Below are 288,358 nucleotides of genomic sequence, written 5' to 3' on the forward strand. Positions count from 1 at the left end.
TGCCAAGTAGACAAGGAACCTTACATTTGGAGGAGATGCATATTCTTTTATACCCATCAGTCCAGGCTAAACATCCAAATAAAATTATGTCCCCACAAAGATAAAATTATTTTCTAAAGTTACGGCATAATAACATGGAATGTATGAAACCCTGAATGCAGTTGTGGCCTGACTGGAACACAGCAGAAAATGTAATGGTTAGTTACCATAACAACATCATGCAGGCAAGAACTAAATGTCTATAACACTACTCAAGGATATGAAATGAGTAGTTATCTGACATTCTGTTTCTCAGTATTTGGTTGTATGGAATATACCTTTTCCACAAAAAAGGCATTTTAAACCATCCTTGCTCTGCCCCAACTCTGCTTCAAGGAGAGGAATGGCTGCCATCCTGTCAATAAGAGCAGTATGTTTTGGTACTGTCTGGGTATGTCTACACAAGACACTAAATGTGCAGTAGACTAATTCTACTGTGCATTAGTGCATCATAGCAAAACTGATACTGTACTAATGTGCAGTAAAATTAGTCTACTGCACATTAGTATCACTAAAAAGCCATGTGCTGCTGCTACTGTGCTGATCATTACAGTACTAAACTGAATGCACAGTACCTATGGCACAATGCATATGTAGCCGTGCCCTCTGATATGAAATCAGTCCTATGATTAGTTGGTTGGGAAGTAAGGATCCACTGATATCCAACCACAGGTCACTACATCAAATTTAGTTCTTCAAGCCACCATCTTGTGTTCATGGTGGGTAATGTTGTAGCAACCCCCCCCACACACACACAGTTTTTCTTTTCTTTTTTTATTTTAAAATGCATTCCCCTTTCACAACCATTTCTGACTTTTTCTCTCCCTCTCTATTTACTATAGATAAGTATAAATGATCTAAGACATAGGATAAGCTTCAGCATTTTATTTTGGTAGCAAGTTATATTTGTTTTGTTTTTTCTCCTTCTTTATATTCTATAATTATTATGTTTATTTTGATTTTTGTTGTTCTATATTACTGTTTTACTGATACTATGTGATTTAGGCCTACGTATGTAAGTTAGAATGAGTCTTGTCAAGTTTCTATTGTGTTTGTCAAGTCTCCATCTTGTCCCCTTGCCCTGTTGTGTAAACTATGACTCATACCTACCCCTCCTATGTAACTTGGTTCCTGAATGAATGGGGATGAATGAGGGTGCTTGAGAGACAATGGCAGTAGGTCTAAAATCAGCTCCCTCTCAATGACCAAAAAATCAAAACCAGTACGTGGACCAATGACCCACCCATTGGAACCACCCTCTCAGCATTCAAGAAACAAAAGATGAGGCAACCCACCATTGTGACAAGGCTGCACATGCTCAGTATGAACACCTGGAAACCTCTGGAACAGGACTGACATTGTCTGGAAATGCCCTCTCCATAGGAGATCATAGGTAGTCTGCCCCATAAAAAGGGGTAGTGAAGACTGTCTTTTGGGGACACTCTCTCCATCTGGACCAGCACCATGCCACACCACCTGTCCCCCAGAGGCCCTGCCAGCAAGCCCCCTCTGGACAACACCTACTGGAAAAGGACTCCTTTCCAACCTAGATAGGTAGCTATGACCCCCACCCTCCCTTTAACCAAGGACTTGGACTCTGTTTCTTTTCCCTACCTGGACTCCAACACTTCCACTGAGTCTCTTTCTCCTGCTGCCATTGTGAATGTTTGTGCGGGGTGTATGTGTGTGTGTGGGGGAGAACCAATAACTTCATGGGGCTGTGTGGTATGTTGTCTGTTTAATAAACCTGGGTTTTTGTCTGTTTTCTGACTCTTTTCTTCTTGCCACCACTTATCTGCCCCCCCACCCAAACTCCCAGCTGTCTGCCTCAGTTTCCAGCCCCAAGCTCCCAGGTCTGTGCCTCAGTTTCTTTCCTGGCTGTCTCCTCCTTGCCACCAGGCTTCTTCCCTTGCCCCAGTGACCTTAAATAACCCCAAGCCTCAGTTCCTCTAGCTCAGCTTCTCTCTAGTCTACTGGTTTTAATCCCAGTTCCAGCAACTTTCACTCTTTACACTTTCTCTCTGACCTCGACCTTCCCTCAGGTATCCCAAGTACCCCAAACACATACATACATACTGTGCCATCCAAGTTAGGAACTCACCTGTGTGTATGTGTAGGTAGGTTGTGTGTGTGTGAACTGGTGAATACACACACACACGTCATCATGTGCTTGATGTAGTAATTAGTGATCCATGTATGTGTACTGAGTTTGTGGGTATTGACAACAGATTGTTGTCTACTTTTTGGTGTAACGTGTATGTGCTTGAATTGGTGATAGGTATGCATGTGCCTAGGCTGGTTTGGATGTGTATGTGCCTGAGTTGGTGGTGTGTGTGTGAGTATATGCACCTAATTGATTTTTGTATTTCTATATGTGCAGTTGTGTTACGCTCGCCTGCATAACAGCACAATACTGAGATCCTGAGAGTTGGCCTGACCCCACAGGGCTACAATGTGAAGGGAGTTGAAATATGTTTTAAATTTGTATGAAGAATAATTTTGAATGGAATTGTATAAAGCTGGTCATTAGTATGAAAATAACTGGAGTTAACACTGAAAAGAAAATTTCAACATTGCAAATTCTCTTCTGTGTGCGTATATATATCTATATATCTATAGTGTGTGTGTGTGTTTGTGCTTGTGTGTACACATGTAGATTACAACACAAAAAATCCCAAGTATAGTATGGTATTAGTTGAGAAATATAGGAAAACACATTAAAAAAAAATGGATGTTCTAAAATCCCTAAGTGAGGGAGGAACTGGGGAAAGATCCATAGCATTTTGTTTTGTCCATTTACTATTTTAATTTTGCTTAAAGTATTTATGATTTCCTCAACTTGAAAGAGAAAGCATATGAGGACAGAAAGTAAAACTTGATCTTTTGAAATCTCAGGCAGTTTTCTGATGACGTATTTTTTCATATTACTGTAAGAAAATGACTGCAATTGCTGGCCGTAGAAGTTCTTATAACAATTTCAATCACACTGAAATTGAGCATCGTATTTCAATTACATCCCCTTACCTGTTGGTCACTTTCTGTATTTGCACCACCCATATTTGTGAAGTCTTTTTAACTTTCTAGCCTGTCAGTGATATCTGCAAGAAAGGTGCCAATTGGCAATTCATTTTTTGATCCAGGAGCAACAGAATTTCTTGTTCATAAACCCAACTGAAATCATCTATCAAAGATGATTGCTTTTCTTTTTTGCTCCTCTGTATACTACCCTAGAGATTGAATGGAATTCTTTTGAAATTGGGATGCTGTTGTTGCTTTCCCTGAAACTACCATCTAGTGGTTTTCTTTATATCCAGAGGACAGGAATCAGTCAGTAGTGATGAACATGCTTCTGTGTCCTCAAAGAGAAATTTTAAAAGCGTTATAGCATGTTTTGAATGTTTCCACTCTATTAAAATGTCTCATACAAAGAGTAAGGAACTTGATACTGCAGATAGCTGCAGGAGTTATCCTGCAGCTGATGTGTTTGAAATCTGTGTATTTCAGTTGAAGGACAAGGGTTCATTCTAGTGCTAGATCAGTGATAGATGTTGTAGTGCTTAACATGTAGTAGTTGGTATCTGGGATAGAATCCTAAGTAAAGCTCCTATGCTACCTACTCAAGAGACAGTGAGAGTTACGTGCACCAGAGTAGGATACCAAACCACCAGCAAACTGAGCCGAAAGCCAGTTAAGTTGCATACAGATGTGAAAGCTACCTGCACTGGCTGAGCCCTGCATGTAGGGGATATTCCTACACATGGATTTCCTAGGCTGCTGGACTCTGAGTGCAGCCAAGCATTCCTGCCACCCCTGATTTGGCTGCCAAGCATAAACAAGTGCATACCCAACCCCCTGATATGTCACCATGGACCCTCCCCTATGCCCAGCCCTAGGATTCCAGAAAAGCCCTGAGCAAGTACTTTCCTTTGTAAATTGCATGTTCCTCCATGTCCCAGTCTTCCCATACCATGCTATGGTATCCTGCTTCCTGTGCCTAAGCAGGGAGACCCAGGAGCTGCAGCATCCTGCTTGTTGCCCTATACAACACTCTGGAGGCTGTGGGATATCACATGTGCCCACCTGGACATGATGGGACAGATGGTCACCATGGGACATGGCTTCATGGCCCTGAACCAGAGGTGGACATCCCGTGTGGGGCTACCTACTGCATCCTGTGCTAACCAAGCATTCTGGACTGGGCTACTGATGTTCATATATCTGACAAGGATGAGGCCACCCAGGACTTGATGGATGTCGGTGCTCTCCAAACCATTAATTGCCAGTTCTGGGCCTACACTACCAGCAGCAACTAGTGGGAACGGATCATTCTGGACACCTAGTATGATGAACCTTGGGTACAGACCTTCTGCATGCCCTTAATTACCTTCAGGGACTTTGTCACGCAGCTGACCTGCTGTCATCCCTCCCCCCAACATAGTGCACCAAGATGTCAGCATACTGCCACCCCTCACTTCAGAGAACTGAGTGGTGATTACATCATGAAGCTGGCCAACCCTAGCAGTCTCCACTACATCACCAACTATTTCATCATAGGCAAGACAATGGCCTGAGAAGCTTTCTGGAAGGTGTTCCTGGTCATTCAGGACATCCTGACCAACTGCTTCATCCACCTTATCAACCTGCAGGAGGTAGTCACTTGCTTCTACTGCATAGGCTTTCCCAATTATGTGGGGGCCAGGCTACTTATCCGTCATCCTTCAGGGTGTCCTCAACCACCAGGGTGACTTCATCCACATCTTTGCCATCTGGGCAGACAGAACCCATAATGCCTGTATCTTCTGCAACTTCCTGCTCCATTTCAGCATCTTCGATGTACTTAAAGACAGTGCTATTCTGGTGTCCTTTGTGGAGCTGCTGCTGGATCTCATCCTCAGACCAGATTATGATGAGGTCCCACATCTCCCTGTAGTCCCATTGTGTGATCAGGGTTGGGTAGTGGAGGCGGACAGGTTGGGATCTTCCATGGTCCATGATGGTGCCCATAGTGTGAGTAGGTGAGGGTCTGGCTGAAAGGGGGAAGATGACAGAAAGGCCTGATAGTGAATGGATGGAAAGAGCAGTGGATGTGTGTAGTTGTGGGTCCCTGTGCATGACTTCTCCCTTTCTCTCCAGTTGGATGTGGCCCCTGCTCCAGCATGACTGGAGTTCCACTAGCCAGGCGACCTCCACAACCTTGAATTTTCCAGGGGCTGCTAGAAGACACCATGTTATTCTGGCGCTGCCCTATGCCCAGATTTGAAAATATCCAGTGTCCTCTGCCTGCAGCATAGAGGCAGTTGGCCATGTCCAACCTGCTTCTGAAGTTTCCAGAGGCACTCACTTGGGTGCCTTAATTTTGATATTCAGAGCCCCTCATAGTTTCATAGTTAGTAGGGGCAGAATGGACCCGAGCAGATTTCATAGATTTCATAGACATTAGGGCTGGAAGGGACCTTGGGAGATCATCGAGTCCAGCCCCCTGCCCAAAGGGCAGGAAGTCAGCTGGGGTCATAGGATCCCAGCAAGATAAGCATCCAATTTACTCTTGAAGGTGTTCAATGTAGGTGCTTGAACCACCTCCGCTGGCAGACTGTTCCAGACCTTGGGGGCTCAGACAGTAAAGAAATTCTTCCTTATGTCCAGCCTGAAACGGTCTTGCAGGAGTTTGTGACCGTTCGACCTCGTCATCCCTTGGGGCGCTCTGGTGAACAGACGTTCCCCCAGATCCTGGTGTTCACCCCGATAAACTTATAGTTGGCCATCAGATCACCCCTGAGCCTGTGCTTTTCCAGGCTAAAGAGTCCTGTGGCTCTCAGCCTGTCATCGTAAGATCTGTTTTCCTGACCTCTGATCATGCGCGTGGCTCTCCTCTGGACTCTCTCAAGCTTCTCCACATCCTTTTTGAATTGTGGAGCCCAAAACTGGATGCAGTACTCCAGCTGCGGCCTCACCAAGGCCGAGTACATCAAGTCCGATGCCCTGCTACGGCAAGAAAGAGTACTGGAGTCAAATGACCCCAGCAAGGTGATTGTCAAGCCTTGTCTTAAAGAACCCCAGGGTAGGAGCCAGCACCACTTTGCTTGGAAGTTGGTTCCAGATCCTAGCCGCCCTGAAAGTGAAGTAGCACCTCCTGATGTCTAACCTGAATCTACCCTCTGGCAGCCTGTGGCCATTATTTCTAGTCATGCCTGGTAGTGCTCGCGGAAACAGGGACTCCCCCAGTGCCTGCTGGTTGCCTCTGACAAGTTTGTAACAGGCCACTAGATTCCCCCCCTCAGCATCCTCTTACGGAGACTGAACAGATTCAGGTCCTATAGCCTCTCCTCATAGGGCCTGCTCTATTGCAGCCTGATTATGTGAGTGGCCCGCCTCTGGACCCTCTCCATGTTGTCCACATCTCTCTTGAAGTGCAGCGCCCAGAACTGGATGCAGTACTCCAGCTGTGGCCTGACCACTGCTGCATAGAGGGGAACTATAACCTCCCTGGATCTGTTTGAGATGCATCTGTGGATGCATGACAAGGTGTGGTTGGCCTTCCTGACTGCATCCCCACACTGTCTTCCCATGTTCATCTTAGCATCAATGATGACTCCAAGATCCTTTTCTGCCTCTGCACTGAGAAAAAGGGAGTTCCCCAGCCTGTAGGTATAGTGCTGGTTCTTCCTCCCCAGGTGCATCCCCTTGCACTTGTCAGCATTGAATCCCATCTTATTCTCATCCACCCACCCCTGTAACCTGTCTAAGTCCGACTGTAGCCTATTCCTCCCTTCTAGCGTGCCCACATCCCCCCACAGCTTAGTGTCATCAGCAAATTTGAACAGGGTGCTTTTTAACCCCTCAACCAAGTCACTGATGAAGATGTTGAACAGTGTGGGCCCGAGGACCGAGCCCTGTGGAACTCCACTGCCCACATCCCTCCAAGTTGAAAATGACCCATCCACCACCACTCTCTGGGTATGGCCCTCCAGTCAGTTGGTGACCCATTTGAAGGTGTAGGTGTCGACACCTCAGTCCCCCAGGTTCTTAATGAGAACAGGGTGAGCGTGTCGAAGGCCTTCCAAAAGTCCAGAAAGACTATGTCCACTGCTACGCCTGCATCTAAGGATTTGGTGACCTGGTCGTAGAAGGCCACCAGGTTGGTCCTACAGGACCTGCCACTAATGAACCCGTGTTGATTGCTCCTAAGCATAATCACCCCTGCTGGCCCCTTGTGGACATGTGCCAGAACAATTCTCTCAAAAAGCTTACCCAGGATTGAGGTAAGACTAACTGGCCTATAGTTCCCCGGGTCCTCCTTCCTCCCTTTTTTTTTGTAGTTGGGAAGCACATTGGCCCTCTTCTAATCCTCTGGCACCACACTAGAGCACCATGATTGCTTGTAAAGCTGTGCCAGGGGTCCTGCAATGACCTCAGCTAATTCCCTCAGCACTCTGTGGTGGAGATCGTCCAAACCAGATGATTTAAATACATCCAGTCCCTCCAGAAGTTCCCTGATTACATCCTCCCTGACCCTTGGCCTAGGTGCACCTTCCCTGGGGCCTGAGGAGGGCCCAGTGCTGGGGCTGATCCAGTCCCTGCTCAGGAAAATGGAGGCAAAGTAGTCGTTAAATAGGTTAGCTTTGTCATCTGGTGTGACAACCAAATTTCCTAACATGTCTCGCAGAGGCCCCATGTTACCCAGAACTTTCTTTTTCCCCTCTATGTATTTAAAAAAGGACTTCTTGTTGTCCTTGATCCGGTTCCATCTCCACCTTGGCCTTCCTGACTGCCCCCCTTCATCCCTGAGCAACCGCAGTATAATCCTCCCTGGTGATGACCCCTCCCTTCCATTGGGTGTACGTCTCCCTTTTAGATAGAAGACATTCCCTCATGAACCCCAATACTCTGGGACCCAGTAGCTGTGGCCATAAAAGCCTTGCAGCACCCCAATGGCCAAGCTGCATAGTTCACATGGTTGCCACCACACAGGCCAAGTCCTGATGTTCTCCTCCACCCCATCACCCTAACCTACCAGATGCAAGCCACCCATATTGGCTCCTGCTCAGGGGCAGCATCCATGCTGGGGTCTCATTTCTTGGCTTTAGCCTCTGAGATGTGGTGTATGCATGGTACAGTTGAGGTCTGTTGGGCTGCACCTGAATATGGGGGCATGAGAGTCCCTGGCTGGGTGTGTGGGTGTTAGGTTTGGGCTCTGTGGGGATGGGCCTGAGCATGGGGCCATGGTGGTACATGGATGGGAGTGTGGATGCCAGGGTTGGGAACCGTGGGGCTCTGCCTGAGCATGGGGGTTTTCATGGGCTCAGTTTCAGGTTTGTGTTTGCATCATGGAATGTTTCATGATGGGATGCAGGGCCATGGCCCAGGGACATGGGTGGCCCAGTCCTGGGGCTTATCCAGGGGACATAGATGCCTCCCTTCCCCCCACTGCCTGCCTGTTTCTCATAGATAGCTGGAGGCAGTGCTGGAGAGATGGGCTGTTCTCTCTCAGCTCTGTAAGTGTTTGGGGGTGGGGCCCACTAGGCATTTGGCCAGTGTAACTGAGTATTTGTCCAGTGCAAGCACTTCTCCCTGCATAAGTATCTAGTAACTCCCTGCATAAGGAATCAAACTCACTACATAAGTAACTAGTAACTATCTGTTGCAGCATGCTAATTCATTGCAACTTCTCTCAACAAGCTATCTTGGTTTGTTCTTGCATTTTCCAATGTTTATACAAAGTCTCTTGGCAAGAACATTTCTAAACTCAAGGTATAGTACAATTAGTATTCTGATGATGCAGGAATGTGTTGTATGTACTGTGTATCATTTTGTCCGATGCACCCTAAAGGTTTGGTTTCTACTCTGTAGGAATGCTTGAATAAGAGCATCAACTGCATATGCCAGCTCTACCTCATATAGCAGTGCAAGCTATAGAGAGAAAATTAATAACTCTGTATTCGGAGCACAGGCTGAAGGGTGTGCAGTAAATAATATATAGGCCACACATTAAGTAATGAGAATGAAACAAAATAGTGAAAAGCTACCCGTTCAGTGAACGTGAGCAAGGCTGTGCTTGGGACTGGGATCCTTTGGGGGGAAAATAGCAGATACAGAATTTTAATGCACGTGCACAGAGAGACTGAATTAAGGTTATACAAGCACCCTTACTTGTGGCATTTCCTAATCTTTTCAGTGCTTGACTTTTCAACCTGTGCATTTTTTTACTGTAGGTTATTTCCAGTGTAATTGAAGTCTTTGGCTACATGACACTGTAATATAGAATGTGATCTGATCCTACACTTGCTGCTGCCAATATAGCATGTGTGCAATTGTTAAACAGGAAAAAAAGTGTATGCTCCTATGGGACAAAGATAACTTTGCTACTAAAGTTAATCAGATGTTGGGGAAAATGGCATTTGGGCATTCATTGCAATTTTGAATAGGGCTTAATTTTGTCTATGTTTGTATCCAAAACACAACCGTGCTTTTATTTTCATAACGTTGGTAGAGACAGGATTTTATTCAAATATTTGTGAAATGGTTATTGCCCATTCAAACACCTATAATCTGAAACACATGAAGGTTTATGTGAAACATGACAAAGACAGACACATTGATTGAATTAATTATTTGCAAAATAATCATTTTGATTAGCTCCCTTGTTCACCAGGTCTATGGAGTTTATAAAGAATTGAAAGATTTTTTTTAAAATTCTGGCTTTACTTAGAAGAATCATAATCACTGGGATTATGAGGCTGAAAAACATCATATTTCTGAACACCAAATGGAATACCTAAACAGTGATTAAGAGAAAAGAAAAATGGAATTGTTTTAAATTTAAATGTAGTTAAATGTAGAGTTTAGAAGAAGGATGTTGTAGTTGTTAGGGACTGGTGAAATCTGGCTTCAGGTATCTGCTTAACTAACACAAGGTTCTGTGTATTATCTTGGCAATATCTTAACACTTCTATGCTTCACTATCCATCTGTTAAATGGGGAATTCAGATACAGTTGTAATTATGTCTGTACACTTACCATGCTCATATTGACAAACTGTAGGTGTTGACATTGGCAGACTGCTAACAACTGTTAAGTGTTCTTTATATAATGGTTACTACAGAATGGTCAGTATTCATGTTTACTGACTTGCAAGTCAGTGTGTGTGTGTGTGTGTGTGTGTGTGTGTCTGTGTCTGTGTCTGTGTCTGTGTACACAGGCTATGGTCTATGCTGAATCAACAGGTAGCTGGTGATGTCCCTCTGTTGTTTTTTTTTAATTGGGTAATAAGCACCAAGTTAGGAGTGATACATACTGTTATCAGTTCCCTAGTGAGCTAATTAGAGCATACTGCTAGGGCCTGACCGTGCTCCTCTCAGCTCAGTGCTGTGGAAGGAAGGGAGGACTGCTCTAGTACCCCCCCCCCCCCCAGCTTCTAGCCTGAGCCATTTCAGGTACGTACCGGCATTTCTGGGATGTCTGTCTGGTTACAAAACTGATTTAGCTTAGCCAGGTTAGACTAACCTGCAAATATTGAATCAACTCAGGCTTAGGCTTTTTGAATGTCTGTTCCTAGCCTTTGAGATAAACTTGGTTGAATGTAGTATCAGACTTAACGGATTTGGCTCAAACTGGTTTATCAATGTCTGTCCCAGACTTGTTGCTGGTTTAAGATAAACCACACTCCCCCAGCATCCCAGCATGCTCTCTGAGCTGGGTAGGGCTCTCTGCTTCACACAGAGCTGGCCCTTCCCCTCTATTCCCTGGCTACAGCTCCAGCAGAGACTTGCAGGCTGCTCCTTCCCCCATTTCCCCTCCCCACTCCCTGCTCAGCAAGAATTCCCCCCTCCTCTCTGCCTTACTGAGAGGTATCTGTGTATCAACTAGCAGACCACATGCTGACTCCTGTCCCTGATGTGACAAAGGCAGAATCATCTGGTAGCTGGTAATGTTTTTCTGTTTTTTTCTTAATGGGGTGATAAATACTGTTATCAATCCCCTCCTTGGCTGGTCACAGCATCCTGCTGGGGTCTGGCTGTGGCCCCGACCCCCCCAGTTCAGTTCTGTAGAAAGGATGGGAAGGCTGCTCTAGCACCCCCTGCTCCCCCAGTGTCTAGCCTGACCCATTTCTGGAACTAAAAGGGAATGTCAATTCACCTCTAAATTGTTTCAAACTTTGCAGGTTAGATGAATCAATTCAGGATCAGGCATTTTGAATGTCTGTCCCTAGCCTGTATGGTCTTTGCAGCAGCAGCATCTGACTCCAAAGTCCAACATATATTTGTTAAAATGAATATTTGTTTTAATATGTAATGTATAAGGAAAACACAGATGCTTGAATATTCATCTGGCTTTTGATCAGACAGTACTTCCCTCCCTCCCCACCCCCTACTTCTGGTGCAATTTGCAAAAAAACAATTGAACAATCCCCCCAATAAACAATGCCCTCCCCCCCACCAGATTCTGCCAATTTTCCTATGCATATGAAATGTTATCCACTATACTGTTTTCTTGAGAACATATTTTGTATGACTGCTGTTTGGCAAAATAAATTATTAGCTTGGTTGATTGACAGTATAGCTGAAAACTTAATGGCTCGAGATGTAACTTAAGAGTACTTAAGAATCACAGGGTCCATGAAATCATCTATGGAATATAATAGAATTGCATGCTAAGAGTCCCTTCCTATGTCTTGAAGGTCTTTTGAAACTCTTACTTAAAATAATATGAAATCTATGTATACTAACTTACTTCTCTGTAAAGGCATATTATTCCTTAACCTGGACCTAAAAGTAATGTTAATGTTATACTAGTTTCTGGATTTTTTCCCCTTAGCTATAAAAGCAAACTGATCATTATCCATTTAAAAAACTGATCCCAACTAAAACTAAAAACATAATACCAATTATAGGTTAACCAAGTTATATTACTCCCTGTCATGTTCAATGTTGATCAGTTTCAGTACAAAACTCCAATTAACATTTCTACTGGTTGGCCAGTTTTTGATACCTCCAGAAAATATTACTTGTTTTGCAATATTTATGCATGTTCATTCCATTTCTGATGTTTTACTTTGGCTATATTGTTGCTGCCTCAACTCTTTTATCCATGGCTTCAGAAGTGGAACAAATTTTCTTTTATTCTTTTTACTGTGATTTCTTAGTCTAATCAGTAATAATGCTAATGGTAATGGCACAAAATTTTGTATCATGATTGATATCAATAAGTAAATACAGAATGTGCACTTTAAGAGTTAAAAAAGAAGTAATTTATGTTTTTAAAATATCTGAGTATTCCCATGATATTTTACCAAAGATCCTGCATTTCCTATATGCTTCTTCCCTATTAAGTGCATAAATGAACCTACTTCAGCATGATATGGTTTGTTTTTGACACATTGACTTAAAACTTTGCAAGCCCCTTGTAAATATTAAATTGTATTGTACATTAAATTGTAGATCCTTCCTCTAATTATACAGTGAAATTCAAATAAGATATTTTAGCTACTAATTTTCGCTCACAAATTGGCAACCTTCATTCAGGCCCATAGTTCCAGGATGCGTGCAGAAATTTGACATGACCATGAAAGCACTGTCTTCAGATATTTAATGGATATTTTGTCAGAATGTCCCATTACCTCTGGGATGTGAAGTCTAGTGCCTCCCCCCACCCCACCTCCCACCCATATAATCATCAGTTCCTCTCCAATTTGAATCATTAATTTTTTCTAGGTGTTCACTGTCTCTTGCCCTTCCAGAACTCATGGAGGGAGAATCCTCCTTCATTCTTCCGCCTCCCACTTCTCTCTTCCCCACATTTTAGGATTTCCCTAATCTAAAGCATTGTTTTCTCTACCAACACCTTTCCAAAGGGTGCCTCCAATGCCAGTCTTTTTTCTCTCCCTTTTGACCTGCCTTGAAACTCCTAAAACCTAAAAGAACTTAAAATTACATCCTCTTCTCTTGGTTTCCCTCTTTTTTATATCACATGGTCCTGGCTTTCACTTTTACTGCCTATGAAGTCACCATTCTTCACAATGTTTAGCTTCTGTAATTCTCCAGGTCTGTAACATCAGCCATTGTTCATTACATACTTAAAAGCTTTTTCTTAACATTGAATCTTTTCCTTCCTCATTGAAAAGGAAGTAGCTATTTTTAGTTGGTCCGGTTGCCTCTCACAACAGTGCCCTTGACCCAGATCAGTTTGGGAATTGCTGTGGCTACCATGGGAACCACTTTCATCAACATACTTAGTGACCTCTTACATTTTGCTAATGAAGAATCCTCAACCTCATTTCAATGCTTGACAAAGTCAGTGACTCCATCCTCCTAAACTATAACAATTCTAGAGATCAAATGGTTATTTTTTTCAGAAATCTAACCTATTATTCTCTCTTTCTCCTTCTCTTTTCCTCTGTACCCTTCTCCTTCTCCACTTTGGCTCCTCCTGTGTGCTGAGATCCTTCTTCTTTGCAGTATAAATGAACAATATTCCATCTTTTGTCTGTCTGCCTCCAGCTGCCTTCACTATGGCTTGAAATATTAAACTCTCATATTTACAGTGCTGCTAGTGAACTTCAGTAATCTTTCAGTACCTTTTAATGACCACCTGGACATGGCCTACACATTGTACTGTAATAAATCAGAGAGTTGCAGTTGCACCCTTTTTAAAATAAGGGTAAGTAGCTGTAAATATAATCACTGGTAACAAAGTGTTCTTAGGATCAGCTTTCTAAAAGGGCTTAGTATCTTGGTACATCTATAGTAAGTAGTTGGCAATGTTTATATCTTAACGGATTGTAATAACTAAATTTATATATTTTACTCATAGCTATGTTTAACCAATAACTAACCTATATATCCTCTACAATACCAATGGATACATCAATGTTTTATCCTAGAATATCATTGGAAATGTTGCCTTTGGAAACAGTTGTATTTGGGAGTGCTATTACAATAGCACAGGATCAATATTTTTAATGAACAGCTTTCAACAATGGCTGACTACCAGGATGAAGACATTATGTATGCCATAAAGGCTAATCCAATTTTTGGTGTACCCTGAAGCATACCAGCCTTTTGCTAATGTGCAAAGACCTAACCTTTGCACTTCTTACACAGAACTGAAAATAAAGACTGATCTGTATTAAATATGTTTTCTTTTTTTTATAGAATGTGTGTACATAAGGAAATTGTTCATAGCAGGTATATTAATATTAATCTCAAATGACAACAGAAAAATTTCACTGAATAAATTAAATGTATCTAATAAATCTTTATTTCAATGAAAAGTGAAAACTTTGTATTAATTCATCATTTTTCACAAATGAACTTACAAAAAACTATACAGCACAATTAGTTCTAGCTGAATTATGGCATAATTTTAAGTAAAGCACACCAGCAGTTCAGATCATTCCAACATTTGACATACATGTATATTTGCATTTAAATATCTTTTAGCATTTTTTCTAAATTACTCACTTTTCAGTGAGCAAAACTGATAATGAATATGCTGAAATTTTAATGAAAAAGGTTAATCATATACTACTGACTATGAGAAATGAGCATAGTTTAATAATGAAACTTGAACAGTACTCATTTTAATCGGATTTGGAAAGTTATATTAAGAATTTTTTGAACTAATAAAAAACATGTTTCACATGACTATATTTGTGCAATTGGTGAACTCAATTCAATACAATAAACAGGCTTGCTGGGTTTTTTTTCAAACTGAACTTATTTAATCTTCTGACCATATTGAAGATACTGTAATAAATATCAGGATTAACCAAGAGCTGGAGATATAATGCACAGTGTAATTTTTGTCCCTCTCAAATATACCAGTCTTAAAAATAAAAGGGTCAGTAGTGTTTGACTTCAGATATGACATTACTGTATGCGATAGATGGCTGTGACATTGGAATTTCTTTGCAGAGAGAGATATCTGACTGGGACTCCATCAGAGGAACTTTTCTACCTGGGTGAGTTGGACCCTCTCCCTACATAAATTGCTGTTGCCCCAGGCAGCAGCTGAAGGGCACTGGCTAATCTGTCATTCTGAAATGTTTGTACTTTGGTTGGCTCCGTTTTAAGTGTTTATTAGGTGGGTATTCTACCTCCAGGAAATAGGTTTAATAGTAGAGAGCTCGTGCCCTTGCAAATATGATCTTTAGTCCACCCAGTATGAGAGCACCTCTTGTCTCTATATCCTTGTTATCAATAAAAAGAGATCTATCTCTACACCACTAAAAATTAAAAACATTATTGTTAAAAAAGGCCTAAAAAGAATGCCTTCCCTTCAATCTAGTAATAACCACCAAAAATCCAGTGTCACAACCTTGACCTTTTTCTTTCAACTGTTCAATTTGTCTATGATGAGGAAAACTTAATTTCACATCAGCTATAGGTGCCTGTGGGTAAAGTAAATTTTAATATAGATTTTTCAAACCCACAGCTATCTCTATACCCTTGCCTCCTATTTGATTGAGTGTTTTAACTCAGTGCCTGGCCCTGTCCTCCCATGAGATTAGACCTGGATACGTAATACAACCCTAGAATGGAAAAGTGAAGGGAATAAGGATTCCCTAGACTATCAAACCCACCAAGTATGCCTCATGTCTTCTATAGTTACAATGATTAAAGGAAACAAAGAAGAAAACATTTTTTCAATATGAATTAACAGAAATTAAGAAGTTATTCTGTGATCTAAAATCACATCTAGAAGTGCATGGTATTTTACTTGAGGCAATTGATGGAAAACTGATCAGCAATGACTTTCAAGGAATAGGCTTTATGATACCAAACCCCTCAACAGTAAGGATTTTATTACACTTCTGTGGTGATGCGTAGGAGGTGCATATGGGTGCACCTGCAGCCCCTGAAATTGGCTGTACACGCCCTGAAAGCACCAGCTGTGATACTGAAAGTGCGCAGCAAATCATCCCATGCTCAGCAATTGCTTTGCGATCAGCTGCAGGACACCCTTCCCCCCCAGTCTGTGATTGGCTGTGGCGGGACCCCCCACATTGGTGATCTGGTACCCCCCCCAGACTCAGGAGGGACAAGTCATCCATGCTGGCCCTGACTCTCAGCTCCCTATCCAAAGCAACAACAGGCAGGGGTGGGGGCCTGGCCAGATGCTGGCCCTGGAAGGGAACAAGGAGGAGATGCTCTCTCCTCTGTCCCACCAGCATGACCTGCATTTTTTCACTGGCTGTGCCAGTGGTGGGGATGTGGACAGCCCCAAGCAGAGGCCTGGAGTGAACTGGTTGGGGGGGGGGAGTTAATCCCTCCTCCCTGTCCCAGCAGCATGGACCTGCTTACCCCAAATGCCAACACTCACTCCCTGCATGGGGCTGAACACCAAAATAAGTCCCCTCCTACCCCCTTCCACTAGACATTGGAGGGAGGGGGATACTGTAATAACTAAGGAGGCCCTGCCAGCTGACTTCTGGCTCCACCGCTGCCTCTACCGTGGGACTGGGGCAGCAACCCTGATGGAGGCTGCAGCCTCTTTCATGGGGTTGTGGAGTATGAGTCTCTTCCTAGTGGGGGGGAAACCACTGCAGATAAGTAGGAGCAGTGGCACTAGAAGGGCTCGTGGGGGTCTATGGCCCCCTCGAAGTCCTCATGCCACTGCCCACCCTGCACAGTCTGGCAGCAGCTCTGACCCCTTCTTGTGGTCCCCCTGCTAGGAAGAGGCTTGTGCTCCCTGGACACCAGGACAGGGGATGTTGCCCCATCAGGGCCCTGCTGCCTTGATACTCCAGCAGTAGGGAGGAGGTCTGGCCAGAGGCTAGCCAGAAGAGCCCTTTAGGCTCTTCCTCCCTCCCTTTGGCATCTGGCAGAGGGGACAGGAGGGGACTTATCCCTCCCACCAGTTCAATACAGGCCTCTTCTTAGGGCTGGCCACCCACTTCCCCCCATACAGCTTCCCTGCAGTCAAAAGCTGGTCTAGTGCCTTATGACTCCTGGCCTAAGCCACTGCAGACATTTGCCTGCATTTCGTGAATGTCTGTTCACTTGCAAATTGGTTCGATCTAGGCAGGTTAGACTAACCTGCAAAGATGGAATCAGTTCAGGCTCCATCTCTTTGAATGTCTGTCCCTCAGCTGACAGGTTAGAAATTGAAATAGACTCTAACCATCTCCTAACAGTCCTCATTAAATTCCATGCTAGACCTCCCTTGATTCTTATTAATGTTTACTTCCTACCACTTACAAAAAGATTTGATGTAATCTTGAAACAGGAATTGTTAGATAATGCTCTTGAGAGGATCCAAAATAAATTTCCAGAATTAGAAATAATAATAGCAGGAGATTTTAATGCTAGAATTGGTGGTAGAAACATCCACGATAATGAAGATGTCATGAATGAAATATGATGAATCCCCCCCAACCCACTTATATCATAAGCACGGCTCTCGGTTTTCTGTTTGCCATGGAAAAGCATGGTAAAACCTGGATTTTCTCATTTTAAAAAGAAAAACTTGGGAAACGGTAGGTCTGCAGCCCCCTGCAAACCCCATAGCACCTGTTCCTTGGTCTGCAGTCATGTACACATGCACATGGATACCAGGCAAACTCAAGAGCAGCTCCCAGTTGGTAAGCCTGGTGGAGGGGAGGGAAGATTGAGGCCTGCATAGTGAGGGAAGGAGGGAATTGGGTGGGCTGGAAATGAAATGAGCAGCTGCTGGCTGAGGCAGGGAGTGGGACAGAGCCATAGGTGGTTCATTCAAGGTGTAGGGAGCGGAGGCACCTGGCTCACCACCACTGTGCACTCCCAGGAGGGGCATGGGGTGCATGTGTCCCCACAGATTTGTGCATGGGATGGATGTGGAATCCCCACTATGGGCTCAAGGCTCCCCACCCTGCTGCCCTTCTATCAGGGCCTTCACAGCCCAGCAGGTGAAACCCAGAGTGCCAGGGCAGAACAAAGCTGGGCAGGGAATCTTGGTGATGCTGCTGCAAGCCCTATGCCACCATGGTGAAGCACCCCCTACCTGCCTGGCAACAGCAAGGTGCACAACTCTGTGCCACCACTCCTGGTGTTGCTGGGCAGGCAGGGGTCACTTTGCCATGATAGCGTGGGGCTCACAGTGGTGGCATTGACCTACACTGGCCTGTTCTTCCCTGTCACACTGGGTCTCACCTGCTAGGCTGCAGAGGCCCATGTGGGGAGGGCAGCAGGGTAGGAAGCCCTGCACCTGTAGTGGGCAGCCTACATCACTCCCTGCCCCCAACAGGCTCCACTCTGGCCATACTGCCAGTGGCGGAAGGAAAGCCAAGCTCTGTGCTCCTCTCCATCACAGTAGCTGCTGCCTTCCATGAGCAGCACCCAGGGCACAGTTGATATGGGTTTGGCAGGCAGCTGCTGCCCCTAGAGCCTTGGCAGCTGGGGGCTCCCTCCAGCAGGGGTGTGGGTGGGGAGTGAAGGGCACCAGCAGGGTCAGTGGGGGCTGTGGGTTAGGAGTGAGGGACAATGGCATGGGCAAGGGAATGGCATATTAGGGCTGGTCAATGCCACAAAGCAGTAGGGGGTGGGGGTGGGGCAGCTGCAGACAGACCTGTGCCTGGTGAGCCAAGAGGGCTGTTGGTGCTCTGATTTTCCATGATAAAAAACCCAAAATCTAAATCCAGAATATATAGGTATTTAGAATTGATTATAGTGATTGGGGCACTGATAGGCTTCTGAATTACTTTAAAATTGTAAATGAACAAATTGTAAATTATGTTCAACTGATACGTATCTATATAGTGATGTTTCATTTTTATCATGGAAAAACATGGATTTCAGGGTTTTTAATCAGAGACGGTGTGGGTTTTAAATTTGTAAGTTTTAAGCAGAGAAAACCAGGATCCCTGGTCATAAGAAACCAAATGAAGAAGGGCAATGCCTCTTGACATTTATTGCAGATGAAAATATTAGAATGCTTGATGGATTAACTGGCAAAGAGGTACCTGGAGCATTCACATTTGTTCTGACTAAAGGAAAAAGTATAATAGATTCTATATTAATAGAAACACATGTATGGCACAAGTATATATCATTTGAAATATTATCACATGAAAAGTAACCACTTTTGTCTGTCTAAAAATTGTATTAGAATCTTATAAAGAACTTTCCCAAAAACCATACATGTAGCCCCCAAAACAGAAATAGCCAACAAAAAGAGAATTCAGTGGAATAATGGGTTATGATAGATATGCTGCTGTATTTAAAGACACTTTCTCAGGTGACTCACGTCATAGTCTTTCAGTACAAAAAGCCTGAAAAACAATTATCCAGTATGAATCTGTTATCCAACAGTTGGAAAATACCCTCCCAAAGAAAGCATCTTTGCTGGGGATAGGTGGTATTGGCACTATGAACCCTAGTTTGATGAGGACTGCTTTTAAGTTAAAGATCATTTAATAGATACCTTGGAATAATTCAACCTTAAACATAACTGTGCTGGCTTCCAACAGATGAAGAATATTAAAATAGATTACAAAAAAGTAATAGACAAGGAAAAGAAATAATACCAAATGAGGCTATGGGAAGCACTGGTAGCTACAGGAAAAATAATGAAAACTGAAGGTTTTGGCAAATTATTGCCAAAAGGAAAAGAAACAAGAGGTGATATATTAAAAACCTTGGGGTCTACTTTAGCAAAAATCTACACTGGAATAAGCACACTTAAAATGTAAATACTAGAGCAACACTAGGCTTGGGTGCGGTTTGCAGAACTTTTGCATGCTGACCCTATGGACCAGTCCAAAATCAAAAAGATTTCCATTGACTTTTTAAGGAGGCTCTTATCTTTATGTGGAGAGGTTGCAGGGTAAGGGGGGAAGAGCTCATGCTCTGAAAATGGACTGATAATGTGAGGGCACTAGCTCAATTACGAATTCTAAGCTACTGGATGAAAATTAGATCTTCCACAACTTCCAGATACCCTAATATATGCAATCTGGAAGTGTCTCTTCTGCCAAATAACCCCTGGCTTCAATAGTTACATAATATTTGCATTTTCCTCCAGACAAATGGCCTATGAATTGTTCTGAGGGTCATTGATTTACTATTTCACCTTTACTGAAGTCATCAACTTAGAATCAAAGATGCCACCATGCAGACAGATATGCTGGGAGCGAGACTGTATTGAACTTCCCCTTTTTTTAAAACTAAAACTGTACCTGCCTGTGGTGGAGAACTACAAACAATGAGAGACCATTTCTAGATTCAGATTCACTTTTATGGAATCTGAAGTTATCATTGGCAGGCAATGTTGGACGACATGAGATGGATCATTTAAATCATTATTTGTGGTCTTGCTTTTGTTTGTTTGTTTGTTTGTTTGGAAAGATACGAGGAAAATGGATGCATCTATTAAGGGGAATTTTTAAACACTGGGTTAATGAACAATAAAAAATCTGGTTTCTTTGTAACACTTCAGAGCCTGCCCTATATCCCTTGGGTATATTTGCAATACTTTTTACAAAGAACAAGGGCCAGAATCTCATGTTTGATTTTTTTCCCCTACTTCTTCATTTTATTTTTTCTTATATATCTTCATATACTATGTTGTTTTAATTTTGTGTGCACTTGTGGAATGGATGATCTTATTGTGTACTTTTAGCAATAATTGTATAGGTGCTGTTTTATTGCACATGATTTTTATTGCTCATTTTATTATACTATTTTGGCAAGAGCCATAAATAAACTGTTTCTACTAGCATATGCAAAACATTCTGAAGCGACACACAAACATAATCCATTTTTACTTACTTTCCAGCAGATATAAGTAATCTTATCCAAGATTTCAAAGATTCATTCATTGCACTCATATCTTGTATTTATAGTCTTACCACCATATATTTATTAGAGTCAAACTGGCATTATCTCATCCAAAAAAGCCACATATTGATTGTAGAACTAGATCACAAAGAATTTGCCTGCCCCGTTTGCTCACACAACTATAATCTATTCCTTTTCAGATTAACGTAAAAGTATTGTATAAGCGTTCTGAAACTAATGATGTCACATTTCTATTAATGCAATTCCATCAGTTCCAATGCAGTAATTCTTGATTTGCAACAGTTCAAGAGAGAAGGACCAGGCCCATTCTATTCATCATTTGGGGAGAGAGAACTCTCTACCAATTATCCTTCCCCACGGAAGCTTTTTTTCCTATTCCAGATAGGAACTATACAGCAGGAAATATCATGTCTTTTCCAAAATCCAATAAGCCAAATATGCCTTTTTTAACTCAGTACTGTGATTTTGGATAAGATTATTTGTATTAGCACACTGAGAAAAAGTCACCGCATCTGCTGTCATGGGGTGTTCCAAGTCTTCAAGTTGTAGGGCACTCTTACACATGTTCCAAAACATTCTGACCAGAATGTGTTGAAACAGACTCAATTAATCGATTAATCGAGTCTGCTAGAGTGTTCAAATCAGAATGCTTCAGCATGCTGCAGTGTCTCGTGTATTCAGTGTCCTGAGTTTCAAAATGGCAGCAGGGTGCTTTAACTTATGCTTATTCAATGCTGCTATTTTGAAACTTGGGATACTGGATACATAAGATACCAGGGGCATTTTAATTAGAGTGGCTCTTAATGGGGTAGTTATTGAGGAAGATAGCTGCTCTAATTAAAAAACCTCCCCCTGACCCCAGAGCACATGTATAGGCATCCATAGTTAGCACACATGGTTACTATAATTCTTGAAACTCCATACACCATATTTCTTTCCCATAATTTTTGATTGATAGATTTTTACTCTTTTGGATCGTATGCAATTTTATTTTTTCCAAAGAATCTTTGAGAAATGGCAGTTCTCTTTGGTTCTACTAGTGCTGTAATTGATCTTTACAGTTATATTTTTGTAATCATTATTTCATTTATTAAATTAACTTTTTTGCATTGACACAGTCATTAATATTATCAGGGTAGTAAAAAGGCTAACAATTTTCTTTTTTAGTAATTACATTGTCTAATTTCATTTCCTTTTTCTATTTTCTAAACCATTATCTATTAACAACTAGTCAGTCTTTCCTTATTGGGCATCTATTTTCCTCTCTCATATATGCTAATCATAAAGTCCCTCAGGGAAAAAAAAAACTTGAAGATGTTTTTAAAATATGTTTTCACTGGTCAAAATGTCCATTTCTGACTAGCTTTAGCACTGATTTAAATACTTTCCCTGCTACCTTCTACCCTACCTTTTGTTATCCTCACGATTTCAACCTACCATTTTTTACATTATTTAAATATGTTCTATTATATATGGTTAGTTTCATATCATGTGTTCATCCTTTCATCCATTTCTTTACATAATATTATCTAAGGGTACATCTTTACTCAACATTTCCTGTGAATCTGGGTTTACATTTCATCCAGTCATGCTAAAAAACCCTTTTCTCTCTGCTGAAGTGAGTTCAGCCTGGCCAAAATCCACACTGGGCAAAATGTGCATTGAACTTCTGAAGCAGCATTACTAAAAGGGAAAGAATGCTTGTGAGAGGTCCATTAATGTTCCAGCTTTGTGACCTGGCTGTCAGAACTTGGTAAGTCATTTGTCAATGTTTTGACCACTGAATTCACCATATCCCATGTCCCTATTTTTATCTTTATCTTATAGGGAGTAATGGAGGGTAGGGAAAAGAGGCTTTTGAGGGATGTCCCCAGAATACAGTCACAACCATGGCAGGTTGATGTATAGCATACCTGGTGCTGTGTGCTCAGAAAACTCTTCAAGTAGATGTTCTTAGAGAGTTCTGCCAGATGTTCTAAAGGCCTGTTCTGTAGCAAACAAACAGATGTTTCTGAACTAGAGAATTCTGAGCAGAGCATCAGCTTACCTACCATTTACATTATTGTTCTGAGGTGAGCTTTGGTGTAAAGCAGGAGCGATTTCTAGGTAGGTGACTAAATGTAAAGTTAAGGATTTTGTTGTACCTGGAACATGATTGACTATAGTTAAAGACAGAAGGGCTTTACATCTTGCCCTTCTAATGCCCATCCGGTCATGTGCTTTACAGCCTGGCTGGCAAGCAGGGAAGAATAATTTATAAAGCACAAGACAAACACTAAGTCTCCTTCTATTGTCTTAGTGAATCTAATTACCATTATGTGGTCACATAACTCTTGGGAGTTGTTCCATAAAATTAAATATGTGTAAAACAATGTATTAGAAAAATCTGCATAAATACAATGTTTATGATTTGTAGTCTGGGCCAAAATATTTTTTAAAAAAAAGGAATTGTGACTTAACCTGAGAATTATATTTCCCCATTAATGGACAATACTTGTTAATGTTAAAAGTTGCCAAAAGTCTGTGCTGTTCTTGTTAGTCTGTTTCTGTGGAAGCTGTTCCAAAAATGGCATAAGTGGTGCAATATGTTTTAGCAAGGGTTTTTCTGCTAAGCATTTGCAGGGTCTGCAGGTATGAATCACTGAAGCTCTCAAGTTCAATTCATTTATGTGTGTAGGCTTCCACTTCCCTCTTTGTATACTTTGAGGGGCCATCCTATTGGACTTTCATTTGCATTCAGTACCCTGCATAAATGTGCATTTATTTAACAGGTCATCCTACATGGAGCCATTGATGGTAACATTTCACCAGCTGTGATGCTTCTGCCACAGCAATGGAGGGCAAATTGCCCATTAAGATTTGTAGACAGCTTTTTAAGAACAACAAGAAATACCATATTTACCTAAGTCCAAGATTATTTCAAATCTCAGATGACCCGACAATAATTAAATTCCAAATAAATTTGTAATCAGTCAATGTATAAATTGTAATTACTGGAGGAAAATGAAACAAATTATCTGACAAAAATTTATTTTCTCATGTTAAGACCACCCTTTACAATTTTGATTATACTTGTAGGTATATCATATCTCATTTTTATGGTAGGTGTCTTAGAATTAGTACGGGTAAATTTAACAAAGCAACAATAGACTACATAATAGACTTTTTAAACTATATTTACTCAAAATGAGAGATGTGATTCATTTCCCTCATTCAACATGGGGGAGAAAAAGAGCTTTGCCTTGGATATGTGTACCAGCCTGAGGCAAGTGAGTGCTGTGAACCTGGATCCAAGATCTTGCAGGGATCTTGTCCCAAGCCAGAGTGGTTCAAGATGGCTTATACAGCAGGGGAGAGTGAATCAAGGGGCTGGGGTCTTGCTGCCTGTCCTCCTGCCACTGCTTTTCCTGCAACAGAGGTACTGTAGTGGAGGGGGATGATTTTAAGGTATTGGGAGAGATGTTGAACAAAATTGCTTTTTTAGCAAAAAAATCCTTCCTCATGCCATGTTTTGTAATAAAGAAGCAATATGGTGGAAAAAACATTTTTACTTTCAATATAAGATGAATAGATTCCCTCTATTCCCCATTTGAGACCTTTGAGAACAGAAAGGATAGCCTGAGCTTGTTATGGTAGGTGGTCGAGGAACATGCGCCTTATGAATTTCATGGTCCCTTATATACAGAAGTGAGCCATGGAACTATGGGAACTACTGTTGATATAGGGAAGGAAGAAGCAAAAATCTTGGATAAATGTGTGGAAAGAGAAGACATACAATAGGGCTGTGCAAAATTTCGGCTGCCGTTCCATTTTGGAGGTATCTCAGGCCATTTCAGTGCCTGAAACACAGAATCTGAATCAAAACTGTTAAGACTGTGAACTTTCCCACTCTGTGTCGTTTGCATTTTCCTGCCTTTTTATTTCTTGCATCTAGTGCATTGCTTACTAATGCTTGCCTTTTCCCGCCTTTTGCAAATTGCTCTTTCTCCCGCCCTTTTCCCTTGTTGAGCTGAGCTGAATCTAAACACTGAAGGGTCTTGGTTTCAAGTTACAGATTTAACTAGGCACTGTTTGCTTAGGGCTTTAAATGGTTAATTGTCTGTTTAATTGTTTAACTGTTTGTTTAATTGTAAAGAAGAGAAACTTAAACCAAACAGGGAAGGGAAGCCAATAGGTATATGAGAATATAGAAGAAGGCTTTTGAGAACTGTGACTAAAGACAGTAGGGGTGAAGTAGGGGTGACAACCTCATGTAGGTGCAGAATGGAAAGTTTCCTAATGCATAGGCAATTCCATGTAAATGTAGGGGTGGAACCATAAGCATATCAGAAGGAAACTGGGCATGGTTAATGTTAATGAGGGTGAACTGAAAAATATAACTGTATGAAAGCAATAGTATTGCGTGTGGCGTTCACAGTATTCTGCGGTGTGTGTGCGCAATGGCTGCACCCATCCGAAGTTGCCTCCACTAAAGCAGTTGAATGCAGTGTGTGCTGGTGTTTGCCCCCTGCTCTGCTCTGGCTAATGAGTATCAGGATCCCATGGGCAATTGGTTCGTCGGATTCCCTAGCCGTTGAGCCTCACAGGGGGTTGAGGTTTAAAAGAAACGTTAGGCTCAAAAACATCTCTGAAATGAAATGAGGGATCTGAAACATTTAAAAACTGTTTCAGAAAAGTTCAGAGTTTTGGAGCCAGGCTTGCAGGGAAACAGCTGTACGCTGCTGCCCTGCTGTGCGACTTGGCTTTGCAGGGAGCAGAGATTCACCCTGGGAGTATCCTTGCTGCCACAGGCAGCGGCAGTGAGGAGACCCTGGTGTGAATCTCTGCTCCCTGCAGAGCCAGGTGACGCAACAGGGCAGTGCTGGTCCTTGCCACATGACCTGATGCTGCAGAGAGCAGAGATCTGTGCCAGGGCCTCTTTGCCACCACTGCCTGCCCCCACACAGCCCCACATCACTGGGGCAGTGCAGGGTGGGCAGCAGTGGAAAGGAGACTCCCAGTGTGGATCTCTGCTTCCTGAGAAGCTGAGTCACATGGCAGGAACCAGCAGGCTTGCTCACTGCTCTGTGCTGCTTCCCTGCCCAGCTGGCTAGGGCTGTGCGAAACCTGCAGCCTGTTTGAAACAGATATGGAGGAGATTCAGCAGAGGTGAATTTAACATATTTGGCCAAAATGAAACAAGACAGTGGTCTGAAACACCAACATGAATCACTGCCCTAACATGGAGTAGAGTAGAGGGAGTTGAACTTGGACTGCCTGTTTATAATGGCTATTAAAAAGTAAGAGTCCTTAGGGTAGATATACCATGTGACTAAATATAATCTAAGGGCATCTATAAGCATTCTTGGGGGGGGCATGCTTTAATTAGAGTGGCTAGGAGAGCTGCTCTAATTAAAGCAGCTGGAGCGTTACATATATCTGCGGCCCTACACTTCAAAATGGCAGTGTGGGCACTTTAAATAAAGCTTGTTTGCCACCATTTTTCAGCACAGGGACACTGATACATGTGACGTTGGAGTCTGCTGCAGCATGGTAATTACCATGCTCCAGCAGACTCAATTAATGGAGTTTCCTCCAAAGTGCTGTAATTTCACTGTCAGAGCTGCCCCTCTGCACATGTATTGGCACCCTAATTCAGAGCTGAGGTTTAAGAAATAACTCTGCTTAGGCTCTGTGTAAAGTGGTCCACCTGTTAATCTGTTTGATAATGACACTTGGCATGTATATACCTCATTTTTCTCTAGGGCACATCATAAGTGTCTGTTGAAAGCTCTCTAGTTATCCATGACGTCTTGTGATAAGTAATTGCTTGAGGGTATAAACAGATGTCCCCAAATGAAGTGGATCAGTTGTGGTAGGTTGTGTCCACTTCATTGGGGAAAGAAAATGTGCATTGCCTATTGTCCCACATTAGATAGGACCTGATCATGTGGAACAATAAGAGATGTTTTCGCTGCGTAAAAGGGGAAACTTGGAGTTTTCCCATTGCAGAATAATTGCTGAGGTGTCTCTCTAAGTTGGGAACCCTGGCTTTTCCCACTTACAGAAACATACCTCAGAAATTTCCCCAGGGTGTGTCTCTAAGCAGGGAACCCCAGAAGAAAGCTGGGTAAGTGCCCATGGAGCTTGAAGGGCTTGACTCTGTGCAGAAATTCCTGGGGCATGCAGAGGAGTGCCTGCTTTGGGAAGCTCAAAAGCATGGGCAGCTACCCATACTACCCACACTTTAGTGCTATAAAGCAGATATCTGCTACAATAAAGCAGCAGAAATTATTATCACCTTCGTCACAACCACAAATTTGGGGCATATCTGGCACATCACAAGTGTAGGCATCTGTTTGCTTTGTCTTTCTGCTGCCATAAAATTTTGTCTTTCTACCCTTTCTCTTAACAATGTCTACATAGCACTAAATGTTCTACAGTGAAAAAGCATGGATTAGGAAGAAGAAATATATCTTTTACAGTAAAATGATAGCAATGCATCAAATATACATCAGAACTGCATTATACAAAGAAATTCCAAAACTAAAATGGAAAGGTCCACCAGGGAACGATAATATTTGTGAGTGTTTGTGTAATACAGAATGTGTATGAGCTGTTGAGATTTAAATTTCCATAACTTATACATTAGTAATTTGTTTTTCTTTGATTATATCCTCAGAAACAGCACATGAAATGTACACTGTTAGCAGCTGATACATCGAATGCCACGTTTAATAATTTTCAAAGATAATCAAAATGGTTTATATTTTCTTCTGCATAATGCTGAAATAAGGTCCTATGAAACATTTTTATGGGGTTTTTTTTTGTTCTGTTTTGTTTTGGGGAAATGCAGGAAAATATAAATACCACATACTGGGGTGATTCAAGCATTTCTCTATATTAGCATAAACATTGCTTTTTGAAAACAAATGCATAGAAGGCACAGCAGGATTATAAATTTGGCATTACTATGGCACAAATGGTTTATACTTATGTAGCAGTATTAGTAAACTGGGGAGCCTGATTCTGAAAGGGCTGTTTCACTGGGGCTTTATTTAGGATGATCTCAATGGAGCTCATGCCAGATTGCAGCTGTGTCCTATGGTAGTAGTTCTGCTAATAGCTACAGGTGAAACATTAAAGCAGTGAGTTTTTAAAAACACCGCTTCAATTTAGGGGCCTTAAAACTCCCATGTCATGCACATACGCAAATTTACCTACCTCTCGGGCGAGCTGCCGGTGAGCAGAGCAGTTCTTGGGCTGCAGGGGGAGGGGGTCTGGTGCTTCCCTCTGTGGCAGAGGTGGCCCCCACACACAGGCACCTGGCTTAGGCTGTCCTGGGGGGTGCTGCAGCTGTGGAAGGAACCATTGGGCCCCAGCACGGCTCAGGCAGGCAGGCTCCGGGGGGGGAAAAAAAGATCTTAGATGGAGCCTGTCTTCCAGAGTTGCACGGAGCCTGGTGCTTTTCTCTGAAGCTGTAGGGCAGCAAACTGTATCCCAAGTCATTACACTGTTGAATTTGCTACAGCAGCTGGAATTATTGCCCCCAATGTGTGCTAAAGATACACCCCTGATGTGTGCAAAAATCAACACGATTAAGCAGTCCAAAAGCATTTACCCTTTTTTAATGTGTCACACACACATGCTCCTCATTTAGTCTACACATCGCCTACTCTGATACCAACTGGGTTCTTACTAATCTCTTTTCTTCCAACACCCTTCTACCTTGTCTGAGTGGTTCTGTTTTTTTTTCTTTGTTTTCATTTTAATTGCATCAGAAAATAGGGCTTCCAACCCAGCAAACTGTTGTAAAATTGAACAGACCTTATAATACTTAGAATCACGGTCTTCCTTTGTGTAATTCTCCTCCTTTTTTTTTTTTTTTTTGGATGATGTAATCTTTTATTTGAAGTTCCTTCCATTTGGTTTCTTGCAATGTTCTTAGTGCACCTTATTTTATTGTTTAAAAATGACTATAAATGACACTTCTTTTTACACTTAGTGCTGCAAAGCTCACACAGGGAGCATGAGCTGGATTATTTTCTAGTTCACACATCATCCCAAGAAGTTTTAACTTTTAAATTTTTAATACTTAAAAGTCCTTATTTCTAATTGCAGAACTGTTGGTGATGTATGAGCAAAGAAGAACACAGCTTGACTTTCTGATTCCATGCTGAGCTGGAGGCACTGGTAAGAGTGAAAACAATCTCTCTACTAGTATGCTGAGCAAATGTGATCTTGGAGTCATTGCCAGATAATTAATATAAAACTTAGGTTTTCCAGGATTACTTATTTATGTATTTCCAATTATGATTACAATGCAAATAAGTTTATCACATTAGATGGATGAATTGTGCCAAAAACCAGTCTGGTTACATTCACTGTAACAATTAAAAAAACTGGGGTGGGCAGTTAGTTCAAAGAGGGTTCTGAGCTGAGAGTTGCCTTAGAATAGAACTTTGAATTGAAATGAAAACATATTGCAAAGTTAACTACTTTCATAAGATGGTAAGACAATCATGTACCTCTTAAAACCAAATCCATAATTTTCTCCTCTTTCACTTTTAGATCCTACCTGGAACCAAAGCCAGCAGATTATGTCCAGAAATGTAGATCCGCATGTGATAGCTCTTCATTTTTGACTATTGGCCAGGCAACTATCTTCTTTTCTGTCTAGTCACAAATGTGATTATTCATTCTTACCTTCATGCATTTATCATTTTTCTTGCTTTCCCTGGGCCATTCCCCACCCAACCCATCACCATACTTACTTGAATCTAAAATTACCTTGAATTTAAGACCACTTCCTAATAATTAATTTGTATATATGGAAAATATATAAATGTGTTATAATTTTCCAGATATAGAATCTAATTATTGAAGGTCTAGGACTAGGGCAGGACTTGGGGCACCACACCCAGAAAAGATGGCATCAAGTCAAGAACAGCCTGCTGAAGAAGGAGGAGCCAGGCTGCCTTGTGTTGATGCTGCTATTCAACTGGTAGAGGGAACTCTGCCACATGCCCAGCACCTGGAAGAAGGTGATGAAGGTGCTAATCCATAACAAAGGTGAGCCAGATGACCTGGGCAACTGGAGGCCCATTGCTTTGTGCTCCACACTCTACAAACTCTACACTAGCTGCTCGGTAGCTTGGATCTTCATCTAGGCACTGAGTGGGCAGCCACCAGCCTGAGCCAGAAGGGCTTCCTCTCCAATGACGGCTGCTACAAGTAAAACTTCACACTCCAGATGATGTTGGATGATGTTCTGAGGGCCAGAAGGCAGTGGACAGTGATGTGACTGGACAACTCCAATGCCTTTGACTCTACCATCACTTCTTCAACACTCTCTGAGAAATCAGGATACTGGTCAGAACCATCAAACTTGTTGTAAAGGAATAAAAGAAAGTAAAGAGATCCCCAGAGCTGTTCAACATTTCAAGGAAACGAGTTTGGTCAAGTAAGACCTACCCATAACAAACCCGTGCTGACTATCCCTCAGGATGTTGGCGTCAACCAGTCCATTAAGGATGGCCTCTTTAATAAACTTTTCTAAGATCTTCCCCGGGATAGAAGTCAGGCTGATGGGCCTATAGGTTGCCAGATTCACTTTCCTCCCTTTCTTGAAAATAGGCACCACATTGGCCTTCTTCCAGTCTTTGGGCACTACACCAGAGCACCAGGAGTTTTCAAAGATACATGCCAAAGGTTGGGCTATGATGCTTACCAGGTCCTTGAGCACTCTGGGGTGTAGATTGTCAGGGCTGGCTGACTTGAAGGTATCCAGCCTCTCAAGGTGTTCCTTCATGAGGTCAGCATTGATGGAGGGCAAGGGATCTCCCTTACCCGGACTTCCCTGTTCTGTAGTGGTCATGGGCATCCCATGGGAGTGGTGAAAGACCAATGCAAAGTACCCATTTAATAGGTTTGCTTTTTCCTGGGCATCAGTTGTCAGTTGTCCCATCTGGTTCAGCAGAGGTCCAATGTTGCCCTTGCTTTTCCTCCGGCTCCCCACATATCTGAAAAATGACTTTTTATTGTTTTTGATGCTCGAAGCTAGTTGGAGTTCAGTTGCACATACATCATTGTGATTGATGAGGACTGCAAGCACATCATGATGTCATCATCCCCTAGTGGTTTATTGAGAACTGGCAGCAAGCCTTCATCAGGGCCTGTAAAAGGAGTTGGGGATATCATGTGACAGTCAAACTGATCGTCAGGGTGCTTGTAGCATGTGACCTAACCCTCTACTATGTAGCCCCTTGCTCAGGTCCTCTGTATTTCCTTGTGCATCAAACTTTGTTAACTTGAACTTTAACATTTTTGGCACCAAGGGGAGGGTGTCAGGGCTGGCTCTGGCCCTCCTGGTACTGGCCTGGTATTGCACTACCTCTAGGCTTGGTGCCAGGTCCCTGTAGAGGGAACACACACTATGCAAATGTAAGAAGAGGAGCTTTGTTACCCATGCTGATTGGGGGGGAGGGGGGGGACTTCATCTTATGTTCATCTAAATGTAGTATATTTCATCCTTCTCAACATCTTTCCTTTGTGATACATCTCAAAGGTTCCCAGTGTGTAACCTGTGGCCCAGTGATGGTCCATGAAGTAATTCCTAGTGGTTTATAGAAAGCCTTCACATAACATGGTACTTCCCCGCTCCCATTTCCCAAAGCGTCTACAAGTACCTATTTATTACATAAAAAAAAACAGTGAAAATTCAATCAATTTCTTAATACTGTTTTTTTCATAAAAGCAATTAGTTGCCACAAAGATGTTTTAAAGTCACTAATGAGGATACATATCAGGAATATGAAATTGCATGCATTGGGTAATCAGTGAACAAAAATGATGCCGTGTGTTATGGGAAGTTGCTAGCAAAGTGCAAATTTCAAAGCTTAAATATTCTATATCGCAATTAACTGTTAAAAAAATATATATTATATAACTTAGAATAATGAATAAATAAGAATTTTGTAGTCATCTTGCAATTTAGAAGAAATGTAAAAGAACATTCATCAATTGGCTTATCAATCAGTTCTGCATTCTGAGCTTTGTCAAAGATTGTTTTGACATAGCTACTCTGGCTTCGTTTGGGTTTTTTTATTGTTTTGTTTTGTTTTGCTTTGTTTTGTTTTAAGGGATACTCTCAGTTTTTCAGCTAAAATTGCCAAAACTTGGCTACTATATCTGGCAAGGCACTAATGCTTCATTTACAATCGCTCATATAACCAGCAGTAGTCAGCTCTTCACATATACTGGTTCTGAAGAAAACTTACATAGATCCTCCCCTGGCAATTGATTCAGTTAGCTTATCAACCAGTCATTTATTATTGAACTGCCAACTGTTCACAGATTGAGATAATCTGTATTTCCTACTGAAAACAGTTTGGAATGAATCACTGAGGAATTTACCTTTGCTGCCCACTACTAATTAGATTTTACCACTTTGAGTACATAATACAAGGGAGTGTAGAGATACACTAGCTCACATGATGCAGTACTATTTTGGCTTGACAGCTTCTGGTTCCTGAGCTACTTAAAGCATCTCTACATTGCACCTCTACTTGCAGTGTATGTCCAGGTGCAAAACCTATAGTGAATGGTGCAGTACCCTAAAGGAGTAATACAATATTACTCTACAAGAGAAGAATGGCTTATTGAATTCCCCAGTTTATAGACTTGTGCAAGAGGTAGAGATACTGAAAAGACATACTAGTGCTCAAACCAAAAAATGTTCTAATTGGCTACATCCATTTTGGAAATCAATACACAGAGAAGCAAAGTAGCTTATCTTCATAAGCTTTTTGCCTTAAAAAATTGTGATACTAGATGGCTGATAAAGATAATTTAGGCAAGGAAGAGGACAAGCTGAGGGTCAAGGTAACATAAAAGATTGCCAGACAGCTTTTGATCAATTTGGGTTAATACAAATTAGCAGGGCCTGATGAACTTCATTCCAGGGTAGTGAAGAAACTAGCAGAAAGGATCTTAGAACACTTTGCAATAATATTTACCAAATCATGGGGGGCTGGTGAGGTACCAGAGGATTAGGAAAAGATTATTATAGATGCCCTCAATAATAAAGGAGGACAAGGGGAAATATGGACCTGTTAGCTTTTAGGGCTGTGCGAAATTTCGGCAGTTGTTTTGTTTCGGAAGTGTTTCAGTCTCTTTCGGCACCTGAAACATTGAATCCAAAATGAAACAGAAGGCTCCAAAGCATCTACAAAACTAAACAAAACTATACAAAACATTTTGGAATTTTTCAGAAGCTTTGGAATGTTTTGGAGGTGGAAGCAAATTCAGAAGAGGGAGTGGGGAGAAAGAGATAGAAGGACTGCTCTCATACTGACATCTGAAGCTAGCCAGTTTCTGTGATCTGTCCCTGAGGTCCCTTCCAATCCCAGTGCTCAGGGGGAGGGACAGAGAATAAGATATAAAGCTCTGTGTGAAGCCTTTCTTTGCCTGTTGTGAGCTGTCTGTCTGGAAGCAACAGTATGTGAAAGGTACTAGGTAGCTGCAGTGGCTGGCTTCCTAGTAGTCAGTCTCTTGATAGTCTCTCTTCTTAGAAAGGATTGGATACATCTTTCCAATATTTTACAGATAGAAGATATATTGCTCATAGAAGATATATTACACACACACACACACACACACACACACACACATTTTCCAGAACAGCAAACATTATGAAGTGTGCTGGAAAGGCAGGTGCCAGGTCTTCTGGAAGGGGAGTGAGAGAGGCTAGAGGGGGTAGGGGGAGAGCTGCAAGTCCCCCCACCAAAAAAAAAACCAAACCAACAACGTAGATGCACCCTCTTCCCTAGCAGCCACAAGGATTCTGCTGCTACTGGCAGCAAGGAGGTGGGAACAATGTCTGCACCTGCCCCACCTCCACTAACACCAGCAATAATAATGACCCCCAGTACCACCAGCACGACAAGCACAAGCATGACAGTCTCCTCCACCCCAATTTAAGTTCCCAGCATGAGCTTTCCAGTGCCAGAGGAGCTGGATCTGGAACCAGGGGAGTTCAGTGCCATAGCCAGAGAAGTTATGGGGAAGGAGGGGGAATCTGAGTTTCTGCTCCACACCCCTCAAAGTTCCCTTAGAGCCAGGTCTCCTTCTCCAAAAAGCACCTCGGAGAAGGTTGAGGTTGTGGAGGCAAGTGGCTCAGCTGAGTCAGCTCCTCCTGTTGTTGTGCCTCTGCCTGCTGAGGAGGGGGATAAGGCAGGATCCATGCTCACACCTGAGAAGTAAGTGGGTAGTGAGGGGGCAGATGACACCACATATGCTATCTACTTGCACTGACAATACAAGACTAGCTGAGGCAAGGCTGAGAAACACTTCAGAACCACAGGGATACTGATGCATATCATAAGGCACCACCCCCCTGCCCTTGTTTCCTATTCAGCCTGTCACCAGTGGGAGGTTCCCCTCTCATTCCAAAGCCCCCATTCCCCAGAAGCAGAGGCAAGCCACCCTGTAGGGGAAAGGTGGAGGGAAAAGGGGGGTGCACTCCCAACGTCAGCAAGGTCACCTAGAGTATCGGGGAGATGCTTGCTGTGGATGGCCAGCCCTTCTCCTTAGTTGAGTGGCCAGGATTTAGGTGTCTCATGGTGTTCAGTATCCTGTCATACTGTGTGCCTGCACATACCACCTTCCACAGGACAATGGTGCCTTCCCTGTATAAGGCATGCAGGAGGTACTTGAGAGAGGAGCTGGACAAAGTAGGTCCACAGGTGGCCTTATACTTCACCTTGGACATCTGGAGCAGCCAGGGTGGAGTTCATGCCTACCTCTCTCTCACAGGGTGCTGATGCAATCAGTCAAGCCATTGGTGGGCTCTCCTTCAAGTGAAGGTGATGGATGAGTCCCTCACAGCAACAGAGATCATGGGGGCCATGAACTGGTAACAGAAATAACAAGATGCAAGTTTTCTTGCAGTGGAAAGGGGCCATTGTGTTTTCCTCCTCTTTCTCCCCCTCCAGGTACCAAGTCCCTATATTTCCTTGTCATTTGACATTTTGCAGTTTGTGCCTTTTTATATTTCACCAACCCGCATTGTTTGTTCTGCTGTTTGTGTTTTATATTTTGTTAACCCTGTTTTTTGTCAATGATTGTAAGTGTCTAACCTTTGTTGAATCCTGCCCCCTTGGGGCATTTAGACCCTCTGATTTATGCCTGTTATGTTCTCAGTATTAAAAGGTATATGGTTAAGTCCCCATTGGTGGTCTGGCTCTGCTCTATAGGGGGAGGAGAGTCCCTACACCTCCTACAGCGCTTGTGGACCTGCTTTGATCCCTTCAGTTGGAGAGGGGATACCTCTTGGAGTACCACCCGGGTTACGGAGGAGGAGGATCACCTCCCTGGACCTGCTTATGAGGAGCATCTGTGGATACATGACAAAGTGCAGTTAGCCTTGCTGACTGTGTCCTCACATTAGTGGCCCATGTCCATTTGGAATGAATGATGACTCCAAGATCTTTTTCTGCGACTGTGCTTTTAAGAAGGGAGTTCTCCAGCCTATAGGTATGTTTCTGGTTCTTCCTGCCCAAGTGCAAGACCCTGCACTTGTCAGTACTGAATCCCATCCTATTCACATTTGCCCACCCCTGTAACCTGACCAGGTCCAGTTGTATTCTGTCCCTCTCTCCTAGGGTGCCCACCTTGCCCCAAATCTTGACGTTGTCAGCGAATTTGAACAGGGTGCTTTTCACCCCATCGTCCAAGTTGCTGATAAAGAAATTGAACAGTACAGGCCTGGGGCACTCCACTGCCCACTTCCCTCCAAGTCAGAAATGACCCATCCACCACCACTCTCTGGGTGCAACCCCCTAGCCAATTTGCAACCCATCTGACTGTATAGGCATCAATGCCATAGACACCTAGCTTTTCAATAAGAATGGGGTCGGAGACAGTGTTGAAGGCCTTCCTGAAGTCCAGAAAGACTATATCCACCTCAACACCTGCATCCAATGATTTTGTGACTTGATTGTAGAAGACCATCAGGTTGGTCTGACAGGACCTGCCCATAATTAACCATGCTGGTTGACCTTGAGCATCTTCCCCCCTGCTGGTCCCTCCCATATGTGCTTCTGGATAATTTTCTCAAAGAGCTTCTGAGGACCAAAGTAAGACTAATGGGGCTATAGTTGCCTTGGTCCCCCCCCCCTCCTTTTTTTGAAAATGGGGATCATATTGGCCTTCTTCCAGTCTTCTGACACCTGGCCAAAGCAACATGAGTGCTTGTAAAGCCTTGCCAGGGGCCTCACAATGATTCCTGCCAATTCCCTCAGCACCCCGGAGGGAGAATATCTGGACCTGCTGATTTGAACACATCCAGCCCCTCCAGAAATTCCCTAACTCGGCCCTCCCTGACCCTAGGCCTGGAAGAGTCACTCCTGAGTCTGTCCTGTATCCTAGTGGGAGAGAAGTCCTGGTCCCCACTCAGAAAAATGGAGGCAAAGATATTGATAAAAAGGTCTGCTTTTTCATCTGGTCCAACCACCAGATTGACAAGCATATCTTGCAGGGGACCCACATTGCCTGGTGTCTTCTTTTTACTCCACATGCATTTAAAAAATGACTTTTTATTGTACTTGATCCTTGTTGCTAGCCCTAGTTCAGTCTCTACCTTAGCCTTCCTAACAGCCACCCTACATACTCTTGCTATGGAGGTATAAATTTTTTTGATGATAGCCCCCCCTCTCCATTGCTTGTACACCTCATTTTTGTCTTTCAGATGCTCCTGAATGCCTTTGGTGAGCCAAGAGGGCTTTTGAGCCCTCTTGCCCCCTTTGACTCACCTTGGGACTGTCACTCCATGGGCTTGGAGGATCATCTCCTTAAGGAATGACCACTTGTCTTGGACATCTAGTTCCCCTACTCTCCAGAACTGAAGCGCCTCTCCTACCAATCTCCTCAACTCATTGAAGCCAGTCTTCCTGAAATCAAGGGCTACTGCTTTGCTGCAGGCCCTTGACACTCTGCGCTGGATGGTGAATTCTAGTTGGCAATGATTGCTATCACCCAGGTGGTAGAGCACCTGGAGTCCCCTTATCAGGTCATTGCCTGTGGGCATTGCAGGGCATTCCCCCGGTGGGACTGTGCACCTCTTGGTTTAGGTAGAGGTCTTGCATCCCAGCAAGGAACCTACATGAATGTTCAAACCTGGCTGACTGCTCCTTCCATCTGAGGGTGAAGGGGAGTATAAGCGTATGTGGCAGCAAAACTATGAGTTTCTGTAACCAGAAGGTTGATAAAATGAAGTTTATAGGCTTATTCATGAAAAGTAGTTGTAAATTCCCTTTGAGGATCAGGCCTGAGAGATTGGAGACAGGTGGTTGGATGTTCTTGTCTTTGATAGATTTTTGGTGTACATTCATTCTGGGGCTGGCAGGGAGACTTCTATGGCAGCTGCTGGAGAAGAAGCAATGGCAGGAAAGGAAAGAAAGGTTCTGTGGCAGTTTGGTTGCCTGAGATACTAATGCTACTGTGCTGCAGTGCACTGCTTACCTGTTGTTATTTACAATGGTGGACTGAGTTGAGGTTGAAGGGGAGGAGGAGGCCTCATTGGGGAACACTACCGTGTTATGTAGAGGCCCCAGCACCAGTGTGGGTGCACCTTAACACACACACAAAGTCACACATGTCATAAGTTTTGCTTGGCAGCAGCCTGAGGTGCAGTTTCCCAGAAACCCCTGCTGTACCTATTTTCTTGAAACCTGGCAGTCTTCATGGCCTCAGTGGGGCTCCCATCCCTGCAGTTTTCATCCCAATAGGACAACAAATGACAAAGTTATAAGCCTTTTAATGATTCCCCAGTATAGCCTATGGCCAAATCATCGAAACCACATTAAAACTCCAAAACAGATTTGGCCAAATTTAAATGCAACTTATATGGAACAGTGATCCAAAACACCAAAATGAATCACTGTCCCTCTGAAATGGCCAGATCCAAAACCAAAATGAAACATAGCCATTTTGCACAGCCCTATTAGCTTTACATCAATACCCAGGAAGTTACTGGAGCATATTTACAATGATGTCTTTTGGCAGGCACCTGGATGAGGAAGAGCTCATCATGAGCAGCCAGCCTGGATTTGCTAAGAACAAATAATACCAAACAAACTTAATCTCCTCCTCTAACTAAGTAAATAGCTGAGTGGATGAAGGGAATGCAGTGCGTATAGTGTTTCATTAAGGCTTTTGTCAGAGTCCTACACAACCTTCTCATAAATAAATTGGAGAAGTCCAGGCTAGGCAAAACTACTATGGGGTTCATACACAACTGTTTCAGTAGCTGCAAATGTATCTGTGTCTGAACAGCAGGAATTTTCTTGTGTAGTCCCATAGGGATCTGTCCCAGGTTTGCTGCTGTTCAACATGGTTATAAATTATTTAAATGATTAAATAAAGAGCTCCCTGAGCAAATTTACAGATGACGTGCTACTGGTAAGGACTGCAAACATACAGGAGGACAGAAGTACATTTCAGAAGAATTTTAGTAGATTGGAAAGCTGATCTAGAGCCAACAGGATGAAGTTCAATGCAAAAATGCAAGGTGCTATTCTAAGGAGGTATAATCAAAAACAAATACAAAATGGATGACAACTAGTTGGATGGGAGGACTGCAGAGGATGATCTAGGAGTCTTAGTGGATCACAGATTCATAATGAGTCTGAAACATAATGCAGCTGCAGAAGAAGATGCATGCACTTTTTTGCTTCATCAATAGGAGCATTGGGTGTCTACACATGAGCATCGAGGCTGCTTTGATACTTAATTACAGTGCATTAGAGAAGACTCAGTTAATCAAGTCTGCTGCAGTGTGGTAATTGCTGTTCTCCAGCAGACTCCAGTGCCATGTATATCAGCATTCCTGTGCTGAAAAATGACAGTAGAGGCACTTTAACTAAAACTTGTCAAACAAACTTCAGTTAAACCACCCCTGACACTGTTTTTCAGCACAGGGACACTGGTACATGTGACACTCCAAGTGCTTTAATTAGAATAGCTCTCTTAAAGTGCCCCCCAACCCTCCCAGAACATGTGTATAAGACAGAAGGTGAGAGTATCACTTTGCTCAGTGTTGGATGAGCCTCATCATTGTGTGCTGTTTTGGGATCCTCATTTTAAAAGGACATGGAGAAGCTAGAGAGCGTCCAGAAGTGGGAAGAAATAATTGATAAAGGCTTAGGGAGGCAATCTATATGAGGAAAGGCTGAAATAAATAATAGAGATGTTTATCTTGCAGAAAAGCAGATTAAGGAGCAACACAATGGCAGTCCTCAAATATCTAAAGGGCTGCCTTGAAGAGAAATTACACCTTTTCTCTGTCACTGCAGAAAGTAGGATGCATAACAATGGCTCAAAACTGAAGAAAAGTGCATTTAGATTGGATATTGGGGGGGGAAAGACTTCTTCGCTGTTAGAACAGTGAGGAAGTGGATGTAAATTATAGAATCTCCTTGATTAGAGGTTTTCAAGAAGAGCTTAAATAAGTTTTGGTCAGTGATGGTCCAGGTGTAGCCATACCTGAAGTGTGTTGTGAAGTGCAACAATTGGAAGCCCAGGGGATCCCTCCATATGTATTGCTTAAAGATCATGAGAAGTTCTCTATCTCTGCAGACCAGAGCAAGTAAATATTAGAAAAGGCTATACTCAGCAGCAGAAGAATGAAGCAGAGATCCACAACTTGGTTATGAAAGAAGATTAAGGAAGCTAGGATACATTTATGGAGGGGGAAAGATGACAGAACACAGAATTCTGGTCCTTCAGTTCAGTTCAGTTTGCAGAGTAGAATGGAGGGTGTTTGGTTTTCCTTTGCTTCTTGACTTTGCTCATTGCCACTTGGGGATAGGGATTATGTTTTACCTCTCCTGTTGCTGGAGGTGTACGCTTTTTGTTTTGTTTTGTTTTTTTCCTTAAACCTTCTGCAGAAGCATTGAGGTTTGACTGCAGATATTGGCTGTGGTGTGCTGTTGCTCCTGCTGGAACTAAAAAAAAAAAAGAGTTTGCTGGTCAGACCAGTCCTGGTCAGAATAATTGTCACATTTGGTATCAGGAAGGAATTTTACCCTACAGATCAGCATGGTCTTGTGGGTGTTTTTGCAAAGTGGCATGTTCCTTTTCTTTGGATTTCTCAAGTGTATTTTAACAAACTACCTCCTGTTCTTACAGCAAGAGGACATTGACAGTGTCCTCATCCCTCTGTTTTATCTGTGGCAATTTAGGGTTTTATCAGTGTTTGGAGCATTGTGCCTGGTATTTATGCCAGAGGGTTGTTTGTGTAGTTTTAAGAATAACTTATTCTAATATTTGAAAAGGATAGTCCAACTACCTTGAGCAGGGGGGTTGGTCTATATGGCCTCCTAATGTCCCCTCCAGCCCTATTTTTCCTGATTTTCCTGATGGGTGAACCAGAATCTGAATTTTGAATTGGATCTGAATTAGAGCTGGTCTTGGGACAATGTATCCAAAATCAAATAACCAACCAGAAATAAAACAACTTACCCAATTTCAAATTCTGTAGCCCAGGCACATTTGTCATTGTGATGTTTGTATCTTGATTTTGTCTCTGTGGGAGGTATGGTATTTCATATTCTTACCTCTTTCTTGCGTGCTGGTTGCTATGGGAAAAATCTCGCCCTCTTTGTTTCTCTTCGGCCATCTGGGGAAACAGGCCTGTGAATTTGGGACTTCTCTCTATGGTCTTGATTATCTTGCACTGGCAAGAAATCCCATCTAATAAGATACCTGGTTGCTATGATCAAACCCATTGACTTAACAAGATCTACATGTGGCACATCAAAGAAATGCACATAGTGTTAGAGTTACAGGCTAAAAATGATTACATCTGATAGTAAAATTTATGTAGAACCAATATGTAGTATAACCATATAAGGCATGTATTATTTTTCCTTCAGTGTAAAATACAATTTTGCTTTATTCCAAATCTGTATCTTCTATATGAGATTTAACTAATTTTGTCTCTTTAGAAACCTATATGGACTTCAGCACCAACAATGTGAATAGCTTGTTGCCTATGAGGTTTTAGGACAGGGAAAACCTTGATTTAAAACTAGCTCATTTAAATATTAATTTAAATGGTTCTTCTGGTAAATGAGAATGAAGAATAATAAAGTACTAAATTAGAGCGGTTTTGAAATTAACATAAAAAGCAAAACAGCACACTTATGTTGTAAATATTTCTTGTAAAAATACTGAATACTTAGTTTATTAGAAATTGATATTTAGTAATAATAATTTTAAGCTAGTCTGATATGTGGACATATATGCATATAACATTTTTCATGGAAAATTCTAGACAACTTCTTAGAAATGCATCACCTCCTGGGTATTTTTTACTATTTTATATAACTTAGTATAGAATCAGCCTTCCAGATGATAGATCAGGGGAAGGACAGGGGGGAGGAGAGAGGAGGAGAGGGGAGGGGGATGGGAAATGGAAGATAAATTATTGAAAAATAATTGTCCTTCAAGCTAAATCCGAGCGGTCGCAAAGCTTTCTCTCGTGAGTGGATGACCTCTACCTGAGTCAAGAAGTCTATGGGCCAACGAGAGGCAAAGCGCTGCTTGACCTGGTACTGGCTACGGGGGACGTCCTAATTGGCGACCTAGTGATTGATGGGAAGCTGGGGGACAGCGACCACGAGCTGATCATCTTCACCATCCGCCATAAAGCTGGCAAGTCAGTCAGCAACACAGAAGTCTTTGACTTCAGAAAAGCCGACTTTGACAAGCTCAAGAGGCTTGTCGGTCAGGCCCTTAGGGACCATGACCCCAGGGAGATGGGAGTTCAAGAATAGTGGTTGCTTCTCAAGGAAGTGATCCTCAATGCACAAGCTAAATCTATTCCAACATGGAGGAAAGGCAGCAAGAAGGCACAGCAGCCCTCCTGGCACTCCAGGGACCTAGCGGACCTCCTGGGGCTAAAAAGGAAAGCCTACAAAGGATGGAGGACGGGATTCACTTCCAAGGAGGATTATTCTGTGCTGGTCCGGTCCTGCAGGGAGCAAACCAGGAAAGCCAAGGCTGCAACTGAACTCCAACTAGCTTCAAGCATCAAGGACAACAAAAAGTCCTTTTTCAGACATGTGGGGAGCCGGAGGAAAAGCAAGGTCAACATTGGACCCCTGCTAAACCAGATGGGACAACTGACAACTATTGCCCAGGAAAAAGCCAACCTATTAAATAGGTACTTTGTGTCAGTCTTTCATCAGTCCCATGGGACACCCATGCCTGCTATGGGACAGGGAGATCTGGGTGTTGGGGATCCCCTACCTTCCGTAAATGCTGACCTCATGGATGCTTATCTTGCTGGGATCCTATGACCCGAGCTGACTTCCTGCCCTTTGGGCAGGGGGCTGGACTCGATGATCTCCCGAGGTCCCTTCCAGCCCTAATGTCTATGAAATCTATGAAACATCTTGAGAAGCTGGATACCGTCAAGTCAGCTGGCCCTGACAATCTGCACCCCAGGGTACTCAAGGAGCTGGCGAGCATCATAGCCCAGCCCCTGGCACGGATCTTTGAAAACTCCTGGCGCTCTGGTGTAGTGCCTGAAGACTGGAAGAAGGCCAATGTGGTGTTGATCTTTAAGAAAGGGAGGAGAGTGGATCCAGCTAATTACAGGCCCATTAGCCTGACTTCTATCCTGGGGAAGATCTTAGAAAAGTTTATTAAGGAGGCCATCCTTGATGGACTGGCCCAGGCTAACATTCTAAGGGATAGCCAGCACGGGTTTGTTGCAGGTAGGTCTTGTTTGACCAATCTCATTTCCTTCTATGACCAGGTGACCTATCACCTGGACGAGGGAGATGAGATTGATGTCATATATCTTGACTTCAAAAAAGCTTTTGATCTGGTATCCCATGATCACCTCTTGGCCAAACTGACCAGTTGTGGCCTTGGCTCCACCATGATCCGCTGGCTGGGAAATTGGCTCCATGGTCAGACCCAGAGGGTTGTAATCGATGGCAGTCACTCATCGTGGTGCCCTGTGACCAGTGGGGTCCCTCAAGGCTCTGTCCTGGGACCCATACTGTTCAACATCTTCCTAAATGATGTGGACATTGGAGTCAGGAGTGGACTGGCCAAGTTTGCTGATGACACCAAACTTTGGGGCAAAGCATCCATGCCAGAAAATAGGTGGGTGATCCAGGCTGATCTGGACAAGCTCAGCAAATGGGCAGATGAGAACCTGATGGTGTTTAACACCGAAAAATGCAAGGTTCCCCACCTTGGGAGGAAAAACCTGCAGCATCTTTATAGGCTCGGCAGTGCTACGTTGGATAGCACTACAGAAGAAAGAGATTTGGGGGTCATCATTGACCACAAGATGAACATGAGCCTGCAATGCGATGCTGCGGCTAGTAAAGTGACCAAAACGCTGGCTTGCATCCATAGATGATTCTCGAGCAAATCCCAGGACGTCATTCTCCCCTTGTACTCGGCCTTCGTGAGGCCGCAGCTGGAGTACTGCGTCCAGTTTTGGGCTCCACAATTCAAAAAGGATGTGGAGAAGCTTGAGAGAGTCCAGAGGAGAACCACGTGCATGATCAGAGGTCAGGAAAACAGATCGTACGATGATAGGCTGAGAGACATGGGACTCTTTAGCCTGGAAAAGTGCAGGCTCAGGGGTGATCTGATGGCCACCTATAAGTTTATCAGGGGTGACCACCAGGATCTGGGGGAACGTTTGTTCACCAGAGCGTCCCAAGGGATGACTAGGTCGAACGGTCACAAACTCCTGCAAGACCATTTCAGGCTGGACATAAGGAAGAATTTCTTTACTGTCCGAGCCCCCAAGGTCTGGAACAGTCTGCCAGCGGAGGTGGTTCAAGCACCTACATTGAACACCTTCAAGAGTAAATTGGATGCTTATCTTGCTGGGATCCTATGACCCCAGCTGACTTCCTGCCCTTTGGGCAGGGGGCTGGACTCGATGATCTCTCGAGGTCCCTTCCAGCCCTGATGTCTTTGAAATCTATGAAATCTATGAAGTTGCATAATTTCTGCACAATACTATCACATTTCTGTAAGATCTTTTAAATTGTATGGAAATCATTATGTGATTTTTAAACTCAGTTTCTAATTATTAAATGTCTGTATAACTTAAATCATATTTGATTTAATGTCCTGAAATATATGTAACATTAATTAAAATCCCTTTGCAGAAAGGTCACAGCTCTGTGCTCATCTTTACAGAAAATCTTAAAGCCCTTAAGAATAAAGGGTTTATACAACTGAGAAAAAGGGCTGTTAGTAGGTGGTAGTCGTTTCCCATTGCAAATTACATTGCAAAGCATTATGGCAAAATCATACAATCTCTTTTTTGGTATGATGGGCCATTTCAGCAAGGTATTGAGTTTGCAAGTAAAACGTTGTAGATGAAATCTGGCCATTACTTGCAGCACTATGTATGGATTGGATGTAACTCAGTACATTGCTGGCCACACATCAGTGATGACAAGTAATTTGGCACTACAGGACAGGATATGAAGAGGGCAGTCAGCCACATCTTGAAGGAAAGCATGCTGCTGTTCCTCTAGAAAAGATCTAAGTTCACACATAGTATGTTGCAGATGGCCGCATATGTGCTAGCAATTGGGGAAGCTGTTTATTCCCCTTAGCTGACAAGCCAGATCCCCTAGGGCTTTGGTATGCTGACTGCTGCCCATGCTTTATTCTCTTTTGGGTCCTTGGTAGAAATACAGCCCATCATTAGCATGGAAGAAAAGGAGGAAAAATATACCCTTGTACCCCATTTTCTTTCTGCACATCAACACAGTGCTGTTCACAATTCTAAATGATTGTTGCTAATTTACCTTCTGGCATTGTGGGAGACACCAAATTCGGTTAGCAGTGAGAAAATAATATCTCATCTGGTAATCAAATGGAGACAAAGGGTAGAATTCCCCGGTAACAAAAATAAATTCTTTCTGAAGGAGAGAGAGATACAAGAAGTATTGGGTTTATCCTGTAACCTGATATTCCTGCACTCTCTCCTCCTTCTGTCCCAGTATCTTTTTTTAAAATTATTACCTTGCAGGTAAAGCTGCTGATGTCGGGTGCAGTGCCTCTTCATTGCTGCTGATTGTAGTCTGTGGAATCTCTGAGACTCCATCTCTCTCTGGAACAGGCCCTGGCAGTGAGGGCCAGCATTTTTTGGCAGGTATGCACAAAATAGCCCCACACCCTCACCAAGCACTGGTCTGATCCCCTTTGTTTTCTGCTCCCTGTTGTGCTCCCTGCCAAATTTCCTGATCTGGTTTCTGCCCTACCTGCCACTGTGCTGTCTGTCCCCTCTCTGAACTTTTGCATGCCACACACACAAGCTACCTATGCCACTTGTGGCATCGGTGCTGCAGGTTGGCCAACTGCCCTAAAGTATATATCACTTGAGCTTCAAGCCATCAAGCTATGGCCAGACTCAAAAGCATGCATGAACTGACCTCCTTTGTATGACTGATAAGAAACACTCTGAGAACCAGGTGTTATTATCTGTTCTTTGTTCCTTCCTTTTGGTAGTTGTGAAAGTGATTCACAAGGAGCAAAAATCCTGAGCCTGACTCAGTGCACTGGACAATCTGATTCAAACTGTACTAGTGGTTAATGCCTCCAGGGGAATCATGACAGTCATCTATCCATTTGTTATAATATCTATGAGGATCCTTTTACCTCTGGTTCTTCTTTTAACCGTATATATTTGGATGTGGTACTGCCAGCATTTTAACAGACAAAAAAAAAGAATGGATTCTGCTGGTCAATACCAATTCTTGTTCTGCTCTAAAAGATAATAAACTGCTTCTAATGTTGTCTAAGTGGCTGCCAGTAACTCTAAAGGTAAACTGAAGGACAAGAGAATAAGAAGTGAGCAGTGCTATTATCATTTTACACCCACCAGCAAATCAAAATCTGTCTGCTTTATACATCTTGTCATTCTGCTCTGATAGTAGATGGAAAAAAAGCTCGGAAGCAGGTGCATTTAAAATGCTAAGTGTATTTCAAGCTTGATTAAAGTATACTAATATATGTTATGACAAGAACTGTGTGAAATCTCATGGTAGAATGAACCAAACCATGGATGTTCCAGAAAAAAGTATTTTGTGCTTAAGTACTTCACATCTGGGGAAAAAAATAAAGGTGAAATAGACATTTTGTGGGGGTATTTTTTATGAAATTTGAAAGGAACATGGATCTGGGATTCTGCTTTGGATCATATCCAGTATGAGTTAAAATTAATGAAAGGAAACTGGAAACTGTTAAATATTTTATATTCTAATAGATCATTATTCCGTAGTCAAAGATTTTTACTCACATGAAGTTGCTAGTATGTGTAATCATTAAGCATGTTGTACTCTGGCTATTCTTACTAGAAGCCATCTTCATTTGGATAGAAGTGGAATCTTACATTTTCTTTAGTTTAAGCTTATATGTGCTAGATAGGCATATATATTATTAAATGTATGTTAACAACATTAATTAGATTGCACAATTGCATTATTAGATAGTATGCTCTAATAGATGCATACAAAATTTTCAGCCAAGCTGGCTTTAACCCACAACTTCTGGCATAATTTAGAATGCCTGCACTGAAGGAATTGATCTGGATAGTGCTGAAGTTGCATCTGATCATAAAGAAGCAGATTAATCAACCTCCACTAACTTACAAATGAAATCTTGCTTTCCTATAATTTGCAATAGTAACCACTACTCTTCCTGCTTTTAAGAATAGGGAAAGGGGCAAGAGTCTTTTAAGAGGACAGTTTCAGCAGGGAGGCCCCACTTGCACAGGGATATAAGGGTGGAAGACAGCATAGAAAGGGACAGGAGGGCTCCAGAAGTTTAAAGAGAGATGCTCCTGCCAGAGAAGGCTTCACTTAGAGCACAGAGACAAGGGGCAGGAGACTGTGTAGGCTTGGGGAAGAGGCGGGTGTTGGAAGGAGCCCAGCTATGACAGGGTGAACCTAGGGGGAAGCCAAACAACAAACCAGAGATGTTTCAAGGTACAAGGCAGCTGTAAAGGGGGGCAGCATCTAAGAGGAGCCCCCTTGAGTCCAGGCCAGTGAATGTAGGTCATCCCAGAAAACTAAGGCTCCTTCCTAGAGACATGACTGTTGAGCTGGGGACATTGGAGAGAGGCCTAGGCTGAAGGAGGAGACTGAGGACTTTGCCCATATACAAGGAAGCAGAAGTCCCCAACTGACAGGCTCTTAGACCTCAGTTGAGCTTCTGTTCAAGTCTCCGTTAAAATGCTGATTTCAGGGGGCAGAATTCTGCTCTTATAGGCTACTCCTGAAGCCAGTCCCTAAAATATGGGGAAAGGAGGGGAGGGCATGTTCAGTCTCACCCCCGTGCTACGAACAAAGGGTTGAGCTCATCTTTTCTTTGGTTGGTGTGGTGAAGGCTGATCAGGCAGGGAATTTGAAGAGAGAGCAAGAGGACAGCTGGTGCCTGGATTAGGAGATTCTGATGTCAGGCAGCCCCTGATGTTGAAGACATGTCTCAGCAGAGTTTCCTTGACTCTAAGCGGTGATCTCTCTCCTGCACTAACTCCTTCTCTAGGCATCTCCCCTTGGGGACTTCTATTAGCAACTTCGCCCCCCCCCAAAAAAACAAACAAAATTTTAAAAATCAAAGTGAGGAGAAATATGTAGCAGCTAGGAGCAGAACCTAACTTTTATTTATTTATTTAAGCCTAGCACAGACTTTGCCTTTTGCTCAAGTCTAATTGATGGCACTTAGAAGAATTAGGAAGGGATGCACCAGACTTATTCCTTTGCTTAGCTCCAACAACAGTCTGGCTTGGCTGACTATAGGTCTGCTTGTGGACTTCTTTCTGCTGCTTTGCTACATCATTATGTGATATGGAGATCCAGGTGACATTGACATAATTGTTGAGTTCTCCTTCATGTTCTGAGCTACTTCAATCACTGACTGGAGTCATGTGTTGGGTCAAGACAAAATCAATGGAGGTCAGGTCCATTAATACCTATAGAAAACACCCCAGTAGATTACTCAGTTATGTTCTGAAAAAGCAGCCAAAAATAGGTATATCATTAGTTCTGTCCTTAGTTTTTAGAGGGAAATGTGGTAAACAGAAACATGATAATCACAACATGTATTTGGAAGAAAGGATCTGAAAGGTAGTGTGGTCGATTGGATAAATGTTGGTTTGGACTTTGCAAGTGTTCATGAAATTACATTTTTGTTTACTCTTTATTAACTTTTTGAGATTGTGTAATTTCTATTCTTAGCCATAAACAGGTATACATGATTGGAAATCTGTTCAAACTTGTAACACAACAGAAGTTCAGTGCATATATACTGCTTTCAAAATGTCTGAAACCAGATTAAGATAAACCTGGATGGATGTAGTATCAGACTTAACTGTTTTAAGTTAAATTGGTTTATAGAACTTCTGTTCCACATTAAGAATTGTAGACTGGTATAGTAGTGTCACCTGCTGTATTGGCTTCTAGGTTAGGGTTCATAGTTTTAGTCAGCTTCGAGTCATTAAGTGCCTGAAAAATATCTAAAAGCAACAGAGAAACTTGATCTGCTACTTTTGCTGATGCTAGTTCAAGGGAACTTTACTTTAGTCACAGGACTATTTCTTGTGGTTCTCTTTCTTGTCTGAGTTTCAGATTTCATTCTGTGCAGTGATAGGGGTTCTGTTACTGTGGCATAATACTCTGTGTGTTTATATTTTTCAAATACTTTCCGAAGTTCCAAGTTAATACAGGTAGAATTTTCACAAGTGGAAAAATTCCCGGACAATTTCAAAGTTTTTGCGAAGGGACCCAAGTTAAGTAAATAATTCACTGAAAGTTTTTAAATGTATTTTGGAGCTCTTGATATCTTCTCAACATGTGCTCATTTTTCATCAATTCATCGATTAAAATTGTCTCCATATATGTACCATATGCTTTGTATCTGCAAAAGACAGGCTGTAACATCTTGTTAAACTGAGAGCTGCACTGTAACTTTCCCAAAGGTGATGCAATCAGTTTATATCATATCTTCCTATTTGATATCATATGACATTAACAGAGATCTTCATTGTTTTAAAATTAATTTTGTAGTATGAGTGAAGGTATATGTTTGACTGTTAGACCTATTAAACAATAGGAATAAACATAACTTTCCATGTTGTTCGTAGGGCATTTTATTTGAATGAAAACCATACTGAAATCCTTTTAGTGTTAAATGTGGGTTTTGGGGGGATTGCTTATTTTGTTATTTTTATTCATTTAGACAGTGGCCTCTTGTTAACTGCCATTCAGATTTCTGTTAAAGCATTAGTAATAAAAGCTTCTCACTGATCAACTGTTGCTAAAATAAAGAGATATAAGGCTGCAGAATTTCTTCAATAGCTGATATTTGCTTTCTTTTAAAAAGTGCACTATATACATCTTTGCCTGAGTAATAAACCTACTGGAGTAAACCTGCATGGGTTCTTCAATCCTCTGGAATCCATGCATTTAATCCTCTTATTCGTTAACTGTTAGCAAATAAGAAGAAAAAAATCAACACTGAAACTATCCTGATGTCCTAAAATAGCCAAATATTCAAGTTAAATTATATTTATTAATAATTCTGTGTTTGGATTTACCCAGAAATATGTTTTATTTTTTCTACATTTTATATCTATGAGAGATCGACTCGTCTATGTTATTCTTGCATTTTCAAATTCAGCCATTTTCTCTATCAAGGTTAATTTGGCAGGGTGCAGTGTTGGGGAAACACCATACAATGCATGTCTTGTCAATAACTTGTAATTGGCAAAGTAAATCAATAATTAATATTTTATAAATACTAATTTATTTAATAAAAATATAAAAATATAAATATACATATATAAAAATATCAGGATGATTCGATGCACAGACATTCTTCAACTCAATAAATATGGCAGTTATATTGATTCATTTATAGGAATATTTTTTTCAGATTATGTTACAAGGTGGGTATGAAGTGTCCCAGCTAATAATAAAAGTGATGCAAAGGAATTAAAAAATGAAAAGAGAAATTTGAGTTTTCCATCTCAGTAATAAAGGCACAAAAAGCCTTTTATGTTTCTTCTTGTTGCCAGTGAGAACCTTCCATCGGAGGATATTAGGCAGAGAGGGCATAGCTTTTTGTTTTAAACTTATATGCATCTAAACCATTCGTATTCATTCACGTTGACTTATTGATTAACAACCCTTACTAAGACAACACCTATTTTTTGTATTTTTTCCAAGTAAGAGAGAGTAGGCCACTTTTTATCTAGTAACATAGACATTACTTCCACTAACACTGACCAAGTCACAGATTACTTCTTCAGTCTCGGTCACTGTCATCTCCACCATACATATCTGCTAGTTTTTTAAATCGAGGTCCCCAGTCACTCAAGTAATCATAATCTTGGTTCCCATCTGTAGTAAGTGATTCAAGTGAACTAAGTGAATTTGCAATAGAATCATTTCCTTCATAGGCATATGTTGCCAGTGAATCATAAGGAGGTGCAGCTGGGTCTATATCATTTTCCTTTAGCCTTCTATGAATAAAATCTTGGACATCAATATTCTCCCACAGGGGTGCAGTCCTCCTTATCTGAAATATAGTTTCTGGAATAACATCTCTTCTCATCTTACTTTCCTCCCTAGCTTCTGGATTCCTCAGAGTGCCAATGTCAAAAGCTTGAGTATCCTCTTCCCCACCTCCTTCATCGTTGTAGGTCACAATATTATCCCGGACATCATCTTTTGAGATGATCAAGGGCTCTTTTTTTCTCTGCCTCTTCAGTGCTGCAAACAGCACAACTAAAACTGGAAAAGAAACATAGATAATGAACTGCATAGATCATAATGAGTATTCTATATATATATAAAAGGCTCAGTCCATGTGTCTGTGTGTCTATCTGTCCATAATGGTCTTGTGGGGCATGGCCCCAGCCAGTCTCGCACAGGCGGAAATTGCCTATCAAGAATGATGGTGGGGACAGAGAGCTGCCATGATGGCAGGGCCGGAGGGAGGGAGGAGGTGACATGGGACTGGATGTAGAGTCAGGGGGAGAATGATGGTGGGAATGGAGCGCCACCATGACGGTGGAGGCAGAGGGAATGGATTGGGGGGTGAGGCCAGCAGCACTGGTCTCGCTCCTCCTTCCCCCCCCAGCCCTGCTGCTTGGAGGTGGCACAGGACAGTGGCTGTGTGGTGCTGGCCTTGCACCCACCCTTCATCCTCTCTGCCCCCACCATCATGGCACCACTCCATCCTCACTGTCATTCTTGATGTGCAATTTGCTAGTTATAAATACTGAGATGAACAGGACAGTTATCACTGAAATGCAATGACTACACATTTACTATGACTAGGTTTCAAGGAGAAGTTTTGTTAAGAAATATTTGGTATGTAAACAAGAAAAAATATATTCTTGTAGAATAAGTAATATCCTAATGGAATTTAAGAATAAAAGTCTTATTTTTTAAAGTTTGGTTAAAACAATATTGATTATAACTGAATTTCACTTGATGTTTAAATGCAGGTTCTATAGTTGGCCCTTATTACTGAAGAAGCAGTGGGGGTTCTTTCTGCATTGTGTCCTAATAATTTTATTTCTGTGCTATGATGTATTGCCTGCCATGTAACACATAATAGTAAGGGTATGATTTTGAAAATGTTACCATCTCATTTTCAGGTGATTTAGGCACTTGGTAGCCAGCCATTGACTTTGATTCCCCACTACCTAATTCTCTTTTAAAAATGGAACTAAGATTTCTAGGTCACTTAAGTCACTTCATATAAGATAGTGCCATAATGAGGCACCCTGAACTAGCTAGTTCCCAACTAGAAGCAATAGAGCTATACTAGTGTAGTGCTATGCATTGGTAAGTGAGCTTTGCTTGTCAGAACTAGCTCTCAGTAGAATGAGGTATTTTAGCATAGAACTTCATTGTACTCTATAGGCACTTCCTTATGTGCTTTTGAATGTTTTATCCTAAAGGTCTATGGTCATTGACATGACTGATATTATCGACATAGCTCTTATTGAGTTCAATAGCAGCTGGAATTGGATTCTGTGTCTTTATTCACAGTTACTTCTTTAAATACTTGATCTTGCTAGTTTAGGAAGTGCTAGTAAAATAACCTTCACCTTTGGATCATGGGATTGGAGCTAAAGTGAGCTTTTATGGCTTGAGCAGAAGAACTGAAGTTCAATCTTTAAAGGTTTTTAGGTGAATAGCTCCCACTGATTTTAATGGGAATCAGAAGCCGTAATATCTTAACAATACTGGACATATACTAGTAACTCTGATTTTTTGTAGACTGAAACAGTAATACGCCACTTGGAATTAGATTATGCCAGTACTCTGTGCATAGCAACATGAACAAAATTATGCACTAAAAATAACTTGATCATTTAAGAATGAAGGGAAGAGTGGGCATGCTGAGGACATATAGGGACTGTGGCTAGGATCTTTGAACTTAAATATGGTCTAGTAAGTGTAGGTGACTTTTTGTTTCTATTGATTTGTGTGTGCTGTAGCTTAATTTAGATTTTCAATTGCTCCCATTGCCAACCAGGCATAGTAGCTCATTCATGCATGCTTAAGCATTTAAGAAACAGGGCAGTTATGAGGGCTGACTGATCATGGGCATGCTTCAAATAAGGTCCTATAAAACAGTATCTTTCATATTCACAGTTAGGTGCTCAATGCCTAATGTGAGCACAATGTTCTTAACCAGTTCACCAGCCTCCATTTCTGGTCTTCCTTAGCCTACTCCATTGTATTGAATTATGACTTAGCAAAGCATCAAGCTACAGGGGACTAAAAGTGTTGGCCATCTGCCCCTTTGCCCCCAAATCCTAATGTGTCCCTGTGCTACTTCTGTGTGTCTCTCTCACCAGCCTCAAATGTTCACCATTGAAGACCTAAAACCTGGAAAAAGTTCCTCAGACCTCAGTGGATATAAAAGTTGGAATTTAAGTTATTTTTGCCTTGTCTTTTACCCTGCTGTGTGCATATGCTAGATACAATGGGTTTTGAAGCAAAACTTGATTGGGAAACAGATTGTAGCCCCACTAGGGAGGCAAGGTTTCTGGCTGGCAACTATGACAGCCAGATATTTCTACTTCCTAGCATTAGTTTACCAGCTTGGGGTTTTATTCCATCTCATCTCTCTACAGCTTCTTCACATGCTTTCTCTTCCAAGCACATAATATCTCTGGCTCATTCCATTCCACATGGAAGCATTTGAATGTTTTGATGTCTATAGTTCCTGTTTGGTTTCCTATATATGATCTAACTTTTCCTAATGCATACAAAATACAAATATTTTGTAGCTTAATGACAGATATAATCGTTTAATTTTTTAACCACTGGGGCCAGATTCTGCTGTTCAAGCCACCTAGTGTGTTAGTTAACTACATGCATCTAAATACATGACTATTTGTGACTTGAGATACTGCTCACATGAGTAAAGATGGCAGTGACCTAGACTTTTAATCACCTGGTATTATATTTAACTAAAGCAGTGGTCTCATCACAGTGTTCTGCTTTCTGCTCAGTGACATTTATAACTCAACTTCTCAGTTAAAATGAAGCCAGTGAGAAAAAAATGGCCTCTTTCACAGCTTTAACCAGTTGCATGATAAACAGAACTTCATAGCATGACAGCAATGAACAATGTAGTGACTAGCACTTTCCATATTGTATGAAATACTTCTTGCAAAGAGCACTTACCTAGCAGTATAATGATGCAGAGGAGAATGGCAATTAGAGCACCTGTGCTGAGGCCTGCTGAAAGGAGCAAGGCTTCAGCATTACAGGACTGCATATTTCCCCGGCTATCACAGGCACACACTCGAATTGTCAGCGTGCCCGTGCTGCTCTGGATTGGGTAATCATTGTCAAATATTATGATTGGCAGGAGATAGGTACTCATTTTACTACGGCTGTATCCATTTCTTCTAGTCATTATCCCTGCTGTGTTATCTGAAATGGAAAAACCAGAATGAATACACATTACAGTATGATGTTTTGTGCAGTGTGCTGGGAGAAAAAAAGTTGAGATGAAATTGATGAGCAGAGATGTTTACCTTTGTTGTCTACAATAGAGAAGTTTGGATGAACTGCAAATTCTGGCACCAACTCAAAAAAAAATTTGTGTCCTTGAGGAGGCTCATCTTTGTCCATTGCACTAACAGTCTGTATCAGCTAGAAAGGAAATAATAATTCACATGTTTTTAAGTCTTGTAAAACCAGAACTCTTCCTTTTCTCATACAACTGTATAAAAACTGCCTTGCAACTATATTTGAAGAAGCAGACCACTATTCCAAAAACTAGTTCTAGTTGGGTTGTTTTCTACATTGACCCAAGAAGACCCCTATATATTTTTTTTATCTTTACAACCTGCTAATAGCAGACAACAAGGGACTGCTCTTAGCTTCAGCCAACAGTTTTCTGACTAGTTTTGGTGCCCTGAAATGATATGCGAAGGGTTATCTTGTGAGTAATCCAGTCACTTCCCATGACCTTCAAAACAATAGCAGCTGGTTCACATGCTGTGCTGCTAAGAGTGAGACATGGTTTCTTTTTCCAGCCTACATCACTCTGTTCCTTCTCATATATTCTAGTGTTGCAGAAGCAGAATGCTTAGCCATTTTTGGAGCAGAGAAGGAGTTAAAAGGCTTTGCATCACTCTAAACTGTAATCTCTAGCTGTGCAGTGGACCTGCTGAACTCTTAAGCAGGCAGTCAAGTCCAGTTGGGAGGGAAAGATAATAGCACTGGCACAAGGCCAAGGAAGCTGGCATGAATAAAGAGGAGAACAATCCTAAGGGTTCCTTCTGGGATTCAGAAGAATCCCTTATCTCATAAGGGGGGGAAGAAAACAAACAACCCCCCCAAATAACGAGGTATTTTTCAGCCTAAATTAACATGATAATTGTGTTTATGTGCCTTAAAAAGATAACATTTCTGAATATGAGAAGAAAAAGGCAGTTAGGAAAAGTTGTGAGCTCAGCAGCAACTTTACAGTAAACCTTGTGCTATTATAACTGGTGTCATCACATTTACTGTTCTATAAACTGTAATAATTCCACTGCACAGTAAAATAGTAGGACTGAATCGTTCATGTTCAGTAGCTGCTGTAGAGATGCAGAGCTGGGTTTACTGAAGTATCGGCATTGCCTAATTTTGTGAGAAGCTGGTAAGCTTCTGCAATGAATCATTTCAAACTGGAACTCCCTGGAGCACCCAGGGTGCCTATGTATATGTCCTAACACATCTAATTAGAATGCTCTAGCATCACTGCTCATCACGTGAATAAGCCCCCATAGGTTTAAAAATGGCTGCTTGGGCATTTTAACTAAAGCTCCTTGAATGAGCTGTAGTTAAAGCTCCCTGCAGGCATTTTTAAACACATGGGGGCTTAATACACATAACGCTGCTGTGTTTTAATTACAGCAGCTCTCCAGGGACTGCTCTAAATAAAACAACCCACACCCAACCAGGTGTATAGCATGTGTGTAGCACCCACAGAGCCTACAGGAGCTCCATGAGAAGTGAACTTGCATCTTGTGATGCATTAGATGTTGAGTACCTGCTTTGAGGTGCTATGCCAAGCGCTGTGATCTCCATTACTGCAGGTTCTTATAGAAAAGCTTATGTGCTATAGGAAGACTTGTTTCCCAGAGATTTCCAAAGTACATGCACAATATTACCTCTTCCATTCAAATTATATCAATATGAACATCATCTTAAACTTTTGCAAGAAAGACGTTTAAGGGACAATTGTCTGGGGTTTATTTGCAGTGGCTTGTTTTTGTTTCTGTTTCTTTTTTAATACCTGTCTAAATATTGATTTCAATGGGAATGGATGATACTTACTCAACGTTTTACATGTATTCTGTGAATCTCAGGGTAGGGCCCTATATTACACATCCATGACTATACAGCTACTAAAAATAGTAAGATTCTATGGACCATATAACTGTTTTGAATATCTGATTCTTTTGATTTATATACTGCTTAATTTTTTATTTTTTTTAGGTAACTGTCAATCCTCTGGTATATGTGTAAGAGAGATAGTCAAGTGCCTGATAAGTCACCTTGTGGTTGACAAGGCCAACTGGAGAGCAACACAGATTGTTACAAGATTCACAGATCCATTTGTGGACAGAGTTGGAGTCCAGGTTGATAGCATATTGCTTCCTTCTTTCTCACTTTGCTTCCATCCTCTGGATCAAAACCGCTTCACATTGAGCTCCACCCAGTGCCAGATGTTCCCTCCAGGTTGTACGTATTCTGTGTACTCCTCCCAGCTTTTTACTTTAATGTTGAATGACTTTATATAATTTTTGCACACATTATGGTATCACCACAGGGGGTGACCATGTCTTGAACTGTCTTGAAATATGCCATACAAAATACTACTGGGGATACAGTCTCTTCTCACTTGTTTGATAGTTCTTAAAACAACCTCTTAATAGTTGTTTCTTAGTGTGTCAGTCCTATATATTCCTGTACCTCTGTGTTTGGCATTTTGTCTTCCCACTTTATTTTTAGGATCTTATGCAGGCATTTCATGCGGAAGCTGTTTGGTTTCCTGATGTGCCTGGAACATATAGTCCATATTTCTGTACCATAAAGCAGGGATGATAGCACATAAGTCTCATAAATTTGCATCTTTACCTTAGTTGATCATTTGTTGTTATTCTATGCACGTTTTTGTAATTGCCCAAAATTAGCTGCTTTTTCAATTCTGTTAGTCAGTTCAGTCTGGAGGTCAAGATTCCTGCTGATTGTAGAACCCAGGTAACAAAAGCTGTCAATGACAGCAAGATACTTATCCTCCAGAGTGATGTCACCCACTTGTTCTTCCATCCCTTGGTACATGACCGCGGTCTTGTTGGCCAGGTACAGACATTAAAATTTGTATCAGTATAAGTAATTGGAAACAGGTCTATACCCATAACAACAGAAATCTGGCACACAAAACCAGTCTATACCTGTAACAGAAGTGAAGCTCAGCACTAGTATAGACTAGTTTAAAAATAGTGCAACCCAGTCTAAGATTTGCCCCCTCCCATCCACTTCACCAAAAGGTGAACGTGTGTTCTGTTCACTACCAATCTAAACTAAGTCACTTATAGAAAACCATATAACTTAGTTCAATTTCACCTCAGACTTTTTAATTGTCTGTACCTAGCCCGTGAGAATAATTTTCAACCTGAAGTTTTGCATGACAGAAAATCTGCCCAAGAGATTTGGCAAGGAAGATTTACTGTGGGCGACCAAGCCGACATTGTCCACAATGAGCAAATCTCTCACAACCAGTTTTTTCACCTTGACTTTTGCTCTAAGGCTTGTGATGTTGAACAAGCCTCCATCTAGTCTGGATCAAAGATAAAGGTCATCATTGTTGTCCTAGATTGCATGAAGAAGCAGGAATAAAAGGAGATGTTAAAGCACACAGGGGCTAAGATACACCCCTGTTTCACCCCATTATTGATGTCAAAGGCATTTGATTCTTTATTTTTATACTCTACAGTTGCCTTCATACCTTGGTATAATGAGTTAATGATGTTCAACAGTTTGGAGGAGACAATCCAATTTATTCAGAACAGTAAAAAGACCTTGTCAACCATATTAAAGGCCTTTGTCAGATGGATGAATGCTGTGTATAGTGGTATTTTTTTTCTCTACACTTCCCTTGCAGTTGCTTGACTGAAAATATCATATCAGTGGTGGAGCAACCTGAATAAAAACTGCATTAACTTTCAGGACAGATTCTTTCACCTAGAGATTGCAGCTTAGGGAGCATAATGGAATAACAACTTTTCTGATCATGTTCAACATGGAGATGCCTCTATAGTTGTCACATGCATCAGCTGCTTTCTGAATATCATCAGAGCACTTCAGTTAAAAATTTTGAGCACAATGCTTAGTCTTCTTTTGCATTTCTCTTTGAGCCTTTCTCAAATTTTCCTGGGTTGTGGTGTTGGGAGATGTCTTGTAGATAGTTAGTGCTATTCTTTTGTTTTCAACCAGTGGTTAAAGTATTTCAGAGTGCTTTTCAGGCCAGACTGCATTTTTCTTGCATCTTTTGTCAACCTCTGTTACAGCAGCATTCTACATGAGAGGTATACAATGTTAGGTGTACAATTTAGCCTCAGTGGCTGAGTTGTTTGGTAAACTTGCTTCCACAACTTTTTTGTTGAATAGTTTGCATCTTTCTATGTCTTTAGTTTGGCTGACGTAAATCTAAGGACAATTGGTAATTTTCCTGGTGGATCTTTATGGCATTGATTCTGATTTTGCAGCAGACCAAGGCATGGTCAGTGTCATAGTCAGCACTGTGATAAGACCTCATATGCAGGATGTCTTTCAGGTGGTTACACCTTGTCAGTACTAGATCCAGTGCCAGTGCCTTGAACTTGTATGTTTCCATGTCTTTTTTTGTGATTTTACAAGGAAAGGAGGTATTGATAACACATACATTTTGACTTGCACAGAGCTCTTACACTAGCTGGACATTTTCATTCATATTATAAATTTCCTGTTTGTCCAGAATACCAAGCCAGTTCTCAAAACTACATTGAACTCTTGCATGGAAGTCACTGAGTATTACAATGGTCTTATTCCAATGAGTTTTCTCAATCTCTTCTTCAAGTTGTTGGTATTAAATGTTCTTGTCTTCATCATTAGCCTGAAGGATAGGTGCATAAACAGTAAACAATGTGATGAATCCATTGTGTGTATGTACTCTGAACACCATGAGCCACATGCATATAGCAGTGGGGCTTTCACAGAAAGATAGTCACTGTTTCTAATAGCAAAGCCTACTCCCCTGTCTCTCCTTTCTTCTGCTAGCTTCCCATGCCAGAATATGGTGTAATCAATCATTCTCTTAGATAGAATCTGTGTCTGAGAATCTTTCTGATAATGGAGAATGTTGATTCCATATCTAACTAATTCATAGTTTAGTAGTGCTGTTTTCCATAAAGCGAGGTTGAACTGAATCCTGGAATGTTTGAACCTTCCGAAGTACAAGTTGTTTTGTTTCATTTTGGCTAGGATAGATTGTGTTGGGGCATGGCTTTTTTGGCCCACCTTTTCCTCTGACTATCAAACCAAGATCTTTGATTCATGCTCGTACGAAAGAGTATGGAGGAGTGGGGGCTGCCCTACACCGACCACCCCCACTTCAGACCATTGAGACAGAGTCCAAAGGCCAGACCAAGTCCTGACATTCAGTGCCTCAATGGTTGAAGCTTCTGCCAAAGAGCAACAGGTTAGAGCTGCTGTTGTCTGCCTAGCACATTAACAAGGGCATATTTCTGTCAGGGTGATGTCCCTTAGCCAGGGTAATGTCCCTTAGCCTTATTCCAACAAAAGAATACCCACAAAGAAGTGGGACCTAGAGTCTTGAGGTTCCCTATGAGGTTGCAGTGTTATGGTATTTTATACGCACTGCCCTGCCACAAGTAGCTCCATCATGTTGCCACCGGACATTCCAGCCAGATGCAATTTAAAGTCATACCTATGACCACTGCTGTTAAAACTTAAATAAAAACCAAAATATTATTTTTACATTCAGTACATATTCATTGCTAGGAATCAACAGTAAATGAGGCTAAAATTTTGCCTTATAGATTATTTAAAGTTAGTCTTTAAAGAACAGTTTTCTACATGATGAGCAGAATATAATTAAGGCAGGATTGTGCAATATTTCTTAACCTGATGAGGATCTCAAGGATACTTTAGGAATGATTGATTTCTTAATTTTGAAAGAAATGACAATGCTGACATTTGGACAACTTTTTAATTTCTTCAGCCAAAACCACATTTTTGGCAAAGCAGCTCTGTCATCCTGTCACTGAGGATTTAATTATACTAGTACTTTTTCTCTGATTTCACCCCCCCCCCTTTCCCTTGATTATTACCATTGCATCAGTTCCACTGGCAATAACAATGGTGGATGTAGTCAGTTAGACCAGTAAGTCCCAGGCTGTTCAGGCCTAAACTCTAATATTTTGGCAGTAAGAAGTCATTATAGTGGAAGGCTAGCAGAAGATCAAATTATCTAAAGATAACGTTCCTCCCGCATTTTTAGAGGTCTGTGAAAAGAGTGAAAGGGCAAAAGCATTAAATAGAAAGGAGGTAATTAGAATAACCAATTATATTTTGTGCCAGTGCTGTCTGGAAAATTCAGAGAGAAAATATCCTGCTAGATTAGCAACAAAAAATCTCTAGCTGGGTATCCTGGTGCTTTTCAAGATATAATCAGTGGGTTGAACATAATATCTGAATATCATTCCCTTCATGTGTAAATAAAATGAAGGATATACAATTAGGGTGGAAATAGGAACTTAATTACACCGGAAACTTATTGTTTAGGATTAGGCTGCAGAAGGGGGAGAAAAATTACATTACTTTTTACAACTTAAAATAACTAGATTAATTTTTTTTTTCAGAGGCTGAATAAATGAAAAAAAAAGGAGAAACATTTCTTCAGTTAACTTTTCCAGCCCTAAAATTGTGAATAAACAGATTGAGGCCATTTATAGTCTATGTCAAAATTAAAGTGATCAGGCATGGTAATCTTACTGTTAAATCTAGGGTGTAATGTTTCGGGTATATTTGGCAGTTTAAAACTTGTAGCACTGCCTCCATGCTTTTAAAGTAGTTCTATACTTTAAGTTATGATCACCAGAGGAAGACGGCATATGATTTATGAGGGGAAAGTTATTTCAAGTGACTTTTACTAAATCAAGAGTAATTTCAAGCAGATGAGAGTTATTGAGAAAACATTATTTTCTGTTTAGGTGACCTATGAATAAACTCATATTTGAAAAATTCATAACTACGTTTACTCTCTCTCTTTCCCTAGATACCCACTTCACATTTTCTATGGGGTGTTATTAGGTAAATTCCCATTTTTGGTAGGGGTCAAGCAGCTTTTTCAAGCAAATGCCAGAACTGAAAATATTTAAACAAAATTTTCTTTCCTTAATCTGTGGTCCAATGCAGAGAAACTATACTGAGGGGAAGAATGTAATTGGACCTTGCTGGACTGCCATGGAGAGAGACCACAAAGAGACTCTTTCACTATGCTTTTCCTGAAGTGACTCCTTATTTATTTTTTGCCAGGTGTTAAAGTCACTGTGTAGTTCTGGGTATCTTAATGGTATAGATCAAAGATAGACAGGTGTGGTAAAGACCTCTCTAAAAGAATTTGGAGGCACCTCCTTACCTAGGACTATTTTTTCTAAAATATTTACCCTATATGAAGGTTAATTATTAAAGGAAAACTGTTAATTCTTTAGAATAATAATTTAACACAATCCACAAGGGGGTTAAACTCCATCAGAAGTGTGAGAAATCCTTCCCCAACTCCTAATTCTCATCTTAAATTGATATCAGTTTTCAACACTGGGCTCCTGAGAGCATTTTTCTGCAGGCTGCTGCAGTAAGCCTGTAGACACTTTCACATAAGTTAGTTATAGCTTTTTATGAGCAATAATTATCAATGATAAATATGCCTTGTATCTGTCCTTTCCCAGTAAGGAGGAAATGCTGAATAATGTCAGGAAAAAGATGCCATCTTCTCAAATTACAAGATGAACTCTTTCTATGTTCTAATGTTAGGGAGCCCCTGAATGGCAAGAAAGGATATAGCATCATTTTGTCACTATTCTTCTTGTGGTCTTATGTACACACTCTGTCTCTGTCTGTACCCCCTACATATTTATATCTCTATGTAGAAGGAGAGTTGTATGAATCTTTTTACAGATATTATCTTATCTTAGCTCCATCTATAGATATATATAGATCTATGCATATATCTGTTAGGGCTTCAGTTGCTCATTTGATTCGGCGGAACCCTTTAATCTCTGTGAATCAAACTGGAATGCTCCAAATCAATTTGGGGAGATTCAATGTTTTGGACATAGACAGAGCTTTAAATGTTTTTTTCTACATACCTTAAGGTACCAGGTGGCTTGTGAATGTTGTGATCTTAGGGTGGATGGAGCATCCTACAGGAGCATGGGTGGAGTGCCAGCACGCTTGGTGCTGGACCTAGAAGTGGACCAGAAGTGCCTCCAGTTCACTTCTGGGTCCACTGCCAAGCACATACCCCGCCCTCACCCTGTGCTCTTATGGGATGCTCCATCCATCCCACCATCGCAGCATTCACGAGTTGTGCCTGGTACCCTGAGGTATGTAGAAAAAACATTTAAAGCTGTGTCTATGGCCAAATAGCAGCCTTCCCAGGGGTGTCAGTGGGTCCCCAATCTGCATTCTGGCTGACAGGAAAGGGGTGATGCCACCTGGGCCAGCAGGGCCAAGGCAGATCACCTTGGGTGGGGGAGGGTCCCCACACCAGTTGATCTGCCCCAGGCTCTGCACCCTCCTGGAACCAGCTCTGGTACAGAGCCAGGGCAGATCAGCTCATGTGGGGACCTGCCAACCCAGGGTGGGGGAGGGTCCCCACACCAGCTGATGATCTGGCCCAGGCCTTGCACCCACCTGGATCTGGCTCCAGTATGGGGCCGGGGCAGATCAGCTCATGTGGGGACCCACCGCCCCCATCCCAGGGGAGGGAGTGTCCCCGCATGAGCTGATCTGCCCCAGGCCCTACCAGAGCCAGCTCCAGGTGGGAGGCCTGGGGTAGATCAGCTGGTGCAGGGACCCCAGGATCAGGGCAGCAGGTCCCCACACAAGCTGGTCTGCCCTGGGCTCCGCTGGCCCCAGGTGGCAGTATCCAGCTCCTGCCAGCCAGCAGACAGATCAGGGACCACCTGTACCCCTGGGAGGGCTGTGAGAGCTGTTCCAGAGTCCTCCCAGGAGTCCACACTCCCAATCTGCCTGCTGGGTGCTGCTGCCTGGGGCCAGTGCTGGGGTGCAGGCTGTACCCAGCACCAGTCTGTCATCTTGCATGTAGGTCGAGGGCCCACAGCCCTCCCATGGGTATGGGGAACTCCCGATCTGCCTGCCAGATGACAGGAGGTGGGTGCTGCCATTTGGGACCAGCACCGAAGCCAGTAAGCCTGGCTTTGAAATTCAGAATGTTTCAAAACTTTTGAAATGTTTTGAGTGCTCTTGTTTTGTTTCAAAGCTGTTTCAAAGGCCTTTGTTTTGTTTCAATTTATCTGTTTCGAGCTCAAAATGCATTGAAACAACTTTGAAACAAAGCAGTAGATGAAGTTTTGTACAGCCCTACTCAACAGTAAAGCATCACAGTCTGCAAGTGTGCTGGTATTAGAGTGCAGTAAATTATCTGTAAGATAGTCAGGGACCATACTATCCTACCAAGGAGTAATTTACTCTGCCAAAACTCATGAATAGATGGTGACAGGGGCTGGCTGGGGCATGTGTTCTATGTGTGGAGGCTGCCTGCCATCTAGCCCTGCACTGCAGCACCCTCATGACCCAGCCAGCCTCCCTGTCAACTGCTGCCGACCCACAGCCTGAGGCTGACTCCCCACCCCCCCGCCCCGGTCTTCTGCTAGCCTGGGACTTCTCACCTGGCTCAAACTGCTGCAGTTTTGGGCACGCATGCAGACACTGTGCCCAAGAGTAGATAGCTCCATCATGGACTGTGTTGGAATTTATCACATCACCTCAATAAGACATGTAGATGCATCCACTGTTTTCTAATGGTTAATGTAGGTTATTTTTAGGTGAAAAATTAAACTGTTAGGCTTGTGTCTTCATGTGTTCATTTACTGATTTACTGTAATTTGCTGCATTTTTTCATTTAATTTAGCAATGTTGTTACTGTATGTCAGTTTAATTGACTTCATTATAAATGACTAATAGAAATGATAGATGATTCCAGAGACCGGCAATTTTTTATAGGTGTGGGCTGCAGCTTGTGACCTGTTCAACACTATGGGCTACTGGTCCTTTCTGGCCACTTCAGTGAAGTTGACTATAGACTGCAGTAAGGAAGAACAGCCTTCCACACAGGTGGAAGAAGATGGATGGAGCATCCAGAGGTGATTGGTATTCCATTAGCACTATGTAGACTGGAGTAGATCGCTAGGAATTAGTGCGCCTTTAGTAAAATGTTCACAGGCCAGATCTGTCCCATGGGCTGTAGGTTGCCAACCCCTTATGTATCTGACTGCTGTGTGTAGATCTAGAACTTCTCCCTTTTCTTCAAAATATCAAGTTGCTGTTTTTGTAAATCTTACATTAAAATATGTGGGGGTTCCATTGCATCATAAGGATATTCAAGAGAGGTGAAATTTGGCTCCTGACCTTTGCCTAAACTCAGCCTAAAGCCAAACTAAAGCTCAACTGAGTGTTGAAAAATGGAAATAGTTCTTTTTTTATTTTCTTTTTTTATAAAACTCTGTTTCTTTATTCTAGCCAGGACAAAAATGTGCAGGCTTTCAACATTATTTTACATATTTCAAATCATCATTATGTCACAGAGATTTATATAAATACCCAAAAGGAAAAGAAATTATCTAACCATGGTAATGTAGTGCTTTATATGTGATTTACTGAATAAAATGGTCTGCGATATTTGGCTAATTGAGTCCCTTCCAATAAATAAGACACTTTGGATTTTATACTACTAGGGCCAAATCCTGGCTTCCTTGTCCATGCAAAGGTTTGCTGAATTCAGTAGGAGTTAAGATTTAAGATTTTTCATCCTTGCATATGCTGAAATATTTGTGACAAACTTCTGAGTAACCTAAGAAATGAACAAACAAAGCGAAATGTAAAATCAAATATACATTTTTCTAGTAGAGTAAACATACATTTACCTGTCCTGCCTTTGCATTTTCACAAACAAATGTTTCATAGTATTTGGCAAATTCTGGTGCATGGTCATTTATGTCTAAAATCTTGATGAAAACAGATATTTGGCTGCTTTGCTTAGGATTATCTGGAACGAGACAACAATTCTCAGTTCATCTAAAGACAAAAATGTGGGTATCATATCTGTAATTTTAAAGGCATAATGATATTCAACTTTCTATGGATGTATATTGAATATATTTTAAGGCTGTGTTTATTTGAAACAGGTTGCATTATTTTAAATGAAAAAAAAATGATAAAACCATCTGAGACTAAACTGATTCTCAAAGTTACCTATGAATTCATCTCAAGTGTTAATGCCTACTTTCTGTGTTGCTCACAGCAGTGCTTAATAGCCTATGTTAAGGTGCAGGGGACAGAGAAATTGCCTGGGTTAATTCAAAGCTCTTTCTAATTACAAACGCAAGAAGTTTGCCTTTGACACTTTTGTCATTGATATGTATCAGAAGTAACCTCATAGTCTGAGCTATAGCAAATGAAAAAAGGTTTGCAGAGCAAATGTCAAGAACTGGGACAGTGTTTAGAGAAAATTCCCTGCTTATCGGGGGAAAAAATATATGCGTATCTCTGAATGCAGGGCTTGTGCTGTATCTATCTAGCACAATGGCAAGCTTTATGGCTTCCCAAAGCTGCTAGGGAGGAGGAGGAAAAATGGGCTTATAGAGCCCATCACTAATATCTCAGTGCTCTCTATGGTGCACTGGAAAAAAATGAAAATGGCTGTATCTATGTAAACCTAATAAGGCTCAATGAAGCAATAAAGGTATCAGTTGAAAGACACAGAATCACATTCTTTAGCCTGCCTGGAGGAGAAAGATGTGCCATACCTTCATTCTGTGCAAAGCAGGGGGTTCTGAATTTGTCTCCTGAAGGCAATTTTTGCCCCGGTCTCAAAAACTTATTAAGACTTTTGGGGGGTATTTGAATGCTGCTCCACTTTTTTCCAGCAATTCTCCCTGTACAGGGGCTGAGGGAGTGGTGTAGTGTGAAATGCTGTCTCTGGATCAATCTATGGAAGAAGATTCCATGGGAACCAATCATATGGGCTTTATAGCTGCTCTGCATAGCTGTAATGGACTTAAGGCTATAATTCTTTCATTTTGTCTGTAGGCAAGAGAAAGTAAACCATAGTAATCTTTTTTTCTTAAAAAATATCTCTGAGTGTTCTAGTTCAATAGTATACTGATTTGTTTGATTGTAAAACTGAGAAAGCAATAGAGGCAAATCTTGTAAAACAGTTAAAACATGTACTATATTATAGAATTGCAACATTTTGGGTTGCAACCTTTTTTAAGGTATTTCCAACTTACTAATTTCAGTTGCTATAACGGTGATGTTGTGCCATGGAGTTTCCTCCCGGTCTAGTGACTTTGAGATGAATATGGATCCATTTCCTGAGTGGATATTGAATATTCTGTCAAGGTCAGTGTGTCGATCCACAGAATATCTGTAGGGATATAGTTTGTTTGTATATCATCATCCTTATTATATTTTCAGCTTTGATTCCTTGTCACTCTTCAATGTTTTTCCATTCTGCTTTAAGTTATTACCTTAATGTCTGTAGTACTTTATCACCAAAGCTTCCCTGTAATTATTGTAGGGAATAATTAGTGCAGAATACTGCAAGTATTCAGGTGAAGTTATTTAAGACCAGTGACAGGACAGAAGTGTAGTAAGTCCTTACTGATAGCTAATTAATATGAATAATTACTCAAAATATATTTTACCTTAGAGATATATAAAACAACACTGGAATAACAGCCAGTTAATTCAGAAGGAACTACCTAAGCAAACATGGGTGCCTCTTGTGTCATGGGCACTGAACTTGAGATACTATAAAGGGACCTGAGTTTCAGAAACAGCTGAACATTCACCCTCTAAATATCTTTGATGTGTCCCTGGTTAAAATCACTAGAAAATATTTGTAGTGTCTTAATTTTTAATTTAGAGAACTGAAACAGCATCAAAAATTAGTATTAAAGCACATTTGCATTTCTTTATTTATCTTTGATTTCAAAAAGAAGTGTAACTTATATGGACCTTCTGATTTATTGGAATGTTGTATATGCAATTTCTTTAAAAATGTCCAGTTATAGAGAAAATAGCACTTGGAGTAAATAGGTCTGTTTGAGTTACTTTCATCTTCATTCAGACATATAGCTGAAGGATTTGAGTTTTATAATGACTTGCATGGAGAATACACTAATGTACTAATGTTCAGTGCTTTCATGTCAGCCTAGATAATAATAGCAGATGGCTAACCATTACAGCAAATGCACATCACTGAACATTTACCTCTAATTGTTATGACTTTCTCACAGTAGTTTCTTATTTAATATACTGTACAAATGTTGATAATTAAATATTTAAGCTGTAGAACATAGTATATCTCTAGGGAGTAATTTTCTCATTGGGCCTGTTGCAAGGTATACTGCAGAAAGCTGAGTGTCATCAACCTATAGGAAGGGACATTCATCCAATGGAAATATACTGTCTTCAGAATTTTGCATGAATTCATTTTTTGGAAATGTGGTATGAAAGCATTATCCTAAATATGGTTGGACTAAGAGTGTTGTAAGGTAATGATTACTTATTTTTATCATCCATATGTATTTCCTTTTATCTGATACCTGTAATCTTTCATTCAGAACTTATATAGGAATTTTTAGTTGTATTAGGCATCACTGGTTCTCTGTAGATATTTGTCTGCTTAATTATTTCCACTTAGCCACTATGACCCGAATGCTGCAAAAGTTGCTCCTAAACTTCTGTGGGACTCTTTGGGAGCTAAAGCTGTTAATCACTGCTTAGAATCAGACCCTCTGCTGTATACTTATCACATTTTCACACCAAGATGAAACTAGTATTTACCTTCTTTAGAGACCGATACTTACTTTATTGCATTCTTTGTGGTGTCTGGATCTTGAGCTATCACTTGCCCAATAATGCTTCCCTCCTTGGCATCTTCGTCTACTTCAATTAAATAGGAGGCTCTGCTGAACACTGGTGGTTCATCTATGTCTTCCACAGAAATTTTGACCAGGGCTGTATCCTTGAATGGTCCCAACTGCAAAAAGCGTGGGTCAGGATGACTATTGGCTGCCTCCACTCTTAAGGTGTAAAGCATCTTGTTTTCAAAATCCAACTGCTAGGGAGCAAGTTAATAAAATAAAATATAAAATAGGCATCACATAAAGAGAAATGCATTTACACTTCACAAACTAAAAATTAATAGGGATAGGAGTTTTTAGAGACCAGAATTTATGTCTGTGAGACCAACTGTGTCTATAGACAAGCATTCAGTTCATTAACTACAGGAGTATAAAGCTGATTATATTCTGTGGCAGGGCTTTTTCTGGTACCACAGGTCTGAGATCTCTAGTCAATGTGAACTTAAAGTGGCCTTCTGAAAACAGCACTGAAACTAGAAAGGATGTCTGTTTCAGTCAGCAGCTGTCAGGGGAGCCAAAAAACACATGAATTAAAATAAAAGCAAATCTTGAAATACTGAAATTTCCTGTTAATTGGAGATGCTGAGCTTTGGCTTACTCTGGAATGAGGCAACAATTCTCAATTCATCTGATGACAAAAATATGTGCATCATATTTGTAATTGCCCTGAAAAAGAGGGTAAATTTAAAGTATTTCTTTTGGGATGAAAAAATGAAAGATATAGAAGAAATGTAGAAAGTGAAGTCTAGGTAACCTTCATATTAAATGCTTTTGAAACATGAATGGGGTGGGGGAGGAAGGGGAGGGAAGAGTCACTATGTTTTCAGAAACATTTCCCTGGATTTAGGCGCAGCTGATGAATTGGTATATATATTTTTACATTTTATGTTGTATTTTTTAATAAATGATTTTAATGAAACTGTAATCTTTGTCTTTTTAAAAAAGAAAATTCTTTTCAAAATTGGTCTAGCAAGGCTTCCCCCCTTCCCTGCCTTAAATCGGAAACAGTTTACATAGTTTCATGTGCCATCAAGATCAAAGTATTAGGATTTATGTCTGCATGCAATTATGTATCCATGTGCAAGGTTTGGATTTGACACAAGGGTTCATGTGTTCATTAGAGAGTTAAGAGGAATGAATGTATTTGGAGTTATTGCTTGAGTCCCATTTGATGTACCCCAGAAAGGCAGCATCAAACTCAAAAAAAGCTGTTAGTCTTAAAAACTGGTGCTCAGATAATATAAAAATAGTCTTCAGTCAGTTTGATGGACAAGTCAAGATTCTTTAGAATCGGTGATGGTTTGTAAATTCAATTTATTTCTCTCTTTCACCTTAGGACACCTGTTAACAACCAAGATAGCCTAAGGTTTGATTGAAACCAAGGCAGATTTTGAGAGTTAGAGGTTTGACTTGGATCTTTCGCACATCTGTAGCTAAGATTCCTCTGTGGAGGCACAAGCACACTTCAGAAGAATGAGCTATCTGCATGGGGTTCCTTTTAGTCGCATAAGTCCATCAAACTTAAACCTTCAGGCAAACTTGCAATGTTGTGTTCACTACCGACTCTTGTGAGTCACCTTGCAGAGTTCAGCTGAAGAAGCTTGCTACAAGTTGAACCCCCTCCAGGATTTTGTGGCCCTAATTCAAACTGTTGTGTGAGAGTGTGTTTGCATTTGACAGACTGCAGTCATGACAAATATTGCTTTATGTGAAGAGGCATGTTAGAAATTTTTCACTGAGGGCTAGGAATAACAGACACCTGCTGAAGAAAGAGAACAAAACTTGTACAGTAACTTCTTGGCAGCTGACCCCCTTGTGAGACCTTCCCCTCCCCTTCCCCTAGAAAAGGAAAAAATAACTGTAACACCTGGAGTGCTAAGTATAATAAGAGAGAGGGAGGAAAAATAAACCTTTTTGACAGTTATAATCCCTTCCTGTGTGTCCTTGTCAGTGATGATATCAAACACATCTGATCCATCCCCATTAGAGATGCTGTACTCAATCTCAGCATTTTCACCCACATCGGGGTCATTGGCTTTTATTCTTCCAAGAGGAGTCCCAAGCGGTGCAGACTCAGGAGAGCTGAATTGGTACGTGCCTGGAAAAATCAAATCAAACTTTTTTTTTCCTTGGTGTTTCATCTCTCTAAATAATAACAGTCCTTTCTTTTCTCTGGATTTTTTTCAAGTTGCCTTCAAAGTCAAAACACTTTAAGAGAACGCTCTTAGTAACCATGAGTAAGCTTTGAAACAGAGTTCAGAGTTGACTGTCAAGCTGTCAAAAGTTGTTTTTTTACAAGGTAATACTTTAAAGGCATTTAGTGAAGTATTTGTTATGCACTTTTTAATACTCCTATTTTCCTCACATTTCAAGTATCATAATATGGCACTAACTGCTAATCTAATTATTTAATGACAGTATTTTCCCACTTAGTTTTGTGTTTCCACTACCTATAATTAAATAATCTTTTTTTCTTTTTTTCCCTTTTTATTTTTTCTCTTTTCTTTTCTTTTCTTTTCTTTTCTTTTGTTCTCTGTTTAGTTTTTACTATACACAAGAGTTCTGAAAAATGACTGCATCTTGAGAAGAAACCATAGACAAAACCTTCTGTTTTGAAATTATCTTTGAGAATTACAATTGCATTTTGTATAGAGGTACTTTTATTAAGACTTTATTAGTAACATATACTACAAATCAATTCCAAGCAGCCTTTGAAAACTGTTATAAGTGGATTCATGATGGCGTTCAGTGAAATTAAAAGAAATATGTTCAGGTCTTTGTATTAATTTACTTTGGTTATACTTGTTGTGTCCTTTTATGTTTGACTTTGGTTAATACTGTTGTAATCAGGTTTTTCCAGCCTGTATGTGGATGACAAAGGAATCATAACCTTATATATTTGCATATAAAAATTAATCAGAATTTAATTTTCTGTCAGCATTTGTTTAAAAAAAAATACCCCCCTGCCCCACTTAATTTTAAAGTTATGGTCCTATAGAGTAACTTGACCATATGCCTCTCTTGACCAATCACAACAGGCAATGTAGTCTGGATTTCAATTAATGACCTACAGAGTTAAAATACTTCTAAAATAATATTGGCAAGTATTAGATACAAGAAAGTGTGAGGAATAGTGTTTTCAGAAGCTGCTGCAAAAAATGTTATTTATTGTGTTTGAACAGTTCACTTAATAGTAACTCTTGGCCAAGCTGGAACATTTGAAAAATAGCCCTTACCAAGGGAATCTTATAAAGGTATGCCCTCCCAAGATGCACTTGATTTTGGACTATGTCTAAAGAAAGTGCAATCCTAACTCAACTAGTTTTGTTAGCTGAGGAATTGCATATCAGCCTAGCAGGGTCTAACCTACTTTCCCCAATGATGTATTTCCATGGCCTTTCTGTTTTCTTTAGGAGCCAGTTCCTAAATTTCTGCAAGCACAATGATCATAGCAAGACTATGCATAGTAAATGAGTTTCTATCCCATGTTTTGTCACAAATTAGCCTACTGAAAGTATCTTTTCTTTACCTATATAGATTTGTGAAAAATGAAGGAAAAAAGTTTGTCAAATAGTATGTTCCATTATGAACTCAAACCTATAGCTGAAGACTTTGTGGTAGGCTGGTTAGCTGTGATCAAGTCAACTGTAAATGACACACATTTCCCTTACAACAGGCTGAAAACAGTTTGGAAGTTAGGCCTAATGATATCTAACTATCAGTTCTGAAGACTTATTCAAACTTCTGGCTTTGGCAACTGAGCCAGAAATCCTCTAAAAAGAAATTTAATCATGATAGATTTTTTCTTTACAGTAAACGTATAAAGATTAAAGAGAAACACCTCCCTTGGGTCATGTTAGCTTCTGAAAGTTTATTCTATAATTAAGGTGAGATCAGTGTTGGCATGTGACACAGCTACTTTGTTTTAGTGCACAATTCAGTTGCAAAAGTTTCTGTTTTTAGTTATGGTTTGGTATAATTAAATATCTTTCCTGTCACTCAAACAGAATTCAGCCTTGGTGTTTTAGCTGTGTGGGGCCACTATACCTCTATGTGTGTGGCTCTGTGTGGGTGTGTGTCTGTCATACACACACACACACCTGCCCTTCCTCTTGTAGTCTAATTCACACAGGTTTCTTACTGAGTTTGCTCTCCATTTGTTGCTTTTTCACACCTCCCCTTTCACGTTGGATCAAACTATTAGCTGTAACTGCTGCCTTGCATAAAGAGATAAAGATTAACTGTCTTTTAGAGAAGACCTTAGAAGAGGTATGACTTTATGAGAGATTTTAAAATTTCCCAGGAGATAAAAAAATAACTATCATGGGGAAAAAGACAAAAAGAGGAAGTGATCATCAGGAAAGGAAAAATAACACTACTGCATATAGCCCACAGAAAGCCTTCCATTTCCCATGTGAAGTGTTTTGGTGAGGTTTAGGTAGTATAGGGAGGGCATAGTGCCTCTCTACCCTGTTATGAATTTCACTCTAGTGACCCAACCCAAAGCTCACTGAAGTCATCCTAAGGATTTACGTTCATTTCAGTGGACAAATCTTGAAAGAATCTTGAAAGAGCACCAGAAGGAATATGGGTGTAAAGACTTCAGATCTCAGAGTTACGTTAGAAGTCTGTATATCCTCTATCATGAGACAGCGACTCAGTGGTCTGTTTTATAATACAAAACAATGATCTCTACTCTGCCTTTGGGTTCAACAACTCCAGTCTGTTTAAATATTATACCATGCTATGCTACTGATATGTAAGCAGTACTTTCTAAAGAACATGAATGGAAGTGTTCTGCTTTTAGTAATCATTGCCCTGAGGCTACCCCATGAAATGGCTCTTAATAAGCAAGATTATTTTATTATTTTAAATGTATTATTTTCTTTATATTTCACATTCTTTCTTGTTTTGGAAACCAATGTTCTCAACATTTTATTTATTTTCAAATAAACTGGTTTGTTCTTGTAAATAGAGAGAAACCATTTGAAACTTCAAAAGATTTGTTTTCTAAAATACAACAGACAGACTGATTGTGTCGTTCTGGTTGCACTCATTGGCATGACATTCACATGCCTTACAAGTTTCATAAATCCAGACAGGTGCTCCCTACATTAGCCTTGATGTTTGTTCAGTCTTCAGTGTGTCTGATAAGAGTGCCAGCAAGCACTTCAGTTTGTGCCAATGGCAATACTAATTTAATAATGTGAACATTTTTCCAGTGGGTACCAAACTGAGACTGTGATTTTTTTTAAATATATCGAGAGAGTGAATACCAAGCAGCTATCAGACTTCCAACAACTTCAGATCACTAATCAGCTTAAGATCAGATTTAAACTAGTGGCCTAAGATAAAAGAGACTGCCTTGCATCGCATATCCCTTGTACCATCCATCTGTTCCTTGTTTACCAATTTTAAGTCAAAGAATTTTTTTGAAAACTTAATCATATAAAATATGGGTCAGATTACTAAATTCCAGTATTAAGCAACAGGACTTGGGGCTAGATTGCAGGCATCTGGAACAAGTGGTCAGGTTTCCAAAATAATCAGTAAGTCCCCATTGTGAAGGTCAGCTCTTTAGAAAATCTGAATTCTCATCCATATTCTTAAATGAATTGGATAATGGACTCTTCTGAAAATCTCACCCGTTATCTGCTGTTTTTTAATTAATTTACTGTGCAAACATAGCACTGCAGTTAACATGAATTATTGATACTGCTGAAATTATTTCTGAGCATGGGAGGTTCATTCTTCTTGAACACCTTTTTAAAATAAGTGGATTCTCATGTACTGTCATAGAGCTGTAACATAAACAGCCCCAGGAGTGCATCACTACCTATGACAAATATCCCAGATGATAATGGTCAAGCAACTGACTAAAGAAGCTTTTGGGGGATGGGGGGTGGGGGAGGGAGGACACGTTAGCACTATAAGACACTTCATACTCTGGGGGAATCGAGGTGGATTGTCATTGACATCAGTCAATGTGATGTTCACTGTGGTGGTCCCTGATAATCCTCCCATTTGGCCTCCCATGTCCTTGGCCTGGATTACCACTTGGTACTGCTCCCTGTTTTCTCTGCTCATGTCTGGCAAAGCAGTTTTGATTATGCCTGGAAGAGAAGAATAAAAAAGAGAGGGTGGAGGGAGAGAGGAAAATGCACATACATTAACTTTAATTCCTGTATGTTTAAAATGGATTTATATAAAATATACAACACCATTGTTACTCCTAAGCAACCAAATACTTTTCAAAGTACATTGACATATATTCACAGAGTGAAAAATGGCAATGGTATAATTCAGTATTTGAAATATGCTAAATCACTTTATCCTTTTGATGACAAAAGTTACATATGCTGCATTAACAAAAGCTTTTCAGCTAGCCTCACTATTATTTTGATAAGGCCAGAGCTCTGCAACCTCCAGCTTTGGGATGATCTCTGTATTGTGGCACATTTTCATTAACAGGGCAGACGTTGGTGATGTCCTGGATTTACTTTTTCAAATTTTAACAGAGCTATAGATTTTTACGACCAGAAGAGACCACTTTGACCTCCTAGATATCAGAGGTTGTATGAATTCCATGAATTAATTCCTGCTTCATGTGTAATAGCTCCAGGGGTTAAACTGGAGTAGTTCCTTTTAGAAAATTATCTAAGCCTGAGTTAAAACCCACCACGAAAAAACCACCATAACCCTTTGCATGTTGTTGTAATGATTAATTAACCTTGCAGGTCTTTTGTTTTTGCTTTGCTTTGTTTTATTTGCCTTATTTCTTATGTGACTTTGTCTGGCTTCCAATTTGCAGCCATCAGAAATTGTTATAGGTTTGTCTGAGAGATTGGAGAGCTCCCCATTTTATATGTTTTGCTTTTGGGTACTTGTAGACAGAGACCAAGCCACCTCTTAACCTTTTCTTTAACAAGTTAAACAAATGGCAGTCATAGTCTTTCCTATAAAGTATGTTTTCTCAATGTGTATTTATTCTTGAGACACTTCTCTGAATCCTCTCCAGCTTATCAACATCTTCCTTGAACTGTAAACATTGAGTTGGACCTAGCATTCTGGAAATGGTTGCAGTTGTGCCAACTGCTCAGCTATCTTCTTGGTGAAAATGTATATTTTTTAGCAATTCTTTGAGAAAAGATTGTTGCAGTTATCTGTCATATCATATTATTGGTTTTTAAAGATGGTGAGTTCTGATTAAAGCTTAATGGATGCCTGTGTGTATTCTTGGTTTTGGTCAGATTTTAACAATAGATGAGTAATTTAATTAAGTTAAAAAAAAAAACTGGAAACAAATAGTGGACTGTCCTATTTCTCCAGCTATTAAACTAGGGCAAGAAGTGTTGCTGACCTGTCTCTGGATCCACAGAGAAATATGGTTGTCCCTGGAGGATACTGTACACAACTTTGGCACTGTTTCCATAGTTTGCATCATCAGCATCTGTTGCTGTCACCTGGATAACAGAAGTACCTACAAAGGTACAAAACAAACAATCCATCATATAAAATGAGTTAATTAATGATTATGTCCCGTATATATATGTATACACATATATACATATATAAGTACTTTATTCTTCTCTTGAGAATAAAGAACAAGATATTAGATTATCCCATGCACAATAAAAATAATACCATAAACTATGAACATCAGACTATTCCATTGTTACATGTTACCAACAAAAATAAAAAACTTCCTTCCTTCATGCAAAACTGGAATAATATGAAAACCAAATCACACATCATTAAAATACAAACATATTCCTTAACCTACTATTCAAGGAAAAAAGAAATACTAAGTAAGATGTAGACTAAGGCTTCATATGTTGGCTGTTCTCTGCCTCAGCTATCAAATGGAGCACCTCACTCGATTTCAAGTATTTTAGTAACTTGGAAAAAACTTAACATTTCAGGCTGAAGAATGTTTAATTCACCTGTAATAAATGTTTTATTTCATTTTCAGGAGCTTTTCCCTCTTTAATAATTACTTTTAAATCAAAATTAAATGTCTTGATTTTTTGTAGACCAAAACTGCCCAGTCTAGAATGTGATAGACATTTTATCAATCAAAAACTCCATTTTTCAGCATGAAGAATTTTCCCAGGTAGTCAAAATGACAGGATCATCTATGAGACGTACAATTGTATCATAGAGTGTTATATAATCAAAGGCAATTCACTGGATCTAGATTTAGAATTAGAAGCTTGTGAAGCCCACGTATGAAATACTCCCTGTAAGAAGCACTGCTAAGGGGCGCTGATGTTTTGCATTAATTGAAGTTTCTAAATAGTCTCCGGGACTACAAAGTTCATTTGGTAATGGAATATGGAGTGAATCAATGTAGTGAAGACAAAATTAAGAAGTAAAAAGGTAAAAGAAAAGGAAAAAAAAAAAAAAACCAACCTGTCCAAGTGCAGATGTGGTCATGAAGGAAAAGCTCTTTGGCTATTTTTTCTACTTGGGATACCCAAAAAGTGTTGGCATACAACATTCACTGAAAGCTTAACAACACCCAAACAATTTACTTTTGTTGTTTTCTTCATGTTCTAGATCAACTACTTTAAAGTAACTTTCAGTCAGGCACCAGGCTTGACAAGTTACTGTGAAAATGATTGTCCACATTATCAGAGATTGATGTAATAGAGCTGTTATATCCTCAAGGGTTTTCCAAATATATCAAGCAAGGCTGATGACCCAGAAGAATTATTTTTCCCTCAAGGTTGCAAAGATATCACCACGTAAGCCACTATTGTATCCTTTCAAATGTAAACCTGCCTGCCCTATGACCTGGCAATAACACATAGTGGTTAGGTTTCAGTGGTGGTAGAGCAGATGATGAGAAATATTTCTCTCTACCACAAAACCATGGTATAAAATTACAACTTGCTGGGTTTTTTAATGTCAAAATCAGTTAAAACTGAGGAGGATTTTTGACCACTGATGCTGCAGGTTTCTATTTCCCTGCTAATATGTCAAAGTTTTTCTGCTCACCAAGGGGAACTGAGAAAATACTGCAAAGGAAAGAAACATTTAAGGACAGACATTACAATAGTCAAGAAAGAAGGTAGGTATTATACCTAACAAGGATGCTGCTTAGGTTGTCTACAAAGTCAACAGTTATTCTTCCATAGATTCTGCCACAAAGAAGCACTAATACAATAAAGCATCGGTCTCCACAGGAGATAAAGTTTAAAAAATAGTATTTTAACTGCACTTTCTCCACCTCCTATGTAAAATATAAATTCCAGGTCTTTGTTCAGTACACATTCCTGTGCTGCTAGTCATAGTAGCATCTAGGAGCTCAGGAGGAATGGCAGGAAACCTTTTTACTAGGAACAAGTTGTCAAATCTAGATGGGGTTAACTTGCTGTCATAAACTGTGACCATATGTTTACCTTGTTTAACTGTTCTGCCTGTTTGGAGACAGTTTTGGTAAACAGCTTAAAAATTATTATTTTCACAGAACATATTCCAGAGTTGAGGGCTGTTTAGGAGGCTTTATCCATTATCTTTCTTGAGGGGTTAATATCATTAATCATAGCATACCAAACCATGTCATCTGGAGGTTGTAGAAGTAACTGTAACCAAATTCCAGTAGGATCTATAGATCAACAGTGCTTAACCCCTAGCTTGAGGACCTAATCTGGCCTGTAGAGCTATGTTATCTGGCCTGCCAGTCCCCTTTGGTCTGAAATTTTGTCAGCAGGGGAGCAGTGGCAGATGCACAGGGCCCAGTTACAGGCATTGACCATGCTAGAGAACCAGCTCATGGACCAGCCCTTACCCACTCATCCAGCCCACAGAGCCAAAAGGTTAAGCACCACTGGTGTAGGTCAATATCAGAGCCTTGAAGTGGGTGTGACAAAGAATAGGGTTCCCATGTGGTTTATGACAGAGTAATGAAACATGTTTTCTTTGAGTTGAATTTTAGGCAGGAGGGATTTTATTTTTGGTAGAAAGACTTGAGCAACTGTTTCACAAAATGAATGCAAGTCATCAGTTCCTGCATTCTAGTGAACTAGTCATGTAATTAGAAAAAGTAAATTATAACAGTACCGGCTTAAGAAGGCAAGTGGGTGGACTACAGCACCTCTGTTAGCAGAAGTTGTTATTTATTGTAAGAGTCAATCAAACTAAATGGAAAAAAGGCAGTGGTTTACACAGCTTCTACTATGTTTCTGTCACTGAAAGACTTGTATCCTTGGTTATACCAGTGGAAGCCAGTAATACATGGAGTGATTCAAACTATGGCTGTGCAAAGCTTCAGGTCTGATTCAATTTGGAGGAGATTTGACCTGATTTGGCAGCCGAATCTCTGAATCTGAATTGAATAAGGAGACCAATAAAAAGGTCTGAATCAATTTGAAGCCCCCAGATCAATTCAGGGGAGATTTGAAGAAAGATTCAGAGATTGGGTGATTTAAGCAGTCCCTGCTCACTGCCATAGGGAGCTGGACCCAGGCTCCGTACCAGTAAGTAAGGAATGGGGAGTGGTAGGGGGAGGGGGGGAGGGGACCATAGGGAGACCTCCGCCAGGCCCCATCCCCTGCCTGATCCCCCAGCCCCCCAGAACACCCTCCGAGCCCCACCTGCTCTCCCAACCCCATCAATGGCTGCCCCGTCCAGCCCAAGCATCGTGACTCTTTAAAAAACAAAACCAAAATCCCACACTCTCTGGCTGCTGTCAGGCAAGGGGGTGATCACTGATGCTGCCCACTGCTCCACGCTGCATGGGGGACTCTTCTACAAACCCCCACCCTCCTCCCACTCTCCGAGTCCTGTCAATGGAAGCCCCATCTGGCCTTAGGGTCCTGGCTCTTTAAAAAAAAAGAAAAAAAGCCCTGCAGTTCTGCCGGGCAGAGCTGAATCAAATCACTGTCCCCTGAATTGGCCGAATCTGAATCTGAAGTGAATACTAGCTGCTTCGTACAGGCCTAGTTCAAACCCTTGTCCAGTGCTGTGTTGAGATAGAGACAATATGGGGCACTTCCATGGCTGTTACTTTGGACATAAATAAGGTCACATCAGCCAGGAACTTTTAAGTACTGAGGAGAGACCTGTAGAAGATTACTGTTCCCTTTTTAACCCTTTCTTTAGGGGGTAAAATTACTGACTAAAGCAAAAGACAGTAAATCTAGGGACTGGGAGTTTACTGTAAAGATGGATATTGGAATACAGGACTAGTAGAAAAGTGATTAATTAGGGGAATATGTGTGAAACACAATAATGAATTTGGAAGGAAATAAATCTTGTGAGCTACAATTGTGTGGTCTATATATGTGTGTACTGAGGTGAGATGAAGGTGATAAAGAAAGGCTATGGGAAAGACTAGAAAATGATGGGCATGGCCCAGGGGAAGTGGGGAAAGGGAAGGGAAGTAGGGGGCCACTTAATTGAGTGGGAAGGAAATGAGAGTGATAGGTGTCATCCTGCTGGAGTCCTACCAAAACTGGCTTCACTATAAATGGTTTCAGAATGCCATAGGACTAGACCTGGAAAAACATTTCAAATTTGAGCACTTTTCTGAATTAGTTTTAAAATCTGTTGTGCTCAAGATAAGTCTGATTTCAGTATCAGATACTCTAGTGCACTGTAGTTGGGGGTGAAAGGGACAGAATTGAAATATATATTGTGCGCACACTGCTATGTTACTATATCCCAGCTACTAGTTTAGAAACACAGAGGACATGAATATAAGTACCAATCCTTCTTTCCTAATTTGGCTCCTTTAGTTAGCATGCATCATCAAAATTTGCTTTTATATGTCCACTTCCATTTGGGAATGCCATCTTCTAGTAACCTTCATTGTTACTTTTGACAAAGTCAATAACTCCAAAACACATAGTAAATGCTGAAAGTGAATCCGTTCTAAACAGCTTATGCTCAGTTCAGGGTGCTTCTAACAATGAGAATACCATCTTAGGTTATAACGCTGACAAATCTCCCATTTTTCTCTGAGAAATTATTTATAGTCGTGGTACCAAAATGTTTTATTTCCTTTCTTCCCAAATAAATGTCAACATTGACACTTTCCCTTAGAAAGTCTTGATTTTGATAAAATACTATTTTCCTATTAAAAATGTACAGGAATATGTACTAATTTTTATGATGAGCTCTACTGAAGAGGTTGCTACTTTTCAGCCTCGGGGCTAGTTCATCAGAAAACTATCTGCAGTGAATTTTAGGCAGAAGGGACTTTGTCTTTGGTTGAAAGACTTGAGCACGAGTTGAAACAGACCAACAAAATGAAACAGACCAAATAAGGTTTATTTTGGAGTGAATTTGTTGTTGACCTGTAATTTTCAAAAACATACTTCCTATGAAGAGTTTAAACTGGAAAATCAGAGCTCCTATAAAAATGCAAATTTGAGAAGGTTGGGAAGAGCAACACTAGGGACTTTAGCCATTAATTGGATGTTCTTGGCAGCCAATATGTACATGAATGGTAGCAGACACAAGGTCTGTACCTGAAAGACTAAAGCAGAAACACTGCTTCTTAACAACCAAGGCCCAGAGGGTTCAGCAGCAAATAGAATTCTTCAGTGGTATCCCATCACAACAGGTATGTCACCATCATCCCAGTGGTTTCCATTCAGAGAATAGGAGGGTGGGATCAAGTTTTGACATGGCCCTCAGAAATTTTAATTTTGGGCCAACTCTACTCTGCAAAATTTCGTTAAAAGAATTCCAGTTTTGTCAGCAAATCTCTGAATTCACACTCAAATCTACTGTGCAGTTGCAGAATTTCCCTTTATTCTAGTAGTAACTAAGTAGTAGAGTAAGGCAGCTGCAGCCCAATATTGCTAGTAGAGTAAAGTATCTGCAGCCAAGCTGCAGTATATACACTCCCATATTTCAGGGATATATGTTGTAACTATGTTGCTCCAAAAATTATAGACAGTATCTTTTATTAGGCCTACTAAATATTAACAAAAAAAAAAATATTTCTCTGCAAGCTTTCGAGTTCCAACACCCTTCTTTGGGCTGAGGAGAATTCCAAACTTGTAAAAGATCTCCCAGGTATTAAAGAATTTTAATTTTGCACTGGGGATGGAGAGGCTAGAAGTTCCCCCGCCCCAGGTAACTCAGAGCCTTTTTGTGAGACAGCTGCTCTCTGATAGGTTGATTAGACAGGCTTCATCCTTGGATGTGACCCGGTGTCATGGGACACTTCCAGGGATGAAGCCTGTCTAATCATCTTATTAAAAAGCAGCTCTCTCACAAAAAGACTCTGAGTTACCCATGGGGAAAATAAAACTTCCAACCTCTCCATCCCCTGTCCAAAGTGAAGTTTCTTTTCTACCTGGGAGACTTGTTACAAGCTTTGAATTCTCTTCAGCCTGAAGAAGGGTGTTCTTCTGACAAATTCTGCTAGAAGAGACAGATAAGTTGTAGATACTGCCTGTGTTTGAACATTAGAGCCATGGGATCTGTGAAAGGCAAAGAGAGCATCTACTGCTTGAAAAATGCCTAGCTTCAAACTCTTTTTTCATAGTTTCATAGTTTCATAGTTGGTTGGGTTGGAAAGGACCTGAGCAGATCATCTAGTCCGACCCCCTGCCATGGCAGATAAGAGTACTGGCGTCAAATGACTGAACCCAATTTAACTGGAATGTTTTATATGGGTGAATCCATGTAAAACCATGACAAGGAAGTTTGGTGCCTGTGGCTAAGCCTGAAGCAGCAGCCTGCCCTTGCCCCATGCACAGATCTGGGGGGCGCATGCCCCCTTCATGCTTGCCCAGGAGTGCACGCAGTAGCAGGAGCTTCTGCCCACCCAAGTGAGCTGCTCATGGCTTTGTCCCATGCCCCACCTTAGTTGGGCAGGACCTGTTGGTGCCCCCTTGGTTCAGCACCCATGGCAGTCACCCCACTCACTCTCTCCCCCCGCCCAACTATGACACTAAATCCATGTGGTATGGCACAGGATTTGTGACTGCTGAGGGAAGAAATGCTGAAAGAAGGAAAATATCAACATGTAAGCAAATAAGTGAGCAAGCTCCCTAAAAATAATACTAAAAAAGGGGAAAACATGGATAGGAACAAAAAAGAAACCTAAAAAGACAATCAAAGAGCAAGAGCCTGAAATAATGGAACAAGTAAAGTAGACTAGAAAGGGAAATGGGAGAGAGATTTTCAAAAAGTTTTGTTTAGCAAGTGCTGAAGATGTATATAAAAGAAAAGGAAAAGAATGCAAAAATATGACAGAATGATACTTTTTATGATAAATGACATCTAAAGTTATGTGTGTGCATTTATTATTATACACTTATATAATATTAAATGTTTCATATTTCTTATGTTCTGTCATCTTTTCATTCCATCTATTAGTTTCATAATTAATAATTTTCATGCAGTTAATTAGTTTTAGGCATCTTGGCATAGTTTTTGAGGCCAACTTTATTTTACTTGCATTACAAAAGGAGTTTTCCATATGATTGGGTAAGCTCTTGATTTTATATAAATTTACCCTAGGATTAAATGAGTTTTGCATTTTCTCTGCTCTGGCTACCCATTGACTTTTTCCTGTTCTGGTCAGAGTGGATGGTTGCAGTAATTTCTGCTAATGAGGCCAGAGGTGATGCACCAGGAACCACATGTACATGTAAGTAACCACTGCACAGGGTAAATCTACTTGTTACAAAAGCAGCTGTCTTTTCCTCCCAAAAAAAAAAAAAAAAAAATCTTCTGTCTGCTTAATAGCATATACTGGCACTTTCCTCTGATTTCCACTTGTTCCTGTAAGAAAATGTATTTTGTAGAAGTAAAAAGGACATAATTCTCTCTCCCTCACTCTTTTTTTTTTTTTCTTTTTCCCTTGGCACATGTTTTTCCTTTGTTTAGTTTATTGAAAGCTTTCTTCTCTATGATGAAATCGCCCTTGATTGTACTTGTTGAAATCCTGGGGTCCTGGAAGGACTTTGTATATGTCCGTGACCATCGTCCCACACAGATGTAATGTGCTTCAACTACCTCAGCTTTAATCTCTCTGAAATTGTATGTGAAGTAAAGTATTTTGCTGCTGAACATAATGCATATGGAGTTGTAAAATATTCAAGTTGTAAAATATTGCTCTGATATTGAACTGGGAAAGAAAGGCTAAGGCTGAATAAAGCCTCTAGCACTCCTGCTGTTCAGTACTGTGCTACAGTAACTTAAGTTTTTCTTTGGTAATAATTGTTATGGAGCAGTGCATCTGATGCCCTGCATGAGAATTTTTAAGTGCATTATGCAGGGGATAAAAAGCTGGAAAACAGTGAAAAGAGAGAGAGAGATGTATTTGTACTTGATTGGTATGTGTACACACCTCTGAGTGTTTACTCTCAGAAGACTGCTATCTTCCTCCCCATTAGGAACCACTTCAACAATAATGGCAAACAAGTAATGGCAGTGCTGAGACAATTAAAAAAACCCAGATTTTCTTTGCATTGCTAGGCCTATTTTACATTCATCATGATAAAACGGGTGCAGTATAAAGTGATCTATCATTGCAACAATTTAACCATGAGTTATAAATCGTTCTCTGTCATTTTTGTTCAGTATTCTGTACATATTGAGAAACAAAAAGCACACACTGTATCCTGGCCATGAACAGACATTCAGTTCCACTGGGATAATTGCTGTTCTCCCAGTAGAAAACAAGTGCATGAGGAGATTCAAGCTCTTTTTTTTTTTTCTGGAGCAAAAATGGCCACTCCAGGAGAAAAATGACCTAGGGAAAACCAGGGTTAAATTGCTCCCAGGAAAGGTTCTCTTGGGAGACTGAGCATCTGTATACTTTCCATTGGTTTAACTTCACCTGGAGGACCAGGAGGAGTGGAGAAGGGGAAAAGGTTTCTATGCCTTCCAGAGACCGGGGTCACCCTAGTCTGGAGTGAGGCAGGCAGCTGCTCCCCCATCCCATAAATACGGTCAAGGAAGAGTCTCAGGTGTATCCCATCTACTTCTCATGCTGGAGTTTCCTCTCCCGCTCTCTCTGCTTAGCTTCCATGCACTGGGAGCACTGTCCCCTGCCTGCTCCCCTTGGTCATCTAGTTTTTACTGTATTTCAAATAAATAATTCTGCAATGGGCTCAACTTTAGCCAGGAGAGTATACCAGAAATTGTGATCAGAAATCAGCTCAGTCCCTAACTCACCAATGCAAGTGTACGGTGATATTAGGAGTCCAGATTGGCCTTACATTCATTTGATTTCAAGGCATTTTAGTTGACTGAAGAGACTCCTTTGTGCGTGTGATGATAAAGTTTGTTTCTTTACACATTAAGGTAGAAAATAGTATTTCTCTATGAGACTGAGGTAAATTAAGATATTACTGGTAAACTAACATTTACATTAATGTAATATATAATTCATGAAAGCTACTGGCTGGTGTTGTGGTTAGATAATATAGACTTTGCTTGCAGGAAAGATAACAAAGAACTCTAATTTGAAAGTAGAATCCAGAGCTCAAAGCACATAAAATAGAACAGATCCAGGCTTATTGTAGTCATATGCTTTGTGATATTATACCACTCACAGTGAGGTATTCTCTCTCTTTCTCTCTCTCTCTCACACACTCACAAAACAAAATAGTTAGTTTTGGAAACCAGATGGCAGTAGCATCATTTAATGTTGAAAACATTCCAGTAACTTGTTCTATCTTTATTTTTAGGTATTTCATGTGCTGCTTCATCTTCAACAGCCTTTGGGTCTAACATTTCTAATGCTCCATATGTCATTCCAGTGACTGTAACTGCTGATAGCATTAAAAAAATCAAACCACTTATTGAGTAGGTACAGGACCCTACACAGGGAGCCCATCAAAACTCTTCTGAGTGACCCTGAGATCTCTTTGCTGACATTTCTTTTCCCACCCTTCATTTAATCTGTAAAGATTTGGGGAAGAGATGCTTTCTCTTAGTTTGTTTCTACAGTGTCCAAGAAAAGGGACCTCAGATCTGGAGAGTGGCCTCTGGATGCTGACACAATACACTGAATAATAGTAAGTCTTATGTTGGTGCTTATTTTTATGTTCTCAGATTTGAAAATGATCTTCAACTGACCTTGAAAAAGAACCAGTCTAATATTTTTCAAAAGTGCCTGCATCCCATTCTCAGAAGTGGGTTAGGCACTTGGGAGTCTGTTTCTCATTTAAAGTCAATAACACTTAGACTTTTATGTGCCAGAGTCAATTTTGAAAGTAGAACTTTTGTACTTCTGAAAATATCATCTGTTAACTTCGTAACTCCTGGTTTCCTATCCCTGTGCTTGGTCTGTATGATATTTTTTCATAGGCCTCTCAACTCCGAACCCAAAATGGAAAAGAGCTAAATTATTATTAAGGCATTTGTCAGAGCCCTCACATATTTTGTCTTTATGAGGGAATAAACATTTTGGGTTTTAGGGATTTGGGGGGGGGTTGTTTTGTTTTTGCTTACTCCTTCATATGTTGTAGATGTAGCTTCATTTATCACACAGGCTATTTCTCATTTACCATGGGCAGAATTAAGTAACTGTTGTGGAGTTGCCTATGTGATGGGAAGCCTTGATGAAAATTTGTAAATTATTCGCAACTGTGTTATTTTATGGAGTATATTTGTATGCTTCTGTGCATGATGCGGTAGACAGCAAGTCAATGGGCATTTTGGCAAAACTACTTATTAGATGTGAATAGTACATATTTTCAGCGTTCACATGTAGACAGGTATTTTATAGAAAGTTAATATTCTTATTTTCTGAGAACTTGATCACACTTGTACTTAATCTCAAAGCATGTCATGTAAGAAGTATGGGATAACAGTTTATTAACTGTGAGCTTTGTAGATTCACAGCAACACAAAAAAGCTGCTAATTTCTATAATTCAAATATAGGGAGATCTCATGATAAGACAGCTACATCATAATTTGAGAATCAAGGAAACTGAAATTCTAATTTCCATGCAAGTTTTCCATTTTGATTACTTTTTCTACCTTGAATATGAACCAAAAAATCCCCTAAACATTTTAAAAATAAATTATTTGAGGTCAGTTGAAATTATTTTTAATAAAATCAAAATGTTTTCAATTTTGATTTTAAAATTGTCTTATAATATTTTAAATGAAAAGCTATTTTAAATTTTTTTTTTTTTTTGGATCTGAGTGAAATACAATATTTTGAATTTAACAAATGTCTGTTATTTTTTTCCCTTCACATGGTGAATCATCACTTTCCTATGGGGGAAAAAAAACTTTCAATCTTAGAGTTTTTGACCAGGTCTAGTCATAATGACATTCTGCTACGTCTTTGGGTAACCTGAATTGGAATTTAATTCCAAGACTCACTGTGACATGGCATGCCATTCTGGCATTTACAGTATCAGAAAGATTTAGGGATAGAAGGGTGGATAAAGCAAATGGTAACTCAGACAAAACTAATACAAGGATGAGACTGAAGGAGCTATTAGAATCAAATTTGTTCTTGGTAGAATACCAATATTAATGCAGTTGGGATGAAATTGCCACAGGCTCAGAAATAGAAGATTCAATTAGGAACATGATTACAAAATGTAAAAGAAATACAAAATCAAGGAATATGGTCTTCTCATATCTATTAAAGATAAGAATACAAGTTTGTCACAATATTAGTAAGCTTTTGAGCCCACTCCTTAAAGAGGCTGGGCAACTGAAGCTCCCATAGTAGTTATAAGAAGTTTCAGGAGTTCAACATCCAAGTCTCATCTATTAACCATGACACTCCTGACCAAAAAGGATGAATTGTCACGAGGAATGGCAGATTCGCCTTTAATTCAGATATTTAATAACAAATTAGATGACACAGATTCCTTTCTGTATTAAATATAGTGAGTAATCCTCCAATGAAGATGAGAAAGTAAAACCAACTGATACAGGTAAGCCTTTTCTTGCTCTTCTGTTCTTAATTCTGTGAAAACAGAATTAATACTATTGATTAAAGACCAAACTAATGTATTGTGCGAAAATGATGCTAAAACTGTCTCTAAAAAATGGATATGCATGTACAAAGTATTTTTTTTCCATTTTTTTTTATTTTTTATGCCTGTAGGTAAACTTTATATTATCCTTTTTTTGTATTTGCTTTCATTACCTAGTTTAGGAAATGTTAATATATTTTTATAAGAGAATTATAAGCAGCATTGTAAACTAAAACTATTTTAAGATAGACATGGTTTCATCTAGCTTTAACTAAAAAAGCAATGCAAATATTTTGAGATTCTTCCCTTTAGTTTACCAAAGGCTTTTTAAGGTATGTTTTAGGAGGAAAGCAGAATGGACTTTTGGAGACAGATTCCTCACCAAAGTTCATTACTGCGAAGTTGCTACTATTATTGCAAAAACATTTTTTTCCAGATTCTTACCCACTACCTCTAATGAAATTGATGGGACTACTTGTGAAATAAGGTGCTTCTTATGATGGGTAAGCATATCAGAATCCAGCCTTTGTTTCTAAACTATGATTAGTTTATTTGAAGTGTCCTTTATCTTTCTAGAACACTGGAAATTATGTTCAAAGCACTTTTGTCTATGTTATGCTGTTTGTGATGCTTAATTATGCTAATTTATATTGTATTAGAATAATTTGCTGCACAACACAATAAAATATGTGATATCTTATTTGCACATTTTGCAAATATATGGTAATTGTAGAAGAAATCTGGTGAAAGGAGATTGCCTTTGTATTCTGCTTACAAGACGGACATCTTTGATATGCTGCATGCCTGGCATGTTCAAATTTGGGTACCAAAAGTTAGTCACTGAAGCACATACTCAAGTACTGCAATAAATGGCTCTAATTTTCAAAAGTGTTGGCATTTACTTTGCTGGGAGTTCTAAGAGGAGGTAGAATTTGCTGTAGTATTTGAAGTGTATAGGTTGAGCTATAAAGTAATGCTTATATACATTTGTTTTATCTTCTTTTTGGAATTCATCTTTATATTCAAATACATTCAAAACTACTACAGTCTATTCCAAATTATGGCTGAGACCAACCTGCTCAGAGTGATAAATGTCAGCCTTTCAACAATCTTATCTCATGATGTTACAAGGACCGTAGGGAGTCTCATACAGAAAGCACTGTCTTCTTTGGAAGCTGAACTTTTATGGTGTGGCACTCCAAATAATTCCAGAGGGAGACATTTTTTTTTTTGCAGCTAAATTATCTTCAAGGGTCACTAATCAGCATGGTGTCTTCTTCAGGCACTGACAGATGGGTGGGGGTGGGAGTGGGGAAGCACTTTACTGGAAGAAACAGTACGTTAGTTTGACCTAACCTGACAGCCTCTGTATAGATTCAGTACGTCTTTTTGGTGCTTTTATCTAACAGCTGATTGAATCAGCTATTAGAGTCAATCGGCTATTAGATGACAGCGCCAACCCCCCGAAACACCCAGTCTATAGAGATGGTGGGTGAGCTGGATCTTTTGGGCATGAGCTGGTCTTGGCATGGGGGCACACAGAGTTTAAAGCGCCTTTTTGTTTTGTTTTTTTCCCTTATGCCTGCAAGCAGACTAAATGATTAACTTCAAAGTCACATATTCTTTTAAGGACCAGGAGGACAAAATGGACTATAAGCTGAATGTTAGCCATTTAGCCGATAGTTTTTTTAAAAAACCAGCAGCATACTGGGTTGTATTAACAGAAAAGTTATTTGCAAATTAAGAGAAGTGATTCTTCCACTCCATTCAGCACTGATGACACCTCACCTGGAGTACATTGTTGGGTCCTACAGTTCAAGAAAGATTTGCAGTTTGGAAAAAGTTCAATGGAGAGCAACAAAAAATATTAGAGGCCTGAGAAGCATGACTTATGATGGAAGTCTGAAAGAAATAAAGTTATTTAGCCTGAGGAAGAGAAAACGGAGGGAGAATTTGATAACAGTCTTCAATACCTAAAGAGTAATTAAAAAAAGGATGGAGGTAACCTTTGTTTTGTGGCTATAGGGGACAGGACTAGGAACAGGATAGCTAGAGAAGTTGTAGAATTTCCCTTCTTAGAAACTTGGGTGGAATGGTTTGGTCAGGGATGAAGTTGCTTTAGTATGGGGCTAGAGTATAGGATTTAATGAGGTGTCTTCCAGCCTTACTATCCTATGATTCAATGGATCCTCCTGAGTTGTGTGAGATGAGATATGACACACATATGTGTACCTCAGATAATTCCATTTGAAAGTGACTGATCCTGCAGGTAGTGTTAAATGACCCCAACTATTGCAAAATCATCACCAGCCACTCAATTATATTTTTTCCCTGAGTCATTCCTACAGTGGGATTTTTAACGCCTACATGTTCAACCATTAACAATGGAAAGAAGAAACCATGGTTTATGTTCTGTGAAGGATGGAATCTCCAACAGTGAAGAATGACTTCCCTGTGCTGCACTGCAGCATTAGGTGTGAGCAAAAAATGTTCAAGTGAGGACTTGATACCCATCACGTTCTTCTCCTCAGATTAGAGTGCTATAGTCTAAAATTTACTCAAATGGAAGGGCGGAAAATTGATACATCAAATAATTTCCAAATATAAGTAGGATAAAAACACTTTTAATGTTAATTTAAAGGTCTAAGCCACTCAGCTACAGTTTCACTTTCTATTTTATATGCACAAATAATGAGGAATAAAATAGACCTTACAAAAGAGTCATTGCAGTGGTATTGCAATAAATAATATAAGAAAGATAAAGAGGGGAACCATATTTACTATGGGTCAGGACTTAAGTATTCCTGTTAGTGAGATTTTATCAATCTAAGGTAGTTATGATGTTCCTTAATGTAATATCTGAACACGTCACAGTACCCTTTTAGAGCAAAGAAGTACAATTATCCCTAATTACAGAAGGGAAAATGACTTGCATAGCTTTTAAATGGCTTGCTTGAAGGTCACCTTGAATCTACATTTTTCAAATCTTAGGCTAGCCACTGAACAGTCTTTTCTCTATTGTCACAAGGGCCTTCACCTGCTACACTAGGTTGAAGGTCCATGTGCCTATACTATGACCTTTCTTTGGATCATAATCTGGGTCATGTTCTTTGTCTACTTCTTTCTTCCCTTACTTATTATCTACCTTCTTTCCTTTATTCATCACTTGCCTCCTTACCCAGAGCTCCAGCCTGGGTGACTGATGCCTCCTGAGCGTGGGGGCGGGGGGGGGGAGGGGCACAATTTGTGGGTGGGCCGGGAGCAGGCCAAAAGACCCATATCCACTCCTATATTTCTCTGTCATGGCTTAGTGCCTCCCCTCTCCCCCCACCAAGCCGTTGGCCCACCCAGCAAAAAAACTGCCCCATCCTGAGTGGTGCTGAGTCAGAGGCCAAACTTAGGGGTGGCACGTGCCCCCACTATCAGTTGCCTGTGGCTCCAGTCCTACTAAAGCTACCACATTTATATATTTCTCTCTGAGATAACTTACTTTGCTAGCCATCGGGCATCTGCTCCTTTCAAGCTCTAGTAGATGTATTATGCAGATGGTCAAAAAATGCAGTATTATAGATGGCATTTAAACATATTAAAAATGAAAGCCATTAAAGTGGGTAAAATGCATTTTTGTTTGCTTGTTTGTTTGTTTGTTTGTTCTATTCTTCTTGTGCCATGACATGACAAAATTGGGGAAAGATATGGTGAAAGTGGCTTAAGTACCTCTATTACATTCCAGTGACATATACCCAGCTTTAAATTCTAAATGTGGAGGAATGACATCTCTCCATGGGCAGACCCGGGATTTTGGAAGGGCAAGTGCAGGAACAGAGACCTGTGCTACAATGGTGGCTGCACCCTGGCTCCCAGCCTCCCTATCTACCATGCATACACAGTGTGGGTAGACTGTAGGAGCAGTAGTAGGGAACACATTTTAAGTCCCTCAAGCAGGTAAACATGTTCCCTCCCCTCTACCTTTGTCTCTAAGTATAGTGGCCCATTCCTTCCCCTTCCCTCCCCATCTATCTATGCTAGAGTCCCCAGATGACCCAGGGCCCAAATGACCACAGATCACCTGGGCTGTACAGCAGTAGCATCAGGCAAGTTCCTTCCCCCTCTACCTGCTCCTTGGCTGTCAGAGAACAGGAAGGGAAAGGATGTGCCTACTGCCACTGCTGTTCCTGGTTGAGCCCAGCTCTGCTTGTAGCCTGGCTGGAGTGGGCAAGAATGGCTATGGAGCTTCCCCCACCCCTGTCCTTGGGACAACCCAAGATAATGGCAACAGTGGGATGAGAAGGGGAAGGAAAGAGAGGTGTCACAGCACAAAGCAGGTGAGGAGAGAGTAATTCTTATGTTTCAGGGCTTAGAGTACCAGCTGCTGCTTCTGCAATGGGGGGTTGACGTACATCTATGCCACTAGCTCCCCCCCCCCCGGATTTGTCCCTGCTCTCCACTTCCAATTACCAGACTTGAACTGTTGTTTTCCTTCTTCTGTTAAACTGCTAGCATCACTTCCTTATGCAGCTTGGCTTCAAGATTCTGAATCTTAGGTTTGGATCTCTAAAAAAACAAAACAAAACAACCCCTCCCCGCCCAATACCCAAACAAACAAAACACTGATTTAAATCTTGTCAACCCTGATTCAGCCCTTCTTGCAACTGAGGTCTGAATTCACTATGTGTGTCTGTTCTTTAGATGCATTAAACATACACTGATCATTGGACTGTATTAATATTAAAGTTCTTGTAATATGTGGGAGCAATGAGTAGCTTCCTCATTTGTTTTATGAACTGAATTTTTGGGGGGGTGGGGGAGGGAGTTACATAATGTATGTATCCATAAAATGTAGAAACTTTTCAAGAGGAAAGTTACCATAGAAATTCAGATATGAGTTTTTATTATGGATCAGGTTGTTGCAAATAGAATTCTGCCATAGCAATCATGCCCAAAATGAAACAGGTAAAAATAGTAAGATTTTTTTTATACCAGATGGAAACATTGACTTTTCAGGTAGGTTAGTTGTGTCCATGCCACCATCAAGGAAAATAATTTGCAGCTAAAAAATATGAAACTGCTACTTTAGATTTTTTAAGACTTTACCTAGCTCTCTAATCTATTTGGGTGGATATGAAGGGGAGATTTCAACATGATGTAACTTTTTCATCTTCTAGATGGCAGGCATAGTCTTATACAAAAATCATTGCTACAAAGAATGATTTGGGTGGGCTACTTTATATAGCACAAAAGGTGGAAATGGTAATGACATAGACATAAAATAAAATTGGTACAGAATATTCAGTCTGACTTAATAGTTCCCTCTCTATGGGAACATACAGAATGGAAATACTTAACACATTTTTTGTTAATACAGGAGAAGACTAAAGAGTCCCTATATTGTTCTGGTCTCTTTATCCTGACCCTGCAGATGCCCCTGTTTGTGAAAATGGCTGTGTCAGTGCACCACCAGTTTGAAGAATTCTGGTTTCCCAGCTTAACTGTCTACTCTATATGATTTGACCCATGAATGTGTATATTGTACCTACTTTGTAAGCTGTGATTTTCGAAGCACTTCCATTGGTGCATGTTTATTATTATTTAGAATGCAACAATTATTTGGTCAATTGGTATATCTACCTTTCCATGATTACTCATACCTGTGGTTTTATTCTGTTCATTAAGATCCCGAATTCTGCATTTGGTTCAGTTAATGTATCAATTTCATTATTGTAACATTAAAAAAAACCCCTTTTGTTATTTCCCTGTTGGAAACAAAAGTAGGCATGAATGGACATAAAAAATAAAGAGTTTAGACTTCAATTGTTGCAATCAAATCAAGACATAAGGATCCAAGCTGCTACACAGAGCTACATGCATGCAGAGCAGTGTTGAATTTCCTAGAAAAACAAGGCTGGATAAGACTAGAAGAGCTCATCTAGTCAAACCAGGGATTGAACCTGTGACCTTAGTGTTATTTAAACCAGGCTGTACCTGAACTAAATGCAGATCAGCTTATTAAACTATGAAAAGACCACAGCCCTGGTTTGTAAACTCTTTGTGGCACACCTCATTTTGTTAGAGAAGGATTCTCACTGTTTATAGCAGTATGCAAATAATAAAAATAACTATTCATGGAGAACCAAGTATAATCTGGGAACAGTATTTGGAACAGTGAAAAAAATAACAAGTACCAAGGTGTCATTGCATTTCCTTTTTTTCAGTAAAAAGAAAAACCTAGTTAGAAAAATGACAATTGTCTACTAGGAGTTTTCTTCACCAGATTTATTTTAATAGATTTCATAGCTGTTAAGGCTGGAAGATCATCAGGTCCAGCCCATGCCCCAGGGCCAGGAAGTCAACTAGGGTCAAAGGATCCCAGCAAGATAAACATCCAAATGTTTCTTGAGTGAGTCCAGATTAGGTGCCTACACCACTACTGGAGGGAGTCTACTCCAGGCTTTGGGGGCTTGGACAGTAAAGAATTTTTTTCTTATGTCCAGGCTAAAACGAACCTACATTCATTTAGTATGTAGCAATGTGTTCCATGGGAACTGCTAATGAAAATGAAGTCTGAGGTTACCGTAAAGAAAGTTTCTTCAAGCAATATGAAACACCCAACACACCTCAAAGCCCATTGTGAAACTAAGAATTCCATTTTCATAAATGAACACCAAAAAAAAGAATTATGTCTCATTTTTACCTTGATATTTTCTTCAAAATAAGAGTTTTCCTAGGTACAAAAACTATTATTTTGCATCAAAAAATGTTTATTTTTCTTCCTGTGAATAGTAACATTGCTCCCTGAGTTGTTTGTGAGAAATAGTGAAGAATCTTGAATTTTAAAAAAATGTAAAAATATGTAAAAAGAAAATTCCACAGTTTTGGACAAAAATATAGTGACATTTATTTTTGTTTTAAATGTGAAATTTATACTAAAACCTACTAATTAAAAGAGGGGGCAACATACAGTATAACACATTCTAGATATACGATCCAAATCACCAAAGTGAGTGTGTTTTGAGTATAAAAACATACTTCTGATGGTAGAATATGGTGTATGGACATTTGTGGAGATAATTGTTTGCAATAGAGGTTTGTTTTTTTTCATGCCACCTCAAAACTAAGGTTTGTTTTTTTTCCTCTTTGACCACAGCATATTTTGGTGAATAAGATCCTTGACACATGTACAATATAAGACGCAATTAACCATTTAATCCTTTCTTAAATAGTAACCTGACCACATGTGCAAATCAATTTAATGCGTAAATGACCCACAAAGTTATTCCACATATAATTTATAATAACTTTGTGCTTCACTTGCATCATACCTTAAATTGTATGTATGGCCACTTGTGTCTCAGGACCTGTCAAAACCTTGTGTGCCACCCAGCTGAACACATGCTGTTTTATAAGACCCAGCACAGGAGGACCTGGGGATCATGCTGTGGCAGCATAATATGAGGGTTGCCTGTGCCTCTAACCTGGGGTTTTGGCAATCAGCTGATTACCACCTGGATCCAACTGACACCCCAATTTCATCTTGTTAGCCTGGGCTCATGACCCCGAGGACCCCCTGCACGAGCAAGCAAGGCACAATTGAGATCTAATCCTGGATCTCCAAATTGCACATTTTGCCATGCACATTGCATGACAGGAAGTGTGATTGCTGGAATTCCTGAATAGTACTCATCACATCTTAAAATGCATGTCTTTTGAGGGCTTATATCCAAAAGCTTATATTTTGGTTCTTTTAATCACTTGTATCTGAGACTGGTGAAATGTGCTCCTTCTAGCACAGAAAATATGAATACTCCCTGACATTTTATCAAAGATGAAAAATGCATACCTGTGCTAATTTTTACATACACCTTTGAATGATTTTTTTATTGACTTTGAAACATACCCATAAATATAAAATGTGATGGTAATTTCATGCATAGTCCATGTTCAATTTAGCTTTTTTGCTAAGAGGCTTTTGTCCTTGTAAGAGCTTCAGATGTGCAATAACCAGAATTCTTATGGGCTTTGGACATGGTTTTGCTTTTCAGCTATGCCCATCTTCTTTTTTTACTTACACTTTGTCTTCTGAAAAAAGGAATACTGTTTTATTTGGCCACTCCTGTGGTACTATGGAGTATGGAGCAAATTAACCTGCTGTAAGATTAAACCTGAATGTTGTAACTTCAAAATTTTTTAGGTTCATTTTCAAATGAAACAGAGTGAGAGAGGACAGATGAGAGAGTAACAGTAGGTAAATTATAAAACTTTATAATTTTAAAATGTTTTTAATGTTCGCCTTAGCATACCCTAAGGAATATTTATCCATGACTATGTAGCGCAGAAGACAGCTAATGAGAATACTGTGAAACAAACATTTTAATGTAAATCTTATTGAAAACCAGTAGTGTATATAATAATTAACACTGTAGAGGAGACAATACAACTAGTGAATAATAATTATATTTTATATTACTATAACTTTATAGTAAAACATATGTACATTATTATACTATACACAGCTTAGAGTATTAGTTAAACTGAAGGGGTATGAGGAAATGCAACTTCCCTATATGCTGCTGTGGGATTAAAACTGCTGCAAATCAAAGATTTCTTGTAAGCAGACAAACAAAAAACCTTGATGCTACTCATATTTGTAGCAACATGCATTTGATGGACAATATTTTATGTATCCAAAACAAGGCTCTTTACATCTTAGCTCTGTAAATACAAATTGTGTAGCTCTCAGAATGTAAAACCTTAATGACGCTGGATCAAATACAACTTCTAGTTATATTTGTTCAATCCAGCTAACTAGTGGAATTTACTGGAAAGTAATGAAGGCACGTTTTGACCCCAAATTACCATTTTTCCTTTCAGGGAAATGAGGAAAACTGAAAGACTGAAAAAGAATGGTGAAGGATGTTTATCAACTACATACTGGTAAGTCTTAGAGAGGAAAAAATATAAAGAGGTTATCCTTTTTAGCCTAGAAACAGAAGTTACACATAAGCTGGTATAATTGATTGGAAATGAATTCAAATCTGTAACACAGTAGAAGTTCAGTGTACATAAACCTCTTTCAAAATGGCCAAAACTGGTTTAAGATAAACATGGATGGATATAGAATCAGACTTAACTGATTTAAGCTAAATTGGCTTGTTGAACTTCTGTCCCAGATCTCCTTCAGATTCAAGTTAACTCACAGTCCCCCAGAATCCCAGGGTGCTTTGCATCTTCACTACACACCTGCCCCTGCATGGTGGGCAGGCTAGCCTTGTCTGCTTAGGCAAGTGGGAGGCATGCTCTAGTATCCCTCCCACCTCCTCCCACCCACCTCCCCCACATCTTCTGGCCTGAGCTACACCAGACATGTGTCTGCATTTCTGGAATCAAAACTGAATGTATGTTCACTTGCTTATTAGTTCAATCTACACAGCTTAATCTAACTTGTGAATATTGAATTGATTCAGCCTTGGGCTTTTTGACTGGCTGTACTTAGCTCTTAAGAGGAACACCTTCCCTATTAGCATTAGTAGGGCAGGTAGAGGAGGATGTAATAACATTGACCCATTATACAAAAAGGGTATATCTCAATGTTTCCATTTGCAATTTTCCTTCTGAAAACTTTCTTTAAATTAACCAATTTCATTTATAACCTCAATGAAGGTGGTTTCTTTACCAAGCATCTTTGAACTGGGAGTTAAGAAGGTAGTAGACTATGGAGGACAAACATACATTTTACCATTCCATTTCCAGATGTCCTTGAAGAAAGCCTAAACGTTGAAAAGTTGTTGTTAAACTTTTCAATTTTCAGTGTTTGCTTAATAGGACTCTTTGATTATACAGGTTGGAAGGCAGTGAACTGTTTTTTGGCAATCCATCTGAATCTTTGGCAGTTCCAAAAGCCTTTTCTTATAATATTGTTACTTTTCAATGTCATATGAAAAAAGACAGTAATTTTGTATATTACACAAGCTGGATGCTACACTCTAAACATTGGCCCGTTGTGTCTAGTCTACTGTAAAGATTGCTATGTAAGTTCATCCTTTCTCTGCCAGCAACCAATGTGAGATGCTCCAAACCAAGGTGTGGCAGTCCCCATACCTGATATAAGTATGTGGCAATTTCTTCATTCTTCCTTTCAGACAGTGATGCTCAGTGAATCCCATAATTTCATTCTATATCATTCAAATATAAATTTATACCTCTTATCAGTTTTAAGTTTCTTGACTTTAAATTCCATTTTTTCTATATGTCCTTGCTTTTTGAGAAGGTATAAGTATCATAAACCCCCCATATTCTCTAATTTTATTTCATATACCTTAGCCATCTACTCTACAAACTCTAGAATTCTGGTACCATTTTAGTTGATGGAAAAGCTTCCACTGACTATAATGGAGTCAGGACTTCTCTTCTAATCACTTCAGTTTCTCTATATGAAAAATTATTTCAAAGTCTCTAATAATTTCCATTCCCTTTTCTTGATTTTTTAATTTTGTCTAGAGTACTTGCTTTCTGAGACATAATGCTCAGAATAGAACATGTTATTTCTGAAATCCATATGGATTTCAAAATAATGGACAATTTTTCTTAATTGTTTTCCCAATTTTTATTTGGCTTAATTAAGTTTTCATTGGTTTATTTTCCATTGCTTATGTATCCAAACATTTTGTTTAGATTTGTATTTACAAAAACTGGTTACTTTTCTGTATCTCATAATTTTATCTAACTTTGTTTGTTTTTAAATAACTCTGTTTCTTTTTTATTTGAAAAAACCTACATCACTGTGATTTAAGACCCAATTCTTTCAGTTTCTTTATAAGCAACACTAACCATTATGTTTTTCAACATAATTAAAACGTTTTTAACCCTCCAGTTCTGCAGTCCAGTAGCTGATTTTAATTAAAAATGCCTATTACCAAGTTTTAGGATCTGCTAGATTAACTTTCTCTCATTCATGTTAGTAATCAGTATGAACATGTGTTGACTAGGATCATTTCTATTTAAAAAAGGAAATTATATTGTGGTCAATATTATTTAATTCACGGTTGTCAAACATATGGTCCATGGGTAGAAGCCAGTCCATGGACCCACCCCCTCCCCTCCCCTCCCCTCCTTTCCCTTCCCCCCAGCATACCTGATCTGGTGGCTGCTCCTATCCATCTGGAACCCATGCTGCATGCAGTGATCACAAGTGCTGTGTGTACCACAGATCCTGGCCCAGCTGCTGCAGGTGCCACATGCACCTCAGTCCTGGAGTTTTGGGACAGACACTCTGTGTTGTACATTCTGGGCAGAATGGCCACTGCATGCAGTATGGCTGCTGCTCCAGCCAGACTGCACTGCACACAGAGCTAATTCCAGGCATTCCATGATCTGTGCCAGGCTGACTGTGGGAGGGGGATAGAGAAGGGGAGGACTCATCCACAGGCCTGGAAAAGTTTTACACCCTGACTCAGTGACTGTAGTTACTTCTTAAAATAACTTCCTTGTGCTACCTAAAACTTTCCACACTTGTACAGCACCATCAGAAGTAGGATTATAGCATATATAGGAATGCCTGCGATAGTTGTAATTCAAGGTACCAGTACCACTGAAGATACACATAGAGTTCAGAATGGACTAGCTTCCAGAGTAATGAAATAAGTTTCTTGAAGCTCTTGTCCATTCAGTACTGATGCTCATGCAACCACATATTCATTACAACTGTTACCCAAGCTAGTTCAATCAAGGCCTCAAACAGGCATTACTTTCTAGGGATGCATATGTTTCAGGTATTTCCACTGATAGAAATGATTCAGCTTGCAGCTGCCCTGTCTTCCCTGCTCTCTGTGCCTTCTCCACATTGGGGATTGATTTGGGGAAGGCATGGACAGCAGTAGCCAATCCACTCCTCTTGGGCTGGGGAATGGAGTGGCAAAGCCCCCCTCTGCTTCCTAGATCAAAGACTCCAGTCTAGGGAAGCAACAAAGAACAGCTGTTCCTGCAGATCAGGCCAAATCAGTAAGGCTACCAGTGCAGAAACTTAAAGTGCTACACAGGAAACACTTCAAATTTAGCAGTCCCCTGGGAGAACAAGGAAGGACAGGACAAAGCCCCTAGTAGGCATCTGAGAAGCAGCTAGTATTCACTTCAGATTCATATTCGGCCAATTCTGGGGACAGTGATTCAATTCGGTGATTCAAAACACTGTCCCAAATCCATTTGGCCAAATTTGATTCAGAGTTTTGACCACTGCTGAATCAGCTGAATCTCCAAATCAAACAGTTCCCACCCTCCGCCTGCTTTCCCAGCCCTGTCAATAGCTGCCCTGCCTGGCCCCAGTGTCTCAACTCTTAAAAAAAAGAAGCCCTGCACTCACCAGCTGCTACCAAGTTGGGGGAGCATTCCTGCTGCACCCCAGTTCCCTGTGCTGTGTGGGGAGCTCTGCCATAAGCCTCCATCCCCTGCCCACTCTCCCAGCCCCATCGATAGCTGCCCTGCCTGTCCCCAGCATCTTGGCTCTTTTTTTTTTTAAGCCCTGCACTCACCATCTGCTGCTGGGGGGGGGCAATCCCTGCTGCCCCCCATTGCCCCATGCTGCATGACAGGCCCTGCCATGAGCCCCCAGAAGCCTCAATGGCTGCTGCAGCATCTAGTGAGTGTGGGGCTCTTTTTTTTTTAAGAGCCAGGATGCAGGGGCCGGGTGGGGCAGCTATCGACAGGGCTGAGAGAGTGGGTGGGGGAAAGGGGCTCATGGCAGAGCCCCCCATGCAGCATGGGGCAGTGTGGAGAAGTGTAGATCACCCCCCACACACACACACCTGGCAGCATCCAGTGAGTGCGGGGCTTTTTATTATTATTATTAAAGAGCTGAAACGCCAGGCACAGCAGCCATTGACGTGGCTGGGAGAGTCAGCAGGAGACAAGTGGAACTCAGAGGGGCTGGGGGAGCAGGCAGGAGATGGAGATTGGTGGGGGTCCCTCCATGGTCCCCTCCTGCCTTCCTCTGGCCCCCCACCCCCTACTTACTGGCATGGAGTCTGGGTCCAGCTCCCTGCAGCAGCGAGTGGGGACTGCCCAAATCTCTGAATCTCAATGAAGCTCTCCATATACTTTCTGCATCGATTCAGAGAGTTTAAATCAATTCAGACCTTTTTATTGGTCTCCCAATTCAATTCCGATTTGGAGATTCAGTCACTGGATTAGGCTGAGTTTCCTCCAGATCAAATCAACACCCAAAGCTTTGCACAGCCCTAGCTCCTAAACTTTTGCCTAGTCCCTGGTCTGGTGAAGAGGTGAGGAACATTGTCCTGCTGCTCCCCTCTCTACCTATACAAGTCTGGGCAGGGAGGGAGAAGTGCAAAACCCACAGCTCTGTGTAGTCACTGCTTCTACCTTCCTCTTCTGGACTACAGTGGAAAGAGAGTATATAAGTGTGCACTCTTGCAAAAGAAACTCTTGCAAGGGAGATCTTCCAAGTTGACACCTGGAAAGATCTTCTCCCAGAAGGGGCATATTTCCCTGGGAGAAAATGAATGAACACTTTTACATTTGTCATTTCTACTGGGAGAATACAAGTTCCCTGAGTAGAAACGTAATGTTTGGCCTAAATCTAGGTTGGATACATCTATCCATATAGGAAAAAAACAAAACAAAACACTCCCTGATTGTAATGTTGGTATAGCCTAAGTAAAACATATTTTTCTGTGTGCTCTAGAGATAGATATTCCAAGAAATAAAGATGTATTTCATCAAGCAATGGTGAACCATTATTAAATGGTTCAATTAGTTAATGTGCAAGTAGTTGAGGTCATTTGCCTTGTAAATCTCATAAATAGTATGACATTTACATAAATCTGTTTTACTAGAGATTGTTGCCATCCTTTGATCTTCCTTTTTATGCTTGAGTTTTGCATTCACATATGTACTTTTTAGTCCTTTACACTAAGAAATATTATCTGTATAGATGATATCAAATATTTTATATGTAGTGATACTGAACCATATCTATAAGCCTATCTATTTATACTTAAATGCTGATTTTTGTCATTCCTGTCTTTGTCAGTTATGCTACATACCTGTCAGACATTCTAGACCCCCCAGTTTCTATCTTTACACTCCTCAGTGGTACTGAGACATTTTTAGTTTTCAGTTTTGAAAGTGTATGTGCTTTAAAACAAACAAACAAAAACCCAAACTTGATGCTTTTTTGTGCGGTCTTTAGAATATACCTCTGTGGTCTCAGTATATGTCTTTTGCATTTCATGTGTGTTTTATGTCCTCTTGTTTATTTCCAGATATCGTCTTCTTCACTCCTTTACCTTAAGAGGACATATCTCATCAATACCTGCCCTATCTTAAATGCTTCTCAATACTTGAGAGTTCTTGGTTGTAGCTGTGTTAGTCTAAGGACATAGGCAGTCAAGGTTCTTTGGGGAGATGGGATACTTTTACCAGACCAACTAAATAGTTGGAAAAATTGTTTTTTGCAAGCTCTCAGGCACAAATACCCTTTTTCAGGCATAAGGACAGTCTGTTAGAGTTTGTGTGCTCTGTTAGTAACAATTGAAGCCAATATGCAAATTTAAAATTTAGCATATTGGCTTCTGTTCTACCCAGGACAGCATACAAACATCAACAGACTGTCTTTATACTCTCAGTACTTAGTGGATCTCCCCCCCTCCCACCATGTATACAACTCTGTTCTTTCAAATGTCTCATTACAACTTCATAGATGAAAGTTTGAGCCTTCCCCTGTACCTGTGGCAAAGGCTACCCCACCTATAAATGGATATTTGATCAGTACAGCTGAGAAGTGAAAGGTGGCAGATGCACACATAGTTCTTTCATTCCCTGTGCCATTTGCTGTAGAAACTGATGTTCTTTAGCTCAATGGGCCACTAAGCTGTTAGGTTGCCTCAAAGTTTGAAAAGGCCTTGTTACCTAAGAAATTTAGATATCATCTTCTCATCTATGTGTTGAGATCAAGTGCCCTTGTAATCCCTTTGTACCATAGAAGGAAACTTTTCAACATGGATCCATCTTGGGAGGTTAGTAAGACCATTGGGATATGGCTGGTGGTCATGTTGTTCGTAAAACTGAGGTTAAGCAGAGAAAAACACTATCCTAGTAACTAGGTTGCAGCATGTGTGGTAGCTGGTGCCCAGAGGTGAGTGTTTTGACAGAACTCTGTGAATAGGGGCAGGTCTGGTTGACTAAAATAGATGGTTGTTTTAAAAAATACCGATTGAGCAGGGCCGGGTTACCTCTGGCTCCTGCTGGAAGAGGGGTAATAAATGGGTCTAGGGCCCCAAAAACTGAAAGAAATTGAGGGGAATTTTGGTGACTTTTCTCTCAAGCAGAGAAACGTAAGTCTGATGAGGCAAGCTTACTCACAATCAATATTGTATCTATATGTAGATATAAAGATCATGTTTGATATTTGGCTATTGTGGTAAAAATAACGTTTTGAATTTTTTTTTAGTTTAGTCATTATTAGTGACTGAAGAAAATTGGATTCCACGCTAAGTGTTTTGTGTGTGTGTGTGTGTGTACTGTGAACCCAGAGGGGTTGTGCACTAAGAACTGCATAACCCTTTCAGAAAATAGCACCCAAACAGGGACCAGGACTAGCATGTGGGAATTATTAGAACTAGTTTTTATTCTTAAAGTTGACTCAGTGGCTTAATAGTGAACTAGATGCTATTGCCTTCCTTAATTCATAGATTCATAGATTGCAAGGCCAGAAGGGACCTTGGAAAATCATCATATGCAGCCCCCTGCATCAAGCAGGAAAGATAGGTGACCCCAGCAAGATGACTGCCTAGTCTCCTCTTGAAGATTTCCAGGGTAGGTGATTGTACCACCCCTGGAGGGAGCTTATTCCACAGTCTGGACATCCTGACTGTAAAGAGATTTTACCTAATGTTGAGCATGAATCAATCTTCCAGGAGTTTGTGACAATTAGTCCTAGTTTTTCCCTCAGGTGCCCTGGTGAACAGTCGCTCACCGAGCCCCTGATGTACTCCCCTAGTGTAGTGGTATGCTGCTACCAGGTCTTCTCTTTGCTTGCTTTTCCTCAGGCTGAAGAGTCCCAAATCCCTCAGCCTTTCCTTGTATGGCTTGCCTTTTAAAATTCTGATCATATGGGTGGCTTTTCTTTGGACTTTCTCAAGCTTTTCCACATCCTTGTTAAAGCATGGTGCCCAGTGCTGAGTACAGTGGAAAAATCACCTCCTTGGCTTTGCTGGAAATGCATCAATTGATGCATGCCAGAGTGTTATTTGCTCTACTGGCTACAGCATTGCACTGCTGGCTCATATTCATACTGTGCTCTATTATTATTCCCAGGTCCCTTTCATTTGTGGTGCTAGTCAGTTTGGTGCCACCAAGCCTATAGGTGTGTTGGGGATTGCTCATCCTGAGGTGAAGCACTTTACATTTCTCAATGTTGAACTTCATTGGGTTCTGCTCTGCCCAACTTGCTAGCCTGTCTAGGTCTGCCTGTAAGTAGCCTATCTTCAAGAGTGACCATGCTTCCCCATAACTTGGTATCATCCACAATTTGGCCAGTGAGCTCTTCACCCCACACATCCAAATCATTAATAAAGATGTTGAAAAGTACTGGACTGAGCACTGACCCCTGCAGGACACCACTGCCCACTTCTCATGAGGATGATACAGATCTGTTCAATAGAACTCTCTGGGTCCTATCCTGCAGCCAGTTTCTAACCCACCTGACTATATCAGTTAAGCCCACAATCTTCCAATTTTCTTGTGAGGACATCATGGGATACTAGATCAAAGGCCTTTTGGAAGTCTAGGTATACAATGTCAACCTGTTTTCTCAAGTCCAGGTGGTGAGTTACCCGGTCATAGAAGGAGATGAGGCTGGTAAGGCAAGACCTGCCCGCAATGAAGCAATACTGGCTGGCATTCAGAATCTTACCTTCTGCAAACTTATTGTAGATGGACTCCTTGATGAACTTTTTTAGGATTTTCCCTAGGATGGAAGTTAGGCTGATTGGCCTACAGTTACCTGGGTCCTCCCTCCTTCCCTTCTTGTGGATGGCCCTCTTCCACTCCTCAGGGACTTCTCCAGAACACCATGAGTTGTGGAAGAGTTTTCCAGGGGTTCCGGAATCACGGCAATAGCAGGAAGACAATTATTCCTACTGTGCTCATCCTCTACTCTACCTAATGTGGTTTTCCCCTTGGTCTGGTGAAAGACTGAGGCAAAGTAGTCATGCAGGAGTTCAACTTTCACCTGGGTGCCTATCACCAGCTCTCCTGAGTTGTTGAGCAATGGCCCCACACTCCTATTTGTTTTTCTTCTGTCCCCCCATGTACCTAAAGAAGAACTTCTTGTTGTCCTTGATTCCCGTTGCTAATCTAAATTCAGTCACTGCTTTATCCTGTCTTATCTGTTCCCTGCAAATGTGGACTGTCGTGGAATAGTCCTCTTTGGGGCCCACCCCAAACTTCCATTGTTTATAAGCTTTTTTCTTTCTTAAGAGGTTAGCATAAGTCATGTCAAGTTTCCATCTTGTAATGTCAAGCCTCCATCTTATACACATGCCCGGTTGTATAACCTCTATGACTCATACTACCCTTCCTATGTAACTTGGTTCCTGAATGAATGGGGATGAATGAGGGTGCTTGAGAGACAATGGCAGTAGGTCTAAAAATAGCTCCCTCTGAACGACCGAACCATCAACACCAAACCTGGAGCAACGACCCAGCCCTTGGAACCACCCTCAGCATTCAAGAAACAAAAGATAAGGCAACCCACCATTGTGCCAAGCTGCACATACTCAGTAAGAACATCTGGAACCCTCTGGAACAGGACTGACATTGTCTGGACAGGCCCTCCCCATAAGAGATTAGAGGTAGTCTGCCCCATAAAAAGGGGTAGTGAAGACTGACTGTTTCAGACACCCTCTCCATTTGGACCAGCACCATGCCACACCACCTATCCACTGAGAGGCCCTGCTGGTGACCCCCCTCTGGACAACACCTACTGGATAAGGACCTCTTTCCAGCCTGGAGAGGTAGCTATCACCCCCACCCCCTCTTCAACCAAGGACTTGGACTCTGCTTCTCTTCCCCACCTGGACTCCAACCCTTCCACTAAGTCTCTTTCTCCTGCTGCCATTGTGAGTGCTTGCAAGTGCATGTGTGAACCAATAACTTCATGGGGCTGTGTAGTGTGTTGTCTGTTTAATAAAACTGTTATTTGGACCCCTGAGTGGGGTTTTGCTTTACTACAGTTCTGGCCCTGCTCCAATCTGTGCTCCTCTAGCTTCTGTCTCATTCCCACTGCCTTTTCCCCTGATCTCTGCCACTGTTTTTGGCTCATCCCCACTGTCTTTTGCCTCTATCGCCTGACTGTTTCCTCCTTGCCACCAGGCTCCTTTCTCCCTTGCTTCCACCCTGCCACCAGTGACCTCAAGTAACCCCGGGGGCCACTTGATCTTAAGTAAACCCAAGCGTCTGTTCCTCCGTCAGCTTCTCTCTAATCTACTGGTTGTAATCCTGATTCTGGCAACTTTTACTCCCTACCCTTTAACTCTCTCTCTCACCTTAACCTTCCCCCAAGTGTCCCAGGTACCCCAAGCACACACATACATACCGTACCATCCAAGTTAGGAACTTACCTGTGTGTATGCGTATGTGGCTTGTATGTGTGTGATCTGGTGAGTGTATAGATATATACACATATACACGTCATTGTGAACATGATATATGAACTAGTAATCTGTGTATGTGTACTGAGTGTGCAGGTATGGACAATTGATTTTTGTCTAACTTTTGGGGTTTATAGTGTATAGGTGCTTGACTTGGTGATAGGTATGCATGTGCCTAGGCTGGTTTGGATGCGTATGTACCTGAGTTTGTAGTGTGCGTGTGTGTGTGCATCCACCTAACTTTTTGTGTGTTTGTATTGTTCAATTGTGTCACACCTTCCTGTGTAACAGTGAGATCCTGAGAGTTGGTCTGACCCCTCAGGGCAACAGTATAATCAAAATTGCCCATGATGACTATATCACGTGCACGTGAAGCCTCAGTCAATTCTCGTGTGAACTACAGATCAAGTTTCTCCCCCTGGTTTGGTGGTCTGTAGTATACACCTACTGTTAGGTTTTTCTACCATGTCCCCCCATAACTTGACCCAGACGGTTTCAAGATTTAATTTTTGTAGCCGATGTTGGCCCCCCAGAGGTGTATTGCTCTTTCATATACAGCAATGCCTCTACCTCTCATCCCCATGTGGTCCCTTCTATGCAGGGTGTAGCTCTCTATAACTACACTCCAGTCATGTAAGGAGTCCCACCAGGTCTCCACAATCCCTAATATATCATATTACACACTGGAGAGTTGGAGGGTTAGTTCCTCCTACTTGTTTCCCATGACCCTGGTGTTAGTGTATAGGCACCTGAGTCCTCATACTGAGGCCCTCATCTTCCTGTCCTGTTAGTGGAGAACTATTCCCTCAGCTCCTGCAAGAGTGGCTCTCCCAGTGTCCCTTTCTACTGGGCTTACTTATATGTTGCTCCCTGCACATGTTTGAATTTGTGTATCCCCATCCCCCAGCAATCTTAATTTAACACCCTGTCCAGAAGAACAATATGTCCATATATATATATGGACATATATATGGGTATATATATATATCAGCCAGTGCTGCTGCCCTCTACCCTCAGCATAGACCCAGCCCAGCTCCAGCCTACCCCACCCCATGCAAATCCAGGGGCACCCGCCCATGCCCTCCTAGACAACTAGCAGAAGCTGTGGCAGGAGGCACTGGAAGAGCACCAGATGAGCTGCTGGATGAGTGCCAGACAAGTGGGTCCTGGACAAGTGGCATTCAGTGGCGGGAGCTGCCGCCCCCTCTCCACACCTCCCAGGTTAGTCATGGCTCCTTCCTGCCCTTGCCCCAGCTCCAGCACCAGCCCCACTCCTCCCTCATCACAAGGGCCTTGATCTGCTCCTGCCCAGTTTCTACCCTCCCCCCTCCCTTTCCACCACAACAGACTTACCAGCTGCATGCAGCTGTATTGTACATCAGGTCAGTATTGGCCAATATGCCTCCTCAAAAATCAGCTATTGGTATTGGCCCCACAAATCTCTATCGGTGCACACCTACTTGAAAGCCTGTGTAAACTTTGCTTCTCACATTAATGTAACCATGGCAGAGCACCAAGCAGCAATTACCCTAGAAGCAAGCAAATATTACTATTTCTGTCCCAAAAAGTTTGTTATGCTTAATGATACAAATGTGGATGTACTGGAGCTGGAGGTTTTGAAATCACTGTATTATATGGTGAAGTTGCCAAGTAAAACACCTTAATGATAAAATACTTTCTGAAAATTTATGTGAATTTTCAGTGTCCAGATAATTTCTCAGATTAAGTACTGATATTCCATAGGGTAAACTAAATGGGTATCTGTACTAGCCAATATTTTTTAACTCTTCATAGTGTGGATCCTGAAAAGAACATAAAAATATGGTGATAATTGTAAGATTACAGCAAAAACAGACAATAGAGATGGTTATGTTGCATTTGTTCCTTCCAGAATTTTGAGTCATGGTAAAAATCAGGAACCAATAACAAACTTAAGCAAATTTCCTTGTAACAGGCCCTGAGATCAATCCATTCCCACCTGTTCTCTCTACACCCACCAGTTGGAACTAGAACCATTTCAAAGATAACTACCGTAGAGGACTTACAAACATGCATACACTCCAATCAAAATATGTCTTCAGGATGACTTTCCCTGATCTACTGATACCAATCAATGTCCCACCCAAATAAGCTACTCAGTGTGAGACATATGCGTAAGGACCATAAATTGATTGAAACATCCACTTTTCAATGGAAATGCTAGTTCAAGAAAATTGTTCTGCATATCTATTTTGAATGCAAAGAAGTAATTCTCCCTTAAATACAGTAAAGTACTGGTGACTCTAACTTAGTTTTCCCCTGGAAGAACCTAGCCATATTGATGGGCCTTGCTCCATTGACTAATTGTATAGTCAGTTTTCATGCATGGATGTAATTGAATATCTGGTATATCTCGTATATTTCTCTTACTGTTCCTCCCCACCATCCCGTTCCCTTCTGGGTTTGTGAGCCATCTGGTATTTATTGGCTTAAACCAAAGCAACTTACTTTGTCTTAATGTTTCAATAGATAGATCAGCTTCACACTAAAGATAGCAGGCATAGAATGAGTTTCATGATCATCACATACCCACCTGTAAGTTGCACCCCATTTTAAGGAAGCTCATTCCTTCTCCTCCCATCAGTCCTTTTCATTCATGACATCTGCTTTTCTGTCTATAGGAATAGATTCCAAAGGCTATAAATTGTCAGACCACTAATATACTTCTGCCATTTGGCCACAAGAAAAGTAATGAAGTATTTTGCCTTCTGTGCAAGAAACTGGGTTTCCCCAGTATTGACAAATGAGATGTTAATTTCATTACATGTGTTAGTTATACTAGGATTGTTGCTCTTTAATGAGGTGGACTTATACTTGTGGCCAATTAGTCTCTCTCATACTTTGGCCCCATCTATACATTAAAACAATTATACAATTACCTAGTTAACTGTGCAATTGGCTACATTTAGTTTAGGCTAACTTGCAAATTACCTATGCTGCCATAAGCAGGTGCATCCAAATATAAAGATATTGCTGAAAAATGTGTGATAACTTTATAGCTAATTTTTATCCAGCTTCAAATTGCATGGATAGCCTTTGCCTTATGACTGGCAGTCTGGGATCAGGCACCAGCAATAAGGCATAGTTGGATATGATGGTATCCTGTAATCATGCTTCTTACTATGCACATGTGGCATGGCAGGAAGTATGACTGTGTAGATTATGCCTTAGGTTCTATTGTGCCTTTACCTACACATGTAGAGGGTCTCTTTGTGTAATCTTTTGAATTTGTACAAGTGAATATGTTAACACCCATTCATGCAAATGTCTACAAAAAAGAATACATTAGCAAAGAATCAACATACTTAGTTTTAAATGAGAAGTTAAGGCATTTTGTTTGACTTTACCTTAATATAGAAACTACTACTTGAGTATTTTTCTGGCAAAATCCCCAGTGCTCGCTCTGTCAAGGCCATCCTCACAGCTCTATTAACCACTCTATGTTAATTTCATCTTAGTGTCTAGACATCATGTGGGCCAGGGGATGGTTCCATGGGCCAGACTGGGGCCTGGGATCATCTTCTTCTCCTGCCCCTGCCTCTTATGTAATGGAATTGGGCCTCAGAAGCCCAGAATTCCCCCAGCCTATCTGGCCCTGTATTCTGGATTCAAGCACCTGATGCAGTATGCAAGCCCTGGGGCTCCCCACGGATCTGGCAGCAGGGCAGCAGTACCATTGTTCACCCACCCTAACTTTCTATGATCCCCACAGGCTACACTGTGCAATGAAAGTACTTCATTCTGTTTTCTTATATTTGTGTAACCCCTCTAATAAGCCTGAACTGATTTTAATGACGTTTGTTATCAATCCCCTTCCCATTACAGTCTTATCAAAATAGATTCCATAATTGGAAAAAAAAAGCATTCTTCATTTTCCATAGAAAAATATTCTCCTCTCCCCCCACACCCCTTTATCTCCTACTGCAGGAATTTCCTCGTCATGTTTACAGTTAGATCTAGTGCTTTTTAAGCATCTACTGTTGTTGCCAAGGGCTGCACTGAGTTTGCTGAAATTTGCATTAATGCCAATTGGTTGCAAATTCTGATTAGTAAATTACTGTTAATCTCAGCAATGCTGATACTGAAAATAATTATAATTAATCTTGGTAAGTGACCCTTGAAAATTGGTTGGTTATACCTCTTAGAATTTTAGTCCTCCCCCCAGCTCTGTTAGAGGCTTTATCTCTACTCAAGAACATGACATAAGGCAGAACAAGGAAGCACATTCAAGACCTGATAGCTTTCTGATTAGGGGTGCACCAATAGAGATTTTGGGGGCTAATACCAATAGCCAATATTTAAGGAGGCATATCGGGCGATTTCAGTCCAATATCCAATACAGCTGCCATCAGCTGGTTCATTGTGGGAGAGGGGATGACGGGTTTGGGCGGTAGATCAACAGCCTCTGCAGTGAGGGAGGGGACAGGGGCAGGTGCTGCCCAGCTAAGGTCGGGGGAGGGCATGGCAAGGAGCCGCAGCTCATGGGTTGGGGGTGGATCCTGCCACTGCTTGCATCCTGGGAGGGTGGACAGGCATGTGCCCACAGATCTGCACTGTGTGGGGCAGGCTGCAGCTGCAGGATGGAGCTGGAGCCAGCACTGTGTGGAGCTCTTCTCATGGGGTCTGGGCTTGGAGCATCTCTGGTGATGCTGGGAGGGGCTGCAACCACCCCAAATTTCATTGCAATTCCACTCTCAGACCTGTTCCACCACCTGGCACAGCCATGACTTTTCCCTGCACTAGGGTGGAGGCGAGGTGTAGCTGCAGTCTCTTCCAAACATCACCTGAGCCCATTCTGAGCCCAGCCCCCACCAAAAGGAGCCCCATTCAGTGAAGGCGCTAGCTCCACCTCACAGCTGCAGCTTGCACTGTGCCATGAAGCTTGGGGTCACACGTCCGCCACCATTCCCTCCTCCTGCAGTGCAGGCAGTAGCAGGAGCTCCAAGACGCGGCTCCATCTTACACTCCTTCATTCCAGCTGGGCAGCACCTGCCCTTGCCCCCTGCTCACTGAGGGAAGCATTGATCTGCACCCCTACATTCCTTCCCTCCCCACCCCCATGACTTCGGCCAATAAATGCCGAGCATTGGCATTTATTGGCTGAATTATTGACCCCATCGGGCCAGTATCCAATCTAGACAATTTCCTTTATACTGGTACCAATATGATATTGTACCAATGGTTTCGATGCACCTCTAATTCTGATCCATAGCTTCTGAAGAAATAGGCTATTGCCTACAAATACTTATGCCCTTCTTAATGAGTTAGTCTTTAAGGTGCCACTCTGCCCTGCCCTCTGCTGGACTTTAGATTAACACAGATAATAACCTCTCTCTTTAAGTAACTGCAAGGCTTCTAGGTCATTATGGAAATTTCTGATGAATGCTTATAGTTGCAAACTGGTGGGTAATAACTAAAACTTCACATTTCACATTTTTTTTTCCTTGAGACTATATTTATCACCCTACTGCTAGAGCAGTCTACATTTTTACTTTTCATTTCAGTCATTGTAAATACTGTAATGTATTTATTACAGTTAGAATAATATTTTCCTGTACTGTGTAGTCTTTTTATTTTAGGGTTGTCATTTGGCATTTAGGAAAAAAGAGAAACAAATACCAATTTAATTTGCAGGGGAATATGAATTTGAACAAAAGTTATTTACAAGAACCTAGTCTTATATTAATACATAATTGATTGGTTTACTTAACTATTTGGAGTTGTGTTTATATAGCTGCAAAAAAAATGTCCAATGAATTGGACTCTTGGCATGCCCATACAAATGGGCACATAAAAGTGATAGTCTCAGATGTTGCAAAACTGGCTGGTGCTAACAGATAAGACCACTGTGTATGCTACATTCCTGTTTGGCTGTGATGGGATTACAACAGCTATATAGTAATGCATGGTGTGGAAAAAGGATTATAGTATGGGTTACAGTGAAATAAATAAGTAAAAATAGTAATTGGTCAGTAGTAATGCATTCCTTGCAACAGGAGTTATTAAACAGATATTCACAGAAATTGGTATTGTTATTTAAATATGTCAAACAGTAACCATTGTTTATAATCAAGAGTGATTTTTACCATTGGACCTCCCTCTGCCCCCCACCGGCCCTTTTACATAAGCATAAGTTATACCTACCAACTCCAGACATTTCAGGAACACTGGCAGTGTAAATGTCCTTTGTAAATTTGGGTTCATTGTCATTGATATCGTGGATTTTAATGATAAATTCAGATTCCGGCTCCACTTGTCTTCCAGTCTTTCTGTCAATAGCCTTGGCACGTAGCACATACAGGGACTTTTCTTCCCGGTCCAGTTTCTTTGCAGCATGAATATCTCCTGTATTTTCATCTATAACGAATAGACTGCCAGCCCCATCTCCTGTTAATATGTATTTTAAATTTCCATCTCCTTTATCTTGGTCAGTGTGTAGCTTCAGGGAGGTAGAAAAGAAGAATTCTATAAATATATGTATTGTTATTACAGACCAAATCACTGAGCACATATGAATAAGTCTGTACAAATCTTGACTGTAATTGGGGTCAGCAGTGGTTATCTTCTGTCTCACTGTTGAAAAAATTGCAGATTTTGAGACTCAGTCACACACACAAAATATCTGTAAACAAATGTATAAGGACACCAGGCGAAATAAAAGATAATGCAATACTATGTAGAGTAACCAAATGATAATAACAAATTATATTTCTTTCAAAAGCCTGTCCAGAAACCTAAAGAAGTTTCCTTATTGAGATGAGAGGTGTAAAACTCTTAAGTTCCTTTTTGTGAGATAAAATTAGTCTTTGTATGTAGAATTGAACCAGTTGCTTTATAAAGGCAATGAGATGAGTGTTAAGGACTAGAGCTTTCTAAGTTTCCCAAAAGCATATGTAAAGATCTAGCTTAAGAACTTTGTTTTCTAGTTCTTTTCCAATTTTTCTTGAGGTTCATCTACTTCAAGTAATGATTTACTCCCCCCAATCTCCTCCAGTAAAGCAGAAACAATTTTCAAGAACACTAGGGGGTAAGCTTTGAAAGAATTGCATGAATTTCATCAGCTTTCTTTTGTTAAATTTAAGGGACATGGCTATATCTCTTCACAACTTTACAAAAATATATCCCTGTGAGTTAATGATTACTGTATTGTTTGTTATACTATATAATTATGAAAAAGTGGACAAGAGAAACAGCAGCAGCAAGCTATTAACTTTGTTTTACTTACAGTTATTTGTCATTTTTTCTTTCCTTTGGGCTCTTGCTCTTATTATCACAGTTTATGTAGGCATACTTTTTCCCTTTTAAGGATATCTGTGCATAATCATCACAAATACTATCATAGCATCCCAAATTATGTAACAGCCTACAGGTACCTAACCGGGATTTGATAACTTGGAGGCACTTTTTACTGGGCAGAAGCAATCTCTTGTCTTCTGAAAAAAAATTATTTGGACTTATTTCATGGCATAACAGCAACAGGAAAAATAATTATAACAACCAGCAAAGCTATTTGTCATGATCTTGTGTCAGCAATTCATCTTTTTTTCCCCTCAGTGTTAGGTTCATGCTTCCACTTCTGCTCTCATAGTTTCTGTCTCTACATCTTGTCTCCCCCTTCTTAACACTTTGAACAGCTGAGACTTTGCATGCCAAAATGAGGTATATCAGCATCTTACCCTAAAGATGGACTTATTGATACAAAGATCACTATGTTGAATTTGGTAAAAAAAAAAAACCCAAACAAAAACTTTCTTAAAAGCATACTTTTCTCATCTTCCCAATTTCATAACTAGGTCCAAAGATGTTTCATCTTACCCATGTGTGCTTAGATCTCATCATTAGGCCCAGCTTTTCACCCATTGTGCCAGGTGTTAATAACCATATAATTGACATGTTTGCAACAGGACTGGGCATCTTATATAAATAAAACAAACAGGATAGATGATTACATAAGCATACCCATTGACTCAAGGCAAATTATACTTAATATACGTTTGGTGTTCCTTCTTTATAATATATCACATGAGTCATACATATTTTATATGGAGCAAGTACAAATAATGTATTGGTATGTTAAGATGCTACAGAGGTGTAACTTGTAATTTTTATGTCCTGAGCAGGGATGGGAGGAGGGGAATGGTATTGTTCTGAACAGAGATGGTGGAGGGGAACAAGTGCTGGGGTTTCTAACCTGACTATGGTGCTGCTGATGTGAGGTATAGCTTGGATGCCCACTGCTGCTGGGGTCAGCTTTCTATCTGCTTCTGCCATAGGGTGGCTCTCTGCACTTTATGTGCTGAGACTGGGGCCAGCTTCTTGAGGGCTACCATTCTGGCACCCCTGCTGAATCAGCGCCCACCCCGGTGTCCACATTACTTACTCTTTATTAATCTACCACAATGCTTTAAGTGTTGCTTACAGAATTTATTAGCTCCTTGAAATCTTTAGTGTGGCTGGACAGAATCAATCAGCTTAGGGCCACATATACAAGTTTCAACTGAAATCCAAAGATATGAAGGTTTTATATGCATATACCCTTCATTTGAAGAGACTAGGTCCAGTTTAAGCATTTTTATCATCTTTTTAACATGTGCCTAAGAAGCACACTGTTTTTAATCACTCTGATATTGTATTTTTTCAAATGTAAGGTAACCCTGAATATAACACCCCCCCGCAAAGAATTAGATTCTATATATGGAAAATTTATAAACTTGATATACTTTTCCAAGTATAGAATCAAATTATTTGGCTAGAATTTGTCCCCATTCCACTGTTACAGCTGTGACTATTTAACTAAGGGTCAGGTCCCTGCTCTTCCCTAACTTCTTCCCAGTGCAGCTTCTTCCTCCCATCCTTACTGCCAGACCCTGCTCTCCCTGAGCACATGAAAGTGAGGAGCAAATTTGAAAACACTGACCTTGAAATAAACATATCTATAGTAATTTGCATAAAAGTACAGGTACCCAGGTACAGGTACCCAGAAACTTAGTTCTTCCAGAACTGATACATTTTATCCTTTTTGAAACTACTGCAAGTTTTAGTGCAGGTAACTCTATAATCACATTTTAAACAGTAGTTTTGTACCTACTTAAATATAGCATGCACTATACATGATATTAGTCCAAAGCAAAAAGACACATGATTAGGCTGGACCCCAGCAGAGTCAACAGTGTTTCTAGGCAAGGTGTCCCCACAGCTCAGCACTGCTTGGATGAGTGTATTTCACATACCCACCAAAAAGGAGCCATGTGCTTATAACCCCCAGTCATGGAACCAGGTGTTCTTGTCATGAGTCTTGGATCCTCCAAATGTTTTTATGCAAATGAGGTCCAGGGCAACCTGGTAAGGCTTTACCTCTTGGAGGGCAGAGTCATACCAATTCTATGTGACAGGCTGAGAGAAGGATTCTGAGTGAACTGTTTGGGGTCAGGTATGGTGATGTTTTCCAGACATTTAAGGCTGATGAAGGAACAGGATTCATTGGAAAAGGGAAAGAAAGGTGAAGCTCAACTGTGGCAGGGAAGAGGAAGTCAAAATGTATTCAGTGTAGAGGTTCACCATGACCTGCAAAAGAGTCAGTGCTGAGCGGGACTAACCACAATGGGCACATTGCCTGCTCTCTCCCCCACTTCTCCCTTCTTTCCTTCCTTCCAAATCAGCTGCTCGCTGTAGGGATTGGTGGAGGTGGAGGTGGATGCTCCAACAGGCAGTCTGCCTGGCCTCCTTCCCAGGGCATCATGCTGCTTCCTTTCCTTGCTATACTACACCCAGCATGCAGAACACTTATTTTAATCTGCAGCCTGTGTCTGAGATCCACCTCCAAAATCTGGGACTGTCCAAGGGAAAATGGGATAATCATTCATCCTAATTTACTGAGGTTTCCTTGTATGCAAATATAACATGAGGAGATGTTTCCCCTGTGCTGTTTCAGTGTGGGAGGTGGGGGAGAGAGGGGAAGGAATTCCTCTTGTATTTGAGTAAATACAGTACTCAGGTTAAAACAATGCTTATCTTGTCTTGTAGCTTTTCAGTGTTTTAAATGAAACTAATAACAGTAGCTGTTCAGATATGCATAGCACTTTTAATTACAAAGTACAACTTGTAGTTGATACCCTCCTTTTTCTTTACCTACATCTTCAGTGAAAGGCTGTAATTTTAAATTAGTATGTATAAAACTACAGAGTAGAGTATGAATTAAAGAATCCCTTCTCTCATTTTCATATCCTTTCATATGCCACTACTTACCCTAGAAAGCTCTCCATTTTCTTAGGCCCTATCCAACTCCCTGTAAAATCAATATAAAAGTGCCTATTGACTTCACTGGGCTTTGGATTTGACTTCATGCTTTCCATAAGACTCTTTCTCATTCACTTTTCTTCTTGAAATACATTTATTTCATTTCAAAGATAGATTACCACTTGTAAAATAATTTTCAAATAAAAAATTAGTGAACTGACAAGTGACGCCCAGGAAAAAGCCAACCTATTAAATAGGTACTTTGCATCAGTCTTTCATCAGTCCCATGGGACGCCCATGCCTGCTATGTGACAGGGAGATCCAGGTGATAGGGATCCCCTACCCTCCATAAATGCTGACCTCGTGAAGGAACATCTTGAGAAGCTGGATACCTTCAAGTCAGCCGGCCCTGACAATCTGCACCCCAGGGTACTCAAGGAGCTGGTGAGAGTCATAACCCAGCCCCTGGCACAGATCTTTGAAAACTCCTGGCACTCTGGTGTAATACCCGAAGACTGGAAAAAGGCCAATGTGGTGCTGATCTTTAAGAAAGGGAGGAGAGTGGATCCGGCTAACTACAGGCCCATTAGCCTGACTTCTATCCTGGGGAAGATTTTAGAAAAGTTTATTAAGGAGGCCATCCTTGATGGACTGGCCCAGGCTAACATTCTAAGGGAAAGCCAGCACAGGTTTGTTGCGGGTAGGTCTTGTTTGACCAATCTCGTTTCCTTCTATGACCAGGTGACCTATCACTTGGACAAGGGGGAAAAGATTGATGTCATATATCTTGACTTCAAAAAAGCCTTTGATCTGGTATCCCATGATCACCTCTTGGCCAAACTGGCCAGTTGTGGCCTTGGCTCCACCACGATCTGCTGTCAGGGAAACTGGCTCCATGGTCGGACCCAGAGGGTTGTAATTGATGGCAGTCACTCATCGTGGTGCCCTGTGACCAGTGGGGTCCCTCAAGGCTCTGTCCTGGGACCCATACTGTTCAACATCTGCATTAATGATGTGGACATTAGAGTCAGGAGTGGACTGGCCAAGTTCGCCGATGACACCAAACTTTGGAGCAAAGCATCCACACCAGAAGATAGGCGGGTGATCCAAGCTGACCTGGACAAGCTCAGCAAATGGGCGGACGGGAACCTGATGGTGTTTAACACCGAAAAATGCAAGGTTCTCCACCTTGGGAGAAAAAACCTGCAGCATCCTTGTAGGCTCAGAAGTGCTACTTTGGATAGCACTATAGAAGAAAGAGACTTGGGGGTCATCATTGACCACAAGATGAACATGAGGCTCCAATGCGATGCTGCGGCTAGTAAAGCGACCAAAACACTGGCTTGCATCCATAGATGCTTCTCAAGCAAATCCTGGGACGTCATTCTCCCCTTGTACTCGGCCTTGGTGAGGCCGCAGCTGGAGTACTGCATCCAGTTTTGGGCTCCACAATTCAAAAAGGATGTGGAGAAGCTTGAGAGAGTCCAGAGGAGAGCCACACACATGATCAGAGGTCAGGAAAACAGATCTTACGATGACAGGCTGAGAGCCATGGGAGTCTTTATCCTGGAAACACGTAGGCTCAGGGGTGATCTGATGGCCACCTATAAGTTTATCAGGGGTGACCACCAGGATCTGGGGGAACGTTTGTTCACCAGAGCACCCCAAGGGATGACGAGGTCGAACAGTCACAAACTCCTGCAAGACCATTTCAGGCTGGACATAAAGAAGAATTTCTTTAGTGTCCGAGCCCTCAAGGTCTGGAACAGTCTGCCAGCGGAGGTGGTTCAAGCACCTACATTGAACACCTTCAAGAGTAAATTGGATGCTTATCTTGCTGGGATCCTATGACCCCAGCTGACTTCCTGCCCTTTGGGCAGGGGGCTGGACTCGATGATCTCCCGAGGTCCCTTCCAGCCCTAATGTCTATGAAATCTATGATATCTATGAAGCTGGAGAGATGAGACAGCTAACCCAATCAATGTTTTATCCATCAATCTTTGTAATATGTAAACTGGATCCTTTATCTAATAGATATTCTAAAGTCCTTGAAGAAATAGTAGTGACCAAAAAGGTGACTCTTTTCTTGCCTGCCAGGGGCAGGGGGTCAAACTAGATGGCCCATTGAGGTTCCTTCCAACCCTAGAATCTATAAATCTATGGGGGGAAAAAAGAAAATGTAATAGCAACATTTCATTTTTTCAAGAATTTTTTTGAAGCTTTTGGCTCAGAATGAAACTAGGGTTATTTTGCATGAAAACCATCTAAAAGCAAACAAACAAACAAAAACCCTGGAACTCAACCTGATATTTTTTCCCCCCTCTTTGAAGCTGATTTAATGTTAATGAAATATTTTACCGGCTTGGAAACTAAAGTTCCAACAGCCCAGCAAGAACTGTTTTGAGACCATCTGTCCATTTGAAATATATTATTGAGCACTATTTGATGGATAGTATTAACAAACATTCCTGATTTGGAGCTAAAATTTGAATTGGTAGCTAGGCAATGAGAGCTCTGCATCCCAATGGTATTTCCATGTCAAGACTGCTACTTGAAATATATCTGTAACACCGCCATGTAAAGTTTATCCTTCCTTCCTAGGATATGTTGTTATTTTTTCTGTATTTGCAGTAAAAATTGCAAGGATCTTCAGAAATTCATTATATAATATCTAGTAAACTTGAAGGATACTAGTTTGGGTAAAAGATCTTATGCCATTTTTTGTTTAGCAGTTATCCAGTTTTCTTTTTTGAATAAAATATTATCTTCATGAAATATAGCAGTGATACCATTATCATTCTTATGATTTTTATCATTCTCAATGGTACCATATACCTTCCACCTGTGGCTCCCTCCCCTCTCTTACTGTCAGACCCTGCTCTCCCTGAACTAATGGAAATGAGGGGCAAACCTGAAAATACTGACTTTGAAATAATTATGCCTGTAGTTATTTAGTACACCCAGAATTGATGGGGTTTTTTAACTGCTGCAAGTTTTAGGACAGATACTCCATAAACACACTTTTAAAAAGCACTTCTGTAGCTACTTATATATAGTACAAACTATGCATGATATTAGTCCATAGCCAAAAAACTCAAGATTGGACTGGGCTGCAGAAGAGTCAACAGCATTCCAAGCCTTGGCAACTCCACAGCTATGCACTGCTCACTATGTGTACTCCAGATCCCCCACACAAAGGATCCATGTGCTAATTCCCCCCTCCCCCTCAATTATAACTGGAATTGGGTGTCATGATTCCTGAATCCTCTAAAAAATCTATGCAGAGGTGGCACTGGGCAACTTCATCTAGCTCCATGTCATAGACAGTGGGGTCACACTAATCCTATGTGACAGAGTGAGAGATGAGGTGGCAGAAGGATTTTGGGTGAACTGTTTGGGGTCCCACTTGGTGATCTTTGCCAGACATTTAAGGCTAGTAAAGGAATAGGATTTATTGGAAATAGGAAAGAAAGGTGCTGCTCAAAGTAAAAAGGAAGTCAAAATGGTATTTAGTGTAGAAGCTTAATAGTACTTGAAAAAGATTCAGTGTTGAGAGGAACTGTGCACAATGTGCCTTACCATGCATCTTGTTCAGATGGGCTGCACTAACCTACCCTTTTGGAAAGTTCCCATGTATTATATAGTCACACTCAGTGATGGCTGCATTTAATCAACTTCCTAGTTGGTTTCCATTACTGAGCACATTCTGATTTTGGCAGCAGTTTAATGACAAGCAATGCATTTGATTAAGTTTCCATGTATGCAAATGTAAGACAATGAGAGCTTGTTCTCCCATGCTAATGTTGTAGGGAGGGAAGGGGGGGGCAACCCAGTCTTATAGTCAAGTAAATGCAATATTTAATTTGCTCAGATCTTCTGTTTGTGAAGTCAATAGGAGATGGATCTGCCTGTGTGTGGTGTGTACGTGCATGTTCATATATATGTGTGTGTGCGCGTATGTGTATATCTCTATCTATCTATATATCGATATATATATACACATACGTGCACACACACTGAAACTGAATTTGTAAAAAGATGCTATACACACATACATATATACATATGCATATGTGTATCTATAGCATCTTTTTACAAATTCTGTTTTCTGTGTATGTGTGTGGGTATGTGTACAGAGGGGGAAAATAAAAGGGCTTGTAATGTGTTCAGATAGGGAGAGTGATCATTTTTTCAGTTTTAAGTAATGCTTGATTAAATATTCATCTATAATATTTACCATCAACTGAAGTTCATCCCTATAGGAATATTTAGATTTGCTTTTTTCTACATGCTGCTTTTTTCATTTTTCCATGTTTTCAGTAATCAAAAGCACCATGAGGACTAACAACGTGCTTGCCAGCTGTCTAACTTTGAATGTCATAAACTGTCATTTCTAGAATCTTTGTGACTATCTTCCAATCCTGAGGGGAGCTTTGAAATATTTTGAATACTTCAACAACAGAAAAATTAAGTAATATATCAAATTGCAAAGTAGATAGTGATCACCCCTGATACCAAATGCCATTACCAATTCATTCAATGTTCAGCACACAAGTTTTTTGAAACATGCCTGAATAAAAATATAGCTCAGACAATGCATTGTAAGCATACTATCCATTTCTTATTAATATTATTATTCTTATAAATGCATATCATTTTCTGTAGCTCGCCTCTGTGGCTATATAAATTTATTCTCAACATGACTTTTTCTTGAGGAATGTCAGACACAAAGACATCTGTGATGATGCTGATGGTGAGGACTAAGCTGATTTTGTATAATTGTATACACTCTGCAGATAAAAGACTAATAATTATTTTTCATTGTTTCTTTTCCATTTAAATGAGAGGACTATATACTTCAAATCAGATTTTTTTTTTTTTTGCTATTTGATCTAACACCATGGAAAACTCATATGCCATGGTAATGAAAGATTATTGCTTCCAAAAGAATTCCAGATGAAGACTGACATCAGTCAGTACCAGCTTGTAGCAGGGATACTGTCATTTTCAATAATAATTTGAGCAGCAAAAGTATAACAGCTGGGTTCATATTATTCATTACTTATATTGATCAGACTTGACCGCTTTCTAACACCTATTTCAGATAAGCCTTGATTACTATATGGCCCATAACAGTCAACCCAGAATTCATTGTAGTTGTTGCCTTTGTTTCCAGAATATTAATATGTAAGAACTTTTTTTTAATATACTACCTTTATTATAATGAGGAAAAAATGAAGTTGACATTTCTGAGGGGGGAACAGGGAACTCTGATAGCAGTCTAATGCTCTGTTGACATATTATGGTGGATTAATATGGTGGATTAAGTAGTTCTGCTAAGAAAGTAGGACTTCAGTGTAATTGTAAAAAAGTAGGTGTAGAAAAATGAGTCCCTATTAAGATATTTTGCACTTTCCTTTCTCCCCATTCAAATGTCAGCTTATCAAATGTCAGATAAACTGCCCAATAAGAACATGCTTCTTAGCTCAGTGTCATTATGGAGCAACTCTTTTGAGGTAAGTCTTTGAGTTAGGTTGGCACAAAATCAATACATGTGAGAGAAAAATTGAGATCTATGCTTCAATGGACATAGATAATATAAATTATATAGCTAAATTCTCTTAATTTACAAATATCTGATTGCCAGACTTCATCTGAATCCTAACTGTCTTGCAATTTGTGTCATAGCTTTGGAGGGGGAAGAACAAAACAGAACAAATAAAAGAAAGAAACAAAAACCCAATCATCCAAAGAAAAGAGCCAAACAAGCTCTAAAGAGGTCATTAAGGACAAATGGAAAGACAGAGAATTTTGTATAGCCACAGAAGTTTAGAAGAGTCTCGTGAAATGCCCTGAAAAGCAAATCCTGCTGGAAGAGGAGGAGGAGGATACAGGTGTATATAATGTGAAGTACAAATATGGTGGGCTTAGAAATTTTGTGGTCTATCTACATTGTAGTCTGATTTTAAAATACATTGTTATCGAATATTTCCCCCTCTCGGGACCTAAAGCTATCTCTATCCTCCACTGCTTCCATGCAAGCAGCTGTCCCTGGGAGTTCCACTTCATTCCCTTTTCATATTTGCCAAAAAGTTATGACTTAAGTTACAATGAAGCTGCAGTGTTAGCTTCATCCTATTTGTCATCAGGCACATCTACACGCACCTCTTTTAAGCAGGCTTAGCCTAAAATGGCCATTTTTAGGACACATTAAGGGCATGTGTCTACATGTGCATACCCTTAATATGCCTTTAAAAAGTCAATTTATGGCTATGTGAGCCTAAATGTGATGCCTATATAAAGCAGGTGTCAAATTTAGGTGTGAATAGCTAATATGCATTAGCACACGTGTAAATGAACTAATGTTCATTAATGCAGTGTGCATCAATGGATGTGCTTTTGCACATGCACTAATGTGACTTAGGTATTCGTGTTTAAATTTAACGCACCTTAATGCACATTAGCGCATCCATGGGTAGACACATACTTAAATAGCCTTAATGCACCATAAGTAAAGGTGCATTGAGCTTAGGTGTGCATAAATACACATGTAAAAACACCCATTTCCCCCCTCCTGAAAAGTGTCACAGGGGTTTTCACCCTCCTGCTGCTCTCAAGATCTTTAGGATTTACTGAGTTGTTACTATCTTCAGATGAAATGTTGGTTCCCTCAGCCAGTTTCACTGTACCATCAAGGTGAGGGTGACAAGAGCATAGGATGGAGAGGGGCACCTTGGGCTATTAAGAGAGGGAAAAAAGGAACCTTCCTAACTTTCTGCTTGTGAAAGAAAGAAACAGCCAAAGTACTTTGGAAAAGTAAGGCAAAGTTGAGAGCCTTGGTTCCCTAATAGCTGAAGTGCCATCATTATATCAATCACTTACTTTAAATCAAGGAAGTGTGTCTGTACTTTACTTCAGTCATTTCTTTGGTAGAAAACATGTAATAAACTGGCATCATAAGCATATTTTATTTTTGTTAATGTGGATCATTTACCACGTTTGCCTCTATGTATATTATCAGTAATATAGTTTGATTTTACATGTGATCTTCTACTCCCATGTCTGTTTACCACATGCTATTCAATGTACATCAGTAATGGTAAGAACTTCCTTAAATAAATAAATAAAAGGGTCCTACAAATTGTAACAGAAAAAAAGGAGTTGCATTCCTTCTCTTGTAGAGTTAAACTATCCCACTGAAAGCCAGTGATCCCTATTGAATGCTGCAGCTTTGCAAACTAATTTCCAACTAGTTCTACTATAATAACTACATCATTCTTATTGGACTTTTCCATAAAAGAGTATTTGCTGCATGATCCTAGCTGTAATTGTAAATTATTAGGGTTACAATTTTGCAAACTGTGTGCATTTTGGCAATATTGAAAATTGGCTTGTTGCATGTTCTTTGTGAATTTTGGAAGTGCAGGGTAATCCTATAAATGAGTGTTCTTGTGTTCCTATAAGATCATTTGTGCAAATGAGTTTAGGTTTTGTATTAAGTCTGTGCTTTCTTCCAAGTCCTGGAAGCAAAACAATAAATATTTAACGTTTAAAAGAGATGACTGTTTTGGCTTGAATCTCTCATAAGTCAGAAGGGTCTGAGAAACTGTTAAAAATAATTTTATTAAATGCTATGAGGCTAAAATCCAAACCAAGATTGATTTGGCATTGTCTTTTCATACAAAATATAACAATATTCCCCTTCCCTTAAAACAATCCACACATTTCTGCTTTTGTATAAATGACTGAAATAGATATCCACACATGTTGCTAACCGCAATATTTTTTTGTAATTTTTCTTCCAGGTTTTGTCTACCTTGATAATGAGTTCTAAAAGTGATGTTATTGCATCTCACTTTTATTGATTCTCAGTTATTTCTATATCAAATCTGTTTCAAATGACACTGTTTGTTAACTTTCTGCTCTATGAACGGATGAATGTTTAATATAATTTAATCTGCAGAGCCAAAACATCCACAAGAGTGTGCTGGATTCTGTTCTTTTATGTGTATCCTGTGCAGACTTGTTTACTAGGTTTCCATTAGTTACACCTGTGCAGATCTATTGGTGGCACTGAGGGAGTAACAAAGCTGAATTCTTTCTTGCTCATGCATTGTCACTACAACTAAAGTTTTTGCTGAGAAAATTAGGTCCTTGGTGACACACAGGAAACCCTATTGGAAACAATAACTGTACCTTATTGGAACTTTTAAACACTTCTGTCAATGATAAATAGGCAAAGTTCAATGCCCTCCTATGTGTTTTGGCTCATGAAGGCTAACAAGATGAAAGTATGTTAAAAGTTTTTAACAAGGAGCAAATTTGTTGCCTAAGCTTGCAAAGAAGGATTTTTCCAGCTATTTGACTTGGTCTAATAAAAGATTTCAAATTTACCCAAAGAATCTTGTCCGCCTATGTCCTCATACCAACACAGCTACAACCTACCTCTGTTACCTAAGGATGTGACATTTTTATTTAGTCTTAGTTAGAAGGAAGGCATCTATCTTCCAAAAGCTTTTCAATGAAAAATAAAAATAAAATAATATGAGAAAAAGGAAGAAAAAATCCCTCCCTTTAATCTCTGAGGAAGACCCTAGTTACTGATGAACACAAGGACATTTTTGATTCCCCTTTAATAATTGTGACTTTTCAGATTTAAATATATTATGAGCACAATTTGGCCTGCAAAAAACAGACTTTTTAATAATGAATATTTTATTTGCTAATATTAAGCAATGAATTCTGAGTACCAACACCTCCAAATCATGCTAAATACTTCTGTAAAAATATCCTTCCACTTTGCTACTGCTCTGCCCATACCAAGTATCATAATATAGCTACCATTAGAGAAGTTGCTGAAGGCACACCAATAGGCATACCTCAGACTCGCTCTCTGTGTGCTCCAAACTAGTTATCATAATGTTGGTAATGTGGAACAGGAAAAAAAAAATGGGTGGGATGTGCTTTCTTGGTGGCATAAATGTGCCATAACCATCTTAAAAATGTAACTATTGACCTTCCAAATCAGCAAAAGCAGAAATCATAGTGAGTTGCAATTACAGTGGTTAAGCCATTCCTGTTCTTGCCAATAGGTTAGAAGGCAGGACAAAATATACACAGACTAAGTCTCCTTTGAAAATGTCAGTTATAATATTTGTCTGAGAGTTTGTATATAGTTAAAGGGTCACCTTTCTGTAAATGCTTCCAGTTTTAAACAGATCAGTATCCAAAGGCTTTTGCAGTGATTTCAGCAGTACCTGCTTGTTGCTATTGCTAACAATTACTTGCTTGACTCCTGGTACAATCTGAGGAACAGCACTAAGAAATGGTCATGTCAAGCATAAGTGCATTCCTGGAGGTACTCTGGACTTAAGATCGGAAGTCAGATCTAGGCACAATCAACATTACAGTTCTGTGCTGAGGTTTATTGTTGTTCCTTCTCTTGTAAAATTGTAGCTTCAGGGAAAGACTAGGTAATACAAAGTAGTTCAAGAGCGTGGCTATGTAATCTCTTGCTACGATTTATTTGACTCTGATTCACGTTTGATTTTTGCCTTCCCTAAATCTGTTTTTTTTGTTTATTTGTTTGTTTTTTAAAGAGATGATACCTAAAAGTGTGATTTAGGGCTTTGTTACATGGTAATATTGGGTGACTCCTGGAGCACTTAATACCTGCATTGTCCACACATTAACACATGAAACTAGTTTTAAGCATTTGTTAGGCTCAAAGTTATGCCACTCCAGGGTAGGATTATCTCTAATCTGTGCTACCCAAATTGTGTTACACTAAGGGCCAGGCAGGTATGTTAGCCCTTCCTAGTAAGGCTCCGTCTCACTCTTTAGGCAGTGTAACATGTTCTTATCTGTGCCTAATCCATGGAGAATGAATGTTGACAATAGTTGATAGCAGCAATGGGATTCAGTCCTGCAGCTCAAGATATATAGGTCTATGGTCAGTTTCAGTACTCAGTGACAACCAAGATGAAAAGTAATGGAAAATGATTTTGTTGAAATCACTTGAATTAACCTCTGGAATTTATTTTTTGGTTTAATTTTGGTGAGATAGTTCTTCCTTCTGTGGTTCATTTTTTAGATTGGTAGTAAAGAGTTGTTCTTCATTACATTGAGTTTAGGGTTCAAGCGATGCTGTTGATAGTTATCCCTGAGGAGAGAGGAAGAGTAAAGGGTGGCTTATTGTAATAAAAAATATATTTTTAATGCTTTCTTAAGAAAATAATCAAGAAAATAGTGTTTCAAAGGAGGCCATACTAGGGCAACAGAGACATTCTTAGATCTAGCATTTCCTAATTTTTGAGTGTTTGGTTTTACAGCCTAAACCTTCTTAATAACCTTCTTTTGATTTTTATGTATATAAGTTTTTGTATGTTCATGATACTCCTATGATATTTTTCAAAGTACACATGCTAACTGTCACAGGGCACAAAAGCAATGACAGTGCTCTTTGATTTTTTCCTGTTTTTCATTTTCATGGGTAAATTTATAGCTATCCCCACAAAACGCCTACAAAAGGCAGAAATTATACTGCTCTGTAAAACATCTATAACACTTTCTGATGTTTCCTATCAGAAAACTCCTTTCCCCCATTATTTCCTATAAAAAGAAACTTTCCTCTCTCCAACATTATCAGAGCAGTTTAATTAGTATTAATCCCACCAACAGAGCTGCTAAAACTGTTGTGTCCACAGAAGACAGTCCTAAACTTCTGTGAATCTGTGTTATTTCCTCAAAAGGGAATACTTTAGAGTTTTGTACAGTATGTTCCTTTTTATTTAGCATTTGTAGGGGATAAACAGTAGGGGTGTGCAAAACAGGCTGTATTCAATTTAGATTTGGGTTTGGGGACAGTGATTCTATTCATTGATTGGGATCACTGTCCCCAATTCAATTTGGCCAAATCTGAATCTGAACAGTCAATACTGATTCAGAGAATCAGTGGTTCAGCCATTGACACAGCTTTAAACATTTTTTCTACATATTTCACAGTACCAGGTACGGCTTGCAAATGCTGCGATGTTGGGGCAGGTGAAGTGTCCCCCAGGAGAACAGGGGCCCCCCCTGGGTTCACCACCAGGCACATGGGGGGCAACCCCACACCTCCTCGGCTTAGCAATCATCCACAGGGAGACCCCAGGTGCCCCTGCAAATCCAGGAGGCACCAGTTGCTGAGCTGAGGGTCTTTGAAGGGGCACAGGGGGCCTTTCCCACCTGCTCCCTGGCAGACCCAGAAGTAGACCAGAAGTGGTCTGCTGCCAAGCATGCTGGGGACCACTTCTGCGAGACACTATATCCACCCCAGCATCTCAGCACTCACAAGCCCCCTGGTGCCTTGAGGTATGTAAAAAAAAACATTTAGAAGTGTGTCTATGTCCAAATTGTCGAATATTTCTGAATCTCTCCAAATCAATTCAGAGGGTTCCAAATCGTTTTGGAGAAATTAAAGAGTCCCCTGATTCGATTTGGATTCAGAGATTCAGCTATTGAATCAGGCCGAATCTCTCCTGAATCAAATCAGTGACTGAAGCTTCACACAGCCCTAATAAACAGTATCAAGCACCAGAAAGTAAAATGTCTTTAAAGGTTCAGGTAACCAGGTTGTATTAAAGGCTCAGCACACTTAGGGAGGGAAAGCATGGGATAGGATTGAAATAAAATAAAAAAGGAATAACATAAAAAATCAAAAAAATCCTATCACTCTTCTCTGTAAAATTAGTTTCATAGTTTCATAGTTTCTAGGGTTGGAAGGGACCTGAGTAGATCATCTAGTCCGACCCCCTGCAATGGCAGGAAAGAGTACTGGGGTCAAATGACCCTAGCAAGGTGTTCATCTAGCCTCCTCTTAAAAACCCCCAGGCTAGGAGCCTGCACCACTTCTCTTGGAAGTTGGTTCCAGACCCTAGCCGCCCTGACTGTGAAGTAGTGCCTCCTGATGTCTAGTCTGAATCTACCCTCTGCTAGCTTGTGACCATTATTCCTGGTCACTCCTGGCAGTGCTCAGGGGAACAGGGACTCCCCAATGCCTGCTGATGCCCCCTGACTAGTTTATAATAGGCCACTAGATACCCCCTCAGCCTTCTCTTGTGGAGGCTGAACAGGTTCAGGTCCCGTAGCCTCTCCTCATACGGCCTGCCCTGCTGTCCCCTGATCAAGCGAGTGGCCTCCTCTGGACCCTCTCCATGCTGTCCACATCCCTCTTGAAGTGTGCTGCCCATAACTGGACTCAGTACTCCAACTGCAGCCTGACCAGTGCCACATAGAGGGGGAGAATCACCTCCTTGGACCTGCTCAAGATACATCTGTGGATGCATGACAAGGTATGGTTGGCCTTCCTGACTGCTTCCCCACACTGCCGGCCCATGTTCATCTTGGAGTCAATGATGACTCCAAGATCCTTTTCCACCTGTAGGTATGGTGCCGGTTGTTCCTCCCCAGTTGCATCACTTTGCACTTGTCTGTGTTGAATCCCATCCTATTCTCGTCCGCCCACCCTTGTAACCTGTCTAGGTCTGATTGTAGTCCGTTGCTTCCTTCTAGCGTTCCCACATCCCCGCACCTCTTAGTGTCATCAGCAAATTTGAACAGGGTGCATTTTACCCCCTCATTCAAGTCACTGATGAAGATGTTGAACAGTGAGGGCCCGAGGACTGAGCCCTGCGGAACCCCACTGCCTACGTCTTTCCAGGTTGAGAAGGACCCATCCACTACCACCCTCTGGGAGTGGCCCTCCAGCCAGTTGGCGACCCATTTGACTGTGTGGGTGTCGACACCACAGTTCCCCAGTTTCTTGATGAGAACGGGGTGAGAGACAGTGTCGAAAGCCTTCCGGAAGTTCAGGAAGACTATGTCCACTGCTACTCCTGCATCTAATGATCTGATCGTAAAAGGCCACCAGGTTGGTCTGACAGGACCTGCCACTGATGAACCCAGGTTGGTTCCCCTAAGCGTGCAGTCCCCAGCTACATCGTGGATGTGTGCCAGAATAATTTTCTCAAACAGCTTGCCTAGGATTGAGGTAAGACTAACTGGCCTATAATTTCCTGGGTCCTCCTTCTTCTCCTTTTTGATGATGGGAACAACGTTGGCCCTCTTCCAGTCCTCTGGCACCACACCAGAGCACCATGAGAGCTCGTAAAGCCGTGCCAGGGGTCCTTGGCCAGTTCCTTTACAACTCTAGGGTGGAGATCTATGGTGGACTGGCTGATTTGAATATGTCCAGTCCCTCTAGAAGTTCCCTAACTAGTTCCGCACTAACCCTTGGCCCAGGTGTGCCTTCCCTGGGGCCCAAGGGGGCCCCAGCAGGGAGGTGAGTGTTCTGGTCCCTACTTAGGAAGACGGAGGCAAGGAAATCGTTAAACATGTTAGCTTTGTCATCTGGTGTGATGACCAAATTTCCCAACGTATCCTGCAGGGTCCCCACATTACCCGGAACCTTCTTTAAATTAAAGAATTAAATTAAAATGATAGAAGTGTGTTATATATAACTCTGATTCAGAAGAATGTATCAGAATGAAATAATGTATGCAACATAACCACATAAAGATTTTGTATAAATCTTATTTGTAATTTTCCTTTTGAAAGTGGATGTCAGTTAGGGTGACAAAAAATTGGAGAAAACAGTAAGGGAGAAGTTTGATAAACTAGGGAAAATCAAAACATTTTTACTTCACTGGGAGTATGAGTACTAAGGAGAAGGGAATAGAACCTGATTTCCTTAATAGGAAAAAAAATCTTTTTTTTAGCTATTGAGCTATTGTTCATTTTTATTATAAACTTTAACAAATATGAAACCTGTGCATCACAGAATAGCTAGTTGGTTATGATGGTGAGTGAGGAGAGATCTTTTCAAAGCTGTTTTCATGGCTTCAACCAGCTGCTTCACAAGAAACTTTCAGATTCACAAGTAGAAGAGAAAAATGGGACAATACCTCAAGAGATATCTTTTAATAACCCTTCACAACTGTTATTCACACAGGAATTTGGATGAGTCACCTCCCTTTCATTTTTCTAGAGATATTGGGCCTAATTCCCCACACACTTTTGTCAGAGATAAAAATAGCTTGCCATACTTCTGCCTAGTATTACATTAAATCACTAGGGTTTCACTAGTGTAAAATCAGTATACATTAACATGAAAATTTAAATGCACAGAATGATGAAATAAATAAATGTTTAAAATAGTATTATTCTGGAATTAGAGGAAGTGGTGGGAGACAAGGAAAACAATGAAGTGAGTTATTTGGGAAGGGGTAAGTGATACATACATACTTATTATACTATAATACTGTTATAAGATTTAATAATAATGTGTATTTCAATATTTTTCATCAACATATTTCACATTATTATATGTTAACTAAGCCCACAACAACTCTTGTACGGAAGGTAGATGGCAAATGTTTTACTAAAAAGCAAACTGAGGTAAAGAGGTGAGATAAAGGGAGTTGAAGTGATGAAGGGATGCAGCAAGTCAGTGGCAGCATCAGAGAAAGAACTCAGGAGTCATATGTGGAAAAGGATATAGACATATACAGGGTATTATCAATTTGAAGAATAGACTGAGGCAATGATAAAAAGTATTGATGAAGTTTACAAATCCTAATTTCTCTTCAAAGTGAGGACTCCAACAGATCATTTCAGTAGTTTGAGAAAGCCTGAAAAAACCTCTATCCCAGAAAGAAAGGTAAAAGGTGTACCAATAGCATTTTACTTTCATAATAAAATATATTATTTTCGTGTACCAGATCAAAATAAATGGAGATAAATTTTGTGCTTGTCCATCCACAACTTCCACTTTGGGTATGTGAGCTTTGAAATGAAGCAATAGAAAGAAGTTGGCATCCTGCATATATTGATTCCATGCCATTGCACCTGCACAACCATGGCATGGAGGAAGCCATCTGTTGCCATCTGTCTCCTGGATCCCACGTCATGAGATGTATGCTACCTGCCTGAAGCCCAGATCTGGGACATCACTGTGAGGATTCCTGACCTCATCCAGCCCTCTAACTACTATCCCATGGTCCTTATCCATATGGACACAAATAATGCAGTCAGGAATAGTCCAAGCCATATCATGAGTAACTACAGGGCTCTAGGGGCCATACTTAGGAAGATCAGGGCACAGGTTGATTCTCCCAGTCAGCAGCCATGGTCAGTATCATGACACCTGCATCCAAGAAGTCAACCTATTGGCTCCAGAGTTGGTGTCATAGTGCGGGTTTTGGCTTCTTTGACCATGATCCACACTTTCATGAAAGGGGCATCCTGGGATATGAAGGTCTTCATCTCTCTTCATTACAGGTTGGCTGATCTCCTACACAGAGGTTTAAACCAGGCTCGTTGGTGGATGGGGATGCAGATGACAAAGGGAGAATCTAGGATCAACAAATCACGAGCCATGCACTGGAACAGGCTATGTAAGTATCAAGGGACCCAATGGGCATCAGGACAGGGGGACACCAATGACACCCACTGGGGGGCTCAAGTGTCTCCATACTAATGCTAGGAGTATGGGGAACAAGCAGGAGGAACTCACAGTTCTGCTTGCAAAGAAGAACTTTGACTTGTTGAGCTAACTGGAACCTGGTGGGACCCTACCCAGGATTTGGCAGTAAACATTGAGGGCTATAGGCTGTACAGACATGATAGTGTAGGAAGAAAGGGAGCGGGGGGTGTCACTCTCTATGTTAAGAAGCAATATGCATCTTCCATAATCAAGATGGGACCAGAGGAGGGGCAAATCAAGGCATTGTGGGTCAGCATACAAGGAGGCATACAAGGGGGCTGGAGAGAAAGGAACTTAGTAATGGGGTCTCACCTCTATCCTTGGGAAAACCTTTGAAAAAATTATTAAGGACCATATTTGTGGGAGTCCAATGGGAAAAATAATGCTGAAGGGCAACCAGCAGGGTTTCATAGCAGGTTGATTCTGCCTGACTAACTTTGTTTCTTTTTATGACCAGGTCACAAAATGCTTAAACACAAGAGTCAAGGTAGATAGCATTTACTTGGATTTTAAGAAGGCCTTGACACAGTATCTCATAAATAAACTGAGCGGCTGTGACAGACGATTACACAGTCAGGTGGGTGGCATTGGTCAGGCTACAGTTGGAATACTGTGTCCAGTTTTGGGCACCATACTTCAAGAGGGATGTGGACAACCTAGAGAGACTTCAGAGGAGAGCCACTCATATGGTTAGGTGCCTGAAGGCAAAGCCCTATGAGAAGAGATTGAGGGACGTGGATCTTTTCAACTTCCAGAAGAGAAGACTAAGAGGTGATCTTCTGGCTGCCTACACATTCATCAGGGGGTGGTGGGCAAGCAAGGAATAGGAGATGCTCTGTTTAGCAATACAACCCTTGGGGTAACTAGGAACAATGGCCACAAACTGATGGAGAGCAGATTTAGGTTAAATGTCAGGAAGAACTTCTTTATGATAAGGGTTGCCAGAATCTGGAATGGGCTTCAAAGGGAGGTGGTGCTCTCTCCTACCTTGGGGATCTTTAAGAGGTGGCTAGACATGTACCTGGCTAGGGTCATTTTACCTCAGTGCTCTTTGCTGCCCAGGGCGGGGAGTCATACTCAATGATTTACTGAGGTCCCTTGCAACCCAAACTTCTATGAATCTATGAATCTGTGAACTGAAGTTCATTTGGAGATAGAGCACACATAAGGATCATTTTTCCATAGTGAAGGCTGAAACTCATTGCCTACTGTATATCTAATATTCAGTTCACACTATATGTCTGATAAGTCTTCTTAAAATCTTTTAAAATGTCATGTTGTTCTCTATATTGGTACATAAGATCTGAAGTTGAATTTGTCTTTTTATTTGAGATCTGAACTTGGACAGAAGCTTCATAACTCATGTCATGTTCATGAAAGGCTAACATTTTTTCCAATGTATGAAAACAGAAAGGACAGATTCCAGCAGAGCTGCATCAATTTAGGCTGGTGGAACAGAAGTCAGAATGTAGTCTACAGTACGTCTGTCTGCCATGTATTCATATAAAAACTGAGAGGAGAGCACAGATCTCTATTCTAACTGCTGTACAATACAGTGTTAAGTTGACTGATTATATTGGTTAGACATGTACATTTCAGTTTCTGGAAGACTGAAATGTGTGATGATTCATGCAATGGACAGATTTTGATGCATCAGATATGTTCATGAGAAAAAGAAAATCACACTGTTTTTGTTTTTGACAGTCTCTTGTTGACAGCTCCTCTTTTTCTCTTTGAGGTGACTGTACATTAAACCTTTCTGGGAGAGACAAGATGTTGCAAAAAAACAAAACAAAAACAAAACAAAAATAAATAAATAAATAAATAAATAAAACCCACCAAAAAACAAACCCAAACCAAAAACACCTGATCTGATGCAGACAGTCAAATTGCCCTTTCTAGGTAGTTACACATTGATTTGTTCTGATGGGTTTTGCACTCATTTTCTCACTAGATTGACAGATACCAGGAAACCACATTGCAGTAAAAATGCTTCCCCTTTTCAGCAGCTCTCCTGTAATGTAATCAATGTAATACTTTTCATGGTGTATTATGCTTATCTTGAGAAATGCCCTTTGCCACCTTTTTTGCATGAGATATGGTTGTCTGATATGTCTGGACATTTCCACTGTCCAATCTTCCCTTTCCAGTGGTTTAAGATGCATAGTTGAGAGATCTCAGACTTCAAAGCAATGACATTTTATTTAAAGACAAGAGATTATTTATCTGAGATAGCATGTTGCTCATTGTAGTTTTGAGGGGGAAGTAGGTTATAGATGGTTTCTGAGGGAAGTATGATATGTCAGAATGAAATGTCAAAATGAGAGGAGATACACTCCTTGACAGAGGTGCTCAAAATTACATGATAAATGATTTTGTTATATGGTTGTGCAATTTATCCCCTACGTTTACCCCTACGTATATGGATAACAACAGAAATATTAGGTTTGAAGAAAATTAACAGACCCGGAAAGTACTTTTTTCCCCAGTAGAGACCAATATAATTCAAATTTTGGCTCACAGTTATGATTTCTGAGGACCTTGCCTCCAGAAGATGTTTTAGTAAACTTCTAGCTGGGAGAAGAAAAAAGAAAAATCTGACATGATTATAAACGATATGGTGCCCAGTTCTCGAGTAATCATAGTTCTCACATGACAGAAAAGTTTCTGTTCTTTATTTACCTCTTTCCAGATCAGTTGTTAAGAAAAGTATTTCTAAAGCAGTACAATGTTAGGGATAATTACCAGCTCCTTGGATATCTGGGTAACTGTTTCGAGCTTTAACTCTTTATTTGAAAAAACCAAAAAAAAGAGCTGGTTCAAAAAAATAATAAATGAAGATAATTTTGAAAATAAAATGAAGATACTTCTACAGCAACTTTTAAAATGGAATTTTTTTCATGGGAAATGTTTAACAAACACATAAAATGATCATTTCTTTTCAATATTTTTCAATTTCAGTATTTCTTACACATTCCTTGTGTTTCTTCTTTTATTCCTTCTTTACCTGGACTCCCACTATGCCTACTTCCCAATGACTGCATTTCTGTTTTGCATGCAGTATAGAATGAATGGTATCCACTTCTTTCTTTCTTTACTGATGTTTTTATCATATGGACACTCTAAAATGTTTGAACAGTTACAAAGGAAAACCATAGGAAGTAAAAGAAATGAAAAACAACCCTTCAAGCAAGAAAGCCCACAAATCCGACCCTGGATAACAGTAATACTATTTATGGTAGCGTTCAAATAAATAAAAAATGATGATGAGGGACAGCTGTTTTTCAAAAGAAAATTTTTGTTTGAAAATATTTGGGTTCTGTATAAATGCCATTTCTTATTTTAGAGCATTTTAGAGGAAACATATTATGCACTTTCAAAATACTAGCTTCCAGAAATTGAACTACATTTTAAAATTATTAAATATTTTCCACATAATATAAGTTTAGCCATAATTCTATTGGTTTTGGACTGACTGAGTATGTAGCCTAGAAGACAGATGACCAAAGCATGGAGAAGATAACACTGCCCCTAGGAAGGCTAGTGCAATCCTGAGCATGCAGAACTGAGTGGAAGAAACCAAATGCTTTGGAGTGAAGTTCAGATTCTGGATAGCTCTCAAGCTGGGTTTGGAGATGTAAGTGCATTAATGGCAGAGATTATGCTATAGTAAACTGTATGGGCCTCGACAATATTGTGGATAATGTTTTTCCACCTCAGGAGGAGTAACTGGTTTTGGCACTGGTTGCTATGCTGGGTGTTCTATGGACCGTGCTCTAAAAATTGGTTCCAGAAATGTTTTGATAGCTTATAATCCAATAGACTTTTGATTGCAGACACCTAAACCTCATTAAAAAAACAACAACAACAACCCTCCCCCCGCCTAAGATCTTTACAGAGTGAGCATTGGAATAACTGTGAAAAGGATCCTTGTTTCTTCATCAATTTAAAGAATATTATTTCAAAATTGGACCTGGCAAACTGTGAAGTTGCTGTAAATGACAGTACTTCAGATGGTGTCACAGAACTAGCATGGTGTGGCATCCTTTTATTCCTAACATTATCTCACTCTGCTCAGAACTGGGATTCACTTATTTAGTTTCATTGTGAAGGTGTTAATGAGTCTGAACTGGACTGTTGGGGACAATTCCTCCATGACTGTGCTCCAATCACAGCATATTGAGGAAAACCTTCCCTGGAAAATATGAACAGTTTTAAAAGAAGGCCATGAAGTTTATACGAAAGAAAATTCCTAAATCCTAATCTGATTTGCTATCTATACATTATGAGGAATGAAAAATGAAAAGCTGAATCAAAGAATAAAAACAGCCCAAAGTGTGACTAGTAGCAATGTCGCTATACTTTCAGTAACTAAATGATATGGTTTGTACTGTTCTCTGAAAACATTACTTTCATTTCTCCCTCATTTTCCTCTTAATGACTGATTCTGTAGTGAGCAACCTTGTCTGGGTATCTCTGATGTTAACAATTGTAGGGTTATAAATACATGCGTTTTAATAACTATTCCAAAATAAAATTGTCTTTCTATCAAGAAGTACATGTACATGTCATAAATCAAACTGACCTTCAAACTGGAGATGTCAGAGTTTTGTTTTGTTTTTCTTTAGCTAAAGATATAATTTAAGTAAGGTTTGGGATGTTATTTTTAAGAAATGTGAAGCCCAATCATAAAAGTGACTAAAACTAAGTCATTCATGGGTCAGAGTAATTTTGGTCAGTCTTAGCTCATTTTGATAGATACTTTTTACTGTAATAATTCCCCTTTAAAAAGGTTAAGTACATTTTTAGCAAACTATAATAGATTATAGGGCTGATTTTACTTGTACAATTGATAAAGATTCTAGTAGAACTAATAGAATGAGCTGCTAATCAACTGTCTTTTGATTTGCAAAATGAAGCCTTAATTTGTATAAGGAGATACTGTGAGGCAGTATAACTGGTTGCATTTCACTTCAGGCTGTGTCTGAACAGGTTTTACCTTTTTAAAAGGCACTTGAATGTATCACTTGCAAATCATAAGTTACTCAATTTTCAATAATAGATAACAATTCTCATTGTTTCCGTCTCTGAATCCCCAGTTAGAGGCAGATTGTAAAGACTTGATTTTGATGGGTTGAGTGTTCAGCCCTTTAAGGAATTCAGACCCAGTTAAGGAGTGTCATGTTGCTTACCTTAAATTGCAAATTGGAGGTATCTAAATTCACTTCAGAAAATACAGTTGCTTATCACTAATACAATTTACTTATATTTTTACTTCTTTTAGACAATGGTAGGAGGTGATTTAAATTCATATGAAATATGTTGTCAATATAAAAGCACTACATAATATTTAACCAATGCATGACGTTGAGATAATTAGCCAGTGAAATAACAGAATTTGCTACTCTGGATGATTACTAACACTCTACTATATTAGGTAACATGAAAACGCCCAAAATAAGAAATTGCCCTAGGAGGACCTAGTGGATAGTATGGTCTTAGGTGTATTAAACAGCTAGAAATTGAGGGCTTAAAGAGGTTGATGTATTGACTTAATACTCCTCTGGGCTGGAAAAAATGCTAGATATAAAATAGTTAGCCATTTTAAAAATACCACAGGGAAAAGAGTCTTGTTTTCTGAGGGTTGAGATATTTTAGCAAGCTCAGAGCATACCTAAAATTCACTGTCCAGATTGCACTTGTCCCAAAATGAAGTTGTGAATGCTTTATTTTAAGTGTGGTCAGAAAAAAGAAGGCAGTGACAGTGCTACTCATCTGTTTATACACATAGCTTTAGTGGCTGAAGCACTTGCCCAGGAAGTGTTCAGACCCACATCTTCTACCTCTTAAGAGAAAGAGCAGTCCTGAATACTGGATTTTTCTCTCAAGACTACTTCAGTTGTAGTTTTAAATCCAATGAGTAATGAACATAATAGTTGTTAACAGTCTGGGCACAAAGGACTCTACTCTCCTAGCTGTGCCCCCAACCACTAGGCCACAGAATAAGTTCCTTCTTGTACATTTTCTTTCTGGCCTTATGAAACCTGAATACTTTTCTGAACAAAGGCACAGCTTCAGCAGGGGGGCATTGAAAAATGCTTATCCAGCCTAGTCTATAATTTCAGAGTTAAGGCATCCTCTATAGAGGTGACCATTTGTGGCCTTGAACACTCTTGGTTTGAAGAAGGCATTATATATTGGTCTCTTCCTGAGAAAGTGTTTAAGATTCTTATATTAATGTTGATGGTGGTGGTGCCACCACCTTCACCACCTTTTTTTTGAGCTATGTTTTAGAAGAAGAGAGTAAGCTTTACATTTTTTTTCAAAGAACAGATGTAGGCACCTACTTTCAGGAAAGGAGTCTGGATCCCAGGTTCAGAGAGAGACACACCTGCAGCATAATTACATGCCTATATCCATGGAGAGGATTTGGAGTTGTGGGAAATCCATGTCATCAGTATTTCCTACTGGCACTGCCAGTTTTCTGCTTGGAGTAAGGGATTTTTGGATTACTCTTCTAAGATGCACTGTATAAAAATTCAAGTGGCTAAGTTACGGTTATGGAGTGCACTCCAGATAGCAGCCCATAAAAATAAGGCATTTCAGCATCTAAGTGTTGGTACCTATATTCTTTAATATATTTAGTCCTAATTTTTTAGGATTGGGCCTGTCTCTTACTCTGTATTTGTTCAGCATCTGGTACAATGAGACCACAATCTTATATGCCATTAGGTAGCTTTATAATGTAATTAATAATAATAATCTGAGAAATATATGATTAGTTTAATTGGCCTTTGATATTCTTAGGAGGAAAATGGAAAGCTGAGATAATAGGAGAAAGGGAAGGCATAGGAAACTTTAGGAAATATTATACATATTATTTTTCACAGAACAGTTGGAAGAACACTATATTAGCTGTGTGTGAAGTTGCCACAGTAAGTTCTTGTGTCTTTTTTCCAACCAATAATGGGGAGGTAAGGAAAAAAAGACACATGGAAAATATATTGCCTGATCTTCAGGTTTACATTTAATTTTCCCTTGTCACATTCTCCCAGAGTGATTGCATCTGGCATACATGTCCTATTTGTGAAGGGTGCGCTGTGGTCTTTGTCTTTTCTTTGATTTATTCCCCAAGTGTCCTAGCCTTAGCACCTGTTGTATCAAACATCCCATCCCTATTCTCTCAACAATATTTTCTGTCTGCCAAATGCATTAAGTGAATTTACTGGTCTCCATTTTCTGCTACCTATCACTGTTCAGTACTTCTGTTGTGAAAAATAATATAATAATGATAATCAATAATGCATGCATGGTCTTACCTGATCAAGGTCCATTAACATATTCCTGTTTTGTTTAATAGCCTCACAACTAGGTTTCAGGACAGACAAACATGTAGAAGCTATGTTTGTGAACCATCTGACAGAGAATATTTCACAGCATTATCTTTGTGTATATTGAATAAATTTAGTGATGCTCACACTCAGATGCTGATATCAAGATTCAATATGTTTGCCAGTATTTCTAGTAATTAGTGGTAATTGCATCCTTGTTTAATTTTAGCTGTTAAGTGTATAGTCAGAGCAATGTAATAACCTGGGATTCCTATTCTGTTAAAGTAAATTTCTTATCTCATTAATATATACATAGTGGGTGTGTTTACATGAGAGACTTTACTATACAGTAGATGAATTCAATGCATAGTAAAGTGTCACCATCTTACTGTGCACTAAATTAGCCTACTGTGCAGTAAGCCACTACATGTAAATACAAGTAGTAAACTAACTGTGGAGTAGATACTGCACAGTACCACATGTATAGATGCTCACCTGGAGCAAATTTGCAGCTGGAGGCTGGGCAGGAGGGGTCCCACTTCTGGGGCAGCTTCTGGCCAGCTCCAGATTGTTCAGGGAAACCCCCACCCAGCCTAGCCCAGAGCTGGCTGTGAGCTGTCCCAGAAGCTGCCCCAGCTGCATGGGATAGCCTCACTGGGCAAGGGGCTTGTCCCCATGTGCAGGGACCAGGAGAGCTCTACAGAGGCAGCTGCATCCCAGCCTCTTGTACATTAGGACCTCTCCCAATGTGTATGGAGCTAGGAGACAGCTGTTTCTGCAGCTGGCAGAGCTCTTCTGGTCCCCTGCACATGGGGACCAGGCTGTGCTCCCTGCCAGCCCCAGGGATAGCATCCCAGGGGAGCCTGGAGCTCCCTCCCCCTGGCTGCTATACAAGCCAGAGCAGGGTAGGAACAGCCCTGTACACTGGGAGCCGATTTGCTGCCAACAGGGGACATTTGTAGACATGCTCCCAGGGAGGGGTTACTGGGAGCGTCTACATATGATGCTATGTCACTGTAGTGATGTGCTATGGTGGTGTAGTTTATTGCTATGGTGATGTAGCTTCAGTGGGCATAAACTATGATGCCAACACTACATAAACAAAGCAATGACCTACTTCGCTATAGTACATTGCTACAACGATGTAGCTGCTCAAAATAACCATGTGCCTGTGGGACAGTGCAGTAAAGGCTGTTACTGTGCCACTACTTAGTACTTCCTAAAGCAAGTATTAAATGATGGTTCAGTAACAACTGTGCCATGGAAGATACATGTAGATGCACTCTGCATTATTTTACTGCATAGTAAGCCTTTATAGCATTAATAGCACATATAGATGTGCCCACAGTTGTGCAAGACAGGAATTTATAACCCCGAAGTAGAAACTGATCTGACATATCAAAATTATGGCTATGCCCTATATATTTACTAGGGAATAGCCATAGAAGGTCAACAAATATTTTGTCTGATGATAACGTACTTGGAGTGTTGGAGACATGATAGTCCAGGGAGTATACGAGAAACAAGTTAAAATATTTTATTGTACCAGTTGTATAGTTGCAAGCGATACTAGATAAGCTTTGGGGCACAGAGTGCCCTTCTTCAGATTGTCTGATAATGTAAGGCAACTGGAAACTGCTAAATAGAAAGATTACTCTGAGCTATAGCACTTGTCTGTTGTGAATGCTCTTGACCAGTCACAGGACAATGCATAAGAGGGTTTGCATGATGTTCATGTGAGCATCATACTGTTGCTAGTGCTCCTACTACTGTTTGTAATAGGTACTTAGTGTGCAAGGAGTAGTTTTACTGTTACTTGTTTTAATATACCACTGTAGAGCATATACATGTGCATATACACAGTGGAGAGATTGTGGAAAAGGCAGCCACTCTTTGGATATTGCTACTGTTGCTGCTAATGATGATGGAAAATGTGGTTATGATGTAGTTCCTCCCTTCCTTAATTCAGCATTTCCCAACTGGTGTGCTGTGGCACACTGGTGTGCCATGAGGCACGTCCAGGTGTGCCATGGCATTTTGAGCTGGACCCATGCCCCCATCTGCTGCTGCTGTGGAGACAGAGAGATGGGGAGCATGGCTCCAGTCAGGCAGGGGGCATGGCTTCAATCCAAAATGCCATCCAGCTGACCTTGTGCTACCCCCTATGCCTCTGGTTGGTGTCTGGCTGGCTGTGTACCACACCCCAGCCATATGTCCAGTGTGCTGCAGTGCTTTTTTATTCAAGTAAGTGTGCCATGGGACAAAAAGGGTTGGGAAATGCTGCCCTAATCATTTTTTCCACCTTCTGGATACCCTTCATTTTCTAATTGTCTTTCTGCTTTTCTATAAAAATCTGCTTCCTTTTTTTTTCAGCTTCTACCCCACCTCCCCCCTTCCACCAACCATGCCATTACTATTAGACAAAGGTCACATGAAACTACAACTGAGCCAGGTATCCTGAAGATTCTTGGTCATCACAGAAATGTTATGAAATAATTTACCTATATTTACTCTGCTTCATAGTAAGGTTATGCGCACAGGACCAGCTCTCCCAGGGTGGCTGCCTGAAGTAAGCACCAGGACTCTAAGAGCCACTCTAACTAAAGCACCCAGAATGTCATGTGTATCAGTGTCCCCCCACTGAAAAATGGTAGCAGGGGCACTTTAACTAAAGCTCATGCTTTAACTTTAGTTAAAGTACCTCTACCACCATTTTCTTGCATGGGGACACTGATACACATGATGCTGGAGTCTGCTGGAGTGCAATAATTACCACACTCCAATAGACTTGATTAGTCGAGCCTCCTCTGATGTTCATCAGAGCAACCTCTCTACATGTGTATAGGTACCCTAGGGGTCTAAAGACCCAAGTAGGACCAAGAGTCTGTCTAAAAGTCAGTTAGACACTGTTAGGATCACTCCAGAACTTGGGGGAAAGCATCTCTCAACACATACATGAAGGTGTGGTAGCTGAGATTGAGTACACTGAGGAGCTGGAGTGAAGTAGGATTAGCATGGCTAGCAGGGGGTGCCACAGCTTCCCTCAGGGGTCAGTCCTGCTTTAGAACTTAAAGGTCAAAACTAGCACCTTGAACTTTGCTCAGAAAGCTACTGGGGACTAGTATAGACTCTGGAGTTAAGTGCTCCTAGCAACCTACTCCCCTCAGAAGGTGTGCTTCCATATTCTGCACCAGCTGCAGTTTCTAATTAGTCTTCAAGGGCAACCTCACATAGACCTCATGGAAATAGTTTAGTCTTGGCATTACAAAGGCACAGATAGAGGTGGCCAGATTTGATTCTGAAAGGTTGCAATCTTGTTGCCAGGTAAAGTTTGTGAAAGATACTTCTAGCCACTTGTACCACCTGAACATTCAGGAGCACCCCTAGCCTGCAAGCATGAGTGACAGGAGGAGAGGGAGGTTGAGCCCCAGCAATGATAGGTGACCCAATCCCTGCCAAGTTAAATGTTCTGTACACTACCATCACCTTTGACTTGTCTGGATTCAGTTTCAGTTTGTTCACCTGCATCCAATCCCCAACTGTAGTCATGCCCTGAGGATGCACTGAAACTGCAAGACCTAGGTCAGATGATAGTGCCTCACTCCAAATTCCTTTGTAATCTCACCCAGGGGCCTTATATGCACATTGATTTGAAGGGGTGGCAGGATGGACCCCACAGGAAAGGTCCCAAAAATTATAAACACTTGTCCATTATCACTACTTAGAACCAGATAACTTTACCTTGAAGTGATTTATACCACTGTATATTTGTGCTGTGTGTGTGCTCCATGGCATAAAGTCAATTTACTTTAAAGTAAACATGTATATATGTACACTGTAATTTCCTGTGTAAGTTGAAGTGGAATATAATATATTAGAAAATGGTACTGTATCACCATTTTATTGTTGCTACATGGTAAAAAATTGATTTGTGCAGGTATAACACAGGTAAAATTTGTAAGCGACATGAAAGCAATAATTCTCTGTTGTGTGTGATGTTTAATATTGAGTCAAAGGACAAATTTAATACACACACTGACAGACAAGTAATTAGTAACTACCCCATTCCTAATAACAAATAGTCATACTGTAGGCAAAATATGTGGAACTTGCTACAAATTGAGCCCTCAGGAGAGAAACATGACTACTCCTTTTAGATGGCTGTCTGATTCTCTAGCAAATATATTTAAAATTGTTGTTTCTTAATTCATTTTATTTTCTTTCTAGTGTAATATCATTATTCTGTTATAATCTACTCTTTTTGCTTGCATCTGTCCATATTAAAGAGGGGCTGTATGGGAATTCTTGCTACTAGCTACTCCCTATGGGTAGGAATTAAAGTGCTCTCTCTTCACATGTAACCCAATTTGCTAATTACCATCAGTTTGAGGGAGAGAATACTAAACCTGAGACAGCGCAATATCAGTTATGAGAAATGCCTAAAAGTTGTTTTTAGGGGAAAACTAAAATACTTAGTTCATTTTCCTGTTAGTGCTATTTAGGCCAGCTCTTGCTCTCTCAAAATATTTATGACAGCACTACTGCCTGAAGTTGAATTGCTCCCATTTACAGCATTTGAACTGAGAACAGACACAACCATTTTGCATAATGTCATGTCATGAAACAATGTAACATATTCTGACTAATAAAATTATTTGGAGGGTGATGCTATTGGTTCAATATTGCTTTTTTGGAATGCAGTGCATGGCCTGGTGTGCTTACCATCTGTTTACAGATTCAGTAATTGCCCCTTTCCTCACACAGATTTTCAGTGGTGGAAGCAAGGAGATGCAGAGAGATACAAAGTCTGGAATTCATTATTGCAGATGTCCATTCTTATACCTTTATTAAAATCATTCAGGTTACTTTGAAGCCATGCTGGTACAACTGAGTTTAAAATCAACTCAAATGCCACTTAATGGCCTTCTTAAAGTTTTTCTAACGTAAAGATTATCATTTTTTGCAAAGAGAAAATTATTTTTGTGGCCATTCATATATTATGAATCTAAATATATTTAAAATACTGTGCCCCCTGTGTTATTTCTCATTTGAAATATTACTCATTATTTTAAGGTACCTCAAACTGAATTTTATGCCATAGTGGGCACATCTACATGGCATGAAGCAATAATAAACTCCAGTACATATCACACCAGAGTTTATTGCCTCCTGGCACCATGTTTTAATGTGTGTTGAGCTAAGTGGGAGTAGCCTGGGCTGGCAAGATGTGCAGGGGGTAGAGGTCCACTAGCCTGGGGCTGCTCCAACCTTGCTCAATTTGCTGTAGAGGGGTTTTCTGGGGCACGGGAATGTTCCAGTGTGGGGCTGAATACCCTACAGGAAAGATGATGCAATGCAGCAAATGCTAGAAATTTAATATTCCTTGATGAAGATGGAGAGGAAAGGTAGGAAGTTAAATTAAGAGTCACAGATAGAGAGCTAGAATCAGAGATATTGTTGTTGTTATAGATGATGTAAGGAAGAGGACTTGTACAATTCAAGGAGCTACCTTTCCCAGATTGTTTGGGTTTGAGTTTGTTTGCTGGAGAAAGGATAAAGGACTAGCATGTTTCCTTTTTCTTTTTTTAAAAACATCTTGTCCTGGCTTAATCTTGTATAAAGACATAATTTTCATTATTAAGTGGAATTTTACACATGAGAGGATCTCTGTAGTCTTACTAATACCACAGAAACAAAGTAATTGAAACATAACCTTTTTGCCGCCTTATTTAATGTTTATCTTAACAATGGAAATCTGATTGCAACTGATTCTGTGATGAAACTCATGTGTTGGTTAACCAAGAATGAGTAGTGTTCAATTGGAAATGTTCCCTTTTGTAGTCAGTACAGTACTCCATCTTCTTCTCTGTTTTCCCAAAGAAAAAAACAAAGACAAAAAAGCACATCTACAATACATTAGAAGAATCACCATTTTAGTGGTGATTTGAAAATAACATCCACTCAAATATAAAAAAAATCAAATCAGGAGGACTGTGCAAAGCTGGGAAGAAACAGTTGTCATATTCATCATCTCTTAAGCACCTTTTAAATACAAAGCTTACCTTGCCCACATACTGGGTATCTGGACCCATGTACTCCTCCAGCAAGAAAAACTGATTCCACATCCAGCCACGTTTAGTGCGGTGCAGTGTTTTCCCAGCATCCTGTGATAGCCCCATTATCCTTTCAGGATGCAAATATTTGCTAGTCCTTTTTGGGGATGGTGTCAACTGCACCACATGAAGTATACAACTCCAGATCAAAAATGCCAGGCAGTAGTAAGTCCTCATTGTTTGCAGCTTCAGCAAAGAGGCTGCTATGTTGAACTTCTCTCCTATTTCACCACAGTAAATGTTTTTAAGTGTTGTATTCCACTTTTAAAGGACCTGTGAAATAGTCAAAAGTTTATGGGTGAGTAGCAGTAATCTTCTTTGGATACTTATATTTTACCACAGTTGTGCATCAATCAATGTATTTGTACAACTACTGGATTTTAGGACTTTTATGCCTATAAATAAATTACAATTTTAATACAGGCCTCCTGGGAGAGTTATTCCAAGAGAAATCATGGGTATACAGATATTCAGGCTTTTTTTCCTAGAGTAAAATGGCTGGTCCAGGAGCCTCTGGCTGTACATTGCCAACACTGCAAGCTCCATACTTTTCAAGGTCTCAACATTTGAATATTTGTACCTGCAGCTCTGGGCAAGTTTTCTACTAGAAAATAAAACTGGGAGAAATCTATCAAAATATTTGAATGTGTACACAGTCACAGTCTCTTCAAATCCTTGCCCTCTGTTTCTCCCTCCTCCATCATATACATTAATAGATTCACAGCCATGATTTGATCAGGTAATATATTTCTATATCTTAAAAGTTAAATGGACCAAAATAATTTTATTGCTACATTTAGTGCAATTCTAAAGCAAAGAGCTAGCTTCCCAGCTTCTAGTGTGATCCTGTTATCATGTGAGAACCTACACATCAAAAGAATTTTAAATATATTTTCTCTCAAGCTATTCTCTCACTGCTGTGGTACCATTCTTCCCCTTGCCACCTTGTGCACAGATGTTCGAGTGAAACTAAATGTTGTGCTGTACATGTTTACATGTTTCCTGTATACTTTCCTTCCAAATTGCTTGAATGGTGTACAAAGGCCTTGCTTGTATAATTACTCATCCATTCTTAAGCCAAGGAAGATTCTGTGACACAGAAGGGATTTGTTTGAGAGGGCCTTAGTGATGGAAGAGACCTTCCATGGCCCTTCTGGACTGGGTTGACTTATACTTCCCGGACCTGTACTGAAAGAGCTCCATCCACAAAATCTCATTGGAATCAATAGGGATTCTGCATTTGGACTACAGTTAATCAGGGTATGGCTCTTTTTAGCTCCAAAGAGAAAAAATACACAATGAAAAAACCTTTCTTATAAAATGTCAACATTTCAGTGAAAAATTAAAAACAAAAAACTTTAGCTGAAAAATTAACTCCCTGTTAAACTAGCACAACAGAGTGGGAAGTAATATTTAGGGTGCTGATAGATGTGCAGCTCCCTGGTCTAACTCATGGCACTTCACAGAAAGCACCATGAGTTAGACCAACCCTCCTGACCCAACAGACATTCTCTGTTGGGTTGGGAGGGTGGGGGATCGATTTCCAATCTGGAGCTAATCCACATGAAGAACTATAAGTGTCTGCACTTCTCTCCCCTAACCCCTCCCCCCACCAGCTCCTGCATTGTCTGCATGATGGGAGGGGGAAGAAGGGAGGGGAGGGTGCTTGGGCTTGGTTTGCCCAGCCTGTGCAGCGCAGGACAGGGGGCAGGTGGAATCAAGACCCCTGCCTGGGGGGAGGGAGGGGGATAGGCTCCAATATATCCGTACCCACTCTGGTACCAGCTTGGAAAACCCCAGTTTAAGCTCCCTCTCCATCCTTGTCTCCCCTCCCATCATGCAGAGTGTACCAAGGGCAGAACTGGTGTGATCAGACAGAAGTTAATGAAAGCTCTCCACTTCAGAGTGCTTTCATTTGAAACTTCATGTAATGAGACATAATTTTTCACAAAATCTGGCACTTTTAAAGTGTACTTCTTTCAGGGCAAAGCTGTAGAGTGCTTTCAAGGAGATGATCATACAACAAATGTAACTTCTGCCTATGCCCTTAGTTGCCCTTAGTTGCTTTGTGCCCCTGCCCTCCCGGACCCTCCAGGCTGAGCTTCTAAGCTGCATAAGATCTTCCCATGGTATGCTATGAACCACCTCTTGTTGAATTGTCACTGCATAAACTGAGGTACAGACTGAGGATCCCAGCCCAATAGAAAAGAATGGGATGGATGGATATTAAGCATCAAAATGAGCACTGACAAAGCACTATAGAAGCAATTTTCAGTCTGCTTTTTCTGAGGGGTGGGAGGGAGGTGGAGGGGAAGTCAGCAATAATTGTTTGGTTTTGTTTTTCAGTAGTAGAAATATGAATTTTTTTATAACAAGAAAGAAAAAAAGGAAAAAAGAAAAACATGTCTAGTGGAAAATCCAACTTTCTGTTGACAAACAATATAAACAACTCTGCTCTGGACATCCTGTTTTGCACCAAGGCCAGCCAATACAGGCCCCTGCATCTCTGGAGAGTCATGATTATGCTGAAAATCTGCACAGACTCAGGTTTCTTCAGTTACATGATCCTGAAGCAAGATGAAAGCTTTAGTGCTTTTACTGACTTCAAGCAGACTTTTATCTGAGGAAAGAAGTGGAGTCTTGGAATGTTTAGCGATCTCTAGCATCATGTTTAAAAACAAAAAGAAAACATTTGTGAAGGCATCTAATTTATGCAGAAAATTATAGTTATAATGCAGGAAAAATTGTATTTTCCTCACTTTTTAAATTGAAGAATCAAAGCACACAGTAAATCAACACTAATTTGCATAAAATCATGCATGTACATAGATTTTGGCATAAATTAGAGAACATTTTCTCTTGTGGTTCTGTAGGTATTCTTGATATCTTGTTTCTCCTCTTGTAATGTTCAATATGTTCTTTTTGCATTGCAAAGACCATAAGGTAACCCTCCCATGGCTAATTTAATGCCAGTAAATTACCAAATTCCTAAGTCAAGAATGTGTTATTGAAAGGGTAAAGCATTGCCTTGTTATTTAAACTCAGTGACTACCAATCAGAATACTGTCTTTTATTCCAAGTGACAAATTCATCTTTTTTAAATTTTTAGGTATTGTTAACCTCAAAGCTCTGTACTGAGAACATACATTTAAGCCCTTCTTGTTTTTAATTAAAATATTTAGCAACCTAGGACATAACATGGAAGTTACTAGGTCAGCAAGTCTAGCGTTCTATTATCTCAGGAAATTATTGAGGTGTCATTATGTGCTGTTCATAAACTGATCATGCTACATCATAAAATTGGGTTGTTCCCCAACAACCCCTCTCGGTGACTACTGACATTGCTGCTTTCAAATCTCACATCACTGAGTGCTTTTAATTTCTAGCCTAAATTTACTACTAACCAAATTATGCCCACATGACCATGTGCCTACATTGTCCTTCACCCTAAATTACTGTCTTCCTTTCCCAGTGGTTACCTCCTGATATGTTTATAGAAAGGAATCATGTCCATTCCATCCTTTTGTTTTGCTTGTCTAAATTAGCCAGTTTTAATCCCTGTTTGTAATTGTCAGTTCTCCTGATGATCCTATTAGCTTTTCTTTGTACCTGTTCCAGTTTGAATTGATTTGAATGTGAATGACAAGAACTGTATACAGACTACAGCTGGCATCTTACCAGTGTCTTATAATATATCATTAACCCTTCCCTATCTCTTCTTGCTTAAAAAACAAATCCCTCCTTTCCCCGATTTTCCCCCTAATTTTGTGCTCAGAGAAACACTATAAGCTGGGTATCAACCACTGTACTTCACTCCCATGGCAGGGCAGTATATTAGAAAATAAACCAATGGACGTGTCTTAGACAGCTAGTTAACATGCATGCTGAAAACAGCAGAAAATTGTAGTCAGCAGAACACAAAAGGAAGCAGACTAAGGAAACTACATGTACTCCATATACATCTATGCTGGTCTGCCATGGGGATCAGTTGCTGAGAAAACACTAATCCTTTCACAGAAGAGCAAAAGAATTCGTGTTTTATTCCTGTTAAAACAGAATCTTACATAGTGGCAAAGTGGCTTTCAGTGTGACGCTGCCCTCCAGTGATTGGTTCACTGGATGGCTGTAGGATTTCCCATTGCTGTAACAAGTACAGATCTCTTTCATCTTCATTGGTACAGGCCTCTTTTTTGGAACTAAAGAAACATGGATCTAAACATTTCTCCTACTGTGTATGATATATGTTGTAATTGTGAAAGGTTTCTGCAGATATTAATGTGTTATGATGGGATCAGTCCTGACCCTACTGAATATAATAGTAAACTCTCATTTGACTTTTAATAAGAAGGGCAAGGAGCAGAAATGTGATCCTGTAGAGAAGGGTCTTGTTTATAGGCAATTTATGAAATATTTTGGATCAGACAGTATTTTACAGCATCTAAGCAATCTATCTCACTTTGCCCCTGCTCCTTCTCCTTTCTACTCAGTCCATCTGTTGTTTTGTTATTCTTTTTTTTTTTTTTTTTTTACACACTTTCTCTCCTCAGCTGCATCTGGTTGAAAGACTTCTGCACTGGTAACCAGCTCCTCTGCTCTAGACATTTTAATTCCAAAATTTGTGGACCACCTGCATCCTTTCTCAGTGCTGCAAATCAGTGATACTTAATGATTCCAAATAGCAGAAAATGAATTTGTTTTACCATTTGAGGGCTCTGTGGGGGTAACCTGAAATCATTATAATCTCTCCTTGCAGGAAATCTGATATCAGATTCTTAAGAGTTGCAGGTAAATGAATTACCTGCCTATGAAAGACAGAGTTATCCTTAACATACTAACAACTGTAGAAAATGTATCTTTTAAAGCCCTTTGAATGTAAAACATTCTATTTAGATTCTTGAGGTATACACTGAATTAAGCCCTGCTGGGATCAATGGCAAAGATTTGTCAGCAGTGATGCCAATTTAAATGCTACTATAGCAATTGCTATGGTAATGTTTTTAATTAGTGCTGCACAGTCACTCACAAGCATGATATTATTCTAGTCTAACCTTGGGCAACTCTACAATGCAACATGTAGAGCAGTTTGTTTCGTTTGCTAATAGTGAAATAAAGTTCCATTCCAAAAGGAATAGATAGCATACTTTTATATTTCAACTAGCTTAAAATCATACGTGTTGATTTTCAGCAGCAGTTCTAGATATTCCCTTTCTAAGTCTTTAAGTAAAAATGAAACAATTGACATTTTTTTTAAGGTCCAAAAAAGTCTATAAAACTGAGAGACACGTTTACAGAAGATACGTTGGCTCTTGGGCCTTATTCTGCAGTCCATATTCTCATGAGTACTTCCTCTATACTCAAGTCTACACTGCAGTCACAGAAATGCCACTGAAGTCTGTCTAAACACACCCAAGGTAGCTTTAATCTACCTAGTTTGGTACAGAAGCTGTATAAACACAGCCTTCACTGCAATCAGTGTTATCTGTGAAGGATCCTAGGCACTTATTTTGTCGTTCACATATTTTGGGTTGAAGTCTGTGTTCACATGGCATTGCTCCTATGACACCTGAGCCAGTTACACTAAAGCTAATTTTGATCCAGTTACACATGCTACAGTCACACGTGCAATATAGACATAAGGGTACTCTGTTTAGTGAAACTAATGATGTAGGTAAAGGTTGCAGAATTTCTTTCTAGATTAGTATGAGTTTAAAACATCAAGATCTTTTTCCCTTCCTGGTTTCAGGTAAGTATACAACTTTTCCTCTTTTTCCCCTAATATATAAGATGTAGTAAAAAGTTGAAAAAACACCGCAAATCCTAAAAAAAAAGAAAGAGAAAAAATAGCAATTGCATAATGTGGGGTGGGAGAGCAGGACACATGATGCAGGGGAAAAGGCCAGGGATAGGGGTAAGCCTCATCTCAAGGCTACCTGACTTCCTTGGCTCACTGCCTGCCTGTTGGCCAGTGCCTGCCTCACTGTTTGCCTCTGACACACGTTGCTGGCCAGGCAATTTTAGAAGGCATTAATTCTGGAAACTGTGCTTTTGCAGAGCTGCAGCTGTGGGGACACAACTAACTCCCATTTTTTACCACTGCATTCTGGGAGTGGGGGGGTTACACTCTGGGCACAGTTCAGTGGCAAAAAAAAAAGGGGGTGGGGTTGAAAGTTTCCTTTCTGGCACTAGCAAACTCCATTGCCAGGCTAAAGAACTACAACTTTCAGAATGCCTTTTCACTCTGCCCAACTCTCTGCTCTCTGAGAGGGCTGAAAGAGGGCTGCCCAGGGTGCATTTTTTCCATGTTATTCCTCTGGATAGTAGCCAAAGGGACAGTGTGCACTTGGTAGCTATCAGCTAGCTCTTAGGACAGAAGCAGAAAGCTTTGGGAGTGTAGAAACAAAACTAGAGTTTAAACAGATTTAATAGTGGGTCTTAAGAGATGGCAAGTAGGAAAAGATCAATGTTATGCCCAAAAGGAATATTGCCATACACTTTAGCCAGAGCAGAATTACCTGACAAAAGTTTCCAAACAAATCCAAGGACTAGATTTTGAAGTGCTCAGCATCTGCAACAGGGGCCAAGTTTTAGGAAGAAGTCAGTTCCAATTTAGATAAACAGGAGCCAAAATTAAGAAAAGAAATGCTCAGCACTCAACAGCTCCTAGCATGATGTATTTGGCTAGATCATTCAGACATCTCATGCAACTCAGACATTTTATATAACTGGCCACCTACATGGGTACCAAAGTGGGAGCTAACCTGTGTTGAAAACCTGGCCACTTTTGTGGCAACTGGACTATTTGAAAACCTTGACAGAATGCAACTCAAGACAGTAATTTATGCCTAGAACACTCATGCAGGCTTTATTATCTGTACTAATGAATCAGCACCATTAAAAAAAACAACCCCCCACCCAAAGTTTTGGAAGGTATTAACTAACTGAAACAACTCCTGGATTAACAACTACTGGCAAATGACTGTGATGCATATGCTAATTACCACAAGCATCTATCTGAAATTAGCAAGTTTGCATTTCATGTAAAAATGCTGCAAGTCACTTTGATGTGTGAATCAGAAAGGTTAGGCCAGATTTAGCTATGGAATGTGATGGCTGCTTTCCATGTATCCCAGATTACAGGCCCTTGGCAATGGCAAGTGTTCCTAGTTGGAGTGGGTACCAGTGCAAGGTATATACAATCCCTGATCTACCAGCAGTTTCCAGTGAGTCACTGAAGTCCTGCATATGGACAGGAGGATATGTTGATTCATGCCCACTGGAAAAGGCTTTGGTGGTGTCAGAGTTGTGGTATCAAGCAGCTGTCCCCAAGGCCCTCCAGTAGAAGTGAAAATATCTGCTCTCTCTTTAGCTGAATCCCTTCTGAGGTGTGGGAAGGACAATTTTACCCCACTCTGAACCAGAGTTAGTGAATGAAGCCTAGAACATTAACTGATACAATGCATAAATCTGTGACCTATGAAAGATGGGCTTCAGCTGAGTTAAAATGAGCCTTTTAAAACATCTTTTCTTATGGCAACAGCTCACTGAATAAGGAAAAAGAAGTCCTCATTTTTACACTAAAATAAAAAAAATTAAAAGGCCCTTTGCTCCCATTAATATTCTTTGTTACAGGGTCTGCTTTTCATCAACATGAGGGGAAAAAAGAAAGATTTTATGTATAAACCCCTTAAGCAAGGCCTTTTGAACTTCCTTCTTTGATCTTTTGGTGTCAATTCTGCTCCACAGGGAACTCATTCTATTCTTATCCTATAATTAGGCAGCTTCATTTTTCTATACCATATCTTACTTACAAATGCAACACATAGACAGTGTTTACAGGATAGTCTTAAGACCCAAGAGGAAACAAAACTGTTCTAATCAAAGATAGAGTACCCTCCACTGGCCTTGTTGTTTCCCTTTTAGAAATGTCTCTCTTATTTAACATGAAAAGTCCTATCACTCAAAAGATGGTAGTTTGCATGTCGGTATTGATACCTTGCATTATTTAAAACATTTTTATGCTTCATAAACAGCATAACCTTCTTTGTGCCATATACAAAACAGAGAAGCAGGTGGAGGTACGGATCACTATTTTCCAGATCTGTCTGTTCTCATCAGCATCTCTATAGGAAACAGATGAGCATCACTTATGGCAACATAGTTAAATCATTACCTGTACTTCACCAGCTCTAGAGGTAACACTGTGTCACCAAACTTCTTTCTCTCCCTTTCTCTCTCTTTCAATATTTTATATGTGTGGTCCAGACAGCCTTACTTTTTAATATCTTACCTATTCTGCTGATACAAGTGCCACAAAACTGCCTTCATGTGGCACTTTCAGATTTTGTCACCTCATGAGACTGATTGGTTGAAACTGGCTCTACTTTTCGCTATCTGTGGTCACAGACAGATGTTAATTTCTACCAGTAAAAAAAAAAAAAAAAAAAAAAAAAAGGCTTGGGAGGAGCATACATGCAATACAGATCCTTGGCTGGAGATCTACATAGGTGAGCTTTCCAGCCAGGGGTTACTAAAAGGCTCCTCCTTGGGCCACCCCTGCCCTTAGTGGAGTCCGTTGCTTGACAGCCTGTCTTCTTTCCTACCTCAGATAAGGGGCCGGCTGTCAAGAGGCAGGCCCCCTGGCTTTTATATCACTGGCTGTGCAGCTCAGATGGGCTGCACATGGGGTTACTTAAAGCCAGGGAACTGGTCATTGGGAGAGCCTCCCTGACCCTGGTTCTCAGATCCTCAGCTTTTAAATCATCCCATACCATTTAAAGCCCACAGAGGAAGGAGTCATGGTAGGAAGAACTCTCCCTACCTTGATTTCCAGTCCTACAGCCTTTAAAAGGTCCTTCCAGCTGCCTGAAAGTACACAGCTTTCCCCTACACAGCACATGCAAAGCTGGAATCTGCCAGCTGTTAAATCATCACCATACCACCCAACTGGCCAGCAAGGTCAGCAACATGCATCTGGGGGCATGAGGAAGCAAGCTGGGGAGATTCTCCTCAAGACAGCTTCCCACCCCTTAGGCTTTGCATTTGCTACCCCTTGATGCTCAGATGGGCAGCAGGAATAGCTATTTCAAAGCCAGCAGGGCTAGTACTGGGCTTGGGGGAGCTTCCCAAGCCTAGGACCTGTGCTGCCATTGCAAAGTTTTTTAAAATGAAAACTTGAACTACAAAGCATATAACTATCACTTGCACTATTTAATAAAAGAAAATTACAGTACAGCATCAAGCCCTGATCACAAATGGTTTTAATATGGATGGTGTTTCACATTCATGGTAAAGCTTGTTTTTATATTTGTTGGTGCCAGCTTTTATAATCAACTGTACAAGTTCACACATATGTGTTTGTTTTATGTTAATTTATCCTAAATGTGTCAAATTGAGATCGCTGAACAAGAAACTCTCTGTTTATCTAAAGGTATAGTGTTGGTAATAGAGCTTGTCAAAGAATTTCTCAAGCATGGCACTTTTTGAGAGGACATACCATTTTGTCAAAGTTTAAACTTTTCATTGGAACATATATATTTCAATGGCCCTTCACTACTTCAGAGCTATGGATTCCAGATTTTCACACTTTCTGGAAGCCCTTGATCTGTACTTCTGGCTCAATAGTAAGAGTCTAGAAACTCTGAGGACCCTGGCTCGAAGGTCAGAGTTTGAACTCTGTACTCAATTTCCTTTGAAATTTTTAAAATGAAACATTTTTGATTACTTTAAATATTTTATGTCAAGGAATATGTTTCCAAAATGAATACATTTTATTCAAAATTGCATTTATTTTCTGGGGTTTTTTTATATTTTCTATAAAATATATCAGAAAGTAAATTCTGATTTTTAACCTCCACTGACTGGGAGAACTTGTACAAGGTTTCAATGAGGTGCATCAAAGGCTCACAAGATAGGGGACCTTACAAACAGCTACCCAGGGTAGTATGCATTAACTCTAGGCAACTGGGTTTAACTCAGGATAGGAGATATGTTAGTTTCATGTCTGTTGAAGTTTTGGTGTCTCTATTGAAACTACAGTTATTACTGATACAAACTGCACTGATATCTTTTTATGATTTGGATGCTTACTCACGAGCAACTGGACTGTGAGTCCTGCCTCATTTCACCTCAGCCACCAAATGGCCCTCAGATGACAGCTGGTAATGAATTTTGATCACAAAAATCCTGGGGCAGATTAGAACTGGTGAACTGAAGGTGAAACGTTCTGTGTTTCAATATAAATTCCCAGAGCAATTTCCAATCTCCATTACCATCATGCAGCTTTTGATGAGATTCATCAGTATGAATCCAGAGAACCTTCTCTAACATAATGGTCTTACTCAAGATTTCTCTGGTGTCCTACTGTCCTTCACAGTCAAACAGAGTAAAAGGCAAAGGAAATGATCAGCTTAAGCCATATTTGGGTATTTTCCTATGGAGAGGGATGGGAACAAATGCTCACTGAAAATCTGAGATTGTATGCATCATATTGGAAAACACATAGAGTTCTATTTTTCAACACAGTGAAACTCTGCTTGGCTTTATCTAAATGAGAATAAAAGGGCACACCTACTTGTGCACAGCTACTGTTCAGTAGCTAATAATACTGCACAGTATGGCTACACGCCTGTACTGTGCAGTAAATATGGTGACTTATGCCTGCCTGAGTGTAAATTTGATACCTGCATCATGCCCGATCATATCAAATTTATGCTGGATTATTTACCGCACAGTAACACACATGTAGATGCCTTACTGAGCAGTGACACTGTGTGTGGACTGACTTTACTCCCAAGTCAGTTCATATACAGCATTAATATATTTTACCACCTGCAAGTGTGGACATTGACCTATTCCTGCTTACAGCTCAGTAATTTACTGAGCAGTATATTTCAGCCAGAGTAAATGCATGTGTAGGCATGCCAACTGAGTTCTAAAACTATCTTATCTCACCCAGACAGGATCACTATAAGGATGACCTACCAGTACTGTACAACAGGGCTGCCCAACTTCTTAGTAGCTGGGGGTCCCACACTGCAGAGGCTGAACCAGCAGGGGCCATGGCTTCGCCCTCCCCCCCCTCTTGCAAGGTCATCCAGGATCACTGCACAATGTGTACAGGTAAGTGGTCATCCCACCACCCTACTGCTGCACCATGCATTTGGGCAGATCACCCCCACACACATACCTCCTTGGCTGCAAGTTGCATTGAGCCTTCACCATAGCTGCTTTGCCTTACCCCACTCTCTGAGGCAGGGCACAAAAGCCAGAAAATGGAGGTAGAAACTGTAGACCTAGCAGCCAGAGTAATGAAAGGAGCAGCAGCCAAAGGAAGCCCTGGGGTTGTCATTTAACTGTTCATGGACTGCCAGTTGGACAGTCCTAATGCAGAGCATTCACACAATGATCTATCTCCAATATCCCACTTTCACACACTCTACTTCCAGTAGAAAGATGATGTTGCATTCAGGAAAGTAATAAAAGGTGAATGTAATAAAATGCTTTTATTGTGAATGTCCCTAAGGGGAGCTAAACTGTCCTGAAATAGACTGTCCCCAGCTGAAGACTTAACAGAGCTAGATGATCTACCTAGGGCAGCTAGAAAGGAAAGAAACATAACTTGGTCTGTGGTGGCTTAATCTATGCTTGACCACCATAGTGTATAACATGACATTTTATAATACATATTTTAATAAATAATATTGGATTTCTTTATTGGGATATTATTACCTAACATCTTGTGAGGCCTTTCCTTCAGTGAGTTTGTATTTAGGGAAATCAAGGGACCAATGCCATGATATAATTAATTTGTACACCATGAAGTAGCAATGTGAAAGTAATTGATATAGTTCTATCAAGCTATCTAAAAATGTGACTTCTACATTTTCAGTGTACAAGTGATATGGTCTTATTTGGATAACATAGAGCACAAAACAAAGTGTTCTACATGCTGAATAGTATGGCATCTATTTCTTTGTGCATGCACACATATAATGTTCATTAGAAACTAGGAATGGAAAAATTGTGTAAGGAAGTAAAGGTAGTAAATTAATTGACATTAACGCTTCCTGAAAAATATTGCTGAGCAGAATCACATCTTTTGTTTTCTTTTCTTTTCTTTTTTTCCCCGTGAAAAAAGTTCTAGTTAGTTCCAATCCAATCCCCCCCCTCCACAAACGACATTTATTTTACAGTAATGAGTATTTTTGCTGAAGTTCGGTTCTTCATGCAGTTCTTCAAGAGACTGATCCGAAACCTTCCAGGCTAATGGTTGTTTTACAATGGGTTTGGATCAGGTCACATTATATAAAAACTTATAAGCAACAGGCAGACAAGATTCAATAGTTGAATTCACATTCTTTCAAGAGACTAAATAATAGCAGCGGAGGAAAAATTGCCTCTCTTAATGGCCATTGCTTGGGAAAATAAGTCCATTTAAAATACTTTTCCCGTTTATATTCTGTGTATTATACAAATTTGACACTCGTATTTTGAAATACCATACTGACCTCATTTCTATAATAAGGAGCTGTCCACGGTAATCTTTTACATTTTAGGGTTTTTTCTAAATACATGAATGTTTTCAAACATTTCATGTAAAATCTAGTCACACTACTAAGTAACAAAAATATTTCTATTTTTACATAATATACAGATTCTGTGTGGGCAATATGCTTATATTTTACAATAAACTTATAAAAGCACATGTTTTATTGACTCTGTTTATCGCCAGTGTTATATAGGATTTCAGAACAACTTTTGCTGTTCAGACTCAGCTAGGTTTTCTTACTATTAAATATGAGAGATGAGCTATCCAAAAGAGGGAGCCATAGCATTATGCTATATCTTCCCATTTTACAATGCCATTGACTTGCATAGAGTTTTTTCCCCAACTTATTTTTACTCTAAACATAAATTTTGTTTTTAGAGTTCTTATTTTTATGCATTTACATGCCAAGCAATAATTTAACCAGTTTACTGATGGGAATAGAAATATGGGAAATTGAATGAAACTGTAATACCATTGTGTAACCATACTTTGCATAAGACAGCAAGATCTTTCTTGTCATAACATGGAGAACTTAGAGTCAGAATCTTTCTCTTTTTATCTTCCCTTTGTCAGATCTGCCAAGAGTGGCATTAAGTGATTTTAACTTTAACTCTCTCTGTCTCAGTCCCCATTCTGAAATTAAGAAAATAACTTAGCTCTCCAACAATAGTGTTGTAAGGATTTGCAAAACACTTGTAGATTTTGGTGTTACAAAAACAAAAATAAATCAAAATGACATTATTTTTAATAATGCCTTTTAAAAAGTTGAAAAAAAAACCTTTTTTTGAGTGGGGTTGGGATGTTGTTGTAGCTGTGAAGGTCTGGGAAATGTGAGAGGCAAGGTTTTTTGTGGTATTTTTTAATGAATCACTAAATCAAGTGCCTCCCAGGTCTGAGGAAGGATATCTGATGCCTGAAATCATGTCCAACAGCTCTCCCAGCTATACAGCTGGTCCAAAAACAGGTATAAAAAGAATCCTTGCTTCTTGTACTTTTTCTTTGAGTCCTTTGCAAAGTTTAGTAAATTTGGTCTGAGATTGTTTTCGTATCTGAGATGGCTGGAAAAAAAGACGTATATCTTTTAGTGAAATAGTAGAGGTGTATATGAAAACGCATACTACTTCCTTAACTTCCTCAGGAGGTTGTCTTTGTTCCCTCCCCAAAGCTATCTTTGCTTCACAAGTTTCAACATATTTACAAAGACATGCAAGGAGATACTTTCTGTACCTAAGTAAAAGAATGAAATTCTTGAATTAGCAAACTAAGCATCCCACAGACCTTAGTTTGGTCTTCTTTCAAACGTATTCAACTAGAACATAAGCATTATTTTGTGAAGCAAACTCATTCACACATACCCATTTCTCATGCTTTTATTTTTACTCTTACACTTCATTTTAAAACATCTTTTGGGTGTTGAACTCTAAGATTAGAAGCAGTATAGGCAGAGAAGACCTGCATAATTATGGAATCATATATTCTGTGTGTTAGACAAAACATCGGGTCTAAACCAAAAGCCAGAATTTGAAAACCCAGGTAAAATCTTTGTACCGATATTCCTTGAGGCCCAGGCTAGTTTCTCTAGTTAAAAATTATAATGTACAACACAGCCTATATGTAAAGGGATTTTTAAAAATGATAGAGTATTTGCTATTTTTCCTTGTTATTACTTAGCAACAGATACTGCACTGAGCAAAATACAAAATACAGTACAAATCTTCTCTTTTTTGATGAATTCATTATAAAGTTTCTGTCATGATGAGTTGTTGATGCAGCTGCTATGAAGGTCAATTTAATATTGAAATCTTGTCTCCTATTTTGCCTAACTATACAGGTTGGTCCAATAAAAGATAATACTTTACCTTAAAAATCAAGTTGAATGACATAAAAAAAGAAAGAAGCAAAATGTATGTTGAGAATAAGGGAACCATACAGAAGAGAAAATATTGACATCTGAAGTACAGAAAAAGAAAATAAGGCAGGCATCAGCAACCTAACAAGGCTAGATCCAGCTTGCAGAGTTCCGATCCATACAAGTAAATCAATGCCATGGAGCTGAGCTATGCCACCCATTCCCTCTACAGCAAACTCCTCTGTTGTGGACCCTGCAAATGGGCCAGGCATCTGGAAGCAGGCTGGTTAGGGGACAGGGGTGGAAACTAGCAGCCCACAGCAACACCCAGGTTGCAAACACTGTCTTACAGTTAGACCCTTAGGCCAGGTAAACATTGCATGTAAACTGGTTTAAAATCATAACTGTACAGAAGTTTGGTGCATATTGATCAGTCTAGGAATGGTGGAACTTGGTTTAAGATAGATCTGGTACAATGTGCACTCAAATATAATCAATTTAGGTTAAACTGATGGATCAAACTTCTGGAATCGATAGGGATCTGTTATCCAAGTTTCATTAATTAGTAACTTGAATTGATAGGAATATGTTAAAGTTAGATCACTGTACTCCAGAATCCCAGCTTCTTTAATGCCCCCCCCCATAATCCTGCCCTTGCGCTAGCACTTGGCCTGTGCTCCACTGCTCCAGCTGAATGAATACCCAGTGGGCCTTTCCCCTGAGCCAAGCCAGCACAGACCTTCCCCACAGCCCTGTCTCCAGCCTCTGGCTATGTGTCAGCCACAGACAGGCAGCAGGGAGGAAGTGAGGTGTCTGTGTCCCCTGAACAAGCTCTGGGACCTGAGCTCTCAAGTCCCTGGGCCACACTATCTCACATCCCATAACAAAGCACCCCATGATGTACATGCATACTTGACACTAAGCCCAGGAGAAACCTTGCACTCAGGCACAGCCCCACACACCCAGCCAGGGACTCCCTCATGCCCTTGTGTTCAAGCACAGCCCCATAAAGCCTGGCCCTGGCTACTGCATAACCAGCCAGTGACCCACATTCCTGCAGACTTGGGCCCAGCCCCACAGAGCCTAACCCTGGCTCTCACACACCATATCTTGGAGGCCAGACACAGGTGCCCTGGCATTCGGACCCTAGCATGGATGCCCTAAACCCTTGAGCAGAAGCCAGTGCAGGTGGCTTGCCTCTGGTCAGTCAGGGTGGCAGAGGGCACAATATCAGGAATGCCTGTATGGAGGGCAACCCTGGACCTCCATGGCTTGGCCATTGCTGGCAGGTATTTGGGCCATGGGCACCTGGGGTGATGCACGGCTTTTTTGTCCCTCAGCTGCAAGGCCCTGGAGTGCTGGTGAAGGGAGAGGTGTGAAAGCAGTTTGCCTGTGTCCAGTAGCCAATCAGAGGTGGCCCAGGTGCTTGGCTGCAGTCTCCAGCAGCCCAGGGAGTATGGAAGGCACATAGGAGTGCCTCCAACCTGCACGCCTCAGTTAGTGCAAGCAGCCGGTGTGCCTCCTTCCTGCCCCCCACCAAAGAGTGAAGTATATACTGTTTCCTGCTGATCTAACATAGGCCACTTACAGAAAATCACATAATTTAGATTGATTCAACCACAGGCTTTTTGGATGTCTGTACTTAGCCTTCATGTGTTTCTGTAATTTTCATCACAGCATCCTCCTTTCTCTGGAGATGGCCACTCACTGGCTCTATTATTTAATGAAGTGCACTTATTTGAGGTGATGTGCTTTTTGAATGAGAACTATGTCAGAGGCTTCTTTATTTTCTTCCTTCTATCACAAGGTTTTCATCTGTGATATAGCAAGGGAGGTAGGTTGTAGTTTGAATGCTTGTTATTGTTAAACTTTGGATCTCTTGACTCTCTCTCCCTCTATCTGGGATTATTAATACCACAGATTATTTTGTTATCTGAGATCTGTTAGGCCCATCAAAGTTTCTTCACCTTTTTTTTCTTTGTTGCAACGTATTTATTATTTTGTATTTATTGCTTTAAAGTATTTCTCTACAATACTAATTATCCTTAGGGGATAGTTATATGTTTATATTTCAGAATATTATAATTGTCACCTTTTGAAAAGTCAAACTCAGTTAGAAAGTTGACTATGCTATAGACCTTTCCACTCCTGTTTCTACTATATTCAGAAAAAAAATTACCTTTGTAAAATTTATTGGTCATTCAGTAAATCAGAAACTGGTCTTTGAATGCTTTTATTATTCAATAGTTTCAAGCTGTAAATTTAGATTCAAAGATTTTTTCTGCTTTATTTGGGTGTGTTGATGACTTAAGTACAAAAGGAAACACTCATAATTATAACTCTATTTCTAGTTAACTTCATGTGTTTGTACACACATGATTTGCATGCATAAATACCTTAGTTTATTGTGTGACCTTAAATGCACAGCATTTCAGGGTGCACCTGCAAAAAATCAGTACAGTCAAGTCCTATGGAAGTTGAATGTGCAAAATCTGGGGAAACAAATTCCTAAATATTTAGTTTTAGCCCAGGCAAAAAAAGGTTGCCATGCCTCTCCAATGCACTCTCACACACAGTGGCCTTCCATCTGATGGACTGTATCAGGGCTGTCCTACTGGCAGCCCATGGGCTGCATACATCCTGTGAGCATTTGGCATGTGGGTGCCAGCAGTCCTTTCTCCCAATACCACATAGTTGGGAAAGGAATGGAGATCTGCATACTGCTGTCATAATTCACTGGACAGGGAGGCTGCATTCTGCTTGTATGGCCCACACAGTATTGAGCGGGGAGCCATGTGCTTGTGGCATAGCCCAGGTGGTGGAGCAACCCCCCCAGCATGCAGACTGCTCACAAGGCAGCCCAGGAGCTACGTGCTGTTGCCATGTGCAACCAGCAATTGCACCAAAATTGGACAGCTCTGGGCTATATTACCACTCATAAATACTCCAGCCCAATTGATCCACAGAAGTTCAAACCCCAAAGAAATAAATTGCATTTTTTTTACAAATTATTTCAATAGACATTAGTTCATGTCCTTTACCCTCATTACTAAATGGGCATGATAATTTTTACTTACGGTGTAAGAACCAGACCTAAGCTGGTTGAAGTTCCTGAAAAAAACTGCATATTTAAGAGTCAAATTTTAAATACTTAAGTATGTATTGTTTACCACTTGACTGATCTTTAACTGTTGCCTCAAGACGCTTTTTTCAAATATAATTTATTCTGTTATTCATATATATATATAGAGAGAGAGAGACAGACAGACAGACAGAGAGAGAGCGAGAGAGAGATGCATATATCTATATATATATATACTTAAAGTACTAAATTATCTCAATATGGCATGCACCTAGTTTGATATTTGATGACTCTGGAAAAGAACATATTATTAGAATGACATCAGGTACAATGAAGTGAAACTATTTTTATAATTGGAAAGATTTTTTTTAATCACACAAATTCTTTTTCAAGCTGTGATTTCAATATTCTTATTTTGCACTTATTCAAAAAACCCACTCATTGAATTAAAAGGTTATTTTGTTTGCGTAAGTAATAAGAACTTTAAGAATTGGCACCGTAGAATTACAGAATCACAAAAAGTTAGGTTTGGAAGGGACCTCAGGGGGACATCTAGTCCAATCCCCTGCTCAAAGCAGGGCTATCGCCAACTAGATCATCCCAGCCAGAGCTTTGTCTATTTGGGTCTTAAAAACCTCCAAAGATGGAGAGTCTACAACCTGTCTGGGTAACCTGTTCCAGTGTTCTACTACCCTCCTAGTGAAAAAATTATTCCTAATATCTAACCTAAACTTCCCTTGCTGCAACTTGAGACCATAGCTCCTTCTTCTGATATCTGCCACCACTGATAACAGTCTAGCTCCATCCTCTTTCAGCCACCCTTCATGTAGCTGAAAGCTGCTATTAAATCCCTTGTAAGTCTTCTCTTCTCTATACTAAATAAACCCAGTTCCCTCAACCTCTTCTCATGAGTCATGTGCCTCACTCCCCTCACCATTTTCATTTACTTCTGCTGGATTTTTTCCAATTTGTCCACAACCTTTCTGTAGTGCAGGGCCCAAAACTGAACACAGTACTCCAGATACAGCCTCACCAGTGCTGAATACAGGGGAATAATCACTTCCCTTGGCCTGCTGGCAACACAGGCCAATGCAGCCAAGTACACCGTTAGCCTGCTTGGCAACAAGGGCACATGGCTGGCTCATATTCACCTTAATGTCCACTGTAATGTGCCAGTGAACAGGGAATGCCAACAGGGGAGCAGTTTGCAGGCAACTGCTGGAGCCAAGAGGAGGGAGGAAGAAGGAGGAAAGAAGCCAGGCCAAGCACCAGATCCTGGCCAGGAAAGGTCCAGCTGCCTGTACCTTTGGTTTAGCTGTTTGTTTGTTTGGTGTGGGGTGTACTCTGAGAAGCTGGGAGTGGGTGCTGACTGCTGAGTGAGTGTTGATTGCTGACTGCTGTGTGATTGCTGCCTGGATCTGAGTCAGCCCAAGCCCAGAAGGGTATAAAATGAGACTCCCCAGGCAACCAGGGAATCTGTGACCAGGAAGCCAGAAAACAGGGACTGCCAATGGGGGAGCATTTTGCAGGCAGTTATCAGGCCAGTTCCTGGGTAGGAGTACACACTGTGTAAGAGTACATGGAAGCTTCTGACAGAGACTTCAGGTAAGTGAATGAGGAGAGGGGCTACTATGGGAGTGGTGACATGGAGTGCAGCCAAGGACCCTGTCCTGCTGCTGCCTCCAGCCCTGAGCTTCTGTGAGGCCTCTACCCAGACAGGCCCCTTAGATGGGTCAGTAGTGCCCTGGCCCCCTGTCTGTGGGGGTTTCCTGGTGGGACCTCTGAAGCCTGGGGGTAGTGTGGGGGCTGGGGGTTCCCTTGCCTGTCTCACATGTGTCCAGACTGAGGCCCTGGAAGGGCAGGTGAGGGAACTCCAGGCAGAGGTGAGCAGGCTGCAGAGGATCAGGGCTGCAGAGGATGAGATTGATGGACACTATCATTTTCTGCAGGACCAGACACCTAGCACAGAGACATCATGGGAGAGTCCCAGGACAGCTGAATGGAGGATGGTCACCTCCAGAGCTAGACAGCATGCAGCTGTGACTACTTCCCCAGTGCAACTGGGGAACAGATATGAAGCCTTGGAAGCATTGGAGGATAATGCAGAAGAGGAAGCTGCAGGGGAAGACATGTCCACAATAAAGACCTGTCAGGCTGAGCAACAACCAAGCAGCCAGAGGAAGAGGCATATTAGTGCTAGGAAGAGACATATTAGTCATAGTGGGTGACTCCCTCTTGAGAGGTGCAGAGGGGCCTATCTGTTGACTGGATCCCACAGTGCAGGAGGTTTGCTGCCTACCCAGAGCCAGGATCTGGGACATCATTGCAAGAATTCCCAGCCTCATTTGAACCTCTGATTATTATCCCATGTTGCTCATCCATGTGAGCATAAATGATGCGGACTATAGTTGTCCAGACTGCGAGTGACTACAGGACTTTGGGGGCCAGGCTTAGGAAGTCAGGGGCACAGGTCCACCCTTCCAGTCAGTAGTCACCATCAGCATCAGGATGCCTGCATCAGGGAAGTCAACTTGCAGTTCTGGAATTGGTGCCATCATGTGGGTTTTGGCTTCTACAACCACAATCCACACTTCCATGACAGAGGCATCCTGGGATGAGATGGTCTTCATCTCTCTTCTAAAGGTAAGAGTCTGTTCAGTGATTTGGCTGATCTCCTCCAAAGGACTTTAAACAAAGTTAAAGGATGGGGAAGCAGAAGATAAGGAGAACCTAGGATCAGCGAACCATGAGCAATGTACTTGATCAGCCCAGGTAAGCACTAAGGGGCCTGATAGACATCAGAACAGGGGGGTGCCAAGGGTACCCATCAGGAGGCTTAAATGTCTCTACACTAATGCTAGATGCATGGGGAACAAGCAGGAGGAACTTACACTCCTTCTTGCAAGCAACAACTTTGACCTGGTTGGGCTAACTGAAATGTGGTGGGAACCTACTCACAGTTGGGCAGTAGACATTGAGGGTTACAGGTTATACAGACAGGATAGAGTGGGGAAAGAGGGCAGGGGTGTTATTCTCTGTTAAGGAACAATATACATCCTCTATAATCAAGACAGGATCAGAGGATGGCCAAACTGAGGTACTGTGGGTCAGGATACAAGGGGGTCAGGTAGAAAGGGACTTGGTAATGGGGGTCTACTATAGACTGCCACACCAGGAGGATGAGCTAGACCTAGAGCTCTCCAAACAGCTCTCAGAAGCCATACAGCTGAGAGATGTGGTTGTCATAGGTGACCTAAACTACCCTGACATCTGCTGGGAAGAGCAGTCAGCCAAATCTAATCACTCACATAGGTTTTTAACCTGCATACAAGAACTCCACCTAATGCAGCTGGTGTACGATCCCACTAAGGAAATGTCTTGCTAGATTTGGTGTTCTCTACAGGAAATGATCTGGCAGGGAATCTGCAGGGGGATAGTGACCATAGATTGATTGAATTCACTATCCGATGAAGGGTAGCTAAACTATCCAGCAAGGTTGAAGTGCTGAAAGGCTAATTTTGGTGTGCTCATGAGATTAGTTAGTGAAATATTAAAGCTCAGAAGCATTGGTGAAATGGGGGTGCAGGAACAGTAGTTGTTCCTCAAGACAGCAATCCTACAGGTATAGAAGGAGATAATCCCATTGTGCATAAAAGGGGGCAAAGGGGCCAAGAAGCCCTCTTGGCTGAACAGGGAAGCCTAAGGGCCAAAAAACAGGTATACAGGCTGTGGAAACAGGGTATAGCTACTAAGGAGGAATCACATTTGAAGAGGATCAGTTAGGAAGGCCAAAAAAGGATTTGAATTTAGGCTGGTTACAAAAATTAAGGACAACAAAAAGTCCTTCTTTATATAGTGAGCAAAAGGAAGGTGCAGGGTAGCATAAGACCCCTACAGGACAAACTAGGGCAATTGGTGACAGAGAGGGGGGACCTCTTCCAATTGCCATGAGTTTTCCAAGATCACCAATGGCCCTGTAATCACATCAGTCAACTCCCTCAACACCCTTAGGTGCATCCCATCTAGGCCCATGGACTTGAATATGTCCATTTTTTCTAAATAATCCCTAACCTTTTTGTTCACTACTTTTAGCTGCTCATCTCCTCCCCAAAATCTGCTGCCAGACACACTAGTCTGTCAACTGACCTTGCCTGTGAAGACTGAGGTGAAACAGGCATTCAACCTTTTCTGCACCCTGTCACTTGGTTGCTTCCCCATTCAGTAAAAGACCCACACTTTCCCTGATCTTTCTCTTGTTACTGATATACTTGTAGAAACCTTTCTTGTTACCCTTCACATCCCTTGCTAGCTGCAACTCCAATTGAGTTTTTTTTTGCCTTCCTGACTTCATCACTGCATGCCCAAGCAATACTCTTATACTTCTCCCTAATTGTTTGCCCAACTTTCCACTTATAAGCTTCCTTTTTATGATTTATTTTACTGAAGAGTTCCTTGCTAAGCCAAGCTGGTCACCTGCCATATTTGGTAATCTTCCTGCACATCAGGATGATTTGTTCCTGCACTCTCACTAAGGCTTCTTTAAAGTACAGCCAGTGCTCCTGGATTCCTTTCCCAATCAGACTGGTTTCCCAGGGAATCCTGCCCATGAGTTCCCTAAGTGAGTCAAAGTCTGCTTTTCTGAAGTCCAGGATCATTACTCTGCTGCTCTCCATCATTCCTTTCCTGATTTCATCTTGTGGTCAGTGTGTGTGTGTGTTACTAGGGGTGTGCAAAGAGGGCCGTATTCGATTCAGACACAGCTTTAAAAGTTTTTCTACATACCTCAAGGTACTAGCACGGCTTATGAATGCTGTGATGGTGGGGCAGATGGAGCATCCCACAGGAGTGTGGAGGGCTCCCCAGCGCGCTCGGTAGCAAACCCAGAAATGGACCAGAAGCATGTCTGGTCCACTTCTGGGTCTGCCGGGGAGTGTGCAGTGTCCCCCTCCCACCTCTGCACCCTCCCAGCTTGACGATTGGCTGCAGTGGAACCCCAGGTGTCCCTCCAGACCCAGGAGACACCAGTCGGCGAGCCAGGGAGGGGGCAGCATGCTCCCCAGTGAACCCAAAAGTGGACCGGAAGTGCTTCTGATCCACTTCCAGGTTTGCTGCCAAATGCACTGGGGAGCCTGCCATGCTCCTGTGTGAAGCTCCACCCGCCCAACCATCACAGCATTCTCAAGCCACTTGCTACCTTGAGGTATGTAGAAAAAACATTAAAAGCTGTGTCTATGTCTGAATCTCTGAAGCTTTCCGAATTTCTCCAAATCAATTCAGAGTGTTCTGATTTGATTTGGAGAAATTAAAGGGTCCTCTGATTCAATTTGGATTCAGAAATTCAGCCACCAAACTGTGCCAAATTGAATCAGGGACAGAAGTTTTGCACAGCCCTAATATATATAATAGCAATATTATGTGTGTGTATAACAAATTGCTATGTTATAATAGCAATATGTGTGTGTGTGCGCACACACACACACACACACACACACACATATTGCTATTATAACAGAGAGTTAAAAGAGGTTTGTTTGCTTTGTTTTGGGGGGTGTGGGTTATAATATGATAGGAAAATCCCATGTATCAAATTCCCATGAAAAGCTTGATATTATGCCAAAAAAGTAAATGTCAAACCTTTCATAAACTTCCACCTTTTATGATTATATCTATTCAGAGCTATTTTTACCTTGATTTTAAATGTTTATAGCTTTAGTTAATACTTTGAACTTGATCTTATTAGTTAAAGTTTATCTGTGCATGATGTATATGTGCATTTCCCCCATTACAACTACTTAGTATTTTCAAATCTACTTGAAACCTCAACTCCCAGGAGTTTTCCACAAATTCTCTCTTATCCATTGCCTCTGCTTTTCCCAGTGGTTGAAGACAAATGCATATAAGTAGCTTTGAATGTTCACTAATACAAGGTACTACAACTACCTTATCAAGCCTAACTCTGATTTAATTTGTAGTAACGTCACTTCAACTGATGTATTTCTAGAGATGTAGGATACGTACAGATATTCAGGGAGGTTAGATCAAATTAAAAATGGCCATCCTATCTTGGGATGGCAGATGGTGGGGAGGCTTGGAGGTCTAGCGGGGTGTGTGGGGAGGCTTGATGGGTTTGGGGGCAAAGGGGGTATTTAGGTGGGTTAGGAAGGATATGGGGGATAGTGGGGTCTTCAGGGAGGTTATTGGGGTCTGCAAGGGTTTGGTGGGATAAGGGGGGCTAGCTTGGTTCATAGAGGGCCCGGAAGGGATTGGAGGTGTTGGGGGAATTGGTGGAGGTTAGTGAGGTCCATGGGGGGCAGGGTTTGCTGGAGTCCAGATGGTTTGGTAGGATTAGGGGAATAGCAGGGAGTGGCTTGGAGTGGTTGGTGCAATCAGAGAGGCTCTTGATCCCATCAAACCCCAGGACCCCACCAACTCCCCCCTCCACCCCAGTGCTGCTGAACTGCTCCTGATCTTGCAAACCACTCCCAGGGATATTTTTACTAGTGTTCATCAGTTTTGGGGCCCTGATTGAAGTAAACTGGTTTGGGGGAGGGGTGGGCAGAGTGTGAGGGGTGGCTGGCAGCTCTGTGAAGGGGTGTTGGACTACTAGATTTATGTCCTCAGCTCCTGGTACTGTCAAATGCTGGTAAAACCAGCATTGAGAGTAGCTGGCAGGATTAGGTGTTTGTCAGGCTTTGTGGGGACCTGGCTGGTCCATGGTGTTGTCCTTCTGGGACCATGGCAAAAGGTCAGGGGGCTAAAAATAACCTGATGCTGGGGAGGGGGTAGGAAAAGTGCAGCCCCGGGGCTGCACTCGCAAATATACAGAAATTCAGTTAGATCAGTTTCACCAACCCTAATTTTAGTTAGACTGCCTCTGAGGTACAGTTAATTTGGACAGGGTCAGCCGTTTTTAGACCAATCCTGAACTTCTATACAGTTTGTACTTAGATTAACCTAACTAGGGAGCCAAGTGTAAGGTCCACAACTGGGCAAACAAAGTTAGATCAGATGGTCATTTTTAATGTGATGCAACCTCTCCCTAACCTCCCTTAATATCTGCACCTAGCCATAAGAAGAGTGTTGTGCCAGATTATCAATGTTCTATCAAAATTGGCCCTGGTAAATTTCCTTCCCAACGTATACAAATGGATTATTTTAGACTTAAAGAGTGCTTAATGCTTTTGTCATTAGGAAAATGCTGGAATTTTCATCATCTAGTTAAGTTACTACCAGTGCAGGTAAATTCTTCAAGTAGGAGCTTGCTTAGCTACATTTTGACAAACCACATTTTTTATAAGAAATCAAAAAAACCCAAAAAACTTATTCCTCTCATTCTCATTAAATATTTTTAAAAGTTGTTGTAATGGTATTTTATATTTTAGGATGTCATGTTTGTATGGCCCATATTGTGCCATGTGGACATTGATATATATTTGGGAAACATTGTCCTAAATGAAGATCAAAGCAGCATAGTTTCTCCTAAATTGTGTAAGGCAGGAGTATGCAGGCTGCTTCCCATGGTGTACATGTCACCTTTGTGTGGTCTTTGGTGGTTCATGGACTTTTTCTAAGATCTCCCTGTCTGCTTTGCTCTGGTACATGCACCCCAAAGGCACGCACAATGAATTGTTTCCAGTAACAAACTGAATGCGTTAACTGGCTCATAGTGCACATGTCTCTTCTCCCTTAGGTCAGCTCATTCTCTTTATTGGCATTTCGATTTGCATGGTTTTTAAATGTATAGATTTTTTTCTATTTACCACTGTTTTCTATTCATCACTTTTCATAGGCTCTATTTGGATTTGTTTTGCAAGCAGTTTTAAAGAGAATTAACTTGATAAAGAATACATCAGTGAAAATACAAAAATATTACCTACTGAATTTTGAAAGGTAGGGGTTTTAATAGCTTTTTTAATAGCTTTTTTCTAGGATTTCTAAATATGGTGATGTGAAAATGCTCATCTTTTTCATAATAGTGAAAATGTGAAATGTGAAAATTTCCCCATTTTTCCTGTAATTTCCTATGTTAAAAATAACTAACTAGGAAAAATGATTTCTAAAATTACCATATGTCCTATCAAGGAGCCTTTTTAGCCATATTTGATGAAAATTGTAATTGTTTTAAAGGTTGAAAAAAAGAGATATTTTTATTTGCTTAGAGAAACAAAAATCTGTTTCTAGGTAAAAAACAGTAAATTTAGGATATGACTTCTAAAGTGAAACCATGTTTTTGTACCACTCCAGTAAATCCTCAGGTAGTAATCTCTTCTAATTTGTTCCTGACCTCCTCTATTCATTTTGAATACAAGATTTTTTTTTTGACTGAGGAATTTGAATTTGTCTTTCAGCAGACCACAACAATATTGAATTTGGTCAGTGTTGATGGTAGTGAAACCCCTCAGGGTTTTTGTTTGTTTTGTTTTTTGCATTACTCACTGTAATCCCAATTTTCCACAGAAGAAGGCTATAATATAGGCATCATTCGCCATACTTCAGCATTCAGCATCTTTTAGAGGTAAGAGAGGTATTTTGTTCTCTGTTCATGTTCCCACAGCTTGAGGATAAGTTTTGTGAAGGAAGTACTTGTCAACTGGGAACAAACTAATGCCAGTTGTCCTGTTTTTACCACTAGGAAAAAATAAATTGTAACTAATTAATAAAATATAACCAAACCAAGATTATAAATACCTTTGTTACTAGACTCCCTCCCTTCTTCCCTTGATTTCTATGAGATAAGAAGTTCCTTCAAAATTATTTGAGTCATGAGCTGTAGCTTGCGTTGAAAAATTAAAAGTGCATTTAATTGAAAAATAGCAGATGAGAGCATGAGGCTGGTTGTTTATCTCCAAAAGAGTGTGTTGGTGGAATGAAAAAAAATGAAAGCAGATTGTGTCCCCTCAAAGAAATGGGACTAACATAGCTGTTGCCCCCCATAAAGAAAACAGTGTTAGTTTTTCCTTAGAAAGGCAGGTAGCCAATTTTTCATGCTGACTCATGAAAAATGGTATGAGGACTGTTGAATTCACGTATACTTTTCTACAGGATTAGCTATGTCCTTGAGAACTTAAATCACTGGCATATTGCTCATGGAATAGAATCTTGAGTATTAAGTTATTTTGTGTGATGGGACAGTTGAGCAAGAAAAATACTACATTATATCTAATTGGTGTATTCATTTTTTTGAGTTTTCTTTTTGGATTGGTGAGGTGTTCAGAATGTAGCAAAACCTCCAGTTTTTCTTCTTTTATTTTTATTGCATTTGCTCCCCTTCCCCAAACATTTCTGACTTTTTCTCTCCCTCTTTATTCCCTATAGATAAGTATAAGTAAACTAAGATGTAGGATAAGATTTCAACATTTTCATTTTGGTAGCAAGTTTTTGGTTTTGTATTCACTGTTTTATATTGTATTATTATCATTTTTGTATTGATTTTTATTGTTCTATATGGATAGTGTATGGTTTAGGCCTGTGTTTGTAAGTGAATCAAAGTCATGTCAAGTTTCCATTTTTTATGTTAAGCCTCTATCTTCTGTCCTCTGCCCAGGCATCCCCTGTGTGTCGCAACTGTATGAGTCATGTATCCCTCCCATGTAAATTGGTTCCCCAGTGTATGAGTGTGATTGGAAATGATTGAAATGCAGTGGTAGCAGGCCTCTACTGAATGGCCTGTAACTACCAGGCCATCACCTTGCATTGATTCATCCAGGAACCACGGCCCTCACCCGGGAACAGAGACAAGACCAGCATTTGAAAGACAAAAGACCCTGCAGAACCAGCAACTCTCACCATTACAGACACCCCAAACTGCACATCCCTGCATGGAGCACACTTGCTCAGTATGCCAGGGGCTGACCCTTGCCTGGGCCTGCCTCCTGTCATTAGGGTCACACAAGGTCTGCCCCTATTAAAAGGGGCAGTGAAGACAGACCCAGTGAGGCACCCTCTCCATCTGGACCAGCATCATGCCACACCACCTATCTACCCAGAGGCCCTGCCAGCGACCCCCCTCTGGACAACATCTCCTGGACAAGGACCCCTTTCCAGCCTGGATAGGTAGTTATTACCTGCATACCTCCTCCTACAATTTGGACACTCTCTCTCTCTCTCTTAATTGATTAAAACACTTCAGTGGACTTCAGCCCCTGCACCAAGCCTCTCTAACCCCTGCTGCCGTTGTGTGTGTGTGGGGGGGGGTGCAAGGGAACCAATTTGGCACTGTGTCACCATCTCCCCTGTTCAATAAAAACACTGTCATTTGCAACCCCGAGTTGGGTCTTGCTTTACTGAATCCCAGTCCCTTCCCTATCTTAAATTCCAGCCTCATTCTCTCTCTCTCTCAGCTCCAGTTCCCACCCTCTCTGCTAGTTTCCTCATCTCCTCCCAATTCCATCTCCCCTTTTCCACCACCTCTCAGTCTCTCTTTGCTTTCCTGCTGTCTGCTGCTTTTCCTGTGATTTTCTGCTGCCCATCTCTGTTTTCAGGCTCCCCCCCCACCCCAGCTTCCTAGCTCCTATGAGCTGTCCTGCAGTTCTCTCCAGCTTCCAGCACCTACTGCCGCTCTCTGCAACTTCTCTAGTTGCCCTGGAGCCATCCTCTGGCTCCCCACACCCAGAGGCCCTCTTTAACACCCACACTTTCCCTTAGTTCCATTTTTCCCTCTCCCCATCTACCTTTTCAGCTCCCCCATAGCTCTGGCTCCAGTCCCAGACTCTGTGCCGCCAAGCTTCCCTGTTCTGCAGGCTTTGGGCATTGTGTTTTAATCAGTTAAGATCAATTTACCTAAAGTTTCTCCCGAGCCTTAGTTCTTCAGCCCAGGCCCCTGTAGTCTACCAGTTCTAATCCCGGTCCTGGTAACTTTAACTCCCTATACTTCTATTTTCTTACCTTAACCTTTCCCCAGGTATCCCAAAGTATACCAAGCACATACATACATACATATCACAATACCCAACTTAGGAACTCACTTGTGTGTATGTGTAGGTGGGTGGTATGTGTGTAAATTAGTAAATACACATATATATGCATATATAGATATTGTATGTGTGGTATATGAATTAGCAATCCGCATATTTGTATTGAATGTGCAGGTGTTGGTAACTGGTAACTGATTCTGTCTAAATTTGGTGTGTGTAGCATGCGTGAACCTAGACTAATTATTTTGAATGTACGTGTATCTGAGTTGTTAGTGTGAGTGTGTGTGTATGTGTGTGTATGTGCCATATATATATGGCATTGTGTGCGTGATATACGAAATAGTGATCTGTGTCTAACTTTTGGGGTGTATGGTGTATGTGCCTGAGCTGGTAGTGTGAGTGTGTATGCCTAACAGGGGTGTATGCACCTAGTGAGTGTGTGCTTAATTGATTTACGTGTGCATGTGCAATTGTACACTGCACCCTTCTGTCTAACAGCGCAATACTGACATCCTGAGCATTGGCCTGACCCATCAGGGAAACAAGAACAATGGTCGTCTTGGGATTTCTTCTCTGGTATTTACTGGTCTGAGCTTGCTGCTGAAAACTGTAAACCTGAGATGGCCAACAGATACAGATTTCCCTCGATTTATGCGGGTTCTGTATGTGTGAATTCGCTGTTATGCAATGACCCTTTTTATACCAGAAAAGAGTTATTTGCAAGGTAAATTCACTCTCATGTGATTGGTGTGGTGTATAATCTTCTGTGTGGATCTGTGTTGCTCACTTGTTGTCTACGACACGTTTCTGTAGTTGCCATTTTCATTATAGTAACATTCACCACCACCCTGTGCTTGTGTGTACTGGCTGCTGTTGGCGAGTACCAAAATTGTAAAAAAGTGGTAGAAATGAGCCTGGGTGTCAGTACAGTCAAGGTCTTGAAACATATCCCTATTTATTACATTGTGAAGTGGGTTCCCTTTATGCAAATTTGAGTTATGTGCCATTTTCCAAGAATGTATGTACAGCATAAAGTGAGGGAAACCTGTATTTCCTTTAGCCAAATACATGTAGTTACTTCACCTTACCTGGAACTGGCTAGGATATATTCCATAAGGGTCCTTGCCATGCAAGGTTACTGTCTTGTGAATGCATGCATGGTTTTCATGACATTCATGCTGTGCACAAAGAGAACAAATATACACTTTACCACAGTCTCTAGAAATTCAGGATTTCTTTATTGCCTGCTAAATGCTCAGGCTGACTAGCATGAAATTTAATTTGTGCTAATCAATTTGAGGTGAGGGGAGCAGAAAATTAATGCGACTCATTTATTTTCCATTTTACAGCAATCTTCCCCTATTTATATTCTTTAATAGAATATAGTTTTATGTAGCAGCTTTCATACTTTACAAATCAGTGGTTCAAATGCTGTTGGTGTTATGAATATATAGGCAAAATGTACAGCTGTTCTGATTTCAACAACAGCTCATTTAGTTCCTAGAATAGTTCAATATCAAAATCAGGTCTTAGACAAGGTAATCTTGGAATGCCATACAACTAGACAAGGCAAGGCCTCCTAAGGCATCAACTTGTAGACTAGCATGTTGAGCTCTTGGAGTAGCACTAGAAGTGTGCCATGAAAGTTTCTTCCCCATCACCTCTCCAGACATCATACCTCTCAAAGCTGTTATTTCTGGTTGTCTGTAGATTTGGGAAGACTTAACTACACAAATTATACCAAGTTAATTTTGTTTTAAATTTTGGCAATACATATTTTCTTTTCAAATATGGAAGGTGAGATTCTCATTTTGTCATAAGAACTGGAACTCTTAAGCCATAATAAAAACATCAATGTAGGGCCCTTGACTAAAACTATGCAGGTGCCCATAACATTTTGCTAGGAAACTATTCACATCCATGAAGTTTACATGTTCTTTTTATAAATGGAGAGCACTAGTAACATGCTACTCTTAGCTTCTGTACTAAGATGACAAACATAACTGCAAATCTGTGCCTCAGTATAAAAGTACAGTGGAGTAGCTGGTGAGATTTTGGTTAAATCTCACCTGAAATATCCATTTAAACAAAATCATTTAAAAAGCAATGAGTAGCAATGTAATCTATTGCCATTTAGAATTTCTGTAACCATACTGCTAATTAGTAGGTGGGTTTCTTTGGACATTCTTTCTTTGAAAAATATGAATCTTTTATACTAAAAGTAAACAAAATAATAATGACTTGAACCTGTAGCATTAACAGAAACATAACATCTTCCCTGTATACCAACATCAGCACATTTCTGTCAGGAACACTAATCCTTTTGATAGTCCATTTTAGAGTTCTTCATCAGCATTTGCTTTTATACATTGACCAGATGGGTTTTATTTTGCTGGTGAAGTTAAATGCAAATACTGTGTGCCCGCAAGTATGACACAATGATTGGCCTTTAGTAATGAATAAGGTTTTTACATATGTATGCAGACTGATGATTATAATGTGGTATGGAGGGCAGCAGAGGTGGGACAGGTTATTTTACTGTTTAGATTTTAATTAATGCCAAGAGATGCCTAAAACCCAGGATAAACATGTTTTCTCCCTTTTATTTAAACACTAACAAAGAATTAATTCATGATCCTATTCAGTCCCTTCTCTCCTTTTCTGACTTCAGGGATGGTTTTGCCATTACTGAACAAACACATTAAAGCACGTCACGATCTGTAGTTTTTTGGCCTATTGGAATTCTAGGGGTTCACAGTGAACTGACTGGTCAATGTCACTGTCGCTCCCCATCTTCTAAACTATGTTGGTAGATACCAACAACATCAAAAAAGAAAAAAACCTCAAATATTTTGCTTATTTTGATTTTCCATGTTGGTTAATTCTATATTTGCTTCAAGGATATTGCGCCATGGTGAACACGAAGAGATATCTGCAGGATTATAGATCAGAGGGCAAATGGGAACTGAGGCATTCACTGTACTAAAATGTTAATCTGGAAATTAACTGTTTGAAAAATCCATATTTTATAAAGGGTATATACATTTTGGTCTTGTTGACAATAATAATGAAACCTAGCTCTTATATATCAGTTTATACCTCCAAATGTCAAGAGAAGCAGTTCATGGGCCACCCTGCCTTTCCAAAGAAAATTATACACGTGGTCCGAAGATGCATTTTAGCCACAAAGCAATGCATGTGTCACACAGTTTGTAAGCTGTTTCAAGCAGAGACCAAGACCCTATTTCTGTTCTGTATTTGAATGTATCCTGCAGCACTGATCTGTGGCTGAGTCTTTCAGGTGCTACCAACAAGAGAGGATGATAATGAAGGCTTAGGATTTTTAGTTTTTAAATGTAATCCTGTTTTCCTCAAACCCATATTGTTTTTAGATGATGCATTTTCTTTTGCATAAGTATGGACCATTGCAGACCCTGCAAGAGAGGCAGGAACTACATATATGTGAGAATTATTTATTTTTACTCTTTAGTTTGCAAGCATACCATATTTTTGTCAGACAGAGGTAATTTAAAGCAGTTCATTTCTGCAACGCTTACTTACAGTAAAGAGAATATTGTGCTGGTTTCCATGGAACTATGCTCATTACTAAATGCTTTTCATTCTGAGTAAGGGCTGCAGAATCTGGCAGAGTCACAAGTTGCTCCACATAATGCCTTCTGACAAATAAGTTAAATGACCACAGAAACCTCCTCTTGAATCAACTATAAGTTTGAAACAAGCTTGTTAAGTAATACAGGGGTAAAATTATCTCAGTGAGTTACATATAAACAGAGTAGCAATCACCTACCCTCAAAAAAATAAGGACAGAAAGAAAAAAAATATCACCACGTGTTGTTTCCTGATGATATCTCTGTACAAAATGGGATATCTGAATTACCACTGTATGATGAAGGACAACATGAATAGATACACTGTTGTACAACATTGCAAATGTTATGGAAAACCATCTGAGTCTGGTGCCCACTTTATCCTAAAAGTGATTTTTATCATTCTTTCTATGACATTGCCTGAACTGTACTTGACTCGATAAGAAGAATGACAGATTTCTTCCATGAGTTGGGATGACATTGATTTATGAAATTCATATTAAAAAAATGTACTGGCACCATCTGATCATAACATGTAACTGCTGTATGTGAAAAATAATTTTATTTGTTTTCTTTATGTATAGAATTTTTCTCTAATTCAGATTAGATGATGATACACATTTATTCCCCCCTTCCCTCTGCATCAAGAGGTGAACGACATATACTGAATGATTAAGGAAGCGGGAAGGGGAAAAAAGGAAGATATTACCCATAATAATCATTTGAGCTTAAACATTTTGACCTGTTACAAGCCATGGCTTTTAAATTTCCAGTAATGAACATTTATAAAACAATCTCACACTCCCTGGATTTATTATTAAGGAGTGCCAATAAGTGTACTGTTTATGAGCAAAAAATGGTGGATTCTGGACCACTCATTACCTATGCAATTGATTTTCAATTTCCTAAAGTAATGGAGTAAATAAAAACATATCTGAATAGTATGCTATAGAATGCACATAGAGAAAGGCAGATTTCTTAACTGGTGTAAACTCTAAATGGTTTTCAATAGAGTTGTGACAGTTTACATCAGCTGAGTGTCTGCGAGTATTGTCAAGAAGTTCTACAAGGTCGATAAAGAATGTCTGTAGTTTTCCTTAATGTGCATAGATGTGCACTTTTTTCCCCGTAAGGCATTTGGTGGATTTTATGCAAAAAATAAATAAATAAAAGGTATGATTAGGCTACTCTGTAATCTTCAGGAGCTTTTCCTCAATTCCATTAGATGAACCAGGGAAAAAAAATCTGTATGTTAAAATAAATAAATCAGTCTGATCAATAACATGTGTGGTCCCAAACTGTAATTTTCACATAAGCAGAACTCCCATCCAAGTCAATATCTTCTGTAAGTGAAGGCTTGTGGCAGTCAGACAACCTAAATTAAATTAACAGCCATCAAATTTGCATCACACCATTACCTTTAACTTCCTATTTGTGTGCAAGCATTTCTGTAATATCAAAAAAATGCAATTCCATGTTTGTGTGTGACAAGGAAAAACAAGTTCTTACATATGAAGCACACTTTCTATTTCACTATTGGCAAAGAATGTGAAATTCAAATATAGAAAGCTGTATTTCACTAGGGTCTGAACACTTACTATGCCATATGCTAGTAACTGCTTTATGGTTCCCCCTACTACACCTATTGAAGCACGCTTTTGAAAAAGAGTCATTTTTATTCTTATTAAACCACAATAAAATGTTGTTTAATAATGCCACAAAAAGTAGCATATGTAACTGAGTAAGACCCTGGGGAGAGAGAAAACAGGGGTTAGTATCTTTCTTTGGTCAGCTTTGTGACCTCATGCAAGTCCTCAGCTCCTTTTGCAGGGTCTCTGCATGGTAAACTGAATGAGGTAACGCAACCTATCTACTTTGGAGTCTTTAATGTGTATCAATGACATATTTAATTTGTTCATTTTTTTTTATAATTACATCTTATCAAGTAGAGTTCCTGAACAGAGCAAGCTTTGGATCTAGAACTTATTCCAGAACTTAATTTACAACATATACTATGGTTTATATATTTTGGGAGCTTTGTCTTTCCTCCATTGAAGCCCTCTGAAGTCTGTAACAGAATGCTCATTGAATGCCATAGTTTAAAAGTGACCACAGCCAGTTTATTTTCACTAGTAATGAACCTTCACTGCTTCTTCTTTATGACATGAACAGTCATCTGACCTAAATGTTTCTTTCTGATGTTATGAAGTCACTCAAGACAAATATCTACTAGGCTTCTAAAGTAAAAGGCCTTTAAGCTATCAGATCTTTTTATCATGTTTGCTCCCAAAGAGTCAACACAATAAACCTGCCTTTTCCCCTACAGTAAAATTTGCCATCAATTTGATATTTGTTTAAAAAGTGAAAGGGACAAGTTATTAAAATACTGCTTGACTGCTTTTACCAATATTCTGTTTGTTCAGATTTGTGAGTCATTTTCCTTTGCTTCATTTTTTCTTTTTGTGGAAATCTGGGATTTATTCTTACAAAATTACTTTTCATAAACTCTCACACACAAAATGCAGTCAGTTTCCACTCCAACATCCTTATTCATGTTCAAATATTTGTGTCTCTGCAGATACCATTTGTGTGTAGCAGCTGCTGCTAGCTGAAGACATTCAGAAGGCACTCTGATAGGAGTAGGAGAAGCATCTTTGTATAGGCTTTTTGTTTCTGCATAGAAATAGATATTTCAATCAGAAATTTATATAAATTATATATTTAATACTACCCCATTTCTGAACATGATCTTTCTGTACATATGTGATTTTTGTTCATGAACTAGGAGTGTCTTTATACAGAGACTCTTTGAACAATGAGTTTTCAGTTCTAATAAGGATCAGCCACTTAGCTAGAACTCTTTGAAAATAATGAATAAGAAGAAATAAGGACAGGATCAAAGTTCTGTACTACTTTGAAAATGTCTGCTATATTTCTGTGTTCCAATACACACTAACCAAATTATCAAAATCATATTGCCCTTAAGGAACAAATAATTCCAAGTTGCAGGCTGTATTCCTCATATTAAGCTGAAATGAGTTTATCATCTTGGAAAATCTTCAGAGGGAATTTTGAACCAAATTCTTTAGTGTCCTCTCTACTACCCTTCCCCTCCACCAGTTTGTGCCAGCTGATTTCCTGTGACCTATGTGACTGGATAGGCTTTCAGAAACATTGCAGTTTTGAAACACAGTTAGATTTTAGTACTACAGTGGTTCTCTTGGTTTAGTTTGGTTGCCTTTGTAACCTCATAAATAAGGTCTTAGTGAACCTACATTTGAGCTAGTTAAGTCATTATCTTTTATTTGGCAGAGCTGGGAAACTAAATTATTCTCATTGGTTGATCTAATTATATCACACAGCATATTTCTTCCAGCCCCAGATAGCTACCATACTTTACAGTATTTCCACTGACAAGCAATCAGATAAAGTCCACGCCTCTGTGAAGGAGCTATTGCTTAAATAAGGATAACTGGAATTTCAATCCTTATTTAGCACGGCCAGTTCAGCAGGCAAATATAAGAAGCTCTGCACTGAAAACAAAAATAACTCTTTAGATAAGCTGCAGGGAAAAAAAGATATGGTTTCTCCATATTTTGCTTCCCAAGTTTTCTTTATACCGATATATATAACATATTTCATGTTGATGTAATGAATTGGTTTATATAATATCCATGTTTTTAGCAATATAATAATTATTATGCTTCTTGTGCAGACATGTATATAGCAATTAACCATGATTATTCAAATCATACCTGTCTAGCACATACAAATTAACAAGAAAGATATACAACTTTGCTATATAGTAAGAAAGAGAGATTTCTTCAGTTAAGATCAATATTACTTATCCAACTTTTAAGGACTTGTTCCTCCTATGGTCATTTTACTGCATAATATTTTGCATATGAAAGTTTACTGCATAATATTCTTGTTCATATGAAATATGTTATTATTTACAGTATGTCACATGTAATTATACCTTGAATTCTATCTACTATATAGTAAGCTCACATGGGAATAAAATATATTGAAACTGCCCTCTTGACATACGGAGCAGGCTATATGCCTGCCTGTATTAAAGCTATCATATTTCCTTTGTGAGGTTCCAAATAACCCTCAGAAAATATAAACAGACAAAACCCCCAAGATATTCCTAGATAAAATGTTTGGGCCATTGTTCACCTTTAGAAAGTAAGTCTTATCACCCATATTTAACATTTAAAGTAATGATTCTTATAAAATTGACCTGAACAAACTCAGACATTGTGTACAGTATCATTAATATATAAGAAATATCAGCTAAGCTTTGTTAAACCTCATGTTAGAATACTCATTGACTTTTTAACTTAAATGCTTCACTTATTCATGTCATATGAAACTTGAGATAGAGTATGTAGCTCTGGGGCATGGTCCAGCTCAGATTAAAATCAATTGGAGTTTTACCATTGACTTCAGTGGCAACAGAATTGAGCACCTACTTGCAAACTTGTCGACTGTAAATGGAAATTACCCTGACCAAACTCCTTTTCTATTATCTTGACTCATTATTTAAAACTGTCTGCAAGACAATAAATTGCTACAGTATGCACACTGCCATATGATTGCAAGGAATATTGATTTCTTTACAGTTGGTATTCATCATTCTTTGTCTGAGGCTTGTATGCTCACTGAAATTGAATTGGTGTGATTGCACATTTCTTGCATATGTAAAAAGAAAATGCTGTTCATGAAGTAATTGCATTCTGTAGGTTCCTTTGGAATGAAAGGATCAATTTTGCTTTTTCCATCTCAGTTTTCATCCAATGTAATATTTAAATATTAAGTTGGCCGGGCTGTTAGTTACCATGTCTAGAAAGCGGCTGTATACTTTAAGTCTACTGACTTTGACTTATTGCTCTCAATATTCCAAAGAGCATCACCTTTACTTCTCAGGATCTCTGAACCCATCTTAACTGACTGTTATTTCCCTAGTACCAAATATGAATAAAATAAGCATTTTGCTTTTATAATTCAGGAAAAAAAATATCCTTGGCTTGCTCAAATTATGGTTAAAACCTGTTCCTTACTTATCCTTTTATCTGGGGTGAATTTTGACCAGATATTTCTCATACAAATAGAGAATAAAGATAGAGAGGGATTGCAGCAGAGCCCAAGGAGTGGAGAGAAAATACCTTGCACAAAAATATTAGGATGCATATATATATATAAAAAAAATATTAGGATGCATATATATGATATAATTGAACAAAAGTAAGAGTCTCTTACTAACCAGCATGCTTCCTAATGTATGTAAACCAGACCCCATACATATGTTGCAGAATTCAAGGGACTGAATTGCAAGTTTTTTGTTTCAACTTTCCACAACCTATTGCACTTTTATTCCACTAACTACTTAAAATCCTCCTATGCTGTCTGTGTTACAAAGAATGGGTAACAATTAAGGACAATAAATAGTCTGAACATCCTCTTTTAAAGAAAGTTTCCATGTTTTGCTTAAAAAAAAAAATAAGGCTGAAGAAAGTTAATCCACTTACCTTATTTTCCAATGTGAACCTAGCTTTGCCCAGTAATGCTTCTCTGTCTGCTTTTTCTCCTCTGCCTATTACAGTATCTCCACTGCTGTATGTACTTGCACCTAACTAGGGCTCCTTCTCTCTCAGCATCACTTTTAACTCAGGCAGGCAGGGAGCCGGAGCCAAAGGGACTCTCTATCTGATTGGTTTCCATTCAGTGCCCCTGATTAATAAGAAACATCCCTCACAGAGAGAGATATTACTGTTGATGGAGCCGCAGTGCTCAACATGAGAAGGTTTGGGGCTGGGGGGAGTGCAGGCTTTGCTAGGCACACAGTGATTTGCAAATGAATGCGGTGGGAGGGTACAGAGAGGAGGGCTTTGTTTAAGACCCTCTTATGATAGAATGTGCCTCTGTGTTTGAAGTCTCTGTTAATCAGCTCAGTTTAATCTGTTTTCAGATTTAATAAAGGTGCAGGCAGGTTTATAACCTGTAAATCATCAGGAGAAAAAAAATGTCCCTTACTTATTTATGGTGGTGATTCCATGTCATTAGTGTGCATACAATCATTGAAGAATTCAGTGCTATCCAGTGCTGCTGCAGCAACAGAAGATTTTAAGTTGATAGAAAAAAGGTGTGAAAGATAACATTCCCCTCTCCCAGTAGGTTTGCAGCATTAGATTTTGTTAACAGTGATTAATATTGCTGGAGATGTCATTGTACCACAGAATGCACATAGTTCCAGGCTAATAAGAGTGCTTCAATTATCATGGTTAATAATTTTATTATCATTAATAAAGTGTATAGTTTTGCTAGGTGCAAATAATCACATTTCCTGCTTCATGGTGCAGTATGATGACTTACAGTGGACAGAAAGGAATCGGTTCCCTACTTCTTACCTTGTGCATTAACTAGCTAAGTTTTTAATCAGTTTTCACATTCATTTGAAGCATAAGGATCATGACCTTTATGGGCCAAAGTTTTGATTAAACAAGAAAAATTCTTCAGAGGTAATTGTTTGGTCCAAAATTTGTGTTTGTTGACCCTTTGGTCATCCAAGGACAATTTAAGACACTAGCATAAATTGTAGCAGCTATAAATTTATAATGATCCCCAAGGGACTCTAGTGAAGGACTGCTCTGAAAACACCATACAGCATAGATATAGAGTGTCAGAAGAATCCCCTTCCAATTGCTACAGGCACAATTAGAAAAGTGTACAGGCTGCAAAGCCTAGGTCTATCTTTTTACTCTTTGGATAATTTAACACCATTTTTTAATCTGAAGAGACATAGTTTTATATCTCCTATATAAATGGTGATTCCACTTCATAATTTGAAAACAGTATTAGGTTATTGGTTCAGTTATTGGAGAAAAAGATACCTGCTCACCACTGCAGAGTAACTTCACTAAAACAAAGAGCAAAGTTCATATTAACCAGCCCCACTGAATGGTTTAAAGGACATGAACTCATTTACTTATGATTAGATTATGTCCTTTAATATTCCTAATGATTGAGTCAGCAAGTCTATATTCACAGCACACTGTTTTTAATGGGATCCATTTCACTATCACATCCCATTTGAAATGATAAAGGAACTTATCCACGATCTGTTGAAATCAGCAAGTCTTTTCATTGACTTTACTGGCCATTAAATTGGGCCCTAAATAGACTAAATGTTATCCCTGGATATAGGACACAAGTGGAAGTCAGTGGTTGCATGAGCATAACCGAATGCAGATTTTGGCTCCTACTTTGATAGTAGACATTAGAACTCGTCAAAACCCCCGGGCCAAGCTGCCACCAGCTGTTCCATCACATCTAGAATACAAACAATTAATATAGGGTAAAGTTGTATAAAAAAAAAAAAACCAAAAAACCCCCTATATCTCATGTTGTGTTTTCTTTAATTAGCAGCAGAAATATTGAAAAAAGACGTTAAGAATCTTTCTGTGTAATTACTGAAGACAAGGAAATTCAATTCAGAGGCAAAACTGAACAAGAGATTTCAACCAAAGTGCTTTATGGTACTTCACAGACACAAAGCAATCCTAAAACTGGTACAACCAGTACCTATGAGATCTTCCTTGAGTAGCAGATCCTTGCAAAACACAATCATCATATTGGATTCCTTTTGGCATCAGCCATCTTTTCTGTCATAACCTTATGGGTATTCTACTGCAGATCAGAGAAGTCTTGTCACATGGAAAGAATTCCTGGGACAAGAAGAGGACCAAGTTCAATCCTCTGTTGAACTACGTATAACACTCTCTAGCCACAGCAGAAGATCTATCTCTTTGCATGTAGGAACAACCATTGTTCCATTTAAGGCTGGAAACAGAATGTTCACATAAATGAAAAAGGCTGGTTCACCCTTGTTGCCATATATACATTTTGAGAATAGCAAACAGTATTATTTATATTACTAAAATAGAAATAATCCCTTGCTCATATTTATTGTATTTTAAACAGAGCACAAGAACTTCCATAGAAAACAGAAGTTCTTCATACACAAGAGATTATTCTAATGCAAACATTGTACCATGATGATTCAAAAGTCAAAAGCTAAAACATTTTATAAAATATGCTACAAAGAGGATAAGTATAAATCAAAAAAGATAAGAAGACAACAGCGTGAAAGATCAGGAGTCTTCCATAATGGTATAAAAGGAGAGCTGGTAAAAGCAGAGACTGAAAATGCTGTAATTTGCTAAAGGATACCCTTTGAGGTAGATGAAATGGATTCCTTCTCTAAAGACAAGGTAGAGGCCATAGATTGGGTACACATTCTACTGTCCCATACCAAGCTTTTTCTTCCCCTAAAAAGTATCCAAAAATATTTGTGTTAGGGGATGTAGCAAATATTCATTATAAGCCCAATCTTGAAAGGTTCTCAGTACCCCTTCATTTACATGAGTACTGAGTGCACTCTATGACATTCAGAAAAAGGCTGAGAATTATGTTATGTTGTGTTTAGTATGGCTTTTCATCATGACTTATTTGTATATCTTTAATTTTACTTGTTCAAGTAAAGGTATATGCAAACAAAATTAAAAGGAGAAAAGGGAACTATTCATTTTTATCCATAGTCTATATCAAGCCTATAGAATTGCAAGTTGCCTATTGCCAGATCATACCAGGAAAACCACAAAACAAGGCTATATCATATCTCTGAGACCTTGCAGTACCTACTACAGCTTTCCTTCTAATATTTTGTCTTGCAAAGGGTGGTATCCATGTCTCTCTGTTCTCACTGATATCTAGAGATCTGGTGTGGAAAATTAGCTTGGAGTTTGGTAGTAATAATTTCTCTTCTACAAGCTTCTGTTAACAAGCTTTTAGTCTGTTCATTGTTAGATATATTATGAACACTTTATCTTAATGTTTCCCTAATAAAGGACTTCATTTACAGCTGGAAGAGCTTGAGAGTGGAACAATCAAGAAGAATATGAACATGAGAATCCTCCTTAGATTAAAGAATAGAACATCTTTTTAGGCTTTGTTGGCACAGACAGAAGAGCAGCTCTTCTGCGAATGATTTGCAGGAAGCAATCTGAGTTACAGTGATCCCCCAGACCAAGCAGAAGTTCACTGTTGGCTCCAGGGGGGGAGAGCAATCTAGCTGCTGCCTTCAGCCTGCAGTCAGTTTTCCCTAGCAATGGCCCCTCCTCTCTCTTAGCCTGTCCCTGTTTCAGAATTGGAGGGGGGAAAGAGAGGAGAGGGAGCTGGTTCTAGCAGTTCCACAGCCAGTGCTGGAGGGTGGGGTGGGTGAATTGGGGCCCCACTACCTCAGGGAGGCTCCAGTACACCCACCCCACCCTCCAGCAGGGATTGAAAAAATCCCAGACCAAGCGCCCTCCACTCCCTTCCCGCACCCCACCCCAATTCTGAAAACAGTGACAGGCTAGGGCGCAGCACAGACACAAGTTACAGAAATTTTTTAACATCTTCACCTGACTCCTCATGCAATGAGGGTTCAGATTCTCACCCGACTGGCCATTTTTGAAGCAGTCTGCATCCATGTGCTTCTGTTTGGTCATGGCTATAGACTGCTTTTTGTGGCCAGATTTGGCAAAAATTGCCCCTTCTGTCTGGGCCCTGTATGTTTTCACCAGTGTCCATAAAACTCCATGAAAACCAAAAACAATAAACAAACAAAACCAAAAAACAACACCCCCCCAAAACTGCATTAAGTAAGCATTAACAATTAAAAATGTTCATGTATTCATCTAGTCAGTCATATCAAGAGAAAATGATTACTTTTCCTTCTAGCATTTTTTCCAAGCTGTCTCTCCCCTTGCTATTAAAGACTTAAATGGTTTATACACTGAAGGAGAATATGACACCTCCTTTTGTAAGATTGACAGAATGCTGCTAAATCAGACTTGACAAGCATTTGATTTTGGCTGGCCTTCTGTGGCATATGCAGGGGATAGCAAAAGAGAAAGAATTGGGAGCTTTCTTCTCTTCTTTGCAGAAAGCAGCCATCTTTTAATTTGCAGATGGCATTATAGGACTGCAATTGGCCTAAAACCCCACAATAGGGCACAAGGAGCAAGAAAAGAAGAAGCAGGACTAAGTTCAGATCAGTGTGGCAGATAATTGCTAAATATTAGAAAGTACCCTGTGATGTTTGGAAGCTTAAAATAAAGCACAGATAAATGCCAAAACTCTGCATAGAGAGAACAGGATTAGATTGGCAAGTCTAGAGTTTTAATATACTCACATTATAAACGACTCACATTGTAAAAGTGTGTTAAAGGTAAATTCCTATTTTAGTTTCATCTCTTAATCTGTCTTTCAAATTGTCCATAATGTTCTTAAAGTAAAAGAACCTTTCCAGGGACAATATTTTCCACACATGGTGTCAGCCAAAAAAAAATTAGTTACTTTGATATACTTGGCACAAAATTAAATGAGCCTTTTCTTATATCTGTATATATACACATCAGAAATGGTCTTTTAAAATAACTTGATTTATAAATGTTATTGAGATCTAAGTAAAAGGCAGTGACTCTAAAGTAGTTCTATTTAAAAATAGATTTTTGTCATCCCTGAACACCAGGATTAATCCCATTCATCTTGGCCTCTTTCCCTAGTCAAAAATTACAATGGTTCAGAATTTTGAAGATAAAATGAGTCTCTGGGTCAGACTATAACAAAAGGAAATATGAACAAGAGTGAACAAACTAAACAAAGGATTTCTGTGATTCCTCTATGTCTGTCATGTTAAGTGAGTTGAAAATATGAAAAATGACTAAAGAATGAAAAGGAGAGAAAATTAAATAGTATACAAATTAGTATATTATCAGATTGCATGTAGATATAAAGCAATAAATAGTTAATACAAGCCATGTACACAAGGATGTGGAGTACAGATTGAGGCTACAAACAGGCTTTCATTTCTAGTGGTAGGACTTATCATTTCTAGATATGTATCCAAGAGAATCAGTCTTTCAGGTTTTGTCCCCTCTCCCCTGATCTCTGTGCCTTCTGCCAACTGGGGTGATCTCTGTTTGGGGAAGGCATGGAGAGAAACAGCTACACCATTCTTTTACTGGCCTCTGGAGGGAAAGGAGTGGTGGGGAAGGACTCCCATGCCTTCCCCAGGTTGGAGACACCTATTCTGGGGAACAGGCAGGAAGCAGCCTCTTCTATTCTTCTCTCAGTCTCCAGCAACAGAGCAGAAGGAGCAGTGGGATAAACTCCCCAGCCCAGGTAGTCCCTGGCCTGGGGGAGAATCAGGGAGCATTACCCAGTTCTCCCTTCCCATCCTGGAGAACCTGGAAGAGCTTTCTCTTGAAGGCGATATGGTCTTGGTGTCCATGGGGTGCCATGAATGTTATCAGAAAATGTTATGAAGCAAATGATAATTTGTTTGCTATGTCTTTGTTGGTCCAATAAAAGGGATCATCTCTCAACCACGAGTTTTAGAGTTGTGCATTTCATGAATGTTATCTCATATTTTTTTGTACTGATGTGACATACGTAGTCTCATTGCAAAGCCAATGGTATGCTGTATCCATCTATCTTATCACTGTATAGATTATGTCATTCCACCGTATTTTTTATGATTTGGGATGCAGAGATATGTTAGCGCATATTTAAGGACAATTATTACTCTCAGACACAGGCAGAAAGAGACATTATTGGGTTCAGCTCCCCACGTATTGTCTGCCTGTAATAGGAAAATCAACTCCATTATAAAAAAATGGTATTTAAGAGAATGGCCCACCTGGCAGGGGAGCTCTAGGTGCCTCAGGGAGTCTACAGCTTTCCGGAGGATTCTGGTGACTTATAAGCAATTAGGATGATGCTTGCGGGGTGGGTGGAGGCTGACATACATCCTTTTTTTTAGTCTAGCTACAATAGAATTGTGATCTTTGGGTTTTTTTCCCAAGATGGAGAAGGGTCCAAGGCCCCAATAGCTAGAGCTGGCAGAATCAGGAGAAGGCATGATACTGGCAGGTCCCTCAGGAGAACCAGTGGATAGTCAGATGAGTGAGTAAGAAACATTACTTGTCTTGTTTTTTTTGTCTTAAAACTTATGGTCAGTTTTGCTTATGTAATTATTTTCTTCTATATAATAAATCATTTTGTTGCTTTGTTTCCTTACTGGTTTCCTGTGAAGAGTGATTTCTGGGCAAGTGATATTCTGGGGTATCCAGTTCTATGGACATGGGGATCTAAATTTGCTTTTGCAACCCAGAGACTGTATAGCTCTCAGAGATTCCCTTGGCATGGCTGAGGCTGCTGACAGCCTGGGAGCAGGAGTTTAACTGTGATGATTAATCACCAATTTCAATTTTAGCATAGTAATACTATAGCTTATATGTTTTACTCCTAGTATCTCAGTCCTGATTCATTTATGTTAATGGATCCAGTCCTGCCACTAAGTTCAGCTTATGTAGGTATATATGCTTCGAGGCTTTACTTTACTGTTAGGTCTAAAAAAACGATGTTCATATGAAGCATGTGTTAGGTCAGGACATTTGTGACAAAATATTGTCTTCATCAGAAAATGCTGATTTGTCAAAGCTGAAGTGTTTTATGGAAGTATCTCAGTTTTGACTAGTTTTCACCAAAATACAAAAAACAAAAGACTAGGAGAGAATGCTATCTGATTTCCTGTTATCCCACTTTAAAGGCTGCTGGGAATCCTGGGCTTCCAGGGGCACACTGGCTGGGTCTACACAAGATGCTTACTGCACAGTAGCCCATTACTAATACACGGTAGCTCATTACCACTGCACTGTACCATCACTGGACACAAATTGTGAAGTGCTACTGTGCAGTGGAAATGGCATAAAGTATCCCAGTCAGTATCTGCCCCAAGAGGTTCTAAGCACCTACAGCTACCAATGGCTGTAATGGACTTCAATACATTTTATACACTCTTAGGATAAGGGCCAAGTATGGTAATAAATTGTGCTGTTCCTGCATCCCCAAATACTGCCCAGTTGGAGTAGTAAAACCAGTTGCTTTTGCAGATGCACACATGTTTGGAGCTTGCCCTTCAAGTGATTCTGTCAGTGTTACAACACCAATCCTTAATATTGGTATTTAGGTTAATTATTTTAATGTGTGAAGCCTTTGTTTGACCTCAGAGACTTATTTGTTAGATTTGCTTTTATCTGTACATGTAGAAAGAGACAGTTCCTGCCTATGAACTTATACTATAACCAGACAAAAAAAAATGAAGTGTGAGATGACATCTTGAAGACAGAGATCATGTCAGTGATAGAAATAGGCAAGAGGCTACAAATCTACAGGTTCCCACCCTAGTGTTCTACCTTCTGCAATATGCTGCTAATTTGAGATCATTTGTTACAATCTGTTAGCAGCTTAACTGTGGCCACAGTACCCTGGTTTGGGGATTGGATGTGTGCCACCTTCTACATCAGCAAATGCCCTAACACTGTCATTTCTGCCAATTAAACAATATCAGTTTATCTTTCAAAAGGATCCAATAGATCATATATACAGAAACTCTTGTTTAGTTCACTGCTGAATGGCTATCTGTGGAAGGAGTAAGATACCTTTTGCAGCAGTGCATTGCTATCTTCCATTTTATAGAAAGATTATCTGGTCTTCAAAAATATACTCACAACTTACAGTGGCCAAATTATTTGGCATGCATTATAAAAGGGAAATACAGGAAAAAGAATTTGTCTATCATCTTTTTGCATGTTTTACCCAGTGGTGAATCACAGTACTCACAAAAGGATGATCCAACCCTTCCCATTTCTTACCTCATCTGTCTGTTTTTTATTTTGTTGGTAATTTCCCCCCTTTATTTAATATTATTTATATCATAAAAGCATTGAGGGTCCCAGTGGTAGTTGGGATTGTATTAATACACAGCAGGTATACCTACATGGGTGTATTTTACTGTGCAGGAGACTAATCTACTGGACAGTAAAACACCAGTGTCTACATGTATACACCATTTACTGTGCAGTAGATTCATCTACTGTTCACTTAGCTGCTTCCTGTAAATACAAGTAGTAAACTGTGCAGTAGATTCTGTGCAGTAGTGCATGTGTAAATGCTCACTGGGAGCAAATTTCCTCCTGGCCAGCCCCAACACTAGTGGGCCACATGAGATGGGGAATTCCCAGGGTTCTAGCACTACTAAGCTCTTGGCACCCATGAGAAGCTGGGAGCTGATCAGTGCATAGCCTTATGAGCTCCCTGTTTCCCCATGTACCTGGGGACTGGCCAAAAGCTGTTCTGCTTCTGGGGGAGCTCACGAGCAGCTCCAGGCTACATGGGGATTTCCATGATGAACAACCTGGGGCTGGCTAGGAAATGTTCCCCTTCTGGTGCAGCTCCCAGCCAGCTCTGGGTTATGTGAGGATTACCCAGAAGGAGGACAGTTCCCAACCAGCCCCTGCCTGCTCTGGGAAATCCCCACACAGCCCAGACCTGGCTTGGAGCTGCCCTAAAAGGGACAGTTCCTGGTCAGCCCTGGGCTGCTTGGGGAAATCTCTTCACAGCCAGAAGCTATCTGGGAGCTGTCCCAGAAGGGGGACAGTTCCTGACCATCTCCAGGTTGCCCAAATAATCTTCACTCACCTAGGCTGGAGCTGCCTTAGAGAGGGGAAAAGTTCCCAGCCTGCTCAAGGAAATCTCCACACAGCCTGGAGCCAGCTGAGAACTGTCCCAGAAGGAACAGTTCCCAGCCAACCCACAGCTCAGAGCAGTCTGGGAGCTGACCTAAAAGTGGGGCATTTTTCAGCCAGTCCCAGCTGCATAGGAAAACGCCACAGGGCATAGAGCTTGTCCCCATGTGCACAGGGCTGGGAAAGCTCTGCAGCAGCTGCTGTCTCCCAATCCCATGCACATAAGGACTCCTCCCAATGCATATGCAGCAAGGGGGCAGCTTCTGCTTCCATGCTCCCTGCCAGCCCTCAGGCTAGCACCCCAGGGGAAATCTGAATCTCCCCTTGGCTGCTGCAGTGGGCCAGAGTAGAGTAAAAGCAGGCTTCTACTGTGCTGTTCCCACTGGGAGCAGATTTGCTTCCAACAGGCAGCATGTGTAGACATGTTCCCAGGGATGGCTTACTCTGCAGTATTTTACTGCTTGGTAAGCCTTTATAGCATTAATAGCATGTGTAGATGTGCCTAGTAAGAGAGATTCAGTGCCCAAAGACATTATAATCTGAATAGATAAACTAGACAAATAAACTGTTGTTTCTAGGCTTATTCGGTCTTTATATTACTTACAGAAGATGACTGGGGACAAATTGAAAAACAGAACACAAATCATACCTACATCAGCTGTGCAGTTATAGAACATATCATTTAGAGATACTCCCTTGTTTAGAAGGGTCCAGAGTTAGGAATCAGAATATGGTCCCTCCTATTTGGTTAGAGGGACAAGGATCTGGAGAGGTTGCCTACCATTTCACTATAAACTTCCTTGTGTAGGTCTTCTCATTCACACATGCCTTTGTTTATTGAACCCAATAATTACTAATGGTAGCAGGAGGGGAAATTAGAATAAAAAAGAACCTTGCTGACTAGCCTTGGGAAGAGTATAAGAATGGGTATTAGCTGAGCCACAATGATGTATTACAGTACTGAAGCAGTCAGCAACAATTTTTCCTCATTTTTCCACATTTTATAAGCAAGTAATGGAACAATTTACATCATTTTCTAATGGCCCTGTCTATTTCTGGGTTTTGAATCTATAATTTCTAATGCAAAAATGTACTATGTACATTTAGAGATATTCTCATTCACATATGCCTTTGTTTATTGAACCTGTTGATTACTACATAGCATCAGAAGTGGTAAATGAAAAAGGACCTTGAAAGAATTTAAGTTCCAAACTAAAGAATAAGTTGGATTCTGAGAGTAAATGGAGAAATATATCCAAAAGCCTTTGTAAATGTCTTTCTGCAGAGTTATAGTCTAAGGGTGAGTACAAGCATTACTTTTAGATCTTCCTAACCAAGGTTAGAGCAATCTAAATGCCCTAGTATGCAACTGTTCACAGGGTAGGTCACCCTAAAAATGGTGCACCCGATCTAAAGTTAGTTCTCATCAGATGTGAACTAACTTTAAATCAGCATGGGGTTAACCTGGTCTAGGGAATGCTTGCATGCATTCACAGCACTGCCCTAGGGCTGGAAAACCCAAGCCACTATCCACAGCCCTGGTCTGTTCTGTTTTTAGCCACCCTCCTGCTTGTAATTTGACCAGGCTATTTTTACCTGCCCACTGGACTAGTTTCTGTCAAAACTAGACAACCATCCCCTGAACTCATGAGTCCTTCTTCCCCCTGTGGACCTTATAGTCCCCCACTGGACCTGACAGCCTGTTCTCTCCAATTTGCTTGCTTCCCGCTGCCTATGCCTCCTTCCAGCAAATGGGAAACACCTGCATGCACAGATGCATGGCTTAAACTAAGCTACCTAAGCCTGAGCTGAGTCCTGTGAACACTTGTTTGCACGGTAAATAAATAAGTTAGTCATGGGAGCCTTGAGGCCTTCATCCTCCCTTCTGATATCAGACAGTATAGCACAGAATTAGAGAGTGTTCTGACAAAGGTTTAAGTGGTACTTAGAAGCTACAGGGGCAGAAGAGAAAGATGACAAAGGCAAATCACGTACCTTTTAGCATATTGTAGGGAATGAAGTCCTGGCTGCTTTGAACACCTTTAACTCTGAAGAAGGCCAAAGTGTTAAGTTAAGTGTAACACTGTCTAAATTTGAGAATTAATGCATGCAAAAAAGAATGACACGCTTGGAAAACATAGAGGGCATGTCCAGACGAACACAATCGTATGGTATGTGGTGCCGTAAAAAACATTTGCGGTGCCACATATCACAGTTAGGTGTTCTGTGCACTGCAAGGGCATGCAGCCTGTGTGTGTTGCTCCATTGTTTTTTCCGTGGATTTTTTTGACACAGGATCACCCAATAGGCTCCCAGCACAGTGCTGGCCCCAGCCTCCTCTATGCCTCGGGGTAACTTGCTGTGTGCCAAAGCACACGTGGCATAGGCGTTCCTCAAGGACAAGTAGCTGCAGCACAAGGTGCACCACTGCTTGTTGTCCCCCTGCGAACCAAACATCCCTGCACCTCTGGATGCACCCAGAATGTTTTATGTGCAAACAAACAACAGAAAAAAGTATAGATAAATATGTTGCTGAACTAAAGGGACTGAGTAAAAACTGTACCTTGGGGAACTTGAAAAAAAATCTCTGATTAGAGATAGGATTATGTGTGGCATTACAGATCCTGCATTACAAGAAAGGCTATTATGTAAGAGAGACTTGTCCCTAGAAAAACTATCCAAATGTGTAAGACACGAGAAACAGTGAAAGCCTAGGATGCAGAACTGAATGCCCATGCAGTAACCATGGCAGAATATAGTCAGGGTGGCCTCATAGGATAGAATTTTCCATTGGCCTCCTCAAGGGGTGGGATTTTCCACTGGGAGGCTGCTAAGTGAGAGAGAGCAAAAATTCAGTTATACAGCAAATGTGCTGTTTTAACTATACAAGAGGAACTATTTTCCCAAGTGTTGCTGATCCTAAACACAAAAACCTCAAGTACATGCAATTTAGGATAAAGTGGAGAAGTATAGATAGATAGATAGATAGATAGATAGATAGATATAGTAGACTCAAGCAAAATCAATAAGGGGAACTGGATTTTTTCATTGCAAATGAAAGGATCAAAGCTCTTATTTAAATTGAACACTAGAGCTTAAGTTAATATTTTATCAGAGCCTGAATATTAGGAAATTGAGCCTGAAAGTGAATCCAACACACATCAAAATAAGTGGTTATTCAAGAACAAATCTACCAGTGAAAGGGAGATGCATTGCTAGCATCCAATAGATAAACAGAGTATACAACCTCAAATTTATTGTGGTACCAGGAAGACAGCACCAATTTTGGGGCTACCATCTTGTGAGAAACTAAACCTAGTTAAGTGTGTGCTTTGTAGTGCAAGAAGACATTACTTGCATGACTCCTGATAATCCTCTTGGCTATAATGGCCCAAATCTGAACTATTTTCTTAGGAAGAACCCAATTGTTCTAGAATACAGGAAGCAACCATGTCCCTATAAGAAGAAATGTATCTAAAGGCAGAAATGCATAAATTGTTATGCAGAAAGAGAAAATCAGCCTTAGCTAATAGACTTTGTGCTATGTGTGAAAGCACAGCTACCTAAAGTGCAAGTCAGTCAGATCCCAGTATAAGATCTCATGTCTATCAAGACTTGAAGGAAAAAATGTTCCACCAAAATGAAATCAGAAACTAGACCTGAAACTTTGCCAATCTGAAAAGTAAGTGAAACCTCCTGAAAGACTTTCGGAGACTTATTAAGAGATCTTAACAAGGAAAATAGAAGAAGGACTAGGAAAGTGTATGGCAAATCATAGAATCATAGGGCACTAAAGACATGGAAAGAAAATAAAAACACTCTCTACTGGAAGAAGCAGCATGCTACTTAGACATGGAAGCAGCGTCTGTATAGATAGGGTGCTTCAGTGGGGTTTTTAACAGGAGCTAAACCTGGGGCTTCATTAGTTATTGGATACAAACACCAAAAAAAGCCTTGCTGAAGTACTTGATCTATATTCGGCTGCAACTAACATGCTGCCTCTTCTGGGCATGCACTGGGCTCAGCGCAGGAGCACGTCAAGTTTATAGTAAAGCACCATTTTTTTCCTCCACATCTGCAAGCAGCCAGGAGGACTCATTCCAGAATGAAGTGGTAAGAACTTCTCATCTGTAGATGGCTGTTAATTGATTTTTGTGGTAACTGATTTTGGTAGTGTTAAAAAGGAAGATGCAATGATAGAATTTATAATTTAGAGATACTGCCATACTTAGAGGTACCTCACTTAGGCTAGTTAGTTAGAGACCAAGGGTCTGCAGAGATTTCGTACTGTTCCACAATAAACTTCACTATGCAGTTCTTCTCATTCACATATGCCTTTGAAACGAGTGATCATTAAGCTGTAACATGGGGGGAAATTAAAATAAAAAAGAACCTTGCTGAATAGCCTTGGGAAAAGCATAAGAATGGTATTAGCTAACCCAAAATGATGTATTGGAGTATCGAAGCAGTCAGCAACAATTTTTCCTCATTTTTCCACATTTTGTAAGGAATTAAGCTATATATTGCACAAGGAATGGAACAACAATTTCCATCATTTTCTAATGACCCTGTCTATTTCTGGTATTGAATCTATAATTTCTAATGTAAAAATATACGATGGTTAATTCATTTAGAGATATTAAAACTTTTGAATAAGGGTTACTGTTCCTTAATTTTGAATAAGGTCTATTGTTACTAAACTTTAATGACAGTTTTATTAAATTGTTACCAGTAAACTATCCTCATTATGTATATATGTAAGGATTTTTGCATTGCCTCAGGCATAAACTTAGCTATTTAGTGCATGGGTTGTTAATACCATGAATTCCTTTCTATTTTCTTAAGCCAACTCAAGCAGAGAGCTGAGACTGCTGTGAAAAAGAAGTCTTTAGGTTAGGTTCCCTTGCAGCTGAGCAGCTGTGAAGCAAAGAATCATAAGTAATCTAGTGATGCCATTTGCACCACTATTGCTAAAGCCTTGCGAATTACCTTTGCAAACTTGATTTTGAGAAGGTTTCTTTTCCAATTCAATTATAAACAAGTTTTGTTCCTGTGTAAAACACAGAACTCATTAAAGTAGATCTCAGTCCAAGAGTCTAACAAATGTATGTATTTTAGTACATTTAATTTCTGAAGTATTATATTAACATTTATCTTTGCATGTAGATTCAGTCATTAGACTTTGGTCATGGTTTTTCTGCTCCTCTTTTACTTTGTTCTCTTCTTCTTCATGTTCAAAGCACAACTACTTGAGTTCTTCCTAAGGGGCTGAGCCTAAAGTAGCATTGCTGGCCTTTACTTAGGAACTGTGTGTATGTTATAATATAACAAAAAGACAGTCATTGGAAGGCAGTTAAGAAGGAGACTAGGGTTTCAAAGTGTTTCCTGCATGGTCTGAAGTGTGTTTGACTGCAATATTCATATTGTAGAATGAATTCTCTCCTACTAAGTTACAATAGTTTCACATCCAAATGGTCCTTCATGTCTGGGAAGGTCAGTGAATATTTGCCTGCTAGGCACATGGTCAGAATCAAGTATGCAGTATAAATGCAGGGAATTGCTTTAAAAACAGAAACAACTTTCATAAGGTCCTCTCACTATAGTCATATATAACAGTGCTTGGATACATTTGAGTTCTTTGGAGGAAAGCAGTATATTTCTAATACTTTATATTCTACCTATAAATCTTCTGGGATACTGACTCAACGCATAAGCCAGAGGGCCAGCTGAACTTAGCCTGTGAGGCCACTGTAGTCAAGAAAAAACAGTTTCTGTAGCTAATGATACACAAGAGAGTGATATGATTAGAAACATGTCCAGCTTCCAGGTACTCATAAGCAGCTAGTTTGACTTCAGGTGATTTGGTGTTAGTTCAGAGTGAGGCTCTCTTTCATAAATCCTTAGTCATAGCAAAATATCTTACACCATTTATTTATTTTTTCTGGCAGAGAAGCCATATTATGATTTTTTTTAAAAATCCAGTTATGAAACAGACTTTCTTTTTAATGAAACCAGCATCTTTTTCATAAACTTGCTTCTCCTCTTCATGGCTTCCAGAATTTTTGCCGTGTCACATTTTACTTTTTCCCCTATCAGTCAGGCAACTGCACAACTGCAACTCCTTTGAAATAATTTAGGTACTCTCCTAAGCCACCACAGCTGCCTCTTTTTTAGCCAGACTGATTTTCTACTGTGATATGCCAACGTGATAGAATCCTCAAGACCTCAATGCACAGAACATCACTAGTTGAATTGGCCAGATCACTACATCTCTATTTTGTGCTGAACTACATCAGCTGAGGGTATCCGAGTGACACTGAAAAATCACAGTTAGCAAAGCAGTGTTATAGAGAGCAAACACATTAGTAGAATGAATGGTCTCCATCTGGGCTGTCTAGGTAATTGTGGTCAGGAAGAGAAGTTAGACTTATTGTGTGGCAAGAGAGCAGAAAGAGCTTTACAGCTGTAATCAAACAGATGGGCAGGGAACATAGAGTCTATAAAAATGGGAGATCCTGTTTAAACATAGTCCCGGATGTATGTGGTATCAGACTCCAGCACTGTAGGTTAAAGGGCTATAACCAATATCTGTACCAGATCTCATTGTGACTCGCATTAGGTCGCAGTCCACCAGCCCATGGGGCTTTGTGGCACCCTGCTCACCCCACCTCACAGTGTGGCACTCTCTATCCTCAGCCAGAACTCATGTGGTCTACCCAACTACTGGGCTGGCTCCACCCCCAGGCTGTCACTGACAAGAGTCAGCAAAGCCTCTGTCCTCAGGCCCACCTGCATCTTCCCTTTGGTTAGCATAGATCCATCCACACAAAAAAACATACCTATTATTAAATTCCTCTTCTTGCATGTTGTAATGGGTGCAGTTGAGCAAGTGTTGAATGTGTGTCAGCTGCTATTTTGCCTCTGCTTATCATTAACCTATCTGAAGAACTGATTCATCTGCACTGATTTCTGGTATTGGGAAAGTTCTCTAATGGAGGTAAAAAAATATACATGAACATACTGAAAATGCACATTAGCACACTTAAGCATGCTATTATGTAGCATCACTACTTTCCGACTTGGCTGGGGAAACCAAATGCTTGTGCTCAATACAGGATGCAGGACCAGAAACCCATCCCAGAAACTTTGGATACATTCAGTTGCTCATAAAGAAGCGAAGAGTGTTTCTCTCATGTCTTCAAGTCAAATTCTAATAATTATGGTCCCTTGAGTAATGGTTTGAAACCATGTGTATGTGATAGAAAGCTGGTTTAGACAGCCTGTTACAGAGGCCTGGTGCTGGGTGTCCCATAGATACATACATAGGGCAGCTACCTTTTTTTTCAGTCTCCCACATTGTTTTATCAGTTACCATTTTACAGTTGTCACTTTTCCTTACTAGATGAATAATAATATGGAATCGTCTGGCTAGCCTAATGTACTATTCCTTTCTTACAGCCACTCAGCAATCACACAAAAACCCTCTGGGGGACAGTGTCTATGATGTTTTCCTTAGGAAACACCTCACATTCCTCAATGAGAGAAGACGAAACTCTTCCCCATTTTCCCAATCTGCTGCCTGCAAAAGAAACAATGATTTGATTTTCCCCTTTAAACCCAGTAGATTCCTTAAAATCTGTACAGAATTTTGGAAGCCAAGAGACAAACAGTACCCCTCGCCCAGACACTGCTCAGCCTTAGTAAGTGGAGGCAGTCAGGTTGTCCCATTTGCTGGCTCATGCTCCAGAAAGGATGACTTAGGATCACCTGGTATTTGGTACTGTGTCAATGTTCCATTAGTTATTTTTAATTGCCTAATTAATTGGTCCCTAACATTACAAGCCAAAAGGAGGAATTGCATGTCTGCAGGTTGGTCAGCAGAGCCATTGCCTGCAGTGCCAGGACAATACACTGCTTACCAAAACATTGTTGGAGGTTTTCAAAGGCATTGTTTGTTTGCACTCAGTGTAATGCCACTTGTATTGTGCATTTTCTGAACTAGTCTACAGTGAACTTTGGGGGGGGAGGGGTTAAAGTTTATCACACAGCCCTTCAGTCACATGCAAGTTATTGAAATGTAGTAATACTTAAATCTGAAATTGGGATAAATTGCCCTTGATTTCAAGTGGAGCACAATTGGGTCTTGTCCTGTACTGTTTAGTCTGTAAGGTACATCTCTATCCTACCCTTGTTTTTTTCTCCTAGCAGTGAATTGGAGAAACTGCTTGATCTTGGAAAATCCCATACCCAGCTGGGTAATCATTAAGAGCAGTTACAAATATTTTAAAATTCTACAGTCTGGAGGAAGGGAAAGAGAGAAGACAACACATTTTGGGAATTAAGCTAGCTAAAGCTTATTGGGTGAATCTTTCGAGTTTTATACACCTGTAGAGATAATAAGAATAAGAGCCACTTATGTATGTGGGTGTAAATTAGGAAGAAAAATCTTGTCTGAAATATTTTACTAGAACTCCACTTTCTTACTTCAGCCAATGGTCCATCACCAGGGACTTTTCTCAGTGAAAATAACAAATAAAGTAAACTATATTTCTTACTTTTGGTACCTAGAATCCAGAATATCTGCTCTCCATCTTGCATTCTCCAAGGTGATTTCAGATGTATTTGATGCAGTAAGTGGCTGCTTACAGTCAGAAGTATGTTATAATGTCCTGTTGCAAATAATGTCTTGTTCAAACTAAGTTTTAGGTTAGTTCTCAACTCTGAACCAAAAGCTCTCTGGACTTACCTAGTTCATTCAAAAATCACTTGTGCATAGAGAAGGGATAACATCTTAAAAATGAAATTTCAATTTAGGTATGTAGAGAAGTGTTTTCATTAGCATCTTGGATCTGAACCTGACATATGGTGTTGGTCCCAGCACTAGAATAGTTCTGCTTATTTCTGTTCTTGAAGAGTTACAGCTCTGGATGATGGAAAGAGATGAAAGAAGATAATGTGTCCTTATCTCTGTCTCATACTTCCTTCCTAATCTCCTTCCTTTTCCAAACAAATTCATAATAATGCAAACCAACCACTAAACTGTGTTGCCTTGTGCCTTCTCACTTGTGACATCTATATTTATACTGAAATCTCCCCAAAACAGAGACTTTATACAGGGCTGATTAAGGAATGAGGAAAGAAAAATTAAAAGTAAAAAAAGAAATCAAATAAAAATTAACAATTTGGGGTTGAAATTCATAATGCCACTAATATAATCCACTACACTAAAGTCATCCAAGTTGTAAAGTAAGGGGGGCTGACTTGAGCCTTAATTATTTTCCACCCCCCTTTTTTCATATTTTTTTCAGAGGGGAGGCTTCTGCCATGTCCTCAATTCTCATTCAATGCAGATTGACTCCCCCAGACTTTCTCACTCATCATATACCTAGTAGATGATCAAAAAGGTAGCTCATTATGCAGGGGTATGTGGCTGGGGGACACTGAACCTCCAAGCCAGAATGAGCAGACACACACCACTGGAACTTAAGGGACCACATGGACTGTAGACCTTTAATTTTACAGCCTCAGTAGGGTGTATAGCATTGCCAGAATCATGGGACATCAGCTGAAAGCCCTTAGATAATTCAAGATTCTGGAGGTGACTGAGTAGCAAAGACCAGGTGAAATGGAAGCAGGGACCACAAGCCTCTGAAGTGAGAGCGAGAAACATGGGCTGGAATTGCACCTCCTATGTCTGCTGCTACTTCCATCCATCCATCCAGGCTTCCTGGCAGCCCCTTACAGCCAGACCCTCAGTCGCCCATAGACACTGAGACTTCATGGGCACTGCTGCAGATCATGTACAACCCCATTCATTCACCACCAGTAGCCAAACCCAGGGACCCAAGTAGCAGTTCAGGTAAATAAAGGTTCTCATTGACATGTGGGGCAAGGAGGACATCCAGCACCAGCTGCAGATAGGACATCAAGTCAGAGATGTCTTCAACATATTACCCACCAGGTGCAGATGGTGGGGTGGGGAGAACAGAAACTGGTTGCAATGTTTCACCAGGACCGTGTTGATGAAGAGGCATTATTACCATCTGCTTGATGCTACAGAGTGGCTGGAGACAGAGCATGCCCATTCTACAAGGACCCGTGCCACTTCCTTACCAAGAACAGGGCAGATGCATCCCTATACAACCACAGAACTGGGGTTTTCTAGAGAAATCACCCACAGGGAACCTGCCAGAAGAGGATAAGATGCAGAGAGGTCCTGTGACACTTTTCCTGACACAGGGGGCACAGCTGTTCAAGACCAAGTCCTCTTATACATCTCTGTATCCCTTCCAGAGGCTCACAGTGCATACCAGCTCCTCTAGTACCAGTGCAGCAGCTACTGCACTGGCATGACCCACAAGACCCATGTGTGCATACAGCTCCCCCACCATACACACACAACCCACACAACCCACACATTTGACACACACACACTCTTGATGGGTGCAGGGCATGCTGGGTGGGCATGCGCAGGATGGCCAATTGGTAGTTTGTGGCTATGGTGGCACATGTTATGATGAGATAATGCTACATTAGGTCCATGTTGGTGGCCAGACAATGTCCTTGCCAGACAATCTGGGGTGGCTCAGCCATTTGGCTCCACTCAGGAGTCTTCAGCACCCTGGGGAGCCTGCGGGGTATGCTGGGAAGTGTGAAGGAGCACCCCACGCAGCTGCTGGGCTCAGGCCATGCACGCAGTCTCTGACACCACCCCCCCCCCAAGGCTAACATGTGTTTTGCTTGTTCCTGACCTAACCTTAGGCACTTATAGTAAAGCTTGAAAGTTAGTGCTTCCACCTCAGCCTTCTTGAATGCTTGTACTTGATCTCTAAATCCTGAAGAACATTTTTTGGATTTGGTATCTGGCCATCAATGTTTCCCCAAATAGCATTCCTGTTATGGTTTACTGATAACTGAGTAAGTAATGTTCTTAAAATTCTCTCCCCCACTACCACCTCTTTTTTATCATCTTGGTAGAAATAAATGAAAAAAGCGTTAGCTTTTTACTCAGAGTTCGGTGCAGATAAATTTCACTGATTTACTTTGACCAATTGATTGCCATAGTCTTTAACTGTGATGTTAATAATCTAATAAAAAATAATATATCATTTTATTCCCTTTTCTGAGGAAAGTTTAGTTGTATTACATATATGAGGTAACACAAGTCCAGCTATAATGTATTCCTGGACACAAGTTTGGAGCGTTATAGTTGCATAAGGAGTTATAATGATCCAGCAAATGTTTGATAGGTAATGATATCATGTGATAGCTCTTATTGGGACAACTATATGTTTTCGAGGGCTGTTGGAGAAACTTTTCAATCACCAAGTTTCATTTCCTGGATGCAGAAATTCACACTTATCCTGGTATAATGTACATCAGTTTTGATCACTAGTATCAATTATTCCTGTACTCCGAGTGGATAAAAGACCAGCTATCATAAAATAGCTGATTGAAGTAGACAGTTATGGAGCCTTGTCATCAGATAGCTTTGAACTATTTTATAGCCTCATTGCCTATAGGAAACAGGCCAGGGTAGAAGGAGACATCATATTGTAATATAAATGGATGTGTTTTTACAAGAAAGCAACTTGCTACTTCTTCTGATTTAGGAGTTCACTTCATGTGCTTATTCCTCATTTACTTCAGTGTAGAGACTCACTTCTGCTGTATAAACTTGCTGTGTGCCAAGGTTTGAGACTGTTTCTGCTGTCCACTTTGTGTCAAATTGTCTAAAATTGTTTAAGGTTATACAGTGCAAATCAAGGTCTCCTGAGAAAACCTTTGCTATGTCATAACAGGTACATTATCCTTACAAACATTAAAGGTCTTCTTGATAGATTAATTCAAATCAGACAGTAAGCCAGCTCTCTAAGGTAGTTCTGACACATTTTCCCTTACAACAAAAGAAAGCAGTAATCATTTGCTTAAATGCAAGGTTGTTCTGTAACTGAATGTTAAGGTATTTAGGAATTAAAAACACAACAAACCTACACCATTTCAACTGTTGATATCTTTGCAACAGAAGCAAGAAATAAAAAAAAAATCTTAGCTAAATAGTGTCTCAGTGCTGGGTTTCTTTTTTCATATCATTTAAAAAAATATATTATTCTTATATGTTTGTTAATGTAAATGAATGTTTGTTTTAATAAATATGGATTTGAATAAATAACTTGAACGATAAAATATATAGATAATATGTAGATCAGTGGTTCCCAATATGTGGTATGCCTACCACCAATGGTACATAGGGTCCTCCATCCAGGCAGGTTTTTAAAAATCCAAGCAACTGTCTGGGTTTTTGCTTCACTGCTGCTTTTGCTTCGGGATGGGGGCAATGGAGGAAGCTGACTGGGTGTCAGAAGATCACATGCTCTGCGCTTAGGCCCTGGCGGCTGCTGGCAGGTGAGTGTGTGTGTCTGTCTGTGAGTGAGTTGTGTGGACAGCAGGGCTGTGAGGGAACAGGGTGTGGGACATCAGTAGGACTAGGGGGCAGGGGTCTGTGGATCAGAAGAGTGGGACATCAGTAGGGCTGGGAGGGAGCAGGGGGCTATGGGTTAGTAGTGGAAAAATTTGCTGGTGTTACTTAAGTGGTCAGTTTGGGAACGGCTGATGTACATAATGTGCAAAGACCTCAAGTCAATGTACAAATTAAACAACATACAATCAAAGTAATCTTTTGGGTTTTTTTTCTTGAGGGGGATGGGGAGGGATCTGAGACTCCTGAAGAGGAATTAATTTTACAGAGAGTGATGAGTTATCCACCTTTGGAAATGAGGCAATTCTAAGGGTTTCAAATTGGGCACCAAAATTGCTAGTTGCTTTTTTGAAAGTATTAAATGAATATGTATAAATATTCTTAGTATTTTCCAGTACCAACTACTAGAAATAGTATTTCAGTATTCAGCAATCACACAGCCAAAAGCAACCCTGGGGTTTTCTTGAAAATCCCAATATTCCCCCCATCCTCACCCCTCCCACTTTTCTGGGTTTTTTTCATCTTGATAGAAAGATTAACTGCCATCAGATTCTATATGATCTTCCCAGGTTTAACATTTGTACTTAAATGTACATATGAATGCAATAATCATACACTTTTCCCTTGCTTCCCTAGTTGCTCATCTTCCACCTGCCTCCTACATTGGTTTGCTGTTTAAATTCCCATATTTTCTCATCAGTTCCTCACGTTCTCCCCATTCTGCTATGCCAAGTTCCAGTGCCTATCCCCTTGGAGAGGGTAATGAGTATATGTAGCATAGTTATAGATTACTGGCAATATGTAGTCGCGCATATAGAGAAAAGATACCAGTTGATGTGCAGATGCATAATTTCTTTGTAATACACTCTTTTTTTGCCTATTTACATTTGTACCAAGTAGATGAGTGAAGGACTGATTTTTTGCTCATATTTTTACCTCATCGGTAGGCACCTACTCAATTCATGGTAGGAGCAGAATGTGCAGTGGCTCCTGATCAGTGGGGAGGCAAAAACAAAAAACAAACAGTTTTAACTAGGGCTGGGTGAAATTTCACCAGGCGTTTCATTCTGAAGCTGTGTCAATGCATTTTGAGCTCGAAACAGCGAAATTGAAATGAAACAAAAAGGCTTTGAAACAGCTTTGAAATGAAATGAAGGCACTCAAAATGTTTCAAAACTTTTGAAAAGTTTCAAGTTTCGAAGCTGGGCTTACTTGGTTTCAGCGCTGGTCCCAGGCTGCAGTGGCAGTCTCCTCATCTGGTGTGCAGATCTGGGGGTCCACACCCTAGAGAGGGCTGCAGGGCTCTACTGGACTCCTAGGAGGTGCAGGCCCCCCGGATCTGCATGCTAGATGAGAGGATGATGGACTTTGCTTGCGGATCCAGGATTGCTCCCTTGAGGAGCAACCACTTGTCCTGAACTCCACTCCCCTTTGGGATGTGGCACTTTAGGGCCTTACTGACATGTAAGCTGGGGTTTTTGGGGACATTGTGCATTGTGGTGCTAGTGACAATGTCCTAAAAAGAAACATTTTAAAGATATTGCACAAATTATGCATCTGGGAAAAAGTTTATGGGCCGATGAGAGGTAAAGCATTGCTCAACCTAGTTTTGGCAATGGGAGACAAGCTAATCAGTGACCTAATGTTCGAAGGGAAACTGAGTGACAATGACCACGAGCTGATCACCTTCACCATCCGCTGTAAAGCCGGCAAGTCAGTCAGCAATACAGAAGTTCTTAACTTCAGGAAAGCTGACTTTAACAAGCTTAGGAGGCTTGTCAGTGAGGCCCTAAAGGGCCACAACCCAAAGGGGAAGGGAGTTCAGGACGAGTGGTTGCTCCTCAAGGGAGCAATCCTGGATGCGCATGCAAAGTCCATCACATCTCAGAGGAAAGGCAGCAAAAGGGCACAGCAGCCCCCTTGGCTCTCCAGGGAACTAGTGGATCTCCTGCATCTTAACCAGGAAAGTTAATTATGGCACCATTTTTGCCACTTGCTGCTGATTGGCTGAGGAACCGTGGCAGCCATGGTGTTTGTTGCTAACTGAATGGGAGGCAAAAACAGCACCATATTTAAAACTGATTTTTGCCTCCCTGCTGATAAGGTATGAGTAGTGAGGTGGCTCCTTTTATTTTGCTGGTTCCCCTGTGCACCCTCCCCACTGCTGTAGTGGCAAGTCGGAACTATGCAGGCAAGAAACTGTATTAACCCTTAACATGTGACTACTCATAGAATATTCTAATTGCAACAAAGTTTGACAACCTACAGGCTTAGTATACTAAGTGTAATATGTAACTTCACTCTAGGACTATTGTAGCAGTAACTGGCTAAAACAAACAAGCAAGCAAGTAAACAAATAAACTAAGCCCCACAAAGACCAACAGAAAGTGAATATATTTTTCTTTAAACAATATTTACATTTGGAGGTTCAGTGAGACTCTTTGGAGGTTGTTCTTCAGGACCGTTGAAATTGACTCTTGAACTTGATAATTCTCCTAAACTCCTAAATTCTCCTAAACTCTAATCTGACCAAGTTTAACCCCATTTAGCTTCCAAGAACTGAGAAATAGACATGATTATGATATTTTCTAAGTAACAATAACAACTAAAGTTCTCAGGGAGGAAGAGAGGTTGCATTAAATGACTTTTTACTTTGAAGTAAATGTTTCAACATGTAAATTCCATTATAGGTAAATATGTGAGAAAAAAAAAAGGTTTACAGAAGAAAAAGCAGAAAATATCTCTATAAAAGGTTGCAGATGATCCTACACAAATTTTGAGTAGGGACACAATCAGTTCATAATAAAATATATTGAGCTTTTGACCTTTTGCATTCATTTGGGATGATAATTTTTTTTCTATACATCAAAAATTCTCACAGGAAAGGAAAACTGTTTCCTGCCATTTCTACTGATGAGATCAGATTAAGATGGCCTCAGGCTGTAAATAAAAATGTCTTGCCTGCTGTCTGCAGCATTGGCATATAAAGAACAGCATGGAGTATAGTACTTTATGAAGCAGGATGAAGAAACTTTGGTCTGTTGAAAAAACACCTATTATTGTATATTTTTATTAAATATGTTTACAATTAAAATGTGATTATGAACCACACTTAGGAATACTAACACTTACTATTTAAATGTTCTTGTTAAGGCAAAGTAATTACAAGTTTTTTTCTGTACCACTGCAGGATTATCTCTCTTTCTCTTTTTTTTATACTGCTGTTGTCAAAGTGCCATTATCATCTCTTTCAATCTAATTACTTGTTCAAGGTAATATAAAATTGCACTCCTCACACATTAATACATTATGAATTATTCGTTCTTTATATACAAAGCACTCTATTAGCACAGTGTGAACTTCAGAAGAAGAAATAATATATGTTTGGGAGAGAGACTGAAGAATGCTCTGTACAGTGAACACATTGCTTTGTTAGATTTCTCTGTGAAAATATACAGAGTTTTCTTCTTTTTAAGAAGAAACCTCTCTATTAGTCCTTTAACAAATCGGGTGTCAGTCTTCAAACAGCATCTGGGGACATAGCTAAAGATATTATGTTATGATGTATAATACATTATTTAATTTTCAGAAAGAGATTATCCATCACAAATGACCTAGAGGTAAGGTTGCAGGGTGTGTTCTGTAGTTTGGGGTAATTTGGGATTGTGGTAACAGAAATGTGTGCCTGTAAGTAAATAATGTAATTTAATGTTGTATTCTCTTGCTTTAATAGGTTTTTTAAAAAATTTATATATATATATATAGAGAGAGAGAGAGATTTTAATTACTTCCTTGAAGTATTAGAACCCTTTGTGTGTTTGTGTATATGATACCTGTATTTCAAATTCCTTTCTGAAAGATAAGTTTCAGCTATTTATAAGTACCCCTTCCCTGTTCACCCCCTTTATACTAAAATCTGATAAAGCTGTTCTTAGCCCACAAATGTATTTAGTAAACCATGTACATACATGGTTTAATGCTATTTCTGGTTAAATGTATATTTTTTAAAACAAAACAGCAAAGGAAATAACAAAGTCTTCTTAAACAAATTATTTTCACCCACACACACACCCCTTGTACTCTGAAAAAAGAAGGGTTGACCAGAAAAGTGGCTTGTTTTTCCATAGAAAATTTCAATGAAAAATGGGACATAAATATTCAAATAAAGTCAAAACCAAAGACATTGTACTTTTTTTGTCTGAAACGCCATGGTTTAGAGCATGGTCAGCAACATTTTTGGGCAGAGTGCCAAAAACATCCATAACCTTGTCTTGTAAGATGTTGGCGTGCCAGGAGCAGATGGCAGGGGAGCCAAAAGGGGCCTGATTTTTGTTGTGGCAGTGCAGCACTGGCCCCTTCCCCAAAGTGCAAGTGCCAAGGAAAATGCTTTTGCATGTCTGTGCACCATGGTTTCCCTATCGCTGCTTTAGATTATATGGTGTGTGGGGGCAGAGCGGAGGAGGAGAGTGACTGGTGTGTGTTTGTTTGGTATTTGTTTCACTTTTGTTTTGTTTTATTCTATTTCAATTAAAAATAAGAAAAAAATATCCAGGAAAAGAGATGCTTTTCCATGGAAGTATTAGGGTTTTTATCTAAACCAGATGTTTATGGGGGGAAAAAATGCATTTGGAAAATTTTGAACCAACTGTAACAAAATGCTATTCCACTGTTTACATCTTATTGTATGTTTTAAGGCCCTAGTTACATAACTCTTTTGCTTTTAGAAATATTTATTTGTTGGTCATTTTGGTTAATTAATACAGTGCTAAAGCTCTGTAGACTGATACAAATACACTTTCTATATAACAAAAATTGCAAGCAACCAAGTAGCATGTTAACAATATACTGCCCCCAATCATCAGTGTATGTGCCCAAGTTGTCCCTTCCCTCACCCTCAAAGGTCATTGTTGTTTACTGATATCTTTGACAAATGAAACAAGGGATAAGGTATTGGAGATTTAGCAGGAATGCTGTGATAACTACAATTATCTATGATATAAGAAGTGTTTATACTCCCCAGTCATTTCTGAAACAGATGCGAGAAGATTCTTTTTCTCTTATCATGGTATTTATGAAAACCCAAATTGAGCTAAAATTTACTATAGGTAAACTACTTAATTACCCCAAGTAATTTATGATCAGTCTTAGATGACTGATGCACTCTATAAATAAGGAAATTTCAGTTAATTTTCTTATAAAATGAATCAGATCCAGGATTCTCTTTCTGAAGCCTTCTTAAGTGGTGTTAGGACAGGAAATAACCTCTTTGACTGAGGCTCTTAGGTTCTATATATACACTGAGCTTGACATATTCAGTCATATCTGAATTTAATACAATTGGCTTAAAAGAAGCCATCCAAATGAAGGAGACAGCCCCATTATTTTGAAAACAAGAAATTTGTTGCCATTTTCATTGATGGCAGACACTTATTCTCCTTCATCAACTGATAGGCACATTTATGCTATTTTGGAAATAAAAATCAGGTGTAAACTCAGTTTATTCTCAGTTTAACTTAATTAATTTATTCAAATGATTTAATTTAATTCTTTTGATTCTGCTATTCTAGAGAAGCCTAAAGCAGCTAGGAAAAATTGGTAAATCTGACCTTAAACATGAGGTGGACAGTGAATATCTTCAATTACTTAGAATGTTATCACATAGTAAAATTATCTTTAGATTTTTTGTTTAATGTTTCTGTAGGATTTTTACAAATATTTATGTTAAGGATATGCCTGGATGATTTAAAAGGCACTAAAATGGAGGTGAGTTTGAGAGTAAAAATCAATAATGTTAGGACAAAAAACATTACAGTTCTGTAATAATCTCTAGAACTGCTACTATAAACCCAGAAAATACATAATTAAGGTTAGACTTAAATTAAAAAATGTTACTGTTTGGAAAAGCAAAGTCAAGCCATACAAGCACTCTCAGCTCTGGCTTGCAAGGGCACTATGAGGAAAATGCACAGAAAAAAAAGTCTGTCTTTAAAAACAGGCTTTGGAACCATAACCCATTTTATTCACTGTGAGAGGGAGCAAGCTCAGGGCTGGGTCCCAACCTTGTTCTGCCCACCTGCCTATATGGGGCAGACCACCCAGTCTCACCTGCTATGACTTGCTGTATGGATAATTGGTGCAAAATACAGGAGGCTGCCCATTTTAATGCTCCAATGCCAAGGGTCACTATCCAGGGCTCTGTACTACCCCTATACCATGGCTCATGCCTCGCAGATGGCATCCAAGCAAGTTATTATACTTTGACCCAAACTTGGCCTCATTATGTCTGAGGACTTACTGGAGTCATGACTTACCCCAGCTCCTTAGCTGAGCCACACACTCAGCTTCTGAGCCACCTGCAACCTCAGGCATCTTGGCCTAACTATCCCCTTCCTGGGTCTTCAACTCATGCCCTCCTACCAGGGCCTTCCACCTGTGTCCTCTCACTACAGCCTTAACTATACCACTGACATTATTACTCATGGGGGTTGGCCCATGTGCTGCCCTTCAGCCCTAATCAACACACCCCTGGTGTAGCCCTTCAGACTGCCCTTCAGTCCTACACTACATCTTTTTACACAGAGCCCTTCAAGCTGCCACTGGACACCCTACTTTGTGTGGAACCAGCATACATTACTGCCCCTACTCTTGGGCCACTCTCAGGCCCTCTTTCTCTGGGCCACACTACTATCCCCTTAGTGTGGCCTCCAGGTTTTTACACCCCTGTGGGGATAAGGTGTCCAAAGACATGTCTGGCCCCTGTGCCTGGCCCTAAGTCTAACCCACCAGGATTTGGGGGCTGGGTTTTAAGGTGCCCTTTCCCACCTTTCACTGTGGAGGTAACTGGCCTGCTATTTCTGGGGGACTGTTCTACCATGGACAGTCCCACCAGACCACCCTTCCCTGTCAGAGTGAGGTTACCAGTCATACACAGGACCAGGAGCCTTCTGCCATGCCCATACCTCCTGCCCTTACCTCCAAGGATGTTCCAAGGAACAGCTCAGCCAGGTGTTGCTCTTTTGACTGTCAGAAGCAGATGGCTCTTTCTGCTCTGTTAGCCTAGACTTAAAATGGCTGACTCATCAGAGCTGGCCTGCACCTGCTGATTTCCTGCTCCCAGCCTAAAAGTGGTAGGCACCCAAGAGTGCCCTGACACATTCACCAATCCAAAATGTATTAATTTTTATATAGCCTCATTAAAAAATTGAATCAAGCTTGGCTGGGTGATTTGACTTGTGTATTTCTAAACAATAGCTTGCTTTGATTTTGTTAAGGTTATACTGACCTCTAAATATACTGATTTTAAAGATTTTAGATTAAGTTTTGACTCTCCAAAGTCCATGGAAAAGCATCAGTTGACTACATTTTATCCCTTCTTTTTGAAATAATTACGCACTAGGGGCAGCTACACAAGACACTTACAGTGGAATTGCCTAATTAATTCTGCAGTAAAGTGTCAGTATTTACATGGGTGGAGCTATTAGGTCAGAGTAAACTAATTAACTCTGTGTGACAGAGCACCCTTTAGGAATAGGGAGACCTGGTGGGCCTGCCTGTGGAGAGGCAGGAGCACTCAAATACCAGGACAGAGAATCTCCTTGGTGTAAGGTGGGTTGGGGCACCTAACCTCCTACCCCCACCTTTGGGTGGGTTACTAGAAGAGTCAGAGGGCCCAGGCAGCAGAGTAGCTGCACCTGAGCCCTATGGGGTGTTGGGCCCTGGAGGTGGGTCAGGCATGCTGAATGAGCATTACCTGAGCCCAAGGGGGAGTAAGACCCCAGGTCCTGAGAGTTGCAGGGCAGAGTTGTGGGGCCAGTTAAGCTCAGAGACGAGTGGCTGAGTCCTAAGCAGAGAAGGGCCCCAGGCCCTGGTGTAAAGGGAAGGAGTTGTGGCCCAAGAGAGGGGTGTAATGATCCAGTGAGGGGCCAGGGGTAAAGTAGGCCCGTAGTTTAGCAATCACTCAGTCCTGTTTGGGTGAGGATCACAGGAGAGGACGAAAAGACCACACCAGTGCTGACTATGGGGTGGACAGAAAAGCCTGAGGAACTCCACAGAGTAGGGCTCATTGTGGTGCAGAGGGGCTGGCTGGGGCACAATGGTGCTACAGTATGGGGCTACCTGGCAGGCAGCGCCTGCACTTAAGTACCCCAGGCAGCCCATCAGCGTCTGCACGTGCACTGTTCCAAATTAAATAACTCTGCCATAGACTAGTACTTGCGTTGGGCAGTACTATCTTATGTCAAAGTGTGACAAAGGCACCTTCCAGGCCTGGTACTATTATGGCCCTGCCCTTGTTTCTGGGCAAACTGCCCGCCTTACTCACCTGCCATGCCTTGTTGATAAATGATTATGATGTCAAATAGGCAGAAGGCTGTCCTTTGTGCTCCCAAATGACAGTGGGCAATCAGTACACACACGTACCACCCCTACATGTGTTCCATGCCTCTCACCATATAATGATACTCCACCTTAAGGCCAGGCCAAACTGGGCACAGAGTTGTATCTTTATCACATTGCCCACTTTGGAGCCACACACACACCACCCCTCTGTCACTGGGACCTCTTGCACTCCACCATCTCTCACCCAGTGTCTTGCACGCTGCCTATCCAGGCTATACTCACTCAACCCTGGGCTGGCAGGCTGACCTCACAGACCCACTGTCAGCCAGGGCTGCTCAATAGGTTTGTGTGAATAGGAAGTTATTTGATTCAGATTTGGATGATTTGGAGGACAGTAATTTGATTTGGAGATTCAGATCACTGGCCTGAATAGATTTGGACAAATCAACTTTGGAAGGTCTGGTACTGATTCAGAGATTTGATGATTCAGATCAGCCAGGGAGAGGCAGGCACAGTAGGCAGCTGCATGTTCTCCCATGTCTCTTCTGGCTGTGTCTGCCTCTCCCCAGATGGGGGGTACTGTGGGCCCCACTGCACTCATGCCATGGGGCAGCTGCCATGCAGGTACCAGGAGGGGGTGGTGATCTCTGCTGCCCCCCACTGCCCTGTGTTGCATTGGGGGGGTGCTCTGTCACCAGTGACCAGAGGCACCAATCACCACTCCTGCAGCCACTGAGTGCAAAGCTTTTTTTATTTTAATGTGCTGGGAGGCTGGGCCAGGCGGAGGATGGGGTTGGGCAGGGCAGCCATGAGGGCTTCTCCTATGCTCCCCTGGTTGTGCCTGCCTCTGCTCTGGCAGGGGGAGCCACAGGGGCTCTACCCTGATGCCACTTGCCCAGCCAGCACAGGGGTGTGTGATGCAGACACGGCTCACTCTGGGCGGCGGCAGTGCATAGCCCCCGCTCCCAGCACTGCTGGGCCCACATCAGCACTGGCAGTGGGGGCTCTGCCCTGCTGCTGCTTGCCAGACAGAATAGGGTGTGTGGGAAGTCTACATGGTAGCGATGAGAGCAGGGCCTCTGCCCTGCTGCTACTTGCCTCCTTCCACCTGGAACAAGCTGTACCTGCATCCCTCCCTGCCCTGCCCCAGATAAGCAAGGCTGAGGAGTATGTCCCAGCTCATTCCCACCCCCCTCCCCCAACCCCAACAGATTTACCAGCTAAAGAATGCTGTCAGCTGCCTCTTCAGTCTATGGCCAAATCTCCAAATTGGCCGACTCTTTTTCTAAATTGATTCAGATTCTCCAAATTGATTTAGATATTTTACTTGATCTCCCATTTAAATTCGGATTCAGAGATTCAGTTCATGAATCAGGCCAGATCTACACTGAATTGAATCAGCTACTGAAGCTTTGCACAGCCCTACTGCTCAATATCCTGTGGTCCCAGGCACACATGTAAGCACCATGCCTGAAAACAACAAACTCTGACATAAACTGAGCCAAAGTTTATTGTTTCACATTAACTTCATGTGTAGACACACCCAGTTCTTCCAGCATTTGTCAGCCTTTTAATTCTGTATTTCTGTATGTCCCCTCAACTTAATCTCTTTTCTATGTCTCTGTTAATTGTGTAATGGGAGCATGTATTCAATGCTCAAGAAATTTTTTTCTGTTAATAATTTTATATCTAGAGAAAATTCTGTTCTGTAAATAGTTGTTTCTTTCTTGATAGGTATTTTTTTGGAGTCAGGTATTCCATGTAGTCAATTGATTTTATTATAAGAAGAAAATGTTCTAGGAAAAGCACACACAATAGTGATCAATTCTAAAAATTGAAAACTAAGGGAATAAGAAATGCTCATTTAATTTGAAATAAACTGAAATGTGTAAAAATTATAAGATTGATTCTGCAAACTCTTAATTGGGCTCTTAATACTACTAACATAAAGTAATGCTTCTTGTTCCTTTGACTGCATGACTACTTGCCTATGTAAAATTGTTTATATAAATTTAGAAGCTGTTTTCAGAATGGGCCTTCAGTCTATGCTTCTTCTCCAGAATAGAGTAATATATGGAAATAAAATCTAACTTATAACTGCATATTTCAGTAACTCGATTTCTCATAAGCAAGATGTGGTGCTGTACACTATTTGGAGAAATTTGACACTTACCTAGACTATGTAATGCATTATTCAGTTTTATGATCCAGCATCAGATTCTGCCCCCTCCAAAATGTTGCTCACATTAACATATACCTTCCCACTTCAGCAACCTCATGATTTATGTCTGAGCATGTTTCTTAAACAGAGCGAATCCCTGAACCCAACATGTGATTTTTTATTAAAACCAATGACTTGGGGTGGGGAGAAATGGGTATGGGGGGCAACATGCCCTGTTTCCCCCATGCAGTCCTGAGAAGAGCCAGAGTTCCCCCCAGTCCAGAGAAGAGCCACATGCATGATCAGAAGTCAGGAAAACAGACCTATGGGGATGAGACCTATGGGGCTCTTTAGCCTGGAAAAGCACTGGCTCAGGGGTGATCTGATGGCCACCTATAAGTTTATTGGGGTGCTCACCAGGATCTGGGGGAATGTCTGTTCACCAGAGCACCCCAAGGGATGACAAGGTTGAATGGTCATGAACTCCTCCATACCATTTCAGGCTGGACATAAGGAAGAATTTCTTTACTGTCCAGGTCCCCATGGTCTGGAATAGCCTGCCATTGGAGGTGGTTCAAGCACCTACATTGAACACCTTCAAGAAAAAAAAATTGGTTGTTTATCCTGCTGGAATCCTATGACCCCAGCTGACTTCCTGCCCTTCGGGCAGGGGGCTGGACTAGATGATCTTCCAAGGTCCCTTCCAGCCCTAATGTCTATGAAATCTATGATATCTCTATACACAACAGGAAGTGAATTTGACACAAGTCCAAATACCACCTGTACTATTCCTTTTCTTAAGTAAAGTGAGATTGCATTCTATTTGCCTTTACTGCCTTACGAGAGTGAAATGCTTGCTTTTGCTGCATTTTCTTTATATCTCAGGTTATCTGTTTAAGCACCCGCATTAGTGTTTTAAATAAAATCCACAATATGCTTGTGCCAAGCACTGGGACATTAGAAATGTGGGTGTTGAGCAGAGTATCTTCCCTTATAATGTAAGAAGGAATTTAAAATGTCAGTTTGCTCAGTCAGGTGAGAGTAATCCTATACTAGGAAGTAATTAGGAGGTTTTACATCTATTAGTTGTCTCAGGTCAGGATGATTAGAAGAGCAGTCCCATTTATTTAAATAAATAGTAGATGATATTAATATCAGTATTCCCAGGGCTTAAGACTTCCCTGTCATTTAATAAAATTATTTTAGACTCCTAAATCAGTCTGTAAAAAAAAAGAGAGAGAGAGAAAAACACTTCTTTTATACATACATACACGCTCGCACACACACACACACACACACGACACACACAAGAGAAACTGCACATGAGAATATATGCATCGGATTTCCTTCCCTCCCCTCATAGCTTACTTTTTTGAACCCTGCCTTACACTTTTTTGAATGCTGCCTGCATAAAGTAGAAAATTGAAGATGTACCCCTTATCAAGTACGACATCATAGCAGAGTACATGTTTCTGTTTAGGATTGTCTGTTTGGTCACATATCTATCCACCTGGAGCCATGGATTCAGAGGAAACTCATCAAGGAGAACTTCACAGAGTTTCCAACTGATTTCCCCCTACCTCTTCAGTTTTCAGTGAAAGGGAAGATTGAACCCTGAGGCAGCTAATGAATAAGGTAAGAAGCTTCAAAGAGTTAAATATTCTATCATGAAATGTTCCAACAACTTGTAGGGTAAGTGTTGTATTTGACCACAGGCACTTTCAATTTAGATAAGCTCTCAGTTATTTATGATAGTCTCCTCTGAATCCACTCTTCATTAGCTGTCAAAAATCCTCAATAACTTTCTGTATAAGAAGTATCAAAAACAATGGAAAGTTCTGCATAATGTCATGCTATAAATTTGGTCATGAAGGGGAAGGGTCCTTGATCTTCATGGTTTGGGGAAACAAGGTAAAGCAAGAAAATAGCTTACATCAGGCTTATCTGCAGTTGGTCCAATAAAAGATATCATTCACAAAAATCCTTGAATTAAGTTAGGCAGAAAGGTAATATAAGTTACTTTGTTCTGATACGATCTGCTGGTAGACTCAACTGGTAGGTAAAAGTCTTCATTTTCAGTTTGTGTTAGTGAATGATTAATAAAGAATTTAGATGTAGCTGGTTGATACTACAGGGTATGCAACTGCTTCTGGTGAGGGAGTGTTTAGTGAAGCACATAGTAATGAGCTTTATCAAATGTGGTATGGCCAGGCTAAAGTGTCAAAGGTCTCTTGCCCTAAACTAGATCTAAGGCAAGGGTGAGCAAAATATGGCCCACAGGCCATATCCACCCCACCAGACCGTCTTCCTAAGAAGGGACCAGACCGGACATAGTGGGGTCCATTCTGTGCAGCCTGCAGGGCCCCTAAAAAATTTAGAAAATTAATATATATGCCGCTTGCTACCTGTCAAAGCTGATAGAAGGTAGGAGCAGTAGGACTCTGCAGAAGCCACCAGCAGGATCAAGCAGCTGCAGATGCAAGGCCCAGTGGCCCAGACCCCAGCCAGAAGCCCTGTGCAGAGCAGAGACTTATAGTTTCATAGTTTCATAGCTTCTAGGGTCGGAAGGGACCTGAGCAGACCATCTAGTCCGATCCCCTGCATTGGCAGGAAAGAATACTGGGGTCAAACAACTCCAGCAAGATGTTCATCTAACCTCCTCTTAAAACCCCCCAGGGTAGGAGCCTGCACCACTTCTCTTGGAAGCTGGTTCCAGACCATAGCCGCCCTGACCGTGAAGTAGCGCCTCCTGATATCTAACCTAAACCTACCCTCTGCCAGCTTGTGACCTTTATTCCTGGTCACTCCTGGCAGTGCTCGGGGGAACAGTGACTCCCCCAATGCCTGTTGATCCCCCCTGACTAGTTTATAACAGGCCACCAGATCCCCCCTCAGCCTACTCTTTTGGAGGCTGAACAGGTTCAGGTCCCATAGCCTCTCCTCATAGGGCCTGCCCTGTTGTCCCCTGATCATACGAGTGGCCCTCCTCTGGACTCTCTCCATGCTGTCGACATCCCTCTTGAAGTGTGGTGCCCAGAACTGGATGCAGCACTCCAACTGCGGCCTGACCAGTGCCTCATAGAGGGGGAGGATCACCTCTTTGGACCTGCTCGAGATGCATCTGTGGATGCATGCCAAGGTGCGGTTGGCCTTCCTGACTGCATCCCCACACTGCCGTCCCATGTTCTTTTTGGAGTCAATGATGACCCCAAGATCCTTTTCTGCCTCCGTGCTGACAAGAGGGGAGTTCCCTAACCTGTAGGTATGGTGCCGGTTGTTCCTCCTGAGGTGCATCACTTTGCACTTGTCTGTGTTGAAACCCATCCTATTCTCATCCTCCCACCCTTGTAAGCTGTCAAGGTCTGATAGTAGCCTGTTGCATCCTTCCAATGTGCCCACGTCCCCCCACATCTTAGTGTCATCAGCAAATTTGAACAGGGTGCTTTTTACCCCCTCGTCCAAATCACTGATGAACCCGTGTTGGTTGCCCCTAAGCATGCAGTCCCCTGCTGGCCCCTCCTGGATGTGTGCCAGCATAATTTTCTCAAACAGCTTGCCTAGGATCGAGATAAGACTAACCGGCCTATAGTTTTCAGGGTCCTCCTTCCTGCCTTTTTTGAAGATGGGAACCACGTTGGCCCTCCGGTACTTCACCAGAGCACCACGAGTGCTCATAAAGCTGTGCCAGGGGACTCGCAATGACCTCGGCCAGTTCCTTTAGAACTTTAGGGTGGAGATCATCCAGATCGGCTGACTTAAATACGTCCAACCCCTCCAGAAGCTCCCTAACTAAATCCTCGCTAACCCGTGGCCCAGGTGTGCCTCCCCCAGGGCCCGAGGTGGGCCCAGCAGGGGAGTGGCTGTTCTGGTCCCTTCTTAGGAAGACGGAGGCAAAGAAATCATTAAACATGTTAGCCTTGCCGTCTGGTGTGACGACCAAATTTCCCAACGCGCCCTGCAAGGGCCCCACATTACCCGGGACCTTCTTTTTACCCCTTTTTTATTTAAAAAAGGACTTCTATTTATCCTTAATCTGGGAAGCTAGTCCCAGTTCCATCTCCGCCTTGGCCTTCCTAACTACCCCCCTACATCCCCGAGCAACTACGGAATAGTCCTCCCTGGTGATGACCCTTTCTTTCCATTGGGTGTAAGCCTCCTTTTTAGCAAGGAGACATTCCTGGATGATTTTGGTGAGCCATGGAGGCTTGTCTGCTCTCCTGCTCCCTTTTATCCTCATTGGGATTACCTTTCTTTGGGCTTGGAGGAACATCTCCTTAAGGAGCGACCACTCTCCTTGGACACCTGGCTCCCCTCCCCTCTGGGACCTCAGCGCTTCCTCCTTAGCTCGTTGAAGTTTGCACTCCTAAAATCTAGGGCCACTGCCTTACTGCATGCCTTTGCCACCTTGCCCTGGATGATGAATTCCAGCAGGCGATGATTGCTGTCGCCCAGGCGGTCGAACACCCGCAGCCCCCTCACCAGGTCATCACCCGTGGCCAGCACTAGGTCCAACAAGGCATCTCCCCTGGTGGGGCTGTGCACCTCCTGGGTTAGATGGAGGTCCCACATTCTGTCCAAGAACCTACGTGAGCATTCAAACCTGGCTGACTCTTCTCCCCAGCAGATGTCCGGGAAGTTCAGGTCCCCCATGACTACCACATCCTTAGCCTTCACTACCTCTGTGAGCTGACCCAAGAATTCCTGGTCAAGCTCTTCTCCCTGGTTGGGAGGTCTGTAGTAGACTCCCACCGTTAAGTCTCTTTCCCCTCGACTGCCATGTACTCTAACCCAAAACACTTCAGAGTGCCCCTCTCCTGACTCCTTGCTAATTGACGAGGATGTGTATTCCTCCTTAATACAGAGTGCCACACCGCCACCTCTCTTTCCTATCCTGTCCCTCCTCTGCATCCTATATCCCTTGACATTCACCACCCAATCATGCGTTGAGTCCCACCATGTTTCTGTAATCCCCACTATGTCCGGGCTGGTGTCAGCCAGTAGGAGGGTGAGTTCCTTCTGCTTGTTACCCATACTACAAGTGTTTGTCTAGAGGCATTTGAGGCCTCCTGTGGATGTGTGTACTGAGCCCCTAGTCCCAGCATGACCCCGGCCCCTATCCCTTACCTGTTTATTCACTTTGCTCATTGGTCTGGGCTGAGCTGTAGTTGTGGGTGCTGTTTGGTCTGGCAGTCTGATGTTTCCTCCGCCCTCATCTTCCCCTTCCCCCGACGATCCTAGTTTAAAGCCCGCCGGAGGAGATCTGCCAACCTAGAAGAGAACACATGCACCCAGGCTTCTGGCCTGGGTGCCAGGGGCTGTTCCTGCCTCCCTACACTAGAGGCAAAATCAGATAAGAAGTGTGGCGGGAAGGCAGGGGAGGACTGTGAGTGATTGCCCCAGTCCTCAAGGTTGGGCTGAACTGGCTGCTGCAGTCCCAGCACCACAGCCAAGAGCCACGTGGTGCCAGAGTGGCTGGCAGGAGGGGTGAAAAGCAGTGGCAGCAGCTGCAGGCAGAGAAGCTGTGAAAGAGGCAACAGGCAGTGGGGGAAGGGGCAGCGAGCAGGCATGCAGAGTGCAGTGACAGGTGGGCTGGAGCACAGCGTCTGCTCTGGTGTGCCAGGGCCAAGGCCAGCAGGGGACCAGAGTGGGGTGGCTGCAGTGCAGAACTGGGCTGGCAGGGCTCTGGAGCTGGGCTTGCTCTCCGTCTCCCTACTGGCTTAGCCTGGCCTGTCTCCATAGAGCTCTGCCGGCCTGCTCCCCAAGCTCTCACCACCTTGCTCTGGGCCCTACTGGCACTGCCCCTGGCACATGGGCCCTGCGCTCCTGCCCAGCTGTTCCTGCCCTCTGTGCGCTCACTCACTGCTCCTTCCCCCCGTCTGCTGCAGCCATTTGCCTGCCACTGCCACCGCCCCTTTCCACTCCCTCACTGGTTGCTTTGGCACCACATTGTTCCCAGCTGCAGCACCAAGCTGCAGGATGCAGCAGGAACCCAGCTCCTGCAATTCTTGGACCACCCCATGTGGTACCAGCTGGGTTGGTCTGGCTCCTGCTGCATTCTGTGGTTTTGACCATGCAACTGGGACATGGTGCCAGAGCAGTGAGCTGGTGGGGGGTAGGAACAGGGAAGTGGCAGAAGGGCAGCGGTGACAGATGGGGGGAAGTGACTGTGAGCTGGAGGGGGCTGCGCCAGTGCCCCAGGGCCAGGGGCAGCAAGAGCACAGAGCCCGGCCTTGGAGTAGTGCTGCAGCAGGCTCTGCCTGCCATGGGGAGGGGGGTGGCTACTGGCAAATCCTCCCCTCTACACATGCCAGAACCCTCCCCCCACACACTCCCATCCCCCCACAAACCACATTGCCACCCACACCACATATCCACACACAACCCCACATGCTTGCCTACCCCATACACACATACACATATACCCCCCTACACAATCCTCCACACTCCACATACCCACACACCCACAAACCTATACTCATACACCCACACCCTGCTACAATATAGAAGACTAAGACTTCATTTTAAGCTATTGTGCAGTCACCTCTGTGTACATTACAAAAACACATGTAAACCAGGACAAAATATTTTTTTTAAAACAAATTCATGAATGTTGTAGTAAATGTTTGATTTTTACAATATAATTTTGTATTTTTCTGGTTCTGAGATGGCAAACCCTTGCTGAAAGGAGTACTTTTGCTGGGGTAAGGGGAGGGACTTCCAGTGGCAAAGATCAGTTGCTCGGGGTAGGACTTCCAGTCCCAATATGGCAATCAGGGAGTAGGGCATCTGTAACGTGGCAGAACTACCCTCGTGGCCCTCAGCGGCTTGCCAAAACTCAGTAAGCGGTCCTCCACCCAAAATAATTTATGCCCCTGATCTAAGGGCCTTGTTATAAATTACACTGAGCCACACAAATGTTGATTGGTGTTAGTACTAGTTTGAGTTTGGAGCAGTCACATGTTCAGGCCAGAAAGGGCCTGGAGAACTAAAGGGTAAGAACTCCCCAACTCCCATTCTAGGTTTCTCTCTTCCCCATGGGGCTCCCCTGGACCCTGTCCTGACTCCTGCTCTTCGTTTACTTGTGGCTTCCCGCTCTGTCTGTCCCAGAGGAGCAGACAGGGAAGGGTTGAGCCTGCCAAGAGAGCAGCAGCAGTGGTGACAGCAGCAACTGGCCAGACAGGTTAACCCTTCCTTGCCTGTTTCCCAGGACACAGTGTAGGCAGCCACAACTAAGCAGGGGGACAGGGTAGGGGTGGTGAGAGGAGATTTGTGGTGCTGGTGGAAGAGGGACAGTAAGGGAGTGGGGAGCAGGTAGCGTATTTACATTAAGGTGTAATAGAGTGGCCAAACCTTAGTGTAGGGGTGAGCAATTATTTAGACCCACAGCCCACATAGGGAGTTTTGGGGAGCTGTTGCAGGCTGAGTCAGCACTCCCCACAAAGCAGCTCACCAGACTTCCCTATTTGGGATGCAACTGTGAAGGCAGGGGATGGGAGCTGGGGCAGCAGGTTTAACCTCTTGCCCACCCTTCTACCCCAAGAAGAGGCTCTGGCATATGCCACAATCCCCAGGGGGAAGCTGCCACTTGCATCCACAGATGATGCTGGTGCCCATCCGGTGCTTCTTCAGGTGCATGGGCTGGGAGCTAGTATATGTTGGGAGGCTATGCTGTAGGTATGAGATGGTTGGGAGGGCAAGGGGGAGGGAGAGACACAAAGGGATGGCCCTGCCCATGACAAGCAGCAGCCGCTGGTGCTGGGTACCAGGCAAAAGAAAAACCTGACACTGGGCACACACTCTGTTTCTGGGGCTCTTCTGACTATTTCTGCCTGAAGCCCATACTGAGGCTGCCCTGTGTCTCTTTCCTACTGCTGCTGCTGCCACCCTGTGGGCCTGAAATGGCCTATATGTGATGCAGGGTAGCAGTAGCGGGGAGGAGCTGTATGGTAGTCTCAGAATGGGCTCCTAGCATCCATAGCTCGAAGGGCCCTGGAAGTGGTGAATGTGCCCATTGCCTGGTTCTGCTTTTGCCTGGTGCCCAGCATTTGCCATTGCTGCTCATCATGGGCAGGACCACCTCTCTCTGTTTTTCCCCCACCTTCCTACCCCTCACCCTTACCCCCAAACCATCCTATACTTACATCCTGGCCCTGCAGCTTATACCATCTCCTGGCCCATGCACCCAAAGCAATGCCAGACAGGCTTCAGCATCAGCTGAGGACGCAGGCAGCAGTTTCCTTCTGGGGATCAGAGCATCCTCCCAGCTCTACAGGTGACACTGCTGCATCAGCATGTCAGCTGTAGTCCTGGGCAGTCACCCCAATTCCTGCAGGAACCTGCAGGCAGCATCCACAGCTGATGCCACTGTGTACCTGGCTTTGCTTCCAGCACATGGGGCAGCAGGTGGTGTAAGCTGTGGATGGGCCTGGGACATGCCTGCCTGACAGAACACAGCAGCTGGAATCACCAGCTCCCTACAGTCGGAATTCTATGAGTGGCTGATCCAATGGCCAGATACAATCAGTTGGTGAGTCACATCCAGTCTGCAGGCTATAGTGCACCTCAAGCTTAGTAGCACAGATCAGACATCATCCTGCCCTAGAATGGCATAGCTTTGAACTGCCTAACAAGTGCTTAATACTACTATCCAGTGTTATTATGCCACCATGATGATTGTATTTTTATACAAGGAAGTTCTAGATCATAGGGTTTAGCTGGCAAACCTAGTCAATAGAATTATTTTCCCATTGAAAACAATAAAAGAAAAGATTTCATTGTTATTTTAAAAAGTGGTCAGATTTCCACAGGTATTCTGGAACCTGAACTATCTTCAGTTTTTAGGGTTTTTTTAATTAAATATAGTTTTAATAAAGAGACTAAGAATACTGAGGATACTTTCAATTTAATATTTAGGTTACAGCTTTTATCAAGTCCTTGGGCCAATGATTGCCATCACTGGTACAACTTCCCTCTGATGCTTCCCTGTCAGAATATAAAACTTTATTTGATAGTCTGATCTCAAGGTCTAATGGAATCAGAGAGTTTCCTGAAAGCTCTGAAAGAAAGAAGAGTTTTGCTGACATCACTTTGTCAATAGTTTTGTAGAATTTTATAATGATATTTCAATATTGATCATCAGTACATTGTTTAATGACATCCTTCTTCCTTAGTTCTGTTCTCTTGGTTTTATAGGTTACTGGCAACAGAATATGCATAAGGGAAGACTTCTAGAGTTTAGTGACAGGTTTTATGTTGAGACTGATTAGTTGTGCTAATAATCTTCCTTTTTTTATTTTTTAAAGCTTATAGTATTGTTGTGTGAGAAAAGATGAGTCTATTTCAGTAGGTGCCTGGGAGGTCAGAAGTGGGTGATTTGTGTTTTTTGTTTAATATTGAATTCTTAGTTCATAACATGTTTTGCTGCTTTGTGGCTAGTAAAGTAGATGTCCTGCAAAATTTGCACTAGTTTGTAAGATTTTGCCAGTGCTAATGTATTTATCCACTTTCCATATAAAGGCTATCTCTGGATTCAGGTGAACTTTTTATGTTGGGAACCCTTTCAAGTTAACGTAGCGCGCACGCGCGCGCGCGCGCGTGTGTGTGTGTAGAGGAAAATGAGCTACTATTGTAAGTCCTGTGATTTTTTGCTTTATAAATTAGAAAAATGTAGTAAAAAATGTAAACTATCAAACCTAAAATCAAACTTGTTGAAAATGTCTATTAAGCCAATGCGATTTTTCTTATAAAAGTCATTCTGTGAAATTTTTCCTGATTTCAAATGCTGTCCCACTTTAAAACGAGAATTTTCTTAACCCCTGAAAACTTTTCAGGGTTTGGAACATTATTTCATTTTTACGTTTCAGAACCACTTATTTTAATTAAAGGGTTAACATCTGTATTGATATAGTGATATGGCTGAATAATTGGATTTGTATGATTTTATAGGCCTCTTAGAGCTGGTATTTCTTGTCACAATGGATGGACTTTAATTTTTTGTCAAGCCACAGCTACATCCATAGCTTCTCTGTTCATATAACTGACAACATACTGAGTCACATCCAAGCTGAACTCAATACAGCTGAGTGGGAGGCAAACCTAGATGTAGGCTACATTTGCAGTCCATAAATTCCCAAGACAACCAGGAAGCAATCTTGCCCTAATATGTATTTCATGAAAAGGCTTCTCTAAATTTACAACTGATTACAAACAGAACCAGGGGGATATTCCAAAAACAATGGAATGGAAGTGTTGTTCCTTTCTCTTCCTGTACTGAAGCTGGGGGTGTATTTTGTAATGCCTACTGTCTCTTTTCACCAAATGAAAATTCCCAGGTAGTGGCTAAAGCCAACTTTCTAGAGAAAAAAATAAAATACATTTTTATATATCAGTCAAAATTATCTCCCCCTACTACCCCATTATTTTTTCCTTTCCTCTTGAGTTCCTTTTTATTTTTACATATATCAGTGTGTCAGGGGTACATGCAATATGGCTTTGGACCTCTCCTGCCTGATGTCCTACTGGAGTATGTCATCAGCATGAAGTCAGCACCACCACCACCAATCTCTGGTCTTATACTCTCACCTTCTTTACTTTTGTATCTTAAGATGTTGGGAGCTGGTTATGTTGGCTGATGGGGTTCTTGCCTGCCCCTCAGAACTTCTTTGTGGAGCTTTGCCTTGCCTTACATCCCATCCTTACCATATCCTGGATGTTTAATGTCTGGATCATATCATTCAATTGCCTGTGACACTGGGAATAAATCACCTTCTCATATATGATTGGGATGACTGCATGTGCAGCTGTCCGGCTAAATTATAGAATGGAATATGAAGGCATTATGCTCTGGGCCCGTCTATTAGCTGAACCCGGGAGAGAAAAACCTTCTGACATTCAGTCACTAAGGCCTCTCAGCTTCATAGATTCAAATCAACTCATGATTTATTTCAAAGTCCATAGCTTAATCAACCATAATTACTTCATTAAGGGTCTGCAAGTTGATCAACTTAAATCAATTTACAGTTCCATAAGCCTGCACCACTAACCCCATGGTGAGCCTGGAGATACATGCCTCATGGGAAATCTTAGGTCTAGAGTCACATGAAAGCTCCTGCAGGGACCACCCCCCACCATCCATAAATCAATCCCTCCCAATCTGGACTTTCTCCCTTGGAGTAAGGTGGGTTTTGTACTCTAGGCTCCTTTCTTCTGGGCCCCTTTCCTCCTAGCGTTTTTTCCTGAAGAAAAAATTCAGGGAGGGTGAATTCCGAATAACTCCCCCTCTGTGCTGACATCATGGGGCAAGTCCTCTGCCAATTCAGTGGGGAGTCCAGCCTTTTGACTTTGGGATACATGCAGCTGGCATGGAGCCTTTAGAACAGCTCGTTGACACTGGCTCCCACCTTAATCCCCACTGCTTCAGTCCCTACTTGATCAGGCTTCAGCTCCCTGGAGTTTTACTCCTGATTTTTTTTTTTTAGTGGTCCTTTGACCACTCTGGCCTGCCATCCCACAGTCACTGTCCACAGATCACCACCGGATGCTGCCGACAGGACATCCCTTTTCCTTCCCACACCTCCAGATGCTGTGGACTCTGCTCAGCTGCCCCTCTGCAGGGTCAGAAGTAGCTGCCTGAGGGCTTCCACTGCTAATCCAGAGAGAGCTGTCAATCTGCACTGTCAGATACTCCTTTCTCCAGCTGGGATTTCCCTTGCACCTGCGGTGAGTATTGCTTGATTTTTGGCTTTCAGAGTTTCCTCCTTGTCCTGCTCTTCTTCCCTCACACAGTGGAATAGAGTAGGAGGGAGAGAAGGGAAACAGTAATAAAGAGGAGAAAAAAATAAAGCTAACAATTTATCAATTCCATTTTTTATTTTTTTTATTCAATATGTGTCCTTGGGGAATTTGAAAACTTTGTTTCAAAATTTCCTTTGAAAGAGAATTTATTTATTTATTTATTTTGCCCAACTCTTAAGCAGTTGTACAGGGAAGAATCTGATCCAATGCCTTCCTGTTAGGTTTGATCTGAATCCACTAAAATCAATTTTAGGCATTAATGGGACCTAAATAAAGTTATTCCTAGGAGACTAGATAATTAAAGTGCTTCAGTATATTTGGCCTCTAGCTTTTTTATATTATTTTAATTCTGTGAAGTTCCCTGTAACACTCAGAGCCTGATTAGTGTTTAGCATAAGGCTGTTAGGAGGGTTTGAAAAACTGTATTGATAATCATTATTCAGATATGTTGTAAGGTTTAAAAGTAATAATAATTAGGATGGGACTTTTTTTGGTTATTTAGTTTTTTATAAGAGTTATGTCAGAAATATCAATATCCACTTCTGCTTTCCCTGTTCTCTCACTGTGCAGCATCACTGGTGGAAATGTGATGACCTGGAAACAGACAATGCATGGGGGTGGGAGGTGGGAGGTGGGGGGGCACATACCCCACAGATTTCTGTACCAATGGTGGGGCACAGAGCTGGAGTCCAGATGGAGCCATAGCTGGGCAGCAGCAGTGGAAGCATAGAGTTGTGCCCCTCCCCCGATAGCTGCACATTGTCTATGCCTGGAAAGCTTCTTTCTTCAAATTTATTCTATCTGCTTTTAGTTCTATTAAACTAAAAATCTATTTCTCCCATGTAATTGAATCCCAGATTTACAATTCCAGACCTATATCTCTTACCATTGTCTCCTCAACTGTCTGCTCCTTGTGACTGAATAGGATCCTCCTTCAAAACCTTTCTTCAAAACTTTCCTTTTCCCTGAAACATAGAAAAACTGCAGATATGCTGAGACCAGAACTTATTGTGCCAACCAATAGTGTACCACTGAGTGTGAGTGTATTACACAAGGCAGTGCCATGTAGAGAAACAAAGCACTAGTTCTGGAAGCCGTGAATCACATCAGTGCAGTGTTATATATCAGTGCAGCATATTAACTTTTAATGCAGTCATAATGCTTGTCTTTCTGCAGGTAGTGCCCATGCAGAGCTGAAACCATGGTATCTCAGCATGATGTTTTTTTCTCACTGTTCATAGCATTCTACTGCATGACTGTCTCTCTTCATTTGTTGTCTTTCATTATATATTTAAGTTGTAAGGTAAGAGGGTAGATGCTTTTTTGTTCTGTTTTATATAGCTTGAGACAAAATGTGGTCCTCTTGTATGATTAAAACTCCTACAGCAATGCAAATAACAGCAATATATCAATTTATTATATTCCAACAGAAAGGTTTGATGGAAATTTGCCTGGTTTCCTTCCAGTTTGGCCACCCAGCTTCTCAGCAGTTTAGGTCCCAATTCTTTGGCAGTATTCCTAGTGGACTGAAGGGGCACCTGGATGCACAAAAATACCCAGGTTATCTTTACACATGCTTCAGGGGTGGAGAGGGGTACTTTAGTTAGAGTGGTTCTGTGAGCCACTCTAATTAAAACACCCACCACATGTCATGTATTCAGCATCCTGTGCTTCAAAATGGTGGCAGGTCACTTAAAGCACACCTACCATTATTTTGAAGCTCATGGACACTGAATACATGAGATGTGGAGGCTGCTGGAACATGCTAATTGGTATGCTCCAGCAGACTAAATTAATCAAGTCTGCTCCAATGCCCTATAACAGGGGTAGGCAACCCCTGGCACAGGTGCCAGAGTATGGTGCTCGAAGACATTTTGCTTGGCACGCATGCCTTTGGGTGGATGGCAGGGAAGGGGTCGGGGTACATGGCCACAACAAGGATCAGACCCTTTGTGGCTCCCCTGCCATCCTCCCCAGGCATGCCAACATGTTACACATTGAAGTTGCCAGTGTTTTTGGCACTCTACCCAAAACATTGGTGACCCCTGCCCTATAATTACAGCAGCAGTTCCTAAAACTTTCAGGCTTATGGCTCCCTGGCAACCTGGACTCCACGAGAGTGTCACAAACCTGTCCACAGTAGATCCCCAGACCTCTCAGTTTCCCCCTACTGTGCTGCCACTTGCCCTAGTGTAGAAATTGAAGTTGCCCTGAGAACTCCTTAATGCAACAAGCCTCAGCTCCACTGCCCTTATACCAGGCTCTGCAGCTGCAGAGAGAAATTCTGTGCCAGCCCCAGGTAGCCAACCTGTTTGAGTTTTATAGATCCTCCCTTCCTTGCAAAGAGTAGCCTGGAGTATCACTTGCCCAGAAATTATTCTTTCCATAGGCAATAAGAAAGGAGATAAAATGAAATAATTTATTATATGGGACAAAAAATATTACAGAAGGAAAACCAGCTGCAGGTTTGGAAACAGAAAAGCAAAACAAGGAAAGATTCTTATCCTTTCATCTAGCCACTCCTTAGTTCCCCTGGAGACATCATCCAGCATTCTTACAGATCAGCCTTCCTGCTGATTTGATTCTACCAGTCCTAGCAGCTGGTATCCAAAAGCCTCAAATCCAAAGACACTTATTCTATCCTAGCTAGATCCCAAAATCCTCTTAGGTCAACTGCCTTCCCCTCCCCACACCAGCATTGTTCTAGTGCTAGATTTAGAATTTTCACTAGAATTGTGCAGAAGTTTCTGGCCTTCCTGGCATATCTCTTGCCTGATGGGCCATTACACTCAGATACCTTTTCTGCAGAGGAATTGATTTCCCCATTACAGTCGGACAATACTCTGGGGTTCAAATCCTTTTCTCTGTGCCTGAGTGGGATGACTGGGGTGATAATTGACTAAGTGTGCATGCCTCACTCTCCTGGCTGAAACATATCCAACATTATAAAGATACTATATATCTATATTAGACAGCATAATATAATCTATACAGTCATAACAGTGACATAAATGGGTAGAGCATAACACTTGCTTTCCAATGAGAGCACATGTGCTGTACCAATACAATAAAACACAGGAAAACATTCATGCCATTCCACAACCCCCTCCCCCTCTACAACATAATAGGGGTTATGACACCCCTCCAGCATCTGTTCAAGTCAGGTGCTCCAGCTCCTGGGTTTCTCAGCTCCATGGGAACCTGAGCCCCAGGTTTTCAGCTCTTAAGATTCTGACCTTCTATGTTCCCTGACTGTTCAGCAAGCCTTTGGAACTGAAATACCTGACTTTCTTCCCAAAGTGTTCTTGGTGAATCACAAGAATATCTTCATGATGTGGATCATGAAATAAAACACTAAATATAATCAGATGAAATTGTGAGGGTTGGCAACATTGTGTCACTCCTTACTATGTACTTATACCCCATTACTCTGTCCCACAAATACACTATTGATTGCTAATCAGATCTGTCAGATGTAAAAATGGTCCATACTTTATTGCTTCTCAGTTTTCAGAAATCTAGATATCAATGAGAGTTCCTTCAAGGTTCCTTCCTGGCTGTCTTCAAAAGGAAAGGTCCTCTGTTAAAACCAAATAAAACAGGCCAACAGGTGAGGTAGAACTTTTTGACATATAGTCATTTTTATCCCAGAAGGCCCATTTCCTCCACACTAGTTTCATGGATAAAATGCTAATGTCAACCTCAGAACTGGGATACTGACATTCTATTGCATTCCCTTATAATATTTCCCCTCTTGGCACAATAATTGCTCCTGCTTCAGTACCTGGCATTAGTAGGACCTCAGATAAAACAAATGTTTACTAAATGCTGGGCGCAATTTCAGCCACTCTCACAGTAGCCACCCTGGGAGTAAGACATTTCCGCTTCTGTTTTCCCGACTAAGGGTAGTAATAATGAAGTCCACACAAAGGGAGCAGCTGTAGGAGCATTAAGGGGAAGAGTGTGATCCCAGATCAAATACTGTGTTTTTCCTTGCTCAGATATAGATTCCTTGTTATAAATTTTAAAATACAGATACTTACATTTTATCCATAAAAATGTACACTTAACTGCTGTATATGTAAAATCTCACTTGTAAATGAAAACTTAATGGTTATGCATGTAAACAGACAGGAAGGGAGACAATAACATGTTTTTCATGCTATTTATGGACTGGATTCTGCTCAATGAAAGGAAAATAAGGCAATGGACTTCAGGACTAGGATTTGGTCATTTTTATGAAAAGATATATATTCAATTTACCTTACCTGATATTATTTAAGTTCATGTATTTATTTAGCCCTGTGGTGGTTGTTTAATTCATGAATATGCACAGTTTTATGGTAAGAGATTATTTCCACATTCTGTTTCTCCTTTAAAAATGCTAAGATTTAAGTTGTGTTTTAGTTTGGAGCAAATTTCTATACATACAGGACATACCTATAATTAGGTGCTAAGTAAGCTAAGAATGATTCCGTGAATTAGTAGAATATGTGAAAATGTAGCTAGTGAATGTTCAAATAGATAAAAATTTAAACAGGAAAAAAATTTAGTCTCAGGACATATAATTAACTGAGTTGGGTAAAGATTTTTTTTTCTTAGGTGGTCAAAAGCTTATGACATCAGCTACTTTTGTGACATTGCAAATGCTTAAAGATAAAAACACATGAATGGAGACGTCTTCATGCGAGCTTAGTTCTCTTTCATCCAGGCACAAAATGGATCTTTCCAGTTTTAATTGCACATGATCATCAAAACCACAGCAGATGAATTCAAACACAAGGCTGGTTATTTTCAAAGCTGAAATCCATCCTTGCTGAAACGAAAAAAAACCCCACTTATATTCAGGCCTTTGATACATTTATTAGAGAGAGAAAGAGTACTTGATTGTAGGTTAGGCAGATTATGAGTTAATTTTTTTTTAAATTCCTAAGTGATGTGGGAGCCTAAATCCTATTTTTAAAAATCATTTGGAAACTTAGAAAGTGAGTGGAACTTATCCTCTGAGTGTTTAAGGGTCAAGTTACCTGTTATACTTTGACCATACTAAGGGAACCTAAAAAGTGAGCATCAACACATTAAAGCTTTTTAACACATGATAAATGCCCTCTGAACATCTAACAGTTATACCTCTTCAAGTGAGAGTTAAGTCTTAGCTGTGCTGGCTACCAAGCTTGTGTTAGAGTAACTTTAGTCTGTTCCATGGAGATAAAACAAGTAATGTGCAGTCCTCTAGCATCCCAGGAGTGGAAAGCAGGTGTCCAGGCTCCTAGCCACACCCCTGCACACCAGCTCTCTAATGGCAAAGGTAGGCAAAAAAAGTATAAACCCTTAACATGCAGCTGCTCATAACATGTTTTAACTCGAACCCTACGTAATAGGGTTATCATATTAAGCCATTATGCTTAATCCATAGATTTGGTACGACTAAGTGTAATGTGTAACTTCACCCTTATTAGTGACTCTTCAAAACAGGACTTATCCTCTAGAGAGCTTAGGGATTGTCTATACTGTGGGAGCTTTTGGTCCTGAGAGAGAGAGATGAGCACACCCTGACACGCCTCCTCCTCATGCCCTCTACCGACACGATCCAAAGCCAGAAGGTTTCCATTGAGACTGCTCCAGGCTCAGTCCCTGTGACCAATCTGTGACAACCGTGACAAAGGCGGCCCTGGAGACAAACCTGGAACAGCCTTACAGGCAAACTTCTGGCCCTGGATCGTGTCTGCAGGTTTGGGTAGGCAGGATATTCAGCATAGTCCCTGGATCATATTGTTGCTACAACATAGAACAGTCCTTGCACTCTTGAAAACTTACCCTCTTACCTAAAAATGGCAACTGCAAGCAGGAAAGCAACAAATGAATAATCCAGATAAAGTCATCTCGTTATTCTGTGTATTCACATATCCTGCACCAGCAAAATCCTGTCCTACTCTAAGCCCCAATTTTGGAAAGTCTTTAAAAATAATGTTAGTATTTTTCTTATGCTTCTGTATCAAAAAGACAAATTACCTTAATACTGTGATTTCAACTCAGCAGGGAAGAAATTGTAGCCACTGAAATCTAGAAACCTGTAACATTTATACAAATTGAGGGTCTTTTAGCAATCAGAATGTCCCAGCTGTAGCATCTAATATTTCAAAATAAATGCAATATCCTGTCAGAAAAAAAAGGATGACTCTCTGAAAATCAGAGATTTGAGATGTCTGAATAAAGTGACAGAAAAGTTAGTAGAATGCAATTGAGACTGTCAAAGGTGCACAAAAAACATTGTTTTACATGGTTTTACCATTTATCACATATCTATAATAAGCACTCACAATTTTACTTCTATCCTATTAATAATTTATTGTTAGGAGTAGGACATTAGGACCAGAAACATCAGAGTGGATTGTAAACTTACCATCCAGCATAAGTAAAAGGTAATGCTAGTTATGCCACTGAGAAGCAGAATAAGAACTGAACTGTGACTCTAAAAATATTCCAGATGAAGGGAGAGAGGACTTCACTTGGTTCAATATGATCCATTATAGCTTTTGTGTGTGTGTAGTCTATGGAACAGTAAGACCAAGCTAATCCATAGTAATTAAGCAGCTTTTTTCTTGCAGTATAAGATGTCCTGTTTAGCTTTATTTACTGAGGGGTATGGGCAAACACTTAAAACAAGTACAATGGTTAGTGGATGTGTACGAATAAATGATTAGTCCCCACCTCTTTTAAAAAGGTATAATTTTTTTTTGTCTATCCACCACCTGCAAGCCAATGGGCATAAAATAGGAGCAGCTGAGTGGAGACTCAAACTTATTGTTGGCCTTATTTTGGGATGCCCATATGACTTAAGATATTCATACTACATCATATCATCACAACATATATAAAAACTGTATTTCTAAAGCCACTTTTCCCAAATTTCTGAAGAACTGGGGTATCGAACAATGAATGTAAAACAATTTCTAATTAAGTTAAATAACTAAAAATAGTTGTCACTGTCAGGAAAATTGCAAGGATTTAGTTAAATAAAAAGCAAATGCAAAGCAAGTTATGTAATAATGTTATTGTTTTGCAGCAATTTGAAAAAATATCTAGGTTTTTAGGTTGTTTTCAAAGTGCAGAGAACTGAAATGCACCAGATTTCCAGATGGAAGGGAATTCCATACTATTAGAGCTGCTACCACAAAATTTGATTCCCTACCAGTTTCAAATGTAATGTTGGAAGCCCTGTATACTTTGTGCTGTGAGAGTGCCAAAAGCCTATCAGAAGGAGACACAAGGAGAAGGTCTTGACTATGAAGTCCCATTCAGAGCTTTCTGTACCACTACCGCTGATTGTAAGCATGTCTGCCACTGAATATCCTATCTGAGGAAAGTAGGATAGACTGAATATGATCATGATGGCTTAAACTTGTGAACAATAGTGATGCTCCATTTAGAAGAAGCTCAAGCAGTAGGTCAACCTCACCAGACACCTAACAATAATCATTCTAATAATCCAATCTCAAGGTAAAAACAGCTTGTATAAAAATCCCTGCCCAACAATATTTCTTTCTTTGCTGTCTGAGGATAACGGTGCTCGGCTATTTAATTTTTTACAGATGTTAACTGTGCAGTAGCCAAACAGTACTGTGCAGTAGCATAATAGTGCTTGGCACACTACTGCGCAGTATTGGTAGGGTACTGTGCAGTTAGCTTCTCATGTAGATGTGCCCATGAGAAGAAAAATATTCCTGAAAAGTCATGCTGAAGAAGTTGGATAATCATTTAAATATTAGAGGTCTATAGTGTGTGTTGTAGCTAGAAATTTTGGATCTTTTTCTCTTTATACTTGTTCAGAGCTTCAAGTTAACAGACTTTAAACTTGTGCAATATATATCTAGACAAGATTGGTAAATATTGCCAATTCTGAACTTTAGGAGGGAATAACAGCACATGGAAATTTTACATTTGGGAGGTGGTAAAAACATTCCTCTTAGAATTTTTTTTAAAAAGGCTACTGTTTGAAGAAGTTCATATCTTTAAAATAATTCTCAGTTGACAGAGATTCATGGCTACAGTATACAATTGATTACATTGTTCTGTAAAGGTATGTCTACACTGCCTGCATGCTGTGCCTGCAATCTCTGCCACAAAGCTTACATGCTCTATTGAATTCTACTCCCAGAAATGAGGTGAAGTAGTTGCCTTACAGTAGCACTGATTTCATGTAAATAAACAGATCTGCAACAGCCCAAGAGCTGTGCTGACTACACGTTCAGTACTGCTCTAAGGTATTACCATATTTTTTTTAGAGTTGATGTACACAGATTAAGAGTGAATGGGCAGTAACCTGCCTCACACCAGTACTTGTGCACAATTATAACTTGATGAACCCAGAGAGCAGCCAGAATATGTGATTCATTTGAGCTTTCACTGCATGCAAGATTTTTAACTGATGCTCAGAGAACTAAGACCTAAAATTGGAAATAAAGGGCTGATGAGACAGTTTGTAACTGATGGAAGGAATATTCATTTTAGGTAAACTGAATTTATGCCATGCTCCCATCACTTGTGCTTTGCAGTGATACTGTGAAATCCTTTACATGCTAACTAAGAGCATCTGTTATGGACAGTCCCCTTAGTGTACTGCTGTCTTCTGTGTTTAATTTAAAACAACTGATCACCAAAGGAAGTTTCCACCACAACACATACATACAATTTTGTATTATCTTTGTGTATAAAGCTACACATGCACGTCTTCCAAACGGTTAGTGCTACATAGGTTTAATAAGCACCCGATTTAACAGAGGGAAAATGAGATCAACCTTTTCTCTTCAGTGAAACAGGCTACATTTATAGCTGGGGCTGATAGATACCACCTTATTAAGATTTGCTTAACTTCACATCATAAAAACCTGTTCTTAGCTACTTTTGAATTTGTCAGACTTTAACCTTTTCAGATGACGTTTCCAAGCTGGGTATCTGCTTCAGGCTGAACTTCTTTGTAAATTTTCAGTCAAAAAAGTTCAGCCATTTCCAAGAATAAAGTTATAGAAAAATATATTGTTTAGCCCATGTTAAAAAAAAAAATTGTAGTGACCTATTATATGAGAAGCTCTAGGGCAACCATGCTGTGAAGAAGGGATTGAAATTTGCCAGGGGAGAATAGGCTCTTGGCCAGGGATATTTATTTTGTTATCCCTGAAAAATTTTGCCAAGTTATAAGCTTTGAAAAATGCTCTTCACACAGGCTCAGTAAAAACTTCCTGAAGCTTCACATGCATTTCCCAAGGGACAAACAGCAGCAGCACAACTTGACTCCAAGGAATGCTCCTGCATATGCACTCTGGCACATGGCAAATTGCCCCAGGTGGCCTAGGGAAGTTTGGGGCCAGTAGTTGGGCTGGACCCAGCAACCTTACCTGGGGACTTGGGAACCTCCCAGGACTGTAGCAGCTGTGATCCAGGCAAGCAGAGACTGGCCAGCAGCCAGTGTGGCTCTGGCCATCCAAACCCTAGTTTTGAGCAGCATATGCTGCAGCCATGTGCATCTCCCTGCTTTTTTTTCTCCTCCTTTTTTTTTTTTAGATACCAGGATTTCCCAGTATCCATTGGCGATGCACAGGGGGTGCAACCAGGTCCACATGCATTCCCTGAGATCAGCTGTCTACAGCCGTGAAATCAGAAGTAACAGCCATGAAATCAGAAGTGCCGGCAGAAGTGTATTTCCAGTTTCGCCACTGGCTCAGCAATCAGCCTTTGGGGGACCTCCCTCCTCCCGGTCAGTGATCAGCTGCTGGGGGACCTCCCCCCATCAGTGATCTGGTGCCCCCCCCCCCCCAGACTTGGGAGGCACTAGTCACCCATGCCAGTATCTAATTTTGCCACCACACTGCAAATATTGGATTCATATGCACCACATGCTTTTTATGGCTCCTGAAAAGGCTTTGAGGTGCCACAAACCGAATGTTTCCACTTGTGTGGACATAGTCAGGAGGGCTTTTCTAGGGATTGTTGACAGTTTGTCTGGAGTGTTCTGGGTCCTATGAATTAGAGCAGGAAAGGTGTATTGAGACAAATACCCAAATACAATTCTGCTTTTACATGGATAAGGAACACTCCACCAAGTTAACTTTAGCTTTGTAAATGATGTTCTAGGCCATTTATGTAATTTTTAGATCTTACTATTTTCTCTCATTCCCCATACCTGAAAAAGCACAAAAGGCACAAAAAAAAATGGAGGAGGCAGACACAGACACCAGCTTTTAACCCATTAGTTGAGTTGTTAGGGTACTTGGCCAGGGAATGGTGGACCTAGGCTTTAACCTAGGTAGGGAAGGAAAGACTGCAACAAGATCTGGATAGGTTACAGGAGTGGGCTGACATAAACAGGATGCATTTCAATACTGACAAGTGCAGGGTGCTGCACTTAGGCAGTAGAAACCAGCAGCACACTTACAGAATGGGAAACTCCCTTCTAGAGAGCATGGAGGCAGAAAAGGTTCTTGGAATCATTATTGACTCCAAGATGAACATGGGCCGACAATGCGAGGTCACGCGGGGGCTAACTGGACCTTGTCGTGCATCCACAGGTGCATCTCAAGTACAGCCAAGGAAGTGACCATCCCCCTCTATGCAATGCTGGTCAGGCCACAGCTGGAGTACTGCGTTCAGTTCTGTGCGCCCTATTTCAGGAGGGATGTGGACAACATTGAGAGGGTCCAGAGGAGGGCAACCCGCATGATCCGGGGACTACAGGGCAGACCCTACATTGAAAGACTGTGGGACCTAAACCTGTTCAGCCTTCACAAGAGAAGGATGAGGGGGTACCTGGTGACTGTCTATAAACTCACTAGGGGGGACCAGAAGGGTTTAGGGGAGACACTGTTTCCCCTAGCACCCCCTGGCATGACAAGGAACAATGGATACAAATTATTAGAGAGTCAGTTTAGATTAGACATCCGCAAGAACTACTTCCCAGTTAGGGTGGTTAGGAGATGGAACCAACTTCCTAGGGAAGTGGTGCGGGCTCCCACCCTGGGGATCTTTAAGAAGAGGCTTGATGACTACCTGGCTGGACTCATTTGAGTCCAGTCTTTTCTTCCGCCCAGGCAGGGGTTGGACTTGAAGATCTACAAGGTCCCTTCCAACCCTGCTTCTATGATTCTATGATTCTATGAACCCCCTCCTCCATGAGCTGAAGGACTTTGAACTTTTATCTCCCATTTCCCAGCAAAATGTCCTAACCACAAGGCCATGAACTAGGACTGAATAAAAGGAACATCTACCCCTTCTGTTGAAGCTTTCACACTGAACAGCGAAAAATGATCAGCATATGAAATATGTAGGGTGTCAGAGAGCACAAGTCAGAGGGATTCTGGTTCTGTAGCTCCGTGTTGGGAGTGGTGCTGGGTCCTGGTCCCTCTTTGGGGGACCAAAGATATTAATGTATTTTGTATGTATGAGTTATTGGATAAAATGGATAGCTGGTTGGCTAACAAGTCTAGAACCTGGTCCTCTCATTCCCTGGGGAATTACTACCTATTCCCCTATTCACAGAACTACTGAACTAAAAGGTAGAAGGATCCTCTCTTTTTTTCCTCCAGCACCAAATTGGCAGTCTTGTTTTCCCTGCAACATTTGGGAATTTGCATGGAATTACAAACTTTTATTGTGGAATAGGATCACAACAGAACAAAAGTTGCCAAACAAGATCACGTCTGAAAGTATGCAGTAAGGCACTAAACATTTATTGTAAGTGGGGGATTGAAACTGAGACTGAGAAGGAGACCATGGCTGGAATTAGGATCAGGGAGGGAAAATAGTGTGTAAGGACTGACAGCTAACGGGAGGGAAAGCTGAGATATGAGAAGATAACAGAAAAGGGTGTAGGCCCAGGAGATTATAGCTAGTAATGGAGAGAGTTAAAGAAAGGAGTAGGATGTGTGAGATTCATCTGATAAGGAGTCAGGCTGTGTAAAGAAAGATTACAGTTTTGAGCATATACTGGGGCATAAAGCTGATACCAGTCAGAGAGGAAGATTTGGAGCCATTAGGACAAGAAGCATGGGCACAGGCATGCACCCTTAATTGATCTTCCTTGTCTGTAAGTGTTTTCACATACTGTTTTTTTTTCTTCTAGGCTTCTACTACTCATTTAGTACACGGGATCTTTTGACTGTTTAATGAAGAAGACTAGCATTCATAGGATGTCTGCTTCCTCTTTTGCAGAAGTTGGAAAGTGAACAAGCAATGAGTCAGAGCACAGTGTAGCATCAGGAGAAAGGAAAATGTTATAGTTAAGGTAGCTGAATGCTGTCCTGGGGAGTTGGCTTCTATCCCTGCTTCTGGAAGAATCTCTACATGATGTAGGACAAGTAAATCACTTATTTTTTAACAGGTGATCTTTGGTCACCTTTGTTTCTCATTTCCTGTGTGCCTAACTTGATACCCTGAGGTCTGATTTACAGAAGTTATGAGCATTCATGGCCATTGATGACTACTGAAGTCATTGGGATCTTTGCTTTGAATTTATTAAGTAAATATTTAAAAGTGAATGTAATACTGTAGAAAATCAGGTTCTTGGCATCCCCATCCTAGGCATTTTTCACCCACGTGGCTGGAAACCATGTCAGCTGATGGAGCTCCCAGCTACAGGGGAGACCCTATTACACATGCAAATTAAAGCTCGATAGAAACCAGCTATAAATCTAGTACACATAACTTAATAGCTAGTTGGAGATTTTTATTATGTGATATCTACTTTGCACGTGTACCTGGTCTTTACATAACTGCACAATTAACCAGTTAATTGTGTGTTGCCTATAATGTGTCAAGGAGGCCTAATATATACATACAAGCTTAGGCCATGGTCCTGACTTCCCTGAGCTGGGATTTCACTGCACTGGTTACCCTATAGTTTTATTTTCAAGCTTTCCTTCCATAAATATTAGAAATGCATGTTTTACTTTAAATGGAAGCAGAGATAGTGATGCATTTATGCACCTCTAGGATTTAAGATTTTAGAGACAGGCCTATAGTATAGAAACCATAAGCAGATGAATTGTTTCTCAGCCTCTCATGAGAAACCTGCTGACTGAACTGGAAGGAGATTTGATTTGACAACCATTGGAATTAGGAATATAATCCTTCAATACCAGAAAGATGAGGCTAAAATATAGGGACACGAGTCAAAGGCCAAATGAAGAAAAAAAAATACAAGATCTTTCCCCAAAGATTGTCCTCTCCTTACCCCCATATAAAAAATGAGTAAAAGAAAAGAAATCAGCAAAGGAAGAAATTCCGTGTCATTTAAATCACTTTTATTATTGCAATATGTGTTGATTAGATGTTATATATTATCAAACAACTTAAACTAAGATTTAAATCTCCTGCAAATATGGCAAAAAGAAAATAAATATATTAATTATGAGTATGGCAAAATCAATATAGACTATTAAACAAGAAAGTGTTTTGTTTGAATTGGTAAATCTTTCTGAGCTCTCAGGAAAAAAATATCTTAAACAATTGGTATATAAACACATGAAATATCTGGTATGTTGTTAGGCATGTTGTATTATATTTGTACTGGTCTAAATTCTGAGTTTGTAATAAGTAGACCTAGTTGGACATTTTCTGATAAGCAAAGTTTAATTGAAAACTGCTACTTTGCTGAACCTGAAATGTTTGTTTTGAAACATCATGGGATAGACACATTTTTGTCCTGTATCCAGGGTGGGGAACCTCAGGAAACCTTTCCTGAATTCATGAGGAGACTGTGTTGGAAACCCTGGAAGCCTCCTTCAGCTGCTCAGTGTTACTGACATCCTTATATAGTTCACTGATGACATTAATAACAAAAGTTACAAGAACATGAATTCCAAGAAGGAACTTTGGGGTCAAGTGTAGTGGGGTTGGTATGTTGTCATAGATGTGATGATCCAGAAAATATGAGCGGTAAGGGTTGTTTTTTTATTCTTTAGTGACATTTTTTATTTCTTCAATGACATTTTTCAGAAATATAATAAGGAAGTTTTCAGGCACAAAGTGCCTTTCCGCTAAGAAGCATGTATCCCAACATACTAATATTGGGTCTAATAAAAATTCATAGATTTCATAGACATTAGGGCTGGAAGGGACCTCGGAAGATCATTGAGTCCAGCCCCCTGCCCCAGGGACAGGAAGTCAGCTGGGGTCATAGCATCCCAGCAAGATAAGCATCCAGTTTGTTCTTGAAGGTGTTCAGAGTAGGTGCTTGAACCACCGCCGATAGCAGATTGTTCCATTCCTTGGGAGCTCAGACAGTAGAGAAATTCTTCCTTATGTTCAGCCTGAAATGGTCTCGCAGTAATTTATGACCGTTCGACCTCATCATCCCTTGGGGCACTCTGGTGAACAAACGTTCCCCAGATCCTGGTGGTCACCCCTGATAAACTTATAGGTGGCCATCAGATCACCCCTGAACCTGCTCTTTTCCAGGCCAAAGAGCCCCATGACTCAGCCTGTCATCGTAAGGTCTGTTTTCCTGACCTCTGATCATGTGCAAGGCTCTCCTCTGCGCTCTCTCAAGCTTCTCCACATCCTTTTTGAATTGTGGAGCCCAAGACTGGATGCAGTACTCCAGCTGCAGCCTCACCACGGCCGAGGACAAGGGGAGAATGACGTCCCGGGATTTGCTTGAGAAGCATCTATGGATGCAAGCCAGCATTTTGGTCGCTTTAGTAGCCACAGCATCACATTGCAGGCTTATGTTCATCTTGTGGTCAATCATGACCCCCAAGTCTCTTTCTTCCATAGTGCTAGCCAGCGTAGCACTGCCGAGATTATAAGGATGCTGCAGGCTTTTCTTCACAAGGTGGAGAACCTTGCATTTTTCAGTGTTAAGCACCATCAGGTTCTTGTCTGCCCATTTGCTGAGCCTCTCCAAGTCAGCCTGGATCACCCGCCTTTCATCTGGTGTGGATGCTTTGCCCCAAAGTTTGGTGTCATCAGCAAACTTGGCCAGTCCACTCCTGACTCCAATGTCCACTTCATTAATGAAGATTTTGAACAATAAGGGTCAAAAGACAGAGCCTTGGGGGACCCCACTGGTCACAGGACACCATGATGAGTGACTTCCATCAATTACTACCCTCTGGGTCTGACCATGGAGCCAATTTCCCAGCCAGTGGATCATGGTGGACCCAAGGCACAGTAGGCTAGTTTCGCCAAGATGTGATCCTGGGATACCAGATCAAAGGCTTTTTTGAAGTCAAGATATATGACATTAATCTCTTCTCCCTTGTCCAGGTGATAGGTCACCTGGTCACAGAAGGAAATGAGATTGGTCAGGCAAGACCTACCCGCAACAAACCCGTGCTGGCTATCCCTTAGGATGTTGGCCTTGGCCAGTCCATTAGGGATGGCCTCTTTCATAAACTTTTCTAAGATCTTCCCCAGGATAGAAGTCAGGCTAATGGGCCTATAGTTAGCCGGATCCACTTTCCTCCCTTTCTTGAAGATAGGCACCACATTGGCCTTCTTCCAGTCTTCGGGCACTACACCAGAGTGCCAGGAGTTTTTAAAGATCCATTCCAGGGGCTGGGCTATGATGCTTGCCAGCTCCTTGAGTACCCTCCTTGAGTCAGATGGTCAGGGCCAGCTGACTTGAAGGTATCCAACTTCTCAAGATGTTCCTTCACAAGGTCAGCATTTATGGAGGGCAGGGGATCTCCCCCACCTGGACCTCCCTGTCCTGTAACGGGCATGGGCGTCCCATGGGACTGATGAAAGACTGACACAAAGTACCCATTTAATAGGTTGACTTTTTCCTGGGTGTCAGTTGTCAGCTGTCCCATCTGGTTCAGCAGGAGTCCAATGTTGCCCTTGCTATTCCTCCGGCTCCCCACATATCTGAAAAAAGACTTTTTATTGTCCTTGATGCTCGAAGCTAGTTGGAATTCAGTTGCAGCTTTGGCTTTCCTGGTTTGCTCTGTGCAGGACTAGACCAGTGCAGAATAATCCTTCTTTGGAGATTAATCCTGTCCTCCATCCTTTGTAGGCCTTTCTTTTTAGCCTCAGGAGGTCTGCTAGATCCCTGGAGAGCCAGGGGTGGCTGCTTTGCCCTCTTGCTGCCTTTCTTTTGAGATGGAATAGACTTAGCTTGTGCATTGAGGATTGCTCCCTTAAGGAGCAACCACTCTTCTTGAACTCCCCTCTCCCTGGAGTCATGATCCCTTAGGGCCTGACTGACAAGCCTTCTGAGTTTGTCAAAGTCGGCTTTCCTGAAGTCAATGACTTCTGTGTTCCTGACTGACTTGCCAGCTTTACCGCAGATGGTGAAGGTGATCAGCTCATGGTTCCTGTCACCCAGCTTCCCATCAATCACTAGGTCGCCAATTAGGTCATCCCCTGTAGCCAGTACAAGGTTGAGCAGCACTTTGCCTCTCATTGGCCCATAGACTTCTTGAGTCAGGTAGACACCATCCACACATGAGAGGAAGCTTTGTGACTGCTTGGATTTTGTTAAGTGATCCTCCCACAAGATGTCTGGGTAATTGAAGTCACCCATGACAACCATGGTCCTGGAGCATGCAGCTTCAGCCAGCTCCCGGGCAAACTCCTGGTCAAGCTCAGGACTTTGGGTGGGAGGTCTTTAGTAGACTCTCACCATTGTGTCCCCTGTGCCATGTTCCCCACAAATTTTAACCCAGAGGATCTGAAGTTGTCCACCCTGGTTGCCAATATCAGCTTGCAGGGACATGTAGCTTTCGTTAACATAGAGAGCTACACCCCCGCCCCTTTTATCTACATGATCCCTCCTGTACAGTTTATAGCCATCTATACCCATGGTCCAGTCATGGGTGGAGTCCCACCAGGTCTCCGTTATCCCTATGACATCATAATTATTTGCACTGAGCAGGAGGATGAGCTCCTCCTGCTTGTTCCCCAAGCTCCTGGCATTTGTGTACAGGCAGGCAAGTGTCCCCTTGGGGGCTCTTGCCTTGCCCACAGATTGTACCAGGGCTGGGGAAGGGTGGGCTCTCTTAAGTGCCTTGGCCCTCTGGCTTTGCAAGGGTTGCTCAGCAGACCAGCAGTGGCGGTAATCCCCCTATCCCCCAGCGGGCTTAGTTTAAAACCTGGTGGAGCAGGTCAGTCAGTCTGGCTGAGAAAAGCCTCCTCCCCAGGGGAGAGAGGTGGAGACCATGTCTTTCCAGCAGCTCACTGCCTCTCTTGCCAAAGAGTGGGCTGTGGTCATCGAAGCCCAAGCCTTCCCGATGACACCAGCACTGCAGTCTTTGCTTGACTACATGGATCCTCCTCTCTCTCCTCAGCCCATAGCCCGAGACTGGGAGGATTGATGAGAACACCACCTGTGCTCCCAGACCCTTAAGCCCCTCTCCCAAATCCCTGTAGCACCTCATGACCCAGCTGGGAGTACTCCAAGCCATGTCATTGGTGCCCACATGAATAAGAAGCATAGGATACTGGTCTGTGGGCTGGAGGAGCTTGGGGATCTTCTCCGCAATGTCCTAGATGCAGGCCCCTGGGAAGCAGCAGACTTCCTGGGATAAGGTGTCGGAGCTGCAGATTGCCCCCTCAGTCCCCCTCAGGATGGAGTCTCCCACTACAAACACCTTACATTTTGTCTTGGGGAGAGCAGGGATGGTAGCTGCAGTTGAGCCTGTGTTGCCTGTGGGAGTTAGCAACTCAGCAGGCTCTGATGGAGCAGCAACAGGTGCGTACCTGTTGCTAAGCTCCAGAGGGGCAGGGGCCTTGGTCCAGCAGGCCTTAGGGCACTTGGCCACCTTCATCCACGCTCCTGACTGGACAGACTGGACAGAGTGGGAAGTCCAGGAGTCCTCATTTGTCCTTGAGGGAGACAGTAGTCTACCCTCAGGCTTCCGGGGGACAAGGGCCCAGCAGTAAGAGTCAATCTCCTGCTCACAGTCACTGATGGCATGTAGTCTCTGGACTGTGGCCTGGAGCTCCTTCAGCTGGCATGCCAGAGACCCCAAAAGGGAGCAGACCCCCACACAGGGAGGTGGACATGTTCCCAGGCTCCAGAGCCTGAAAAAGGGACAGGCAACCCTCGCAGCCAAGAGCCAGGGGCTCTGTCTGCATGGAGCCTGGAACCAGGGACTCTACCTGCCAGTCTCTGAGGGCCCTCGGGATGCGGTGCGTGCCCATCTGTGTCATGTCTCTGGTAGACTGGCTATGGCTGGGACTGTCTACCCTGGGGGGGTTGCAGGCAGGGTCTCAGGCCCTCCCGTACCCTGTCCCATGTGAACTCAGCTCTAACTCACACGCTGGCAGACAAGCGCACCTGTTTGCGCAGCCTGTTCACACAGCTCCAGTCACATGGCTCCCTGTGGGGCTGGGCAAAGTAAGGGCCTGGGCGGGGGCTTGACCTGGCCCGGCTTCATGCAGCCGCTTCCTCCCACTCAGACAGAGGTTAACCCCTTCCCATCATGAGCCCCGCTTGCCTCCGGCTGTGTGGGGGGTTGGCGGGGGGCTCTGTGGCTGCTGGGGGGTGTCAGAGGTGTCTGGAGAGCTTCAGGGGAGCGGGGGCATGGCAGGCTTTCACCCCACATCTCTCGCTGCTCCAGAGCCTATCTGGGCTTTTTTGCTGTTTGGCTGGCCCTTTTAAACTGCGCACATGCACAGTGGGCCTGCCGTCAGAGAAAGCTGCTCTCAGGCAAGGGGGGGCTCTGCCTGGGATTTGGGGGGCCCTGACCTACTGGAGGGGGACTGGTGAGTACCCCCTCCTACTTTTCTCTCTCCCTAGGGGGCTGGGCCAAGTAGGGGCCTGGGCAGGGTCTTGACCCAGCCTGGCTCCATGCAGCCACCTCCTCCCAAACAGAGAGGGGTTAGCCCTTTCCCACCATGAACCCCACTTGCCTCCAGCTGTGCTGGGGGTTGGCAGGGGGCTCTGCGGCTTCTGGGGGGTGTCTGAGGTGTCTGGGGGGCTTCAGCGGAGTAGGGACATGGTGGGCTTTTCACCTGTGTGTGTCTTGCCGCTCTGGAGCTTAACTAAAAAAACATATCATGAATAAATCCCCACTTCAGGGTAAAAGGAATTGTCACATTACATAATATTGTCTGTAATGTAGCATGAAGAGAAATTAAAGGACATTTCTGAGGAACCAGGACCTTTTGTTTGTTTGTTTTTGTTTGTTTTACTAGTCTTAGGGATACAGGCTGTACAAGGGAGATGTAAGCTTATAAGGATGCTCACTGAATTTAAGAGCTCTACACAGATCAAATATTTACCAACATGGGAAATATTGTGAGGTCAAGGTCCTAGATGATCTAAACATACCTATGATCCACCACTCAATAAATGCCCTTTTGTAGATTTGGCAAGGGAGAGAATTTGGGAACTGTTTGTCTCAGCATTATCCTTTGCTCTGCTATTTTGTTTTCTGAAAAGAAATAGGGAATAAGAGGCAATAAAGCTTGGAGTTACCTCCACATTGCTTCCTACCAGACATGTCTACACAAGAAGCTTAACTGTGCAGTAGCATAATTTACTGTGCAGTAAACATGCACATCTACATGTAAACAGTAAAAACCCCTAATCACAAGTAAATTTGATACCTGAACATTTTCAGGTATCAAATTTATGTGTGATTACTTACTGTGCAGTTACATGCACATAGACATGACCAGGAAGCAAGTTTGCTCCTAGTTCAGCCCTGCCACTACAGGACTGGCCTGAGGACTGGGCTGGGAGCCTCTCCTGCCCCAGGGCTGGGCTGCCTCTATGGCAGTCTTTGCCTCTGAACTTTAAAAGCCTGCAGGGACTCAGAGCCCTGGGGCACACCAGCAGAGAGCCTGAAGTCACTCCAGACCCCTGTGTCCCCCTGGGAAGGCTGCAGGCCAGCTGTCCTAGCCTGCTTACAGCCCAGGGAAGCAAGCAAAGATGGGGGGACTCAGCTGGTGGCTGCCTGGGCCCAGGCCTGCCATGCTGATTTGCTATGGTCCCAGACCACCTCTGCAAGCGCAACCCCTGATCTGAGACCGGGCTTTGCATGGCTTCTGGTACAGAACATCTTATCTCTGAAATGTTGCAAACTCTCACAAGCAGCTTCTGTCTCATGGCTGAACAGCTGCATGCGGGGGTAAAGTCACCCTTTGCAGCTGGGATGTTGCCTCAGGGTTGCTACCACCCAGAACTGGAGCCCTGTGGATGCACTGGCTCTGCTAGAGAACCCTTCTGAACCACCTGGTTACAGCATCAGGTCTGGAGAAGGTCCTGTGTCACCTCCAGCAACCAGGAGCCCCTGGATCACCCCGGTCCTGGATTTGGAACCACCCAGCCCACCGTCCTGGGTCCAGCCCCATTGCTTCCATCGCCTCTATGAGGGCGCGGAGCTGGATCTGCCTGAAGTGAGACCAGGACCACACACCACTCCTGTGGCCCTGGATACTGGCTGCCAGAGGGTGAGATGCCTGTGCTAGGGCAATAACAGCCCCCATTGACCCTGGATGAGCCCCCCACCCACTGCACCTGCCATGGTGTGTGCACCCATGGGAAAGTGTCCAGAGGCCAGGATGCTGGCTGCTTGTCCCTAAACTCTGCCCCTTAGTCACCCCTACCCCATGGTTCCCCAACCCAGGATAGCACACAAAGAATGTTGAACAAAGTTTTCACAGGGAAGAAGGTATTTTATTGTTGGTGGGGTGGGTACTGGAAGCGCTTTGTTTGCTGGGGAGAAGGAGAGCTCTGTCTGTTGTGAGGTGGGGAGACAGGGGATCTGTTTGATGTGAGGGAAAGAAAAATTTGTTCTTATGTGATGTGTCTGCAGTGAGCGTGGTGCCAGGGGTGGGTAGAGTGGGTGGGACGTTCAAGGGTGGCAATGCAGGCAGGCTAGAGTGGGGAGTCCTGGAGAAGGTGGCCAGCCAGCCAGCATCTCCCACACCTGGTCCCCTGACCCCCACTGGCATGTTTGCAGCTCTCCTGGGCCTCAGCAATGGGGAACTGTTGCCGTTGCTGCCACTGCAGGTCATGCTTCTGCTTTCAGGTGTCCTCTGTATGCCACGCCTCCTTTGACCAGGCCTTGCATAAGAGCTCCCCCCACATCTTGCAGATGTTATGCAGCACACTAGCTATGACGATGCCCCAATGGAGGTTGTCTTCAATGAACTCTAGGAAGGTGAGGATGTGCCAGCAGCCCTCAAGTCACCTCAAGCCACACTCCACTATGGCATGGGTCTGGCCCAGATAGTGGTTGAAGTGGGCCTGGCAGGGGTCCAGGTTGCCTTGTAGGGCCACAAGAGCCAGGGTAGGAGTGGGTAGGCAGGGTCCCCAGTGAGGAGGGGTAGGACTACCACTAAGCCTAGCTGCAGATCCAGCACCTCCATATTAAGTGCCCACTCTCCACCAGGCCTGGCAGGCCAGAGTAGTGGAAGATACGGACATCATGGGTGCTGCCTGCCCAGCTGGTGCTCATGTGCGTGAAGGCCTGGTGGTGGCCAATGACAGCCTGGAGCACGACAGAGTGAAATCTGTTCCAGCTGTAGTAGAGGTGGTCTCCAAGGGACAGGCAAGTGATGGGAATATGGGTCCCATTAAGGAAATCCCAAGCCATGGAAACATGTCACCACCTCCAGGGAGTAGTGCACACAAAGCATAGTGTCCACCAGCACCTCCAGGATGGCCTCCCCATCAGTGGCTTTCCCACAGCAAACAAGTGACCAATGTACCACAGGCTGGTGGACATGGCCAGCTTCAGCAGATCAAGGGCCAACTGGGGGTCCATGGGGAGAGGCAGATGCATGCTGGTGTCCTGCTGCCCCTGTTGGGGCCAGAGCTGTTCCAGAAGATCCCAGAATGTGGCCCAGGTGATATGGAAGGTCTCTAGCCACAGCTTATTGTCCCAGGTGTGCTGTGGGGTGCTGGTCATCACTGCCAGGGCAGAGGCTGGAGCAGCCATAGTGTGGGGAAGCACAGACCAGGAGAAGAGCGCTGCTGCATCATGTCCTTACACTGGGCATGCTGCTCCTGGCTAGGGAAGTGGCTGGCCAGGGAGCAGTGAGTGGGGCTGGTTTTTGAAGGGGGCTGCCAGCTGCTGCTAGCTGCAGCCAGAGCCTGAAGCTCCCCCTGATGAAAGCAAGGGGCCTTTGCAAGGCCCCAGGAAGTAGAAACAGATTGGCAAAAAATCTGCTCCTGTATCCCTGAACTTGTAGATGCTTGCCTGGTACCATTTACTCGTGAGTAATTTACTCATAAGTGAACTGGTGCCACATCAAATGCACATGTAAACTTGCCCACTGTGGGACTGTCTACACATGCCTCTATGGTGCTGTCTGCACCATCATTTAGTACTTCCAAACAGAAGTACTAAATGATGATGTACTAACAGCCTGTAGTGCACCATGTGCACCATGCACATTTATTTTTGGATGCTACATTGCCGTAGCAACGTTCTATAGTGAAGACTTACATTGCTACAGTGATGTAGCTACAGCATCACCATTTTTTTCCCACGGACGCTACATCACTGTAGCACATTGCTACAGTGATGTAGCATCATGTATATATGTGTAGATGTGCCCTACGTGTAGCATCCAGGACTGCCTCTGAGCTACACCTGTACTATAGAATTCTCCATGATCCAGTAGAATAGGACTGCCTTGCCCACACTATCATCAATGATGTGGAGGGATCAAAATATCAAAGTACCACCCAAGTACCACCATCAGGCTAGTGTGGTTAGGGCACACTGTTTTCAATAGCCACGGTGGTGATATGATTAGCATTGTGTCTGTCTGTTTTTGATGTCCCAATCTGAATCATTAGTTACCTACTTAGAACTGGGTTAACTTGGATAGTCTTCAGTGGGTGCATCTACACATGCATTTGATCTGGGAACAGTTTACTTGTGAGTAAACTACTTGCAAGTAAATAGTCCTAGGCAAGTGTCTACACATGCAGAGATGTAGGAGATGATTTGCTGCTCCTAGTAGAAAACTGATCCCACTTCCTGTGGCCCTACAATGGTCCCCTGCAACCATCAAGGGGAGCTCAAGGTTCCAGCCACAGCTGCTAGGAACCAGAAGCTATTTTTAGAAGGCAGCCCGACTCCCTGCTCCCTGGCCAGCCATTTTTCTGGCCAGGAGCACCATGCAGAGGCTTGGGCCAGCACGTTATGGCTCTCTCACCCCAGCCTCTGCCTCCCTGCACCATGGATGTCCCTGCCCTAGTCCCTGACAACAATGCCCAGTGCTCTGGATTCCAGTTGGCAATGATGCTGGCCATGCCAGCCCCGGTGGGCCTCTGCTGCTGAGGCCTTGGGTGAGCTGCATACCTGCCAGTGTGAGCCAGGGTACTGGGTGTGAGAGGTGCTGGCTGACTGCCTCCTTCTGCACTTTCCACTGTAGCCCACCTGAACAGCGCCCATGAACCCTCCCCACCCCACCCACAGCACCATGCTCACTGCTTACAGTTCTCAGGAAAACACTTTATTTCCCTTACAGAAAACAAATTTCCCACCTTCCCTCCCCAACAACAGAGCCCATCCCTACTCCCTCCCCAACAACACAGCCCCTCCACCACCCACCCTGTAACAATAAAATACTTTCTTCCCTGTGTAAACTATATAAAATGTGGCTTGTGTGTATGCCCTCCTGGGGTGGGTAGCCATACGGTGGGGGCACCTAGGGGGTGGAGCCTGGGGACAGGTAGCCAGCACCCTAGCCTCTGGCAGTTCCCCCATGGATGTACATGCTGCAGTGAGCCTGGTGAGTGGGGGGTTTAGCCAGGGGTGATGTCGGCCAACTTGGGTGCCTCCCTCTCCGGTAGCCAGTGGCTAAGGCCAGCAGGTCCAGAGTGTGGTTCTGGCTCTGCTGTAAGTAGCTCTGGCTCCATACTCACATGGAGCTGGGGTGAACAATGGGCCTGGGCCCAGACAAGGTGCTGGAGGACCTGGGATGCATGGCCATGGCTCCTGGCTGGTGGAAGCAGCACTAGACCTCTGCCCGGGCCCATGCTGGGGTCTGCTTCTGCAGGGAGGGTGATTGCCATGGGGAAAGCGGGGCTATGTTCAGGAGCAGGGCACCTGGCAGAATGAAGGTGACTGGCAGGCCAAGATGGTATCCAGCACCCAGCAGTCCTCCTTTGTGGCCTTCACCACGCTGGCCACATGTGTACCCTGCTCCTGCAGGGCCTCCACCCCCTTGCACTCCAGTGCCAGGAGCTGCACCCTGCATTCCGGTCCTGGATATCATCATGGGCAATGTACTCTGCCTACCACCTGTCCTGATGGAAATATTCTCTGCCCACCAGGTCAGTGTGGCTGTCATCATCAAGTCCAGGAGAAGGGTCTGATCCCGAGTCCTTCTTCTGCAGAGTTGACACATCCACAGGGCCCAAGAGGTAGGCAGCCTGTGAAAGTTTGCAACATTTCTGAGATAAGATGCTCTATAGCAGGGGCCATTCATGCACAGGTGCCCACGGGCCATGGTAAGTTGGCTGAGCAGGCCTGGGCCCATGAAGTTGCTGGTTTCAGGCCAGGCTCCTGCCAGCACATGTTGCCACAGCTCCAAATCTCTCCTCCACCTTCTTCTCCTGCAGACCAGTCTAGGGGCTGGGGCTGGGGCTGAGGGCAGGGGCAGGGGCAGGAACCAAGGTGGGGAGAGCCCTCTCTCTAGTGTGGGGTTTATGATGTGGGCAGGGCTGACACATCCAGTCGCTTCAGTCAATCTCAGCTGGCAGTGACAGCATGTTGCTCCCAGTGGACTCAGGTGGTGAGGCACAGTGTACACATGCCCAGCCAAGGCTTCCCCCTGGGGAGGAGCTGGTTCTTCTGATGGCTGGTGGTAACATGGCTGGCTGCACCTCATGGCTGTGTTTGAGGTTGCACTGCTGTAGGGGCAGGCACTGGTTTGGGCTCCCCAAGCTTTTGGAGGAGCCTGGGGATAGGAGCTCTTTGGGATGGGGTACTGGCATTCTAAGGTGGGTACCAAGCTGGGGTAGACACTGGCAAGCTGCCTGTGCTGCAGTATACAGCAAGGCTGTGGCCTGGGTCCTGGGTCAGTCATCTGCCACATAAATGGCATGGATTTGTGGGAGTCCCTACTGATGGTTGTGGTCAGTGACCATAACCCATAATACTGACTTTTATGAGGCATTACCACACTGACTTGTCATGCTTGTACTTCTGCATCTGGCCTGACAGTCCCTTGTAGATGTGGATGTTGGAGTGCCTCCACCCAAACTGCCAAAACACCTCCACCCCACCCCACAGTGCCAGAAGGTCACTAGTCTTCTCCATTGACTAGTTGGGGCCATGGGTAGTGGTGCATGGTGTGGGTGATGATGCCGTTCAGCTTTCCTCACTGGCTATCCAGGGCTCTGAACAACTTTCCCTATGCTGCTGAGCCTGGGCAGTTGCCTGCAGCATCAAGCACAGGGGCACAGCATGGGTCTAGGAGATGTGTAGTGAGTCAATGCCCTGCAGCACCTGTGAGCTCAGGGCAGACTTCTGGGGTTTGATTGCAGGCAGCTGGATCTGGTCCTGGTGTCCAGGAGTTGCCTGCAGCTGGGCCTGGGTACTGGCAGTGTCCCGCAGCACCCTGTAGGCCTGGACATGGGGCACTGCAGTGCCAAGCAACAGCAACAGGGTGCATGCAGGCTTCCACAAGTAGCCTGTGGCCTGTGCAGGAGGAAAAGAGGCCAACAGTCACCCCAGGGTACTTATGTATGTGCCTCTGGGCTCTAAATGCCTGCAGGCTTTTAAGAGCCTGAGGCTGGTGCTGTCATAGAGCTGACCCAACCCTGGGACAGGAGCAGCTCCCAGCCCCAGGGCCCTTGGGCAGTAGTGACGCTGGGCTTCACTACTTTAGTGGCAGGACTGACTGGGAGCAAATTTGCTCCCAGTTGGCATCTACACATGTTACTGTGAAATAACTACTCACAGGTAAATTTGCTACTTGCATTTGCAGAGAGCAAATTTACTAACAAGTAGAGCAGTTTACTTTGCAGTAAGAAGGTGCATGTTTAGACATACATGCTTATAATGTAGTAAACTGCTCTACTGTGCAGTAAAGCATTTCATATAGACATGCCCACTAAGTGTCTAAAGTGGAATTTGAATAGGTGCCTCTTAAGTTGTAGCAAGATACCATAACCACGAACCAATGGTAAAATCATGCAGCCTTAAATATCTGCATTCATCTAAGGAGAGTCACCATGGTGAAAAATGCTAGTAAAGCTCAGTGTGGAGGAAGTTACTTTAAATTGCTAATTGCTCAAATTAAGAGCAAGACCTTACAAAGAGGGATAAGGCAAAATACTACCTTTATTGATTACATGAAGCAGATACATAAGCTTGGACATACCACTTATACAAACAGACATACACAAGCATACATACATACTGACAAAACCACTCCAGTAAGATGTTACAGTTACCAGCAGAAGTTACTCAATGTTAGCACTGGATGGCCAGTCCAGGCTCACTGAGAGTGATGAGCAGGGGTAAACAGATACACCTGTGCTCCAGGAAGTTGCAAAGAGTGGTTTCCCCATCTTGGCTTGTCTGCACCTGACTTTTATAGGGATTTCATGGCTTTGTTCAGCATTGGGGTTTTTCCATGCTCAGTTTTTAATTAGAGTTCGTTCCTTATCCATCTTCTGGTTATCTCAACTTGAGGTCATTCCAGTAAAGTTGGTATCTCAGAGTTGGTATTTCAGTCTTGAAGCATTGAGTAGTCGGTATCTCTGCCTTAAAACATTGTGTAGTTCAAATGGCAGGATATGCAAAATTCCTTCTTCTCACTATCTTCTTTGCACCTGATCACAGACAAGTTCTTCAGCCATCCATTAATTAGCTTAATGAGTTTACTGTCTGGTAGCTTATACATTGGTGCCTTGTTGCTTACATAATCAGTTAAATATTCTTCTGTTTTCACGCAAATAGTTACCATTCTTTTACCATTCGCCCTCTCATACAGATACTCACATACACAGGGCACACAAAGTTCGTTTACTCATGTCAAGCAGGGAACAAGCACAAAATGGAGTTTTAGTTGTTCGTAAAAGACAAAAATTAAGCTAGTAAAATCACAGAGGTTTATCAGTTCAACACTATTATCATTTAAGCATAATAACTAATATGTAAAAATTCATACTACAAGCAAATCTTGGAGATTTTGTCCTCTATTAAAGGCCTTTTCTTTTGGGGCATCTATAGATGTACCCTGGATGGGGGCGGGTGCACATTCATAGTTTCATAGTTTCATAGTAGCTAGAGTCGGAAGGGACCTAGGTAGATCATCTAGTCCGACCCCCTGCCTTGGCAGGAAAGAGCACCGGGGTCAGATGACCCCAGCAAGGTGCTCATCTAACTTCCTTTTAAAAATCCCCAGGCTAGGAGCCTGCACCACTTCCCCTGGAAGCTGGTTCCAGGCCCTAGCCGCCCTGACTGTGAAGTAGCGCCTCCTAATATCTAATCTAAACTTACCCTCCGCCAGCTTGTGACCATTATTACTGGTCACTCCTGGCAGCACACGGGGGAACAGGGACTCCCCCAATACCTGCTGATCCCCCCTGACCAGTTTGTAGCAGGCCACAAGGTCCCCCCTTAACCTTCTCTTGTGGAGGCTAAACAGGTTCAGGTCCCGTAGCCTCTCCTCATAAGGCCTGCCCTGCTGACCCTTGATCATACGAGTGGCCCTCCTCTGAACTCTTTCCATATCGTCCACGTCCCTCTTGAAGTGTGGCGCCCAGAACTGGACGCAGTACTCCAGCTGCGGCCTGACCAGTGCCGCATAGAGGGGGAGGATCACCTCCCTGGACCTGCTCGAGATGCATCTGTGGATGCATGACAGGGTACGGTAGGCCTTCTTGACTGCCTCCCCACACTGCCGGCCCAAGTTCATTGTGGAGTCAATGACGACTCCAAGATCCTTTTCCGTCTCCGTGCTGGCAAGAGGGGAGTTCCCCAACCTGTAAGTGTGGTGCCGGTTCTTCCTCCCCATGTGCAACACCTTGCACTTATCAGTGTTAAACCCCATCCTATTCTCATCCGCCCACCGTTGCAACCTGTCAAGGTCAGCTTGTAGCCTATTGCACCCTTCTAGTGCACCCACATCCCCCCACATCTTAGTGTCATCAGCAAACTTGAACAGGGTGCTTTCTACCCCCTCATCCAAGTCACTGATGAAGATGTTGAACAGTGCGGGCCCGAGGACCGAGCCCTGCGGAACCCCACTGCCCACGTCCTTCCAGGTCGAGAAGAACCCATCCACCACCACCCTCTGGGCGCGGCCCTCCAACCAGTTGGTGACCCATTTGACCGTGTGGGCATCGACACCACAGTCTCCCAGCTTTTTGATGAGGACAGGGTGAGAGACAGTGTCGAAAGCCTTCCGGAAGTCCAGAAAGACTACATCCACAGCAACCCCTGCATCTAATGATTTGGTGACCTGATCGTAAAAGGCCACCAGGTTGGTCTGACAAGACCTGCCACTGATGAACTCATGTTGGTTGCCCCTGAGCATGCATTCCCCCGCAAGGCCCTCCTGGATGTGTGCCAGGATAATTTTTTCAAAGAGCTTACCCAGGATTGAGGTAGGACTAACTGGCCTGTAATTTCCCGGGTCCTCTTTTTTTCCCTTTTTGAAGATAGGGACCACATTGGCCCTCTTCCAGTTCTCCGGCACCTCGCCAGAGCACCATGAGTGCTCATAGAGCCGCGCCGGGGTCCCGCAATGACCTCGGCCAGTTCCTGTAGAACCCTAGGGTGAAGATCGTCCGGACCAGCGGACTTGAACACGTCCAGCCTCTCCAGAAGTACCCTAACTAACTCCTCGCTTACCCCTGGCCCAGGCGTGTCTCTCCCGGGGCCCGAGGGGGGCCCAGCAGGGAGGTGGCTGAACTGGTCCCTACTTAGGAAGACAGAGGCAAAGAAATCATTAAATATGTTAGCTTTATCATCTGGCGTGATGACTAAGTTGCCCATCGTGTCCTGCAGGGGCCCCACATTACCCGGGACCCTCTTTTTACCCCCTATGTATTTGAAGAAGGACTTCTTATTGTCCTTAATCCGGGAAGCTAGTCCTATCTCCATCTCTGCCTTGGCCCTCCTGACTGCCCCCCTACATCCTCGGGCGACTGTAACATAGTCCTTCTTGGTGATGACCCCATCTCTCCATTGGGTGTATGCCTCCCTTTTAGCAAGGAGACATTCCCGGATGCTCTTAGTGAGCCATGGGGGTTTATGTGCCCTCCTGCTCCCTTTGACCCTTGTTGGGATTACCTCCCTTTGGGCATGGTGGATCGTCTCCTTAAGGAGCAACCACTCACCTTCGACTTCTGATTCCCTTCCCCTCTGGGTCCTCAGCGCTTCCCCAACAATCCTCCTTAGCCTGTTGAAGTCAGCCCTCCTAAAGTCTAGGGCTGTTGCCTTGCTGCAGCCCTTTGCCACCTTACGCTGGATGGTGAATTCCAGCAAGCGATGATCACTGTCTCCCAGGTGGCCCATCACCCGCAGCCCCCTCACCAGGTCATCACCCGTGGCCAGCACCAGGTCCAACAAGGCGTCTCCCCTGGTGGGACTGTGCACCTCCTGGGTTAGATGGAAGTCCTGCACTCTGGCTAAGAACCGACGTGAGCGATCAGACTTGGCTGACTGCTCCTCCCAGCAGATGTCTGGGAAGTTCAGGTCCCCCATGATGACGGGCTTTAGTTAAAGCACCCCATTGCCATCTTGAAGCACAGGAATGTTGAATAAATGTGAAGTGGTGGCTGCTAGTGTGCATTAATTAGCATGCTTCAACAGACTTGGTTAATTGAGTCTTCTTCAACGTGTGGAGCAGATGTCCAGCATGTGTATACGTGTCCTTTGTTTTCACATGGAAAGAGCAATTTAAATTGTGCATTAATGAACCAGAACCTCAGGTGAACCACAGCTCCAAGGCCCTCCCTGGCTTTGCTTCCTCCTCTTTGAAATTGTGGTGTTAGTTTACCTTCTCACCTCCCAGACAGATACAGACTCCTCTTGACTCCCCAGTGTATTCTTTCCACAGGTACAAATATGGCAGTTTGGAGCCCTTATTACCAATCCCTATAATTTGCCTGGGTGATGGGTAAAATATGCCAATTCCATTGTCTTTTTCACTGCCTGCAATTCTCTATCAGGGTGGTCTTGTTGCCAAGGGATTGTAAAAGCAGAATATGTTAGCTAAAGTTGGTCAGGAATTTCTCAGTGGAACAGTTTTCATGTTTTTGCATGAATGTATCAGTTTGGTGAAACTTTTGTTGGGAAATTCTTTAAGGCCCATATTCAAAAACTAAGAATGAGAGAGAGGCCACTATGACTTCAAAATAACCACCAGTCTGATTGATAACCTAGGTCCAGGTCTTTGGTCTAAATCAGAAAGAACTGATCTTAGGTTGAAGAACATCTTATTTTCTGAGCTACTGGGGATTCAAGGGAGCAGAGAGAATCTGTCTGCCTTTGTTTTTTCCATAAACTTAAACTTCTTTTTTTTTTCCTAAGTAAAAAATGGGATTGCATTTTGTTGTTATTGTATACATTACAAAGCATTACAGGATTAGCTCAACTCTTAACATCCTGGTAAGTTGCCTGGAACAGTTTATTCCCCTGAGAGTTCTTGTTTTTTGTGTATCCACAGATTCAGACAGCTAGTTTCACTATCTGGGAAGCACGAATAGTAAAGTAAGGTCACCTTTCTGGCATTGCTTCAGAGCTGTAATGCCCAGAAACATACATTTTATTTTCAAAGGAAATTCAGAATTTGATATAAACTAACAATTCAAGATTCAAAGGAGTGTATAATGTTTGTGTTAACCCAACTGTGAATCTGGGTCATTCTCACAAGACTATCATTTGTTGACACTTGTTTGTGATTGTGTGCTAGACTTTACTAAACTGATATTAGTTTAAATTATAGAAATTATATTTCAAATCAGTATTTTTTAAATTTTCTTTTCTTATATTCTCAAATACTTTCTAAACTTACTATTAACAATCACTCAATAGAAAATTTCCTGTCAACTATTTTGAACGTATTCACTGTAAAAATAAGTCTTTACATTTTAAGGAGACTATTTTTAGGTGATCTCTCCTCAAAGCTGATTTTTATTAATGCCATATTATTCTTTTTTTTTCTTTTCTTCCTCATGGTAAATCATTATAATAAGCATTAAAAATCTTCTTTGACATTCTTATCACCCACTTTATAGCTCATATTAAGTAAGTGGCAAATCTTTATTATTTCATTTGGTATTCATCGTGATAATATTATTCATAATCTTTTGGCATTCATTTAGATATAGCATGTAATTCCAAGGGAATTCCTTTATAATTTGTCATTAATGTCTACTTATTATAAAGTGTTTCCAATTTACTTCAAATATCATTTGCACTAGGTGTTCCTTAACTTCAACAGCTGTGACAACCTTTTCTTGGTTTACTGTCTGATTCCAAAATAACCTAAGCAAAGTAGACTTCCTTAGTTATTCTAGTATTCTGACAACTCTAGTGGAAAGCAGCCTTGTATGTATACTTGGCATTTCAATGAGAAAACCAGCACCTTGACCACATGGCGTTGTTAAATTCCCATGGCATATTTCAGAATAAAAGGAGTGTTAAAATGATAGTACCATTTGGATGAACTTTCATAAACAGCAGTGTTCTTTTGAACTTCTGTTTGAGTCATGTAGTCTCTTAGGGCAACCTATATATGGACCCAATGCCTGCTCCGATGTGTTCTAATTAGAGCATGTTGGAGCAGACTTGATTAATCTAATTAGCACTCCCCAACAGCCTTGGTATCAAAAGTATTCAGTGGCCCTGTGCTTCAAAATGGTGGTAGGGGTGCTTTAACTAGAGATCATCAAATGAGCTTTAGTTAAAGTGCCCCCACCACCATTTTGAAGTACAGAATGCTAAATACATGAGGCGCTGTGGGTGCTTTAATTAGAGTGGTTTCCAAGAGCTGATCTAATTAAAACCCATCACCACCCTGGAGCACATGTAAAGATGCTTTAGTACAGAGCAGAGATGCGGCTTAATGGGACAATTACACCATACTCTCTACCTTGCTTTGGGATCCCTGGGGTGAAAGGCATCATTAATTATCTCATTTATACATTTTAAATACTGATTAACATTTATTTTTATAAATATCAACCTACTACTCTCACTTTCCAGATCTTGTTTTTTTCCCCAGGATAATCTCAGATCACTCCTTCTTCAAAGTAAGATGAAAACACGCAGAAACGATGTAAGGTTGGAGCTTCTACTTGAAGGGCAAAGTTGGTTGAGTTTAAGTGATATATTTCCTTGTTCATTCTCTTTTTTATTTCCCAATACTGTGAAGTGGTCAGTAAATTCTGCTCCTCTCATGGGTAGCTGTGTATAAAAAGACATTTTCCTGAGTCTGTAGATATCATGAGACAATAGTTCTCAGAGGTGTGAACTGCTCCATTCATCTCAGCAAAATGCTAACACCAAAAAGAGGTATGGATGATTTAAACGATTCATGACTTTTCATTTTAATATGCTTACCTGACAAAATGCAAACTGCCTGCCATATGGTTCCCAGATGCTGAAAACCCGATATGTCCCTCCCTACTTAACTACTAAACTCCCAATTTCCTTTTGCAGTTTCTGGGCACATCTACATAAGATGTTTCACTTCACATTAGTATAATTTACTGTGAAGTAAGCATATGCATCTACATGTGCACATGCTTACTTCTCAGTAAACTTTCCTAATTCTGAATAAATTTATCTGCAAATGCAAGTAGTAAGTTTGTTGCCCTGAGGAGTCAGGCCAACTATCGGGATCTCAATATTGAGCTGTTAGACAGGAGGGTGTAACACAATTGCACATATACAAACACACAAATCAATTAGGTGCATACACACACATACTACCAACTCAGGCACATACACATTCAAACCAGCTTAGGCACATTACCAATTCAAGCACATACACTATACACCCCAGAAGTTAGACACAGATCACTAATTCATATATCATGCACACAATGCCATATATATATATATATATATATATATATATACACTTTCATAGTTTCATAGTTTCTAGGCTTGGAAGGGACCTGAGTAGATCATTTAGACCGACCCCTTGCCATGGCAGGAAAGAGTTCCAGGGTCTAATGACCCCAGCAAGGTATACATCTAGCCTCCTCTAAAAGACCCCCAGGGTAGGAGCCAGCACCACTTCTCTTGGAAGTAGGTTCCAGATCCTAGCCGCCCTGACCGTGAAGTAGTGCCTCCTGATATCTAGCCTAAATCTACCCTCTGCCAGCTTGTGACCATTATTCCTGGTCACTCCTGGCAATGCTTGGGGGAACAAGAACTTCCCCACTGCCTGCTGGTCCCCTCTGACTAGTTTGTAAAAGGCCACTAGATCCCCCCTCAGCTTTCTCTTGTGGAGGCTGAACAGGTTCAAGTCCCATAGCCTCTCCTTGTAGGGCCTGCCCTGATGCCCCTGATCATGTGAGTGGCCTTCCTCTGGACCATCTCCATGTTGTCCACAACCCTCTTGAAGTGCGGCACCCAGAATTGGATGCAGTACTTCAGCTGCAGCCTGACTAGTGCTGAATAGAGGGGGAGCATCACCTCCTTAGACCTGCTTGAGATGCCTTTGTGGATGCATGACAAGGTATGGTTGGCCTTCCTGACTGCATCCCAACACTGCTGGCCCATGTTCATCTTGGAGTCAATGATGATTCCAAGATGGGGAAACTAGCAGAGAGGGTGGGAACTGGAGCTGAAAGAGAGAGTAAGAATGAGGCTGGAATTTAAGATAGGGAAGGGATTGGGATTCAGTAAAACAAAACCCAACTCAGGGTTGCAAATGACAGTGGTTTTATTGAACAGGGGAGATGGTGACACAATGCTAGTTTGGTTGCCTTGCACTCCCCACGCGCGTGCGCGCACACACACACACACACACACACACACACACACACAATGGCAGCAGGGTTTAGAGAGGCTTGGTGCAGGGGCTAAAGTCCACCGAAGTCCAGGAGGAGACAGAGACAGAGAGTCCAAATTGTAAGAGGAGATGTACAGGTAATATCTACTTATCGAAGCTGGAAAGGGGTCCTTGTCCAGTAGATGTTGTCCAGAGGGGGGTCGCTGGCAGGGCCTCTGGGTGGATAGGTGGTGTGGCATGGTGCTGGTCCAGATGGAGAGGTGTCCCACTTAGTCTGTCTTCACCGCCCCTTTTTATAGGGGCAGACCTTGTGTGACCCTAGTGACAGGAGGCATGCCCAGGCAAGGGTCAGCCCCTAGCGTACTGAGCATGTTTGCTTCATGCAGGGATGTGCAGTTTTGGGTGTCTGCAATGATGAGAGTTGCTGGTTCTGCAGGGTCTTTTGTTTTTCAAATTCTGGTCTTGTCTCTGTTTCTGGGTAAGGTCCATTGTCCCTGGATGAATCAATGCAAGGTGATGCCCCAGTCCTTACAGGCCAGTCAGTAGAGGCCTGTTACCATTGTATTTCAATCATTTCCAATCACACTCAAACATTAGTGAACCAATTTACATGGGAGGGATATGTGATTCATACAGTTGCAGCACACAGTTTGAGCTCACTTATACTTATCTATAGGGAATAGAGAGGGAAAGAAAAAGTCAGAAATGGTTGGGGAAGAGGAGTGAATGCAATTAAAAACAAAATAGAAACTAGGGGTTTTGCTACAATAACAGTACATCAGAGCAGCATGTTTACAGAACCCTCTGTCCTTAGCCTCAATGTTCAACTTATTGCCAAGCAAGAGAAACTGGGCTTTGGTTGCTTGCTGTAGTAGCCCATGTGATTACTCTTTTCCTACGGTAATTGAAAAGTAAACTACAGTAACTTAACTCTCTTGTTTTAAAGGGTTATATACTATAGTTTAGTATATAACCATTTATCATGCAATTAGAGCATTTGCACAAGCTCTTTACTGCAGAGCACCTGATGAAAAAGGCCCAGGCCCTTTTATCCCATTGTAAATTGTGTGTATGTTCATACCCTGATTTTTACATGCACAGGTGTTCATATATATGTATGTACTGAGATAACAGTTATTTTAAAATATTGTAAATGATTCTAATGCCATCTGGTACTAACTTAATACATAACATTTAATTGTTTCTATTACTGACTTCTTGCTGGAGAGAAAAAAATATCCTGGTTAGCTATTATTGACAATACCTAACCTCAGTGAATAGTGGCTTTTATAAAACTCTTTTGATTTTACATTTTTCCCTTCACAGTGTGTGGCTCTGTACTCTATTTCACAGAGCGATGCTCTGTTGAAAGCTGTCACTCTAACAAATGGTATGATAGTTGTCAGTGATATCCAAAGAAGACTGAATAATATATACATGTCTCACTTCTAATGTATCCGTAATACAGTGACTTTCCTGGCTTTAGGAGCTAGTAAAAGAGAATCAGCATAAGGTGATGTATATCTCTTGCTGGGTGGCCAAACAGCATGAAATCTAATGCTTCATTAATGATGCTCTTCATACCAGCTGGCCAATGGATCATGAAAATGAATCAGAGTCACTACAGTGTTCTTATATTTATTTTTTCCCCATTGTGACATTCATAAACAATTATGAACTGTTGGGTTCCACTTTTTCTATTGGTAAAGATTTTATTTCACTGTTTTCATATGGAGAAGGACCCTATCTAGTGATTACAGTGGGGGACTAGGAATGAATGTGTGCTATTGCTGTATTGCCTTGGGTTACCCCATCTGTGCTTTACTTTCCCTGTCAGTTTGCATGGAGAGGATAATACCCTACAGCTAAGACTTTTCAGAAGTGATTAATGATTTATGGTACCAGTTTTTTGTTCCCCAATTGAATATGCCTTAAAGGAAACTGTTTCCTCTCTCCACACCCCTGATTTACAGGAATTTGCCACTTCGTAATAATTGGTCATCTTTAGAATGTCTCTTTAGAAGTGGAGATGCCCAAATCCCTGGTCATTTTTTAAATTCTTGGCTCACAACAGTAAAGTTTAAGATCCTCTGACAAAAATTGCTATTAAAGTGCAAAACATTTCCATCATCAGTTATGTTAAGGATTTATTCTTGTTTTATTTGATTAAAGAATATCTGTAATCCGGGTTTGATTCTTTTTTTATAGATCTAATTCACCAAAAACTTCCAACACTAATGAGAGGTGAAAGAGATTTAATTTTAATCCTTGTACTGCAGATTCATATGCCTCTATGAAAGTATGTTTGTCCATATGTTGAAACTTAATTTAACGATGAAAAACATTTCCCACCTCCACTCCATTTGTCATAGGAAGACAGGAGCTGCCAAACCATTGTACACCTCAAATGAGCGAATGTGTCTTGGTGACAAAAGAAAACCAGAAACCAGAAGTTTGTTTCCCAAACTTGGAGTGACAGTACATTAGTATACACAAATACCACAAAATAGAACATCCTAAAAAATTCATTACTTCCTGAATTCACTGTCCTTCCATTGGTCTTTTTATTCAACTTCTGTAAAGAAATATGACTCTTCCTTGCTAGGTCTGTGGCCTGAAACAGAGAAGCTACCTTCCAACAAGAGATTTGTATCAGCTGCCCAAAGGGTATGTTCACTAAGATTTTTGTACCCTTTCATACTCCAAAACAACTTTACAGCTTTCTCTGTCCCCTTAAAGACTCCTACAGTCAGGATGCCTCTCTTTTGTTAAAGCTGTCACTTGTAACTTTTTGAAATCTGTCTGATTCTCCTCTTCTCTGTGATTTAGGGAGAATTTGAGACCAAAGAAAGACTTTGTCTGAAAAGGGCTCTTATATCAACCAGCCTTTCAACAAGACCCTCATGCCAACACACTGTTCACATGGTTTCTAGAATACCTGTTCATCTCCAAGTTGATTTAACTGTTTTTTTTTTCTTCCTGTGACAAATTAAATGGTGATAGGGAAATGTTTAAATAACATATTTGGCCATCAATGTGAGCCAACAAGCAGACAATACATCTTCAAGGAGGGCAAGAAAAATGGTATATGACCTTTGTATGTATAAAGGATACTTAACCAATACCTTCCACAATCATTCATGTTAGTTGGGCTTTACTGAAGTGAGGAATGCAAGTTAAAGCAGTTTTCTTGCAGAACTGTCAGAGCAGGGGTGTTTCCTGATCCTGTTCATGAGACAGTATCTCCCTGCATTGCAACAGTTGAGGAGGTATTATTTTCACTGCCCCAAGTTAAAAAAAAAATTAATCAAGTCAATAACATCTACTTTAGATGCCATCTACTTTTTCCTTTTCTGTGTATTGATGTAAGGACTTCTCATTGGAGGTGATACCTCTGTTTCTGTGTGGTTGCTTTCACCCCCAGCCATATACTGCTGCTGTTCTCCATCAGCTGTTACTTGCCTGTAATGGCTCCTCACTTCAAAGATACGAAATATTTGGGTTTCACTTAATGTTTAATGGTTGTTTTCTCTAAGGTTGTGTATCCCCCACCCCCAGTAATAAATTCTGTTTTAGTTGAACTGTCGCTTGCAAGTGGGGAAGTTTGTTCACTTTAGAACATCCAGTTAAAATCTACTTTCCCAGGTTTCTGGGTGGAGGCTCACTCAGGATTTAGAAACCTGGTGTTAAATTCCTAAATTTAAAGCTGGACCTTTTTTTTAATGCCTAGGACCTGGCAGAAGTGTTGCATTTCCATTATGTAATACATATATTGGTAAAAAGTTTGTAGATTATTCATTTTAAAAAGTGTTCTTGCTTTGGTAACTCTGACTTGTGGTCATATCCAATGGAAGGCTAATGTGCCTTCAAATTAGGCACTGCAATGTCTACATTGTAGATTCTACTCTGGAAGCCAGATACCCAATACCCAGAACACCATGTTTAGGTTCCCCACTTGTGATGAGAGTGACATAATTTAGAATAGTGATGCAAAAACCCTGAGCATGAACTGGGCAACTTTCTGGAGCTAGGTAACAGTAAAAAAAGCAGGTATCTGAAATTCTGCTTTTCACCTTGGAGGGTAGGACAGGTGGAGAAGTATTCTTTACAAGAACTGAGCAGGGCCCAGATACACCAGGAGAAGAAGTATAGTGATTATGGCATTCAATAAAGATGGGCATGAATGAAAATAGCTGCCAACCGACAACCTATTTCTGTTGTGGAGCAGTACACAAGCCTCTGCAGTCACCTTGTCTCTAAGGTGCTGAGGTACCACCCCCCTACCCCTCAATTACCAACTTTCTCAGTTTCCTTAGTTATGGACATCTTTAAATTCTGTTACTACTGGAAGAATATATCCTGATAGTTTGGAGTGCTCTCTTGGGAGTAAGAGTTGTGGGTTTGCACCCCTTAGACTAAGGAGGAAACTGAACTTACCAATAAACTATTAAATAAAAGGTAAGAAGGAACAGGAACAGCATCCCACTCTCCCTCTCTCTTCACTCCCCCCTCCTCCCTGCCCCGCCGCAATGGCTTTACATAAAATTACCTGTGGCTGCTATGTTTTGTGTGAAACTCAATGCAGTAGGTGTGCTCTAGGTACAATTACTACTCTGATTAATTTCTGGTTACAATGAGTTAGGTGGAGTACTAACTCATTGTAGTGTACTGCCCAGTTGTTCAGACCGGGGAAGTTCTGGCCATGCCCAGAAGGCAGAGACACCTCCAGTGAGGGCAGCAACTTTTTGCTTGAATAGCCAGAGCTTGGGACCTAGCTTTCCTTTAGGGCCACAAGTATCTGCCCCAGTGGCCATCTGCACATAGCTTCAGATATCCAGTGGGGAAAAAAAGCCCAGACAAAACAGAGCAGCAGGCTCCACAGCACAAGGGAGCACTGCATATGGGATGGGCAGCTCTGTCCAACAAAGTCTCTGTGCGAAGTTGCACTTTGCAGGCTGCACCCAGCCCGTGGGCCATAGTTTGTTGACCCCTGATGCAGGGAGATTTCAATAGTAAAATGGACAGTCCTAGAGAGTTTAGAGATTTCCAGAACTGTGTTTTTTATACATATATGTATGTATATAATCACAGTTTTAAGTATTGGTGCCTAAAATTTACTTAAGTCATGGTTTAGGAACTTATGTTCCTTCTTGGATCTAGCCCTGTGTAGTTTGCAATTTGATTAATGGGTTATTTCAATGGGATTCAACAGCTTAGGGTTCAATCCTCAGGTACCAGATTAGGAAACTGTGAGTGGTCACATAGTGAAGAAATATTTAGTTATATCCCTATTTGGCCATGTCCATCCATGTGTATCTAAAGAATATTAATGTGATTTATTTAATCTATTATAGGTTTTCTTCTCCTGACAAAATACCAAATGGGCTTTTTATTTTATGGATACTTAGTTTAAGTAGTTGCCTTGCATTCAGGTTCATTTTTTTTTATTTTGTTTGTTATTTATTACCAACATTGTCCATTTAATTACTATAAAGGCATAAATGTGATTATGCAGCAGCTCTATTCATACCAATTCCTCTTCTCCCATTCACTGTTAGGGTATATACCCTGTCAAATGTCATCCTGGTCTTTTACCAGTTTAATGTTTGTGTTGGCCCCAGTTTCTGGCCTCAACTTCCCCCATTGGTACTTGTGATTGAAAGCCTGCTTATAGAGGTGAGTCTTGTTTTGACTAGGAGTCAGGAGGGAGACTTCTAGACCCAATGATGATGTCATGATCAGGGATCCTGGTTTTCTTTGATTAAAAAAAAATCCCCAATTTTTGGATTTAAAAAAGTAACTCAAAATTCACATTTTTCTGTGATTAAAATGAAACACCACTCTCTCTCTCTCTCTCTCTGTCTTTATACATACACACACACACACACACACATACATATATATATATAGTGGTGGTTCATTTTAATCATGGAAAAATGTGGATTTGGGGTTACTTTTTTAAGTAAAAGAATCTATGATTTTTTTAAAAAATCAGAGAAACCCAGGATCCCTATTCATGATCTACTTTCACTGAATGGAGCAAGTGCAGTAGAGATCCAAGCAGTAGCATGAATTGTAACTCAGCTGCTCACCTTCTGAGGTGATTGAACAGCTGACCTGTTAAAGGGATGATTGATAGATGATGGGCACTGCTCCTGTCCAGCTGATTGGACACTTGAGTGATTGTCAGGAATTGTGTCAGCACTAAGAATAAAAGGAGCTTGCACCCGTGAAGTGTGTGTGAGTGAATGGTGTGATTGGGTGTGAGTGTGGTCTTTGGTCACTTGTATGTGGCTGGGGGGGAAGTGGTAAGAGAACTGTGTGATCTGCGTGGTGGGTTTTTGACTGTTGGTTAGCAGTGTGAGGTGACTGGTATCCTGATTGGTTAGCATTGCTCTGAGCAGAGAGTATTACAGCACCACTCTGAGGAGGGAGCATTAGTGGTTAACAGGACCTAAGCCTGGGTTACCCTTGTATCCCATCATTTACACTGTGATCCTTGAGATGCTCAGTGCCCTGAAAAGAGCTTCAGCGTTTGAGGTGACAGTCCCTGTGGAGCCACTGTGTGCTGAGAAAGCATACATTGTTCTCTTTGGCTGCATCCAGATGAGCACAGATGTTTAGTTCCCTGGGGACAAGTAGCAGTGGTACACCTTGCACTGCAGGTACTTGTCCTTGGGGAACACCCATGCCACGCATGCTTTAGCTCATGGTCCCAGAAACCTTACATGAGGATCCTGGGGGCCTCCTGGGGCTGCAACTGTGCATGGCTCTGGGTGGCCCAGCTTCATTTTTGAGCAGCATGTGCTGCCTGTACGTGCGCTGCTCCACTTTTTTTTTCCACGTTTTTTTTTTTATTTTGATGTATGGATATCAAAAGGTCAAAATAACCTGTGGAAAAAGACAGAGAGGTAGTGCACACACAGGCAGCATCCCTTTGCTTTGGGAAGAACATCTAAATGTGCAGTATGTGGCGCACAGATGTGTTTGCAGCACCACAGACCACATGGCCATGCTCATCTGGATGCAGCCTATTTGTTATTTCAATTATATATGCGTTTCATTATTCTATTGTTTGTCTACTTGTTATATAATACAGTCCAGTTGTTTTAAAACTTACCTTTGAGTCTATGATCTTTATATGCAATTTTCAAACACTAGGTGGGGTTGAGCAGTAGGCCAATACCTAGTGGGGAGCTCTGCAAGCATTGCGATTATTGGATTTCAGCTTTGGGGACTAACAACCTTCACTACTGCTATCATTTGATTCCAAATTCTAATTGGTGTATTTAAATTGTACTGGAGATTTGTGGCTCTTCAATTTGGACAAATGTTCACCATTCTTACAGTGTCTCTTCAGTTTGCATCTAAGCTCAAATATAAAAAGCTACCAAACCGTGGTATGAGAATCTTTATCTTTCCCAGAATTTATTTGTATCAGCAGGGATTGGTCAATCATGAAAATGAATTCTATTTAAACTCATACATGCTGGAAATCAAAGTGTTGTATATAATATACACCTCCTTTCCTCCACTGCACGTGAAAGAATATCTGCCAGTAGAAATCCAGTAATGCATTCGCCAGCATCAGAAGAGAAGCTAGCATCTAGCTGAAAGGAACTTTAAAATCCACCTTTCAACTTCACATTGAAGGTGGGTACTTAGATCTTCCCTTGTGATCATAATATGCTTTATCAGAAAGCCATGAACAGAAGGAATAACAAAGTGGAAACTATGGTACTAATACAGCTATAGTAATTTAATTGCTCATAGATAAAATTTTCAAAAGCACTTAAATGACTTGGGACCCAAAGAAATAATGTAACATTTTAAGTGATTAAGAACTTACAAAGCAAAAGTTTATTGAAAAGCAATGACTCATACTCGCCTAAAGGTCTGAGCAAATTAACTGTATATTGTGAGGTAAAAAGAGATGGGGATCTACTACACATCAGCTATGATAACTGTCCCTGTTTATGTTTTCACAAAATGGTAGCAGAAAGCTAACCTGTGGTAGCTTAACCATCGCTGAAAGAGGATTCAGCTTTCTGTAGAATAGGAGCATACATAGGGACAGGTCATGTATGGTAAATCCATGACCTCTTACTTTGCAGTAGTTAGTTCAGCTTTACAGAACACCATCATTTATGAAAATGTGACTTAGGCTCCTAAATCACTTGTGTGCTTCTGAAAAGTTTGCCATTTTGTTCTTAAGTGACTTAGGTGTTTTGCAAAACATTATCGTATTGGTCATCTTGTTGACTAGAACTGCCTAAAACATAGAAGCAGTTTTCCCTTGTTTAAGGTATTTTTTTTCTACCATCATTACCAAATAAAAAATTAAAAAATTAAAAAGAAAGGAAAAAGAAAAGAAAAGAAAAATGTCACTGGTAAAGCTTCAGAATATGGAAGTCATGATCCAGAGCTTGCTATAAACTGTTTGGGTTTTTCATTTTCAGGAACAGGGAGTTCGTGGTGAAATATATTTGACAAATTAATACATTTTAGGTATTTATGTCAAAGACCTGATTTCACTGGTTCTGAGACACTATGGCTCACAGCTCTGAGTGCTCCTCACCTCTACCAGTCAGCCCATTTCAGTTGCCTAAATATAGACATGTCAACAGTATGACAAATACTTAGCAGATATGTTTGAATTTTGTGCCATATCTGGGGGCCACAAAATGAAGAGACTTTATTCCAAAATGTAGTGAGAAATAAACCAGACAGCAGTGACCAAGTGTTTAGTGATTTTCAAGGAAATTGATCTAGGGTTGTAGTGATGTTGTAGCCATGATGTCAATTAAATATGTGAGGAGCAAGGCATTTTGGTTATCTTTTTTTAATGGGTAAAAGTTGGTTTAATAAAATACATCCTTAAAACAACCTTGCTTTGTGTTAGCGGAGGACTGATTTTGTTCAATATCTTCATCAACAACCTGGAAAATGGGATGGAGTGCACCCTCAGCAAGTTTGCAGATGACACCAAGCTGGGGGGAATACCAGATACCGCTTGTCATATTGTATGTTTTAAAGTTGCACCTGTTTATGGACTGGTGAATTATAGCATTAAAGTTTTCTTTTATATTCAGCCTAAAGTTATGTATAGCCTCATTGTTATCTGAACTTTTCATTTTCTGGTGTTTGCAATATTAGCTGGCCTTGTTTCTTGCAAGCAGCTTATGGCCTTGAGTTTACTCGCATGATGTTTCTTTCCTTTTTCTATCACTGTGAGAAGTTTTTCTAACACAACATAGCAATAGATTTGTTACAAGCTCAAATTAACTGAACTTGGCATTACCCAGCTTGAATTAGAGGGATGAAATGTTTGGATATGTTAATGAAAGGTGATAAAAGAAACCAATGGACAATGCTAAAAGTAAGACACTGGAAAAGGCCAAATTAAGAGGTGTGCTTGTAGTGGGGATGTTGAACAAAGTATTATGGTGACAGGATAAAATATGAACAAGATGCTGACTGCAGAAAGACCAATCCAAAAGCAAGGAGTCACCAAAGGAGTCAAGTTAAATCAAAGCATAAAAAGGCAAAACAAGAAAATTTAGTGTGTTGTCATCATCATTTTACATAATGAATCCAGTTTTCAACACCTGTCTGGATCATCCCAGCCAATGATGCACCCTTTGCTTTGTGAAGTGAGTGGCTATCTTTTCTGTGAAGCAAAGTAACATCTGGGATTGGGTGAGATCATTGTATTATTTTTTTTCTCTCTCTGAATATAGAAACTGCTGAGATAATACTTGTTGTATTAATAAAATTAGGCTTTGATTTTAAGACACTGAGTTGTTTGTGTTCATAGTTCACATTCCATTTAAGAGTTCATTGTGCTTTAACAATCCCTAAGTACTATCAGCTGATCAGTGGTGCAAACAGTTGGTGGAGAACGTGGCAAAAACCAGGATTAGCCCTTTCATGAACATGGAACTGTTGGAATTATGAATGGTATTCAGTCTTATGAGGAGACAGGTTTCTTATCTTTTCTGTTGAAAGGGTCATAACTTTTACAGATTAAGGCACTGAGAAACTAGAACCTATTGTTGTTTTTTGTCCTGTGGACAGTGAAAACACAGGAGCATGTTTCTAAAAAAGAAAGAGAAAGTTTCACTGGGAAATTAAAAAGGACAGTTACCTTTTGTACAATGACAACACCCAATATATGGCCGGATGAGAAGGAGGAGTAGGAGAATTTGTTGTTTCAGTGGATGAAAAGGAAGGGGCTTGGTCCATGGAAGCCTGAAGCTTTTCATGGAGAGGATGGATTGAAAGATGCATGCAAGACATACATGTCATATGTTACTAACGGTAAGCCTGGACCAAAAAAACATAAAAGAAAAGCAACAGGTAGGTGGGTTCTCTGGATGGCTGCAGAGGGAGCTGGGGAAATGGTTATTCAGTCCAAGAGAAGGTCCAGCATTGAGAGACCAGTCCCGAGAGGAGGTACAGGCATTGAGAGACCAGGTTAGAGATCTGGAAGAACAGGTTAAACAGTTGAAAAATCATCACTGTCAAATGACTGCAGAAGCTTTGCAGGCAACTGTTGTACAGAAGGTGATAGCAGAGGAGAAAGATGCATTAAAAAGTGAATGTAAGAGATTGGACAGCGAACTTTGACAGCGTAAAGAAAATCTTGCTGAAGTTCAGGCAGGAATGCAAGCAGTTATAAGGTATGAAAAAGAGCAGAATGGGTCAGAGGTAGACCACCAGCATTGTCAAGAGGTGATTTATAGCCTTCAGGCTCAGTTGCAGGAAAAGCGGGGAGTTGTGGCAGCTGTTGCAGTTGTTTTAAGCAGCCTTGTAACTGGGATGAAAACATTTGTTTAGATCCAGATTCCCTGGACCTTAATGGAGGTAGGGGTCTACCTAAAGACACAAAAGCTTTGAGTTCTTATGTTCCTTTGAGGCAGCAGTTGCATGACATGAAGGAAAAGGGGGAACAGTGCCTATGGTTCCAGTAGTGACACAGCAGATTATAAAGATGGAACAAACTCCAACTGCAGGGGGAGTAGGAGATGGTAATGTACTGGATCAGCAGCAGTGAAGGGTAGAACAGACTGTCACTGTTACTGCTCCATTAGCACCAGAACAGGTGAAAGCAGCAGCTATGAATTTAGGTCCACTGAACAAGGATACAGCAATTCAGTGGGTTGCAGTGTGTTTGGATCAAACAGGATGGACTGTTCCTGGTTGTCAAACTGTAGATAGAGCTAGGTGTAATTCAGAGGACTGGTCAGTGATTAGGGCAGCCTTGGAAGATAACTTATACAGATGGATTAGGATAATTCTGGTTGCACTTTTAGGTGCTCGGATAGTGTCCTGGCTGTACTTTATGGAAGTGCAGAAACCCAGAGAAAACCCTGAAGCTTATACCCAGAGGAAGCAGTTGTTAGGATGTGCATTAGGTTTATTTCCTCATCTGGGAAATGGAGATTATAACTTTGATGATTTGGGATTTAAGACCACCCAAGAGGGGTTGGCTGCACTGGTGAAAGTTATATTAGGACTTGTTGGTGATGCTATACAGTGGCCTGAGTTGAGGACTCAAATTCAAAAGGCAGGATTCATATACAGGGAGAGCAGTCCTAAAAAGGAGGTATAGAATCAGGGTGACAAAGGAGAACCATTAAAGGTAAGGCTAGGATTCAGAGAGTGTGTCTACATGTGTATTTACACACACCTATACTTAATGCACCTTTACATGTAGATGCACTAATCTGCATTAAGGCACATTAATTTTTAAGCATAATTAGTGAAATAATATTAGCCCACGTGCAGGCATGTTAATGCATATTAGACATCTATATGTGGGCTAATGCGATTTAGTTAATTGTGCCTGAATTTCCTGATTGCTTTATGTGGGTATCAAATTTAGGCAGGATTAGCCTAAAATTGCCACTTTAAAGGAGCGTTAAAGATTCACATGTGTGGATACATGCCCTTAATGCACCTTTAAAATGACAATTCTAGGCTAATCCCACTTAAATGGGGTACATGTAGACATCCCCAGAGAGACCTCAAAAAAATTGAAACATTGGACCAAAAGAAATCCCATAAAGGTTAACAAGAACAAGTGCAAAGTTCTGCACTTAGGATGGAACAAGCCCATGCAGGAACAGGCTGGGGACCAACTAGCTAAGCAGCAGCTCTGCAGGAAAGCACCTGGGGTTACAGTGGACAAGAAGTTGAATATGAACCAACAGTGTACCCTTCTTGAGAAAACAGTAAATCAAGGGGAGTGATTATTCCCCTCTATTCAGCACTTGTGAGGCCACATTTGGAGTACTATGTCCAGTTTTGGGCCTCCCCACTAACAGAAAAGATGTGGACAAATTGGAAAGAATCCAGCAGAAGGCAAAAAAGATGGTTAGGTGGCTGGGGCACTGACTTCTGAGGAGAGGCTGAGGGAACTGGGTTTATTTAATTTGCAGAAGAGAAGACTGAGGGGGGATTTAATAGAAACCTTTAACCACCTGAAGAGTGGTTCCAAAGAAGATGAAGCTAGATTGTTCTCAGTTGTAGCAAATGACAGAACAATGAGCAGTGGTCTTAAGTTGTTTAGGTTGGATATTAGGAAGAATTCTCTCACTGGAAAGGTAGTAAAGCACTGGGACTGGTTACCCAGAAAGGTGGCAGAGTCTCTGTCCTTGGAGGTTTTAAAGACCTGGCTAGACAAAACCTTGGGCGAGATTATATAGCTGGAGAGGGTCCTGCTTGGTGCAGAGTGTTGGACTAGATGACCTCCAACCCTCATTTCTATGATTGTATGATTTTGAGTGCATTGGTGCATTATGGACACTGTCAAGGAGAAATTTTCTCCTTCCTAGAGCTGCTGTCCCCCAAAATGGTTCTTGTTAAAACAGGACTGGCATAGCAAAAGGTACTGATTTAATTATGCTACGATTATATCTTCAGAAGTAACCCTTTTCAGACATGGGTACCATTGAAGAAACTATTCTTACAGTATGACAACCTCCAACACCACTTCAAATTAGTTGACAACAACTTTCCAATTGTATAAGAACTATGTATAAGAAAATGACTTTACTAACATTATTGCAGTTTAGAGTGGAGGAGGTTCCATTATTTTCAATGTCAGTAGTGTGTAACCACTAATGAATGTTAGACTTTACATACTGGCATTATAATTCAACATAAAAAACAAGTCTAGGTAATCAACATGGCCACCTTCATGCAACAGATAGTCATAGCTGAGTTGTTTTAAGAAGGAATATGGATTTCAAAAAATCTGTATTTTTTTTCTTTCATCCAAATTTCTAAACGGTTATTTTTAATCAGACTGTAATGATCACCACCCTATTGTGCTGATTCAGAGACTCTGGTCATAAATATTATGGGTTATATTCTCAATTTATGTAAACTCAATTGAGTTAAGCCAGGTGAAGATACTGTTTAATACTGGCCTGGATTCAGCATAGCACTTAAAAACCTCTTAAGTATGTGAGTACTTTGCAAGTGGGTCCTTTATTCTTTTGCCTTTTGTAGGCCAGTTAGCTCTGCTATTCATTCCTCAGGCAGCATAATTTTCATTCTCAGTCTCTAACAACACAAACAGAACAAACCAAAATCTTCTGTCCTCTCTGGACATTAGAAGAACAACTTTCCTCTCTGGCTTTCCCAAGAACAGCAGCTTGACTTCTCACCAGTTGTTCCCTTCTGCTCTCTCTTCCAGGGTTTTAAGTTTCCTGTGGGACACTCCTTCATTAGCAGAATGCCCCACAACTGAACAGGGATGTCTGCCCCTTCTTAAGGTGACAAACTAACGTGTTACACACCTACATAAATGCTATGCTGAATTGGCAGGAACTGCTAAAGAAAGGCTACTTTTAGCAAAGTAATAAAATGCAATTCCTAAAAAGATCACTTTTCAGATTGTCTATATACAGGATGATGAATATCCTGCCAGACTGATGTGATGAGACTTGACTGCCAACAAGAAGCTGACTCTCAAAGCTGATTAATAGCTGAAAACATTTTAAATTAATAACCAATGTGAAATATTAAATTCATTGATCATAAATACTAGTGGTCACCCATAACTAATATTAAATGGCCACTGATAAAAAAAAGAAGAGTAAATGGTTGTGGCTATAAAAGGTGCCAACATGACAGTCATGGGAATCAATGTAATCTGTTTTATCAGTAGAACAAGGGCAATACACTCAACATCAAGGTATCAACCTCAGTCTTGGGATATCACTTCCAGAAGTGAAAGGTGATGCTCATGCCGTTCTTAGCTAAGGGTATTCTGTCTCCATCCATTAATTCAGGGACTGAGACTTTTACTGGCCTTTTTTTTTTCTGCATGAGTTTAACCCTGACTACATTGCAGAAGTCCTGTCCTACAACTAGAGTTTGTAAAACATAGGGTGGATTCTCTAGAACCTGCTTGATTATGTCCTATCATTGCACTCCCTCTCTCTGCTTCTCTTTTCCTAGTCATTAAGATAATTTTGCAGTAGGCAAAGTTTGCGACTACTAAGCAATTTGACAAAAGCCACTATTGTGTGATGAGTTTCATTTATGACAGACTTATGATGAATTTGAGCTGATGACCTAAAACTAAAAGGCTCTGTAACTAGATTCAAAGCTGTGTAATCTCTTTAACAGCTAAAAAACCAAAAGCAAAATGCTAAGACACTTTTAAAAATAAAATAACTACGTCCTTTAAATGGATCTACTTTGTAGAAATATACAATACTCTCATTAATGAAGGGTGATGTATCTCATGTACTGAACACCAGAAAGGGTAATGAATTCCAGAAATCTGACACAAAAGCTGAGAATATACTTTGTTTGGCAGGGCATGATTCAGACAATTGTATTTTAAACCACATGCTACAATCAAACAGGTTAGGAAAAAATACATCTGGGCTGACACCTTATAATCAAGGTTTGACCGCACAGCATGACCTGTTTTGAAGTGCCAGATATTAAAGGAAAAGGAATGTAGTGTATAATAGCATATTGTATAAGGTATATTATATTGTCTACTTTATAATAAAATGTTTAATTTATCTGATTGTTACTTTTTTCTGACAAGCATCTCATTTTCTTTTATATTCTATGTCTAAGTAAACCAGAATAATTAACAACACATATTTATTTTTTCTTCATTAGTGACATTTACACCTGCACAATTAAAAGTGCTAATGTTTATTTATGTTTTTTTCATTGTTGTCCTTATTGCTTTTTGTGCCATTCATATTTTAGCTAAGGCAGATGCTAATAAAAACCTTGTATTATTTATCTCTGTCATTGGCATAACAACAGCTTTAATGAAAAAAGGATAAAAACTTGGACACTGGTAATTACTCCAATCACATTTACCATACAATGCAATGTAATTCAATGCATCCTTATTCTGTGTCCTTCATGTATTCACATCACAGTGAGAAATACACAGAGCTGTCACTAAGCATAAGTCAAGCTGAACGAATGGGTTTTTAATTTTGACTGGAAAATACAGTCAACCCACTGTTCCTGATCTCACACAGAAGGGCATTGCAAAGACATGTAGCAGCTGAAAGTCTTTGAACTAGTAGAATCAGGCTGGTGGGGTAGAAGATATCTACAGGTAAAGCACTATTATCACTAAATAATGAGAAGAGTAGGTCAATATATATATGTGCCTGTGCATGGTGAATATACATAGATTTGACCAAAAGCAGGACAGAATAATCCTAAATACAGATTAAAAATAGCTTAGAGACAAAAGATGGAATTTCAGAATGTTTAGGAAAGCCTGGGTGGGAGATGATTACAATAATTAATCTGTTGAAGCTGACTGAGCTGATGGATCAAAATGCCAGAGCTTTGATTAATGGGACTTATATAGTTATAACAAATGAGAGAAACTTTTCAATGTAGAATTTTTTTTTAAAGCTATGTTTGTAACTTCACACAGTGACAGGGCCAAAACCTACTTTGGTTTATACCTGTAATTAACATTAGAGTAGACCCCTTGCATTCAGAAGAAAAAGATTTTAGCTATACTATTCAGGCACAAGTTAGGATCCTTTCATTTCATTAGTAATGGGTGAAGCTCTATAGGCTCAATGACTTTCCTTAAATAAGTATCAGAAAGATTCGGATGCTTCTCTAAGTAGTCCATAATGATTGGCAACTGTGTAGGAAATCCCAGGAGAATATGTCCTCTCTCAGGAGGATTCAAGTAATTGAATCCAACCAGAAGTGTCACCAGAATTTTAGCATGTTTACTCCAATTCTACATAGGAGTAAACATAGTTTGCCTGGAAATTATTTTTTTCTAAAGGAAAATATTTCTGTATATTAGCTGCAGAAAACCTCAGGAAAGGTTTGCCTTGTTCCCTTATAGTTATAGGTAAAATTAGTTGTTGCTGTAAGCAAAAACAAGTTTTGGCTAGGTTTAGGCAATAGTTCTTCATTTATCTGAATAGATTTCTACCATCAAGAGCCACCTTCACTTCTCAGGGTGAAATGTATCATTGATAAGAAGATGTGAAATATTTTACATGGAAGTTCCTATTTTCTTTTCAAGAAGTTAGGAGACTTGTTTGTAGTGTTTTAATAAATGGCTAATGGATTAAAATGTACAGTGTCTGTTGTAAAGCCACTCCACTAAATAGAAGCATGTTTCAGAAGTAACACCCCTATTTATTCAAAATACCTGTGAGCCAAGAATCATCAAGTCACCTCTTGTGGACATAGATTGTGTCACCCAGGAAGGTGACTGTCTAGTCTCCTCTTGAAGATTTCCAGGGTAAGTGATTGCACCACCTCTGGAGGGAGCTTATTCCACAGCCTGAACATCCTGACTGTGAAGAAGTTTTTCCTAATGTTGAGCCTGAATCAGTCTTCCAGGAGTTTCTGGCCATTACTCCTAGTCTTCCCCTCAGGTGCTCTGGTGAACAGTTGCTCACCAAGCCCTTGATGTGCTACTCTAGAATAGTGGTAGGCTGCTACCAGGTCCCCTCTCTGCCTTCTTTTCTTCAGGTAGAAGAGTCCCGCATTCCTCAGCCTTTCCTTGTATGGCTTGCTGTGTAAGACTCTTATCATGCACTTGGCTCTTCTTTGGACCCTTTCAAGCTTGTCCATGTCTTTGTTAAAGTGTGGCACCCAGAACTGGATGCAGTACTCCAGCTGTGGACTCTCCAGTGCTGAGTAGAGCAGAAGAATAACCTCCTTGCTTTTGCTGCAGATGCATTGATTGATCTATGCCAGAGTATTATTTGCCCTACTGGCTACAGCATTGCACTGCCAGCTTATATTCATGCTGTGGTCTATCATTACCCCCAGGTCCCCTTCATTTGTGGTGCTAGTCAGTTGCTGCTGCTAAGCCTGTAGGTGTGTTGGGGGCTGCTCATCCTGAGGTGGAGTACTTTACATTTCTCAATATTGAACTTCATCAGATTCCAATCCACCCAACCTGCTAGCCTGTCTAAGTCTACCTGTAACTGTACCCTATCTTCAAGAGTGATCACGCTTCCCCATAACTTAGTGACATCTGAGAACTTTTTCAGTGATCTCTTCACCCCCACATCCAAATCATTGATAACAATGTTGAAAAGCACTGGACCAACCACTGCCCCCTGCGGGACACTGCTGCCCATTTCTCGCCAGGATGACACAGATCCGTTCACTACAACTCTTTGGGTCCGATCCTGCAGCCAGTTTCTCACATACCTGACTGTCTTGGAGTTAAGCCCACAATCCTCCAAGTCTCTCATGAGGACATCTTAGAACACATTGTCTCAAGACCCTACACAGTCAAGTTGTGATCTTAAACAGCCTCTATTAGAAAATTATGAATTGTGAGTACATCTCAAATATGCTACTTTACTAAATAAGAATGTAGCAAATCTATATTCAGCGTGGTTGTTATTATGCAGGGCATTACAGGTCCTTTGAATATGGTAACAGCAATGAGCACAGTGGTTCTGCTTCAGAAGAAGAAGAATCTGTGTTAGCAGTTAGAAATAGATGACCTGTGACAGAGTGGAGGAATTCTGACCATCTCCATTAGAAGACTGTGCTACACTTGCACACTAATCAATTCATTACAATATATCTGCTTATGCTTACTGAAACAAAACAACATATGTATTGTCTTAAACATCCGGCCAAAAATTTAACAACTAGTAATAAAGATGTCAAAAAAATAAAGCTTCTGCAGCTGCCCACTAGCTAAAATCTTTCAAGCAAGTCACACAAATGTAACAAACAGGATTGCAGCAGCAAAGACAACAAGACATCGGAAATATTGTGACCTCTATCTTTACGGTAGCAAGGTTATTCTGAAATATATGAAAAGCCAAGAAACAAATATAAATATATATATATATATTACTAGACATGAAGTATGTCACTTCATAGTGTACGAAATAACTTTGCCCTCCCAATATTTTCTGAGATTTTTTTTTCCTATTACCCTATAGAAAAGGTGACCCTGCTATACAGAAAATATTAACTGAATATAAACAAAAGAGAGATAAAGGCAGAACTGGCATAGTTACTAGGTACCCAGTGTGTAACTGCAAGCAAAAAAGGCATGGTTATAATTCTACCTGTTGGTCTCTGCTAAAAGTGGCAAGGTAATTCTTCATGTAACCTGTTTGGGTTAGGAAAGTCAATTACCCTTTTGTAAATGCAGATTTTTATTTCACTTAAAGCGGCCAGTTCTGGGTTAATTTTGATCTATTTACTTTAGAAGACATTTCAGTAACATTTGTACCTGTAACTGAAAGCAGAATTTGGCCTATGGGGCAATAGTCATATTAGCCCAGACTCAGAAGTCCTCAGATTCAGCATCTCTGCACTAACGAGAACCCCATCCAATAATTATATTAGTGAGTGATATATAGTAACTTATATCACCATTCACTCAATTTGATGCAGCAAATATGTGAAATTATGGCATCGGTGGCCTGGAAAATTTGACCATTAGAAGCCAATGACACCACCAAAGACAGTATAAAGGTACATTTACTGCTATTAATTCTGAGACCAAAATTATATGAGGTATTTGATGATATGCCAGGAGATACAAACAGAACATATGCTCAGTTTCAATAAGATCTAACCTAATGTTTTGTACCAAAATGGAATTTAACATGAGAGAGAGATCTTTATATGCAGAAACCAATGCAGTGCTGTTTCATTAAATACACTAATTTTCTGAGGACATTAGCCAAAGTGTTCGTATTTTATCACCTATATGGTAGACCTAAAAAAACACACATATCAGGTTATGATGAAGAGTTCCAAAAACAGAGAATGTTTTCATGAAACTTAAATTGTGGTAGATTCAAAATGTCCCTTCTACCTGACTATTAAATACTGAATTTCTTGTTAGAGCTACAAAAATTAGAAAAAAAAGACAACCCATCCATTAGTCCTGACTACAGCAGAATGAACAGTATTGTCAACCGTATCTTCACAGAGGACAGTTTTGTTGTAGAAGGAAAAACCTCCGGCATTATGGAAAATAATCAGAAATTTATAAAACTTCAAATAGATGCAATCAAAATAAAACAGGATTTCAAAACTGTTCACTGTATACAAGAATCTGTATGCACGACGTCTGATCAATATACATCAGATAAAAGAGGGAAGGAAATTTTCAGTCCATCAAGTAGGAAGTGTTGCAAGCCTCAAAATGACTTCTGCAATTAGCCACAAGCACAGTTTCTGATTTTAGGGCGGCTGTAAACCTTTTTGATTAAAAGTGGTACTTTAAACTGCATAAAAAGAATAAAACAATTCTCAACAAAAGCAATACAGAAAATGAATCAAACAAACTGACAAAACAAAACCCTACTGACAATAATATTTTATTGCATAGAAAATGAGAGTGGCTACCTGAAACCTAGATTAATTTGAAAGAACGTGGGGGAAAAAAGTAACAGGAAAAAGATTGTTTCAAGAATTGCATGACGCTTATCTCCACTAGTATCTCATAGCACAGTTTTGGCAAATGCAACCATTTACCAAAACTGCACAGTAATCGGTGAAAATGGTAATTATCTACTAACAGAACGTGACATCACATTTCATATCTTAGTTCCACTACTTTTATTAAAACTTTGATCATAGAGCTATATGTCCAGCCTGAGAATACAGAAGAATTGCCTTTTTTATGAAGAATCTGGCTGAGAAACAATTTTGATGCTAAATGTGCAGTATTGATGCCCTGCCTATTTACAACCATAGTAGCCTAAAGAAAGACAGAAAAAGAAAAGAAAAAGAAAAAGAAAAGCCAAATAATTAATTTGGGTGGATGTTCATTACAGTGATTTCAAAAAATTGTATTTCTGTCATAATTCAACCTTATCACTGGTTTCCAGAAGCTTGGACTACCTCTTAATTTTGACACATTACCACTTTCCCTTCATACTGTCCTACAGCACAAAACAGTATTGCTTTTTTTTTTTGGAATATTTTAGGCAGCTAAATTGCTCTAAGACAACATAAAACAAATGACCCAAACAAGAACATGGTGAGTTCTATGATAAAATTCTTGTCTTTGGAACAAAGGAAAATGCATTTTCTTACGTTTCATTTTTTTTAGTTGAATGAAACATTTTAGTCAAGCTAAACGTTTTGTTTTGCTCTGTTTTTTGTTTTGATAAAAAAACCTCTTTTTCGGTGTTTCAGTTATCCCAACAAATTCTTACTTAAACAGCTCTCATCATCCCTGTCCCAGAATAAAAAATAAATATGTTAATATTTCTATGTTCCATTCTTTTGCCATCCAAGATACATTCAAAGAGAAATATTTTATTATAAACTTGTAGCCATCTATAGAATCATAAAATCATAGAAACTTAGGGTTGGAAGGGATCTTAGGAGGTCATTTAGTCCAACCCCCTGCTCAAAGCAGGACCAAGCCCAACCAGATCATCCCAGCTAAGGCTTTTTTTTAACCAGGTCTTAAAAACTTCCACGAAAGGAGATTCTCTGGGTAACCTGTTCCAATGCTTTACTACCCTCTTTATGCAATAATTTTTCTTCATATCTAACCTAACCTTTCCTTGCAGCATTGTTCCTTGTTCAGTCGTCTGCCACCATGAAGAACAGTTCAGCTCCATCTTCTTTGTAACCACTCTCCAGGTAGTTGAAGGTTGCCATTAAATCCCCTCCTCAGTTGTATCCTCTGCAGACTAAAAAAATCCAGTTCCCTCAGCCTCTCCTCAGAAGTCATGTGCCCCAATCCCCTTACCATGTTTATTGTCCTTCTCTCTCCAGTTTTTCTACATACTTTCTGTAGTGGGGGAGTGGGGCAAAACTGGAAACAATTCTCCAGATGTTGCCTCATCGATGCCAAATAGAGGGGAATAATGACTTCCCTCAATCTGCTGGCAATGCTCCTACTAACACTCCTCCTAGCATGCCATTATCCTTCTTTGTAACAAGGCATACTGTTGGCTCATATTCAGCTTCTTATCCACTGTCACCCCCTGGGCCTTTCTCACAGGCCTGCTGCTTAGTCAGTTGGTCCCCAGACTATAGCAGTGCATGGGATTGTTCTGTCCTAAGGGTAGGACTTTGCACTTCTCCTTATTGAAACTTAAGAGATTTCTTTTGCTTAAATTTGTCTAGGTGTCTCTGGATCTTAGCTCTACCCCCTGAATCCTAGCCCTACTCCCCCCAGCGTAGTGTCATCTACAAACTTGCTGAGGGTGCACTCCATCCCATCTTCCAGGTCATTCATGAAGATATTGAACAAAACTGGCCCCAGGACTGACCACTGGGGCACTCCACTTGATATGGGCTGCCATCTAGACATTGAGCCATTTGAGTCTGATGATCCAGCCAGTTTTCTATCAACCTTACAGGCCATTCATCCAACTTATACTTTCTTAGTTTGCTTGTAAGTATGTTGTTGGAGACTGTATTAAAAGCATTGCTAAAGACAAGGTAGATCACATCTACTGCTCTCCCTTCATCCATATGGAGACATTTCAACTTTCTTCTAAAATTTACAAATTTTCCTGTGTCAGTCATTTGAAACAGCAGCTGTTTGAGCAAAGGAAGAGCAGGCCTGGATGCCAGCAGACTTGAGGGGGTCTGCCCTGGGCTAAAAGTAGTAGAAGAGGGTGGCTGAGGTGCTGTGTGCACCAAATGCATAGAGAGCTGTATTGTTAGGCAGCAGGTAGAGTTCTGGCCCCCTGCTGCCTCAGCTGACCAGGCACACAAATCTGACCACAGTCACCATGTATATGAGTGTTAGATTAAAGTAAATGACTCCACCATAAGATAATACTGTTCCGGACAGTTAATTAATTTACTATGTTTTCTGGTGCATGTATAGATTATTACACTTTACTGTGGAGCTAATTAGTCAACTCCACAGTAAAACGCACGTGTAGATGCTCCCACTAATACTTACAATTTATGAGCTTGAAACAAGAATATGTGAATAACCTGGACCAGATCTTTGGCCTTCCTGTTTTGTGCCATCAAAGCTAGCATAGCCAGCTCATGCTACCATAACTTGTAAGCCACTATATAAAAAATGTCATTGGACATGTTTGTAACACTGCAGCATTCTTATTATCCCTGGCTAGTTGAAAGGCCTTAAAATTAAGTTAGTTTTGAATGAGATCTCCCTGATGGCCACAGGATGAGAAGGAGGTGACATGGCTACCTTCCCAGTTTCCTCCTCCTCTGCCCCTGCAACAGATTCCATATAGATCAGATCCTTATCAGGATTCAAAGTACTGCTTAATTAAGATGGTAAAATTCTAATACCCTCTCCTCCTGCCCCCTATAATAATTTTAATGAAATTTAGGTACATTTCAAGACAAAACTTTTCAAGATGAAACATCATATTACCTCATTCAGGAACAATTTCACTCAACCCAGAACTGTATTTTTACAGACAGTAAACTAGTCATATGAGCGATTTCACACAGCCTTAAGAAGGATGTAGGTCTAATGGATGACATTATGCACCAGATCCTCCACTGATAGATATTGTTATTCTGTGTAATTAGAACTACATCAGCTGTCAGTAGTTGCAAATTCAGCACATTATTTTCAAGAGAACTTTAACCTCATGCTCATTAATTGACAAATAGGATATTTTTCCCGTGATGCAATGTGAGGAAGATGCAATTGAACCAGACCAAGAAAAAAATCTATCAACTTCATTGTCATCTACTTGGTAGATAGTACATTAACTAGGTGTTTGACCATGGGCAAGTTACATCACAATTCTATGCATCTCTTTTTCTGCCCACTTTTTGGATATGTTTAATATTCAATGTGAACTAATTTACCTACATTCTCAGCAGGATAAATTAGCTTTTGTAGAGCTCTTTGTTGTTTTAGCTTGACGGTTTTGGGTAGCTGAGGTACTCCATTTAAAGTTAACTTGGGTATCACTATACTGCACTTCAGACTGGTGTTTACGTACACTTTTTGCCTGTCTTCTCTAGTGAGATTGTAAGCTCTGCATGGTAAGTGTTGACTTTCATTGTGTGGTTATAACGTGCCTAGTAAAATAGGGTCTAATATCAGGTGTACTGATAGGAAGATGTCTTCATGGAATTGTTGCTCTTGAGCATACCCATCTGTTATTTCCTACTCTCAGATACCAAACTTGTAAATACAGAGATAAAACTGTCCCAACTTTCTTTTCAATATCTTTGTCTCCAGTTTTCTTTTAAAGCATGCTAGGTGAGGAGGGGTCATCTCAGAGCAGCTTCATTGACTTATATCCGGATTTGACACATCACAAGGAGTGGCTGGGGCATACTTTAGAGTAACACTCCCCAGGAACATCATGGACATGGAGTAAATATACCCTGTGCTACCATCAGAAAAATATTAATAATGATCTCTGGCATATAGTTATATAACACATAGCTAAATTACGTCAGAGTACACTGATTGAAGAAGAAAAATGCATGTATTAAAAAAGTGTGGTTAACATCAGTGGAAAACAACTTACGTTACCCTATGTCATAAGAGAAGTCATATTGGAGGGTTCTGCTTCAATGTCTCACCCTATCTTTTATTGTAGTACATATAATGTACACAATCCAATGTTCAGATCCCTGAAGTATCTAGACAAAGATAGGAAGAGCTGCTTCATTAACTCTGAATTGCTTTGCTTTCATGAGTTGAACTCTACAATGCCATCATTTTAATGCAGAGTTTAGCTGTGGTAGAAGGAAACGAGTGTAACAAGTGAAATATCTTGTAAAATATGAGAGATTTTCAGGAGTGTCACAGCATTTGCTGCTTTTTCAGACCAGATATATTTTCACAATAGCCATTATGATTTAATTTCCATCATAACACTTTTATCATAGCTATTCATGTTGTTGATAAAACTAAAAATTATGGAAAGTAGTTTAGCTACAGCATTGCATCTTTCTGCAGTTAAATAATAATAAAAACAAAACAATGACAGGGAAGAAGACAGTTTATTATCAATTCTGAGGCCAAATTTGGCTCTGTGAAGGATACAGACACATAAATAGAAACAGTTTATTGGTGTTTATGAAACTCATCCTTGAGTCTTTGAAGAGTGTGTTGGCTAATTAAGATGTGAGCATTTTTCAAGGTAAAGAAAACAAGTTCATGTTTCAAAAAGAGATTTGAAAAGGAATAAAAAATGTCAACTGAAATTTACTCAGGAAAGGGCTTATGTCCAAGACCAAATCCTGACTTAGTTTTCAAATCCAAGTCCTTAAATATTGCAAATTATAGATTGATCTGTCATGAATGTGTCCCCCAAACATGAAAATCATTCAGGGTCTCATAATCTCAGATTTCATAGATTTCATAGACATTAGGGCTGGAAGGGACCTCAGAAGATCATCGAGTCTAGCCCCCAGCCCGAAGGCAGGAAGTCAGCTGGGGTTAGAGGATCCCAGCAAGATAAGCATCCAATTTGCTCTTGAAGGTGTTCAATTTAGTTGCTTGAACCACCTCCGATGGCAGGCTGTTCCAGAACTTGCAGGCTCGGACAGTAAAGAAATTCTTGCTTATGTCCAGCCTGAAAGAGTCTTGTAGTAGTTTATGACCATTTGCCCTCGTTATCCCTTGGGGCGCTCTGGTGAACAAACGTTCCCCCAGATACTGGTGGTCACCCCCAATAAACTTATAGGTGGCCATCAGATCACCCCTGAGCCTACCCTTTTCCAGGCTAAAGAGTCCCGTGGCTCTCAGCCTGTCATCGTAAGATCTGTTTTCCTGACCTCTGACCATGTGCGTGGCTCTTCTCTGGACTCTCTCAAGCTTCTCCACATCCTTTTTGAATTGTGGAGCCCAAAACTGGATGCAGTATTCCAGCTGTGGCCTCACCAAGGCCGAGTACAAGGGGAGAATGACGTCCCGGGATTTGCTTGAGAAGCATCTATGGATGCAAGCCAGCATTTTGGTCGCTTTAGTAGCCACAGCATCATATTGCAGGCTCATGTTCATGGTTCCCCTTGACATGACTGGTTTGGCTTTTACAATTCGATAGTGAAAACTCACTGGTTGATGGCTAGTTTCTACTGCTTCTAAACCATGACTGCAAAAAGTACACCTTTCCTGTTTTTTGTTTGAAACCAACTCAATCTTCTAAAGTTTCTTAACATATTTTTCAAGAAAATGTCTTGATTGCAAATTCAGGATTTTTCTATTAGAGTAACTCTAATTTAAACTTGAGCCAGGATAGCTTATTTCTCTGAATAGAGAAGTTCAACACGTCATGAAAATGATAATAAAAAGGATCAACTAGATATTTAATTCTATGCTGAAATTCCCATATTTACGCTAGCAAAATACATGTTTTTTCCTCCTATCACCATGAGGAGAAATGTCCTTTGTTTTACACTGATATACAAGAAAACCTCATTAAATACATTGGTTATCATTAGACTCTTGCCAAAAGCAGTATGTGCTCTGTAATGGAAACCAACTATGAAGCTGATTAAATGCAGGCAACATTGAGCATGACTATAAAATACATGGCCCATATTGGGCAAACATGCTGGTAGGAACCTACTACAAGGATAGATTAGTACAGTTCATCTAAATAAGATATATAGTAGTGCCCATTACACCTGACTCCTCTTTTCCAAGTCATGGTGGGCCAATACATTGCATATTTTTCAACTTGTTCATTCCCACAGCTGAGATTTGCCTATCTTCCCATTTCCAATGATTTCTGTCTCTTCACCAGCCTTAAATGCCTGGCAAACTTCACCAGACACGGTTCCAAATAGTCCACCCAGAATCCCTCTGTCAGCCCCTCTCAGTCTGTCACATATTAGTGTGGCTCTTCCCTTCAGGGGTGCTTCTAGGTGAGTGGGAATGTGTATTTCCCCAGGGACAAGTAACAGCAACACACCTTGTGCTGCTGCTACTTGTTCCTGGGAAATGCCCATGCCACGTACGCTTTGGTGCATGGCAGTTTACCCCAGGTAGGATAGGGAAGGCTGGAGCCAACAACTGTGCTGGCCCTAGTGGCCTTACCTGAGGTGCTGGGAGCCTTGGGGAAATGCATCCACAGCACTCCTGCAGCAGGGATCCTGGCCAGCAGCCAGAGTGTGGATCCAGCTGGCCAGGCTCTGGTTTTGGAATGTGCACACAGCTGCCACATGTGTTGCCCCAGGTTTTTTTTTTTTGGCATGGGTTTTTTGACCCAGGGCTCTCAAGGGGTCAACACCCCCATCCCTCCAGGCTGCAAAGTAGCAATGCGGAGAATGCCTGCATGTGTAATGTGTGGCAGCACAGGTTGGTCTGTGGCACCACATACCACACATCTGCACTCATCTGAACACGCCCCATGAGGTAAAGCTGGGTCAGGCTGTGCTTCATATACATATACATTTTTGGAGCATCCCCAGGACTCATGACAAGAACACCTTGTTCCAGTCGTCACTGAGTGGCTAACTGGCACATGGATTCTTTGTAGGGAGTATTTAGAGTATACATACATCCTGAACAGTGCTGAGCTGTGGGGTCACAATGACTTGAAATCCTGTTGACTGTAGCCCAGCCTAATGAAGTATATAGTAAATCCTGAACTGTTTGGCTTTGGACTAATGTCATGCATAGTTTGTAGTAAGCAGGTGCCAAAGTGCTGCTTAAAAGTGTTTTTATGGAGTACCTGTGAGAAAACTTGTAGAAATGTATTATGCTTCAATTCTGAATGAACTAAGTCTACAGGTACTTGCAGCAATTTGCTTATGTGGTAAATGGTATTTATTTCAAGGTTTGTGCTTTGAAATTTGTCCCTCACTTCCATGTGCTCAGGGAGAGCGGTGTCTGACAGTAAGGAGGGGAGGAAGGGGCTACAGTGGGAAAAAAGGTGGGAGGGATAGTAGAGGGCAAGGAGCTACCTGATCCTCCAAAATTAGTATTTCTTGCTCTAGCTGTGGAAGGTGGGGGGAATTGAAGGTAAATGTCCAGTAATTAGATTCTATACCTGAAGAATTACAACAAATTTATAACTTTTCCATATACAAGGTTTAATTATTGAAGGGTCATCTTATATTCAAGTAAATACAGAATGTTTAACGTCTAAAACTTTTCTTAAATTTAAGAATACAAGTCCAGATTTTCAGCTGACATAAAGATGCACAGAAGTGGTTAGTCATATTAGTCTGAAGTCAGGTAGCAGGTAGTACACAATGTCACTTTAGAGACTCACTGGTTCAGAGATGTGGGCTTTGACAGATACTAAGCATATATCATAGCCCATATAAAACCAGTGGAGTTGGCTTGCTTTTTTTACACATTCTAAAAATTTAACAAATCTTTATTCCATTGGAGAAATAGACTTACATTTCCTATTCTTAAAGCAGAAATAGATGTTGGTTTTAAAGCAGATAAAAGCAATATGATAAATAAAATGATGATACCTGCTCTAAATTAAACAAGTGGTAAGGCTCTGCTGAGCAGATAGGTTTTGTTGCATTTCCCGTAGGCATCCTTATAACTTGATTGTAGAACTAGATACCTTTAAAAATATTACTTATGAGTTAAAATATAAAACAAAGTAATGCTGGGATGTAAAAGTAGATTCCACATTCACTGACAGAATGATACATAGCTAATTAAAGCAAAAAAGATCAATGTTAATGGTCACAGGAACATTAATTTTATTATATATATTTTCTTTCCAATTAGTTGCATGAAGTGCATGTAGTGTGACCATACTGGAATATGTCAATATCTCCTCTGTTCCTAAAAAAAAAAAAAATTGTAACACAGTAGACTTTACCTCTTAAAGTACTTGAAAATCAATTTGAGAAATGTGTATTGTTTAGATGATGATGAGGTGCTTTCTGGAAAACCCAAGTTTGTTACAGGCAAAGATTTACCTCCTGCTTTGACATGTTAATTGAATATAAGCTGACACACAGTAATGATGTGATGTTTACTTGCAATCTGAAAAATTCAACCGGACTGCTGCTGACTTTCTAAGATTGCTTGAGCACTAACTGATATTATGGGAAATCTGTTCATAGTGTGTCTCAATTTGACTGCAAGTGATGCATGGTCTTTTAAAAACTATTTCTTCTTCACTCTAAGGATAGTATTTTCATATATGTAACCCATTTATGTTTGAGTTATGCACTACATATTAATATAAATTATAACCATAGAAAG

At 41.2% G+C, this 288,358-nt stretch overlaps 1 protein-coding gene across 2 annotated transcripts; it reads right to left on the reverse strand.

Moving 5' to 3' along the window:
• Positions 1-49,701: 49,701 nt before the first annotated feature.
• On the reverse strand, positions 49,702-182,232 carry CDH9 (cadherin 9). 2 transcript variants are annotated; one of them, XM_090049947.1, is made up of 12 exons: positions 181,958-182,232; positions 144,374-144,697; positions 111,366-111,660; positions 74,966-75,085; positions 73,551-73,718; positions 69,516-69,703; positions 67,549-67,799; positions 65,965-66,101; positions 64,600-64,721; positions 53,911-54,028; positions 53,555-53,806; positions 49,702-50,635 (listed from the first exon to the last, which is right to left on the reverse strand). In XM_090049947.1, the coding sequence occupies exons 2-12, from the start codon at positions 144,599-144,601 to the stop codon at positions 50,148-50,150; spliced, it is 2,367 nt and encodes a 788-aa protein (XP_089906073.1). In that variant the 5' UTR covers positions 144,602-144,697; positions 181,958-182,232; the 3' UTR covers positions 49,702-50,147. The 2 variants fall into 2 exon arrangements, with proteins under 2 accessions (XP_089906073.1, XP_089906072.1); XM_090049946.1 differs by having other exon boundaries at positions 67,549-67,802.
• Positions 182,233-288,358: the final 106,126 nt, after the last annotated feature.

Source organism: Crocodylus siamensis, chromosome 5, assembly GCF_052110815.1.
Source record: "Crocodylus siamensis isolate JL-2025a chromosome 5, ASM5211081v1, whole genome shotgun sequence".
NCBI classification, from domain to species: domain Eukaryota; kingdom Metazoa; phylum Chordata; order Crocodylia; family Crocodylidae; genus Crocodylus; species Crocodylus siamensis.

Excerpts from the sequence above, each read along its gene's own strand:
- CDH9 (XM_090049946.1), bottom strand. The coding sequence starts at position 144,601 with ATGAGGACTTACTACTGCCTGGCATTTTTGATCTGGAGTTGTATACTT. Across the intron at positions 54,029-64,599 it reads AAAATGCAAAGGCAGGACAG|CTGATACAGACTGTTAGTGC; the intron begins GTAAATGTATGT and ends TTTCCTTTCTAG. Across the intron at positions 50,636-53,554 it reads CTGCATCATTATACTGCTAG|TTTTAGTTGTGCTGTTTGCA; the intron begins GTAAGTGCTCTT and ends TTTCTTTTCCAG.